Source organism: Delphinus delphis, chromosome 11 (genome assembly GCF_949987515.2).
Source record: "Delphinus delphis chromosome 11, mDelDel1.2, whole genome shotgun sequence".
Classification (NCBI taxonomy): Eukaryota; Metazoa; Chordata; class Mammalia; order Artiodactyla; family Delphinidae; genus Delphinus; species Delphinus delphis.
The window spans coordinates 1,022,476-1,250,029 of record NC_082693.1 but is presented as its reverse complement, the minus strand read 5'-3'; the positions used below and the strand labels follow the sequence as shown (position 1 = coordinate 1,250,029).

General features: G+C 52.0%; 2 protein-coding genes across 8 annotated transcripts; both read right to left on the bottom strand.

Annotated features, from left to right (window-relative positions):
• Positions 1–3,998: 3,998 nt before the first annotated feature.
• BID (BH3 interacting domain death agonist) lies at positions 3,999–23,892 on the bottom strand. 2 transcript variants are annotated; one of them, XM_060024042.1, is made up of 6 exons: positions 23,801–23,892; positions 12,180–12,241; positions 8,594–8,798; positions 6,275–6,414; positions 5,392–5,604; positions 3,999–4,464 (listed from the first exon to the last, which is right to left on the bottom strand). In XM_060024042.1, exons 2-6 carry the CDS (start codon positions 12,189–12,191, stop codon positions 4,453–4,455), a joined length of 582 nt encoding a protein of 193 aa, XP_059880025.1. In that variant the 5' UTR covers positions 12,192–12,241; positions 23,801–23,892; the 3' UTR covers positions 3,999–4,452. The 2 variants fall into 2 exon arrangements, with proteins under 2 accessions (XP_059880025.1, XP_059880024.1); XM_060024041.1 differs by lacking the exons at positions 12,180–12,241; positions 23,801–23,892 and having other exon boundaries at positions 8,594–9,613.
• Positions 23,893–30,929: 7,037 nt separating this feature from the next.
• On the bottom strand, positions 30,930–206,855 carry MICAL3 (microtubule associated monooxygenase, calponin and LIM domain containing 3). Of its 6 annotated transcripts, XM_060024039.1 has the most exons (41): positions 206,528–206,855; positions 181,095–181,279; positions 180,405–180,455; positions 131,434–131,772; positions 129,316–129,523; positions 127,377–127,493; positions 126,868–126,969; positions 126,190–126,345; positions 125,130–125,230; positions 122,888–123,145; positions 122,431–122,546; positions 119,172–119,298; positions 118,192–118,288; positions 115,704–115,851; positions 113,526–113,722; positions 112,107–112,219; positions 111,955–112,017; positions 111,336–111,509; positions 109,891–109,974; positions 106,950–107,048; positions 105,246–105,302; positions 103,085–103,192; positions 100,710–100,817; positions 100,050–100,236; positions 91,313–91,401; positions 90,530–90,617; positions 73,064–73,259; positions 67,070–67,287; positions 65,710–65,796; positions 63,787–63,921; positions 62,770–62,832; positions 60,004–60,117; positions 59,200–59,337; positions 58,925–59,007; positions 56,340–58,038; positions 55,810–55,904; positions 49,046–49,156; positions 47,035–47,128; positions 33,890–33,989; positions 33,660–33,733; positions 30,930–33,586 (listed from the first exon to the last, which is right to left on the bottom strand). In XM_060024039.1, the coding sequence occupies exons 4-41, from the start codon at positions 131,695–131,697 to the stop codon at positions 33,402–33,404; spliced, it is 6,453 nt and encodes a 2,150-aa protein (XP_059880022.1). In that variant the 5' UTR covers positions 131,698–131,772; positions 180,405–180,455; positions 181,095–181,279; positions 206,528–206,855; the 3' UTR covers positions 30,930–33,401. The 6 variants fall into 6 exon arrangements, with proteins under 6 accessions (XP_059880022.1, XP_059880017.1, XP_059880018.1 ...); XM_060024034.1 differs by lacking the exons at positions 62,770–62,832; positions 63,787–63,921; positions 100,710–100,817; ... (1 more) ...; positions 105,246–105,302; positions 106,950–107,048; XM_060024035.1 differs by lacking the exons at positions 63,787–63,921; positions 65,710–65,796; positions 100,710–100,817; ... (1 more) ...; positions 105,246–105,302; positions 106,950–107,048.
• Positions 206,856–227,554: the final 20,699 nt, after the last annotated feature.

The following is a 227,554-nucleotide window of genomic DNA, read 5'->3' as shown; positions in this document are numbered from 1 at the left end:
TTGGTGGAGCCCCCCTGTTCTCCACTCCCCGCAGGGGTCGGCTGTGAGCTGGGCTTGAGTCCAGGGAGCGTCTCTTTTCCTTTCCCTAAACAAGGGTGGTCATTATCGTCTCAGCAGAGGGGCTGAGCAGTCAACAACACGCCAGGGGCTGTTGGAGGGCCTCCCTCGTCACGCTTCCCCTTCGCACCCCCTTGGGGTCACTACTGTCCTGAAGGCGTTTGGCATCTGTGCGGCAGGCAACAGTCAGAGCTTCTGACTCAGGTCTAGGGCTTCCCCGGCGTCTCCCATCCTTGTAACCTGCAGAGGTACCAGCAGGTACCCTGTCCCGCGTGGAGCGGCCCGTGCCCCGGGGAGGCTGCGGTTGGGCAGGGGCTGAGCCAGCTCCGTGGGACTGCACGCAGGAGCCAAGGTTTCATCAGTCTGTCCCAGGTGCTCACCGCACCAGGCCCCTCCCAACATGGACCTGGCGCCTGGCGGTTCCAGAGCCGCCCCGCTGGACTAGGGTCTCCTTGGCTTCCTTGGGTGGTGTGGGGGACAGGTGCCTGTCTGTGCCGCCCGGGTGCAGGGGGCACCCACTCGGACACAGGCACGTCTTGGGAGCTGACGCTGGGAGCGCGACCTAATCGGGAAGTCGTTGCTGAAGTGTTGATCCGCATCTCCCCTTTCTTCGCACAAGACGATTATTCCACCGTCCGTCTACACCGCAAGCGCTGCTGTAGCCCAGGGGGCTGTTCCCCAGGCGTCCGCAGGGCCGCCAATCCCGCCGCCCCTCACGGCCACACCGCACCCTCCCGCGAGCTATTTAGAGCAAGTGTTGGCCTCCTTCCCCAGGGAGAGCCAGGAGGTGGGCCCCTCCCTGCTACGTCTGGACGACGATTTCTGGTGAGAGAACTGTACTAAGCGGCTGGGTTCTTGGTCAGTACCGAAGGAAGTGACAACTTACTGTTTTCCTAGACCTGCTGTGTTTTCCTTGCTGTCACATTTGTTCATTTCCTCCTTCAGGTTAAAAGTGCCTCTTTCTACCTGACTTGTTCCTTGGCTGCGGTCTGCGTATTACGGATTCTGACGCTATCATCCCTCTTAGGGCCTGTGGTGAACCGGTCACCGTGGTAACACCCTCTTCCTGTGTGAGGTCCCTCTGCTGGCCCGCACAGCTGGCTTGTGGGTTATTCCGGCTCCGCTTGCCTTCATCACTGGCCTTCTGTGCTCGCTGGGGGAATGCAGCAAAGCGCAGCTCTGTGAATGGCGCTCTGTCGCAGGCGGCGCGGGGAGCAGACACCAGAGGATGTAATGAAATGAGCCTTGAAGACACTGATGTTCACACAGCAACCCCCTGCCTCGACTCGGGAGGGCTGCCTCCAGACCATCAGCCTTGTCATCTTACGTACGTACCTATGTGGTTTGATTGCAGGTTCTGAAAACACGCTAGCAACACCCAAAGGCCCACTCGCACAGCTAGTGAACTTGCTGGAGAATAACAGTGGCTCCGGGGCTGCAGCCCAGCAGTCAGTGCCGGCTCCTGAGGAGCCGGTCTGAGTACACCGGATGGGTCTCTGGACTTTCAGTGATGCCGAGCACCTTTTGTTCTCTTAACCATCACTTAATTCAAATACTTAAAAAGCAGGATGAAACGTTCTCTTAATTAAAAACATCTCAATTCTGTCCACGAGGGTTGTGATGTAAAATGCACCAATTTCCAGGATGTACCCGAGTCCTGGTGGCCAGGATGTGCTCAAGGCTGGAATCTCTGTATGACGCTGGCTTGGGGAGAAGAGCGGTCATCTTGCTTTATGATCAAGAAAGTATATCTGACTTGGTCTGGAAAAATTGACACCAAAACATGTATAAACTGCATTAAAACGGTGGCTTACTGTATTAATGTACGCAAAACAGTGGCAGGTAAAGATGCTGTGACACATTATTTATTTACCTACTTACTGCACCACACGGCACGCGGGATCTTAGTTCCCCAGCCAAGGATCAGACCCGTGGCCCTGCAGTGGGAGCGTGGCTCTTAACCACTGGACCGCCAGGGAGGTCCCTGAAAACTTTAAAGTATTGTAAGAGATAGTCTGGGATGATTTGGTGCTTTAGAGCTCCTTTCTCTTCCATTAGTTTATAGAGTTGACTACTTGAGTTTAAATTGCTCCTGGGCCTGGAAGAAAGTGTCTCCCTGCTGAGACACATTGTACTGACTGATCCCTGTGTCTGTGTTCATGTGTGATTCACCCTGTTTCCACGGTGACATGAGCCCTTTAAACCTAGAAGATTGTTTCCAGAGGCGCAGCCACACCTACTTGCTTTTAGGACTTGCAGCGTTCTGCAGGTGTCAGCCTGAGACCCAGCCCTGGGGTGCTGTGTTCGACGCTGAACCATGGAGTCATTTTTCTTTTCTGGTAAGTTTAAACTCAGGGAACAGGGAAGTGGTTTTGGTAACAACGTATTTATCAGTACTTAATTACTCGTGTTCGAATTGTCCTTCCCCAGAGCATCATGGTCACAGTAACGAGGGCGTTTCTGTTACTGGTGATGTGAGACCTGGACCCTACCCACCATTGAACTTGGACGCAGACCAATCCTAGTAAACACTTAGCGCTCGGAACAGACCGGGCTGTATTGCTTCTAATAGTAAGTACTCTGGTTTACTCTGGTGCTAAGTGATTGCGTTTTGTTATTGTATTCTTTTTTTTTCAAATTTTATTGGACTATAGTGTTTTGTTTTGTTTAAATTTATTTTTGGCTGCATCGGGTCTTAGTTGCCCCGCGACAGGTGGGATCTTAGTTCCCCGACCAGGGATCGAACCTGCATCCCCTGCACTGGAAGGCAGATTCTTAACCACTGGACCACCAGGGAAGTCCCTGTTATTACTTGTATACTGACTGTGTGTCTAGAAAAGGGAGCCACCACAAATGCTGTCTAACTGCTCTTTCACCTTTATGCCTAGAGACCTGTTCTCTGCATAAGCAGCTTCATAGGTGCAGATGAGCTGGGGGCACGGCTGAAGATGAAAGCGTAAGACTCTTCACAGACATGCCCCACAGGACAGATGCAGTAGCTTCTCCAGTAGCTTAAAATTTTTATCAAAACCTTGACTTCTTGGAAAGAGAAAAGGGTGCGTTTAGTTACATGATTTTGGAAACTGGTGGACATAGGCCTTGAAATTACCTCCACGTCTTTTAAATGCCTGTGGTTCCTGACTCAAGTAGAAGGAATTCACGGTGAAAAAGTCAAACACACGAAAGTCTGATTTTCCTGTTAAACGTTCGAGTCCAGAACCTCTTGTGCTGCTTGGTTTTTAAACAGGAAGACCGAGTGCGCCTGAGCCAGCGGGGCCGGGGTCACCCTGAGCCGGGACAGAGCCACGATGCTGCTGGCCAGAAACCGGTCACCCACAGTGGGCCAGCGGGGCGCTATGGGAGCCGTGGGGCTGGTATGGGCCACTGACTGATTCTGGACCGGGTGCCCTACATCGACGGCAAGTTCAAGGAAGACGATTAATTAAACCCATCCCCTTGGACCCCTCCGGTATCTGGTGGTGCTGCCTTCTTCCATCTGCATCTGGAATGGCCCAGGCTCTTGGGATGAACCTCGAGGAAATATACAGTGAGAGATTTCCTGTGCTGGTGGAATTAGCTTTGGTATGTGAACACACACAGCATTAAACCTCTCTATGAAACCTAAAAAAAAGAAAAAAAAAAGACTGCACTTCCTTACTATGAAGGTGTCCCTGTTTTGAGGGGAATTTATCACTTGTAAGAGGTCCATGCATTCCCTCTCCAATCCCTGGTCCCCTCACACTCGGCACTGCCTGTGGTAACACCACCACCACCACCAAGGGTGCGCTTTTTTTTTTTTTTTTTGCTGCACTGCACGGTATGTAGGATCTTGGTTTTCTGACCAGGGATCAAACCTGCACCCCTGCAGTGGAAGCACGGAGTCTTAACCACTGGACCGCCAGGAAAGTCCCAAGTGGGTTTTTTTAAAAAGCAAAAAAACATTGTTCTTTTTCTTCTGCCTTTTATTTGTCAACCTGCTTTCATTTTGTTGTTCTTTTTTTCTTTTTTGGCTGCAGCTTGTGGGATCTTAGTTCCCCGACCAGGGATCAGACCTGGTCCCTGCAGTGGAAGCGCAGAGGAGTCCTAACCACTGGACCACCAGGGAACTCACGATCTGCTTCTAGATCTGATTTTCAGACGGGGACCTTTCCAGCAGACATTAGGTAAAGGCACAGTGTGTGGATGGATGTAGATGATGTGAAACACTCACACACGTACATGAAGAAATTCCTAAATGGTCCCTGGCTTTAAAATGGTGAGAGAGACACAGCTGCCACCTCGTGCCTGTCTTCTCTGAGCACATTTAAGTGGCCGAGGCTCCATCTCTGTGGAGACAGCTACACCGCTGTCACCATCTCAAGTTGTAACCAGTCGCACTTTCGTTGAGTCGTCCCTTCAGTCCATCTCCTGGAGCAAGAAAGGACAACAGCCGGGATTAGCCAGCCTCCCTCCTGAGCCAGGACCCTAGACCTGAGCCTCTAGGGCCACAGTCAGCAGAAGTGCAGCTGGGGCTTTGCAAACAAACACAGCTTTCACCAAGTCACTTATGGTGCCAAGAGGCATCTCAGTGGGTGAGAGGACTGGACCAAGGTTCTGTTTCAGTCCCACAGTGTCTGGACGCTGTTAACAGAGGCTTACCTCCTTCCAACAACAAACAGCTCAGCTTGGTTTCGCAACGAGTTGGGGTTTGTGTTCTCCCTCCGGTTTTTACTTTTAAAAGCCCGTATAACCGAAGGCCACGCAGAGAGAATGCTTTTAAGGCTCATCGACTACATGTTAAGAGGGTCAGACAGACACCTGAGCAATGCTCCCGACACATAAAACCCCAAAATTTATAGATAAGATACATCCACTTTCCCTTCCAGGTGGTCTACGAAACGGAAGCACCAGACTTTCTAATATCCTGGGTGGAGGACAGACGTGTACGGTTTGTACCCCCTTTTGACCGCTCACCCTCCTTGGTAAGCATGTTTTAATTTAAATTTTACTCCTTTTTGTGACAAGGTGAGGCTGACAGCAGACTGGGGAAGCCCAGCGTGGGCCCCTCTGGCCCCCTCTCCTGCTCGCCCCCAGCAGCTCTTACAAGCCTGTGAAGGGTGCACAGTCGGCCTCCGCTGCCCTGTGACAGCAGCTCCTCTCAGAAACAACCGGACTCCCGGACGCAGAACCAAGCCTTTCCTCCTGAGCAGGAAGGGCCGTGACCACCTTCCCTGGGGCCTGTCCCCAGCAGGCAGCCCTGCAGCGAGGGTCCCAGAGCTCAGAGGGGGCCGGGGTGGGGAGAGGCGGACACCAAGGGGGCTTAAGAGCCCAGGAGCTGCCACCACTGGCTCTTACGTTTTGGACTAAGTTCCTCACGTAGGCGAGAAGGTTCTGGTTGATGAAGGTCACTGTGGTGTGAAAGACATTTTGGAGCACAGCTGGCGAGTGGTCAGCCACCTTTTTGGCCACGAGCATGGTCAGCAGGAGCAGGGTCTTCTCGCGGTCCACATCCGCAGGGTAGAGCTGTGTGAGTTGTTGCAGCGCGGCCGCCAGGCACCGCCTCCTGTCCTGCACAGGTGGAAGCAGAGGCGCGGTTACCAGCCTCCCGCGGGGAGGAGGGAAGTGCTGGAAACAGCTGAGGAGGCAAAGCCGGGGGCAGGCGAGGCACCCCCCCACCGCGCGCGCCGGTGGGTCCTCGTCTCCTGCTTGGAGGCACCTGAGATCAAGGTCAGCCACCGCCCAGGGGTCCAGCCTGGTACATGGGAGCAGGGAGGGGGATGGGGACCTCCTGCCAGGAGAGGCCTCAGGCACCACCAGACCAGAAGGGACCTTCCACACGCCAACACGTGGCAGCAGGAACGGCACGATCAGCCTGTGTCTGATCCGCCGGCCAGCGAAGCTCAGAGGGAGGCTCCCTGACAGACGGGCCTTCCCGGAGGCAGGACTCGACCCGCCGGGCCCAGCCCGAGGGCGTTTCTAGGTCACGGGGCCCCGCCACCTCAGCGGTCAGAGGAGTGGAACATGTTTCAGGAAGAGTCACATCCGTCTCGTTAATCTTTGGGGGGGCTCTGTCCCCAAACTCGAGTCTGACTTCAGGTTTTCAGCTGTCAAGTGACTTTTTGAGAGACAGTTCACCAGGCTGGCTCTCTCTCCAGCAGTCACGAGCTGAGCCACCTCCCTGGACGCTGGTCTGTCTGCCAGGAGGCAGAGGACAAGCCCCGTGGGTTTTCTCACTCACCTCCTCCGACAGGCTCGAGTTACTGAACTGCGCGGCCAGGCCAGCCACCAGCCCCGGACAGATGCTGCACTCCATCCTGTCCCCAATCTGGGCGAGCTGCCTGGCGATGTCCCGGACCACTTCCTCCCGAGTCTCAGAGTCTAATGTGCAGAAAGGCGGGGAGGGGGGGGGGCGGTCAGATGATGACCCGCTCACACCTCGTTCCTGCTCCAGGAAAGGGGTGGGTCCTGCATCCACAGCCCAGTGAGGACAGTGTGAACACAGGACCAGGCGCAGGGGCCGGGCGGGAGAAGGACCTGTGATGCCGGGGTAGCCACAACCTGGGCTCGAAGCCCAGCGTCCAACGGCTGTCGGCAGAGGAAGCGGTCAGGACAGAGGCTCCGCAGCCTCTCGTCCTGGACTCTGCCTCCTCCCCACCCCCCCCACCCCTCCCCAGATGCCACGCTCTTCCTTCCTGGACACCATCTCAGCCCCTCCCCAGAACAGAAGCTTCCATGGGCTCTGGGGTTCCCAGCTGTGGGCTGACTCCCAGGTACGCAGCTGGGGACCCAGGGCACTGAGTGACCAGCCCCCTTGCTGCTTCTCCCCGCAGCACAAAAGTGTACTCGCCCCACCTCCAGCCCCTTTCCGCCCATCACACAGGTGGAAGGCATGTGGCAGCCAGCCCTGCATTGAGAGAGTTGTTGGCATTGTTTTTCCAACAGCATTTGCTCACTCTGTGTCTCTGTGTCACATTTTGGTAATTCTCGCAATATTTCAAACTTTTTCATTATTATATATTTGTATGGTGACCAGTGACGTCACTGCTTCAACACTGCAGGCTCAGAGAATGGTTAGCATGCAGCAATGAAGAAGTCCTTTTAATTAAGGCACGAACGCTGTCAGCGCCACTGCACACTGAACACACCTCCATGTAGTGTACACGTACGTCTACACGTGCTGGGAAACCAGAGGGTCCAAGTGCCGCGCCTTGTGGTCTGGACCCCGGCCAACAACCTCGCCTAGCTGCCTGCACACTTGTCCCTCGGGGTCTGGGTGGGCGCCGGCCCAGGACCCCTGCGGGCACCAAACTCCAGGGGCTGGCGTCCCTCACGTGATCACCTCCACCTCATACAACACCATTGCACAGCAAATTCAACTTTTGCTCTGGGGAACTTTCTGGAACTTTTTTCCCCAAGCATTTCCAACCTGTGGTTGGTGGAATCTGCCGGCAGTGCCTGCACAGCCCTGCGCCCCTGGAGTTCCGTGGGCCTGGCTGCAGCCCTGACCTCACTGAGACGTGTCTGTGTGACCCCAACACGAGCCCTCCTCACCCCAAAACCTCCCACTACCCGCCCATCTCTGCTCGGGGACAGGTCACCACTCGCCTGCCAAGACCTCCGAGACCTGGGTCGACAGCCCGGCCACGCTCCACCCCCGTGGTCCCCTTCGCGGCCCGGCCCGTGCGCTTGTCCTCACCCGCCTCCCACACAGCCCCCGACGGCCCCGCTCTCCCACCTCCTCCCGCCCAGCCGAGCGAACAAATCCACCGACAAGTGGCGGCCAGGCCTCCGTTGTGCCCGTTGTGGCCACACCTCCTCAGGCTCCTGACCACACACCGCTTCCTACCCGAGCGCCCACCTTGCCCTGTGCGTCCAGTGAGGCTCCACGGCCTGAGGGGCGCTTGGTGCGGATGGGGGCCACCGGGGCAGCAGATCTGAGAGCAGAGCTACTCCTGCCCCTTCCCAAAGGGGGCCTAAGGCAACCCTGGCTGGTGGGGACCCCCTGCTGCGCCGCTGGCTACCTGAATTGAGACAGCTGGCGGCCCAGAGGCCAGATCAGCCTCAAGAGGTCAGTGACCCCCACCTCCAGGCGGCAGACTCCAGCCCAGGCCTCCCGGGCGCGTCGGGAACACGTGGGAGCCTGCCCCCAAAGCACAGGCTGGTTCAGGAACCCAAGAGAATTCCTCAGGGAGCTCCAGGAGGTGCTGTGCCTGGCCCACCGCCAGAGGGGCGCCCAGCCGTCAGCTCCCAGTGGCCTCCGTGGCGGCAGCACTGGTGGCCAAAGCTGAGGCCGGGAGGACAGGACGCACACCTGGAATCTGCCACACACGGAGGATGGCCCGGCCCAAGAAAAGAGCCCCAGGTCCCCGCTGCCCTGGTGACCGTGCAGATCGTCACGGCCATAACATACACAGGAGTAAAGCACGGGCGCTGCACAAACGCAAACAATCCTCAGGAGCCCGAGTGGGTCTCCACTGCCTGGACTCGGCGAGGCCTGCTCCGCTGGACACGGGGTGGACCTGAGCATCTGGGCCGCGGAGGCTGGCCCGGCGCCTACCTGTCTCTGCCGCCCCCTCAAGACGGAAGTGGCTGCACCAGTTGCCATCCGTCTGCAGCTCGTCGTCGTGGGCCGCGCGCACGGACAGCTTGTGGCCCAGCATCTCCAGCTCCTGGCGGCAACGGGAGTGCGGGCAGCTCTGGAGGAAGCTGAACACCAGCAGGCTTGTGGTGCGCTCATCCTGGGGGCTGGCGCCATTGCTGACCTGAGAGGAGAGTCCTGTGGGAACATGGCCCCAGGCCGGGCAGCCGGGCCCGCGATGGCCTCCCTGGCCCGGGGCCTGGACACCCTGCCAGTCCGCAGGGCCATGTACAGATGCTGAGAAGCTCCAATCCTGCAGAAGGTGACCCATCTGCCGGCGGCCAGCTGGTGCAGCCCGGGGAGGGCGGCCAGGCACGTATGTGTCTAGGTGCCATGCTGGCTCTGCACGCCTGTGCCAGGCCCTGCGTATCTTTTACCAGCCAGAGCCCATGCTCACTGGGAGTGCATCCAGCAGGTAGAAGCTCATCCTCTTCCGTCACGTCCTTTGTGGGCCCAGGAGGGTGCTGTGCAAAAGCAGATTTTCAATACAGCCTGGGCAGTAGTGACCACAGGCAACACCTGCCTCTGGGCAGGCCTGGCTGACCTCAGGTAGATTAACCCCTGGCCAAGCCCACGAGCAGCACGGGGGAACCAGGAGGGCCACTGCACGTGGCAACAAGAAGGCAAGTGCAGAGCAGGACCAGGGGTGCTCAGGTCACCCCCAGACCTGGGATGAGAGGGCATCGTGAGAGGCTAGGATGCCGAGACCGCCCAGATCAATACACACGAAACACACGGCCTGGGCTGGGAGCAGTCACGGGGAGAAAATGAAGGTGCAGGTAAAATTGACTTCTAAGTCCATAATGTTTTTCATTAGAAAATACTAGAAAAATATTGATTAGGAAAATCAGAAAACTTTGAGAGGACAGTTTTTAGAGGACAAATTGTTTTCAACAAAATGCATAAAATAAGGTGCTTATGTATTGCTATTCAGCCTTTGCTTCTCCAGAATTACTCCTAAAAGGGGGAAATGTATGTAAAAGCTGTACTCTACTAAACCTTTACAGTGAGGCCAGTGGCACAAGGCAGCTGAGAGACTCAAGAATGTGCTTCGTCTCTACCTCAGGAGACGTCCTGGTCAGGAGAGAAGAGGGGCTGAGGCAGGGCTGCGGTTGAACCGTGTCCCCCAGAGACAGGCCCAGGTGCTGGCCGCCAGGACCTGAGAGCAGGACCTTATTTGGAAATGGGGTCTTTGCAGATGTCACGTTAAGGCCAGGTCATCCTGGATCTGGGCCCTAATCCCATGACCCATGTCTTTACAAGAGAAAGGGGCAGGCTTACAGACACACACAGGGATGCCAGTGCAGACGGAGACTGGAGCTGGAGAGGCCAGAGCAGACTCCTCAGAGCCTCCAGAGGAACCAACCCTGCAACACCCTGATACCAGACTTGTGGCCTCCAGACACTTCAGGAAAATACCCAGCCGGTGGGGTTTCCCTACTGCAGCCCCAGGGAACCAAACCAGACCGTCTTTTTCAAGAGGTTGGTAAACAGGGTCCAAAGTCTGGGCGTGCAGCAGCGGTTGCCACCAGCTATGCCAGGTCAGGTATCAAACCCAGATGCAGTGACCCCTGAAACACAAAGAACAGAAGTGGCCGGGCGAGAAGGAGAGCATCCGGTGTGAGAGGGCTCAGGCCCTGGAGCCAAGTGTTCAGTGCCATCGGCTGGGAAGCGTGTGGACAGACTCCGTTCTGAGCATGTCAAGAACAGGCTGGCCTGGACTCCCACACAGGCAGCCGGTCCAGAAGACCAACAGCATTTAACACCAAGAACAAGCAGGGCTGGTGACAAGCCAAGGACGGACGAGTGACGCAAGCTGAAATGGATGTCTCAGAAGGGGGAAGATGTGATGGCTGTTTATCCTTTTAGGTCACAGGAAAAAGTATGTCAAGAGAAATGATCAAGACTTAGGAAATCTTGCCAGGCATAACACAGATTTCATCTAGAGGAGGCAAAAATAACTCGTGCTGTAAAGTCAGTTCCCGTGCAGAGGAACGATGGAAAGCTGTCCAATGCGTGTGACAAACCGGACTAACCCTGGTGTCCAAACCTGGAGAGAACAGCACCGAACAGACAGGAGACACAGAACAAGACAAGAGACCAACCTCATGTTCTACATATCAAAAACAATCAAAGAATGCTACAGCATAGATGAACCGCACCGAACAGACAGGAGACACAGAACAGGACAAGAGACCAACCTCATGCTCTACATGTCAAAAAAAATCAAAGAATGCTACAGCATAGATGAACAGCGCCATACAAACAGGAAAAAAAAACAAAACCAAACCGAGCCATCATGCTCAGTGATATCAGCAGACACGAGAGGACACGCACTGCTCCATCCCTCTCATCTGTGTGGTCCCTGAAGCAGAGAAAAGGGGGCGGCGGTGGCAGAGCGACGCGAGTGCTCTTAATGCCACTGTGCCGGACACTCAAAAAAGGTTAAAATGGGGGCTTCCCTGGTGGCGCGGTGGTTAAGAATCCGCCTGCCAATGCAGGGGACACGGGTTCAAGCCCTGGTCTGGGAATATCCCAAATGCCGTGGAGCAGCTAAGCCCGTGTGCACAACTGCTGAGCCTGCGCTCTACAGCCCACGAGCCACAACTGCTGAGCCCGCGTGCTGCAGCTACTGAAGCCCGCGCGCCTAGAGCCCATGCGCCACAACAAGAGAAGCCCGCGCACTGCAATGAGAAGCCCATGCACCACAACGAAGACCCAGCACAGCCAATCAATCAATAAATAAAAGGTTAAAATGGTAAATTTTACTGTAATTTTAAAAAAACCTGGAAACAAAATCAAAGGGAAAAAAGAAAATCTATAGCAGGGTGAAATTTCTGACGGGGGAAGAGGAAGCTGCTGGATGTCTCACCATGAACCTGACTGTGGGGCACGCCTGTGTCTCGGTTTTCTCAGCTTGAAGGAAAGAAAGGGGAAAGCAAAGCCCTGGGAGTGTGTCTGCCCTTTCCCACTGAAGTCATCAGGAGAAGCGGCACCTGGGCAGCGCCCGAAACCTCTTCTGCTCAAGTAGCTGACGTTTCTCCTGAGCTGCTAAGCTGAGAACCACACGGCTCCCAGGCCTGCAGAGGGTTGTTTGAGAAGCGCACACCCAGCCCCCAGGCGCTGTCTGCTCAGAGATGCAGAAACCGGGCCAGGTTCGTGGCCGCCTCCATGGGGCTGGTGGCGACACGGAGGGCCCCGGGCTGGGCACCCGAAGATGCCACACTGCCTGGCAAAGACAGGAAGGAGGTGAAGAAGAGCTTCTGCTGGGCCAGGCGCGACTTTCTCTTTTAAACTCGCTTAAAGCACAAGGCGCCATTTAGGCCCCATCCTGCTGAGGCAGGGGACTGGCCCACGCGACCTCGGCGACGCTATAGCTCTGAGCCTGTCCTGCACAGGAGCGGGCGGAAGCGGTGCGGGGACAAGGGGTTTTCCGCCCTGTGCTCCCGAGAGCTGGGATCCGAGGCTCCGCCGCCCACACCCCCAGGACCACCGCCCATCTGACCTTCGAGTCCATGGCCCAGGCAGCGTCGTGGGCTCCAGCTCACAGGGGTGCGGGTCGGCAGCCTGGAAGAGGACACACACAGGGTGGGTGCAGGGCCCCTTGTAGGGCAGTAACTGTCAAATTTGGAACTTCCATACGGTTCCGAAATACACGGGGTAAAAAGAGAACAACCAGCTCCTCTCCAGGGAGAAAGGGCAAGGCTTCCCCCACCACCACCCCGGGAGCGCGGGCGGGGGCCTTGGGGGCCTGCATCCCCAGGACCCAGGCCACCCACCGGGAGCGGATGAGCCCACCCTGGGGCCGGGCAGGCTGCAAAGGTCGCAGATGAACTGGAGGGACAGACAGGAAGCAGCAGGACGCTGGCCCGAGGGCCTCCACGGGCCTCCAGGACAGGAGGCAGAGCTGCAGGACAATGTGCCACAGAGCAGGCCCCTGAGGGAAAGGCCGCAGAAGCCAACCCACGTCCACAGTCACAGCCTCGGCCTCCACCACACCCTCTCGGGAACGAGCTTCCGAAAACCGGGGAGGCCGCCATCAAGGGGTAACTCACATAAAATCTGCCTTCCGCCTGGGCCCGCCCTCCCCACTGTCGCCGCGGCCCTGATCCACTGTGCTCATTTCCCACCTCAACAGATACTTCCACCAAATGTTTTAATGCCTTTACATAGTGACCCTTGAACAACGCGGGGGTCAGTGGGCGTAGAATGTAGTTGTATCCGCGATCTGCATTCTCCGATTCAACCAACAGCAGCCCGTGGGGCATTTACTAGTGGAAAACATCCCCACAGAAGGGGGGCCCACGCAGTTCAAACCTTTGTTGTTCGAAGGTCACCTGTGCATATATGTCTTTATAGCTCTCCCTCTATATGTAAGGATATAGAATGAGAGCAGAACACGGATGCTGACCCAGACGGGACAGATGCACAGGAGAAAGTGCCTCTGCAGGATGGCTGGGCCCCGGTGTTTTCCTCAGAAAGACAGTGGGTTTGGAGAAGGTGGATTTCCTTTTTTCCTTCTGAAATGAACACTTACTAAAGATTTTATATAACTGATTAATGGGGGAAACAAAGATGTTAAAACCACTCAGCACACAAGCACCCACGGCAGAGCACCTGTATTTCTATGGACAAATCACCTGCATCAGCATCCGTTTTCTGCAGCTCACAGAGGCGTAAAATAGCTCAAAGACAAGAAAAGGGTGAGCTGGCCAGAATATCCAGGTTTTTTGCCCATTTCAAAGTCTTTCACAGATTTCCTGACAGTCTCCAGACTGGTAATGATCTCAAAGATTATTCTTTGACACACACAAACAGAGCGGGTCTCATAAGAATGTTAATTAACGAGCCATGCCTCCTAGGTTTCTTTTTCAAATTTAGATTAAACAACGACTAAAGCCACAAGATCAGCTTCTGTCTGGAAATTCTCACCAGGAAGCTCAGGCTGGACTCTGCTACCCCGAGGGCGGGCAGGAGCGCCAGGCCCAGCAAGTTCACAGGCTCCACCTGTGGCCCCTCTATATGTGTGCGGAGAAAAGGAAGCCCAGCCAGGGGAACAGGGGCCACGGATCCAGACACTTGCACGTGGCAGAGACTCAAATGCAGGCAGTGGGTGGGGAGCTTTGCAGAGGAGGCCGCGGGGGAAGCAGGGGGCCCGCTGGCCGTGGCTCCCTGTGCGATGGTGTCCTCTATGTCGCCCCACGTTGGAGGCACAAACAGAAAGGAGAGAAGCTGTCGGGTGTCAATCGAGTCCTGAAGTTATTTTTAGCTCCCTGGACTGTCCCGGAGAGCACTCTGACTTGACCTCCGGGCTGGTGGTCACTGGGGGGGGGGCTGGGGGAAGGGGCCGGGCAGGCTGCTCTGCCATCGTCCACTCACATATTCAGTCCCAGCCTCTCTTACTCGGGTCCCCACTTATCTCAGATTCCCTGGCCTGCAGGAAGCGACCTTCCCATCACGGAGGGCGGGGACCCCAGGGCCAGACTGGCTTTCCTGGGAGGCTCTGTAGCCTTCACTCCCTACAGGCAGCTCAGTTCTGTGACAAGTGGCCTGTCACAGTCGATCACACAAGCATCATTCAGAAATAGGACGTTCTGAGGAAGGCGCTCAAGTTGTCCAATTATATTACATCCTGGTAAAAAGAACAAAGGACAGTAGGCAGTTTCTCACCAGCTTAGACACAGAATTACCTTTGTTCCAGTAACTCTGCCTCCGGGTACGTGCACACCCACCCTCCCGGCTGCGTCGCTCACACCAGCACAGGTGGCGACAACGCCACACCCACTGGCGGGTGAGCGGGTGGACGCAGTGTCCCCGCGGCGAGTCTCGTTCGGCCTCGGAGAGGGGGCTATGGCACCTGCTGCACAGGGAGGAGCCTGAGGGCCCTGAGCCGAGTGACACGAGCCAGACGCACAAGGGCAGCTGCTTCTCTGCTGGAAAGTGGACTGTTGGCCCGGGGCGGGGAGATGCGAGGGTCCTGGAGAGGACGGGGGTGGTGGCATCTCAGTGCGGGGCACATTCGGAAGTGGTTACAGTGGAAAAGTTTATGTATAAATATTTAACCACACACACAACAAAGAAGGAGATTCTGGCGCCTGCGACAATGTGGAGGAACCCTGAGGATGTTACACCGAACAAAACAAGCCAGACGCAGGAGGACACACACCGTCTTGCCCCACTTACATGAGAAGTTGTGCCTGTTTTCTAGAGAATTATTAATTCCTATTAACGCCACTGAGCTGTACACTTAAACTGATTAAAACGGTAAAATTTTAATCTATTTTACCACAATAAAGTTTGAAAGGAAACACCCCCCACAGAGTCGTCTTTTTGAACCTATGCAAATAGCAGTACCATCACACAAAATGAGGAAACTGAGCAAGAATTCTGTCAGGAAGAACTAGTTGTCATTTCCGTCTACCAGGTTTTTATGGGTTACAGACAGTTGAAGAAAGAGAAAGTTTCGTGTGTCTAGAAAACAGAAATGGAAACGTCAGGAATATTCTGAGCAAACCACCAGTTTCCCACCTTGGTCTGTGGGTCCCAGCAGCTGCGCCCACGCCGTCTGCACCCAGAAGAGCCTGGAAACCCTGACCTGCACCCGGCGAAGCTCTGAGTTGTTGAAACCAGGAGAACACAAACCAGGAGAACACAAACGTCTGTTTGTGAAGTTTCACTAGTTCAAAGTACCTAGTACCAGTCCTTTCCACAAGTCTCTGATTCCGTCCTTCTTTGCTGAGGACACACACGAAAAGCCCCAACTCATCCCCAGAGGGCACAGGCTGCCGGGGGTGATTCACGTGTTTCTCTAACTGACAACATCAGAACGGAAGGGGTCAGATTCTCTTTTGGGGTACAGTACGTTAAAAAACGTGATCAGGGCTTCCCTGGTGGCGCAGTGGTTGAGAGTCCACCTGCCGATGCAGGGGACGCGGGTTCGTGCCCCGGTCCGGGAAGATCCCACATGCCGCGGAGGGGCTGGGCCCGTGAGCTATGGCCGCTGAGCCTGCGCGTCCGGAGCCTCTGCTCCGCAACGGGAGAGGCCACAACAGTGAGAGGCCCGCGTACCAAAAAAAAAAAAAAAAGACCGTGATCAGTGTTTCCCCTGAGAATAAAGGCGTCCCCATATAGCACACAGCTTCTGAAACATTTAAATGAGTAACGGTTTCCTGTAAACATAACCAAAGCAGCCTCACAACAGTAACACTTCAGCCAAATCTGATTAATTGTATAATCGCTCTCTTTATAAGTATAAGGTAAACGGCCTGTGGGATTCTCCAGGGGCACTCTGGGAAGTCTCAATACTAGTTTTAGGTGTAAAAGATATCCTGAAAACATTTTTTTTCCTAAATTCAGGGTCCAACCTTTGGAAGCTCTGTCAGAGTCCACTTGGGCACTTAAGATGGGGTCACGGATGCCTGAGAAACAGGACATGGTTATCAATGAACGAAACTAAGAAAACCTTAAGCTCCTCATAAGTGATCAACCTTTGTTCTTTGTGGGGCTGTTTTTCCCCTTAAAACATAAAGCATCAAAAATTATTGTTTTGGGGACTTCCCTGGCGCTCCAGTGGTTAGGACGCCGTGCTTCCACTGCAGGGGGTGTGGGTTTGATCCCTGGTCGGGGAACTAAGGTTCCACAAGCTCCGCGGTGCGGCCAAAAATAAACAATTAAAAACAAAACCAAAAAAACTCGTTTTGACAGTAAAGGAGGCAAGACCATCAAAATAAGCAAACTTTGCTAAAACTGTGAGATTTCATAGCTTCTTCTCAGACTCAGACATTTAAGAGATTTACAAAAACATGAAACAATGTTCTCACTAAAAACATTGTTTTGTAAAATACAGTATCTTTTAAAAATATTCGTTAAGCAACAGGCATTGATATTTTCAAACAAATCAACAATATTTGAAAATTTTCTCCAGTCTTACTTTCTCACACAGAAAATAGATAAAAACCACTTAATCAAAAGCTTTTCAGGGTCCTCAGTAATTTTTATGTGTAAAAGAGAGACCAAAAAGTTTGAGGGGGGGTGTGAAGACCCCCTTTCCTTGAAAATAAAAGCACATATACAACAGTTTTTCTCTGTCATCCATTTTAATTAAGACTCAACCCAAGTGACTGACCTTCCTTCACAGAAAACCAGGTGCCCGGGTGTCACACAACTCAGACGCTATCTCCAGCAGCACACGTGCCCTGGGCGTCCCCACAGTGCAGACACGCTGAGCGACACCAGCCAGAGACGAAGCCTCTGCTGAGGACACTGAAAACACTTGAACTTACACCTGGTACGCAATGCTTCAGTATCCTGTCTTACTTAGAAATTACCTAGGTAGACAGTGATTGCCATCATTAACTCAATTTAATGTGCGTCCAAGCTGTACCCTGGAATACTGTTAAAGTAAAAACAATGTCAGAATTCTATTCAACTTAGTTGAAAACAAATTTACATTTCTCTTAACTTTAAACATCATGTAAGAGTAATATTAGCTGATTTGATAAGTAAACCTGTAGAAGTTTGGGGGAAAACCAATTACAATAAAATGTATTGTATCAATGTTATATTGATATATTGATTATTACATGTAATCAATATTAAGTATAATACTGATAAATCAGAGAAAAGACACAGCTTTTTAAAACCCCAAATTATTAATTTATCCTCATTTGCCAAAGATTTATCTTAATTATGTGAACCTGCATTCTTTTTTGTGATACAGTTGATGTATAGGTTACAGGTGTACAACATAGTGATTCACAATTTTTAAAGGTTATATTCCATTTATAGTTATTATAAAATATTGGCTGTATTCCCTGTGGTGTACAATATTACCCTTGTAGATTATTTATTTTATACATAGTAGTTTGTACCTCTTAATCCCCTCCCCGTCTTGCCCCTTCCCCTTCCCTCTCCCTCTGGTAGCTACTGGTTTGTTCTCTGTACCTGTGAGTCTGTTTGTAAACCTGTATTCTTAAAACGTTTCTGAGTTTGGACTTCCTTGGTGGCGCAGTGGTTAAGAATCCGCCTGCCAATGCAGGGGACACGGGTTCAAGCCCTGGTATGGGAAGATCCCACATGCTGCGGACCAACTAAGCCCGTGCGCCACAACTACTGAGCCTGCGCTCTAGAGCCCGTGAGCCACGACTACTGAGCCCACATGCCACAACTGCTGAGCCCGCGTGCCACAACTACTGAAGCTTGCACTCCGCAACAAGAGAAGCCACCGCAATGAGAAGCCCGCGCACCATAACGAAGAGTAGCCCCCTCTCGCCGCAACTAGAGAAAGTCCGCGCACAGCAACGAAGACCCAACGCAGCCAAAAATAAATAAATAAATAAAATTTGAGTTTCTTTCTGTGCATTAAAAATTTTTTTAAAGTCTAATGCGTTTAAATTATTAGAAACGAGATTTCCAGATTTTCTGGAAATTTTAGAAATATTTATATAAGCATTTATTTAGGTCCACAAGCCAATGAGAACAGAGTTCCTCCAATCTGAGACACTTCACAACCTAACTGCCTAATGATGAGAAAACGTTTTGCACATTTACACGCCAAGAGGCCAAGGCCTTGCTGAACTACAGACCCACAGGGCACACGGCGTCGGTCCCACAACTTCAGGGCCAGGTCAAGAGTAAACACAGAAACACCAAGGCTCACGGGTCCGGATGCCAAGGAGTGGTTCTCCGTGGTGGCACAAAATAGGGAGGGTGGGAGGGAGGGAGATGCAAGAGGGAAGAGATATGGGAACATATGTATATGTATAACTGATTCACTTTGTTATGAAGCAGAAACTAACACACCATTGTAAAGCAATTATACTCCAATAAAGATGTAAAATAAATAAATAAAATAAAAATTCTGAACTGAGCTCAAAAGAGACCAAGGACGCAAACCACCGTCTGACCACCCAGATTCTCTGTCCTCTCCCGCTCAACACAGAGTAGACCTCTGACACCTGCCCACAAGGACCACAGTCAGTAAAGGCACCAAAGGAGTAACTGGTGCACATGTGCAAACGCAAAACCCAGCCAAACACAGGACAGAGGGAGCCATTCCACTGGCCCTGAGACGTGGCCTCGGGGGGCTGAGACCCACCAGCACGCTTCCAGGGACGGCTCCAAATCTGCCAGCCACAGAAAAGGGAGAAACCATGACGTTCACACAAATACAAAACAACAAAATGAACACGTCCAAGATTTTAATTATTAGCTCATTAATTAATAAGGGAACCAGTAAGACAGATGATACAACCCGTTTCTAGATAACGTGGATTTCTAAGGCGCCCGCCAGGTCTGCTGAGGTCACGTAGACAGTCCTTCCCCCGAAGCGGGTGAACAGGGTCAACGCAGAGCCACAGGAGGCCCAGGCCAGTGTCCACGTGGGCCCCTTCTGACGATTCGTGGCGGGGTGGGAGCTGCCACTCACCCAGAACACAGTGTGGCCTCACTTCCAGCCCCTTGCCACCCGGATTCGCCAGGACAGAAGCTGGAGTGTGGACGCTGGTCTGTCTCTCTGGCTCCTCTGCACCGAGCTCTCCGTCCCTCAGGCCTCCCCAGACGCTGGGCACCTCCTCAGAAACCCCAGTGATTGCTCTGCTCCTCAGCCCTCCCCTCCATCCCACAGGCCTGGGAACCACTGGCTTTCAATCCTGGCTGCACACACTGGGAGCAACTGAGAGCCTTTAAGATACTGATATGACATGACCTTACATATGGGAAAGCCCAAGGAATCCACTAAAACACCCCGGCAGTAATAAATGAGTTCACCAGCGCTGCAGGACACAATCTCTGCAAGATCTGTTATACCTCTACATGCCCGCAATAAACAACCCAAATATGAAACGAGAAACAGAGCAGCATCAAGAGAAATGAGATACTTCGGAATACACTGCACAGAAGATATGTAAGACTTGTACAGCAAAAACTATGAACATCGTGGAAGGAAAGTAGAGATCGAAATAAATGGAATCGTTCCTGTCCATGGACTGGAAGGTGTATTCCATTCCGCCAGTGGGAGCCCCCCACAGACACCCACGGACTCAACACAATTACCCTCAGGCTCCCAGCTGGCTTTTCCGCAGAAAGTGACAAATGGCTCCCGTTTCATGAGGAAATGCAAGGGGCACAGAATAGCCAAAGTCAAAAAGAACAAAACTGGCGGGACTCACGCTCCCCAACTTCACAACTTATGACTGACCTACAGTAACTGAGACAATGTGGTACTGGCAAAGGATAACCTCACAGATCAATGGACAAGAAATGACAGTCCGTAAATAAACCCTAATATTTATGGTTCATCGACCTCTGACAAAGGGGCCAAGACAGGGTAAAGAACAGGCTTTTCAGCAAGTGGTGCTGGGACAGCTGGTATCACAGGGGCGAAAGCATGAATTTGGGCCCCTACCTCATATCATATACAAAAACTAACTCAAAACATGTCATAGGCCTAAATATAAGAGCTAAAACCATTTAAAAAAAAAACTCTTAGAAGAGAACAAAGGAATAAAACTTTATGACCTGGGGAGAGGCAGTGATTTCTTAGATATGACACCAAAAGAACAAGTTATACAAGAAAGAAAAAGATAAACTGGACTTCTTGAAAATTAAAAACCTTTGTGCTTCAAAGGAAACGATCAGTGAAAACACAACGCACAGAACGGGAAAAAGTGCTCGCGGATCATTTGCCAGACAAGGGACGTGTACCCAGAAAATACAAAGAATTCTTGTTAACAACAATAAAAAGACAACCCAGTTAAAAATTGGGCAAAAGATTTTAATAGGATCCAAAGATATACAAATGGTCAACAGGCATATGAAAAGACGCTCAACATCATTAACCACTACGGAAATGCTAATCAAAACCAAAATGAGAGGGGAATTCCCTGGCGGTCCAGTGGTTAGGACTCTGCACTCTCACTGTTGAGGGCTCAGGTTCAATCTCGGGGTTGGGGAACTAAGCTCCCCACAAGCCACGTGTGCGGCGCGGCCCCCAAAAAAAGAAAGAAAGGAAAAAAACCCACAGTGAGATACCCCTTCACACCCACGAGGACGGCTAGAACCAAAAGGATAATAGCAAGTGGTAGCGAGGATGTGGAGAAGCCGGGAGCCTCATACCGTGCAGGTGGGAATGTAAGATAGCGCAGCCACTTTGGAAAACAGTTCTGCAGCTCTTCAGAATGCTAAACAGAGGTATCACAAGACCCAGCAATTCCACTCCTAGGCATGCATATATACAAGAGAAATGAAAACACACGTCCACACAGAAACTTGTACACGAATGTTCATCGTGACATTATTCGAGGTAGCAAAAAGCCGAATGTCTATCAACTGGTGAATGGATAAGGAAAATGGAGTAGATCCATAAAATGGAGTATTATTTGGCCATAAAAGGGAATGAAATTCTGATACAGGCTACAACACGGATGAACTCTGAAACATTATGCTGAGTGAAAACAATCTAGTCACAGAAAACCACAGACTGCATGATTCCATTTATATGAACTTCCCAGAATAGGCAACTCCATAGAGAAAGAAGTAGACAAGGGTCACCTGGGGCTGTGGGGATAAGGGGACTGGGGGTGACTGATAATGTGCGTGGCTTCTCTGGGGGCTGTTGAGAGGCTCTAAAATTAGACTGTGGTGATGGCTGCACAGCTCTGACAGTAAACTGGAAACCACGTTAAATGGGCAGATTTTATGGTATGTGAAATATCTCAATAAAGAGGTTTTAAAAAAAAAAGCAGCCCAAGGGAGGGTGGAATAAAGAGGGGGAGCCACCCCGTCACACAAGCCCCAGAAGTGAAACCCACCCCCAGTGCAGAAAGCCTCCGAGTCCCAGTGTCCTCGTCCACCGCCGCCCGACCTGCACAGGCCCTGGCCGAGAGGTGTGTGCACACAGGGTGCAGCAAGACGGCCCGCAGGGGCCGTGTGCCGGGGGCTGCTCCAGAGCGTCGAGGTGGGCCTCTGTCCCAACAACCTCCCTTGCCTTGGAGCCAGGGAGAAAAAAAGGGATGTCCCACGGCCCTCCTGGTGACCCGGACCCCTGGCCCCGGAAGAGCCCTCCGCCACGCGTGGTAGCCACGCTCCCGGCCGCCACATCCTTCCACCGCGGCAGAAGGTCCCCGGGATGCACGGCACTCCTGTGCCTGAAGGTGACCAGCCCCTCTCCAACCTGCTCTGTGACCCGGAGGGAACCCGTTTCCTCCCCGCCCGCGATGACAGGACACTGAGGGAAGGGGATAACTGCAAACGAGCCACTTCCTCATTGTCCCAGTGGTGGCTTCTAGAACCCTGGACACAAATACACAAAAGCCAACCGAGAACTCAGTCTGCAGCGGAAGTGGTTGCTCTGTGGTTCACCTAGATGATCACGTCTGCTGTTCACTGGAAACTTCCCCATTCAGCCCATCACAGGCAGGAAGAGGAGGGAGGAGGGAGAGGAAGGAGGGAAAGGACCGGGTCGGGCACTGGGGAAAAGGTCCAGAGCGGGTCCAGGGCACCGCCCCACGCTTCCCCCAGCCCCCAAGGCTGCCCGCAGGGAGGGGTCTGCGGAAAGGCCAGGCCCTCCCCACCACCACCGCGGGTCTAACAGGGCTGAGACGTGGGGCGGCGGCCGGGAACCCAGGCAGCGCAGCCCCGCAGGGAGAGCCGGGGCTCTGGGGCGGCAGGGTACTCAAGCGTCTTGTCTCGGATCAGCATTCGTCCAGACACAAATCTCTGCCCGCGTGTCCCGCCCAGTGAGCTCCGCGGGTGCTTCGGGCGAGCACACGCGTGACCCCCGGGGGCCCAGGTGCTGCTGTCAGATCTTGTGTAAGGGAGGCCCAGCGGGGTGGGGGGCACTCCGGGCCTCCACTCCCTCCACAGCCCCCACCTGACATCCGGCCACCAGAGGCGCAGCCACAGAAGCACCTGCCACAGCTCTGGAGCGAGGCTTCTCAGGGCCGACAGTCCAGACGCGGCGTCCCGGGCACCGGCGCACGACGCGTGCTCCTCCATCGGAGCACAGGCCCCACCCCTCCCCCGCCACAGGCAGGCGGCCGCAGCGCCAGGCCAGTCCCCCTCCTCCTTGCCCCTGGGTGCCGGGGCTTCCGGGCAGGCCGCTCGCATCTGCAGGAAGTGGGACCTCCAGTCCTGGGTCTGCGAAGGCCCGGGAGTGGGGACCCTCCCCCAGCACTCCCGCACTGCTGGCAAGCTCCTATCCACCCCTCAGAGTCCACCTCGGATGGCCTGACCTCCTCAGACAAGACTTACGGGACCCAGCCCCTGTTCCGGCAGCTCTCTGCTCCAAAGCCTGCATCCCGGTGTCCCGACGTCGCCATTCCCACCACACAGCACCCCGTCCCGCGGAGCCTTCTCTGGGCGCAGCCCAGAGAAGTCCGTCCTCGGACCCCAGCGTTAAGGCTGCCCCTGTGCGCTGCGCTCCTCCCTCGCGGCAGGAGTCCAGAAGCCGCCCCGCGGGCCGCCCCATCCTCTTCCCCGCGGTGCCTTCCTAGAGCCAGCTCAACCCTTGCTGCCGGAGGGCTCCTCCCACCCTCCCCCAGCTCGAGCGCAGACCCTCTTCCAGGGACAGTCACCCGTGGCTCCCGGCGGGCTCAGGGTTTGCCCGGAGATGGCAGGGACCCGGGCCCAGGAGAGCCCCCAGCCCGACCTGCCTTTGTCCCGACGGGTGGGATGGGACTGGGAACCACGTGCCCCTGCTGAGGCCGCCGACGGAGGCCTGGGCAGCAGACAGACCCGCAGGAGGGGCATGGCCGGGGCGGAGTCGCCCGAAAGGGTCTCAGGGGTGAGGCCCCCTCAGTGAAGACCACCCCCTCCCCCGTGAGGGCCATCCCACCCCTGCAGCGCAGCGTGTCCCGCTCGCTGGATGAAAGAAACGCGCCCCACGCCCCGCGCCCGGCCTGCTGGCTGAGGGTCTCGGAACTCTCGGGGTTTCCGGTCACTAAGTCACTCAACAATCCACTTCCGCCGCCCGCAGCGTGTTCAGGGCAGCGCGAGCCGGGGAGGCGCCAGGGCCCGCACCCGCGTCTGCCTCACGCGGAGGGAGCAGCGGGACGGAGCGCGCGGGGGCAGGGGGGGACGGCCCAGGGATGGAGGGCACTGGGACTGGGGACGCCGGGGGGTACTCACCTCCCACAGCGGCGGCAGGCGGCGAGACGGCTGCGCACAGGGCTCGGGCGGGAAAAAGCCGACATTCCGGGGGCGGAGCGCGCAGCCGCCGCAAGCCCACTTCCTGTCGCTCCCGCCCCGCCCCGACAAGGCTCCGCCCCCTCACTGCCGGCCACGGCCGCCCCGCCCCGGCCACGCCCCCACCCCATCATTTCCTCAACCTTGCTGCGGCCCCGCCCCTTCCCGGCCGCACCCCGACAAGGCTCCGCCCCAGGCCCACCTCCAGGCCCCGCCCCTCGCCAGGTCCCTGGAGGCCGCGCGCGGAGAAGCAGGAACAGAGGCCTCCGGGGACCAGGGCAGTCGCTACACGCGAACTCAGGAATAGAAACCGAATTTTAAAAAGAAGAAAAAAGACCGGAAAGAAATATAACCAGAAACCATGGGCTGGTTACAGTGAAATGATAAAATCGCAGGATTTTCTACTTTTTTGTACTTTCCAATTTTTCTTAAATAACTGTGGCACCAATTTTACAGTGAATAAAAACTATGTAATAGGGACTTCACTGGTGGCGCAGTGGTTAAGAATCCGCCTGCCAGTGCAGGGAATACGGGTTCGAGCCCTAGTCCGGGAAGATCCCACATGCCGCGGTGCAGCTAAGCCCGTGCACCACAACTACTGAGCCTGCGTTCTAGAGCCCGCATGCCACAACTACTGAAGCCCGCGTGCCTAGAGCCTGTGCTCTGCAACAAGAGAAGCCACCGCAATGAGAAGCCTGTGCACCGCAACGAAGAGTAGCCTCCACTCCGCAACTAGAGAAAAGCCCGCGTGTAGCAACGAAGACCCAACACAGCCAAAAATAAATTAATTAAAAAAAAAAAACTATGTAATAAAGATCACATCATGGGAACTGGGAACCACGTGCCCCGCAGAGGCCACTGAGGGAACAGTTTTTAAATCTAGGCAGTGTTATCTGTCTGTGTCCCAACTTGATTTCTTTATCAGAGCTGCATATCCAAGTGATAAAAGTATTAAACAGCAAGTACTTTTAAATGGGGCTCCTGGCAGTCAAAACAAGAGAGAGAGAGTGAGGGACTGATTTCACAGCCCTGCAAGGAAAGGATGGAGCTGCCAATTTCCACTGCAAGAGTCCAACTTTGTCTCACACCTAACTTTAAGTGAAAGTTTTGGCTTTCGTGTGCAGCGCTGAAGGAAGTATGAACAGGGACAACCTAGAAAATCTGAACGAGAGCAGGTTCATCCCAACAGACACATGACTGGTGTGAAGGCACAACAGGGCCAGCCACCCATCAGGGGTCCCAGCTCATCACTCTCTCCCTGCAATGGCCAGGGACAGAACTCCTCACCTGGCCGCTGAGGCCGCCTGCATAAGCCATCAGCCCCCACCCCCCCGCACCCACACTCTAGAGCCGTAAGTTCATCTCTAGGACCACAAATGCGTTGCCAGTACCCTATGTGGACCAGCCAGGCCAAATCATGCTGCCTAAAAGCTGCTCCCAGGCTCTCACTGTGGTCTTGTCAGGAGGAGTTTAACTTCAAACCAATGCATCGAGCCAGTAATCCTTCCAGCCTCAGCACCACCCAACTCTCCTCTTACTCTCACAGCTTCTGACCGCTAAACTTGGGTGATGGATGACATGAGTCTCTGCCTTTTTACACAGACCTCTGACTGTGATTTCACTTTCCACATCACAGCCTCCTGGGCCGTGAAGGGCTGCTGTGGCTCCGGCAGCAACACCATGTTCCCCAGATGGCAGTCACAGTAGTCCTGCTGTGAACACTGTCCTGCCAACCTTTTTGTAGATGCGTGTCCTCACTCCTCTTCAGTCTCATACCTAGGAGTGGGGCTGCTGGGGCATAGTGCTGGGGAATGTTTAATTTTATCAGAAACTGTCGGTTTTCCAGAGTGGCTGTGCCGCTCCGCACTCCCGCCAGCCATGTCCAAGCATCCCGGCAGCTCCCACCTGCGCAGGGTCCAAGCTGCCCCTCCTCCCGTCAGGGCAGCTGCCTCCTAACCGCTCTCTCCCTGCCACCTTGGCTCCAGTATCTTCCGTCCTGCTGTAAAATGTCAGGTGTTAAAAAAAAAAAAGTCAGGTGTTGTTACCCCACTCTTGAAAACCCTCTTGGGTTTCCTGGGGCCTTTTCAATAGCCCACGAAGTCCTCCGTGCTCTGCACCCTCTCTGCTCGAATCCTGCCACTGTCCCTGCACTTCCCTGGGCCTGGCTCCATTCTGTCCAGCACGTTTCACCTGAAATATGACGTAATTGTGTGTGTGTGTTGGAAGGTGTCCCCTCCCTGGAATGTCACTCTCTCGCCGCGGTACCCAGGGGCACTCAGCGTGGAATGAACGTGTGAACAGGAGGTGGGTGCCGCACTGAAGGCTGAGCAGGGTGCTGTAAGGGCAAGTGGCCAGCGGGGTGGCCAGCGGGACTGGGTCGTCTAAGAAGGTGGCATCTAAACTAGCAGCTGAAAGCCAGAAAGGGACCAGATGTGGCGAGAGGGGAAGGGCATTCTGCACGCAGGGGATGTCGCTGTGCGGAGTGGGTGACACGGGAGGGCAGGAGGCTAGGTGAGCAGTGGGATCTCATCCTGAACACTGTGCCAGCCACTGCCCATTAGGCCAGGCGGGACCCACACCAGTAGGCCCCCCAAGGTCCCTTCTCCCCGATCCAGCCCCCAGTTCTAATTTGCAGCTTCTGCTATGCTGTGGACTTTATAATCCATCCATGTGTTAAAAATGAGAAAATAAATACATAGATAGACAAACAGAATGATGGTCTCGGCAATGAAAACAGAACACAAAACCCAGTGCGTTTTGTTCTTTTGTTTTGGCCACACTGCACGGTACCTTATTTCCCCGACCAGGGATCGAACCCACGACCCCTACATTGGAAGCACTGAGTCAACCACTGGACCACCAGGGAAGTCCCGCAGTGTGGTTCTGACTGAGAGGTGTAGCCGGCTAAGCAGAGCCAGAGCCTGACCTCGGTTCTACTTTTTCCTGAGGTTTCTCACTGCTGCTTCTGGCTGCTGGCCGCTCCTACAGTGACCCCTATCATGGTGATGGGAACACTGGACAGCTACATGCAAAAGGATGAAACCACTGTCTTACCCCACACACAAATATCAACTCAAAATGGATTAAAGACTTGAATGTAAGACCTGAAACCAGAAAACTCCTAGAAGAAAACATAGGCAGTAAGCTCTTTGACATCAATCTTTGCAATCATTTTTTTGGTTTCACACCAAAAGCAAAGGCAACAAAAGCAAAAATAAACAAGTGGGACTACATCAAATTTAAAAGGAAACCATTAACAAAATAAAAAGGCCATCTATGGAATGGGAGAAGATATTTGCAAATCATACATCTGATAAGGGATTAATATCCAAAATATATAAAAGGGACTTCCCTGGTGGTCCAGTGGTTAAGACTCCACACTTCCAATGGAGCCTGGGTTCCATCCCTGGTTGGGGAACTAAGATCCCACATGCTATGCGGAGCTGCCAATATATATATATATATATATATATATATATATATATATATATATATATATATATATATATATAAACTCACACCACTCAACAGCAAAAACAAGCAAAAAAATTGATTAGAAAAATGGGCAGAGGAACTTGCACATTTCTCCAAAGAAGACATACAAATGGCCAACAGGCACATGAAAAGAAGCTAAGTATCACTAATCATCAGGGAAATACAGATCAAAACCACAGTGAGATCACCCACACCTGCTAGAATGGCTATTATCAAAAAGTAAGAAATAACAAGTGTTGGTGGTGAGGGTGTGGACAAAAGGGAACCCTTGTGCACTGTTGGTGAGAATGTAAACTGGTGCAGCCACTATGGAGAACATTATGGGGGTTCCTCAAAAAATTAAAAATAGAACTACTATATGATCTAGCAATTCTGCTTCTGGGTATTTATCCAAAAAATGAAATCACTATCTTGAAGAGATACCTGCATCCTCCTGTTCACTGCAGTATATTATTCACCATAGCCAAGACATGGAAACAACCTAAGTGTCCATTGGCTGATGAATGGATAAAGAAGATGTGAGCCACATGTGTGGTGTGTGTGTGTGTGTATCTATAAATGGAATACTGTTCAGCCACAAATAGGAGTTCCTGCTCTTTGCAAGAATGTGGATGGACCTTGAGGGCATTATGGCTTAGTGAAATAAGTCGGAGAAAAACAAATACTGTATGATCTCATATGTGGAATCTACAAACAAAAACAAGACCTGGGGACTTCCCTGGTGGCGCAGTGCTTAAGAATCCACCTGCCAATGCAGGGGACACGGGTGTGAGCTCTGGTCCGGGAAGATCCCACATGCCGCGGAGCAACTAAGCCTGTACATCACAACTACTGAGCCTGCGCTCTAGAGCCCACGAGCCACAACTACTGAGCCTGCGTGCTGCAAGTACTGAGTCTGCCTGCCTAGAGCCCGTGCTCCACAACAAAGAGTAGCCCCCGCTCTGCAACTAGAAAAAGCCGCACGCAGCAACGAAGACCCAACACAGCCAAAAATAGAGAGAGAGAGAGAGAGAGAGAGAGAGAGAGAAAGGAAGAAAAACGGACACAGAGCAGATTCGTGGCTCCCAGAGACAGGGACAGGGAGTGGGTGAAATGGGTGAAGGGGGTCGAAAGGTACAGACTTCCAGTTATAAAATAAATGTGTCCTGGGAATGAAATGTTCAGCATGGTGACTGTAGTTAACACTGCTGCGTCGTGTATGTGGAAGTTGCTGAGAGAATAGACCTTAAAAGTTCTCACTGCAGGAAAAAACTATGTGAGGTGATGGATGTTAAGACCTACTGGCGATTGATCTGTAATGTGTACAAACACCAAGCCATGATGTGGGCAGCCGGGAGCCAGAGGTCTGCGTGTGGGAGGTGGTCCGGGCAGAGGGAGCTGGGCTCTAAAGGGGCAGGAAGGGGAAGAAGGGGGCACAGGGACGTGCCGCCGTCCTCCTCCTGAGCTGCCTGCACCGCGGGGCCTGTGTGGAGCTGGACCAGCCAGGGGCCCTGGAGCCTGCAGGGCTGAGGTCAGGGCTCCGAGGGGACTCCCACAGTCGCTGCTGCTTCGACGGGCACCTGTCCCCTCAAGCTGAGGAGGTGAGGCCTCTGACTTCCCCAAGACAAATCCCTTCGGGATGGGGGCTCTGGGCGGCAGCTAGGCTCACACTCCACCTCCCATAGCACCCCCGCCCCAGCCTTCTCTAGGGGTCAGGGTTCCACGGCCGCAGACGCCACTTCTTCCCTCCTGGCGCCCAGCTGGCTCGGGATTTGTGGGGTCCAGCCTTCCTCCATCCCGGCCACCCCATCCCGTCACCACAGGATGCAGACTGACAGCCAGTTCGCGAGGGCTGACATCTCACATCCCGAGGGCTGTGGGTCCCAGGCGTGCAGTGGGAATCGGGCCGCGGGGCCATGGGCCCTCCCCGCTCTAGACCAAGAGCCAGACCAGCAGAGGCCGGGAGAGCTCTTTCCAGCACCCAGGCCCCTCCAAGCTCCTCCTCTGTGCTCCCCGCCCACCCCACAGAACCCAGTGGGTCGAGGTGCATTCAGAGGGGCCAGTCTAGGAGGCCAGGGAGGCCCAGTAACTTGCTTGGAGGCTGCGGGAGGTTGGCTGACGTGTAGGGAGGGCCACCCCAGCCCTGGAGAAAGGTCTGGTCCTGGGCGGGGGTGGACCAGCTCCCAACCTTCAAGGCGCTTTCCCACCAAGACAGAGCCGAGGCTCTGGACCTCGAAGGACAGGCAGAGAGGTGAGTACCGCCCGGGGCCCCCAGTCCCCACGCCCTCCGCCCCTGGGCCACCCCCTCTCTGGCCCCACGCGCTCCGTCCCGCTGCTCCCTCTGCCCGAGGCAGACGCGGGTGCGGGCCGAGGCGCCTTCCCGGCTCGCGCTGCCCTGGACACGCTGCAGGCGGCGGAAGCGGGTTGTTGAGTGGCTTAGTGACTGGAAACCCCGAGAGGTCCGAGACCCTCAGCCAGCAGGGGCAGCGTGTGTGCACGTGTGCACCCCGGGCACTCTCTCCACGTCTGTCCTGGAATCAGGGGCCTTCTCCACTGCCCCACTGAAGTCCATGCTGCAAGGCCACCTCAGAGAGGGGACATGGGCGTGGGGCTGCCACAAAACGCTCCCCGCCAAGCCCGGCAGCCCCGGCCCCTGGGCACCGCACTGGAGGACTCTGTGCGCTGTGGGCGCTGGCCCACCCGAGGATGCTTCCTCCCTCCCCGCCGAGCCGCACTCGGGGAGTCTTCTGGGCAATGCAACAGCCGGTTCTGTCCTTCCCATTTCCCACTCTGGGACCGTGGGGATCAGGGTTCAGGAGGGGTTTTGGAGCCACGGACATGGGTTCTTGGACGAGTGGTGGCAGCTGTGGGGCAGCCTTCTCTCAGTTGTCTGCCTGAAGCCACCATCACCTCCTACCACGTGGGTGCCTGTGAACCACAGCCAAACCCTGCCTGTCTCCATCTCTGATCAAGGGGCCCCTCTGAGAAACAAAAGGGGGTCAGCACAGATGGTACCAGCCCCACTGCCCCCACCAGGCACAGTCCCTGACCCAGACTTCCTTTGAGGAATCGAGGGCCACGCTGCTTCTGTTTTTCTACCCGATGCGCACGTGGTGCCGGAGGCTCTGGGAATCAGCTGGCCCGGCACTGACCCCGCCCGCTGCCGCCCCAGAGGGAAGCCCTGTGCCTTTGGGATTAGCTCCACGGTGACAGAGGCCAGCCACACGCCCCGCGGCCAGCGCACGAGGAGGGCACTGGGGCCGCAACATCAGGGATCCCAAGACCCTGTGCTCTGAATGTACTTGGGGAGGTGGATACATCTCATCGACTTAGGCCTGCAGGCTGCAGAGCCCACAGCACCGGGCTGCCAGGGCGTCGGGGTCACCCTGACGAGGAGACACTTCACGGAACGCGCATCTCTCCGGGAGGGTCCTGGCGCTGCTTTGGAGGGCGGCCTCGTACACCCTGGGTGTTACACACACTTTCTCAACGGGTGTCAGCAGGTGGCCAGAGCAGGACAACATGGACAAAAATAAAGTCGGCTGAGAAAGCACTAAGGCTGTATTCCTTAAACCCATACACACACTGACAGGTGCCGCCACGTGTGGACACCAACCCACCAAAGAGCGTGGCCTGGCTCATGCCAAGAATACCCTCTGTACTTGTTTTAAAAACTTTTATTGCGCATAAAATGGCCCATTCCCCTTTGTAGATCAGTTGTTACCACCTTTAAACTTTTCTTTAAACTCTCTCCACTTTCTGCCCCACTGAAAAAATTCTGCTCTTTGAAAAGATAGCGGATAGTCTATCACTGCTGGTCAGAGCAGCTGGAGGACAGCTCCCGGGGCAAAGGCCACAAGATGCCATCTGAGCAGGACTGGACCCCCAGGTGGAGCCGCTGGTGGCCTCGGACTGAGGCGAGGTGCGCTGCCGCCCTGGCCCTGCTGGAGCTGAACCTGGCTCTCCCTGCACAGGCCTCGGGCTTGGGCCTGCTCATGCCGTGGCATTTCAGAGAGAGATTTCCTGCTGCCCTGCCTTCAAGGGACTTGACAGGAGCTGAGTGCATTTCCAGAGCTGGGAAACACTGCATGCAGCCCGTCAGCAGGGCACTACAACAACCTGCAAACTAGTGGTTATAAAACGGGAGCTTTCAGAAAAAGTGCTCTACTAGAACCTGAAGTCGCAGCCCTGCGGGAGGGAGTGGGGAGCATTTCCAAGCTTCTCTGCAGCCTCCAGGCCGTCCTCGTTCCTGCAGGCACGGTGTGCTTCCGCAGCGGCGGGTGTCATGTCCCTCCTGGCCACTCTGTAAACTTGTCCTCGTCCTGGGTGGGCAGAAGCTCGAGGGACGGGCCTGGCAGTTGCGGTGCACCGGGGCGGTAGGTAGGAAGGGTAGGCAAAGGCCACACAGGCGATGAATCCTGTCCCAAGCCCAATTTTATTGGAAGGCTGGGATTTGAGGATGGATCTAGAACACCCTCCGCTCCCCCTTCTAAGAAACGAGAATAGAAACGGAGGCTCTACCTCATCAAGCAAGAGGTGAAGGTCAGAGCCGCGAGGGCTGGAGCAGCGCGTGCCCTGGATTCCAGACGGCAGCTTTGGGACAGACTGAAGAAAAAGACAGTTCTTTGCTCCTTTGCAGTGAGAATGACTCTGTTCAAGTTGAGGCACGATGTGGTTCCCCAGGGACGTCCCAAGGTCGGTGTGGACGCCCCCTGTCCTGCCCTGAGGCCTCTCTTCCCTGCACGCAGTCCCGCTCCACCAGGAGTCGGCTGGAGGGCCTCGGGACTGGCCTGGCGCTGCCCTCGCTCCTCTGTGGACGAGCACGGCCCCTGCAGAGTCTAACAGTGGCTCTGCAGGCTGGACACTGCCGGCCTCTGGCTGAGCCACGGCACGAGCTGGCTCCACGGTGCTTCCTGTCCAGTGCCTCCCCACGAAGAGGTGCTGGGCTGGAGCTGGGCCGGAGCTCACGTGTGTGTGTGGGGGACCCCAACTGGAGTCCCCCAGTGTGCCGTCACTGCAGCTCCAGCTGGCTGGATCTGGGCCTCGCTGAGCAGGGTCCCACGCGCTGGTGCAGCCGGCCTAAAACTTTCTTCAATAAACGTGCTGTGGCAGGTGAGATCTCGGCACCAAAACGGAGGAAAAATGGGTTCTGCAGAGCCAGGATTCCAACAGGGAGGCCAAGAGGCATCTGCGCCTCATGGCGTGGCCTCCAGCAGCTCAAACGCGTACTTGACAAGCGAGCGGTGTAGACACGGACGCCCGGGGCCGGGCACAGGAGGACGGGCGCTGCACGCTGGGCCCGCACAGGGGTCTTGCTGACCTGAGGGTTCAGGTCAGCCCCACGATGGAAGAGTAATGAATGGAGTGACAGCGCGGTCAGCTGGGACCCACCTCCACACCCCTACCCAGGTGCCAAGCAATCAGTGTCCTGGTAAAGATATAAAAGTGAAGTTGCTTCTTTTCAAGTATTAAAAAAATAAGTTAATTGACAAAGAGGCCACGCCTCCCAGGCTGTCAGCTTCGTTCGGGGCAAACCCAGGAACGAGGCGAGGCCTCCCGCCCGCCACGAGGAGCCCGTGACAAGGCCGCAGGCCTGTGGCGGGGCCAGAAGAGGGTCTCTGCCCGACCCTGAAGTCAGTATCTTCCAGTGTTGTGAATTAAAAGCAAATGCAGCAGCCTCAGGCCTCAGGCCACAGCCAGGAGAGGCCTGGAGTGTGGCACTGGGCCGCGGGGCGGGCCTCCTCAGCCCTGGATGAAGTCTGCGCTGGCCCCCTGGGCCTGGGGATTGGGGCGGAGCCGCGTCCCTCCGACCAGGCGTCCCCCCAGGATCCGCGTTCCCCGTCTCTGAAGCAGGAGGGCAGGGAGGCCTCTTCGAGGAGGCTGCGCTACTGGACCACCGTCTTCACTGGGGCTCCCACAGCTCGGCGCTTGACTGCTTCTCAGAGCCACGAGGAGGTCTGAGTGCAAACTCCCAGGAGGCAGCAGGCTCACTCCGACCTCGGATCTGGGTGGTCTGGGAGCAGCCAGCCCGGGTCGGACGGTGCACAGACCAGCCAGGGCCGGGCGGCGCTCAGGACCAGTTCAGGCTGAAGCCCTTGGACAGCATGGCGGCCTCCAGGTCCTTGTCCTCCTCCTTCTCCCGGAGCCGCTGCTCCTCCAGCAGGGCCACCAGGGCGTCTCTCTGCTCCACCACCTCCAGCATCTCGTTCAGGATCCTCTTCTCCTCCGACAGCTCCTCCTCTGTCTTCAGGTGATCTGGGCAGAACCAAACACGTGAGTCCCCAGCGCCAGAGGCAGCGGCCCGCACCTGCCTCCCCACCCCTCCTACCTTCCATGGCCATCCGCTCGCGGAGCTCCTGCTGCAGCCGGCTCTGCCGGTCCTCCAGCTCCAGCTCCCGGGCACTGGGGTTTCCGGGGATTTGGGGGGAAAACGAGCCAGTGACTGGTGAGGGGTGGCACAGTTCCGCACCCCCTAAACTGGGAGGGGGCTGCACTCCTGCTGCGATGGGCCCTGCGCCCACGTCCCACCTCGGCTCCCCCAGACCCGAGGCCACTCACAAGATCATGAGCTCCGACTCATAGCGCACCACGGCGTTCTTCTCCTGCACCAGCTTGAACCACTCCTGCATCAGCTTGGGGTCGTCCTTTTTGCCCATGCCTGCCAAGAGAGGGCGTGTCGGGCAGGCCGTGCCGCTGTCCCCAGCCCGGACGCGGCAACAGGGCAAGTGTGCAGAGAGCCCAGCAGGGCGCTACCTGACGCTCCTGGGCCAGGCCCAGTCTGCCTTCGGGCACGAGGACGCCCACCCCCAAGGGTCCCCAGCCTGCACCTTCCTCTGTCCCTCCGGCCGGCCTCACGCCCCAGCCACTGGAGGCAGCTCGCCTGGACCTCTCCTGCTCGGCCGCTTGCTTTCTCTTGGCATGTTTTCGGTGCTCTGCCCTCCTTTTTTCTCTTTTTCATTCATCTAGCACGTATTTGGTACTTGCTAGGTACTAGGTCTGCTCTGAGGCCAGTCTAACGAAGAGGCAAATGGAGATTAAAAGGGTACTCGGCCCTCCTTTCTGGGGACACTCACTACGGCACCTCCACAGGGTCACTGCCCCGAGGCCTCCTCGTTTCCGATACCCTGACCAGGGAGATGCCTCTCAACCTGTCAGGTGCCTCTCAACTTGCGGCTTCCTGACAGATGCTGCCGCGACCCCTGCATGGCAGACGCAGTACGTCCCTGGGAGGTGTGGGGACTCTCACCAGGGCAGGGAGACCGCAGGCTCCCCCCAACCCCCTGCTCTGATCCAAGCCCAGCAGCAGCTTCTGGGGCTGGTGCCACCCACACTCGGCTGCCTGCACCCTACTCAGCTGACACCCGTCTCCACCAGGAGCCGCCTGACCCCCTCGGGCTCAGCCGCAGCAGGAGGGAAGGAGACCTTTCCAAGGAGCCACACCCCCCGGAGGGGACACAAGGAAGCCCACGGCCGTAGTGGGTCCTGTCCAGACGCAGAAGCCAGACTGCGGTGGCTCTTCGCTGTTTGCAGATTACAAGCCACTCGACAGTCTCAGGAAACTTGGGGACTCTCTTCCTGGAAAACTGCACGTGAACACATCCAATATCTCTGCCAAGGACTCCAGGTGTTCATGGGCCCCACGAGTCCACCCACGGCTGGGCTAAGAGGCCGGGACGGGGAGGTCTCTCCAAGTGCCTCTGCTTTACGGGTCACTGATCAGAAGTCCTCTCCCAGTAAAACCAAGCCCAGGAACACACGGGGTGGCTCTCAGGGACCCCGACCTCCCACCACACGCAAGGGCAGGGGCCGCGTCTGCACTGCGCTGTCCTGGGTCCTGGGTCCTGGCCCAGCACGCGGAGTGCGTGCTGGGCACCGGGGCCAGAGCACTCCCGACCGCCCGGTAGCCCCCATCCAGCTCCGCACATTCCTTCCTGAGCGGCTCTGCACAGGGCACCCGCGGGGCGTATGGGGAGCACGGGGCCCGGGGCAGGTAAGCTCTCTGGGCGCCAGGATGCCTCCTGAAGCGCTCGAGCCAGCTCCAGAGGGACGGCCGAGGTGGACGCAGCTGGTGGTGGTCAGCGGTGAGCGAGCGCCGGGGAGAGCAGAGGAAGGTTAGCGGGTTAGCCGTGGTCACACTCCCCGGCCCCACCCGCATGCCTTGTCAACGACAATCACCACCACAAGGGACTGCAAACCAGACAAACTTAAAACACACACACTCAGCAAGACACAGGGCAGAGAAGTCTGCTTTTAGTGGTTTGGAAGGAACTGGGGCATCTGTGCAGAACAGCCTTTGTAAGGACAGTATTCCTCGACGTCACCAGCACAAATCACTGCCACACGGGGCAGGGCTCCTCACCCGCGTCCCGGTCCCTCTATCTGCGGGACTGGAGGCTGAAAGGCCCGACCACGAGTGGTGGCCTGGAACCGTGGATGCTGCAGCCTGAGGCCCCCAGACCTGGACCTGCTCCCTGCCTGCACCCGCCCCCCAGCCCCCTGAGACAGTCGAAGGGATACTGTACCTTGTAAGGGACTGCCACATACTCAGGGGGTTTGTAACAGGGCTACCAGGTACCAGAAGAAGAAGGAGAAAGAGCTGGGTTTCGGGTCCCTGTTTGACTAGTGTTGCTACGGCCCCCCGAGAGGCGGTGGGGAGAAGGTTGGGGTTTACTTTACCTTCCTGGACACAGCAAGGGCAGAAGGAGAGAGGTCTACGTCGTGGAGTCCCGCCACTGGGCTCAACTTCAAAAAGGGCCAAACAAGGAGGACGAGGCGAGACGGACAGAGAGGAGGGGGAGGTGGAAGTGGAGGGGGAGGGAGAGGAGAAGTGAGAACAAGCAGAGGACAGAAAGCAAACGAAGTGAGAAAGGAACAACAGGAGGAAAAGAAAAAATACAAGAAATGGAAAAGCAGAAGCGAGGGAAACACGTCTACAAATGAATTCAGTCCTGTATCCAGCACAGAGACTGAGCGGGAACAGCCCCGGGCCTGGGGAGGGCGGGCTCCCTCCTCCTGTGGTCCTGCCGGGAGGGCGGGAGAGCTGGGGATGACAATCTGGGGGCCTTTTGGGTTTGGGGATCCCTCCGTGAAAACATCCAAAGTGCCAGCAGGCCTGCCCGCTGCCGTGGAACAGCCAGGCCTGAGTGAGAGTTCTCAGATGTTACCACGTGGGTGAATCTAAGGGCTGGGAGGCTCTCTGGGCACTGAACCCATAGAGGAGCTCCCTGCCATGGAGGCAGCGCCCAGTCTTTGATGGGCCTCCAGGGCCGACACCTGTGATGCTCTGATTCTGAGCCAGGGCTCGTTGGTCCAGCGCGTCCTCACGGAGGCGGTCCCCACTGCCCAAATCTCTGTCCCCGCACAGCCAGGGAGAGCCGATCGCCCCTATTCCTCTGCCCCTTCCTTCTCCGCAGAGGGTCGACGCCACAGCTGGGGACGCTGTCACACTGCGGACTGCACGACAGGACACGCCAAAAACTCACAGAAACAAAGCTGGGAAGTCGTGCAGAGGACATCTCTAGACTCGGGGCCTGGGGCTCTCAGGAGCAGGGACCGTCAGCAAGGGACCATCACAGAACCACAGGGCACACGCAGGAGCCATGGCCCCACGTGGTAGGCAGGGCCTGGACCATTAGAAACAAGCCTGTTTAGGTGAACACAAGGGCCAAGCAGCCACGTGTTGGTTGAGAGGCCCTTTACTTTGCAACGGGGTGAGTGCAACTGCCATGTTTTCTCTCTTTTAAGCTCTTCTCTGTGTTCTCCACAGGGCTTTGTGCATGAATCTGATATTGGGTGAAAATTCACGACTAAGGCCAGAGGCTGTGTGTGTGGTGGGTGTGCAGAGGCTGTGTGTGTGTGGTAGGTGTGCAGAGGCTGTGTGGGGTGGGAGTGCAGAGGCTGTGTGTGTGTGTGTGTGTGCAGAGGCTGTGTGTGGTGGGTGTGCAGAGGCTGTGTATGTGTGGTGGGTGTGCAGAGGCTGTGGGTGTGCAGAGGCTGTGTGAGGTGGGTGTGCAGAGGCTGTGTGTGTGCAGAGGCTGTGTGTGAGGTGGGTGTGCAGAGGCTGTGTGTGTGGTAGGTGTGCAGAGGCTGTGTGGGGGGTGGGTGTGCAAAGGCTGTGTGTGTGGGGGGTGTGCAGAGGTTGTGTGTGTGGTGGGTGTGCAGAGGCTGTGTGTGTGGTGGGTGTGGACTCTGTATGTGTGTGCAGAGGCTGTGTGTGTGCAGAGGCTGTGTGTGTGGTAGGTGTGCAGAGGCTGTGGGGGGGGTGGGTGTGCAGAGGCTGTGGGGGGGTGGGTGTGCAGAGGCTGTGTGTGTGGTGGGTTTTCAGAGGCTGTGTGTGTGGTGGGTGTGCAGAGGCTGTGTGTGTGGTGGGTGTGCAGATGCTGTGTGAGGTGGGTGTGCAGTGGATGTGGGGGGGTGGGTGTGCAGAGGCTGTGTGTGGTGGGTTTTCAGAGGCTGTGTGTGTGGTGGGTGTGCAGAGGCTGTGTGTGTTTGTGCGTGTGTGGTACGTGTGCAGCAATCACGTCCAGAGTTCCGAGTGGCATGACCAGCTGGTCACTGGGGCAGGCGCGAGCCCTCCTTTCTTACAAACACCCCCAACTTATAACTCATCTACATCCAACCTTCTCTGTCTAAAGGCTGGTGCTCAGGACACCTGGATATGCCCACAAACTACAGGGTCCCCACCTCTGACGCTTCCTGGGATAGATGTTAAATGCAAACAGGCTGCAGTGAAAGTGGAACAGCATCCCTGCCTGTTAGCAAGGGACAGGGACATGACACACAGCCACACGCATCCGAAACAAGGAGGCACGTGCCGGCAGCATAGGTAAGAATGTGCTTCCCCTTCTAGACATCACAAAACGCAGCATTCAGCCCCTTTTATGCAGACCACATTCTCAGACGCCCTTCCAGCACAGAATACGGCATGAGATCGCAGAACAGGACTCAGGACAGAAATTAGGCGAACAGCACCCTCGTGACAACAGGCAGAGCACATGTGAAATGGTCAGAGGCCATGAAGGGCAGGTTGTGACTCTCTTCCTTAGCCTTCCTGCACGCTCTGCTATTTCCATAATGTATACTTTATAATCAGAAAAAACACCCAATAAATACTGTTTTATAAAGAAGGAACTGAAGGAAAAAAACAGCCAAACAAGGGGAGTTCCACCCCAGACCTGAACCTGAAACGAGCGTGCAAGGGAGACACAGAGACGCTGGTTTGGAGCTAGTCTCTTGCCTCATTTGGAGACATGAGAGACACAGGTTTGGTTCACCAGCTGTAAGGGCAGAGAGGTCGTCACACTCATGGCAAATAGAAGTCGTTGACATTAGTTACTGTATAACATCGGGGAGATGGGTTCCTGTCCATGTGCATCACTCACTCTGACCCCAGCTGCCACCCAGAGTACCCAGAGCCCGCGTGCCAGGTGCGGCCTTGCAGGGTGGCCGTCAGCACCCACCCTCCCCAACTTCGGGTCAAGCAACACGTGTCACTGAACTTGAAAAGCTGCAGATTATCATCGTGCAGCCAGGCACATCTCATGGATTCCAGAGGGATGCGTGACGTGAGCGTGGCAGTGCGTCAGAATTCAAACCACGGGCACCTGTGTGGCCTCCTCTGGCCCCTGCACTGGCCCCGGGGGCTGCCCAGCCAGACAGGCACGGCAGCTCTGCCGTCAAAGGAGGGACCGGAGGCTCAGAGGGTCTGAGGTGTGCAGCCCGACTAAGACCCACCCTCACTCTCCCGTTCCCAGCACAGAGGGCCCTTCCTAGAGGACCGACATAGGCTCCAGGCAAACCCAACAAAAGGACACAGCTTGGAGGACAGGGGTCACACACAGAGCCCACTCGGGTGCCAGACCTGGAAGGGCCACCAAGCCGCCTGCGCCCCACCTAACGGAGAGGCCCAGAGAAGGCGAGTGGCTGGGCTGGGGACACGGTGAAGCGGGCCTGAAGCCAGGTTTCATCTCCCTAAGTCGGGTGCTCTCCAGCGACAGCCTTGCTTCTCTGGTGGCCCGGGGCCGGTCCAGGACCCTGCAGGCTGTGGAACAGTGGGCAGCCACGACCAGTCCTGCGGGAACCTCCCTCCACTTGTTCTTTCTATATATTTCCATCTCCCCTGCTTCCTCATAAAGGCTTTGCCTGCAGCACTGCATCCTCCCTCCCACCCAATCACCCCACTACAGGGAACGTCAGGGTAGCTGGAGACAGAGTGGCTGGTTTGCAAGCCGTAGGGCGGCATGCAGCATCTGACAGGGTGGAAGGCTCTGCCCGGCAGGCCCGGCAGACAGACAGACAGCTGGGGAGATACCTTGTTAGAAAAACTCAGTATGGAAAAAACCTCTAGACTGGGGGAAAACAAAGGGAAAAAAAATGCATGTGAAAACTGAGCTCCAACACACACACACACACACACACACACACACACACACACACACACACGTGTACACACACAGGCTGGGACACGCACACACACAGGAATGCTGGGGAATCTCAAGGATTTAAAGTTCCTAAAGCAAAACCAGAGCCACGCTAATGCTCAAACCGAACAGACCAGCCAAAAATCTGCCAGCATCAACTAAGGGGGGCAAACAGCACAGGCAGGCTCGGAAGGGGGAGTGGGCAGGTGGGACGTGCTTCCCTGCCTTCCCACCACAACTCACAGCAACAATGAAAGCCCCTCCCCAGTCCCTTACACTACGTTTCTAAACCACTCATGTTCTTTCAATTTCCCCTTGAGACATACAAATCACGAGGTGAGGTCTTGGAAAACTAGAAATCAAGTGTATGTATTTCAATTAATTTTTTTTTTTGGTCACACCATGCTGCATGGGGGATCTTAGCTCCCCGACCAGGGATCAAACCCACGCCTCCTGCACTGGAAGCACAGAGTCTTAAACAATGGACCGCCAGGGAAGTCCCCAGGTGTATATATTTCTAATTTAAAGTTCTCCAGAAGAGATGTTTTTATCTGAAGTTGTCCAGTTGCCTACCTTGGTCTAGTGCAGCAAGACTGGTGGCTGGGCAGGGAGGACGCTGCCTCTGTCCTTTAATGGGTCCTTTGAAATCACAAGATTCAGCTTTGTGAAAAGGGATCTTTATACTCTGTGGCTCAGAAAGAGGCTTTTAACAGCTTTGGTGACTTTAACGGTTAGCTGAGAGCCACCGTAAGACCCCACGGAAGCACGTCTGTGTGGTGGGCAGAGGCCGGGCGGGGATCTGGAGGCTGGCCTCCTCTTACCCACGCAGGAAGGAAGGTTGGTGCTGGGTTTCCCTGTGGCTCTTTGGGGATACAACAGTAGAGAAGCAATCAGATTCTACACTTCGGGCTCCAAATTTCAAAAGGGTAAAATTTCCCCAAATAACGAGATTACCAAGCATTCTAAGAAGGAAACAGCATCAGGAACTGAAAAGGGGGCTGATTCTGGCATCTGTTCTCCTCCCAGACCCTATGGGAGGGCAGCAGCCTCTGCGTGCTGAGCAGAGCCCACCGAGGCTGGACTTTACACAGAAATCACAGAGAACTGACAGAGCAGGAAGTGAATCAGGCAGCAGGGGTCATTAGGTGTTTAATGCAGGCGTTCACAATTCAGAGATACACTGAGTTCCTTTTTCTATTTATTTCATTTTCCCCTGGAATTTGTGGGAATTCTAAACCCAGAAGGCTAGAAGCTGAAGTCCAGGGACACAGAAATGGAAACAGCAACATCTTATCACTCAAGCCAACAGGAGCAAAGAAAACAAAACTAGCCACACGAGGTAATCAGTGTGGCAACAGTACTCGAGCTGGGAGGGAAGGGCGAACGTAATTTTAAAGAAACGGGTTCGATACTTCTTCCCAGTAGATTCTGGATTAAACAAAAAAATACTTGTCACATTCGTTTGGAATCGACATAAACGTTGCCCAGGGGTGTCGGGAAGCGGCGGGAAGGGAGCCCAGGACGTTAGTCAGGGGTGGGGTCTGTTAGTCGGGGTGTAAGCATCAGCCCTTCTACAGCAGCAACGGCCACGAGGTGGCAGCACCTGACACCAGAAGCTCGGGGCCCCGGAGGGCCATGCAGACGGGTGAACCCGTGGACATGGGGTGAGAAAGCAGAGCAGAGGCCAGTGACAGCCCACCCCCAAGGAGGCCGGGAGGCTGGGAGCCTCCTCACTGGTGGAGCCTCTCTAAGACCAGAGCTCTGTCTTGAGTCGCAATCAGAATCATGCTTTGGTTTTTAAATGAATGGGCCAAGAAGTGACTCTCAAAAGGATGGGATTACAGTAAAATATGAGAGACAGTGACCTTTGTCCCCTCGTCTGTCTCAAGAGCACTTTCAGGCATGGAGCCTGCACAGGGAGATGAAGAGGTGACACCGCCTGACCCAGGACTCCGGACTCCAAGAAGGCACTGGGCCCCAGGAGCCTCGGCTCCTGATACGAGGGCAGCCTTCCAGGCGGAAAGGTGCCCAAGGTCTAGAGGTGAGACTCAGGCCTTGGCTGTTTCTCTGATCCGACACAAATGGTGAGCTTTGTATGCAAGACGGCAAACACACTAAGTTTCTTTGAGATGGAGGTTCCACTTTAGAAGGCATGGGAACGGCCTGGAAGGTTTGTTAAAACAGGTAACCAGGCCTCACCTCCAGGGTTCCTGACTCAGAAGGTCTGGGGTGGGGCCTGAGAACCTGCACTTCTAACAGGCCCCCAAGGGGTGGTGCCAATGCTGCCACTCCAGGGACCATACACGAGGACCACTGCCTGGGACTTCTCCTGTCTGTTGAAAAGAGCTGCAAAGTAGGTCCCTGGACAGGGCAAGAAGGGGGGTACATTCTCAGAGGCATCGGTCAACACAGCCTCAAGTCTGGTGAATCTGGGCAGAAATCACCGTGACACCACTCCCAGGCACCTGGACCTCTCAGGGGGTGCCTGAGCACGCCCTGATGGAGACAGTGGAGGCCGAGCTCTCTGTGTGTTTGGTTCCCCAGTGTGGTTGGCAGTGAGCTCTCCGGGGGGAGTGGGAGGGATGTGCTTCGAGGGGAGGTCATGGTAGAGTGTGTGTGTATGCGTGCGTGTTGAGTGTGTCGTGTGTGTTCCTACCGTCAAACAACCCAACGATATTAGTGGGACCAGAGTGAAGATTTGAGGTTGACAGGCTGGGGTAGGTGAACTTTTATTTATAAAACATTAAAATAACCCCGGGCAGCAAAAGCTATCTCAGGTTTCCCCCTGGAGCACATACGGGCAGGGGGAGGTCGGGCATTGCTCCCTTGGAGCTGGAAAAGGGCCTGTGCTTTTGCCACCTGCTGGTTAGCGGGATGACTTCTTGCTGTTTGTGAGCAGGTGCGGGGGAGGGGGCATCAGCAGGGTTAGTTCAGCAACAGGGCTGCATACATACCACCCAGACGCAAGTCGATGAGGTCAGTGTAATAAGACTCTCCCCAATAGTCTACAACAAGGAATCGGTGAAGAGAGTTACTGCATCAGATAACCCTCTGGTCCCCCCAAGCCTCGAGCAATGAACGGCGTGAAGCATAAGAAACACCCAGAGACGTAGCAGGAGGGGGACAGGTGGCAGCTGGAAAGCATGTGTCCCCCCGGGTGCCCCCCCGCCCCCCCACGTGCACACTGTAGCCACAGACCTCTGGGTGCGAGGGGCGGTCACAGAAAACCACAGGTGACTGCACTGACAGAAAGCGATCGGCCAGGACAGAAGCCTTGGCTTGGTTGGGAATCCTGCTGGGACTCAACCTCATCTCAGATTTTAAAAAACTCAAGGGCAGATCAAAGGCTACGAACCTCCTTAATTTCTAAATATGAGAAGCCCCAGGCTGAGGGGCTGAAGGCGAAACGTGAACACCCTAAAAAAGCTGTGTCAGGAACCAGCCCTCAGCTTGCCCTGTCCACACCGACCCCACCAGAAGCAGAAGCACTTCTGCTGGACGGTCTGAGATAAAGGAGGCCCTGTTTCTTCTGCGTTCAGGCCCCCAAGGTCTCCAGCCCCCCTAAGAGCAGGCAACGGGCGGCAACGTATTCTTGTTCATCATACCCCAGGACCCCGACACAGGCGCTGTGAGCGAGGGCGGCCCCCAGGACCGTAACGCACGCAGAGTAGAGTCGGCTGCGGTTCGCTACCTTTTCCTCCACAACCCACAGTCTGACAGCTGGTCCTGGCAGCCTCTGGTTCCACACGAGGGCTCCTCCTTCCAAAACACACACACCGGAAAGCAGACTGAGGCTGATCCAGTGGGTTCCAGAGACAAAGAGGGCTTCCCAGCTGCCCCAGACCAGAAACCTCACGAGTCTCCGTCTTATCCAAGGCTCTGAAGCTAAACTTGCTGTGCGGATATACGTGAGACTCAGAACTACGCGAGCCTTCTCTGGAAGGCAGCTAGGCCACCAGTCTGACCCCTCAGAGAGCCCATCGGGTGAGACCGAATGGCCAGTTCAGGGAAGGAGCTGACCAGCACTACTCAGCCCGAGTGGCCTCCTCAAAGGCTCGGCTGCGAGCAAGCAGACGAGCAGGAGGCATGGGACACAGAAGCCCAAGAGAAGGCACAGCTGAGCCTCAAAGACGACCTCTGCCAGGTGGGAGCAGAGACCCAGGGGCTTCTGCCAAGAGGGAGCCTAGGAAGTGATGTGCTTAAAAGAAGAAAAGCGAAGTACTGGGTTCCTGTGTCGAGTGTTTCCAAATGCATTGTGGGAATCTCCCAACGGAGGTACCACAGCCCGTCTTTGAAACAGGAGACGTGTATTTGGACAGAAGTTCTGGGAAGCTTAGCAGACTCTTGACCACAATTGTGGTTTCAACCTGCTCTCTGGAAGCTTCCGGCTCTTCAAGTGCTGTTCTGGGGTCTCCCAAATACCCGATTCACAACTACTTTTAACTCATAAAAAAACTTAAACATGGCTTCCCTGGTGGTGCAGTGGTTAAGAATCCTCCTGCCAATGCAGGGGACACAGGTTCCATCCCTGGCCCGGGAAGATCCCACATGTCGCGGAGCAACTAAGCCCGTGCGCCACAACTACTGAGCCTGTGATCTAGAGCCCATGAGCCACAAGTATTGAAGCCTGCGTGCCTAGAGCCCGTGCTCCGCAAGAGAGACCACAGCAATGAGAAGCCCGCGCACTGCAACGAAGGGTAGCCCCGCTCGCCGCAACTACAGAAAGCCTGCGCGCAGCAACAAAGACCCAACACAGCCAAAAGTAAAAAATAAAAAAAAAAAAAAAAAAAAAAACTTAAACAGGACACACCATGTTCGAATCTTTGATCCGCCAATGTGTAACCCACTGAAGCCCATCAACATGTTAATCTGTGCTGCAGGTAAACTTGCTTCTGTGAGGCCCCAGGACCAGGCTTCTTCTGCCCTCTGTGTGCGAGTGTCTGCCCTGCCTGTGACGCATGGGAAAATGACACTTCATTCATCAACTTCAATCCTGGCCTGCTAGCAGGGTCTCACTCTCGGAGTGTCCTGCCAGGGTGGTCCTCCAGGTGCAGGGTGGTCCTCCAGGTGCAGAGTGATCCTCCAGGTGCCAAGGTGGTCCTCCAGGTGCCAAGGTGATCCTCCAGGTGCCAAGGTGGTCCTCCAGGTGCAGGGAGGTCCTCCAGGTGCCAGGGTGATCCTCCAGGTACCAGGGTGGTCCTCCAGGTGCCACAACACATAGCACATCTGGTTCTGGGTTCACTGTATGTTTGGGAGTATTTATCTGATCTCTTCTTCATAAAGAATCTGAACTGCAGTTGGATCTGTAGTGATTCCACTGAGAGAGCAACTCCGACTTTAAGCTGCAGACACCCAGACCGTTCTCACTGTGCATGTCCTGAGATTCCCATGGCTGTATACGACCTGCCCCCACCTCTGCGCATCAGGTGCCCACCCTACGTCCAGGGCTGGACTGGACATGGAGGGTATTAACCCTGCAGCTCTCCACAACCTGCATTTTCAAATTGTGTTTATTAACATTTAAGAGTAATTTTTTTTTTGAGTTAAACTTGAACTCATAATTTGTCTTGTAAAAAAGCGTTCTGCTGCTTTTTAAAAAAGTTTGAAAACCACTGACTTAGACGAAATTCTGGTTGTATGTGTTTACAAAAAGGTAATTATGTAAACAACTAGTAAGCGGAATTTCAGCAAAATCCCAGGTCAATCTTCAGTGGTCCCTTTTCTCTGGCCCCTTGGCAGGCAGCAGACTGAGGAATGCAGCCTGCTGTGGAAATGCCGAGGGGCCACCATGGACAAACCGCAGGGCAGCTGACAGACATCTGAATGCCAGGCGGAACCATCAGCGCTGGGTGTGCATCTGAACCTCAGAGCCCTGTGGGGCACAGGGGCACTTACGCAAACTGTGGCCCCTCTCCACCTCGGCAGGAGGAATCTGAGGGTCCAGGTTCCTCCTGGCATCTTCTGCAAGCAGAGAGAGCAGAGAGGGCAGGGCCCGCGGGTCCCCGTTCCCACTGCTTGCAGGGCTGCTCCATCCAGGTGGTCACGTTTGACAGAGGAGGCCGGGTCAGGGCACGCAGGGCAGGGGCCCTGCCGGGTGAACCTGAGTCCCCGCTCCCGGGCACAGGGGCTGGCTCGCCTCCGGAGTCAAGTTCTCACATTTCATCTGGTGGCACAGTGAGTCCAGCATCAGGCACAAGACATCACAGCCTCATCTTCCTGCCTCGTGTCCTGTCTTCACCTGAAGGTCACCCTGAGTCCACTGCTAGCTGCATTCCGTGGCCGTGAAGGGTCAGGACGGGAGACACCTCCTCTGTGCCTGACCCCAGTCCTCCAGAACCCCACGAACGCATCCCGACACCAGCCGCTCACTCGGAGGCCAACCACTGGTCAGTCTTCCAGCAAGATCAGAGGCAGCGACAGGCCGCATTCGTGGCTGCCTCCTCCTGATTCGCCTTCAGTTTACCCTCAGCCCAAAGCCCAGAGGACCCGCCCCCCTTCCCAAGGAAAGCCACGTCACCACCTGTCCTCATCCCTGGTCCCACGACTCTAGTGCTGACCCTGGAGGCCCGTGCTCTCTACAAAGGGATGGAAGCTCCAGATTCGGGGACTTGGGAAGGCAGGGAGGAATCGCTTGTGCCTGGGTTGGGGCTACAGCTGGGGCTGATCCAGTGGTTTCAAGGTCCTGAACCAAGAGGGCCTCCTGGGCCCTCGGCACCTCTTTGCTCTCCAAGCCCCACTGTGCTGGGCCCACCCACAGGCTCTGGGGACAGTGGTGTGACTGCACTGCCCCCATGGCTCTGCCCCAGGAAGGGCAGTTACCAGCACATGGCCCTCACAGCCACTTCCCAGGGTCTGCTCTGCTTGGGCTCTGCCCTGAGTGCCCAGCCTCCAGGACAGAGCCTGGTCCACCCGGGGCACCAGCTCCACCCGTCGGGGCGGGGGGCGGGGGTGGCCTGCACGAGCAGTTCTGTGATGGTTCCTTGTGCACAGCCTGCCCCGTTCCAGTCACTGTCTTCTCAAGGAAAAGATGGGGAGGAGGGAGGAGAGAGGAGGCCCAGGGCGTCAGCAGCAGACGGTGGGCCGAGGGGACGGCCAGCCCTGAGATGCATGGGCCTTTCTCCTCCTTTGCTTAACAGAAGCCCCGGCTCTCAGTGACGAGGGGACCAGAGAGAGAATCCTGCTGGAGACTAGCTGACTCCCAGGGGCAGGACAGGAACTAGCCTCCCGCGGGGCTGGGTGGGCATTCCTCAGGGATCCCCTGTCCACCAGGAACCCAGCCGGTACCTGCTTCCCCACGCAGCGCCTTCTCCACGGCGACGCCCCTCTCCTCCAGCTGGCGCTGCTTCTCCTCCACCTGCTCCAGCTGCCGCTGGATGATCTGCGGGCGACACGACAGCGTGAAGGAGGGAGAAGGGCGAAGCGGGCGGGTGCCCAGAGCGCGGCACGAGCACAGGAGGGTGCAAACACCCCAGCGGGGCTCTTGAGAGTCTCAAACAGATCCTGCTTCGACAAGATTAAAACTGCCCAGCGCAGACTTGCGCTTGCTGGGGTCAGGGGTTGGGGTGAGGGACCGGGAGTTTGGGGTTAGTGGCTGTAAACTATTAGACGTAGGATGGATGAACACCAAGGTCCTGGTGTACAGCACAGAGAATCACAGCCAATCTCCTGGGATAAGCCATCATGGAAAAGAGTATAAAAGGAATGCATACACGTAGATAACTGAATCACTTCGCTGTACAGCAGAGATTAGCACAACATCGTAAACCAACTCTACCTCAATGAGAAAACATGGCTCCACTCTGCACGGAGTGAGGCTTCTCGGGGATGATTGACACCCGGGACGACCTCCCACCCCGAAGCAGCGGCAGGGACATATCTTCACACAGAAAATGAAATAAAATCCAGGGATCCGGTCATGCAGGGAACGCAGATCCAGAGTAACGTCCGGGGAAAGGACGAGAAAGCTGGTTTTGGAAAACCAGAGGAATCTCTTCGCTGGGAATGGATTTGCTGTTCATGTTTCTTGCTGCTGTAGAGCTTTTGATTATTGTCCGAATCTTTATGAACACAGCTATATACATACGATTTCATTAAAAAACCACATTGTATTTAGGTATCATTTAATACTTTGCATTAAAAAATTATTTTTTGTTAAAAAAAAAAATCTGGGGGCTTTCCTGGTGGCGCAGTGGTTGAGAGTCCACCTGCCGATGCGGGGGACACGGGTTCGTGCCCCGGTCCGGGAAGATCCCACATGCTGTGGAGCGGCTGGGCCCGTGAGCCATGGCCACTGAGCCTGTGTGTCGGAAGCCTGTGCTCCGCAACGGGAGAGGCCACAACAGTGAGAGGCCCGCGTACCGCAAAAAAAAAAAAAAAAAAAAAAAGAGGGAGAAGAGAATAGTGGCTTTTTAAAAGTGGTTCGTTTTGTTCCTTCATATCTTGACCGCTTTAATGCCGGGAATAAGATATGGCATGGTCCTTGTCCTTGGGAACTCACAGATCTGGAGACGGTCATATAAACTGGTTCCTGGAGTACAATTGAACCTTACAGGCACTGTGATAGACGTCACTGTGGGACGTGGTACAGTAAGCAATCTACCTTTCTGATAGCAGTCATTCTTTTTTTTCCTTTCCTGCTTTGGACTGGGCTTGTCTTTTTACAATAAGTATGGGACTGAAGTAGATGTGGGAAAGCTAGACTTTGGCATTTTCCAGCTTAAAAAAATATCCTCAGAGGATTGATGGGTCCTTGGAAGGACCTGTAGTAGAAGAGTTCCTCACTTAAAAGAAGTAATGATGAGGGCTTCCCTGGTGGCGCAGTGGTTGAGAGCCTGCCTGCTGATGCAGGGGACGTGGGTTCGTGCCCCGGTCCGGGAAGATCCCACATGCCGCGGAGCGGCTGGGCCCGTGAGCCATGGCCACTGAGCCTGTGCCTCGGAAGCCTGTGCTCCGCAACAGGAGAGGCCACAACAGTGAGAGGCCCACATACCGCAAAAAAACAAACAAACAAACAAAAAAAACTGAAAGGCCTGGGACCCTGAGGACAGCTCCAACCTCTAAATCCCAGGCGCGTCGGAGGCCAGCCAGTCACAGCTGCCTCTTGCTAACAGCTCTGACAAACGCAGGAGCTGGCTTTACAGTGGTTCTTCCAGAGCTAGGGTCTAGGAGACTCAAAGCCGGGCCCCTCCCTCTCCCCCAGCCAGCGCCCCCCGCGAGGTTTCTGCAGTTGCACGAGTGGCGGCCCTGCTCGCCTCCTCTCCCGCCCTCCTGTGGGTGCGGACTCCCAGCGGCTCACCTGGGCGCGGTGCAGCCGCTTCAGCTCCTCCTGCTTGGCCTGCCTCCGGGCTGCTTTCTGCACACGCCGGGTCAGCTTGGTGTTCAGCTCCTCCTCCGTGTAAGTCCTCGGCTGCAGGGGACGATAGGGGTTTATTCAGTCAGGGTCACGGAGGCCGCAGGGCAGGCGGGGGCGAGGTGTGCGCAGACGCCCAGACCCTCAGCCTGGCAGGAGCTCCACGGGCCAGGGGGCACCTGGAGATCCATGGGAGACGCTCCCATGGGGCAGGGACAGGAGGCTGGCTGCACAATGACTGCTGGGCAGTTAGGACAGGAGGGTGGGGCGCCTTTACTGCTGAGATCACCAGTTTCCCATGTAAGGACATCTGCTCTTCTTTAAGACAGTGGGGGTAAACATGTTGATCAAATGTTTCCCCCAAGCCTCTTGCTTGTAGGGGGCACACAGGGAAAGGAAAAAGAAAACCCAGGATCCTGCTACTTTTTGGTTTAGTATCAAAAGCCACCTTTTTCAGATGAGCACTACTGGCAAGGTTCTTTGAAGAAGCCACGCCTGAAGGCAACAGGGTGCTTCTATTCTAAGTCTGAGCGAACCCAAACCAACTAATGCAGCTGGAAGAAGGGTGCCGGTGAATCTGGACAGATCAGGGGTCTGCACACCAAGAGGAGCGAGGATGTGCTCTGGCAGGGCTGTGGGGCTGTCAACAACGGAGGGGCTCCCAGCCAGACAGCACAGCTGCACCTGCGAGCGTGGCGCGGAGGGCACAGTGGGTGAATGCGGGCGACACTGAGGGACACCTTCTTTACTGCCTCCAAGAAAACGAAAAAGGAGCCTTTGCAGACTTTAAAGGAGCTTCCGAATTTAACTCAGGAGTTTATCCTGGTAATCTTTATTCTAAGAGCTCCAGTGCTAGTGGAGAGCCACCACTTAAGGACCGTCTCGGGACTCCCCGAGCATGTACCCTGCAGGTCACGGAGCCAAGGGCTCAAAAACTCCCCGTTCCTGTGGCGCCCAGGCCCAGAGGGGCCTCCCTGTCCCCACTGGCATCCGGAGCAAAAGCACCACATGGCCCCCCAGCCTGCGACAAGCAAGGCACCTCCCCGTCCTTGTCCGTTGCCGCCGTCCACGCGTGCCCAGACACGGTTAGTGAGGGTTCGGCTGCCGGGCCGGGCGGGGCTGCAGCAAGGCCTTCCCACAGGGACAGGACACAGCCTTCGATGCACATCATGTCCTGAACATAAACCGACTTTTAAGGGGACGTGATGGAGAACAAAGCAGAATGGCAATAATAACAATGATCAAAAATTAAAAATAGGACCCAGAAATGGAGCAAAATCAGCTACAAGTTTAAAACAAACGTGCACGACTAAAACGCATGATGGCTCTTCCCGTGTCAGCCAGGATGTCTGCGTGTAGGCTGGGAGTGAGACGCCAGCAGCGCCACCTCAGTGAACCCGCCTGAGTGAAGCCAGGAGTCACTCTTCTGCTGAGAAGTCAGTGCCTCCTTCACTGGCCCCAAACTTCCTGTGCTCTGTCCTCAGTCCCCTTGTGTGAAAAGTAACCACAAGGTCACAGGAGCTCTTGCTCTGAGCAAGTTCAGATTCCTCTCTCTGGCCGAACACTGCAGGGTGATGGCTGGGGGCAGGTGGTGGGAGACCCGGGTAGACTGCCTGTCAGCCAAGTTCTCTGTCCTGCTGGTGTCCCTGAACAGGCCCCAGCAGCCCTGGGAGGGGGTGGCCATCTCCCGATTATACGCCAAGAAAGGGACCTAAATGGCACGAATAACAGACTTCCATCAGGGATACTGCAAGCAGTCAGTGTGGCCTCTTCTCACCCACTGAGCCTAGAACAGAGTTGCTTGGCAGTCCCATTAACTAGCTCAAAGGGAGGAAGGGAGCGAGAGGGGCAGCCACTTCTCCCAGGTCAGGGCCTCCCAGAGGCCACACCTGGCCATGTGTGCACATCCTGCCTCAAGCCAGAGTGAAGAAGGTTTTCATTATCAGAACAAGGCAGTTAAAAAGGAGACAGGTAATTTCCCCATGTGGCACGTGAAAAAATCCAAAGGAACTAGTAACTACAGCCTGAGGACCAGCACTTATCTATTAAATTAAAGGGGGTGACTGAATAGCCAAAACAACCTTAAGAAAGAAGAATGGAGCTGGAGGAATCAGGCTACCTGACTTCAGACTATACTACAAAGCTACAGTAATCAAGACAGTATGGTACTGGCACAAAAAACAGACACATAGATCAATGGAACAGGATAGAAAGCCCAGAAATAAACCCACGCACCTGTGGTCAACTAATCTATGACAAAGGAGGCAAGGATATACAATGGAGAAAAAACAGTCTCTTCAATAAGTGATGCTGGGAAAACTGGACAGCTACATGTAAAAGAATGAAATTAGAACCTTCTCTAACACCATACACAAAAATAAACTCAAGGGCTTCCCTGGTGGTGCAGTGGTTAAGAATCTGCCTGCCAATGCAGGGGACACAGGTTCGAGCCCTGGTCCGGGAAGATCCCACATGCCACAGAGCAACTAAGCCCATGCGCCACAACTACTGAGTCTGCGTTCTAGAGCCCATGAGCCACAACTACTGAGCCCCCATGCCTAGAGCCCGTGCTCTGCAACAAGAGAAGCCACTGCAATGAGAAACCCACACACCGCAATGAAGAGTAGCCCCCACTAGCCACAGCTAGAGAAAGCGTGCAAGCAGCAACAAAGACCCAACACAGCCAAAAATAAATAAAATAAATAAATTTATTTAAAATATGGCAGGGCTTCCCTGGTGGCGCAGTGGTTGACAGTCCACCTGCCGATGCAGGGGACATGGGTTCGTGCCCCGGTCCAGGAAGATCCCACATGCCGTGGAGCGGCTAGGCCCGTGAGCCATGGCTGCTGAGCCTGCGCATCTGGAGCCTGTGCTCCGCAACGGGAGAGGCCACAACAGTGAGAGGCCCACGTACCGCGAAAAAAAAAAAAAGAAGGCATTTTTTACAGAAGTAGAACAAAAACTCTTAAAATTTGTATGGAGACACAAAAGACCCCGAATAGCCAAAGCAGTCTTGAGGGAAAAAAACGGAGCTGGAGGAATCAGACTCCCTGACTTCAGACTATACTACAGCTACAGTAATCAAGACAGCATGGTACTGGCACAAAAACAGAAATAAAGATAAATGGAACAGTATAGAAAGCCCAGAGATAAACCCACACACCTATGGTCAACTTATCTATGACAAAGGAGGCAAGGATATACAATGGAGAAAAGACAGCCTCTTCAATAAGTGGTGCTGGGAAAACTGGACAGCTACATGTAAAAGAATGAAATTAGAACACTTCCTAACACCATGCACAAAAATAAACTCAAAATGGATTAGAGACCTAAATGTAAGACCGGACTATAAAACTCTTAGAGGAAAACATAGGCAGAACACTCTTTGACATAAATCTCAGCAAGATCTTTTCTGATCCACCTCCTAGAGTAATGAAAATAAAAACAAAAATAAACAAATGGGACCTAGTGAAACTTAACAGCTTTTGCAAAGCAAGGGAAACTGCAAACAAGACAAAAAGACAACCCTCAGAATGGGAGAAAATATTTGCAAATGAATCAACGGACAAAGGATTAATCTCCAAAACATATAAACAGCTCATGCAGCTCAATATTTAAAAAACAAACCACCCAATCCAAAAATGGGCAGAAGACCTAAATAGACATTTCTCCAAAGAAAACATACAGATGGCCAAGAAGCACATGAAAAGCTGCTCAACATCATTAATTATTAGAGAAATGCAAATCAAAACTACAATGAAGTATCACCTCACACCAGTTAGAATGGGCATCATCAGAAAATCTACAAACAACAAATGCTGGAGAGCGTGTGGAGAAAATGGAACCCTCTTGCACTGTTGATGGGAATGTAAATTGATGCAGCCACTATGGAGAACAGTATGGAGGTTCCTTAAAAAACTAAAAATAGAACTACCATATGACCCAGCAATCCCACTACTGGGCATATACCCTGAGAAAACCATAATTCAAAAAGACACATGCACCCCAATGTTCACTGCAGCACTATTTATAATAGCCAGGTCATGGAAGCAACCTAAATGTCCATCGACAGACAAATGGATAAAGAAGATGTAGTACATGTATATACAACGGAATATTACTCAGCCATAAAAAGGAACGAAATTAGGTCACTTGTAGAGATGTGGATGCATCTAGAGACTGTCATACAGAGTGAAGTAAGTCAGAAAGAGAAGAACAAATGTCGTATATCAACACATACATGTGGAACCTAGAAAAATGGTACAGATGAACCAGTTTGCAGGGCAGAAACTGAGACTCAGATGTAGAGAACAAACGTACGGACAGCAAGGTAGGAAAGCGGCGGGGGTGGTGGGGTGGTAGTGGTGGTGGTGGGATGAACTGGGAGATTGGGATTGACATATGTACACTAATATGCATAAAACAGATAACTAATTAAAACCTGCTATATAAAAAAACAAACTAAAAAACAAAACAAAAAAAACTCAAAATGGATTAAAGACCTAAATGTAAGACCAGATACTATAAAAGTCCCAGAGGAAAAATAGGCAGAACATTCTTTGACATAAATCACAGCAATTTTTTTTTGGATCCATCTCCTAGAGTAATGGAAATAAAAGCAAAAATAAACAAATGGGATCTAATTAAACTCAAAAGCTTCTGCACAGCAAAGGAAACCATAAGAAAAACAAAAAGACAACCAACGGACTGGGAGAAAATATTTGCAAACCATGAGACCAACAAGGAGTTAATCTCCAAAATATACAAATAGCTCATACAGCTTGATATCAAAAAAACAAACAGTCCAATCAAAAAATGGGCAGAAGACCTCAACAGACATTTCTCCAAAGACATACAGATGGCCAACAGGCACATGAAAAGATGTTCATCATCGCTAATTATGACAGAAATGCAAATCCAAACCACAATGAGGTATCACCTCATACTGGTCAGAATGGCCATCATCAAAAAGCCTACAAATAATAAATGCTGGAGATGATGTGGAGAAAAGGGAACCCTCCTACACTGTTGGTGGGAATGTAAATGGTGCAGCCGCTACGGAGAACAGTATGGAGGTTCCTTAAAAACTAAAAACAGAACTACCACATCATCCAGCAATCCCACTCCTGGGCATATATCCGGAGAAAACCATAATTCGAAAAGATACATGCATCCCTATGTTCATTGCAGCACTATTTACAATAGCCAAGACACGGAAGCAACCTAAATGTCCTTCGACAGAGGAATGGATAAAGAAGACATGGTACATATATACAGCAAAATATTACTCAGCCATAAGAAGGAATGAAATAATGCCATTTGTGACAACGTGGATGGACCTGGAGATTATCACATTAAGTGAAGTAAGCCAGACAGAGAAAGACAAATACCATATGATGTCACTTATATGTGGAATCTTAAAAAAATGACACAAATGAGCTTATATACAAAACAGAAATAGACTCACAGACATAGAAAAAAAATTGTTACCAAATGGGAAGTGGGGGAGGGATAAATTAGGAGTCTGGGATTGACAGACACACACTACTATATATAAAATAGATAATAAACAAGGGCCTACTGTATAGCACAGGGAACTCTACTCAACACTCTGTAATAACCTATAATGGAAAAGAATCTCAAAAAGAATATATGTATATATATATAAACACATATATGTATAACTAGATCCCTTTCCTGCACACCTAAGACTAACACAACACTGTAAATCAAATACACTTCAATTAAAAAAAGAAACGCGCTGGTGCTTCACCGACTTCTGGGGGTTCAGCCCTGGGAACGTGGCTGCCAGCTCCCGGGCCAGTGGGCCAGGCCGCATGGTTTGGTTGTATTTGAGTCAAACTGAGGCAAAGTGGGAAACGTGAGTTATCTCTTGTTGACAGGGCTACAAGTGATTTTTTAAAAATCTGTATTAATTTTTCTATATAAACATTTTAAATAAAAATAAGTCATTTTTAGTTCGTTTTTTGCTTTTTTAAATGAAACGAAACTCAGAGGTTTGTTTCACAGCCGCCTGAAGCAGGGTCGAGGAACCACGTGCCGCACTGCGCGGACCCAAGGCTCCCGTGGGTGTCTGCGGGAGGCTCCCCACCCGCCGGCTGATGCAGCCCCATGCTCTGGGGGTGTCCCACGCCCCTCAGTTCTTACTCTGAAGATGCTCAGACCTGCAGGAGACGGAGAGGCGGACGACACCCTCGCCAACCTGTGCCTCTTCTCCTGAGTCGCCTGCAGACGACACGGCCCTTCCCCCCACAGATGGAGCTCATGTGTCCTCAGCACAAGATGCTTCCCACGCAGCTCCCGCACTCCAATAGCGTACTCAGGGCGAAACCGGGGTGACGTTATCACGTACCCGGACATAATGTCGTGCCAGGTCAGCACGTCCTGGGCGCAGCCCTGACTTCAGTGTTCCCTACATGGCCCCCGGCGACAGGGTGCTCGTGGGATCCTAGGGCTGGGGTCCCAGACTCGCTGTCGGTGTGGATGAGGAGGGCGCCTGGGGCCCGGGGACAGCTGTGGTCAGAGGGACACGCTCCCCCTCAGACTGGCCCTGACACAGGCGGCTCGGGCCCAGAGGAGAGCTCCCGCCGTGTCTTGGCCTGGACACGGGCCAGGCGCGGCGTTCAGCTGCGCGTCGGCTGGGGTGAGGCGCTGAACAGGGGACGGAGTCACAGCCGCGGCCCACCCACCTCTCTCCTGGACTTCTGGGAGGTCCGCTCCAGGACATCGTCGCTGGAGATGTCCGAGTCCTCCGAGCAGCTCAGCTGGCGTCGGGGCCGCAGCTCTGGGGGGCAGAGGCAGAGCAGGGACAGTGACCCGTGGCCACACGGGGTACTCTCCCCACTTCCACACTCACGGCAGCCCAGGGCAGGGGAGCGGAGGTGTGGTTCTCCCCGGTTTGGGTCTGTCCCGCATCCGGAGCCACGAGCCTGGATGCTGACGCACATCCGGGCGGGACTGGGCCCACACGCACCGAAGGGGCCCCGTCTGGAGCCAGCGCCCAGCCACTCACCATCAGGCCCTCCCTGGGAAGTCACAGCCCCCCACGGCCCCCGCCCAGCTGCACGCTGGTTTCAGAAGGTGCTGGGTTTAGTTTCCTTCTCCCTAGGAAGCCCCAGGGGAGGGGGCAGCATGGGAAGCGGGTCTTTCGAGGGAGCTACAGCGGCTGGAGAGCCCGCACCGTGCGCTCTGCCCGGGAGGGGACCCCGTGCTGCTGTACCTGCTCTCGTGACAGGAGACGCCCCCGGCTTGCCGGCGTCCACAGTGGTCCCACTGGAAGGGGTGCTGGGGCGGGACCTGCCATCACCCTTCTTCTTCTTGTCCTTCCTGTACCCAGAGAAGACGGACTTCCACAGGGACCTGGGCTTGGCTGCTGCTTCCTCCAGGGCGCTGGGGCTGGGCCTCTCCGGGGGCCGGCCGTCACCCTTGGGCTTCTTCTCTTTCTTGTTTCTTCTGGGGGAGAAGAGGGACGATCTCTTCTTGCTCTTCCCGCTGGAGCCCTCGGACGAGGTAACCGAGCCGTCCAGGCCCCCTGAGTCCGAGGGAGGCGACGGGACCTCCTCACTCGTGGCTTTGTGCGTTGGGGTGGGCTCCTCGGGGCCCTTGGGGGGCACGGCAGTGGCTCTGCGGGGTGCCGGGGTCCTGGGGGCCCTGGGGGCGGTGGCCACGGTGTCCATCTCCTTCATCCTGCTCAGCTGCCGGGCCATGGCATCCCTCAGCGCCGGGCTCCGCACTGACTTCTCCCGGGCGCGCATACGCTCGGCTGCCAGCTCCTTGGCCTCGGCGGAGACCAGCGGCAGCCCCCGCTTCTGTGGCGGGAGCCCACTCTCAGGCCCCCGGCCTCTCTCCTGGGCCAGGGGCTGCTCGGGGCAGGGCCAGCGGGAGGGGGGCGTGAAGAAGGGCTCCTGCAGACTCGAGTCCTCCGTGCGGTCGTCATACGTGTCCTCCACATCGTCCGCAAAGGGGATCTCGTCCACGCTCTCCACAAATGGCTTCGGTGCCTCCTCTGGGGGCGGCCGGGTGGGCTCCCGCGGGGTCCGCAAGCATGCGGCCGGTGCTCGGGGCTCCGAGGCTGCGAGCTGCCCCGCCAGGGCCGGCTTCCCATGAAGGGTGGCGGGCTCCTCGTCGGGAGGTGGGGGCGGCGGGCTGGAGGGGGGCGTGAGCATGGTGGAGTCGGACGTGCTGAAGCTCTGGCTGCCGGGCGTCCTGGTGCGGGAGGAGCTGCCCTGCAGGCCCAGCCCCGAGCTGCTGGACAGGTCTCTGTGCTCCGCCCGGGCGCCCTTCGGCTCCCTGCCAGGTGGGGACCCCGGGGTGGGCGGGGAGGGCTGGGTCCCCCTGGCGGCAGGCGGCCCCAGCCTCCCGGGGACAGGTGTGGGTTTCAGAAGCCAGGGTCCCTCGCCCTGGGGGAGCTTCTCAGCTCGACAGGCCTGCAGGGGCGCGGGCTGGAACGCGGGCTCAGGTCCAGGGCCCCGTCGCACGGGCGTGAGCCCCAGGCTGCGGCGGATCTCTGCGCTCTTCATCCAGAACTCTGCCACCAGGTCGCTGCGTCTCAGGGCCTCGTCCCCAGGGAGGGGGCTGCCCAGTGTGTCCTTGGTGACCCCCTGGCTCTTCACGGGGAGGGGGGCCAGGGGGGTGGAGGTTCTGGCTGGCACAGGCTGGAAGCGGATGGGGGACACGGTGGGGGACGGCACGGTGGCCTCGGCGGACGGCTGAGGCTGGGAGCAGATGGGGAGGGGGGCCAGCGGGGACCGGCGCTGTGGGCTTGCAGGTGAGGGCGGCGTCCTGGCTTCGGGCTGCGATTGGACAGGGGTGCCGGCTGTGGGCTCCCCATGGGCGAGCTCCGGCTCTGGCTCTGGCACAGGGCTCTCCGCGGGCAACCCCCTCGTGGCGGCTGCAGAGGCGCGCGGGGCTCGGGCGCCCTGTAGGAAAGCAAGGTGACAGGAGCTGCTTAGAAGGCAGGGCTCTGATGGGCATGCTCTCCCGCCAAGGGCCTGAGCTTCCTGAAACACCCTCTCCATGCGGGGGGCCACGATCAAGGGCCAGGAGAACACCCCCCGTTTTGATCCGTCTGTCAAGCTTCAGAGCCCCTCACCCAGTGAACATGTGAAGCTTTCAGGTTTGGTTCATCCCAAATGCATCTGGTTCTTTGGGCCCTGAACTGACATCAGCCAAAGGATGCTAACGACCAGCCCCAGAGCTCCGAGGTCTCTTGACTTAAGACTTAAAACAGCATCAATCGCGTCTGCCTCCCGGACTGTCCTTCCTGCCACGCTCCGGCATCATTGCAGATGAAACCCCCCAAATCACCTTGCTCTTCAGGACCCCAAAGACCAAGCCAAGTAGCCCCAGGCCTCAAGCTCCGGCCGCCCTCTAGATGGCCTCCCCTAAAACGTGTTCCACAGGACACAGTGTTACTATCTATTTATGGAGCATCCTGCAGTGTGTGGTTCAAAGACCACGGGTCACCTGGACAAGTATTTTTAATTTAGAAAATCATACATTCATTTTAGCATAATATTGAGAAAAAACACATCTGTTGTATCAAACCAGTAATCCCACAAATATTACTGTTTTAACTTAAAAATAAATTTATGTTAAAACGGTATGCTGTATGGACACACAGAGAACAGTAGTGGGAAGCTCAGTGGTGGGATTGGCGCACAGCAGGCCACACTGGGCCGGAGCCCCAGGGCCACTCCTGTTTTCAACAGCCCATTAGCACAGGGAATAAAAAAACTGGGTTCACACCAAGGCCCCTAAGGAGTCCCATCAGCTCTGCCTCCAAAGTGGGCCCCAAATCCTTACCTGTGCCCTGGGGCTGTGGGCTGGGGAGGACAGGACCGAGTGCTCCTCAGGGGACCGGCTGGGGCTGGAGACTTGGGAGCGACCTGAGAAAACAGACACAGGATTTGCAAGAGGAAACACCCGCTCGCACTGCAGCGGGGCTGCTCCCAGGGCGTCCCGGCCTCGGCCATGTCACCAGTGTAGGATCTGCATCCAAAGGTCCAAAGGTGAGCTGCACAGGTGCCACAGGGGAAGGGGCCGTGCAGGGAGGGGAGGGCAGGGGCTCGCACACAGACCTCTCTCTGGGCGCCTTGCCAAGGCCGGCGGTGGCTCCTCCTCGCCTTCAGACACCCGCAGCTCCAGTCCCACTCCCGCCGCCACCTGCTGCAGCTCCGTGTCGGTCTCTGACGGAACGTCATCCGACCAGTGCTGACCTGCCGAGAGAAGTGAGCACAGACCTCAAGTGAGGCTGTGCTCCTTGCCAGGCTCCTGGCTCCTCAGAGGACAGCCGCCAGGCCACCAACTGCAGCGTGAGGTCCAGCCGGCTCTGCATCCCGGCCAGGCGCTGCCCGCTGGTCCCCCTCCTGAGACTCGTCCATCAACACAGCATCCTCTGTGACGCGGAGCCCCAGGACGCCCATGGCACCTCCTCTCTTTTGAGGGTGCGGGCCTTCCTGAGCACACGGACGGCTCCACAGGAAGGACCAGCCTCGGGGACTCGGAGCCCTCCCGGCCCAGCCCCGCCCGTTCTCACCTCCCAGCCCAGTCCCTGCCCCTCCCCCTCAACACCATCTCCTCCTCGTACCAGCTTCCAGAGGCAGCAGCTGGATTAAAGGCCTCGTAGGAAGCCCTGAATCTGCTCGGTTTCTCCCCAAGACTTAACGAGCGCAGCCCACGTCCAAAGGGTGGGTGAAACGACACATCTTCAGATTAGTGGCAGAACAAGGAAGGAACCAGGAGCCCTAACGGCCGCTCCTCTGAGCACCTCACTTTTGTCTTAATGTGTGTTCCGTCTTCCCTGAGCTCAGGCCACTGCGGGCCCCTCCCCGGGAGGAAGAAGGCGGGCACCACGGTTGGGGGAGGCTCTGGGGTCCCCGTACCATCGCCCAGCTCTGCGCCAGTGTCCCCCGTGTCCCCATTCTCCGCTGCCTCGCCTTCTATCTCTGCTGGCTCTGAGTCCACATCTTCTTCCAGGTCGTCCTCGTCAAACGGGACTGCAAGGCAGAGACGTTCAAAGGAAGGAAGAGGAGAGAGACGACAGACAGACAACAGACGTGTGGGCAGAGGGCTCCCAGGGCTGTCACGTGACGACCGCAAAGAGGAGAGGGGAGAAGCCTGCCTGGGTGGGGGTCGGTGGGCCGGGAGGGCTCCGAGGGCAGGGCGGGGCCAGGCTGGGCGGGGCCTCCTGAACACGGATCAGGAAGGTACCCAGCTGCAAACGTGGCAGCGGGGCCCTGCACCCACCGAAGCGTGCACAAGCCGCTTAACCCTCGAGGGGGCTGCTAACCCTGCCTTTCAGGGAAGACACGGAGCCCAGGCAGCTGGGAGGTCTGTTTGCAGCCCCACCGCTCAGCCTGGCACCAGTGCCGTGTGCAGGGGGGTGACCGACCGGCAGGGCTGCAGCCCCGCTTGGGAGAATTTAGACACGTACTTTTTTTAAGTGTAAGAGAGAGGGACGAGGGGACGTGGAAAGTTCGTTTTTTTGGACTCAAGACCAGCCCTTCAGCACCGCAAAATGCGGCAAAGCTTCATTTCTCCTGAGCAAGGAGGCTAACGTACACACACACACACACACACACACACACACACACACACACACTCACACCTGTTCCTAACCCTGCACAAGAACTCAGACTACAGTTCAGGTTACAAGAAGGCAGCAGGAAGCAGCCACAGACGCATTGCGCTGCCTGGACCAGGGGTCCCTCCTCCTGGGGTGCCCTGGGGGCTCTTCTCGGGTCTCCTTTCAGGAAAGGGGCTGGCCTTTGACCCACACATACTTGGTCTCAGGGTCAAGCCCGGCAGGCTGGGCAGCAGAGGAGCCCGCTGAAACGCAAGGCCAGGCCACAGGACCATGAGACCCTCGATGGCCAGCAGCCCAGCCTCGTGAAGCTGCGTCCCCGGTGCCCGGGGCTGTGCAGTACCCAGCAGTGACCATGAGTGGCCACAGGGTCAGAGCACAAGGAAACTGGGGACAAGACAGCCGTGATGGCCTGGAGGTGGACACCTCTAGGTGCTAGGAATGTACTTCTTGACCCAGGTGGCATGTGGGTGAGTCTTGGTGTTTTTAAATAATTCCTTAAGCTGTTACTTATCCTCACCACCCCTCCTGTGCACTCGGCTTATTAAGACGAGGTGATGGTGCACACCCACTTGGGAGAGTGCTATGAAATCGCTGTGGGACAGACGAGGCAGGGCCAGGACGCCCTCCTGTGACGATGGCATTTGCCAGGACCAGTCCTGGGGAGAGCGCTCAGCTACTTCCACAGACGGAGACCTCTGTGCGCCAGCACTGCTGCTCACTCATCACACAGCAGCGGAGGGGACTTCTGAGGCAAGCAAGCCTCTCCTCCCGGGGCTTCCTGTGGACAGCGAGCTGGCCGCTGATGGGGACAGAACCCGGGCCCGCCCCACGGCGGGTGCCCGCCGGGCCCACACGCGCTACGATTAGTCTGTGAGTGGCCGGGCATCGAGAGGCAATTTTACACGTTTGTGTTGGCAAGTCCGTTGGAAGCAAGAGTGACACGGACTCCCCAGCCTGGGGTGGCTCCAGACACAGGACACTAGAGCAGCCCAAGCCCAGACCTGGCCCTGTGGCCCCCAGCGGTTCTCCTACTCAGAGAAACATCTGCACAGACTCGGGGTTAGGAGTCTACGGTCCTCAGCGGCACCCTGAAAGGAACGACTGTCACATGTATCAAAATACGCGACAAGCATCAATGCAGCAGCAGCAACGCTGAAAGAGACATAGCTTGAGGGAGGGAACTGGGGGTTAATCCGAGTTAGGATGGAGCGGGTGCTAGAAGCAGCCACACACAAGGAAGCAGGTGGCGCCGACACGCTCAGCTCCGGTCTATTCAGCGGCCGCCGGGGCGTCCCGATACCTCAGCCTCGTCCAACCGTCCTGGGGACAAAACTAACTAGAAGAGGGTGACCGCAGCCCTCTCTACAGCTCGGCGTGAAGGTGCCTCCTGACCTGTGAGCCGAGGAGGATAACGGGCGGCTGGCAGGCGGCTGGTGGGGCAACCAGCCTGCCCACTCGGAAGGGGCAACCAGCCCTTCTGCATTTCACAACCGGTGGGGGCCAAGGCTGTCCCACGCCCTGCCCGATGCCAGAGCCCCTCACTGAGAAATGCCCCCCCGCCGAAAAGTGCACTGAGGACAGGCAAGGTCTCTCGGCTCCCTCGTGGCCTGAGAGCTTGCAGAGAGCCCTGCACCTCGGCCTGCAGACCCAGCCTGGCCCTCACCCCAGTACTGACTGCCTCAGTCGTGGCACCACAGGAGCGGTACTGACTGTTGCGAGAATCCTCCAGCCCACACCCAGCCACTGTCCAGCCTCATTTCTGCGGACTCTGAGCCTCAGTGCTGTGCACAGTCCTTCGGCTTCGGTTTCACTCGATGTCTGCTAACAAAACGACACCCACCCCCGCCCGACTGCACTACTGCTCTGCTCTGGTCTTCCCAGGAGGGCGCGTGGCGTGTCTGGTCCATGCAAGGGCGGCGGCCTGAGCGAGGCATGCACGTGCCCCCGCCCTCCGCCGCGCATGCACTAGCGGCAGCACTAGAAGTCCAGAGTTAAGGGACCAGCAGAGCTGCCAAGAGAGTGGTTACGGTGAGCGGGCAGAGAACGAACATCACCCAACAACCTCCGGAGACCGACTCCAGCCAGGCCTGCACTGCTGCACGGCGAACGGAGGGAAGGTCGGGCCCTGAATTTGAAACAGACGATAAATACAAAGTTACACGGGAGTAAGCGTTCCCGGCGAGGAGAGCGGAGGTCCTCCTGTGGTCCACACGGAAGAGACACGTACGACGTTACAGTCCGAGGCCCGTCCGGCCCCAACCAGGGGCAAGCAGGGTGTCGGGACAGGGAGAGGAGAGAGAGCACGGGAGGGTCAAGGGGGCGTCCCCGGTCAGCAGGCCCTCTCTTGGCTCCTGCAGAGCTGCTGGGTGTTTACGCGGCCGCAAACGTGGTTAAAGAGGTGGGCCTTGCCTGCGGCGAAGGTGGCTAACTCCCATGAAGGCCGGGCCACCCGCTCTGCGCCCTCGGCACCCTGCAGGCTGTGTCCCCAACAGGCACCGAGTGCAAACGTGGAGACAGGTGAGCAAGAGACAGAGGGCGAAGCACCAAGGCGGGCACGGTCTCCAGGTTTTCCTTTCCTTCCTTCAAAGAAGCCAGAGCAAGTTTCATCATCGTCCTGCCGTGGGCTGCAGAGCACCTCCCCTAAAACCTAGAGCTGGTAACGACGCTCCTTCAGAGGCCTCCTGGATATAAACTGCTTCTTAAAACTTTATTTCAGTCCAAGATATGGTCCCTTGACCCCATCCTGTCCGTGCACACTCACACCGAGACACACCGCATGAGGAAAAGCACAGGACATTCCTCCAAGTGGAGAAGGAAGAACCCTGCCTAGTGACACGGGCAACGTCAGCAAATTCTTGGTTTTCCCAACGTCAAGTTCACTGTTTCGCGTCAGCGGACAACAGCCCACCTCTTACCCACCGAGACTTCACATATCCTCTGACGAGAGCCCAGGGAGCAGACATGCTCCGCTGGCTCTTACTTGTGAGGAGCCTGGGGGCCCCGCCCTACAGGAGAGTCCCCGGCAGCCCGAGGGGAAGCGGGACAGAGGTGCCAGGCACCCTGCACCTGGAGGAGTTACCTCTGGAAGGAGGGGACTCAGAGGCTGGTGACACTTGCTCCTCCTGGCTCTCACGGATGTGCGTCCAGTGCACGTCAGCCTGGATCTCCAAGGGATCGGCTGGATTTACGAGCTGCTGCAGCCTTGGGCTCCCAGCTAGTGTACCAGGTTCGAGGGGCAGAGGAGATGAGGAAGGGAGAGATGACGGGAAGGAAGGAAGGAGAAAGTAAACAGGCCAGGGAAGGAAGGATCAAACACCACAGGAGAGGAAACAGAAGGAAAAGTTACCATACTTGCCAGGATCAGTTTGAATCAGAAAGAAGCAAGGATTGAGAATAAGCACACGCACACACACGTGCACACGCACACACGCCCGACTTCTACTCTTTCAACTTGATTCAGTCCTTCAAGCCTCATGCAGCTGTCAATGTGGAAGAAGAGAGTCCTACACTCCCCTCCGATGCAGAAAGTACCTTCCTTTCTGAAGCTCTTTTCATCTTAACTGTGTCTGAGGGACCCAAGTGCCCAGTTAGGAGAAAAGAGCGGGTCACAACTGGCCTCTGCAGGGCCAGCCTCCCAAGGTCCCAAGTACGTGGCTCTGTTGGCCACACAGCCCGTGCCTATGGCCCCCTGCCGCGTGGACACAGAGGTGGGGCGGGACAGGGCAGCCAGCTCACATGGGGCAGGCAGTGACGCTGCTGGGATTCTAGTTTTTATCTTCTGCAGCTAAAGAGAAAAACACCCCCTTCTACAATGGGCCTCATGCAGCATATGCTGGGCTGAGGCGGGGGTGCGCTCAGAGAAGGCTGCGGTGGGGAGGAAGCGGAGTCTGTCCTGCAGACCCCAGAGCACTGGGAGTTCACGGGAACAAGAAGTAAACCCCTCTTTGCCCTTTCTGAGGTCAAAGCCCTCTTCCCGAACACGCTACTGGTGCCCCGCTGACCCACCCCTGGACGTAAGACTCGGCTTCTTAGCCAGGTGAGAACTCACCAGGGGCCCCGCTGATCCACCCCTGGACATAAGGCTCGGCTTCTTAGCCAGGTGAGAACTCACCAGGGGCCCCGCCTTCAGGCTGTTCTTGCTCTCGGGGGCCCAAGGAATCTGCATGCACCCCTGCCCCGAGGGCTCCCATAATCAGTGCTTGGACCATGCCATACAGTTGGGTTAAAATAAGGGACAGCCAGCGACTTGGGGGAGGGGACCCTACAGGAGGGAGGGTGGCTTCTCGGGCAGCAAGAGCAGGTACCACCTGATCAGAAGGACTCTCTACGGTCTAACTGGGCAACCTGGCTTTGGCTTTGGCTTCATCATGAAAACGACAACCTCCTAATCTCCAAGCAACAGGGAACGTGACGTGGGCAGAACTCACCGCTAAGGCCACCGAACGTGGATGGGGGCTGTGCTGGGCGTGGGGTCGCAGCCCGTGTGCTCTCTTGGGAGCCGCTGGCCTCTAAGGGCTTCCTCTAGGGTCGAGGGGCCTTGGTGGTGCTGGACGGGGCTGAGTCACAGCAGCCACCAGAGAGCCCGACTGTCTTCGGACCGAGACATTAAGTCAAGGAGGAAACGCAGGCCCCTTCTCCACCTTCCAGGCAAGCAGGGGAAGACAGCGAGCCTTCTCCCTGGGGCGCGCCTGCGTGTCGCCAGTGCATGCAGCCCTGGGGACTCATCGCCCAGGCACAGGGGAGGGGCTCCGGGCGCCTGTGCTGGCCCCGCCACTTCTGAGAGCTGACTGTGACGTGGGGTGCTCGGCTCACATCAGAGGAGGAGCTGAGTCGTAACCGGATGAGGGACTGGCAGCAAATGGTCAAGGGGCACAGGGGCACCCAGGGGTGGATGCCTCGCCCGCCACTGCAGCTCTAGGAAACCCCGTCTCTCCACAGGGGACCTGCTCTCGGGGGCAGCTGGACGGCTGCCAGGGGCCGGGGTGGAGGTGGGCAGAGGTACCTTCACGTGTACCCATGTCCTCTTCCTCTGGCAGGTGCCCCAGCGGCTGGCCTTGCAGGAGTTCTCTGTCCCGGGGCCAGTACTCTCCTTCCACACCCACAGCAAAGCACCGCGTGGGGGCAGACGGGGAGGAGAGGACAGAGAGAAGAGTCATCCCCAGGTTCCTCCACTCCAAGCCCATTCCCGCAGGCTGGAGCCGGACGCTACTTCCACGTCCAGGAGATCAGGTCTCGGGAGGGAAGCAGGGCCAAGCTCTCCTGAAGAGGGGGCACCACGCCCCGACCCCTGGCTGTGTCCCCTGGGGCGGGCCGTGCACGCGATCCCCACTGACTCACGCCGGGGCACTCGGCTCTACAGACACAGCTGGCGGAGGAAGCAGCCCGGATGCCACCCCCTACTCCTCACACGAGGGCGGTGTGCAGGCCCCACGTGCTGCCTTGGGGTCCCACCCCAACCTCCAGGTGGGAGGGAGGCCTACACGGCAGAACCGGGGCCACGGGGGCTCCAGGAGCCCGAGGGAGGCCCCACGTCTGCCGCCTGACCTCGTCAGGGCCGCCAGCTTGGGGCTCCACTGCCAGCTGAGGACCACGGGTAATGCGCACCCTGCCCGGTCAGCGCCTGGCCCTCACTGAGCTGGAGCGAACGAGCCCGGGCTGGGACTGGCCGCCGAGCACAGGGAACTCCAGGAGGAACAGAGAGATAGGCCTGCAAGGCGCAGAGCCCTCCAGGGCCAGCCCCACGGGCCAGGCTCCTTGGCTAACGGCTCACGTCCTCTTCATCCTGCCCACACCCCACACGGACACCACGGCCTAAGCAGACACGAGTTCCCGCGGACTCAGGGCTCTGCCTGCCTGGCCCTGATCACCACTCCAGGCCCGGTGCAGCCGGGACAGGGAGACTGACCCTCCGACAAAGGCCAGAGAAGGAGCCCAGGAAGCTCTTCCTCACCACCCGGGATCACACAGGCGGACGGGGCAGGACCCAACACCTCAAGTGCGAGACAAGAGGCATCTCAGAGCCAGCCCGACTGACCTACCAGGACACAGGTCCCAGCACGTCACCACGCACCACCGGTGACCCCTCCTGAGGGGCCCTCCCTCCTCAATGCTCGGCAGCCTCCGACGTCCAGGACCAGGAGCCAGGGAAGCCCCAGAAAGCTAAGTTCCCTTCGTTCCTTTAGCTGGAACAGGACAGGACGAGTGGCCTGACCTGGAGGAGGCCCTCATCTGCCTCTGCATGCAGCTCTACCCGGACAGCCCTTCATGGGTCCCCTGGGGCCTGTGGGAGGCATGCCACGTGACCCCGGCCACAGAAGCCTCCCACACGCGGGTCGGGTCGGGAGAAGAGGCTTTACTCTGACCTTCACTAGACGCGTCCTCCTCGTCCTCCTCGTCCTCCTCGTCCCCTGCGTCCTCCGCGTCCTCCTCCTCAGCTGCGAAGCTCCTGGAGGCCTCGAGCTCCTCTTCACTCCTTCCTTTCAGAAGAGCATGGATCCTCACGGCCTCCTTCCAGGGAACGCCGCCCAGGTCCGAGGGGGGCAGTGGGGGTTCCTCCTCCTCCATCTCGGACTCGGAACTGCTGCAGAAGTGACCACAGAACCCAGTGAGGGGGCCACAGAACGGAGAAGGGGGTGGCTCAAAGCCAGGGGCACAGGCAGAGGCTCCCGGCAAGGCACCTGCCGGGCGGGAAGGGAGGGACGACACCTTGGGGCCAGCGCACAGAGGGTGAATGGAGGGCGAGATGGGTCACACAGGCCGGGGCAGCCCCGCCAAGCACAGGCTCGAAGCTCGTGACCCTGGGGACCGAGGGTGAAGAGCACCTCCGCTCCCGTGGACGCACCATCTCGTTGGAGGATCCCGGGTGGGAAGAAGGGCCGCCGGCAGGAAGCGGGCTGGCGGAGGTGCTGCTCACAGGAAAGGGAGCCCCAGGCCCCGCTCCCAAACCCCACAGTGCAGTGTGCAACGCTGCGGGTGAGGGCGCCTGGACAAGCGCCCACCCTGAGGAGGGGTGCTCGCTGCGCGAGGGCCCCGACGCCTGCTCCCGGGGCTAAGAGCTCCCGCCTTGCTCAGAGGGCCTCGCCCAGCCGCCCGTGTCTGGAGGAGACCCTAAGCCCCGGGATGCCCTGCCTGATGGGGAGGCCTGACTCCCTGGGGCCTCCGGTCAGGATGGAGAGTCTAAGAACGTGGTTTGGGGTGAAGGCCTTGGGTCACCAGCGTCAGCCGACCCGGAGACCGGGCTCAACCACATTCCACAGGGAACGTGGACCCCAAGGCTCTGTGGGTGTCGTCACACATTAACACCAGGAGAGTGGCTCTGCCTGAGCCCGCAGGGACGGGAGCCGCCCTTCTCAGACTGGCCTCCGCGCTCCGCTCCGTAACGGAGAAGGGCCGTGAGCACAGCCCCGCCAGTGGGTTCTGTCCTGTAGCCTTTCTAGAAAATTACTGCACCCGAGGGTGGCGCTGGGGACTCCATCACTTTCATCGAGTCAGAGGTGAGGGTGGCCTGCAGGGCTGTGTCCCTCGACCCCTCACTGGGCCGCAGGGCTTTGCCACGACAACTGTGTGACCACGAGCTGGCTGGTCATGCTCTCCAAGCCTGTGTCCACGCCGGGAAGGGGGTGTGAACACCGGCTTGTAGCAGGTGCCCCTAGTGGAGTGAGACTTTACTGACCGCATCGCGCTTGTGCTACACTCCGGTCCTCCAGCCATCCATTCGCTTGTTTACACACTCATTCATGCGTGCACTCAGCAGACGTTTCTGAGCACCCACTGAAGCTCAGCCGCTGACCTCAGAAAGAAAGAGCGGCTCCTCACTGCCGGCAGCTCAGTCTGGCAACTCCTACTTCACTCATTCATTCAACTATAATTTACTGAGTGTCTCTGCCCACAGTGCCCTTCCTAGACGTCACAAAGCTGCCACAGAAAAGATCTTCAGTGTCAGGGGAGATAAGATGCGAACACCAGGACTAGACAAGGTGGCCGGTAAATGCAGGGCGGTGGGGGTCTGTGCGAGGCAGTTTCAAGTGGGAAGACATAAGAATGTGGACCACAGAAAGCTTGTCCTCTGGAGTTTGTTAGCCCTCAGTGTTTACTTAGCCATGATTTTTGCCTTATCGTTGTGATTTTACTTCTTTACACTTATTAACTAACGACAGCGTGTGAGCCCGTGTGTGTCATTTAACATCTTTCAAACGTGAAATCAGGGTAAGAATGCCTCCTGTGCTCAGCTCTAACCTCAGGTCGATTTGCAACACTTCAGGTGGACAGGGAGGCCAGCCTGCCCTCCTTCATGCCAGGCGCACTGGGGCCCCAGCTGTCGGCGGGCAGCTCTCTGGGGGGTGGGCTCAGGGCAGCCCCTCCCCGTGCCGTGTCATGAGGGCAGCTTGCGTGATGAGGCCCTACTTGAAGCTGTGACAGCTCAAGGACCACGGAGAATAGCAAGGGAGGCACAGAGCACAAAAACAGGGCGGAAGGTCAACCATGCTTCTGGAGTGCCACACGCTTCTAGAGATGGGACACAGGCAAGCCGCCCTGCCTGCCTTGGTGAAAGAGAGAGAGATGGACAGGTACTGCCAGCTGCTCCTCCCCAGGCATCACCATCCACGGGCCCTCAGAGCAGCCCTCCGGGTCTGGCTAGGCTCCTCACGTCATGTCAGATTCGCAGTGTGAAGTCACTACTCAAGGTTCATCTTATGATATATTCTCGGGCTGCTCCCAGCGCCTGAATCTCTGGGTCTGGCCTTTGAGGGGCAGGAGGAAGGATCTGTGTGAGGCGCATTCCCTGCCTGGACTACAGCCTGGAACACTTCCAGGAGGCAGAACCCCTACAGCAGAACAAAACACAAGACAACCGACTTCCCTGCCCTTTAGGGAGGAGAGGAAGACCACAGGACACAGCCTCTCCGGAGACACAGAGCCAGAAAATGTAGTCGTTAAGACGAGCTTTCCACGACAGCAGGGATCTGCTTCCACACTTGTAACTCCATCCTGCCCCGTGGCTATTCGATCCAGGCAGCCTCCCAGGCCACACCCTCTCTTATCGCTTGCCTAGCACTGCCGAGATGGGCAAAAGCAGATGAGGGACGCAACCAGGAAGGCCAGGCAGGCTGCACCCGCGTTCACAGGGTGGGAGGTGGTCCCTGTGAAGCCCCTCAGCAAAGCCCATCGGCGGAGCTGACACGTCCCGCTGGAACCACGGAGCGGAAGCCTCCCCGCTGGGTGTAGCCGAATCACTCCTCCCACAGCGCCTTCCCCGAACCTCCCCAGGCGCCGTCTTCTCACCGAGCCCACGGTGGGCTGGCAGGAGGACACAAAGTCAACGGACCAGCTTCTCAAGGGACAAGGTCTGCTCCAGACTTAAAAGAGCCGCAGAGGAGCAGATCCAGAGAAGAGGACGTGCTTGGAGCACGAGGCACTTCACATGGATCAGCTCAGCTGATCACACAGTAGCTCAAGGGCACAGCCACTGTTATCATCCCCGTTCCCACAAATGAGGAAGCCGGGCTTCCAGAGGTGGGATGGTCTGGGTGAGAAGTCAGGAACCCCCAGCGTCCGCCCACATCAGGTCACCCCGTCAAACCCAGGAGGAAGGTCACGACCCGGTTCCTGGCTGCCGCGTCGACGTGGGAACTCGGGCAGCCGCCGCGGATGGACACCACCTGAAGCTGCTGGTGGCTTCCCTTTTAAGTTAACCCGCTGGTAATCAGAGCGTCTCCGAGCAACGCCCCGTCCTGCGCGGCGGGACAAGGTCCTGCCCACCCTGCCAACCCTGTAAGCACTGAGCCGCCTGTGGAGGAGACCTGCCGGGTCCTGCGATCTGCACGCGGTGGAGATCACTCCGCGCTCAGGCCGGCACCCTGCGGGTGGAGGGTGAGAAGGGGAGCAGTCAGGTGTGCCTCGCAGGAGGGGCTGTTCCTCACGCTGTCACCCTTTGGGCTGGCCTGTCTCCTGTGACCTTCAGGGAGTCCTCTGCAGCCCTGGCTGCCCGTCTGGGAAGCACACCTGGGCTCCGGCCCTCCCCGACACAGGAAGGAGAAAACACACGGAAACCAGACCAGCCTTCTCCTGCCCCGGCACCCAGGCTCTCCCAGAGAAAATGCAAGTACTGTTTCCAGGGTCCCCTCTGGAAGATGCTCCTTCCCGCCCCTCCAAGGAAGGGTCATGGAGCTGATGAGGCCTCGGTCGAGATTCTCTGCTGGTGTGAAGGAAACCGCAAAGATGATGGGAATCGCCTGGGTATCTGTCAAAACAGGTGTTCCTGGTCTCCACCCCACGCCCACCGAGTGAGACCCTGGCAGGAGCAGGGCCAGGAATTATCCTTCGACCAAGTGTCGCACGTGTCGCATCAGGGACATCTGAGAAATTTAGAGCAGTGGTTCTCAGAGCGTGGTCTCCAGACCACAGCACCAGCCGGGAACTTCTGAGACATGCAGATCATGGGCTCTACCCCAGACGGACTGGGACAGAAACCTCCCAGCTGTCTGTGCTCTCACGAGCCGGCGGGTGATTTTGATGCAGGCGAAGCTTGGTCACCACTGCCCCAGGGCAAATTCGAGGCAAGCCCGATTTCTGGCACTTAAACCACCTGTTCAAGGAAACCCAAACAGGAATCACCACCCTGCCGCTCCTAGTGAGGGTTGCCTGGGCTGTGCCTGGATCCACAGGTAAGACAGTGATTACAGCAACTGCCCACCGGGTGCAGACACTGTGCCCACTACTTTATTTGGTTTAATGCTCAAAGCAAACCTCTGAAGCGCAGTGTCCTTTGCAGATGAGGAAAGGAGGGCAAGAGAGCGTAAGAAACTTGCCGCCAACTAGCCGAAGGTGGAGCTAGGCCTCAAGTCTGGGTTGTCTGCCTGCAAAGTCACGTCCCAACGGCACCCCGCGCTCTGCCCGCACCGCAGGCGCCCGAGGTAAGAGGAGAGTGAATCCCCGCTTGGACCGGTCAGTTCCTGGAAACTCTGTCATCTCTCATCTTCAAGTCCGATGACTCCCCAAGGAAGGATGGAGGCATCTTACGGCTTCCTTGGGGAAGTGAGCTCTGGCGCCGCACTCTTATGAGACCGTTGTTACACTTTACATAGCATCCACGCTTAGTGCTTTTTCAAATGCGAACTTGAGTACGATGGGGTATTTACTACACCACTGGGTGCTGACTGACCTATCCTTCTACCTCACTGCTACGAAGGCTGTGACTCAGCCTTCCTGCAAAGCCCAGGCTACATCACCTCCACTCCTGCCCCATAATCCCTCGGTTTACAGATCACAGTGCAGGAAATGTTATTCCTGCAGGACAGGGTCTGCCCATGTCACCGAGCCCAGCCCTCCACTCCGCCCCACCTCGGGAGCGCTGCGTCCTGAGGGTGCTGGTTGGGAAGGCTCTGCAAGGGGGGCTGCAGGGGGTCCGCCTGTCCTGACTCCACTCCACCTGCCTGTCCTGTTCTCTTCCAGCCCGTAGGGTCTCCTGCTGAGCCCTGACTTGGGCACTGACCCCACTGACTCAGGCAGGCCTGCGGGTGACGGGAATGCGCGGACAAGGACAGAGATGAGGGGGTGTGTGGGGCACTTTCCCCAAAGGTGCACGCGGCTCAGCCGGCCGGCACCACGCACTGTGAGGTTTCTGCCTCTTTCCACACACGGGAGAAAGTAAGAAGCCCAGAGCGATGAGACAGCTTCCCCAAGGCTGCACGGCGACCCGGTGGCTGAGTCACCCCAGAGCCTCCATGGAACCCACCCCCAGGGGCACGGTTGCCGCCCCCGCCCCGTGGAAGCCCCTCCCCCGACACATCTGTAAACACCAGCCCAGGGCACATTTTTTCTGTTCCTTTTCAATGAAAAGCAGGGTTAAGGTCTTGGTAGGTGCTCAGTAAGTACTGAATCTCTGAATTAAGTCAAACAAACTGGTCCTTTCTGACTAACGAGACGGGGAGCTGGGGCACCAGGCGGCAGGGAACATGGAGAGCCCTGGATGTGGACCAGAGACCCTGGGCTTGAACCTCAGTCAACCCTCCATCCTGGTCCTGGTCACCATCGCTTTCCTTACCACGAGGGGGCAAGATGCACATCCTATATATTTCACAGGCCCCGGAGGACGACCAGCTGAGGAGTTGGACGCTGGAGTCCGCAGCCAACACCTACAAGCACCTACACGTGCCCAGCTCTGTCCCAAGCACCTTCTACCCCGGGACACTCGCACAACTCTGCAGGAGGCCCTGGTGCTGCTGCCCCTCTCACGGACGAGGGGACAGGCAGAGAGGTCACACGACCGCCCAGTCACGGGTCACGACGCAAACCCAGGCCGTTGGGCTCAGGGCCCCGCTCCCCTGCCCGTCACAGACGCAGCCCCACAGGCTGACCTGCTGGCCGCGTCCTCCTCCGTCCCCGTGTCCAGCACACTGCTCAGGTTGTGCTCGGCCTGCGTCTCCTCGGGCACCTCCTCCAGCCCCTCCGCCTGCCGCACCGACAGGCGGTAGTTCTCCAGCTCAATCCTCTCCGGGGTGCCCCGCAGCCTCTTAGCGATGCTGGGCTCCTCCAGGCCGTTCACGCTCGGGCCTGCACGACAAGCAAGAAGCAAAGTTCTGGGATCAGCGACAGGGACGAGGGAAGGAACTTCTCCCTGGAAGGAGGGGCAGCTGTCCCACGAGGCCAGGGAGCCGGACACGGCAGCAGTCAACAAGGTCGGGCCCCGGAGAGCCCAGAGGTCTCTGGTGTGAGGGGGCAGAAGACAAAAGACCCCACATCTGCCCTACAGGGACGCGACAGCCTGGGGAGCAGTGCACACTGGCCAGGGGGCAGGGGCAGGACTGGCCCTCAAGGGAAAGCAGCCTGTTGAGAAGGGAGTCCTCTCTGCTGCCCCACCCCCTCGGTCCAAGACCTGCTGTCCCCCGACAAAGTCCAGGACCCGCTGCCCCCCATAAAATGGTCCAGAACCCAATGTCCCCACCCGCTTGGTTCAGGACCTGCTGCTGCAATCCCATGGTCCGGACCTGCTGCCCCACCCCATGGTCCAGGACCCAGTCGAGGTTCGGGCACTGCATCTGGCTGGTCTACTGAGGTGTCCAGGTAAGCTATTCTGCAGAGCTTCTCACACTGTGGGTTTGTCTGTCTCACGTTTAGATTCACGGCAAGACTTTTTGTTCCACGGGAACACCTTGTGGACGACTCCGGGCTCCTCCCACTGCACCCACGCAGGACAGTCAGGCCCCCTCGGTCCTGGTGACACCAGCTGGACAGCTTGGTTGAGCTGGCGCCCACCCACGTCTCTGTGGTAAAGAGACCTTTTCCCCTTTGTAATTAATAAGTAATCTGTGGGGTGATGCGGAGAGACCCTGGACTACCTGTTCCCAGAATACCCACGTCAGGGGGCTGAAGATCCACTGATGACCCTGCCTGGTCAATCATTGCTCTGGGAGGCCCACGATGGCGGTTTCTAGACTCTATCGTTCCTTTGCGAAGAAATCTGAGGACTGGGCTTCCCTGGTGGTGCAGTGGTTAAGAATCCGCCTGCCAATGCAGGGGACACGGGTTCGAGCCCTAGTCCGGGAGGATCCCATGTGCCATGGAGCAACTAAGCCCGTGAGCCACAACTACTGAGCCTGCGCTCTAGAGCCCGTGAACCACAACTACTGAACCCTCATGCCACAACTACTGAAGCCTGTGCACCTAGAACCCGTGCTCCGCAACAAGAGAAGCCACCGCAATGAGAAGCCCGCACACTGCAACAGAGTAGCCCCCACTCGCTGCAACTAGAAAAAGCCAGCGTGCAGCAACAAAGACCCAACGCAGCCAAAAATAAATAACAGAAAGAAAAGAAAGAAGGAAAGAAAGAAAAGAAAAGAAAAGAAATCTGAGGCCTGCGATGGGCTCGTGGACTCTGAGGTCTCAGGTGTCTGATGTCGCCGTCACACATCCCTCACCTCCCCCATCTCCATCGTTACCCTTCCTAATACACCTTGTGACCCCACGTTTGGGCAGAAGAGGCCCACCGACCACTCTCCTGTGTCCACTGTGACAGGACGTCACGTGTGGTGCAGAGTCAGACAGACCCGCTGAGACAACGGACTCCGCCAGTGACCAGCTGAAGGACCTTAGGAAAATCACACAACCACTGAGAGCTCGCTTCCTGATCCGTGAACAAGGACAATCCCACGTCGCGGGATTGTGTGAGTACGAAGTGAATTACACACGCATGTACGCGCATTTGTGCAGGTGCCACCTCTGTGCTCCGTACACTCTTGCCTCCCTCTTCTAGGAGTTAGGTGATACAGCTGAGGTCCAGGAACATTTTCACCACCAATCTGTACAAGTCCATTGCATCCACCTGCCCTGGATTGCAAACGACAGTTACTGGACACAGAAGGAGGGAAGAGGCTCTGAACAGAGCAAGCAGCACCGGGAAGGGGCCCAGGTGGAGGGACGCAGGCACCGGGGCGGGGCGGGGCACAGGGCCTTGCGTCCCGCCAGGGCAGGCACCTGGCTTCGGCGACACTCTCGGCTTTAGGGACCGACACTAGGTTTAGCAGGTGAGGTCACGCCAGCCAGTGTCAGGTGGTCTTCAGGCGAAGCCCAGAAGCCCCCTGATGAAGGGCTGACGGACGGGGTGGGAACACTGATTTAGTAACTTTTGTGACGTGAGAGTTTGTGCAGAAAATGTCTGGAAGGCTGGGCCTTCTGTCATGCGCATGTTCCGAACCTCCTTGTAAAATCATTAGAAATAACCCTGTGAATGCGGGCAGTCACGGAATAAAGTCTCAGCGCATCTGCTGCAGTGACCAGGATCTCCCGCCAAACAGCACCCTTCAAATCACTAGAGATTCTTTCTGAAAAGCAAGACCTGGGGCGTGTTCACTTACAAATGCAGGTAAACGTATAACCATGGGGTCTGGGCACGAATCCTGTGCCGTGTGCACACATCTGCCCGTCCCGGTCTTGGTGCCCCGGGAACCTCATTTTGGACACCCCCGGACTATCCTTCAACACTGAGCTCAGGGCCCCCGAAGTGTGAGCTCTGATGCTGGATGAGGGCGTGTGGAAAATTAGGAAACACGTGGTCTCCAGATGACAGCATGAAAGAGGCAGGGAGCACAGCAGATGGACACGGTCTGGACAGTCTCCACACCTGCCCCCAGGCCCTCCAAGGGCACAGGCTCAAATCGCGGGGCCAGCCTTTCCAAACACCAGCCTTCCTGGCCTCCCTTCTCCTCATCAAAACCCAGCTCGATAAAGACAAGGCCAAGGGTCCCCGACTACAGTACCACTTGATTCTGTCCTTCCCATCGTGTATTTTTGACAACTGCCCTTAAACGGAAAGGGAAATAAATGGGTGGCAACTACCTGAGCACAAAGTTTTGGGGAATTCCATGAATCTGGAATAAAGACCAGTATTTCTTTTAGATGGTAGAAGAAAAACAGAGTAAGAGCTGTCACTTAAGGGAAAACAACTCACATCATCAGTTCAGACTGAGCAATTTCAAGGTAGAGAAGGAAAACACTCATGGGAAGACCCTTGGGGGAAACGCACAGTGTCTGCCACGAATTCCACGAGAACCTGGGGAAACAACACAGGCTAAAATGCTCTCTACTCCGAGCGCCGCAGGCCGGGCATGGCAAAGAAAGTCCTCATAGGGATGGTTCCAGGCGTGTAGAGGCGTCAGGGCTCGAGCACACACGCGGGACCACGGGAGCATGGAAAAGGGGCGCGTGGCCCACCCAGGGATCCAAGGAGGGCGGTCTGGAGGAACACGAAGGTAGGCGCCAGCTTTAAGGTAGGTAACAGTTTGCAAATGAGATCACCGAGGTTCAGAGACAGTAAGCTGCCCAAGGTCACACAGCTGGTGAGCGGTGCGGCCACGACCCGACCCAGGAGCACAGCGTCTGCTCAGAGGCCTGGTGTGCTGCCGCCAAGGCGCATTTCCTTGGAGTCCTGCTCTGCCTTTCCCCGCAGGGGCGTCTTCACCACGATCTCCTCCCCATCATGACCTTCATGACGAAGGACAGAGACTCCATGGAAATGTCCTGGAGCAGAGCGTCTGGCGTCTGGAATGACATCCTGCCCTCCTCCCAGCGTCAATTCTCTGGAGTTTCCATAGGCTGCATAGAGCAGGGGATCACCCAACCCCAAGCCCAGAGGCTGGGGCTCTGGGGAGGGGAGATGTTAATTTAATACTGGGCTTGGCCACAAGCAACAAAAACGAAGCCAGAAACACTCAGATCATTCACACATCGGTCCCCACAGAGAGGAGGCTGTGGGCCGTGAAGCCCAAGACATTCCCACTGGAGACACTGTAAAAGGCGGGAGGGCTGGAGTCACTCACTGGTCAGGCCCCAGGCCCCTCTGGTCTCCACCCACTTTCAGCGACCAGGGAAAGCAGGATGTTCCCTCAGGGCCGGGTCCCCATGAAGGCCGTTTTCCCAAAGGGAAGGTGGCACTCAGAGGATGCTCGCCAAGTACCCCAGATTCACCAACTGCCAAAGCGTGCTTAGCATTCCTGGGCCATAACCTTGAAATGTCATGGGAAATTCAGACAAACAAAAACCAACAGAATCAGCATCCTTGACTCTCTGTCCTGAGCAAAGGGCCATTGGCCAGACTAACCGGATGGTGATGGTAAATTAAGACACTGAAGGAAGTAATGGTGGAGGTAGCCTTGGCAGTGGTTCTGACACCGTGACAGAGGACCCCCACCTGCCGCCCCCGGGTCCCCGCTGTCTCGTCAGCTTCGGAGGAGCCCAGGAGAGCAGAGGCTGCAGAAGGGCAGTTTGGAAAGTCAGAGTGAACCAGCAGGGTCAGGCCAAGACCCCCGGCCTCTCCACGTCACATGCTTTTCATGTGGCGACACACAGGGGCTTCCCAGCTGAAAGTGGGATGAGGGATTTGGGATCATTCCTAGGCTGACTGTTCCCTAAGTCCAGGCAAGCAGATCTCAGGTCACTGGAGGCCAATTCCAGCTCCATAGACCGAAGGGAAACAGCTCCAGGATCTGGGTGGCACCCTAAATAAGAGAAAGGCTCTGAGCCTGAGTGACGGGCCCTGCTCTGGGCCAGTCACTGCCTGTGTGAGCTCCATACATCATCCTCAAGCAAATATTTTCCTCACAGGAGAACCTGCTCTCAGCTGACGGACGAGCGCTGCCAAAGCCCTTGGCAACACGCGTGAAATCACCCTGGGGGAGAGGTCGCCCTCCTCATGAGGAGCCCCTGTCCTCACGGGGCTGCGAGGGGGTCCCTGCTGCAGTTCTGCGGCAACGCGTGGCCACCCCGGGACAGGACCGCTGTCCGGACCAGAGACAGCTGCCTCTGTGGGGCGTTGCCTTCAAGAGGGACCCCGTGGCGTGAGTGGCCCAGCGGCCCCGCGGGGAAGAAGCAGCCCACTCCCCCCACCTCATGCCACTCAAGCTGCCGGCTGAGCTGCCGCTCAGCTGTCCGAGAAGCAGGCGGCCGCTCTGCCCGGGACCCTGTCCCCGCTCGCGTCCGGCAGGACAGTGGGGTCTGGTGTCTGCAGGAGGAGGAGGCCCATCTTGGGGGAAAGGCTCACTGGGGCTGCTTCCACGGCCTTCTCAGAAGGGCCCTGGGACAGCTGGTTTGGGCCTCAGCAGACTCTGCTGGGCCGGCCGCACGCCTGAGGCCTCGCACGGCGATTTCTCCCTCTGGAGGACACCGCACACTTCGCCGGCGCTTTGGTTCTGGAGGCCAAAGGAAGGAGTTTCCAAGCACTGCCTCGGTGAGGTGACTCCGGCCCCTGCACGTGGACCCTCCGACAGACTCTTCTGTGGTTTCCTGCTGTCGGGGGGTGGGGTTCACTGCACGTCCCGAGGTCACAGGACAGGAGGGTGTCAGATGCTCCTTTGCTCGGGAAGCAGGTGATGAAGGAACAGGGACGAACGGCTGAGTCAGGACTGTGACGTGAGCTGCACGCCCCGCCGCTGGGCACTGCCGGCACTATTGCCACCCAGGGTTCTGATGTCCACAGGCCCTAGAAGACCGGTCGCGGACGGCACCCGGGGCTGTGTGGCTGTGCAGCGAGGGACGGGATCGCTAACTGCCCCTCCACACCCAGCGTCTCCTCGTCATCCGGGGGACCGCGTGCTCACGTGCGGCACAGAGAAAAGCGGGTCACGCAGACGCAAGGGGGAGATACTGAATTACCAAGAGTCGGGCAGTGACCGAGAGGCCGAGGACGGGAAGCGCAACAGGGACAAGTCAGAACTGTCCCAGGTAACCCACCAGGTGGGAGGTGGGAGCCTGCAGCCCGCAGAGTCCCCTCAGGAAGCTGAGGGGCTCGTCCATCGCCACAGCCCTTGGCTCCCCATCTGCAGGATCCCAGGGGACTTTTGCTGTTACGTTAGTTTCCTAACATGACGTGACTTTTGCTGCTATTAGTACATCTCCCAAAGGTGTCTTTTTGGCAGGTGGAAATCCTGGCACACGTCACTCTAACTGGCCAAGGCAAAGAGGTCTCTTTTAAGGCACGTACCCGAGTCTCCATTAAAAAAAAACACCTTACCAGGGCTTCGTGTAGCTTCTTGATAACATATCTTTCATGTGTCGAAATATCTCAGAGATGAAACTCGACTTGACCCTTAACAGTCAGCTGGGTCACCCCGCAGAATGGCCACCTCTCTGCTGTCTAAAGCGCTGGGGTCTGCTGTGTTTTCTCTTAAATCCCACAGAGCTGAGCTCTAGCTGCAGTTCTACTGTTCCCACCTGGCCGCCCACATGCACACACCTGTGCACACACGGGAGCCATGGGTGCGGCCGGCAGATCAGGAGAGTCCCTACAGCTCAAGGTAACGGGCCTGTCCACCAGCCCACTCGTGGGGCTAGCCTCTGAAATCTTAATAAGAGGCGGGTAAAGATAAAGGTGGTCCACAGGTCAGCCCAGCCCGGGCCTCTGCCTGCTGCTGCTGGCCCCTCCGCACCCCCAGGGCTCTAGCGCACCTTCATCACACCATCCACCTCCTGAGTGCACCCCAAAATGGAGGGTCCGCTGCACAGGGCTCTCACGGCCTCCTGTGGTTCTGGTACCATCAGTGCAGCAGAGCAAGTGTTCGGTAAAGCGTCTTGAATAAACAGTCAAGATGGAAGGTCTCAGCCTGTATCTGAACTACAGCAACACCTCACTACACTTTTAAGGAATTGGCTGGACATAATTTACTCTCGGTTTCCTCATCTTGACACACAACACTGAGGGCCTCTGCGTGTCTCAAGGAGCTTGATACTGTTCCAGGCCCCAAGAAGATACTGTTCCAGTATCAAGGAGCTTGATACTGTTCCAGGCCCCAACAGCTTGATACTGTTCCAGGCCCCAGGAACACCACCTCTGTGAAGACAGTAGCCGTTCCCTTAGCGCCCGGGACAGAGAAATTCCTATGAAGATGCCAACGTCCTACAAGACTCCACGGAGGAAGGCTCTGAAAAGACACCATCTCAAACGACCTGATGTCCTAAACGCATGTCCTCGCTTCACCGTGGAGAGCAGCTGAGCTCCAGGGAGCATCTCGCGCACTGGAGGACCAGACCCGCACGAGCACGCGGAGGGGAGAGGTGGGAAGGGAGAGAAGGACCACGCGTCTGCCCACCAGGCACTGCCAGGTGATGAGCTTCCCCAGATGTGCATTTAGACTGCGCCCCTCCCCTCCGGGGCACTTCAGTCCAGAGTGCATCCCAAGCTGGCTGCAAGGGGCTCTCGGGGGGCCAGCTGCACAGCCCCAGAGCGGGCTTGGCCTCTGAGCCGTGGAAGGTGGGAAGCGAGGCCCTGCCCATAATCCAACGATCAACAGGGACAAACCCACCTCGCGACGAAAGGCCCTCTGCTCTGCGACAGGCTCCTTCCAAAGACAGCATCTCTGCAACGGCCTCCCCTCAGGCACCGCATATCTGTTGTGGGAAAGGAGCCAAGCTCCTCCAGCAATGCCCACAAGCACCACCTGAGGCGCACCTCGGCGGCCCCATCACACCTGCGCTCTCATCTGTCAGCCGGTCCCTGAGACTTCCGGGCACGGGGGCCTGCACGGCTGGTGCTGGGAGTTCAGAGCCCTCTCCAGCGGCCAGCCTGGCACCCACGAAGCACTGTCCCTGCGCCAACTCCAGGCCGGGAGGTGGCTCGGAGCCCCTGGGGGCTTGTGGGGAGCCACACCGTCCCCAGGCCCACGTGTAACCCTACCTCTGCCTAAGAGAAGCTATAATCCTGCACTGTCCTCTGACTCTCACGTGGGTGTTGAAATTCAGCTTAATGTCAACCTATCCAGGACTGCTTTTCTTCCGCTGCTACAGTGAAGAGCCCCCAGGGTGTCGTGGAGTTAGCAGGTGACCTCACAGCCCATCCACGCAGGCTGAGGAACAAGCAAGGCCAAATTTAGCCAAGCCCTGCAGAGATTCAACGCCCACTGTCTCAGGACCAGACACGGCCAGCCCTCCTCACTGTTCTGTTTCCCCAAATCTCTGCTGGCTGGGAACACATCCCAGCAGGCCGTCCGGTCCTAACCCCGCAGGATGCATCGCCCAGTCAGCAGAAATAACCCTAACTCACTCTCACTCTGATTATGCCAGCATTTTCTGGAATCTCCACCAATGTTCAGAGTTGATATTCCTGTAATTCTTTTAAATAAACAAGTTTCCACGTTTTAGCTTATTTGCTCTTGACAACAATCTCATGAAGTAGAGCAGCAGGGAGCTTTTTTTCCATTTTAGGATCTTAATAGATGGGGAAACGGAGGCTCAGAGAGATGAATGACCGAAGACAGCAAGGATAACAGGCTGCATCTTCTCTTCAAGATCTGTGCTTGCCCCCTTTAGACCCAGCTCTGCTCTCCGAGGCTGTGGTCACCTCAGAAGATGAGCACATTCTGGGGCGCAGGGCGATTCACTGTGGTTCAGGAAAACGGACTCCTGTTCTAAAACATTTCCTCGGTGTCTGACAGCACACACAGTACCGGCACGGCTGCCAACGTGTACACCGCGTCACGTGCTGGGAGGCGTGTGCCCACAACCTAACAGGGGCGGGCAGGCCACTGCTGTCCAGTGTGGTCTGTTTCACTTTCTTTGTCCTCACACACTCTCTTCCCTGGTCTCCTACAGGAACAATCAAATGGAGGCTAATTTTACATTTAGGGCCTGTCCTTACTTCTCTTGACTTTAGTCTAGAATGGTGGTGGTCAACCAGGTGATCTTTTCCTCTGGGGTCACCTGGCAATGTCACAACCTGGGAAGGGGGGTGTCCTGAGATCCAGTGGGAAGAGGCCAGGGATACTGCAAACAGCCAACAACGCACAACGAAGAACTATCCGTCCAAACGTCAACAGTGCTGAGCCCGAGAGCCCTGCCTGGAAATCACAGCAGACTATCTCCCACCTCTCACTGATCAGGCCAACCGGCACACCAGATGTTGGACCGTGGCCCAATGGACAAAGTCATTAGGACAGAGCAGTGATGCTGCCACCAGAGTGAGGCATCCTGAACCTTGGAGGGCAGCGCGTGGAGGGCCTGTCAGGAAGGGCCGTGTGGGGCACACAATCCCTGTGCCGGGCAGACATGCCCCGCCCTTCACTGTCCTTCGGTACAGAGGAGTCTCTCTCTCACGGAGATGCTGTCCGTCCCACCGTCCCCCGTCCACCCGCCCAGCCCTCCGGCGTGGGGCCTGGGGACAGAGGCCAGGTGCTAGAGGCTGACAGATACGTCAGAAGGCCTGCTCACTAAATCCAGGGAGAAAAGCAGACGTGGAAACACGACGGGGAAAAACACTGCTTCTTTCTCCGTGTCCCCAACTCTCTTCTTTTTCCATTTTCCAAAAACATCCTCTATGAGCTCGCAGGGCCCGTCATGACACACCTGCCCGAGGCTGGGCCTGGACATGCTCAGGCCTCCCGAGCTGCTTCTGTGCCCAACCCAAGTTGATCCAACACGGCAGAACCCAAAATGCTCACTGCAATGACATGCACGCTTAGCCCGGATTTAAGCGTCATTTTACGTGAGTGGAGTCTGGAGCGGCCCAAACTCCGACAGGTAAGAATGTCCGTGTTTAACTCCTGTCATGGGTGATTCTGCTGAAAGTGTCAGGACAGAAAGAGGCAGACCCTCATCTCTCCCTCTCCTCTGCCAACCCCACCCAGGGCCAGGCCAGGCAACGACTGTGAACGGCAGCTGTAAAGCATCAGTAGTAAGAGAAGGAAACCGTCGGCTCCACCACCCCCGGGGCCTCTTAGAGAAGTGTGATAAAACGCGAGCGTAGAGGAGAAATAAGCAACAGGCGTACAAGTCAGAAGTAGCTAGACTGTTGCCCGAGAGCAGCACTGAACACCATCCCGGAGCACAAGCCCGGCTCCTCCAGACTGACAGGGAGGTTCCGTGTGGAGGAACATCTTAATAGCATGACTTTAGGCTTGGTATCGTTTGAACTGATCAAAGAGTGCTGATACGGAGAAAATGAAAAGCAGTCGATTCAACATCATTATTCTCCTCCTCCGTCTCTTCTGATCTCCCCCTTCACATACCAGTGATGAAACCCTCTGCTCTGGAATCTACCCTCTTTGCAAAGGCACATTCCCAGCCCTGGGGTCGCCGCTAAAAATCTGGGGACACGTATTTCCTGGAAATAACCAAATGCACATTCACAGATGACACGGGCGTTCGTGCGTGTTTTTAGAAAGTCATCTTGGCGGAGCCAACACACAGCTCTCTTCCCGCTGCCCCGTGCGGACAAGCTGAGGCTGGAGGACACAGGAGTGGAGGGGGCGGCACTGTGCACGTCCTGTACCGACTCCACCCGGCTCTGCCTGGGTCAGTCACGGGGCCTCGATCCAGTCTGCAAAATGCTACGTTCCTCACAGCCTACGGTGTGATTAGATGAGGGATGCGTATACAGAAGGCGTCTGGACAGTGCCTGGCACACAGTAAATGCTGCACACTAGCTGTACCCCATTACGCGTCTTCCTGACTTGTTCTCTATGAGTTCGTGTGACATCAGCCCAAGGGCAGATTCACCAGTATAAACACTCGGGGGAGACTGACAGCAGTGAGCACACTTCAAGTTTCACTCTCTTTTTTTATCTGAGGGAGACTCCAACAGAAGCGGGTGCTCTCCCGGTTGTAAACACGATGGCCCCTTGGCGTGGTATTTGCAGTCGCCCGGAGCACGGCTGTTGGCTCTCAGCAGCCCCCGAGGGCAGCAAGACTCTGGCCCTTCCTGCACGCAGGCAGCTGGCCAAGCTCCGTCGCCCCAGGGCCCAGAGCCTCCACTGGGGCTGCCTTGCCAGCACCCGGATCCCTGTGTTCCTGGGCCTCCAGCAATGCTGATGCCCCACTGAAGGCAGGCAGGGAACTGGTTTAGAGTAATTCACAGGAGACAGAACCTAGGGCAGAGCCTTCTCTTCTAGAGGAAGAACGTACTGACCCAGATAAGTCTGCTGGTGGCAAATGGTGGGAGGGAAATTTTACAGCTGGTCTTCTCCAGCCTGGTCTTTCTAGATTCTGACTCAATTCTAGAAAACAGGGGAACAAGAATAAACAGGCTACTATAACCGTATTGTGACAAAATCAGCTGTTCTCCGTCGGCACCAGGTTGAGCTCAGGCGCCTTACAGACTCTCCGCCCTCAGGTCCCTAGTCACACTTTTCTTTGGGTCTGGTCTCTGAGCAGCCGCAAGGCACCAGGAGGATGACAGTCTCAGGAAGTCACCTCCACCGATGCCCAGCTTTATTGCCCTGGAAGAACACGAGAACTGAACGAAAACATGTTTATTTAGGCCTCTGCACTGAAACAGCCCTGATTTCATTGTGTGTTTGAGGCCCAGGTCCTTCCGGAGCCCCAACCCCCGTCTGGCAGCACAGGTCTGCAGGGGCCCCCAGTAAGGCCGAGCTTTCTTGGGGAGTCAGCTGTGATGGAGGCCCAGTCACACCGGGACCCGGGGCGCAGGAACCGCAGAGAAGCAAGCAGGTGCCTGGATTGCAGGGCCCGAGCTCTTCCGGTAACCGGGGCCCCTTAACACAAAATAACCACCAAAGACCTACAATTCCAGGCAAGGACACTATGAAACAACAGTGACACAGTGGCAATAACCCTGACATTTTACCAAAGTACAGAATAGGAACTCATACCAGGGACAGTTTCATACGACTAATGCACAGTCACGGCAAGCTGGTGAGTACAGATATAGAGGTAAAGAACACGTAAGAGGCAACAGAAATTCTGACTCAACTTTAAGGATTTTTCTAGCAATCACTAGCATGGCCCCAGGAGTCTGTTCTTAGTAGGCAGAGCTAGGGCCCCGGACCCCCTTCTGCCGGAAGGTATCCCCAAACTGCCCTTTATGCCAACGCCCCTCTGTGAGTGATGGGGGGCAGTCTAACCTCACCTGTGGACACCATCAAGGGCGAGGTCAGGTTTGCTTGGCTCGGGTGTAGGGGCGCCTCAACCTCTCACTCACTGCCCTTCTTGGAGCAAAGCCTCGCTGACCCCAGAGCAGCTGTGGAGCGAGAGGCGTTGCCCCAGCGCGCACGCCTCCTCCCCACAGGCCCTCAGGACGGATCTACTCGCCGGCACTTGCTGGATGCTTGGCTGGATCGAGGTGCCAGGTAAGGCCTGGTTTTGGAGTCTTGGTGAGGTTGTAGAGCTCTGTGAAAGGGCCTGGCGTTTGGGGAGGAGTCTTCCTGAAGCTGTCTGCTGGCTATTACACCCCAGCAAGGCCCGAGCGGGGGCTTGTCTTCAGTGGGTCCCTCGGGACAGGACGGGAACAGAGGGCAGCCCATTCTCACTGCTTCCTGCGCCCCGTCGCACGCAGGAGCCCTCCTGGGCAGTGTCCCAGTGAGGGAAGGGCCAGGGAACAGATGAGAAAAAAAGAGAATGGGCTTCAAGTTTCAGAAAGAAACTCGACCCAAAGGGAGCTCTCCAGGGTCTTCAGCCCGACTCCTTTTTCTCCCAGCCTTCTGCAGGGCCCAGGACAGACCAGACTGACTGATTTCAGAGAAGGGGGAGGGTGGCGAGCAGGCTGGGAGAGGCAGGCGCTCTCCATGCCGGGACCAACTCCCAACCCAGTGATGGTGCTGTGGCCACACAGGGACCCAAGGGGGCCGCCGGGTGGAGGGGAGGCCGGGAGGCCGCCTCACACCAGGCCGCCATCACCTAGAGCACGGTGGGCGCAGACTTGGCGCTGAGCGCCCCCCTCCGATGTGCCCTCTCCTGGCCCCATTCAGCACCCAAACGGCTGTGCCCCTGTGGTCGGCGGGCCAGCCGGCATCAGAGGCCCCGCTGCCAAGGTCACAGTGTGTGTGTGAGAAGGGGGCTCAGCCCTCCAGGCTCGAGCAGCCAAGCAGAACTGGACCCCCTGCCTGTGTGTCCAGGTCACAGAAACAGACAGAGCTGGGAGGACAGAGCTGGGAGGACAGAGCAAGGACCGTCCCTGACGCCAGGCAAAAGCCTCAAGGCAGCGAAGAGGCGCCCAAGCGCTCCGGTCCCCACGGTACCAGCTAGTCGGAAAGAGGAGGGCACGGCCTGGGCTCAGGCAGAGGCAGGCTCCGCGGAGAGCTTTCTCCTTCACCTGCTCCCGCCTCAGGGCCCTCATGCTGGATGACGGAATGGGGGACACAGGTGGCATCTTCCTCCAAGCAAGGAAGCAAAATGTCTTCCACCATGCCCCCCTCAAACAGGGGCCCTTCCACTAATGGGAACCTGTATTTTAGGTATAAACACCCTGTTTCCCCATTTTAATACACCTACGTTCTCTCCCGAGCCCAGCCCAGGACTGAGAATCCTGAGGTACCGTGGTTTCACGCCCACTCCTGAGACCTGCTTGAGCGACCCCTCCCCACCCTCCAATCAGGAAAAAGGGGAGGAAAAGAAATACTCAGAAACCTGAAGATTGTTTGGAATTTATTCTCTTAAATAAGAACGGTAACACTTGTTAAAAAAATTAAAAGCACAACACCTTAGTTTCACAATAACGGAAAAACAAAGTTACACAATTAAATAAAAACAACTCACAAAGAAACACACCAAAACGCACAACAGCACAGGTTAGAGACGAAGGCAAAGGCGAGGCTTCACGGCAGGAAGGCCGGAGACGGACAGGTGCACCGTCCCTGGCACAACTCTGGCCTCTGTACCACTCCTGGGGACCCGCCTGCTGCCTGCCCCCGCCCTCTACCCCAAGCTTAACAGATCAGGAAAAGTGGGTGTAGAACTCCTTAACTCACTGGCCAGGCCTTGAAGGCCATGCTGAGGCCCCTTTCAGGAGAGACTAAGGATTGCACTGTCCTACAGACACACTGAACACCAAGAGACAGCAGGGAGCTGTGCTAACAGACCCGCGCCTGGAAGCGAAGCGGTCCCGTGGGGTTCCTGAGCGAGAGCCCTGCTCCCCTGCTTTGTCTAAGTCACCTTTCTGGGGTGGGGAGTGTGCACTGCTCATGTCCGGGGGCACTTGCCCCCGCGGTCCCCACCTCCCCGGGAACACTAAGCCAGGTCAGTGGCATGGTCCCCGGTGTAAGCCAGAGCCCAGGGACAAGAAGCCTAGGGAAGCTTCACTAGTACTGTTACCACCACTTAGGGCACAACATATAAACGTGTACTTGTAGACATGAGACTAAGCCAGCGCAAACACATGTGCGTATATGTATGTGTTCGCACATCACTGTCCACTTGGACTCTTGGGGTGGGGTTGGAGAGCGAAGCTGGATTTGGAATTCTCTTTGCTTTTCTAAATAGGTTTTCCAGAAATGCCTATAAGGGAAGAGGGCTTGGGAAGCAGTGGGAAGATCCTCCTGACGGCAGGAACCCAGGATTATACCGCGCGTGGCTATTCTAGCTGATGTGGGAAATGCCTGCGTTTCCTAATGGCTCATTCAGCATCCAGACTATGGAACCCAAGGGTGACCGTGCAGGTGTGTCTGGGGACGCGGCATGCGGCAGCCACAGCGAGGCAGCCTTTTATGTTAAGATCATCTTTCCGTAAGACGACAGACAATGAAGCCTTTCTCCCATCCCATGTCTGTCACCTGTACTGGAAGCAAAGCTCTTCTGTTCCCTATGATACCCCATGCCTGTACGCTTCAGTTCTGGTTACCCACTATGTGAGGTGCAAAGGGGATTCCTCTGGATGAAAAAAGGATCTAAAAACCTTCAACTGAGGGTCTTGTATTCAAGGGCAGAACATCCCACTGGGGGTTTTCTTTCTCTGCCTGTTGTTATCCAAATGTTTCCTAAAGTCAGGGCAGGTACTATGAGGCCAGGGTAAGAAAATCTGTGCCAGGTCCACTGACCTGCAGCACTAAGTATAAGAAGCTTGGAAACAAAGCACTTACTGATTTTGAGAACAGCAGAGAGGGTTTCTACATTAAAAGCACGTTACAAACAAAGATGCTAAATCAGGCAGCAGCTGCAGGCCAGGGGCCCAGAGACAGATGACGCCGGACCAGGTTCTAACTCGCGGGTTGTGTTTGTTTTTTTGGCAACAGCAGTCGTTTTGGTGTAAGAGAAGAACATAAGGGAAGAGAGGGAAATGCCACAAGCTAAAGGGGGGCACAGAGCAGTGCCAGCCACAGCCACGTCTCCTCCAGACGACCTCCTGGGGGACGTGGATCTGGGGCGTGAACCATGCTCCACGTATTACTCGCTCTGCTCAAAGTGCAGCCCAGGGGACGTGCCCAGAACCAGCCTGACCACAGCCGTCCACAACACATTTCCTGAAGCCCCGAAACACCTGAGTTTTTCTGAAGCTTTTCAAAAGGAAGTTCTAGTTAACCAATCAAAGCTTTGGTTTGGGATTTAAAGAAGGGAATCCTTATTAAAGGAGAAAAAGAAACCGATTTCCTGCCAGCTAGAACATACACCCACGACCCTGCTCCTGTTCTACGAAGGGGAAGTGCTGGTGCTCCGCGGCACGTCCACTTGGAACCGCGCTCTCAGAAAGCTCGGGCCTCCAGAGGCAGGGACTCACTGGACCCCAGCGGCCCCGGGTGCTGGCCTTGCCACTGCCTACAGGGTACCTCCAACTGGGCTTCACATCCTGAACCCCTCATGCTGTGACAGGCGCATCACCTTCAGAATCAAGAAGGTCCTCAGGACTTTGATTCTGTCACCACAACCCCAGCTCTCATCTTCTCTCCCTGCTTCACAGAGTGGTCCTCTTCTCTATGGAACGCTTAATTCTCCACAACTGCTAAAAACCCGAAGCCCACTATGCTTTCAAAGCAGGCAGGCAGAGACGGCAAACTGAACTGGACAGAGTGCACGACGTTGGCTCAGGAACGGCCTGACCTCCACTGGCTTCGCTCTTCTTCAGATGCCCACAAAGAGAGCCGAACGTTTTAGTTGTTTGCTGAGCACCCAGGTGGTTCCCACCTGCTCAAAGGCACACGCCCTGTCTCTACCAGCTCCCCTGTTGCAAGGGCCGTCAGCACTTCTTGAAAAAGACAGATTATAAAGGGGCTCAAGGGGTACCAAGTCATTTGTAGCTTAAACATGGCTATAAAATATTGGTCCAATCTGCAGGGCACTTAAAAACTTGCCTAGATTTTATCAGGACACACATAGTAGCAGAAGCTGAGTTCACCTAAACTCCAGTCACTGCACCCAGGGGCACTGCCCAGCGTCTGGGACACCTTCCTGCCCCAGAGCAACACCACGGGGCCTGCGTTAGTTCCGGAGCACAGGCGAAGGAGCAACTCTGCTAACCTCCCATTTGAAGGCTCAGTGGATAACTTTTCTCTTCTCCCATTTTGGAAATTCCACTACCAACTCCCTCTCCATAGTTTCTGGCCTTAGCTGATAATCTTTAGTTTTCAATATGGTGATTTCTGTGAGTTTGTAAACGGCTGCTTGAGACCTATTTGCTCTGAAGGGAAGAAACTTGTGACAGGTGAAAACAGGGCCCTGACGACTTCCTCTCCGACTGGCTACAGTGACCGTGGGCTATGACCTGTCGGGGCTGCGCAGGGCATCAGGACCACCCACATCTGTGGAACTGTGGACACACGTCACAGGCTGGTTTGGCAGGGAGTAGGGAGAGGTGATTTTAAGGAAAAACCACAATTCTTCACAAGAAGTCTGGTACCCATGAGCCCTTCCTTCTCCTGACCTTCGAGACCAGAACAAATGTGTTTTTAGATGTGGGGTGGTGCCACTCACCTCCTGACACAGGAAGAGGTTAGTGAAAGTGGGACCAATCAGGGCCTGATCCTCGTTAGGAGTTCAAATGCCCCAAAATGACCAGGACAGGGCATGTCCCTCAGGGGTTACAGGTGAGGTGGGACAGCAGTGGCAGCCACCTAGACACCTGAGCAGGGAAGAGGATGGAGGATGTCCAGTTCAGGTGGACACACGTTCAGACCTTGGGGCCTTTTCACAATTCCACGCTCTATCCAAGGAGCCCACAGCGAGGGACTACAGGAAGGCCCCACTGCCCTGGGTCATCACTTGGGTCAGTGCTAAAAGCAGCCTGTTTTGAACTCCTGTTCCCTAGACAGGGCCTGGGCCAACCCCCCAAGGTATCTGATGGATGTGGACAGGTCCCAGGACTCCAGCAATAAAAATGAGATTCTGAATAGACAGTACCGAAGCCTGGGTGACGCCGCTCACCAGACGGCACCCCTACTGGCTCACGGTCGGCCAGTGAAACTCCCCTCTGATTTGTACCAGCACCTCCGACAGGCCATAGAGAAAGGGGACTCCGAATGCAAGCAGCTGGCACATGAAAAAGGAGTCCAGAGGGTTTTGGGCCACCTGATGCCCAATTGAAGAAATGTTGCTTTGGAGGTGCTGGCTCATCCCCTTGGCCTTGTCACAGAGGCCGAGAGAGTGACGCGCCACCCAGCCAAACAAGGAAGTGAGGCTACCTGGAGTTCTCTCGGCAGGGCTGGCACTGGTGCTGGGCTGTCCGTTGGTGTCTGCAGCAGGGCTGTCCTGCAGGGGTCCCCTGGCCTCCTAGGAAAGTCCACAAGAAGAGGAAGAGTGACTGAGTGAAGCACCCACATCTCAGGAGACAATGACGCCTGGCTGCTGGTCTGCTGCCCTCACCAGGAAACCCAGAGCCGCACCAGGGCACGCTTCACGTCCCTTCCCCCACAGGCTCTCTGCAGTCCACAGAGGCCCTCCTGGAAGCATCAGTCAACTGCACGCCCACAGGGCAACACCACAGAGCGGAGAGAATACACAGCTCACTTGGAAAGACAGATGCGGGAGCTGATTACACTCACTTTTTTTTTTGTAAAAAGAAGGTTCTTAGATAAGTAATTCCCAGAATATAGAAAGTTCAAGGAATTGGCTGCAGAGCATTTATTTCTAGCCAAGTCCTTTTCCAGTGTCCTCCTCTCAGGAAGGGTGAGATTTTCAAAGGCAAGAGGCTTTTTTTTACACAGTAAGCAGAAGACAAGGTCTGACGTGGTCTTCCAAATCCAACTCAGGTGGTGCTGGAACATTACCTTACTGAAACCCAACATTAGATTAGGCTTGAAAAGATGCTCTCTCCCCATATCGGACTGTGACCATCTCTCAGGCCCTCCCACTCACAGGAAAGGCAATGCAGTGGCCATTCAGGGCCTGCTGGCCACACCCTGACCTGTCACCACACTGAAACAGCACCTGCTGCCCCCCCGCCCCCTGCAGCCGATCAACATTACCTTTCCAGACAGAGGGGCCACTGCTGGTCTCTTCCTCTGTACAGGCCCGGACAGCCGGTAACAGTAGTGTGGTTTGCAGTAGAATTTACCTGCAGGCAGCAAGGGGCAGGGGAAGAGGGTGAGCAAGTCTCTGAGATTCCCAGCTTGACCCCTGGTCTTGGCACAGTCGTCCGCTCGCCCCGGCACCGGCCTTCCCCAGGCCCAGGCTTCTTGTCCAGGGAGGCCAGGCCCTCCTCTCCCCTGTGCCCGGATGTGTGGAGGCCACGGAGCCATCACCCAATCAGGGCTTGGAGCAAAGACCGAAGCCTGCACGGCAGGGCCCACAAACAAAGTGGCAGTGTGTGCAGAACAAAGATGTGGTCACATGAAGAGCCAGAGGAGCATTTCTGGGGAAACCAAGAATGAACACAAGCGGTGGTGGCCTGAAGGCTGCCGGGGGTGGGGCGGCACCGAACATGAGCCCGCTGGGGCCCTCCTGCCGCCCTTCTGCAAGCACCCGCGAGCCAGCGCCACCCACAGTGGGTCAGGACCAGCATTAAAAACAATGCAAAACAAACCAAAAATCCTACAGTGCACTGTGACTAAAACAAAATAGAATAAAGCCTAATAAAAAGCATCAGCATGCACTGTGGCATCCTCAGAGTCAAGGATTATCTCTCACAGCTCAGCTGTGCCCACCTGGGTTTTCTGGGTCCTAGTGTAACATGTATGTCCTATTGTGGACATGATCAAAAGTTTGAAAAACACCAACCTTGGCTTTTCCCATGAGACTGGTAGTGGGATTCAGTCACTGAGGGTTGTTTTTTCCCGACTCTTTCTTTCCCCCGACTTCCAGCCAAGGCTTTCAAAAATTAAAGGATAGACCCTATTACAGAAACTGTTGAAACAGGAGTAATTCCACTCATCCGTCTCATCTGGAGAGAGTGGCTCCTTTGACAAATGAACTTTCCTATTCCCAAAGTTAAAGTAAGAGGACCTAACCAGAAATACAATAGAATAGATCAATGAACCTGATTTTTTTTTGAAAAGATAAACAAAATTAACAAACCTTTATGAGACTAATTCAGAAAAACAGAGAGAAGACTCAAATAAATAAAATCAGAAATGATCGAAGACATTACAACTGATACCACAGAAACAGAGGATCGTAAGAAACTGCTAAAAACAATTATATGCCAAAAAGCTGGATAATCTAGTAGAAATGAATAAATTCCTAGAAACATACAACCTATTAAATCTGAGTCTCATGAAGAAACAGAAAATCTGAACAGACCAATATTGAGTAAGGAGACTGAATCAGTAAACAAAACCCTCGCAAAACAGAAAAGCCCAGGACCAGATGGTTTCACTGGTGAACTCTACCAAACATTTAAAGAAGAATTAACAATACTTCTCAAACGCTTCCAAATAACTGAACGGGAGGGAACACTCCCAAACTCATTTTATGAGACCATCATTACCAAAGCCAGATAAGGACAGTACAAGAAAAGAAAATTACAGACCAATACCCCTGATGAATACAGACGTAAAAATTCTCAACAAAATATTAGCAAACCAAATTCAACAGCACATTAAAAGGATCATAGGGCTTCCCCAGTGGCGCAGTGGTTGAGAGTCCGCCTGCCGATGCAGGGGACACGGGTTCGTGCCCCAGTCCGGGAAGATCCCACATGCCGTGCAGCGGCTGGGCCCGTGAGCCATGGCCGCTGAGCCTGTGCATCCGGAGCCTGTGCTCCACAACAGGAGAGGCCACAACAGTGAGAGGCCTGCGTACCGCAAAAAAAAAAAAAAAAAAAAAAAAAAGGATCATACAGCATTACCAAGTGGGATTTATTCCAGGAATGCAAGGATGGTTCAATAGCCATAAGTCAATAAATGGGATTCACCACATTAACAGAGAGAAAAAAAAATAATGATCATCTCAACAGATGCAGAAAAGCATTTGACAAAGTACAACATCCTCTCATGATAAAAAGTGCTCAAAAAACTTGGTATAGAAGCACTGTACCAACAAAATAAAGGCCATATATGACAAGCTCACAGCTAATATCATATTCAACAGCAAAAGGTTGAAAGCTTTTCTTCTAAGATCAGGAACAAGACAAGGCTACCCACTCTCACCATTCCTATTCAATACTGGAAATCCTAGCCAGAACAATCAGGCAAGAGAAAGAAAAAAAAAGGCTTCCAAATAGATAAGGAAGAAGTAAAACTGTTTTCGTTTGTAGATGATATGATCTTATATACAGAAAATGCTAAAGACTCCACCCCAAAAAACTGCTAGAAATTTAGGAAAGTTGCAGGATACAAAATCAACATATAGAAAACAGTTGTGTTTCTATACACTAACAACGAAACATCAGAAAAAAAATGAAGAAAAAAATCCCATTCATAATAGCATCAAAAAATAAAATAAAATTCTTAGGAATAAACCTAACCGAGGAGGTGAAAGACCTATACACTGAAAACTATAAGACTTTGATGAAAGAAACTGAAAACACAAATAAATGGGAAGATATCCAGTGTTCATGGATCAGAATATTGTTATAATGTTCACATTACCCAAAGCCATCTATAGATTCACTGTAATCTCTATTAAAATTTCAATGCCATTTTTCACAGAAACGCAAAAAACAATTGTAAAACTTGTATGGAACCACAAAGGATCCCAAATAACCAAAGCAATCCTGAGAAAGAAGAGCAAAGCTAGAGGCATCACACTTCCTGATTTTAAACTATATTACTAAGCTATAGTAATCAAAACAGTATGGGGACTTCCCTGGTGGTGCAGTGGTTAAGATTCTGTGTTCCCAATGCAGGGGGCCTGGGTTCGATCCCTGGTCAGGGAACTAGGTCCCGCATGCCGCAACTTAAAAAAAAAAAAAGTAATGAATTGGGAGATTGGGATTGACATATATACACTAACATGTATAAAATGGATAACTAATAAGAACCTGCTGTATAAAAAATAAATAAAATAAAATTCAAAATAAAATAAAATAAAGTTATTATAGGGACTTCCCTGGTGATCCACTGGTAAAGAATCTGCCTTCCAATTCAGGGGACACAGGTTCGATTCCTTGCTGGGGAACTAAGATCCCACAGCCGCAGGGCAACTAAGCCCGCACGCCACAACTACTGAGCCCATGTGCCCTGGAGCCTGCAGGCCACAACTAGAGAGAAGCCCACACACCACAACGAAGAGCCCATGTGCCACAATGAAAGATCCCGCATGCTTCAATGAAGGTCCTGCATCTCGCAACTAAGACCCAACGCAGCCAAAAATAAATAAAAAATAAATCTTTGAAAAAAATTGTTATTAAAAAAAATATATCTTGCACACCACAAAAAAGGTCCCAAACTATGGGTTAATCTTCAAAATATATATGGAACTCATATAACCCAATAGCAAAGAACCTAACAACCTGATTAAAAAATGAGCAGGGGAACTGAAGAGTTTCCCAAAACAGACATACAAATGGCCAACATATAGATGAAAAGGGGCTCAACATCACTAGTCATAAGGGAAATGCAAATCAAAACCACAGGATATCACCACATACCAGACAGAATGCCTACTGTCAAAAAGACAAGAGGTAACAAGCGTTGGAGAGGGTGTGGAGAAAAGGGAACCCTCATGCACTGTTGGTGGGAATGTAAATTGGTGCAGCCACTATGGAGAACAGTATGGAGGTTCCTCAAAAAATTAAAAATAGAACTACCATATGATCCAGGAATTCCATTTCTGGGTATTTATCTGAAGAAAACAAAAACACTAATTATAATAAAAGATATATGCACCCCCATGTTCATAGCAGCATTATTTACAATGGCCAAGATACAAGAACAACCCAAGCTTCCATCCACGGATGGATATATATATATAATATATATATACATACACATATGTATACACAATGGAATATTATTCAGCCATGAGCAAGGAGGAAATCCTGCTATATGACAACCTGGATGGACCTTCAGGGCATTGTGTTAAGTGAAATAAGTCAGACAGAGAAAGACAAATACTGTATATCACCTACATGTGGAATCTAAAAAAGACAAACTCCGAGAAACAGAGAGTAGAATGGTGGCCAGTAGGGGTGGGGGGAGGGGAAATGAGGAGATATTGGCCAAGGAGTAGGGACTTCCAATCATAAGATTAACAAGTTTGGGGATCTAACGCACAGCATGGTGATCAAAGCAAATAATACTGCGTCATATACCTGAATGTTGCTTAAAGAGTGGGTCTTAAATGTTCTCACCACAGAAAAGAGTTAGTAACTATGTGATGGCACGGAGGTGGTAACACTGTGGTTTTAGCCTAGGTTACACTGTGGTGGTAATAACTTTACAAATAAATGTGTCAAATCAACGGGCAGTACACATAAACCAATGTGTCAATTATATCTCAAAAAAAAAGTCAAGGAGATAAATGAATGGCATTCTTCTTCCCTTCTCCTGGTGATCCGATTACATCTCTCTCTCTCTTTTCCCCTCAAAGTAACTGACTTCTGTTCTCCTTTTACGGGTACTTCTCCCCCTCCCAACACTGCATAAATCTTTTAGAAAGAGAGTTTGTGGACTTTCATAATTTCAAATAATATTCATATAGATAGTATATTTTCTGAAATAAGAGTTTCCCACTAGCTCCTGGCACGTAATCAGAACTCAGAGAACCACACCTCCTGTCAGGGGCACTTGAGAGCAAAGGACTATCAACCCCACTGCTTATCTCTCTATAAGGGGAGTTGAGTCGTGGGTTATTTTTAGCAGCTTGGACACAATCTCCTTCTACAATCTGTAATAAACCATTTCACTTTTGCGAATTTTGGCCAAGATAAAATGTAATTAGGACAAGACAAAAGTATTGGTGCTTGGATCACACACTACTTTTTGCCTGTCTTGTGTCTCATTCTTTAAGGAACACTCCTCCCTCCTCCACATGACTCTGATGGGGCTGCCAACTACGTGGCCTGACATTACCCAGCACAGAAGTGGAAAAATGACCCAGATAGGTCAATCAGAATATCCCCTTTCCCTCCAGCCTACCCCAGGACACGGTGCTCTAGGATCTGGCATGTGGCTAAGTTAGGCTAACAGATTCTTAGGGATGGGGAGAGAGAAGGGGCAGCCCTGCTATCTGCAAGAAAGATGTCAATCTTATGCATAAGCTTTAATCTGATCTGGGTTTCCATTACTTTCAACCAAGAGTCTTATTTATTGTAGTATCAGAAAACTACAACCTAACTACAAAACTACAGTTAGGTTCATTCCTTTCTTCTATTTTTCCTCCATTAATTTGCTTTTCTTCTAGTAAAAGAATTCTAGATTTAAAAATACAACTCAATAGACTGACCTACCAGGGAATCCTCATTGAATTGTTACGGTATCCTAAATTAATAAAGTAAAGAGGTTTAGGTTTCAAAAACGAGTCCCATGAGCCTGACCAAAAGGTAAAAAGAAAATTCCAAACCCTTGTTTTCTCTACGAATGCAGCACAACCTGAGGGGAGGAACACACACACTGAAACCAGAGCTCAGTGCAGGCACCATCCCAGCCACTCAGTGGTACATGACCCTCTCAGCACGCGTTTCCTCATGTAGAGCATGAAGACCACACCGTCTCGTGGGGTGAGAGCCATCAATGAGACATCATCACATGTCCTGCACTGTAGCTGCTCGATTAATGCACCTCAAACCCCTTCCCAAACCCAACTTGGTGATACTTTTTGCTTCTTACGTTAATAATAAAAAGGGCTGATTTTCATCTAACATTTACCATGTGCCAAATACTGTAAGTGCTTTACAACTATTGACTCATTTAATCCTCAAAACCCAGTGAGGCACAGAAAGGCTAAGCCACGCTAGCGAGTCTCGGACAGGACTTGAACATCGGACGCCTGGCTCTTCACAATGGTGCCCATCTCAATCAGCAAGTATGGCCACGCTAACGTCACAAAGCAACCACAAAGCATGGTTGATCCCGTCAAGTCACTGATTTTAGATGGTCTAAGTAAATTCAGGAACCTCGACAATAAACGTAGGAATGACTGAAGATGGAACTGGAGAAAACAGACAGCTAAGAGGCGAGCCTGAGGCAGACGGGCCACAGATTCCTTCCCCCAGCAACTCCAGGTCAGAGCCGTCAGGACAGGTCAGAGCCAGAGATGTTCTGGTCAGGAGGCAGAGGAGCCCTGCCGCCTCTCCGGGGAAAGAACGTGTGGCGACAGGAGGCTGCCCCGTGAGGGTGGGAGGGGCGCACTCCAGCAGAGGACACAGCGAGCGCACGCATGTCAGTGCAACGGAGAAGCGAGCAGCTCGCAGGGGACAGGCAGAAGCAGGGGGCCGGGGGCAAGCTGGGAGGACGCACGGAGCTCTCAGCCCCGGGGACCGCGGGTCCACCTGTGCCACAGGGGTTGTCAGGGTGAACAGTGGGAGGCCGGGAAGATCTGCTTGTCTCTTTAAGATTCCCTGGGCTGCCCTGTGGGAGCAGACACAGGGCAGTGGCGGGGGGCAGCGGGCTCGTCACTCCCGAGGGCGGCCCTTCAGACCTTCTCAGTGGACGGTGTGTGTTTTCTCTCCTCGAGAGGACAGGAAAGACGTGACAGACACACTGTTTGATTTAGAGTCCTTGTCTTAAGAGGTGGCAGCAGGCAAATAAGCTAGTCTGTGGCAACAGAAAGACTCTATCCTTTTAAAGGGGCTGAAGGGACAAGGGTAAAACCTGGACGCCTCTCTCAAGTGAGTGAGTCCCCACTGACCAGGCCGGAGTTGCCATGGGCCAGAAGCGCTAACCCCAGGACGTCTGACCTGGGGGACCTCAGAGGTCACTTATTGCTGTGTGGACCTGGACAAGTAACTTACAGCTTCTCTGAACTCAGTTTCCTGATGTGTAAAATTACAGCAATAAAGTTAGCTACCTTCCGGTGGTCATGAGGATGAAATGTCACAATATGTTGTTAAGGGCCCGGCACGGGCTGGGTTAACCCCCTCTCTCCGGAGCCACAATCCCTGCCCTTTTCTCTCTCACCTGAGGCTCTTCCATTAGATTTCTGAACCTCATGAGGCTAAACCCTCAGGACCCCTAAGATTCCCTCCTTTCCCAAGTTCAGCTGTCACTGAGGAGGGCGGAGCTGAGGGAAAGGTTCACCTGCGCTGAAGTCTGGGGAGCTGGTCAGGCCCGCTGTCAGGAAGGCCGTGCCTAAGCACGTGGGCCTGCTCGTCCGGCCCCCACACCATGGTCACTCCCCCGGGCTCCGCTGCCCTCTCGCTGGGCACACCGGCTCCTCCGCCCCTCTGCTGAGCCCTCGCCCACCATGCTCCAGAGTCCACGGCAGGATGGCTAAGTAGTTCCTGACCCTCCTGAGCTTCCCGGACTCCTCCTCCTCTGTACTTCACAAAGTTACAGTCTGCACTACGCACCGTCGCCCTTGGTCACTCCCTTACGCTGCCGGATCATTCCATCAGGACGGCCCCTCTTACACCATCTATGCCCTCAGGAGAATGTGGCAAAGGTGTGGCGCACAATCTATGGGCAAAAATACTCGTGGATCGATTCGCTGGACCTGAAGGGATCTTTCTAGGCAGACCTCGCGGACAGTTAGAAACACTGCGTGGGCTCCATCTGCCAACCCCATCCGGGGAGAGCAAAGGCACTATCCAAAGACCAGGTGTGTGGGAATACTGATACCTAACAGTATAGACAATTGTCTCACCTCTTCCCTCGCTGGCTGGTGCTTTTCACTAACGTAACAAGAGGACCAGGTGCCACAACAGTAGAGTCAGCTTTTCTCAGGTCACCACTCAGCTCTTCTGGCCGCTCCTTGCTCACTAGTCGAAGAGCCTGGAGGACTGTCTCCTCACCGCAGGGGGCATCCCTCGCCCGTGTGACATCCCCTGACAGTCTCCTCAGTCAGTGCAAGGGACCTGAGGATTTATTTCCCCCTTCTGTTAATCTGGGTCTTTTCATTATTGTTGAATCAGTAAGATGGCCTCTCATAAGGTCCCTTCTGCTTCCTGTAGGAAGGGGCGTAGGAATCACTGATGTCTCCGGTGACCTTTTCCAATTAACCCCAAAGGGTTTTCAGGCGGCAGACACGCCTCTCCATCAGGCTTTGTTACCTGTCTGCATAATTCTCCACCTTCTGCCTTATCAAGGTCATTCCACTATAAAACCAACAAATATCACAAAAGGCCAGGGCTTGAACAGCACAGTAACCAGACTGAGGCCTGGGCAACATGCTCTCAATTCACCAGAGATGCTGATACGAGAGAGCACAGGTGACACTGGGCATAACTCAGGCACCTTCAGGAAGCCAAGGTCTGAGAACAGTGGCAGCGGATACAGTTTCAATGTGCTGTCACTGACCTTAGGCAAGAAATGTGGCTTCTATAAGCCTGTGATTCTTCTTCTCTAAAGCGAACACAAAAAAGACTTACTCTCCTCAGGTCCCTTTTATCTTAAGATCCCCACCGTGAGGTACGACAGCAGGTGTCTGTGAAGCCAGGGAAACGATTTAGGTAAACGCATGCCCTTCTCATCACCATGGTCACTGAGTCATCTATGATACAGCTTGGTGACTCTGCAGAAATATTTATAAGAAAGAGTCTGGGAGAAAACACAGACTACAGGGGGGTGGATGGGAAGGCTCAGGAGAGGCAGAAAAGAGAGCATCAGTGTAAGAACGCAGCGGGGGCCCTTGAGTCTGGGTGCGGCCTCCAGCGCGGGGACTCACCGTCCTCGAGGGCGTATGCGTAGGCCGAGAGGCGCAGGGTGGTGGCGCAGTACTCGCACTTGAAGCAGCTCCGGTGGAAGAACTTGCCCTCGGCGCTCAGGCGCTCCATCACGTAGACTCGCTTCCGGCAGAAGTAGCAGGTGTCGCTGCCTCCCAAGTTCTGTGGGAACTCCTTCTTCATGGAGCCCTGGGGGTGGGGGGTGGGGGGACACGCATCAGGCGAGGCCTCCCGGCCCCTCCCCAGGGCGCACAACCCTCACTACGCGGTTCTGCCTGGGGACGGGAGCCGCGCACCACCACAGGCCGGTGCCTCCAGTGCCCACGCAGCACTTGGCACTGCGTCTGTTCTACACGATTTCATAACAAGCAAACCAAATCCTCTTAACGGATTCTGATCTGAAGGTGTTCCCGTGGTTCTCCATGGACACAGGCCCTGGACTCTAGAGCAATCACTTTAGAGATACTGAGTATGCTGTTCACACAACATTCTAAACAACGGTTTCAGTCCTAGAAGTTCAGTTATAAAATTCAGACAACCTCAAAAAATAATTACCACATGGCACGCAGCAGCCATATATGCCACTGAGCTACTTAGAACAAAGCAGGCTTGTTTACCAGAGCTGTCTTATCTAGACAGACAGTGCCCTTAGTGTATCTTACCAGTTCCTTCTTGTCTAGAAGGGTTTTAGGCTGTTCTTTCCTTTGAAGCTGATTGGCTATCTGCTCAGCCAATGAGCTCACTCCGCCCGTGTACATCTTTATATACTTCTATTGGTTGGAGATTGTTAAACGACCAGAAAGAAGGGAAATGAGAAGGAAAAAAATAAATAAATTAAGAAGACAGGTGAAAAAAATCTTCGAAAGGTATAAAATGAATACAAGGTGCAGCAACAAACATGCCAACACAGTGCCCACGAGCAGGGGACTAGGTGTCAGTGTCCACACACCGGTGTCAGCACAGGCGGGAGCGATGGCCACAGAGACAGTGAAATTCAGGAAGGAGAACCTGGTCTCTCATGTCCCTCTGGACGAAGTGCGGGGGATGTGGAGGCGGGACGACAAGATGGATGCAAACAGAGTGAGAAGGGCCTACCACCCAGCGGCTCAGATTACACACAGAGAACCTCAAAGAACCTAAGAGAACACCTCACTTAAGGCAGCGGGCACCAGACTGAAGGCACATCCCAGGGCCTGGGAGAGGACCTGGGGAGTTATTTCCTCATTTAGAAAGAAAGTAAGGCCGACTCTCCATCTGGGTAACGGATGCCAACAGCCCAGTGTCACCGGGGATGACAGCCGTCTTCACTATGACCTCCTTCGCTCAGGGCCCCTGTCCTGTGCACCAGAGGCCCCCAGGCTTTACCAGGAAGAACCCTTCTCTGCCCGTTCTCCCCATGGAGACTTCTGTGTTCCCCTGAGCCCTGAGACCAAGCCTTCCGGACCAGCTGGGGCACTGCTGACACGGCTGCTGTGGAAGCCAGAAAGTGTTTCTAGTCCAGGAGGGGTTATATCTTTATACGTTGAAACAAGATAAAAGAAAAAAAATCCAACCACCTCAATCCTCTTTCTAGCAATGTTGAAAAAGCAGCAGGAGAAAACTATAAATTTCAATGGCAAACCTTCCTGTGGGAGCCCAGCTTTGAGCTCGTCCTGTGCAGACGGCCCACACACCCAGTGTGTATGACACGCCTCTCAGCAGCTGTGTGCCCGCCGGGTCTGAGGAGCCCTCACTCTAATTCCAAATCCAAAACATGCCGGGAGCAGTTGTGCTGGGGATGCCAACAACCCCATCAGGAAACGGTCTGAACACACGAAACCGTGTGTAAAAGAATCACCAGCCTGAGCAATGGCACGTCCTGGGCGGGGCAGGGACAAACCAGAGGAATGCCCTAGGGGGAAACTGACCCAGTGTAAATACAAGCAAGACAGCAGCACAAATGAGCAAACGATTCTCCAAGGTTCAGCTGGAACTGAGGAGTCAATTATATTTTCAATTTAAAATAAGGCGATTTCCAAAGGATAGTGCCATCTGCTCGTTAACTCCACAGCTTATACCCATCTGTGGTCGAGAAACACAAGTGGCTCTTAGACCTAAACCTTCTTTGGATTAGAAACATTAGGGAAGCTTAAGCCTGGAACAGACAGGAACCCAGGCACAGCCAAGCTGAGCATCGAACAGCTGACGCCAGGGAGTAGGAAACTGCAGCAGATGAGTGGGAGCGTGGACCAGATGCCAAGTCTGAGGCTGGGACACTGGGCAAGCCCAGGGTCCTCCCTGTTCAGCCAGGACCCTGCTCTCCCATCAGAACCAGCACTCTCAGCAAGTATAGCCCAGGGCTGCTAGTGCAAAGGCATCTGTCAACTTCAGTTCTCAGCGATGTGACAGTACTGACGAGCACACCCCTAAGAGAGGTGGAGACTCGAGTCCTATTTGTTTCTGGCATGAAAAGCAGATGGTTTTCCTCTCCCCACTCTTAAGAAACAGTCGAAATGTAGTACTCTCTGGACTTATACTGTGGCCACCACACATGCGTATCATTCTCTACAGTCTGCTACCAGCTCAAGAACAGGAAACAAACAGAAAGGACAAAAGCCCTTGCAATCTCTCTGTAAACTCGTCCACAGCTGGGTCAGTTCCATCATAGGAAACAGCAGAGCTCTTCCTTAAGAGATTACAATTCAAGAGGCACCCAGAATACTGTGTATCCACCACTCTCTTTAAGAGATTTCATTACACAATGGTTCATATTTTATAACACATTAATAGGAAGAGGTCTGGAGTTAAAAAAAGCTAATGGCTACAAAGTGCTTTCTCATTATTTGATACAGTTGGACTATAATGAAAATGGGTTGACTGGGACAGAATTTGCTGCAGTGAAGCTAGCAGCCTCCTTAACTCAGGTGGACGCCTACCGACCTCACATGCATGACGGACACACACAACTGGATTCCTAAGGAGACAGGCTGCCGTTCGTGTGGGTGAAGAAAGTGCAGGCTGAAGAGGACGAGCCTGGCCAAGCCCTGGGCCCCGCTACCTGTCGGAGGAAGTCAGAGGAGGGAGAGGCAGGGCGGCTGGCGGAGCGGAGGCTTAGAGAAAGCTCCCACTGGTCGACAAAAAATCGACGAGAAGGCTCAGGCTCTGGCTATAAAATACAAGACGGAGAAAAAAATCAAAGGAAACGTTAAGTTAAAAGTTACACGCTGACCTGAACACAAGGAACACAGACCCTTTATCTGGATGACAAATGCAGTAAAGAAACGCTCTTAGTTCCAGAAGCATCAGTGGCTCATTCCAGGCTCCCACCGTGCCTCACGCTCACAGCCACACCCGCACTGGAACACGGCCCCCCAGGAAACCTTGTCTGCACCCCTGCTCTCAAGTGCACAGTGCTGCCAGCCAGCAGGCAGCGTCCTATTCACACGTCCTGTGTGCCCTGCAGAGCCCCTCACGGCCTGGGCTGGAATTTCTCTTGAGCACAAGGAGATTCCACCGGCTCGTCACTCTGCTGGCCTTAAGAGGAGCAGACAGGAGACGACAGCTCTGGAGCAAAGCTCGCTTTCTCCATAAAAGCCAGGAAAGGGGCCCCTCCTCCTCCTCCTGGTGGGGCTCAGATACAGAGCTTGCCCCGGAGCTGGCCCCAACCCTCTGCAGACTGCATGCAGCACGTGGAGCAAAAGTGGGCCCAGCAGCCAGGCACTGTCCGGTCCCCAAGCCAGGAGGGGCTGCGAGCTTGGCGAGCAGTAACCGCTTCGCTGCCTGCAGGTTCGGGCTGAGATACCTGCGGGCCGCAGGGAAGAAGCACCCCTCGGCCTTCAGCTCGCACTAACTTCAAAGCTTCAGGCATGTCACGGGTGATGGGGGATGTCACCAGCCTCTGCTCCAGAGGCTCAGAGAGAAACTCCCTGGACGGCAGCGAGCAGGCAAGCGCACAGCTGGACTGGTGGGCGGTAGAGGGAGAGTCCGGGAAGGAACAAACAGTGACCCCCCAGGAGTACCTGGATTGGAACCCTGCACCGGAGACCCTGGAGACCAGCCCACCGGGGAAATGAAGGAAAACTCCCGCCAACCCTGCTGCTTCCTGAGCTCCAAATCCCACCTGTCCTCGGTGCCCTGCAGCCCCAACTTCTACCAGCTTCCCCATTCAATCTCTCTTTCCTCCACCTACTTCCCTCCGCTCCCCACTGAGACCCTGTTTCATCCAAGACCATCAGCACCTCCTCAGACAGGCATTCCCCAAAACGGAGGGCATTGCCCTGTGCAGTCAAAGTGCCTAGCTTTCTTCTTGACAGGAACCAGCCTGGGAAGAAGGAAGAAAGGCTGGGCACAGGCAGTGAAGCTGTGGGTGACACGGGTGACATGGAAAGGCCCCCCTCCCCCACCCCGGGCCTGCTTCCTGCCTGGCAACTGGTAGGAAGACAGTGCTACCACTACTTTCCTAATGGGTCCAGGAGGGAACCAGACTTACTGCTCAGCCATGAGGGCATTTCTCAGAGAGCAAAGGCAGAGGGGGAGGCAAAAATAAGAGGAGAGGGCCCATGTGAAATGAACAGTTAGAGATGATTCTTCATTCTGGCTGCAGAGCTACACCCACTCAGGCCTCCATTTAAGGGTAACAATAACAACCAAAAAAGTTTCATAGTCAGCAGGTTTTGCGATGAGCATCTCTGCAACTCGTCAGATCATACGATGGCCAGGTGTGCTCAGGCATCTCCCTACTAGCGTCTCGAACAGATACCACTTTTCATTATGGACCCTGTCTTGTCATCACCTTCCTTCCCCACCCCGTCCTCTTCACACCTGAAGAATCCCCATGCTCTAAGAGCTTTGGCTTTCTCAGCATTTCTGCGTCAGGATCCCGGAAGTAGCCAAGCAAGCGCCTCCTGCTTACTGACCTCGACCCTTCCCCAGAAGCCAAAGGTGCATATCTGGGAGTGGGAAGGGGGCGCAGGGAGGGGAAGAGGCCACTCACAGGGCACAAACTCTCAGGGTTCCTATCTGGTCTGACGCTGAGTGGATGGATGTTCCACCGTGAATGCTATTTGCAAGGGTCATCACTGTAAGCGAAAAGAGTCCCGGCTCTTGGCTGGGTGACCAGAGTGTGGAAAAAGCAAGGAGAGGGGCCACGCCTGCGCCCCCACCCCAGCGTGCCGCATCTGTGTGGCTGCCAGCCCCCCATGCCACAGTCGTGCTTTTACCCTCTCGTGGTGGGGACTCTGCTTGCCACGGCTGTCAGCATCAAGATCGCTGTACGTCTGTTGGCAACAAAATAGAAACTTAAGCTCCATCCAAATGCTCTATCTGGACCTACTAAGTGACAGCCCCAGAAAGTGAGAGCTCATTTCAACACATAACCTGTTGTCTACTGGTCCCCAACCCCAAGTAACCACAGTCCCGTCTACATCAAATCCTGTGACCCAAGGGCAGCTCTGCAGAGCTGTTCTCCCACCTGGCCTCCAACGAGGTCAGCTACGTGGATAAATAAGGAACTACGGTTAGTACACAGGTGGAACAAACATATTTCTTTCACACAGCGGCACGTGATCAGAGGCATTCAACGGAAGGCTAACAGGAGAGGCAGGTTAGGAGGGTGAAGCTTCCACACCAAGGCATTAGAGGCGACAACAGCCCACGGGAGACTCCAAGAGCGCACAGCACTAAGGGGCGAGGGGAGCACAGAAGCTGCACCCAAGAGGCTGGGGACCGTGACCCAGGCCCAGGCCGCCTCCGCTGCCCTGAGGAAACCACTAACAGTGACGTGGGGTTGGGCCGTCTAGGCCCCTAGTCACTCTCTGGATAGCCCAGCACTCACCGTATGGCCCTGCCCTGCTGCAAGAACTGACCCGGAGCTCCCGACGTGGCCACTCTGTTGTCCAGAGCCCGTGAGCGCGCAGTGTCCGCGGGCAGGACGAGGCCGGGGCTCGGGCTCCAGAGTCACACCACTTGGGTTCAGCTCCTAGCTCTCTGCTCACTGTGTGACTTCGCACAACTACTTGGCCCCCCTAGCCTGCACCACGGTCTCCTCATCTGTAAAAGGTGAGGATAACAGGACCTGCCTCGTAGGCTTATTGTGAGAACAGACCAAGATGACACAGGAAAAGCACTGAGAACACTGCCTGAGTCAGAGGAAATGCCCCACGTTGGTTCTTGGGCAGAGACAGGGCCCAGGGTGGTCACTACCCTACAAGGGTTCAGCGTCCAGACCCAGGGACATAGGCTGGGCCCCTGCATATCAGACACATTATGGGATCACCTTCTAAATAGGCTACCATAGCTGAGAAAATGTCTTTCCATAGATCCTACCTTCAAAATCAGTGTTTTACTTTACAGGGACATACAACACAAGTGAAAAGGCCGTTCTATAAACGCACTTCATACGAGCGCGCTGGCCGCAAAGCACGTGGGGTTAGCTCGCCTTGAAGCACTTCTCCAGTGGTCTGCCTGGACAGTGAGTGGGGCGGACGGAAAGGGCAGCTGTTCGTTGGCAAAAGCTGGATAAGCAAGAGGCAGGGCTCTCAAAATCAGAAGGAGCCAAACTCACAGAGTGGAGCCCTATAAAAAGCTTCCCAACATTCACCTTAACAGTATCTCCTTGGGCAGCAAGACAAAAATGGCTGATTTCAATGGGTTTACATAAAAATGCTCTCCAGGGCTTTTGGACCTCGCATCTGTGTCAAGTACAGTTTAAATTTTAGTTTGTGGCTCCACAGTTGTAGTCCTGTGATGCGGGACTAAACTACCCAGGGTTTGAACGGACGATGTGCTATCCTGAGGCCCACCAGCAAAGGTCGTTTCGCCAGTAAGTCATCACTGAAATGAGGGGATCCTGACTTGGTCTCTCCCCTGGCCACCCACACAGGCAGGCAGGCACACAGGACAGCGGAGCATGCAGAGGGGGTCACCTGCTGGTCGCCACGTGCCCGACAGGGAGGCGGAGTAGGGGGAGGAGAGAGAGTGATCACTTTTTTGGGGCAGGTCCGAGAATGCTCCTTTTCCTGTCGCTTTTACGCCAATAGACACAAACAGAGAGAACACAGGTGAAATGGTGGCCACGTTGAGGCTGGGTCTGGAAGGACTGAAGGCATTTGCCAACAGCATCCCAGAGGCCCTTCCCCACCCATCCATCCTCAGCACAAACTGGCGTGTTCAGGCAGGGGCCTGTCCCGCCTGTCGTGGCCTCGGGGCAGAGGTGCTCTGTCTGCAGATCCCAGAGTCATCTCTGCAGCCACTGCGGGGTCAGGACTTGCACAGCAGCACTTTCTAAATGCCAGGGACCAGGGCATATTCTTCTCTGCTGGCTTATCAGGGAGGCTGGGGGGTAAAAGGGGCTCAGTTACAAGTAGAGAGAAGGGCACACAGACTCCCGTTACAGGGGGAGCGTGGCGACTGCTGCCCACAGCGGGGGCGCCCGGGCACCTGCAGCAGCAGACCAGCACCTCCTGGGCCACCCACACCCACGTCCTGCCACTGCTTCCCCCTGCTCAGTCCCCTCACTCACACGCGGAAGGTTCTGGGAGACGACCACAGAAATACAAGAACGAACAGGAAACAGGGTATAAAATTAACACCTTTCGCTAACTGACACCACACAATGTCTGTGGATCACTTTCCCACGGTGTCCGCTTCCTGTGAACCTGTCTCTGACTGACAGAACCCTGCAGTGCTAAAGGAACCACCAGATTCCCGAGTCAGAGGAAGCCTCAGGTTCCTCACGTCCAGAGCTACCGTGTGAGGCGGCTCCCAGCAAAGCCTGGAGGGGAAGAGGCCACAGAACCCACTCCTCTGTCTGTTCCCACACCACTGACCATCTACAGCCAAACCAAGGCTGCTTAACCGCAGAATTCGCCTGCAGGACCCATTTCTGAGATCAGAAGGGGATGAGGTGGGGAGGGAAGAGCCAGGTGACGCCACAGGAAGGTGATGAGAAGCGAGCATCCCCACACTCTTCCTCACCACTGTGCTCGCCACACCCGCCTGCCTCAGTTGGAGCCGCTTCCAGGGGAACAGCAAGTGAGTCACAGGAAGGCACGCCGTCAGCCCCCAGGGCGCACCCCTGGACTTCCTGTGCCCCTGGACTGGTGCGTCAACTGGCGTGGCCCTCCAGTGCTCTGTCTTTCAGGGGATAAATGGGCAAAGCAAGGCTCATAACGCCATCCCTGACTTAGCACTGGGGATAAGTCGTTTGTGAACACATCTCAGGAGGACGTGAGAGCTGTGTGACACGGGTCCTCTCACAGCCCAGCACATTACAATTCCGCTCTACACATAGGATCTAACGGGGTCCAGCTACCCGGCTGCTGCTCCTGACCGGCATCTCCGGTACCCCTTCCCCAGACCAGGCTTCACTTTAAGGGTCTGTTCGGCCTGGAGAGCCTGGCGGTACATACTCAACGCCACCAACCGTGATCACAAATCACCTGGGTGCGTCAGGCAGCACCCGCACAGGCTGGAGGCTCCCAGCCGCTGCAGCAACAGGAGAAGCAGGGCTCTGGGCACCCCTGCAGCCCAGCACCCAGCGGAAGCCAAGCCCATCTTCCACGGGACGGAGGCAGCAGTGGCGGTCGAGCCAGCCCCTCGGGTCCCTGACCCGGGCTTCCTGGGATGCCCACCCAGAGCCACTCCAGGACGTGCCACTCAGAGTCACCTCTTCACCCACCAACTGTGCTTCCCTGTCTCAGTCCACCTCCGTGACTAGTGTAAGAACCTGGGAATGTAGTGCAGAGTTCACCTTCCCCTTTAGTAATACTCAATTCAAGACTGACCTTCAAATCATACCTTCCACCTAGACTTCAAAGGTCTACCCTAGGCAAAGGGTAAGTAAGGAAAATAGAAGTGAATTTCTAATGAGTTTTCCTCAGAAGACCTCCCCTCCCCAAGCATGGGGAGAGAGGCAGCTTGGCTTCATGGTGACTTTGGACGCTGCTCCCAAGCTTCCACCTCAGCCTCACGGGCCCTGCCTTAACGTGCATATTATCAAAAGAAAAGTCAGAAAGAAACATTCTGCCCTAAGTGTAATTCAACTCAAATCTAACTCACCACTCCCCAGCACCTCCCAGCACAGGAGGGAATCAGGGTCAGCCCCTCTGACTGCTCAGAACCCCAGTCCTCAGCGATTCCAAACCAAGAGACAGCAAACCCAGGCCGCACTCAGGGCTGTGACATGGGGGGAACAGAGCAGAGGCCTCCCATCGCTCTGGTGGGTTTCCTGTTCCCCGCCAGGCGCCAGCCCCTCTTTCTTTCCGCCCCACTCTATACTATGTAGGAGAAGCAGCTTTACAGGAGATCTTGCAGAAACTTTAGTGCAAATTTCCAAAAAGAGTATTTTAAATGTGGACAAAACACTGAGAAAACGCCCATGATCATCTCTGTCCATGATCTGAAACAAGGAAAAAACCAGTTTGAGACTATTTCTTGGGTAACATTTTCCTGTTTAACACGAGAAGACCACTGCCCCGAGCCCCAAGCTCTAGAAACTCGGGATTGTCCTCCAGGGGTCACGCGGATGCATTTCAGCCAAAGGTCAACTTGGGACAAAGGTTATAACAGCAAAACCCCAAAGGCTAAGTACCTGAACACAGGTACCACATAACTTCAGCTAGTTTCAACACCAATATAACAGCCCACCCTTTTCACGGGTTTCCCAAATCCCAAGGAGTTAAACAAGTCATGCAATACTATCAGTGGTGTCTGTTAAACCTTCCCCCAGAGTCGCCACTCAAATGACCACAGAGATCCCTACCCCGTGACCTAGGGCTCTACAGTGCAGGCCCCACCCGGCTGGCTCGGAGGAGGAGCAGGTGGGAAGGCCCAGCACCCATTCTGGTCCCTGGGCAGTTCCTTTACCTGTTTCCACTGGGGGGCGGGAGCAGGGCGACCCTGCTCAGGCAGGCAGCAGGACGGCTGGCTGAGCCCACGCTCTTGTGTCGGCTGTGACACACAGGCCAAGTATTGGATAGGGGACAGGACATGGAGACAAAAAAAAAAAAAAAAAGCATTAAGGTAGCAGACACAAAAATGGTTCTCCCGGAGGATAGACACTCATCTAAGAACTGAAGGAGGGTGCACAGAATTAGTTCCAGGAAGTTACACTTACAAAGGAAAATCCTCCCTCCCCAACTCGGGCGAAGCCAAATGCAAAAGAAAAGACAAACAGAAACTGTAATTCTGATCATCCTTCTCCCAAGCTCAATGCTCTGAGCCTAAACCACTAACCCTGGCTTGGAAAATGAATCTCCCCACCCAAAATGAGTGGGGACACACTTCCTCTAGTGGGGAGCACCCCAGCCTTGCTGAGGAGGATGGAAGCTGGGCTGCTACGGCCGCCCGGCAGCCTCACACGTTCACAATCGAGCCTGCACGCTCTCTGTGGGCCTCGGCACGAACGCCTGGAGCGTGAGGACCTAACCAAGCACTAGACGTGGGAAGAAGTCAGTGATGGGGTCGGCCTGGTCCCTGGTCCACAGGAACAAGGGCTGGCGCACGTGGCGAAGATGAAGAGGTGCTCCCCGCACACGGAGGTTTAGAAGAAATGTTCATTGTGGATCTCACAATGCCTGTACCTCCTCTTGTGAGAAGCCTTAGTGACTTTTAGACAAGCAAGAGGAGAGACGAGACCTAACAGACATGGCAGTCCAGCCCTCGGCAGGACTTGGGGAGTGAGGGCAGTCCACGGAGAACCTTTACAGTGCTCACACTCGTGACCTAGTTCAAGGACAGTTAGGAAAACCACGTGCAACACACAAGAGTGTCTACCTCTCTGCCCTTCATCAAAGATGAGAAACAACTAAACATCCAGCACCAGAGGAAGAGTTAAGAAAAGCATGGAGCACACACTTTGGAAGAGGCTTATAGAGTCTGGAACATGGAAATACACCCAAAGTTACATGAAGAAAGCAGAACAGGAAAGTGTACGTTAAGAATGACCTCAACCATGAAAACAAGAATGCACTAAAAAAAGACCAGAAAGAAACATAGCAAAATATTAACAGAATTATAGGGGCCTTAATTACACTTTCCAGTATTTTCCTCAATAAGCAGGGACCTCTTATATCACTTACGTATGCATGTACGTGAACACACACCTACGTACACAGACCTGGACACCCCGTTTTAAAGATCCTCAGGTGGGCCTGGCTGGTAAGGACAGGAACCCTCGTCCCTGCCCCACGCAGACGCCAGTCTCGAGCCCTGAGCCCTCAGGACCGGGAAGTTCCCCGTCTCACTCACTAACCCCCCTTTCCTCTGTGGCCAGCCCAGGTCCGGGCGGGCGAGGTGTGAGCCGGGCTTACCTGTCTCCTCACGCCCGTGGACTGCGCGGGCGCGTTCTCCTCAAACTTGGCCAGCAGCTGGGTCGCCATGTACTTCACCTTGTTCTGGTTGCCAAGGGCCACATCCACCCTCCGGTCGCTCAGTGTGCTCACCAGCGTAGGCCTTCCTCCTCTGTAGCCCCGGGGTGCGTCCTCCTGGTGAACAGGGGTATCAAGAGCCAGTCTCGGTTAGAGGAGCCCCTGCCCACACCCCAGGGCCTGGCACAGCGGCTGGTCCCTGCTTTAGGTCGAGCTCAGTGGCTCTCCTCAAGGTTCAAATCTCCAGATGGCCTCGGGCCCAGGGGCAGTATGAAGAGGTACTCAGGCTCTTGCTGGTGTGGTCACATCCCAGGAAAGCTGCTGCCCTTCGCCACATATGGGATTCCAAAGAGACAGGAAGGCCCAGAGCACATGTGTGCGTTCCCTGGATGCTCTCCAAAAAATTACACAAAGGCAAAAGGCCACAGAAAGCATCTGTGCACAACAATTCTCACGAAGAGTGAACTGAAAAGATCTAGCAATACCGATTTGGGAATTAAGCGTTTCAGCCAAGGAGGGCAATTCAGTACAATCTTTCTGGCAAATTCCAGATATTTCTCACCTCTTCCGACTGGCTGGTCTTTCTCCTCTTCCCAGCACCATCCAAGTCCTTTTCCTTTTTGTCCTGCACCAAGAGCAAAGGGAAACCGCATTCCTCTAGTCACTGCACTGTACCATTAGTTCTGCAGCTGGAGGAAAAACCCTTCCACTTACCTTGGGAGAGCGCTTCCGAGAAATGGTCTGACCCAGCTTGCTCAGGAAGGAGATAGGGGATTTAGTGCTGGCTACCAGGACGGCCCTCTCCTCAGCATTCAGGTCCAAGGCGTCTGTGGGCAGAAACCAGCAGTGTCCAAGGACAGCCCTGAGGGTGCCTCCTTGCAGGAGGCTCTCGGAACCTCAGGAAGCTCTGAGGGTTCGTGCACTCTGAACCCCACAGAGAAAATGCACACGGAGCCCTGGACGCTGGGCCTTCTCTTCTCCATCCATACAAACAAAACCAACGCTTGCCCCAATCCACTTCAGTCACAAAAACCTCCACCTTTGCTTTTCAGACGCTGCAATCTGCTTGCTGATTACAACAGAGTGCCGAAGCCTCACTTCAAGATGAAAAGTTCAGGTCGGGAGAGAAAGGGAGGGGCATCGGCGGGGAGGAGACGGGACTCGGGTCATGGGTTCAGGGTGTGCTTGTTGATGTCAGAGTTGTGCATGTCTGTTGTAAGAACTGCATCTCTAATGAGAGAAAGCCACAGATGTCTACAAGTACATGGGCCAGAAGCACTGGAGAATGGTACCTAAACTCTGTGGGTTCCAATGTTTTATTAGTAACAATAGTAATGTTGAAATAATAATTGAAACTAATAATACATTGCTAACATTTGTTTAAGTGCTTCCATTCGCCAAACACTCTTCTTAGCGTACTACAATCTAGCCGTGTACATAGTATCCCCACTTTACAGATGGGGAAACTGAGGCACAGGGAAGTTTAGTGACTTTAGGTGGAGGCAATGGGATGTAAACCAGGTCAGGTACCATGGTCAACACTTGTAAGCATCATGATGCTTACTCAGTCTGTTTTCTGACAGCCTGAGGGCCAAGGGAAGATTTTTGGAAACACTAAAAGGTAGGAGAAGAAAGAGAAGACAGAGAAGGAACAGTTAACAGAAGAAAGAGAACAAAGCAAGTATAGTCCGGGATCACAGAAGCCAAGAGGAAGAGAGAATTTCAAGAGAAAGGACGTCATTCCAAGGGCTGAACAACGCAGAACAGCTGGGTACCTGAGAGGTGAGAGAGGAGGGAAGAACATGCATCTGGTGATTCTTCACGACCACGGACAACAGTTTTGGCCGGGTTGCAAAGGGTCACAAAGATTAGGCAGTGAGGAAGTCCAGGCCACAGCAAAAGCACCTTTTCAAAAAGTCTGGTTCTGAGAGAAAGGGAACAAGGGTGGTGGAGTCAAGGACAAGGTTCTAGACGGGAATGCTCATGGCCTCCACAACTGCAGGTTTGCTGAGCAAGACCCGGGTCAGAACGACGGGCTGACAACAGTGCAGAGAAGCGGGTCTGCTGGAAGAAGGGGCACAGGGGAAGGAGAGGCAGGGGAGCCACACGGCAGCACCCCTGGGGGGCCCTTACCTCGGGAGGGGAGCGAGTCCCTGAACATCTCGTAGAACTGGGTCAGGTACATCACCATGGACAGCTTGTCCGGCTCCCCCACCGAGGCCATCTCTCTGCCTGTCATGATGGGAGAAATGCCCAGCTCCTTCTCAGCAATATCAAAGGCCAGCTGGTTATTCTTCTCCACATTTTGCTCATCCAAAGAATCAAAATCTCTGAGAAACAGGACGAGGAAAATGTGTCAAGATGGGCTGCTTGTCCCCAGACCAGAAAACATGGTATCACAGAGTCATCATTATTTCTCGGTCTTTCAGCTAAAATCCAGGGTGCAGGCCTCACTGAAATCGGAGAGCAAACCTCTCTCTCTCACTTCCTTTTACTAATGAAATGAAAATCATCCTCAGGGAGAAGAAAGGATTAACAATCTACCCATAAGAGAAAAGAGGGGAAAAGTTGGAAAACATAACATTTTATCAATAACATAAAGTTCTTACTAAAATGTGAGCTCAAGAAAAGGAACTGTTTCTGTTAAGTTTCTCCTGTGCCCCGTGTGTGGTCTGCATGTATTAAACTCAGGCTCAACAACAGTAAAGGTCCTATTTGGATCAGGCTGTGTCTAAAGGCCTGGAACCATCACCCCCTGTGTCCTTTGGAGCTGACAAGCTGTTGATGTACTAAATCAGCTCTGGTGAATCTTACTCAGCCTTCCCCTCTAATTAAAAGGGAAATTCCAAAACTTTCCTCAGAAGATTTCTCCACTGCTAAATTTCCTAAGTATTTAGATTAACAAACATTTCCCACTGGGTTTCAGGCTTCTTGCTATTCAATCAAGTAAAGACTGACAGCATCCTTCTTTAGCTGATTTCAGATTAACTGGGCAGGCCTTATTTTGTGTTAACCTGCTGACTCCGCAACCGTTTTTCGTTTTTTAAACTCCTTTACTCTGTATGTTAAGCCTACTCAACTGTGGCGGGGGGCGGGGGGGGCCTCATCCTGAGTGACGTCACGGCAGCTTAAACGGTGCCAAATTAGCTACTCACGGCTCTGTGCACCGTCAGGAGGAAATGCCCGGGCCCCTGGCAGCCTTCGGTCCATTCCCACAGGAGTGTGTCCCCTCGGCACCAGGCTCCCTTCAGGGACTCCTGCCCTCCCCCTTCTGTCCTGCCCTCCCTCTGGACTAGGACTGACTTGCCTGGCCCTTCTCCTGAGCACTTCTGTGTCATCCACCGCAGTCGTTCTCAGGCTGCCCCCTGCCCCCCAGAGGGGTCAATAAGCCCTACTCCAACTCAGTTTTCGCCAGTCTCGGCGTGAGCTAAGGGACAGGGGCACAGAGGCCACTTCCGCTTATCAAGCACGTCAGCACCCCCACTCCTAAGCACTAGGTGAAGCCCCTTTCTTTTATTAACATAAAAGAGAGCCAGATCTTTCAGGATTCCTTAAGTAATCATTAGAACAAAACAAATACACAAAAATGGGCCCGTAAGTGGACCTAATGATGAAAGGACATACAGCCAAAATAATGCCACATGCTCTGCTCGTTTCCGAATCTTCTTGTTTGGCTTCCATGGTAACGAATGCCTACGGGGAAATCTGGGTGCACCGGTCACCACAGCTGACCTGGGTCATCCTGTCATACTAGTCTGCATTTAGGTGAGTAGAGAATGACCAAAAGACGAAATGTCACCGCACAGGTGCGTAAGGCCACCTGAGTGTTAGGGGTGTAACAGAGCACGCTTGCAAAAAGTGCAAGAGACAAGAGACAATGCCGACAAGCCCCGGCGAATGGAGGAAGTGCTTTGCTGGTAGTGACACGCGTGCCTTCAGCCCACACTCCGGCCAGGCTTTCCTCGTGACCAGCAGCACTGGAGAGAGAGCTGGCTGAACGCAGAGCTCAGCCTGGGGCCAAGAAACAGAGTTTTCCTTCCTGTGATGTTAACAGGCCCGGGGGTGTTATAACCAGTTTTCCACGTTTTGAGTGCTGAGACTTTACAAACAGCTAATAATTCCTGGGTTGAGCTACATAATGCCTAACAGACACAGCTTTAAATATAACTATAAATTAAAATTAGTGACTGACTTCCAGAAGAAGTATCTTATATATATCTCGTTCTAGGAAAAGGTACAGAGTTTGGCCACTTGGAAGCAGGGCACTCGCAAGTCCTATGGGAATACAGATGAAGCAGAGCCTGTTCTCACATCAGATCAGGGCGGTATCTGTGGATGACGGCACACAGGGCCAGGCCGCTCTTCCACGACATGGTGAGGTCCGTCACGTTCACTCCAGCGTAGCCATCTGTCTGCCGCTGGCACCAACCCAGCAGTTTGCTGGAACGAGCCACAGACTCTAAAACAACAACAATGTTATTATTGGAAGTGCGGTCACCTGGTAGCTTTGATAGGGAATCCACATAACCAGGTTGAAAAAATACTGAAGGCAAGGACAAAATAGTCGTCACTGGTTTTCAAAAGTAAGAAGTTACTTAACTGGTATCATAAGAGTGGAATTTAATTTAATTTTTTTTTCTTTTGGCTGTGCGGCGCGGCTTGTGGGATCTTAGTTCCCCAACCAGGGATCAAACCCGGGCCCACAGCAATGAAACTGCAGAGTCCTAACCACTGGACTGCCAGGGACTTCCCATGGAATTTATGGTAGACAAGAAACTACCAATTTATCCAGACTCTGAGGTCAACGTCCCTGCCCCGTCCATGACAGATCACAAGTGGACGCTGTGGATCCTCTCACGCTGAAGCCCAGGGTCCCGGCCACTCTCCAGGACAGGGACGTACGGGAAGGGTGCCACCTGCTGAGCTGTCACCCTCACACGTGATGGCTCTAAGATTTCCCTGGAGAGTTGTCTGGCAGGTGGCGGAGGAAACGCCTTCCCTTCAAGGTAACATTGGGGGCACCCGAGAAGAAACGTTCCATTCCACCTAGCGGCACGTTACACACTTGCTCTCACACTTTCCAAGGTACCAAGCAATCTGCCAAGTGAAGAAACTTTGCAGGACCACACAGGCAAGGCCAAGGACGCCAGACCAGGCCAGGCTTGGCACTCAGTATGACAAGTGGTCACATCTTGAAAAACTCAACGCATAGACACACATACTGGGACGTCTTCCAGTCACTGATGTGTCTTCTAAACCACGAAGAGCCTTTATAAAAAACCGTTTTTCATGATCACATCTGAAGAGCTCTGATATGGAACATTTAGATCAGATTAGATCATTTAGAAGAATCTGTGAACTCCTATTTGTGTCCAAGAAAGTCTGTTCCTTACCTTACGCAGCTGAAAACACTTAACCTTATACTAAGCCATTTGTACATAACAAATTTGTGAACATAACAAAATAAAAACTGCATATCTAAAAATCCCGTTTCACTTCAGTCTTTCAGGGAAAATGTATCCTGAAATGACACAGAGAACTCCTGCTGGTGTCACCATCATAAGTCTCCTGGCTTCAGAAATTCACTTCATTCAGATGTCTCCCAAGTCTGTGTATCCACTGATCCAATATGTACTGGACGACTTCAATATTCCAGGTTCTAGAATAACAGTGAACAAAGACACACTCTCTGGGCACTTCCCTGGCGGTCCAGTGGTTAGGACTCCATGCTCTCACTGCCTAGAGCCCAGGTTCAATCCCTGGTCGGGGAACTAAGATCCCGTGAACCGTGCGGTGCGGCCAAAAATAAATAAAAGACACACTCTCTGCTTTCAAGGAGATGACACCCCAGTGGAGGAAGATGAAAATGTTTCCAGCTGCCTGTTGGTGGTCACATCTGCCTTGATATCCCAACAGCATGTCAAATTCAAAATGCCCATGACAGAGCTCAGTTCTTCTCAGCCCTGAGTCCTTGTTCAGACTCTGCCAGTGCTTCTCGGCAGCCACTTCTGACGCCCCGCTGCACGCCAGGTGCTGCAGCGAACACCCCGACATGCCCCTGAGTCCTCGCAGCCAACGTGAGGTGGGCATGGTTACCCCCACTTTGCACACACGAAAACCCAAATTCAGAGACGCCATGTATGCTGTCAAGCCACATGCTTCACGGACGGGCATAGCTGGACTGGACGCCGTCTCCCTTCTCATCCGCGGCATCAACACCAGACCGGCCAGCCTGACCATTGGCGCACTTTTAAACTACCTGCTCTGCCCCAGTGCCCTTCTCTGTCCCAGCTCACCTGCATCTGGCCAGTCACTCTCCTTTTAAAGAACACTTCAGGGGCCTGCACCGCATGAGCTCCGCCTCCATCACTGTGTCCTGCAGCCAGTGGTCCTCAGCTAAGAAGCCACTGCTTCTTCTGTAAAGCCTTCCCTGAAAACCTTGGTTGGCGTGTGTGCTCCCAAGTCCGCACCCCTGTCCTCGCAACAGCACCGTATCTGATTTCTCGTTATACCCTCGCGACACCTTAGACCAGGTTTCCCAGCCTCGACAGCACTGCTGCTTTAGGCAGTTGATCCTTCGCTGTGGGGCTGACTTGTGTACCACAGGGGGCAGAGCAGTAGTAACCTAACCCCCCAAGTCCTGACATCCAAAAATGTCTCCAGACACGACCAAACGTCCCCTGGGGGCAAACCACCTCCGGTGAGAACCATGTACATGAGAGCCAGTACTGTGCGCACCAACAGCTCAGCCAATTACACAGACGCTCTCGACGGCAGAAAGGCCATTACCAGGACTCACCATTGCGGGCCAATTTTGGGGTAGTTCGGGAATTCACGAGGTTCTCCATCTCCAGGTGAATATCTTTTGTTTCTCCAGTATCATACAGATGGCGCACCTGGCAGGAAGTTTACAAGTTGTAAAGAAGGAAAATCACATACCAAGTAATAAATTGCCGACTGAGAGCACACTGACTGAAGTGGAAGGCTGGGGAAAGTGTAGTCAGAAGGTATAACGCCAACCTTAATCCTTTCTGGGATACGGTGGGTCACGTACACACAAATGCGTGTGACCTGTAAGAACCTGTGCTCAGAGACAGCCACAGAGGGCCCTCGCACAGTCTCTGCTGGGCCATTACTGCTGCCCAGTGCCAGCGGGTTTCCCCCACAAACACAGAGGCCTAGATGTAAAGTGAATAAGAAATTACTCTAGAACACAGGCAAATACGTTGAATGGGCTGCTTTCTCAGCATTGTTGGGCTCCCGGGGATTATTATGCTTTGTAAAATGCCACTCTCAGTGCAGTAACAAGGCTTTAGACGTTCTGAGTTGGCCGGCAGTGTCTTTTACTTGCAGAGGGTCTTATCTTTCCACGTTTTCTCAAGTGACCAGTGCTGTCTGCCTGCACAACGATCCTGGGAGCAGCAGGGATGGTGACCTCCATGGTACAGATGAGGAAACAAGTTCAGGGAAGGTGAGCGGCAGCCCCCGGGTCACGGTGACTGGTGGCAGTGACGCAGGTGCCCGCTGCACGTCCTGACTAGAGAACGAGGGCTGAGCTCCTGCACTGCCCACGGGAACCAGGAGATGGGACACAGCCCTCCGGTCACCAGACAACCCGCTGCCCTAGCTGGTCAGTCTGCTGATGGCAGATGCCTCCCTCAGCCAACTCAGGAAGACGTGTGCTTGGATTGGGAAGGAATGCTGTGTGCGCCTGTATTCACAGAGTCTGACTGGTCCTGACCGTGGCTGGGACACGGATGACGGGCCAGGGGCGCTTACCTGGCTTGGCCGGAGGAAGTTGACGTTCATGTTGGGGTATCTGGTGACGGGGTCTATGCTGTACTGGCTGAAGTTCTTGCTCACATTCTCGGGGGTGGTCTGAGGCAGCAACCTATAAATGCTTTCCCTGCAACAATGAACAACAGTGCGCTCAGAGCAGTGACAGCACCAGAAGCTCCTCCCTCTCCTTTGATAATATTTCTATTTTCTGACAGTCCAGGGTGGGACAAATCCTCCTCCTTGTCGGGTTGCCTCCAACCCCACATCAGCCCTGGCTTCCCATCCCCACCATCTCAATGATCCCACAGGCACCAGACTGTTAGGGGCCAAGGAGAAGGGCAAGTCCACTGCTGTGGGCAGGGAGCCAAGTCTCACTCTACTTTACTGCTGCGCTGTTTTGTTTTTTTTTTAATTTTTATTTTATTTATTTATTCATTTATTTATGGCTGTGTTGGGTCTTCGTTTCTGTGCGAGGGCTTCCTCTAGTTGCGGTGAGCGGGGGCCACTCTTCATCGCAGTGCGCGGGTCTCTCACTGTCGCAGCCTCTCTTGTTGCAGAGCACAAGCTCGAGACGCGCAGGCTCAGTAGTTGTGGCTCACGGGCCTAGTTGCTCTGCAGCATGTGGGATCTTCCCAGACCAGGGCTCGAACCTGTGTCCCCTGCATTGGCAGGCAGATTCTCAACCACTGTGCCACCAGGGAAGCCCCTGCTGCGCTGTTTTAGCAAGTAGGCCAATGTTTAATTTTTAAGAAAATCACTGATGAACAAAACTTGCCACCAAATTTACCCAGAGTACCTTAGGTAACAGACTTAAAAATGGTATCGACCACTAATTTCATCCAGCAAATCCTCTTTCTCTAGCTCTGGTCAAGGCACTTGTTCTTTATTAGCAAGCGAATCCGAGACCTTACCTCATCTGCAATTATCTGCTTCACAATGTCTGACAGTTGAGAGTCAATGTTCACAAGCACTTTGTTGTTTTCCTTTGGATTCGAAGTCACTTTTAATTTCTTCTCCTATGTTAGTACATCCCCTGCTACCACACTGATTTCATTAGTACAAGTCTCTCTAATTTAAGGACAGGAAGATTAAATGCACTATTTTCATGTACTGGGTTGGCCAAAAAGTGCCTTCGGTTTTTAAGTAAAAACTAAAGACACATTTTTCATTTTCACCAAGAAATTTATTGAACAATGTATTTACCCTTTTGTTCCACTACCTTCTGCCATTTTTCAGACAACTTCATAATTCCATCTTCCCAAAACTTTTTATCTTTTTGAGCAAACAACTGTTCCAGGTGCCTTTTACAGTCTTTCAGGGAACTGAAATTTTTTCCATTAAGAGAATTTTGTAAAGACCGAAATAAATGGAAAATCCAAAGGTGCAATGTCTAGTGAATACAGCAGATGAATCAGAACTTCCCAGCTAAGCTGTAACAGTTTTTGCCTGGTCATCAAGGAAACACGTGGTCTTGCGTTATCCTGATGGAAGATTATGCATTTTCTGTTGACTGATTCCAGACGCTTTTCGTCAAGTGCCACTTTCAGTTGGTCTAATTGGGAGCAGTGCTTGTTGGAATTAATCGTTTCGTTTTCCAGAAGGAGTTCATGGTAGAGGACTCCCTTCCAATCCCACCATATACACAACATCACCTTCTTTGGATGAGCACCCCCCTTTGGTGTGGTTGGTGGTGGTTCTTTTCGCTTGCCCCACGACCTCTTCCGTTCCACATTATTGGACAGTAACCACTTCTCATCGCCTGTCACAATTTGTTTTAAAAACGGAATTTTTTGCTACGTTTAAGTAGAGAAACACATGCGGAAATATGGTCAAGAAGGTTTTTTTCGCTTAACTTATGTGGAACCCAAACATCAAAACGATTAACATAACCAAGCTGGAGCGAATGATGTTCAGCCCTTGATTTGGATATTTTGAGTATGTCGGCTATCTCCCGCGTGGTGTAACATTGATTGTTCTCAATTAATGTCTCGATTTGATCACTATCAACTTCAACTGGTCTACCCAATCGTGGAGCATCGTCCAGTGAGAAATCTCCAGCACAAAACTTTGCAAACCACCTTTGACATGTTCAGTCAGTCACAGCACCTTCTCCAGACACTGCACAAATCTTTTTTTGTGCTTCAGTTGTGTGTTTTTACCTTTCTAGAAATGATAAAGCATAATATGCTGAAAATGTTACTTTTTTCCTTCCATCTTCAATATTAAAATGGCTACACAAAAATTCACCAATTTTGATGTCTTTTTTTTTTTTTTTTTTAAATTTTATTTATTTTTGGCTGCACTGGGTCTTCGTTACTGCGCGCAGGCTTTCTCTAGCTCTGGTGAGCGGGGGCTACTCTCTGTTGCAGTGCCTGGGCTTCTCATTGTGGTGGCTTCTCTTGTTGTGGAGCACGGACTCTAGGCGCACAGGCTTCAGTGGTTGTGGCACGCGGGCTCAGTAGTTGTGGCTCGAGGGCTCTAGAGCGCAGGCTCAGTAGTTGTGGCACACGGGCTTAGCTGCTCTGTGGCGTTTGGGATCTTCCTGGACCAGGGCTAGAACCCATGTCCCCTGCATTGGCAGGCGGATTCTTAACCACTGTGCCACCAGGGAAGTCCCAATAAGTCTTTTTTTAAATGCAGGCTGATATGACAGCTGTCGCATACAATCTAACAAAATTGTTTCGAAAGAAGTTAAAGACAACTAAGTGCTACTAGAGCCATCTTAGGGAAAAAAACGAATGAACCTTTTGGCCAATCGAATATTTGTTCATGTAGCTGTCACAAAGGAATCAGAGAGCATCCTTCAATGTTACACAAAGATTCAGATACCATTCATAAGTAACAAATTTGATTTGAAAGGGATAAGAGAACATCACTTAGATTAGATAATTTTTAGGTTTCTATGATTTTTGTGTGTGTGTGTATGGTACACGGGCCTCTCACTGTTGTGGAGCACAGGCTCTGGACGCGCAGGCTCAGCGGCCATGGCTCATGGGCCTAGCCGCTCCACGGCTACGGCACGAACCCGTGTTCGGACCGGGGCACGAACCCGTGTCCCCTGCACCGGCAGGCGGACTCTCAACCACTGCGCCACCAGGGAAGCCCTAGGTTTCTATGATTTTATGAATACCTATCTTGCTTTCCCTCTCCTAAATATAAAAACATCATTAATGAAGAAGGAAAAAGAAACCTGAACTCTGCCTGAGGAGCAAACCACTGACCCTCCTGTGTCACCGCGAAAGGACGCCCCTCCGGTTACCTCTCTGCCAGGACTTCCAAGGGGCTCCTTCCCAGAGACCAACTGCGCACCATCCAGGCCGAGTCCATAGCAGCTAGAAAGCCCCGGGCTATTCCTGTTCCCATTGGCCAAAAAGGCTACAGAAACAGAAAACAAAGAATTAACCTGAATTACCTTTTAAAAGAGGGAAACTAAACTAAGGAGGAGAGAAAGAGTTTGCTGTTGAAGAGCAGCTGTACCCTGCCCTTCCCTTCCCTACTTCACAACCTGCAGACGGGCAAGTCACAAAGCCTTTGGAACTGCCACCCACAGTGGCAAGCCTGGGCTCCCCGTGGCCTGGGGCCCTCCCCTGTACACTAGACCGCGTGGCAGTGCAGACACTCGCTCCCCAGCTGGGACCCCAGAGCTGCCCCTCAGTGCGATGCCCCCTCGCCAGGCCTCCAACCCGAACTGCCACCTCCCGCTGCTCAGCACTCACCTCCAGAAGGCTGTCCCCCACCAGGGCCACCAGCAGCTGGTGGCCACCGTGCTCCCGCACCAGGGCCGCGTTCTCGGAGGCGTACATGCACGTGAAGTCGAACATGGCCACGTCGGGCTGCCCGTAGTGGTTGATGGCGAAGTCCAGGGAGGGCAGCTGCTGCTGGGTGGAGAAGTCGGCCGCCTCCCGGGCATAGCTCAGCAGGGCCTCCTGGTCCACATTCTCCCGGGACAGCAGGAGCTCCGTGTCGGCGTAGTCCTATCTCCAGAGGGAGAAGAGGCTCGATGGAAACGCCCAGGCAGGGGCGCCAGAGCCCGCCGGCCACAGCCATGCTGCGCGTTCCAGACGGAACCTAGTTCCGCAGCCTTCCCCTCCCTGTTCCCAAAGCAGTCTTCTATGCAAATTCAAAAGGAAAGGGGGGAGGCTGTTTCTAAAGGAACACAGGTTTTGCCGCCTAGAAACAGAGCACCCGCTTTTCCATTTACTTGGAACAAGTCACTGCTTCTTCAGTCTAGTCCACTCCACCTCACGGAGTTGCTTTGAATACCAAATACAATGATTCAATGTGATGACGCTCTGTAAACTGAAAAGCATTCATAGTTCAGGCTGCTATCAGCAATCACCGTCTTCTGGGCAGCAGCTGGACCTACACGGGACACTCAACCTTGCATAGCTCATCGAACCCAAAGGAAGAACCTGAAAGCTTCAGTGCCAGAGGGATGAGGAGGTGGGGGCAATAGGAGTCCTGGGGGCCGGGAAGAAATACACTGAAAAGTGGAACAGAAGTCTTCAAAACAATACACAAGATTCTGAAAGTCCCCATAGTAATCCACCAGCAAAGAAAAACAATGATGAGGGAAAAGGGCTTTCCACAGAAGGGATCGAGAAACTCCCTTTCTGTTTTGGAGGCTCTGGCACACTGAGCCAAGTCTTTCTTCTCAAGTGGGACCTAAGCTTTCCAAGTGCCCCTGATGGTACTTTCCGCTGGCACTACAAGATGTAAGAGCCGAACACAAATACTCAGGTTGGTCCCGGAAACTGTTTGTTCAACACTTAGTAAGTGGCCACCATGGGTTCTAAGTCTTAGCTTGGTCCCAAGGCATACCAATGGGTTCACCGGCTATTTCTTACTGATAGAGCATACAACTAAATATATCTTGCTCACGCTTTTGTCAGAATGGGCTGTGCCCACTGCTCTGTCCTGTTCTCCTCACACGCATAAGGGGCCACGGGGCTGAGACACAGACACGAGGTCCACGAGCTCCCAGCTCCCAGTTCCCCAGCACCGCCTGCAGACAAGGCAGCACCATAACTCAGACTGCAGTCACCCGACTCATCATCACCCTGCAAAGACAAAGGACATCCTGAAATTCAGCCGCCAGTCTGCGCTGGGAACTGCACAGGCCTGAATCACCGCATCTGGTGCCTCTTCTCTCCACTCATCACACAGGGACAGTTAATTCTCAAATCCAGATCAACAAGACCAAGCTAAGACTTAAGAAACTCTCCTTAAGGAGCCATCCACCTGTGGTTCTCTGCGTCCACATTCTGTCATCATCCCAGGGAATCTCATACAATTAGTCATCTGGAAAAAAGGCTTAGCTGGCCCTGGCTCTGGGTGAACAAGAGCCCTCATTGTCAGGCCATAAAGAGGTCCAAATATAGCCTGATCCAGGCACTGTAAGCATACCTGCAGTAAAGCCAGAACCGTTCTCAGGCTCCCATAAACACCAGTTTTTGCTTCTTGGTCTAACTCCCTTCCCTCTATAACCCCCTCCCAAAAGATGACCTACTAACCAACCAATAATCGGTCATATATGGAACTCATCATAACCACAAACAGAATCACCTGAAATTAAAATGAATATCTATGCATGAAATGCTATCTGAGATTTGCTTTGCACAGCCCAAAGTGGGAGTGGGGAGTGGGCTGGGGTACTCCTGGGACAGCGCTGGCCACGTGCTGACAACTGCTAATGCTGGATAACAGGCACATCGGGGTTCATTACACAAGTCTCTCCACTTTTGTTCGTGCTTGAAATTTTCCATAATAAAAGATTTTTTTTAAGTTAAACTAAAAAACATCAGAGGAGTACAAAGTACATGGTCCCAGGAGATGAGTGAGGCACTCATTTTCATCCCCTTGCAGGAAAAAACTCATCAGACAATAAAATTCTTTCTCTTGGTAATCACATGACCCAGTACAACATAAAAAGCGGTTTAAAAGAAATCCGCGACTCACGTGCAGTATCACCCCTTTGTCCAGTAAACTCTGCTTTTTGGCTGTCATAACAAAATAGTGTGTGTCATCTTTGTAGTAGACGATGTTCTCCAAATCGATCCCTGCAACAGAGAACAACATGCACATAAGGGTCTGCTGAGATGAAGGTGGGTTAGGCAGCCAGAGAGACTCTCCTGGCCCACAGAGGCCAGGGTTGTGGAACTCCAGACAGGGAACGAGAAAATGAAAAAGGCACCTGAGCCTGATCCTCACCTCCTGCACATTTGTTCATGAAAAGGGGGGGAGCTCTGGTTATCCTCACACTGCTCTGCATTCACCTGACACCCTGTTATCCTGGCAACAGCAATCAATCAGAAGCAGAAACACAAGGATGGGAAGAAAGGAGAGGTTAACCTCTAGTAAGAGGGTTTGAGTCAGTTCTCAGGTTAAACCTCTTTGATGCTCGTCAAGGCAACGGGAGAATCTCCTGGACTCTCACGGGCAGGACAGACAACTGGATGCCTGGAAGTACAGAGTGCACTACTGGCTCTTTAATTCGATTCACGTGAAAAACAGATGCAGTGGGAAGAAACCATGTTCTTCCAGAAAATAGGTAAGTGGAATTTGCCACACATTTTTATTACAGCAAAATGTCTAAGTGAATCCATCTATTCACAAGCTATCATACAACAACCTCATTTCTATCTAGCACGTGGTTTACTTCAAAGCCAAACAAACTCAGGAAAAAGAAGACACACTCAACACCTAGCGTCAGGTTCTCAACAAACCAGAGCTCCCCTCCAACAGCCGAAGGTGTCAGGCACCACCATGCAGAGGCAGGCAGGGGGAAGGGCTGGAGGAGCAGCCCATCCCTGCAATGAGGACAAAGGACACCCGAGTAGGAGACAGAGACACAGAAAGCATAACGCTCAGAATGAAGCACAGGAGTGAAGAAGGAGCAGAGGGGCAAACAACACAGCAGTTTCACTGATGACCCCCCCCGACCAAACCCTCCAAGAGAAAGATCACAAGCGGTATTTAAATTTCTATCCTTTTTTGCTGTGGAGGCATTGACACCAACCTGTGGCTTCCCTCAGTTCCTGGAAAAATTTTTGGTTGAATATAAAAGCCACACCACTGATCTCTTCCACTTTGGCTTCTGCGGTTGTATTTCGGTTAATAAAATTTGCTGTAATGGCAATGGCCAGTTTGCCACGAAATTCTTTCCGACGAAATCCTGGAAGGAAAGAAATTTTCAGAGGTGGCAAAAGCTGGCTAAAGAAGGAAGATCACGTCACACAGGCGGGGCGCTGAGGAAGACATGAGGGAATATGGGGATGGGAATCAACGGGAAGGTTTTAGGGCAGCTCTCCTCTATCTGGAAATAAGGTGTTTACCTCCCAAAGACTGTAACAATCCAGGAAAGACGTCAGTCACCCACAACTAACACACCGCTGGAAATCTGACAGACCAGAACAGTACTCAGTACAAGGGGTTCCATTTCATAAAAAGGGACGCCGTCTGCTTTAATAACTTAGGTTTAATCCTGCAATGTTCCCTGCTCACGGGTGGCTTGTCTCCCTGTGCCCTGGAGAAGTGGCCCAGTACCAGCTGGCGGGGCGAAGGTGGGGCCTGCCGTTCACCCAGCCTAGGCAGCGCACGCGTGAGGATTCTCAGGAGCGGGGCCTCTGAAGACACAAGCTCTTGGCAGGGTTCCTCCACATGAAGCAGGTGAAGGAGACAGGAGCACTACCCGTACCTTCCAAGGTGTTCCTGCGGCCATCCCCTCCAATGATCACTTCAAACTCATATTCTGATACAGGATGGGTTTTGGGGTGCACCAGGGCCCGCCAACCTATCCCTGCGGACGGAAGTCAAAATGAAGGTTATCACCCAGACCCATTCATATATCTAAGACATCTCTAGGCACCCAGGTGTGCAGACTGCACAAAACCCCACGCCAAAAACACACCAGGCATAAAAGCATGGGGTACAAACCAAAGAGAGAAAGAAGCCTCGAGGAAGGGTCACAAAGGAACGTCCCCACCACACGACTTCCTATAACAAATCCAAGCCCTTGTAATGTCTAATACTATGTCAGAGGCCTCCTCATAAGTCAAAAGTTCCTCCAAAGACACAGGCTGTGCAAATGGAGACACCCCTTTAACTAGCTCTGAAAACAACCCTCAGATTCCTCTCTTCTCCCTGGATCTCATCTTTCCTCACCTCTTCAAGGCCCTTTTATCCCTCCTTCATTTGTTCACTCACGTTCATTTTCTTGGTCCTCAGGAGGCTCCACAAGTCCTTGGAATTCCACATTGACATGGATTTCAATGCCTAGGATCAATGCTACTTTCAAAAGTATTAGTTGAAGCTGACGGATACCTGGGTGAACAGGAAGATTACAGGAGTGAGGGCCCACCGGGTAGAGAGGACAAGTCAGCATCACTGCTCCGGTCCCCTCATCCACCAATGCAGAGTTTATCCAGATGCTCAAAGCCACCTACAGCAGGCGGCTCTTCTGAGCCATGCTCCATAGCGTCTTCTTTTCTTTCTCAAGGGCAAATACAATTCAGTGCAAGAGGTGTTCTAGAGAGACACACAAGCCTACCTCTCAAAAGCTCTGAGACAGAAGGAGACTCTCCCTTCCATCCTCCCTGACACAGAGCCACAGTGACCGAGCAGCACCTACGATCCTGACAGGACTCACCACAGGAGGCAGAAGACAGGCACCCCCAGGGGTGCTTCCAATTGGATACAAAGGGCTGCCTCACTTCCTGAATTGCCCACGGCATCTCTCTCTCAGCCTGTTCCCTCACTGATCTTCACACACTCTTACATGCTGAGAGGGGATCCCTCAAACCAACCTTAGTCTCTTACCATTCCCCCTCCCACCACTGGTCTACGGCTGCAGAAACTAAGGCTCAAAATAATTGAAAAGCTTGCTCATTATCATAGTGAGACTTATTTATTTGTTCAGTGTCCAATGAATAGTTCCCAGGTGTCAGACACGGATGGCCCCAGGTACACTGAGAGAAAGTCTGGGCCCTGATGTGGGACCCTCTCAGCTCCAAGACAAATTCTGCCACACACAAGGCAGACAAGTCCGCTGATATACTGACCTCGGTCTACTGTTAACACCGACTGCCTACAGGCTGTGACCAATGAGCTAGGAATACGTGCTAGTCCTCCACGCAGCCGTCTCGGCGATCTCCCCCACTTTGCACCGTTCCACGTCACACTCCCAAAGACTTGTTAAATCCCCTGCTAGTGCACATCTCATTCCTGCAGATGGCTGTTACCCACTGCAGCCCGACAGATGCACAGAGTGCTTCTGCTGCCGGTGGAATGTGGCATCTGCTGGCCAGTGTCTGATAAACTGGCACAACTGCTTCAAAGAGCAAAGGGTTGAGTAGCTGAATGTTTACAGAACACATCTGAGGAGCTCAGAACAACAGTTCCTTGATAAGGCTGTCCTGCAATCATTAATGATGATCAACAGACAAGACTTCAACTTCATAATGTAGACAACAGTCTGTTCTGAACCGCTTTTCAGAGCGGCATGAAAACAAAAGCACCGTCTGCATTAATTTCTACTGCCTCGAGCACAGGCCCAGGCTGAGCTTGGAGGGGACAGGAGGAGAGCAGGAGCCCTCCACGCTGCAGACCTCACGAGAATCACTCGGCCAAAGGGATCCCACTATCTACTTGCCACTCACAGCCAGCCTAGGAGTCTGCTTCCTTCATCACTGTGGCTCCCCAGGACCGTCCCCAGAGTCTTTGTTCTCACATTAGGAGAGTACCCACCTAGCACACCACAGCAAGCTGCATACCTCGTGCTTCTCCCATCGGACTAAGAGCCACCAGAGGGTCAAAGCCCAAACTGGCAGTCTGTTTCCTAGCCTGGCCCCAATCCTATCCCACCCACTGCCGGTGCTCAGTAAGCGCTCAGGATGTTAGAATTCCTTAAGCTAAACTCATTTCATAGGAGACACCCTGGTAGTTAAGAATCTCAGGTTACAGAACCACTGGAGGGCAGGTATTTTGACTCCAAGCTGAGTGTGTTTTCTACACAATAGATACTAAGGATGTCAGGACACACTGGGCTTCTGAGTACAAATTCCTCTGGTAATCTGCCTGACTCTTTCTCCTGAAAAATGAGTAGAGGGTAGGCGTGGGATCCTACAGAAGAACTGATTTTACTTACTGATGTGGTCGATGGCTCCAGCACAGAACTTGCCGTAGAACTTCTTGGCACCCAGGCCTCGCAGGTCGTGTATGGTGAATGGCCAGAGATGCAAGACATTGTTGCGGGAGAAGGCATCTCGTTTCTCAATCACGACCACCTTAGCTCCCAATAAGGATAAATCGATGGCTGTGCGGAGACCGCAGGGGCCAGCTCCAATGATGAGACACTGAAAAACACAGCTGCTTTCAGGGCGAAGGCAGCACCTCTTGAGCGCATAACCACCATTCCCTAAAGCCCCCCAGTAGGGCTACTCTCCCCATGACCAAGAAACCTTCAAACCCATCCGGGTCAGAGCGGAGTGCCTGCAATGGCTTCAGAGAAAAGCTGTGGGCGCTCTGGATGGAGGAGACTTAACTGTAAGTGCTGGACAGAAACTCAGACGTGGCACCTGCAGATCACATTTATCTGGGTCCTCACATCAACACACAATATGAAGATCACATCTCATCTCTCAACAACAGGAAAAAACCTTCTCGAAGGTTTCTAAGTCAAGCAGATCTCTGTCCACAGAGGCACAGATCATTAAATACAAAGCCAAGCAATCTTAGGGTCCTGGAATGGACCTACCACTTGAGAGACTCCAAGGTGGTAATTTTCAAGAGCCAAAGTTTTATGTGCAGAAAAGAGTTCTAAAACCACCAACTTTAGACTGAAAATCCAGGGAAATGATCTTGAAGATCCATATTCTAGAGAAGTACTCAGGGTGAGACCACACACTTATCTTAACTAGTTGGCATGCACGTTCAGAAGAAAGACATGCACTGTTTCTGGCTTCCAATTCCTTTTATTCTGTTTTCTTTTTCCATATGAATTTATTTATTTATATTTTTAATTTTGGCTGTGTTGGGTCTTCGTTGCTGTGCACGGGCTTTCTCTAGTTGCAGCGAGTGGGGGCTACTCTTCGTTGTGGTGCGCGGGCTTCTCATTGCGGTGGCTTCTCTTGTTGCGGAGCATGGGCTCTAGGTGCGTGGGCTTCAGTAGTTGTGGCTCGCGGGCTCTAGAGCGCAGGCTCAGTAGTTGTGGCGCACAGGATTAGTTGCTCCGCGGCATGTAGGATCTTCCCGGACCAGTGCTCGAACCCATGTCCCTTGCACTGGCAGGCAGATTCTTAACCCCTGTACCACCAGGGAAGCCCCTCCAATGCAGCCAAAAATAAATAAATAAATTTATATATATATATATATATATATATATATATATATACACACATATGTGTGTATGTATATATATATGTATGTATATATATAAAACTCTAGAGTGCACTTGAATTACTTGCATTTTGTGGATGAATATCTACCCAAATGCAAACCAACACAGGGCAAGTTAAGGCTCTTGAAAGGACAGTAACAACAGTCACAAAGTCATCTGCAACTTCATTTCCCTGCTAGCTTTTCCGAACTTCTCACAGAAAGTGCTCTTTCTGAGCAGGAATGTATTACCTTTCTCCCCACGCCTCCCCCTGCACAGGTGACTTGGCATCTCGGGTCTTTGCCCAGGCCTACCCGTTTCATGGAAACTCTATTTCTCTAGATTGTGAAGAAAGCAAAAGAAATACTTTGGTTTACAAAGCCCTTGCTTATCAAGATAGACCTCTGGAAAATGGATGAAAGGAGGTCTGAAGCCTGTGGGAAAAAAATCCCCAAGTTGGCAAATACTCTACACCTTACCAGAGGCTGAGTCTGGAACAATGACTTTGCCAAGCGCCAGGCTGCCACGGTCAGACAGGACACTGACAGGGCCTGGCTACCTCTTTGCTCAGAGGCCTGCATCCTCCTAACAGTCTGAGATCCAACTAGAGCCTCAGCAAAATCAAACAACTCCTGTGGTGTTTGACTGCAGGGTTGTTCTCAGTAGCTGAAACCCCGAATGTTCCTATGTGAATCCACGAGATAAAAATGGGGCACACAGAACAGTCGAATGAACGAACACAGGTAGCGGATCCACAGAGTTCTGCCACAGTGTGAGCCTGACGGCCTCCCTAGGCTGTGGCCTCACCAGGCTACCTCCACCCAATGCTCTCTCCTTCTCCAGCTGAGTCCCTGGGTCAGTGCCCAGGGCCTGGGCGGCCGCCCCTACCTTAGTGTTAGTGCACGCCTTTCCCTTCTTGTAGTCTTTGTGGCTGCCCCGCTTGTCCAGCTTTGCCCAGAGGGCCTTGGCTCTCCAGTAGTTGAGCTTGGACTTGAGCTTGTGGTAAAAGGAGCGGTGGTCCTTAGGCTTCAGTTCCAGGTGGTCGCAGAGCTCTTGGAAGGCCTTGAGTGTCCCCTTGCAAGTGGTGGCCTGCACGAACCGGTCAAAGAGGATGTGAGCCCGATTCGTCGCCTCGTTCTTACGCTCCTCCATGTCGCCCCACTCTCAAGCCCCTGACAAATGGGGCGGTGGGGGGGCTGTCGATCCACCTGACGCCGTCACGTTAATCTAATAAAGAAAGAAAGAGGAACGGTTAGAAATCCAAAGCTGCATCTAGAAACATTTTCTAGGAGACACAGCTTTTCAGAGTGCACTGCCTAAGTGTTGCAGGCACTCGTTACACAAGCGTGGCAAGCTGCCCGTCCTCTAGACTCCAGGCGCCATCTGAGACACCGCGGGCAGAGAAATGAGGAAGACTGCGGTTGCTTTCAAGGATCTTACAGTTTAGTGGGTGAACAGAAGCTTAGATGTGCCCTACTAAATGTCAGAGAGAGAGAGGCTCAAGGGATGTGGGAACGCAGGGGAAGAGCGCCTACGTCATGGGGGAGGGATCCTCATCCAGGATGAGCCTCTGAGGGATGACATCTGAGGGTTTCAGGATAAATTAGTGTCAGCCAGGCAGGGAGGAAGCACAGGACGTGGAAAAGGAAGTAAACTGGAAGGCTTGCAAGGGACTCTTACAGATGAAAGGGTCAGGGATGTTTCCCGTGGAGTGAGTGGTGAGCCCAGGCCGAGGGATTACAAACAGAAGCCCTCATCTGTGGCAGGTTCCCTGTTACAGCTGAGCTGCCTTAGTGGAGGGGCTCACTAGGCAGTCGGCTGAGTCGGCTGAGTCGGCTCGGGGGCACAGCACACAGGTGGTAGCTGACCTGTGAAGCCTGGTCAGATCACACGGGGGAGCCCTGGGCTCCGGGGGAGATCTGGACTCAGCGAGGGAGGAGCTGGCAGCCAAGGACGAGCGTGCTCTGAAGAGCTTCTGAGGCACAGCGGAGAGGTCTGAGAGCAGAGCCAAGGTTGGCGTTTAGGGACCGAAGTCCTGCCATGCGGACGGCACGTGGCAGGTAGGATTTTACAGCCATTCCATTTTGCCCACAAAGAAACCTGACAGCAGTAATGATGCCGTCTATACCTCCCACTTATCAAAAACCTCCAGCACCTACCAGCCTACGTTTGCTGGGAGAAGCTTCAAGAAGGGAGGGGCCCCGCAAGCACTCCTTCACCCACTCCCTGCCTTGGGTCTGTACCACACTTACTTGTCATCACTGCGGAGAACTGCTGCTGGGGGCGGGAGGCAAAGGGCCAGAGGCTGGAACAGGGCGAGCAGAGAAGCAGGGCAGGGCAACAAGACGAGCAGCACCTCGGCCCTGGGTCCACACGCGCCGGGCCCAGGCTGCCCCACTCGGCCTCAGTTCTCCCTTGCGTGAGGTGAGAGTGGATGCCCCGAGTTCAGTGTGGGAAAACCCTCCCAGCCACAGGACTCAGGCCCAGGGCTCCAGACGACTTCCCGCCGGGTGACAAACAGGGCTGAGCCCGAGCTCTGCTTTAAAGAGGACCTGCTCGTGGAGATGGCAGGGGATGGAGGAAGGGAGCTGCTGACCTACTGTGTTGGGGGGAGGAGGGGTGGAAGTGAGGAGTGACCCGCTATTTACTGAACCAGCCCAGGGCAAAGGGAGCCACCAAACTATGTGCTGTGAGACCCTCTGCTTGCCTCCCCAGGCCTGGAAGAGCCCCACGTCCCGTCCTGAAGCTCTTGCAGGCGGGAGAAGCCCCCTTGGGAAGCAGGAATAAGATTCTGCTTCTTTCCACACTTCACCGTGTATTATAAGGTTGAATCGAACCAACTGGAGGTGTGGGTGGTTTCCTGAGAGAAGGCAATACCTAAATAAGAGGAACTGCCACTTTCCTCTTGTGTTTTCTGTGTCAACAGACACAGCACTTGTTCTGCGGAGGCCGAGGTGAAGGATGGTAATTCTTTACCTGAAACACACTGACTTGGCTTCTCATCTCAAATACATCACTAACTCAACAACCCCTCCTATGCACACTGCTAAACAACAGCTTGTCCCAATAGCCACGTGGCCAAGAGTCCAACAAGAAATGGAACTAACCTGCAGTTTCCCCTAAATAAAAGTTTATTCTAGGTCATGCTAAGCAGCAAGAGAAATATTTTAAAGTTTCTGAAAAGAGCCCATTCTTCTTCTTACAAGTCAATGCTCATCTTAGAAACTGCAGGTAGTCAAAAGACGGCTTTTAAGTGGCAGAGAAAACCAGACATGCTCATCCAGAAGCAGAAGAAAGGGTAATAACCCACGACTAGAAACAAGGGTCCCGGGTGTTGCCCGTCGGGGCCTCTGCAGCTTTATTTGCTTTGCTCGTGCAGCCAGCGCTCCTGCCCGTGCGTGCCCCATGTGTGTGCACAGCTCTCTCGAACCCCACCAGAGTCACAGTGTTTAGAAAGCTTTGAACACACCGGCTCTGATCTCTCTGCCTCTCGTCAAGAAAGAAAATGATTTTTCTTTGTTCCTGAACAGCAGCAGCCACCTTCCACGCCCTGCCAGGATCTGGAGCCCGAGGTACCGCCGTGTTCTAGCTGACACCGACACGCTCAAGATCCTGCGACATGCATTTCTAAAGGCCTTTCCCCTGTCTCACCCCACCCTAAAAGAGTCTCGGCATTTATTTTCAAAGAAGAATTCTGATGTGTGGGCTAACACCCCCTTGGTTGGCTGTAGCCCACCCTGTTTGAAACAAACATTTACTTCCAAAGAGCTGAGCACTTGCTCAAATCAAACCTCACCACAGATGAACACCTTCATTAATAACTGGCCCCCAATCCTTCTGCTGATGCAAAACACTTTCAAATGAACAGGTTCCAGCCACTCCCGGACAGCTGCAGAGAGCCTGCTTGCAAGAGGCAGACAGGGAGTAAGTGCCCAGTGTAAGAGAGTTCCACCTGCAGGTCACTAATGACAACAGATAAGTAGAGGGAAGCTGGTTCCTGGAACAATGTGACAGGCACCCGAGGTAAGACTACACAAGACCAATTCCCTCGGGCTGCCTCAGCTTTCCCCCTCTGTGAGCCAAGTGGCCGTAGCAGAAGACACTCCAGTGTCTGTTCTGCAGCTCTGCTGGCGGGACAGCCTCGTGCAGCCTGGGAACTACCCGGCACTGGGTTCACGCTAAGAGCAGCTGAGCAGACGGCAGAAGGACCACTCCCGCCATCGCCCTCATGCTTTCATTCCTGAACGTCAAACCCAGGTCGTGCTCCTCCGGGCCTCTCCTGGACCACGCCCATGTGCTGTACGTCCCACTAGCCGGGGAAAATCAACAGTCATAAGCGCAGGAGCCTACACACCAGGAAACCTGGCCAGAAGGTGCCAGAAATCCTGAGGACTGAAAAGTCAAGGTGTGGAAGGAAGGGACGAGGGAAGTGAGGAGCCTGAGGAGAGACGAGGAAGAGGTGGGGTCCGCTCTCCGCACGTCAGTGCGATCTCTGCCACCAGCAATGGCCTGCGAGTTCCATCCCACAGCAGCTGACTGCTGACTCAGAAGCACACTCCTTGGCTGTGGAGGAAAGTGCTGGAGAGACAGCCTATGAAGTGCATGCAGGAACAGAGTTTATGTTTCTATTTATAAGAGTAAAAGGTTGTCACTGACTCATGGCTGGTTTGAGAACACTCAGTCTCTAGCTCTTAGAATAGATGGGTGGTTATTTGAGGGGTGGGGGAGACTTATCTTTAAAAATAGAAAAATGAAAGAGAATCGAAACAACAAAATAAGAATTATGCTTCAAGAGTAAGAAATCAGAGCCAAGTTTGGTTAATTTTCCCCCTAGCCACCGCACCACTAATATGCTGGCACAGGTGCAAGTCTGACTCTTAACAAAGGATCTACGAAATGCTCCTTTCCTAGCCCATGCAGTCAGAGGCGTGACTTGTCTAAACAGACCTTAGAAGGAAGGCAGATAGGAAGACATGCTTTACAATGTCATTAGGAGGAAAATTAGATGACAAATGCACTTCAGATTACAGAGATTCCTTCATGTTTTACAGAAACAAGGACCAAAGTAGCCAAATGCCTTGAGTTCTTGGTCAGTCTTTCTGCAAACGGGCCGCTCCAGCCACCACCGTCTGTGGATGGGGACACTGAGTCCCTGGCCTGGGGCATCTGACTGAATCAGACTGCCTGGGAATGAAACTCCTCGCCACCCCAACTGCTTCCCAGCTCCTGTCCCAAAGGCCTCTCATCTCTCATGGCCCCAAGATAAGGTTCTCTAGGTCCCAAGGAAGCAAGCTCAAAATACAAGAAGGAAAGCAGTCCTTCTCACAATTCTTGTTGCTGCCTTTGTTCCATCCTCAGTTCTTCTCTGACTTTTCATCCTATTTAGCATCAGATGGACACTCGGCGGGATGCTGAGGACATCGGAAACCAGCCCCCGTGCCCCTCCCCATTCCATGGATCTGCTCTTTAGTCCCACGCACCGGTCCTCATCCACGCCTGCGATTCCGCAAGTGCATGACTGGAATGGCTCTCTCCTCCACTACCTCAAGGCTTCATCAGGGCAGGGACCGGGTCTCTGCAGCTTCAGCCTGGCCTGCAGTAGGAACACTCTAGTTTCTGTGGAGTTGACAAGGGAAAAGAATCCCTAGTGGAAGTCTGTCTGGAGGTCCCTGCATGGCTGGGGGAGGTGGAGGAGAAGCGGGGGGATGTTACAGAGGAGAGTTCTATCTAATGTGCCACGAAAATGGGGTGTCTAAGAACAGTCCGCCTGGGCAGGGAAGAGCCACTAGCAAGAATGCAGTGCTTTTGTTATGGATTCTCACATTGCCTTATTCTAGGAGGTGGAACGGCCCTCTCTAGAGGGGTCTGAGAGGAGCCTGGACCACGACCTCTGGGTTCTCTTCCAAGTCTCCAATTCTGAAAGACGCTAACCCCTAATGTTGTATCTTCTCAAAACTTTTTATTTTACTTTCTTTGATAGCAACCTATATCTTCAGGAAAAACACCTACACAATTGACCAAGGAGTCAGAAATGACCTCTGCCCATAGAGAACAGACTTGTGGTTGCCGAGGGGGAGAGGGAAAGGGATGGACTGGGAGTTTGGGGTTGGTAGATGCAAACTATTACATTTAGAATGGATAAACAACAAGGTCCTACTGTATAGCACAGGGAACTATACTCAATATCCTGTGATAAACCATAATGGAAAAGAGCATAAAAAAAAGAATATATATGTATATAACTCAGTCACTTTGCTGTACAGCAGAGATTGACACACTGTAAATCAACTATACTTCAATAAAAATTTTTAAAAATATATATAAATAGGATCATTAAAAAGATAAAATATTGAAGGGTCAAAAAAATAAAATATATCTAAAACACAACTTTAAAAAAAGAAAAGAAAAGAAAAGAAATGACGTCTGCCTTTGTCACCCCAAGCAAACACTAACAAGTCCAAGTCAGAGCCGAACACCAGTAAACATAATGGCTGATGCCGATGCAAATGCCAATGTCTGTCCCAAATAACCGGGGAAAACAAAGAGTCAAAAAGAGCAATGCCCCAGCCCCAGTGTCTCAGGAAGAGCATCTTCACCTGCAAAGTGTAGGTAACGTCCAACGAATCACAGGGTTTTGCAGGAACTGAGGTAATGAATGCAAAATGTTTAGCAGTGCCAGGTGCACAGCAAGACCCAGTAAATGGCAGGAGTGTTGTTATTATCTAGTAGTTTATAATCCCATCAACAAAAGGTTATACTCAGCTAAATAAGTGGCTACTCATATAACAGAATGAGAGAACTCAGACAGCTCTGTCTTCTGAAAGAAAGAAAAATGTTGTAAAACTTCCTTTGTCCCTCCCTCACTCTTCACCCTCCCCACTCCACTTGTCCCAGAAGGTGTGACAATGGCATTGGGCAGGAGGGGCTAAAGGATAACACCCGAGTGGGCAAGTTCCTGCCAAACTCAGATGTTCAAACAAGAAAGATACAAGGACTGTCAGTGACAGTGAAAACAGCCAACACTGAATACTTACTGGCAGTCAGATCCACACCGCATCTCCACCGTCACCACGATCTACCACCTGCATTTTGCAGGTGGAAAACTGCTGCTTAAAAATGTTTAAACGTCACACATCAGGAAAACGGTGCAGCCAGGTTTTGTATCCAGAGCCCAAGGCCCAAGCCATTCGAAGGAAGAACCACCTGAGAACACAGCTTGAGAAACAAGAGCTCATCAGAACGACGTCCCCGGTCCAGAACCTCCAGGAAGAGCGCTCCGGGTGAACTTCGCAAGGACACACAATACAAGATTCTTTTTCTTCTCACAATTCATCGCTGTATGGGCTCCTCTGAAATGGAGCCCTTTCTCAAATGGAGGTCAGGGCACTCTGGGGTCACAGTGACCCTCTGAGTGGCAGCTGAAAGGCTGAGCGCTCCCCAGCCTGCATCCCTCAGCAGCTCTCGCACCTGAGCCATCTTCAGCACCTCTCAGGAGGTGATCACAAAGCATTTCTGAACCACCCAATGCTACTCCACTCGCTGCAGGAACTCAGGGCAGGACAGGAGGTGAATCTCAACCTACTCACTACCAAAGGTCCAGAGCTGAGTGACAGAGACCAAAAGACCAACCCCTTCCTGCCCACACGTCTGAGAGCCTTGTTATGATCCAGGCTGTCAGGGCAAGGAAAGGGCCTCTGGGTGGGGAGAGAGGCTCACTGAGGTTGTGGGAAAGCGCAACCAAAAGCTGTTTTCTGCACAAGGGCAGGCTCCAATCCACGTATCTTGGCGCTGTGTACCCAGTTCCCGGCACACAGTAGGTGCTCAGTGAGGTTCTGCTGACTAGAAGACTGACTACCCAGCCACCTGCACTTGTGCAGTCGGGAAGTGGTCTGCCTGGCAGTTGTGCAGGGTGACCTCGAGGGCCACTGCTAGACAGGGGCTCAGAGAACACCAAAGCTGCGGCAGCCCAGCGGGATACCGACACTCCCACAAGGACAGCTGTGGAGCTGTAGGGAGACACCTCCGGTATCTCCTGCTCCCGGGGGCAGACCCTGCAGCAAAAGCTTTGTAAACACGTGAACTGCTGGCAAGAGGTTAACGTGGCACTGAATCTGGGGTTTTTCAGTCGTCTGGTCTGCCTACTACCAACTGCCATGAATCACAAAATACACGATGGTCAAGATACGAAGGACCGCCCAGTGTGACCAGCCACCCCACACCTGCATCTTCTGTGTACCGACCACAACACACAAACAGCTGCACTGACAGGCGGCTTTCTACCTTGTGAAGCAGTCTTCACCATCTTTGAGCAGCTTGAAATGTTAATTTCCCAAGGACACAATTTCTAGGTAGAAGACCTCATAGTTTTTACTCCATGGCCCAAAATTTCCCCTTGGAAGTATCCAGAACAAAATTAGTTCCTCTTTTACAGGCCAGCCGTCCAAACATCTGCTATCTTCACGTCCTCCTCAGTTCCTTCAACCATTTCTCTTTTGACGTGGCTTTCAGTTTCTTCACCTTAGCATTCTTCCATAAGCTCCAACGACCATGTCAATACCCATCTCATCTGCCCTCCTTCCGTGAAGATGAACACGCCCACGTGAAGCAACCCATGTGCACCGATCCCACCCCCCTTACTCAAGCACACACACTGCCTCCTGCACTGGTCCTCTCCTCCTGCATCAGTCCCTCCCCCAAACAACTATTTCCACTGACGTAGGCTCTCATCTTTAAAAACCCTGCCCCGTCCCCATCTCCTCTGACCAGTGTTCCCCACTCCCCAGGAGAACTGTCTGTGCTGTGCTCGTGACTTCCTCTCCCACTGTCCCTGAACCTACAACTGTCCCTGAACCTACAACAAGGCTTCATTCCCACTGCTCTGCATAAACATCTCATCAAGGACACAGTGATTGTCACACTGTCAAATCCAACGGCCAATCCTCAAGCCTAGTTTCCTCCACCAGCCCAGAGCTCGAGTCACAGCCCACCACGCCTCTCCTCGGCCCTGGGACACCACCCTCCTGGTTCTCCTCTGGGCTCTACAGATACTTTCCTGTGTCCTTTACCGGTCCCTCACATATCCCCACCCTTTGCATGTTGAAATGGTCATGGGGTCACTCAGTCTTTGGGTCTCTTCTCAATCTACATCCACTCCCTGAACATCAGTGGCTTCCTAACTTTTTAAACCGTACACACAGTTCTCTGTATATATAGTTTATGTAAATGTAATTTTTCTTAACAATAAAGCTATTTTTAATTTCAATCAATCAAAATCTTGTAGCTTTTAGAATCTATTGCTCAAGACTGCACGTAAGCAACTTAAATGCAAATTATATTGGTAGCGCTTAGGGGAAGCAGACTGTGTACTTTGTTTTTTTTGCTCTCCACTTCTATTTGATATTTTTATTAGTTATCTGTTTTATACATATTAGTGTAAATATGTCAATCCCAATCTCCCAATTCATCCCATCACCACCACCCACCGCCATAAATGTAATTTTTGAAAAATGTCACAAGTTACCTTTACTACTGAAATATTCTGACGTTTTCTGTTCTCTCATTCTTTAAAGTTGCTGGTCCCCACTATATTGCTTTCATGACCCATTAATGAGACATAACCCACTTTGAAAAACTCTGCTCTCCATGTCCCCCAGTACCATGGCCTTAAGTATCCATTTTACATAGACAGCGTCACTGTGCACAAATTTATTTTCTCTCCTCTGAACCTGTAAAACCAACTGCTTATTTGACATTTCTACTTGGAAATTTGACAAGCATCTCAAACTTAACATGCACACAACCTTGATTCCCGTTCCTATCCCCAGCCTGCTTCTTCCTTAGTATTTTCTGCATCTCAGCAAATGACACCAACATCCAGCGAGCTGCTCAATCTAAAACCCTTAGAATTATGCTAATTTCTGTCACATCCCATAGTCAGTTCTTCAGTATCTTCTGTCCGTTCCATCTTCAAAGTACAGCCCAATCCAACCACTCTCCACCATCTTGTCCCCCACCCTCATCAAAGTCATGTCATCCCTCCTTTGGGTTCCTCCAGAGCCCCTCCCTGCTGCCACCGTCCCAGTCCCACCTCCCCCGAATGTTTTCCAATAGTAGCCTGAGCATTCACTCAATGTTGGTCCAATCAGGTTACACCTCTGCTCTACGGCTCCATGGCTTCCCAGCTCAGAGTTAAATCCAAAGTCCTCACAATGGCCTCTGAGGCCCAGAGTGACCTACCGCACTCCCGTCCCCTACGCTCTTTAGGCTCTAGCCAGACTGGCCTCCTTCTTGTTCACCAAGTACCCCCAGCAGCGGCCACCCAGGTCTCTGCATGCCCGCTCTCCCTGCTGATGCTCTCCACCAGATGGCCACATGGCTTTCGTTTGTTTGTTTTTTATTTATTTATTTTTGGCTGTGTTGGGTCTTTATTGCTGTGCACTGGCTTTATCTAGTTGTGGTGGGCGGAGGCTACTCTTCGTTGCAGTGCGTGGCCTTCTCATTGCAGTGGCTCCTCCTGTTGAGGAGCACGGGCTCTAGAGTGCAGGCTCACTAGTTGTGGCTCGAGGGCTCTGGAGCGCAGGCTCAGTAGTTGTGGCGCACGGGCTTAGTTGCTCCGCGGCATGTGGGATCGCCCCGGACCAGGGCTCCAACCCATGGCCCCTGCGTTGGCAGGCGGATTCTTAACCACTGAGCCACCAGGGAAGCTCCCCACAGCTTCCTCTTCACCTTCTTCAGGGCTTTGCTCAAACATCACCTCGTTAGAGAACCTTTCCTGAGCCCCCCCGCCCAACAGACGAAAGAGCACCCACCTCCCATTTCTCTTTAACCCCCTCACCTTGCTTCATTTTTCCTGTGGCATTTGTTATGACCTGACATAGTGTATGTGACTTATTTGTGTATTGTCCGTCTTCTCCAGCAGAATGTAAGCCCCAAATATAAAGAAAAGAGCTCAACTGGAATGTGCCCCTCACTGCCGACACCACCGCACAGAACAACCTGCAAATCTTTATCACTAATGTGTTGCTTCTAAAATCTACCCCCATATTTACGCGCTTTGCTTTCAAGACCCACTGGGACCTTTCAACTATCTTTACTAAAACTCATCTTGTTTGATTCAGCCAGAGTCATGGATGCAGTTCCCATCTTAGCATTAAAACAAACATTTTTACCATGGCCTACAAGGCCCTAGAACAGTGTTTCACAAAATTTTGGTCTTAGGACTCATACTTTATACTCTTAAAAATATTGAGAACCCAAAGATCTATCAATACTTACTGCATGTGAAGTTAAAACTGAGAAAAATTTCAATATTAATTCAGTTTAAAACAATCCATTACACAGTAATTAACATTTTTTCCATAAAATATTTTCCAAAACAAAAATGTAGTGATTAGAGTGATAATGTTTTTACATTGTTGCAAATCTCCTCAATGTCTGGCTTATTTAAGACAGCTGGATTCCCACGTCTGCTTCCTGCACTCCATCCGCTGCAGTACCACGTATCATGCAGCCTCTAGAAAACTCCACCGTACACTCGTGAGCAGAAAAGAGGGGAAAAGTCAAGTATTTCCAGCTTAGTATCACTGTGAAAATAGTGTTAAGCTCACGGACCCCCCCTGAAAAGGTGTCGGGGAGCCCCTATGAGACCCACATCCCATGCCCTTACCTCTCTCACCTCCTGCTACTGCGGCCCCCTTACTCATCCCCTCCGTCACACCGGCTTCCTTCCTGCCCCGTGAACAGACTCTCCCCTCAGCCTGGGCACTCGCTGCTCCTATGTCTGAAATACTCTCCCCCAGATCCAGTCACATATTCAAAAAATACTACCGAGCATCTGTTGTGTGCCAAGCACTTTACTTTTTCCTTTTTTTAAATACATTTATTTTATTTTATTTATTTTTGGCCGTGTTGGGTCTTCGTTGCTGTGCATGGGCTTTCTCTAGTTGTGGCGAGCAGGGGCTACTCTTCGTTGCGGTGTGTGGGCTTCTCATTGCGGTGGCTTCTCTTGTTGCGGAGCACAGGCTCTAGGCACACGGGCTCAGTAGTTGTGGCTCGCGGGTTCTAGAGCACAGGCTCAGTAGTTGTGGCATGCGGGCTCAGTAGTTGTGGCTCGCGGGCTCTAGAGCACAGGCTCAGTCGTTGTGGCTCACGGGCTCTAGAGCGCAAGCTCAGTAGTTGTGGTGTGCAGGCTCAGTAGTTGTGGCTCATGGACTCTAGAGTACAGGCTCAGTAGTTGTGGCACGTGGGCTCAGTAGTTGTGGTTCATGGGCTCTAGAGCACAGGCTCAGTAGTTGTGGCCCATGGGATCTAGCGTGCAGGCTCAGTAGTTGTGTGCCGAGCACTTTTCTAGGCTCTAGAAACAACACAGTGAACAGAGGGAAAACCTGTCCCTGCCTCCCTGGGTGCCCGTCCTCTGAAGGGGCTGACAGGTGTGTGATGCACCCTCACCACCCTTGGCTGCTATTCGAGTGTCACCTCCACAGTGTGGCCTTCCCTGAGCACACCACTTAAAACTGACCCCCACCCAGCTTAGCCTCTTGCCCTGTTTTCCCCGCAGCACGCACCACAGTCTGATGCACTATAAATGCCATTTACTGTCTTCCTCTCTAGAATGCGAGCTCTACGAGGACAGGGATTTTTGCCACTTTGCTCCCTGCTGTATCGTCGCACCCAGAATGGGTCCTGGCTCAGAGCAGCGCACAACAACTGCCTCTTTTTTGTTGTTGTTGTTTTAATTTATTTTATTTATTTATTTTTGGCTCTGTTGGGTCTTCATTGCTGTATGTGGACTTTCTCTAATTGTGGCGAGCAGGGGATACTCTTCATTGTGGTGTGCGGGCTTCTCATTGCAGTGGCTTCTCTTGTTGCGGAGCATGGGCTCTAGGCACGCGGGCTCAGCAGTTACGGCACGTGGGCTCAGTAGTTGTGGCTCACGGGCTCTAGAGCTCAGGCTCAGCAGTTGTGCACACGGGCTTAGCTGCTCCACGGCATGTGGGATCTTCCCGGACCAGGGCTTGAACCCGTGTCCCCTGCATTGGCAGGCAGATTCTCAACCACTATGCCACCCGGGAAGCCCAACAACTACCTCTTGAATCCATGAACAGATGCGTGACATCAGGGGGTTCAAGTAGAATTCTGTTGGGACGTGAGATGGAAGTCACCAAATGAAAATGGACTGAGAGCCACCAGGATGAGAGCAGGAACACGCAGAATCCTACAAGGGGCCCGCGCCTTTTCCACGGCCACACCTGCTGTGGACCCTCCCTCTATAGACCCCTCCGGCAGACCCCTGCACCCATGCAGCAGGAGAGGAGAGCCGGACAGGAGCCAAGCCCTGGAGGCAGCTTTGTTTTCACAGCCAAATGGTTTCAGAGTAACAGACCCCATGAAAAGAATCTGGTTGCACAGAAGAAGAGTTTATCAGTGTCATGAAGTGTTACAGGGCAGCTCCCAGCCCATCTCCCCCGGAAGCTAAGGGAAAGACCCATAATCTTTCTATATCCGGGGTGTGTGTGTGTGTTTGTGTTTAAAATCTGTCTCAGAAATCCATGCTGCTGTCATAAGTTGGGGTGCCTGCAAAGGCAGCGTTTCCTCACTCACGGCTGAAGACAAAGGGGAGCCGCACCGCCCAGCAGCTTCTGACAAGGCTGCCCAGAGATTAAGTGGAGAAGGTGGGCAAACAGAGACAGACAGCTGGACCCTTGAAACACCAGCTGCAGAGATGGGATAGGGATGGAACTTTTCGGAACAGTAGGAAAAAAAGTCAGCAGCGCAGACTGATGTGGCCACATCAACCTAGAGGGTTGGGAGGGGTGTCAGCACCACCCAGGGATTCAGGCCCCGCAAGCCACACCCACCCCATCCACTCTTAATGCCCCCGTCTCGCAGGAGCAGGGGCCTCACCTTCCCCTTCTCCAGCTCCCACTCACTGTCCTCACCCCTACCCTCCCTGGAGGAGGGTCCTGCCAGTCAGAGGCCCTTTGTTCTCTGAAACCGGCGCCACCTACTGTAGTACATTTCCCCCCTTTTTCGCCATTTTTAAGTGCACAGTTCAGTGGCATTAAGTACATTCGCGTCCTGTGCAACTATCACCACCACCCACCTGTCATACATTTTAAACTTCTTCCTCCCTCCCAGCCTGCATGCTGGGGTCTCTCCCATCTTCCCACACACCTGTGCACCTTTCCAGCTGCCGGCCCCTCCCTCCTGCTTCCTGGGGGCGCCATCTACCCCTTGCTGTCCCCACCGCATGACCTCCTAACTTCGCCCCATCACCTTTCCCCTCCCTCTGAATCTGGCTTCTGTCCTCATCACTCCACTGAGGGCGCTGTGAAAGGCTCAGACACTTCAACCCCTATCTCACTTGTTCCCGCTCATTTGCTCTTCCTGGAAACCCTCCTCTCCTTGGCTCTGTCTCCTGCTTCTCAACCACTACTATCCTCAGGCTTCTCAGCTCCCTCAAATGGCTACAACTGTTTCAGCTGCCCCTCTCTTCATAAACTGGACGACCCCTACACTTCTAACTTTGCTGACCTTGCTTCTGAGATCCAAACGCTACTGAAGATCTTCATCCAGACATCCCACGGGTACCTCAAACTGAGGAGTGCACCACAGGACACTTCCGTTCTCTTCCCCAGCTCTCACCTCCTCATGTAGTCAAATGCTGCCACTATCCACCCACCAATGGAAACCGGGGGTCATTTCAGACCCTTCTCGGTGTTAATCTCGCAATCCGATCAACCAATAGCAAAGACCTCTTGATTCTAACTCTCTGGGACCTCATCTTTATAAAGCATCTCCCTACCAGTATCTTGGTGGGAGCACCTGTGATCTCTAGTTGGACCATTACTACAGCTTTTCATCTTAAGCCCCCTCCAATCCATCCCCCACAGGAGTGCCTGAGCGTTTTTTTTAAAGAGCAAATGTGATCCCTTGCCTCAAATGTGATCCACTACAGCCTTCCCGTGTTTTTAGGGAATAATCCAAAGCCTCAGCAAGGCTCAAAAGGCCCCAGAGGTCTAGCAGCAGCCTTGCTCCCACCCCTCCACACACAGTCCACTGTCCTCAGTCATCCTCGCAGCCTCCAGGACGCGCCTCAAGTGTGGTCACGGTGCTCCCCTCGCCCGGCACGGCCTTCCTCCCTGCCCACATCCCTCCCCCCTTTCCACACTTGCCACTGCTCTGAAATGAAGCCCACGTCTGCCTGCCCATCAGCTCAGGGGGCACTAGTTAGCAGGAAGAGTCATTCATTTCTGTTCTTGCACTCAGTACACGTGACAGTGGGGAGGAGAAAGAGAAATGAAAGGCTCACGTGGGGGGCTTCCCTGGTGGCAGAGCGGTTGGGAATCCGCCTGCCACTGCAGGGGACACAGGTTCGAACCCTGGTCAGGAAGATCCCACATGCCGCGGAGCAACTAAGCCCGTGTGCCACAGCTACTGAGCCTGCGCTCTAGAGCCCGCGAGCCACAACTGCTGAGCCCATGAGCCACAACTACTGAGCCTGCGTGCCACAACTGAGCCTGCACTCTAGAACCCGCGAGCCACAACTACTGAGCCTGCGCTGTAGAGCCCACGAGCCACAACTACTGAGCCCATGCACCCACAGCCCGTGCTCCACAAGAGAAGCCACCGCAATGAGAAGCCCACGCACCGGAACGAAGAGTAGCCCCTGCTCGCCGCAACTAGAGAAAGCCCGAGCACAGCAATGAAGACCCAACTCAGCCAAAAAAAAAAAAAAAAGGCTCATGTGGGCCACAGAGTCTAATGTCACAGAATACAGAAAGGAGAAAAAATGTGTGTGAAGATTCATTTTGTTACTAACTTGTTATTGATTTAAGGGGTGAGAGAAGGGCAAGGAAGTGGCCAAAGCTGAGTTTCCTAAGGTATCTCTGGACAGTTCTTGATTAAGAAAAGGACTTTTGTTTTCAATTCACATTTTAGAACAATATTTACCTTTTCCAGATACCAGAGGATCACGGGTCACTGGTACAGTGATGTCTAAGCTCCCAAGGGTTAGACAGTCCAAAGGAAAAGATTCACCAGATGGCCACAGGGTTCTTGGAGATGGAAACAGGGAAGGAAGGAGGAGATAAAGCAAGCATAAGTATGCTTCCTCTGGGAAGACCGGCTGTAAAACAGGAGCAGTAAGATGCAGCTGTCTCAGGAGGCTGGCAGCTAATGAAGGAAAAAGATCTCAAATCTCCAACAGGGTTGATGACGACCCCCTCCACCTCCACCCCACACACCAAGCAAACTGACCAGATCTGCCTTGGCTCCAGGCCACAGAAGATCTGCCTTGGCTCCAGGCTCCAGGCTAGATGGCTCCAAGACCATGATTTTTTTTTCAACTATCTTCACGGAGAAAATCTCAGCTGTTTTCTCCAAAGCAGAAATAAACTGAGAAGGCTAATCTTAAACCAGCTCTACAGAACATACTTTCCCTTACCAATTAGCTTAAGAGGGTATGGGACTTAGGCAAAATTTCCCCAGCAAAACACAGTTTTCTCTGGTTCAAACACTCCTCAAGGCCAGCCCTCTCATTCTGCTGATTCCTACTGAGCTCTGACACCATCGACCATCATTCCCGCAGCTACAGCCCTAATTCCTTCACGAGGGAAAGAGTCCATCTGGTTAGAAATAAAACACTCAGAGAAAGGGAATACAACAAGCTTCATTTCCTTATGCTTAAGGAATACTGCAAATTCCTGAGCTACACTCTGGCAGGCTCTTGAAAGGGCCCAGCCCACAGCCTCTCCTTGCTTACGCCGCCAACCCTGCCCTGGGGAGGATCCCCACCCTGTCCAGGGTGCGCTGACGGTATAGCCAAGACTTGAGTTTCGTTTCTCCCAAAGACCAACTGCCGATAACCAACTGCCATGAGACCTATGGGCTCCAAAACTCCAACTACTCTGGGCCCAAAGCCAGCAACCTACCAAAGTTTTTCTACAGAAGACTAATTAATCTTCACTCAATTCAGTGCCAACGAGATTAGGCAGTAAAGTCCTCAAAGCACCTAAAGGGCCTGCTCCACATCCACCATGTCCTAAAACACCTACAGCGCCCTATGGCCACCTTCAGCATCCTTCTCTGGTCCAGCAGCGGCGAGCTTCAGGTGACACGTTGTTCCTTGCCCACCACTGGATTTTCTGAAACCCTCGCCCAAGTTTTCACAGGCATAATTCATTGCTACTTGACCTGCTGGCTCTGGTGCACAGAAGGCGAACGCTTTGGTTTGCTCCACAGCCTGAAATCTAACATCTGAGAGAACTCAAGTGCTCCGCAGGGGATATCATTAGGCACTACCTACTGCCTGACCCTCTCACCACTGTGGCTAAGGCAGGCCTGCCTCTGGGAAGCCACCCTCATGAGGAGTGCCCTCTGCCCTCTCGTGAACTGGACGAGCTCCGTGCCTCAGCCATGATCACCACCACTCAGTGCCGAGCATGACCAAGTGATCTGGGTACATTTCACCTTCTCAGGTTCCTACTTTTGGGTACAGACTGAGTATATCACCTTCAGGAATATCACTCACTTCGGGACAGGGAAAAGTGAATGTATCTGTTCAACTTAAATAGATATCTGATACAGACACTGGACATCAGACATAAAGACCTTGTTAAAGGACCTTAAAGTAAGCAGCCTTATATCTCAAAAGACGTCTGACCAGAAGCCCCAGAGTATCTCAAATCACAGTGTGAGCACAGTAGGAATTCAACAAATGTCACACTGGGATGACCTCAAAAGGATGGCCTCTCTTTGTGCTGACTGCCTACCTCCTATGGGCAATTTAGCCCATTTGTTCATGTTAAAGCCTCAATCCCTGCTAACAGCAAGTTTTTTTTTAAACAACCCAGTGTGTGACAGGCACTGACATACAACAGTGAGAGTGGGCAAGATCTTTGCCGTCGTGAAGCGTACGGCTCCTGAAGAGGAAGTCAGCGATAATCAGATAGTGAACCAAACCTGCGTCATATACCGCAAGCCAACTGCATCGAGTGGCATTTGGGCTGAAGGCAGGAAATCTGCTTACCTCCTTTTCAATCATCTGGATAATTTGGGGGAGAAAGCAGAAGAGGATAAAGAGGTAAGAGAATATACAGACAACGGGAATCATTACTTAGCCACCTCTCCCACTGAACCTTCAAAAGCAACCATTGAGAAATGGCCATACTGCGAGATTTTAGTTTCACCGAAATTCCTGCTCACCCTGTAATCATGTGTTAATAGAGCAATAAAATGGCCAAACAGGGCTTCCCTGGTGGCGCAGTGGTTGAGAGTCCGCCTGCCGATGCAGGGGACGCGGGTTCGTGCCCCGGTCCGGGAGGATCCCACGTGCCACAGAGCGGCTGGGCCCGTGAGCCATGGCCGCTGAGCCTGCGCTCCGCAATGGGAGAGGCCACAGCAGTGAGAGGCCCACGTACCGCAAAAAAAAAAAAAAAAAAAAGACCAAACAGCTAGTGGGGGAAAAGTCACGGGCTCCAAATAAATAACAAGCTGGGTAACCGGCCTCTAAGCCCTTGAGAACCTGAGCTCGTCACCTTAGAGCCTCGCACCAGAAACAGATGCGCTTGGCTTGTTCCTGGTCAGGTGTTGGACGCCCTGGGCAGAGCAAGTGCAGAGGAGCCAGGTGAGAGCCCCAGCTATGCCAAATTCCTGACGTGAAAACCTGCAGGACCTGGCTGAGAACCAGAAGAACTTTAAGCAGGGCTTCTGTTGCCCCAAAAGAGCAGCGCCCAGGCAGCAGAAGTTGCACAGTGCTTAGTTGCACAGACTGGACGGAGTGTTTTCCTTAACAACTTTGAGGTATAACTTACATACCATAAGATTCCTCTGTTCTAAGTGTACAGTTCGATGATTTTTTAGTAAATTTACCAAGCTATGCGACCATCACCACAACAGAGTTTTAGAACATTTCCATCAATCTCAGGGGATCTTTAATAACTCCCAAATCTGAAGATGATTATGTTATAGTCAGGTTTAAGGGGCTGATGAATACGAAGGTAGTATCCACTGCTCTTGCTGCCAATTCAGCAGCATGAAGGGAACTCAGTGCAGCCACACAAAGGAAGCCACAGCCGTCTTGTGTCCGCATGAAAAGATGGGCTTGGCTTGGGGACCTGGAAACGTATACAATTTTCTTAAAAAGTCACTAATGCTGAGAATAGTGCTTCCCAAACTACAAGGAAGAGCCCCTTAATCTGTTTACCTTCCCTGGCACCCTGCCCACAATGGCTCACTGAGGCTAGTGCACAAATCTCTGCTCACCACGACAGACTGTGAATACTAGAGCCAAGAACTCAGAAACTTTTCAAACAGGCATTGTCCCTTCGTCCTGACAGCTGTTTCACTTTCAAAAGCACAGTGTAAAGGGACGGGGCATGAATCTCAAATCTAATAATTTTCCAAATCACAGATCAAACAAAAGAAATGAAATTTATGAAAAAATGCTCTGACCTTTAAAACATAAATGCATAGGCATCTTAAACTGATGCTAACTCACGGGATTATAGGGTTTTACATCCTATGACATCCCGAGATTGATGTTGGCCTAAGCCGTCAATGTTTCTTCACATGCAGAATGTAAGCAAGAGCAGCATGAAGGGATAGTGGAATCAGAAAGTTAGAAAACGTTAGCAGACTGAAGGTCTACAACTTCCCAACACACAACGGAACCACACAGAAGTGCACACCCTTCCCTGAGCCCGTCTGGCGACCGCGCCTTTAGCACCTTCAGGACGTCTGGGCCCTCCTACCGACAGCCTGGCGTGGAGAGGGGACACCAAGAGAGGAGGGCGACTCTACAAAGAGCCACGAGAAAGCCAATCTGACAAAGGATGAAGGACTGCACAGAGCAGCTCTCCTCCCCGGTTTCTTCCGGACGCTCCTCGGACCTCTGCCACACTGAAGACCACTGAGGGCCCCCAGGCCTCCGTCCCTGGACCTCTTCCCTTCTGTTTCCTTCTGCACCTTCTCTGTAACTCTCTCCTGGGCATCTCCAACAGAATATGCCAGGGCACCCTCACGTGTGGTTTCAGGAAAAACTCTTCATCTGCTCTTCCAAACTGGTCTGTCCCCCGACTTGCAACCCCTGTAAAATTGCCGTCCACCCGAGCCAGAGCTCCAGGCACCGGCCTTCACGTCTGCCCTACTCCGCATGTCCTTCTCGTCGCCCCCAGAGTGTCAGGGGCTGTGCTGCGTGTGGTACCGTAGGGAATGCAGAACGGGACCGGCTAAACTGCCATCTGTTCTTCCTAACTTTCTCTCCACATACCCCCTCCTTGCCAACCTCGCTGCCCTGAACTTTATTATCTCTACCTGGACTCTACCTAGATCTCCTAAATGCAGATCCTGTCTCAAGGTGGGGTTTTTTATTTTTACTTTTTGTGGTAATATATATACAAAATTTACCATTTTAACCATTTTTAAGTGTGCAATTCAGTACATTCACAATATAGTATAATAATCGCCAGAACTTTTCATGACCCCAACAGAAACTTGGTACCCGTGAAATAATGACCACTCATGTCCCCCCTTCCCTGTACCCGCTGGTAATCTCTATCCTTCCTTCCGTCTCTGTGAATGTGCCTTTTCTAGGCGCCTCGTATAAGTGGAAGCAGGTGATATGTGTCCTTTCGTGTCTGCTCGTCTGGCTTAGCACAGTGTTTACTGGTGTTGTCAGAGGCAGCAGAACTTCATCCCTTCTCATGGCTGAGAATGTTCCGTTGTATGTGTATGTTCATCCACCAACGGACACCTGGCTCATGTCCACCTTTTGGTTATTGTCAATAACGCTGCTATGGACATGGGTATACGAGTTTGTAGACCCCGTCTCAAGTTTGAAATTCTAATTCATATGCTGTATTTCTTCCAAAGTGATCTTTCTAATCAAATGTCATCATGCCACACCTCTGTTTACACATTTTGAGACACGCTTGCTTCGCTGATGGACTAAATTCCTTGGCGGCCAGAGCACTTGCTTCCCCTCCATCCCCCTCACTCGCTGCCCCTCGACACACCTAACTCTTCCCCGTGCGTCCTGTTTCACCGCCGACGACACGTTTCTCCACCCCACACACACATTCAACCTCCTCCGATCTTCTCTGCACCGAGGCCGATGATGGCTGTGAACCTACTCACTACCCATCAGGGCTTCCTTCGGTCCACGTTCCCTCTGAGCCCTTCTCTCAACAACTTCACTCCTCCCTTCTCTGGGCACAGATTCCTCCTCTGTTCCCACTAGACTCTGTGCTCCTGGAGGAAGCAAGTTTCTCTCAGGTCTCTATCCCCAGCATTTAGCAGAGTGTCAGAGCCACAACAAACGTTCAGATCTCTACAGAATGAATTTTTGGTTTATGAGTATATACTTCTAGTGTTCAAGATAAACTATTTTTAAAAAGCAGCAGAAATACTTGTGGGTCCAATTTTTTTTTTTTTTTTTTTTTGCAGTGCGCAGGCCTCTCACTGTTGTGGCCTCTCCCGTTGCGGAGCACAGGCTCCGGACGTGCAGGCTCAGCGGCCATGGCTCACGGGCCCAGCCGCTCTGCGGCACATGGGATCTTCCCGGACCGGGGCACGAACCTGTGTCCCCTGCATCGGCAGGCGGACTCTCAACCACTGCGCCACCAGGGAAGCCCCAATATTTTATTTTTAAAACCATGAGTAAGTTGAGTTGCTAACTTCCAAACCTACAACGCATTAATTCCCAAGAAAGGAGCAATAAATAACCACGTTTTGTCCAAAGGCTTCCATCCTCAAACATGCCTGAACCCCAACTGTTCCCAGTTTCAGAAGGAACACACCTCCTTAAAGCCAAAGGGCTACTTGTAACCAAAAAAGTCTCATATCCAGAATATGTAAAGGATTCATAGTAAACAGTAAGAAACAGACACCCGACGAAAATTAAGCAAAAGATCTGACCAGGTATTTCACAAAAAAAAGACATCCAAATTGCCAGAAAGCACCTGAACGGGTGCCCAATATTACTAGTCATCAATGAAATGTCAATCAGAACTGCAATGAGAAACTACTGCCTGCCCATTAGAATAACTAACAACCAGACACTGAGAACGTAAGCTGAACAACCAGAGCGTAAGCTATACAACCACTTTGGAAAACTGTTCAGTAGTAGTTCGTAAAGTTGAACACACTCTACTATAAAACTCAGAAATTCTACCCTTGAGGATACTTCCGAAAGAAATCAATGTCTATGTTGACCCAAAGACAAGTACAAGAATGTTTATAGCATTTTATACACACACACACACACACACACACACACACACACACGTATTATATACAGCATTACAGTTCATAATACTCCAAGATGCAAACAACCCAAATAACCAACATACAAAACGAGAAATAAGCAGCAGCCACGGAATACTATGCAGCAGTGAAAAGGAATGCACTACTGCAACATGCAGCAACGTGGATGAAATGCATAGATCAATGGTAAGCAAAAGAAGGCATATTAACACAAAAGAGAACACAGTGTCAGGCTCCATCTCTATAAAGACCAAGGACAAACACAATTTAAATCTATGGAATAGGGAATTCCCTGGAGGTCCAGTGGTTAGGACTCCGCACTCTCACTGCCGAGGGCTCAGGTTCAATCCCTGGTCAGGGAACTAAATCCCACAAGCTGCAGTCAAAAAACCAAAAACAAACAAAAACAAATCTATGGAGTGGAAGTCCATCCAGAATAATGGTTGGGGGTGGTGGGGTGTTGTTACTGTCTCAGAAGGGGCAAGAGGACGGGCACCTTTGGGATCCTGTCCTGGACGGTGGTCACACAGTGTGGCAGGCAGTGCCGGGTTGGCTTGGTTCAGCTGGGAACTACGTTTCCCAGAACCCCCAGAGTTCTGAGTTAGAACTGGCCAAAAACGGAACTCGCGTGAGGTTTGGAAGACGGACTGGACGCAGCAGCCACTCCTCTACAAAGGTCTCGGCAGTCAGATGGGGCGATGGACAGAGACAGAGAAGTGCGCAGGGTTCCAGCCCGTCCTCACTCTCCCCCATGCTCCACCCAGCTCTCCCTTCTCGCCCCTTACCCAGACCAACACACACCCGATGGACCCCCTGGACAGCAGCTCTCCAGGAGCTCTGACCTGTCCACCCACACCAATGCCTCAGGCAGACTGGGGAGTGACTCCCCTGTGACCTCCAACCCCCCATCTGGACTTTCACTGTCCCAACACCTCCCACAGTGGGTAAGGCCTAATTTCTGTAATAAATCCCTTAGCCCCCAAATTTCATATGGCTCGACTCCCAGCTGAACACCCTTCTGGATACATACAGAGGTTTATACATATATACATCTGTGTGTGTGTATGTTGCATACTTAGGATTTGTGCACTTTAAGAACATACATTATACCACCATTAAATAAAAAAAAAAAGTCAAAAAAAGGATATTTTTTCCATGCCCTGAGAGAGCAGTAATCCAAGGGCCACCGAGCAGTGCGTGCCAATGGAATCTACACTACACCCCTCACATCAAGGAAGAACCGGAAGAAGCACTGCTTGGCTAAGGTCCAGCAGACAGCTGGGAGCCTGGTGGGCGTGGCCAGAGCCTGGATGTGTGTTTCTAGACACCAACAGGACACATGCTCCCTGTCTGGCAAGCTGCCGACTCCCTGGAACCAAGTTCCATAGTCCAGAGGGGGTTTTCCCTTTTGAAGGGCTAGACTCACCACAGTCAATGTGCACCTGAATGCAAGTGAGTTAGGAGTCTCAAATGGGCGGAAAGGCACCCACGGGGCGGTGCAGAGACGAGGCAGAAGTCCCCCTGTGAATCCAGAGCCCGCACTCTGGTGCTGCTGCTACAGCGGTCTTAGGTACAGAGGCTCCTCTGCACCCCAGTACCCACACGAGGATCAGTGCATACATGGGCATCCCCAAAGTCACTGTTTTCCAAAGACCAACGTGTTTTGCCGACTTTTACTCCATTCAGCAAATCATTTATTGACTATATGGTATATGTCAGGTCCTACGCTTGGCACTGAATTTACGTTGGTGAATAAAAACACGGTGCTTGCACTTGTCTGCTGGAGGATACAGACAATAAACAAGTAAGCAAACAAGCATACACAGCTGACCCTTGCACAGTGCAGGTCTGAACTGCGTGGGTCCACTTACACACAATGTTTGTGAATAGTAAATACTACAGAGCTACGCGGTCTGTGGCTGGTCGAACCTGCAGATACTGGGGCTTCCCTGGAGGTCCACCGTTAAGACACTGCGCTTCCACTGTAGAGGGCAAGGGTTGGATCCCTGGTCAGGGAACTAAGATCCCACATGCCACGTGGCACGGCCAAAAAACTGTAAGAACCCGCAGATACGCAGGAGCCAAGGATCAGAGAGTCGACTGTAAATTATACACAGATCAACCCCCGCGTTGTTCAAGGGTCAACGGTAATTACAAAATATGAGTGCCAGGAAGGAAATACACAGGTTACGGTGACCTAGACTAATAGGAGGGGACCCAAGATAAGTTGGTCACAGGAGCTTCTCTGAGCAGGTAACTTACAGCAGGTCTGAAGGACAAGAGGGGGCTTGGGCCTCCCCTCTAGCGTGGACGAAGCCCGTCCCCGACTCTCCCCACACTGTGCAGCAGCACTGCATGCTTCACAAGGTGTTTCCACACAGGTTATCTACTTCCTTCTCACACAAGCCCATGAGCATGGAAGGCAGGCGCTCGTGTCACCGCCTGTCCTGAGTCACACGACGAGCTACCAATGGCACCATGGTTAACTGGTTATATTCTCTCCATTACCTCCCTTTGCTTCCTTTCATCATTACTTTTTTTTTTTTTCCGGTACACGGGCCTCTCACTGCTGTGGCCTCTCCCGTCGCGAAGCACAGGCTCTGGACGTGCAGGCTCAGCGGCCATGGCTCACGGCCCAGCCGCTCCGCGGCATGTGGGATCTTCCCGGACCGGGGCACGAACCCGCGTCCCCTGCCATCGGCAGGCAGGCTCTCAACCACTGCGCCACCAGGGAAGCCCTCATCATTACTTCTTTTAAGTGAGGAACTCTTCTACTACAGGTCCTTCCAAGGACCCATCAATCCTCTGAGGATATTTTTTTAAGCTGGAAAATGCCGAAGTCTAGCTTTCCCACATCTACTTCAGTCCCATACTTATTGTAAAAAGACAAGCCCAGTCCAAAGCAGGAAAGGAAAAAAAAGGATGACTGCTATCAGAGAGGTAGATTGCTTACTGTACCACATCCCACAGTGACGTCTATCACAGTGCCTGTAAGGTTCAATTGTACTCCAGGAACCAGTTTATATGACCGTCTCCAGATCTGTGAGTTCCCAAGGACAAGGACCATGCCATATCTTATTCCCGGCATTAAAGCGGTCAAGATATGAAGGAACAAAACGAACCACTTTTAAAAAGCCACTATTCTCTTCTCCCTCTTTTTTTTTTTTTTTTTTTGCGGTACGTGGGCCTCTCACTGTTGTGGCCTCTCCCGTTGCGGAGCACAGGCTCTGGACGCGCAGGCTCAGTGGCCATGGCTCACGGGCCCAGCCACTCCGCGGCACGTGGGATCTTCCCGGACCGGGGCATGAACCTGTGTCCCCTGCATCGGCAGGCGGACTCTCAACCACTGCGCCACCAGGGAAGCCCCTCTTCTCCCTCTTGTAAATGATTATAGCCACTAGATTTCAAGCTAAATGTAAGACTTTACAATTACTCCCTGCTTTGGAAGGAAGAGGTTTAAGAGACTTTTGGGCCATCTCTTACTGATTATAATACCTATAACCATTTATTGAACTGTCCTCGGTGCCGAGCCACTGTGCTGGCACTTCACAATAATCTTTTCATTTGGTCCTCACACAATCCTATAAAGAACTCTTATGATTTTCATTGTGTAGATGAGAAAACTGAGATCAGAGGGTAATTAACTTGCCCAGCTAGTAAGCTGAAAATGACAACATTTAAACATAGGAATGCCTCACTCTAAAGCCCAAATTGCCCCACCTCTTCCCAAAGGTCCCTAGTGTGTCAAAAACAGAACACAAGGACCTCCCTGGTGGTCCAGTGGTTAAGAGTCTGCACTTCCAATGCATGGGGCGCAGGTTCGATCCCTGGTCAGGGAACTTAAATCCCGCATGCCGCACGGCGCGGCCTTTAACAACAACAACAACAAAAAAAAAAGGAACACAAATTCTAGGAAGACCAGAGCACCCAATGGGAAAGGACGTTGTTCTGAGCCTTGGACGCTCCATGTCTTGACTTATTACACCACCAAGGTCAGCAGGGCTCAGCTGTGAACACTAGCAGCTCCACACACTTCTGAGGAACAGACCTGGGGGCAGAGTGGGGCTCCTTTACAATGTTGCCCTTGCCAACATTAAACTTGGCGGATAACTGTGATGAACTCTGGTGCCAAATACAATTTTGGACAAAAGATTTGGGTGTCAAAAGGTTTGAGTTCAGTCTAAGACGATGCTTTGATAACCGGAGTCTGAAAGGACTAAATGGCAGTTGGGCAGAGGGTGAGACCACTTCTCACTTGTAAGGTAAGTGTACTGCTCTCCCCACCGGTGCTCCTGGCTCTAGATGAAATCTCAAGGACATTCAGCACTTGCAGCAAGACCCACCTGGGTAACAAGTAACACAGGACAAAGACACATCTACACAGGCACTGGAGCCCATGACTCTGAATGAACACTACGCTCCTGTCCCTGGCCACCACATGGAGCAGTGATAGCCCCCAGTTAAGGGGAAGGGGTGCAGGGGCTGAAATCCAGCCTGCGACCCCACTCAGCAAACCATACACCTGGCGAGGGGTAGAACCCACATATAAGAAGGGGTGCACACAGAGGTGCCACAGGGGAGAACGATGGCCGTGCATCCCTGCCATCCGAGGCCCATGAGAACTGTCTGGACCACAGACAGTGAAGTCAGCCAGGGAAGGGCTCCGACTCAACTCTGTGTTCCTTGTGAAGAACCAAGCAAAAACTAAAGAACAAACCCGGACGCCTGTCTCTGCAACTCTGAAAGGTGGCACCAGACAATCATTTCCAAAGGAATCAAATACTTCTTTCCACACTTAGAAATGAAAAGGCCTTCCTGGCTAGAGAGTGACTCAGGAAACTAGGCTCCTATTTTTATATTAAATTAGAGCGACTGCCCTCCTCTAAAGCAAACGGTCCCATCCACTACTGCCTGTCAACAGGCACCTCCCTCAAGACAACACAGAAACATTAGACACCCATTCGAGAGACATCTGGAACCATCGACCCCACTGCACACACTAAAGATCTGAGCCCCGTCAGGCAGACACAGGAGTATGTGCTGTATTTACTGAAGGATTAACACTCCTCCAAGAAGCCCTACAAGTCATGTCATCACAACCAGTAGTCCTGTACTACTTCTGGGGAGGAACACACCTCCAGATCACTGGAGAAGGTCCCTGGACTTTCCAACTCTGAGGCCAAGGACAAAAGTCTGGTCAAGAAAGTGCCACAGTCTGGGTTTGGTTTAGTTTTGTTTTTCAAACATAGAGCACTTTTTCTTCCTTTATTAGCAAAATGAAATAATCAAACTGTGAATAATTTATTTGCTAAATCTTTTAAAGATTTTCACTTTTATCTTTTTTTTTTTTTTTTGCAGTACGCGGGCCTCTCACCGCTGTGGCGTCTCCCGTTGCGGAGCACAGGCTCCAGACGCGCAGGCTCAGCGGCCATGGCTCATGGGCCTAGCCGCTCCGCGCCATGTGGGATCTTCCCGGACCAGGACACAAACCCACGTCCCCTGCATCGGCAGGCGGACTCTCATCCACCGCGCCACCAGGGAAGCCCCACTTTTATCTTTTAAGTAAAGGTATACACATGTACTAGATTTTCAAGACAAAGGAAATGAGTAATAATAATTTCATCACAGGTTATAAAAAACATAAAAACAATAATGTTGGGACTGTGGTGACTGACTTGTTCTAGTTAAGCTGATCTGCATAATTTATTTAATGAGAATAAAATGTCATAATTAATGATTAACCAAAGATAATCTAAAATTAATTACCTTATTTTTTGTAATATAGAAAAATCTCAAGTCCTATATGTATCTAATCAATAAGGGATTGTTAATATTGACTATCATTCAGCTTGCTATGGTTGGGTTTGAATAAAAGTGAAAAAGATTTAGCAATTGTACTGAGTAATAAGTGATCAAGATTACCACAAGGACTAGTGCCCACTCTTCTCAAAGAGAACTGACCCCAAATTTACCAAACCCTTTATTGTTACTTTCAGTAGTCAACACCAAATGTTTTAAGACCCCTGAGCTTCTTGTGTCATCCCACTATTACCCCCATAGGGCTCAACTTCCTGTTCCTTCTCTCCTCCCTTCAATCCTCAAACCCGACCACTATGCCTTCTCTAACTATGGTGACATACGCAGCCACCTCCCCTACACACTCAACCTCATCTCCAGAGTTTCCTCTCTATCCTTGCTTCAAACAACTCTCCCCTAAGGCACATCCTCTTTGGTGTTCCCAAGCAGGGGCTTTGTATTAGGAGCTGATGTGCTTGGTGTCCACTGACCCCCACTGTCGCCTCCAGACACTACCACTCCATCCACTTATACAAAACAGCACTTCTGAGGACCATGGTCTGATTTTTTTCAATGTGTCAATCAGCTGCCATTTTAATAACCTTTCTGGGCCAGTTGAACACAACTTCAAAAAAACAAGACTTCTTATAGTTGACAAGCATTTGTGAGTCAGCCTATGAAGAAGAGAACTGATCCTGATGAAGGCCATTAAATCCATAAAACACAACTGAAGAAAAGCCAAACTCAAAGATCAGAGGGAACATGGAAGGACTACTCCCATGAGATAATCAAGTCCAGTGACAGAATATATGAAAGAGGGCTTCCCTGGTGGTGCAGTGGTTAAGAATCTGCCTGCCAATGCTAGGGACACAGGGTCGAGCCCTGGTCCAGGAAGATCCCACATGCCGTGGAACAACTAACCCCGTGCGCCACAACTACTGAGCCTGCATTCTAGAGCCCGCGAGCCACAACTACTGAGCCCGTGTGCCTAGAGCCTGTGCTCTGCAACAAAAGAAGCCACTGCAATGAGAAGCCCGCGCACTGCAATGAAGAGTAGCCCCCGTTTGTCGCAACTAGAGAAAAGCCAGCGTGCAGCAACAAAGACCCAACGCAGCCAAAAATAAATTTATATATATATATATACACACACACACACACACACACACACACACACACACACACACATATGAAAGAACACAACATTCTTAGGAGAAAAAGAATTTTTATAAAACTTCATCACGAGGAAAGAGGCAAAGGTAGCATAAACCCAAGGCTGTGTAAATACAGAAGCAAGGGCAGCCTCAGCAGGGATAGAAAAGGGAAACTAGGCTGAGAAGGGGGAGAAATTAGGCAGAGAATACTCAAGCAGCTAAAGAACAATTTTCTAGACCTATGGACTAATTTCTCAAAGGAAAAGCTGTAAACTCTGCCTCTGACAGGCCAGTGTCAAATGTGTACAGAGAGCTACCTATCGGGGTAAATAACATAAAACAAGCCCAAACAAGCAAACTCTCACCATATCAGATCCTGGCAGAGCAACAGTCAATCTGCTCCCCACACCTGCTCACTGAAAACGCCCAAGATGCCCAGCTGTGCGCAGAGGCCCCAGCACAGAGGACCGGGGGGGGGGGGGGGGGGCGGGGGGGGGGGGCGCGTCTCCCCCCAGCCGCCTCTGGCACAGCAGGGGCTGGTGCAGCATGACCACACCCACGGCGGCTCCTGTTCTCGGAGACCAATGACGAGTCTTCCTCTTGGAGACTGGGGAAAACGAGACTCAGAGCTGTTCCACAGCATCCCTCTCTAGCCTGCCACTGCCCGAGGAGACCCAGGGGTTCACCGTTAAGAGACGTGAATGGGAACACTAATGCCACTGTCACCAAGCGGAAAAGCAGGCATCCTCACGGGTGGAGACGAAGCCTTTCCACCAGTGGTGACGAGCGCCTCAAGCACATCCCCATTCTGTTTTTCTGGAGGACAGCGCCTGGGGCTTGGACAGGCTCCCATCAGACCCTACAACTGCGCTCTTCCCAGCGCTCAAGGGCTCCCCTGCAAAGATGGAAGCTAGAGAGAAAACAGAGACCAGCAGAGCTTCAAATGCCACACCAGGGCGACAACTGTCATTGTTCATAAAATTTAGGCAATTCCCTATTTATGGGACATAAACATTCATGATGGGAAAGAACTACCATGTGCTTCAAGTGGGCCACTTTTGGGGTGTGTGAACTAAGACAGGGACATTTTCCTATACTCTGATATTAGCTATCTGTTCATAAGAATCACCAAGGAACCTGAAAAAAATATTACCAATGTAATATTCAGGCCTTACCCCAGAGCCATCAAATCAGAATCTCTGCAGCGGCGGGAGGTCCCCCCACCATGATCCTCACGTGCTAACAAGGCAGAGAAGAAGGGAGACAGAAGGCCAACCTGGGAACACGGCACACATGTGGCTGAAAAATCAGAGTTTCGCCCACTTCAGACGGGCTTTCTCCCCTATATACATGTTACCACCTCATCGGCAAAGCCCTATGAAACCTCAAAACATGGTAACGGAAGGAGAAGAGCTGCCCAACAAAAGAACTGAGTCACGCTCCACTGGGCTTGAGGGACTGCCTTGCTTAGCCTCTGAGGGTGCTTTGCTTAGAAGATGTAAACCAGCTATGATGTTCTGTCCCTCCTAGGTGATGTTACACCACAACTGTCTGAAGAAGGCCCAGTGACTGTATGTTTGCAGGGAGCACAGTCCACGTGGGTGAAGGCAGATTAATGAGTGACGTGGCCACCAGGCCAGCTGGACTTTCCTTTCACCTGACAAGTCAAAGCCCTGGGGACCCGCAGAGGGTAAATATAGCCTGGCCCCACCAAGGGCCGCTCTGTGGGTAGGCAGGGACGCCTGTCCAGTCCTGTCCCTCTTACCAGAGTGGTGAGCCCTTTCCGGGCAAGCTTTTCGGAAATGGTCATTAAGGTCAGTGCTAATTCATGTCTGACCATGAGTCTGAGAAGAGAAAGGTGGGTTGGAAAAAATGTGTCCTGAAGTAACTTTTTGGGTCCTTTGGCCATGATCATATGAGAACCTGAGACAGGCTTTCAGATGCTCAGAGACAGCAACGGACCCCTGACGGAATGGACTGGTGTCAGCAGCTGCAGAGACCCCTAAAGGAGCCTGGCCTCTCCATGAGGCCCCCAGACACTCAGAGCAGCTGGAGATGGCAAGTGTCCCTTAGTTCCAGCAATTCTCCCGGGCAGTACGAGGTGAGCCCAGCCCAGAGACAACGAAGGCAGTCCTGCCAGGCCAGGCCCGCTCTGCTGGAACCCTAATGGCCCAACTGCACCACAGCAGGCCCAGGAAGGTCCAAGGTGAAGGCAAATCTCAACAGGCCCACTTAAGAGTAAATTCACATGGAACTTTTGCTCCTTGGGCTCTTTAAATCAGAGGCAAAATTCTGCGGCTGTACCACTCCCTTAATCTACGTTACAGTTGTCACCCTATAGCTAAGTTTACCTCTACGATGAAAGCATGCTGACAGCAAGAGTTCCCAAGCTCTGTGAGGAAACAAGTGAAATTTTTCCAATTATTATTTATTTTCCTGAAATTAACTCCTCTTCCTACCCTTTCTTGGGCCACTAGAATAGTTTCCTTGAAAATGCCTCTAGGGACTTCCCTGGTGGCACAGTGGTTGGGAATCCACCCGCCAATGCAGGGGACACGGGTTTGAGCCCTGGTCTGGGAAGATCCCACATGCCACAGAGCAACTAAGCTTGTGTGCTGTAACTACTGAGCCTGAGCTCTGGAGCCCGCGAGCCACAACTACAGAGGCCACGAGCCACAACTACTGAGGCCACGAGCCACAACTACTGAAGCCTTGCGCCACAACTACTGAAGCCGCGCGTGCCACAACTGATGAAGCCAACACTCCTAGAGCCGGTGCTCCACAACAGGAGGGGTCACCGCAATGAGAAGCCCACGCACCGCAACTTAGAGAAAGCCTGTGCGCAGCAACGGTCCAACACAGCCAAAACAAAAAACAAAACACAAACAAAAAGAAAATGCCTCTATCTTTCTCTTAACAGAGAAGATTAAGGCAGAAACAACAAAATCCCTTCAGTGCAAAAAGTACTATGTGCTCTCATGAAAAACAAAGGCTCTTTCCAGGTATAAGAAGGCTCCCTGTTCTAGGTGCCTGTGACTGAGCTTTAGAAATAAATCAAAGCTATCTGCAGCCACAGCTCTGCTCTCACCTTTCTCTATCCCCTTTGATAGCATGAACTAGAAGTAACAAAAGAGCAAGAGCTCTGCTGTCTGCTTTTTGGGGGCTTGTCCCACAGAGAAAACAGTCAGTTTGAGCTTTATGCCGTGACATCATCAGCCACCAATCAATGCAGAGAAGGAGCAGGTTTTGTCTGTGGAACCAACCACTGCAATTGTCAAACTGCAAAAGGCAGTGCAGGTGTGAGGTAGGGTTTTCTCTTACCCTGTTTCTGTTAAACTATAAAAGAAAAGTGAGAAGAAGAGGGAAAAAACTTGTCTATGGAAAAAATAAAGAAACCCCCAAATTCCCTAGGTATTAGCAACAGACCATCCAGGACCCTACACCTGTGCAAAGACTGACAGTAGAAGCCTTTGTTCTGTGAGGCACTGAATGGAATCTTCCCAGGGCACCCCCTGCCAAGAAAATAGTCAGCTTTAGGAAAGTTTTTTTTTAACCTGAGCACACACGCGCGCGTGTGTTTTCAAATAGGGTTCCAAAGTAGTGAAGGGAGTATGGAATAAAAAGAAAATACTTTAGTTATCCAGACATCAGTTAAAATCTCTACCCAGAAACTACACACTTTTTACTTGTGGATCACAGCTGGAGGTTCTTGGGAATTGCTTATTTTCAGTCCATTTTCGTCCCAGAAAATGCTGCCCATCTTATTATGAATGAAGCCGTTTAGCCAAGGTTAGAATATGCAAGGAGAGAGGGGTGGCAGAGGACACAGGGCTCCGAGAGTGGGGGTGAGGGAGCAAACTCACAGAGCCAACATTGTTTACGACTGCCAGCCAAGCTAATGTGGTCTCTCCGCCTGTTCAAGCAGATTATTACAGTAAGTCCCAAACAATCAAGTCAAGGCAGGGAGGGGGCTGACCCAGCCTACGCTCTGCGGATGGCACGAGGGCAACATTCCACGCAAGGTTCGCCCGGGCCACAGTCTGTGCCAGCTCTTCTGGGGACCCACCAGGCGAGAGTGCTGGACATAGCCAAGCAGTAAGGAGGACAAGCTCTCAATCAGATTAAAGGCCGAAGCGACTAGGCTTCCAGAGGCAGGCACTACACCAGTCCACGTACAGCCACGTGAGAAGGCATGAGGGAGGCACTGCAAGATGCATTTTTCAATGAAAATAGGGTGCAACCGCACATGCTGGGAGAGGCACAGGCTGCTGGGTCCTCACACAGCTATCAGAGGATGGGGCGGCCACACTGCTGGGGGTGGAGCAGTCACTGAGATCACCGTACGATTTACTTCTGACAGTGTCACTGCACCCTCTGAGCTCCTAAACGTTAATATAAACGACAAATATACTATCAGAGGCCATTAAACGGAAATGTCTCACAAGCAGTCAGACTTTTTTTTAAACAATCAACGCACGCTCTGATGTTAACTTCAGGCCAGACTTCCCCGGCTCTCCTCCCAGGGTGCCACCCCATCTCCACCCTCTCCTCTCCGGAGCGGCGCCCTGGTGCAGGCCTCCACGCTGCCTGCCTGGCTCAGCTGGGACTAAGTCTGAAAACCATCCGGGGGCCTGTGCTCCCTGTCCCTCAGCCACTGAGGGACATGAAACCGATATTCAGGACACCCTGGCTCTGGTCCCCCCAGAGGCGCACACTGCTGTGAGCCCCTGAGCGGGACAGTCACCTGCTACAGGAAGAGGGGCCTCCCTCATTGACACTCCACAGTTCCCTGAACAAAACAACAGCAAGATTAGCAGGGGAAACTGCTCTCTTCCACCGGACAAGCTACTCCGTGAGGCTCAGACATCAAGACGTAAAGAGGAGTCCAAGGCTCAGGGGACAGAGGGGCTCCAAGAGAGCAACGGCCTCTCCACACAGGCCTGCCAGCAGCACCAGCGTGCCCCCATCCCACCATGTGCACCCCCAGCCAACCAAGAATGCCGTTCCAGCCCGGCCCGCCTCATCAAAGACCACAGAGACCGGAGAAGGAAGGGGCGAGAGAGAGAAGAGGCTACCCTTACCTGGCTGACCAAGATAAAGGGATGGAGTGAGTGAGAAAGGCCAAGCACCACACGAGCACTTCACTGTCGCTCGGGACGGTGGAAGATCTGGCCACGAGCCACGCCAGGGCAGGATCAGGGCCGGGGGCAGCTTTCAAGAGAACAGAGCTACTTTCTCAGGTCACGGGAAAAGGCAGAAACAGGTCCAGAGGAATACACTGCAATACCCTTATGAAGTTGTTCAAAATCTAGTCTGCAAGTCAGGACAGAAAATCCTCCCTGGTAAAAGCAAGGTGTTGACACTAAACGTGAGAAGGAAGGAGTGGCCACAGGTGTAAAGGACCCAGGGCGAGTGGCGTCTCAGCCTCCAGGTCTTTTCCTTGGAGGCCCTCTGGCCACCCCGGGACCCTCACCGGCTCTAATCACAGGAGCGCCTTCTACATCTGCACTAGAGTCCCGAAGGCCAGGGAAGGCGTCATTTTCTGTGGTTGGTGGGGGGAACCCCTACTTTTTAAAAGAACAGAAAAAAGGGGAACAAGGCAGCTTGTCTATCAATTAGAAAAGCTGGCACTGCTGGCTCTTTGACCCTCAGCTCTGCAGCTGGTACGCCTCCTGTGTGAACAAGAGTGCAGGCTGTGCACAAACATGACCCAGGGGAGTTTCTTCCATTTAGTGTCAGGAGAGTTGCCTTGTAAATGGGACACCTCCTTCTTCACGTGTGTGGCAAAGACCTCTTGTGAAGAGCCTCTGTGAGAACACCTATCCACAGTCCCAGAGCATCTCAGCACCTGACACACGGAACCATCCTAGTGTCACACACACACACCCAGCATTACCAGGGGACACACATCTAAATCCACCAGGCAATTTGGGAGCATTTCTCTTATCTGGAACATACAGTAAAAACCTGTGTTTTGTGGTGATATCTGTCTCTTTCTTCCTTTTAATGAGGGTTGATTTACTTTCTCTTTGTTCCAAAAGCAACACTCTACTTTGAGCCCGGTTATCACAGGAGGACCACATCTGAGCTGAGGGAGCAGTAAGCTGGTTCTTAGAAGCTGCCTATTTTTAGTCTCTGGTCCTTCCTGACCTCTTCCCAAGGGAAGGCCCCTCCCTCTGCTCTCCGGCAAACAGCTCTGCCAGAGCACAGGACACTCATACCAAGCGGGAAGCAGGGGGCTGGAGAGTCCTGATGCTGCCCCTCCACACGTCAGGGAGGACATTTTTTAAATCACAAAGAAAGTGGGAGCGTGACTCAGAAGAGAAATACTGTACAAAAGTCGTTTGTCGTCCATCTAGGATGGGAGCACAGCTCTGTGCCACGCAGCTGGACTGGACATCTGTCCTGCATCTGTCAGGCACGGTAACCTCGCAGCCCACAGCACTGTTGGCAAGCCTGAACCAGCCAAGACAGCCACTCACCCCGCAGAGACCGAGGCCACCCACTGGCATGACCGCGACTCCCCAGACACGGCCTGCCTTCTGCCTTCACCAAACAGGGAGTGTAGAGGAAAGAGGAAAACACCCGGACACCTGCCTCACTCTGAACTCCAAGATATGCCCTCCTTTCACGAGACTTCACAGTATTTTATACATGTAGCTGTTACAGAATCACCAACCTGAAGAGTGAATTCTGCTAATTCCAGTTTTCCACTGACTTGTCATTGTAAAATTGTAAGTATAGAAAGAAGTCTCAATCCCCTCAAGAGTTAAACATTTTTTAACTTGACTTGTAACAAGGTTCAAACATAGTAGGTGAAATATGAATAGATCCAATGCATAAGACAAGGTAAACAGTCTATTTTAAACCAAGAGCAAAGAAAATGAGGAAAAGAATTTGAAAAAGAATATGTGTGTGTGTATAACTGAATCACTTTGCTGTACACTTGAAACTAACACATTGTTAATTAACTATACTTCAATTTAAAAAACGGGGGGAAAAAACCCAAACAAGATGACTTTAAAAAAAGAGTAAAGGAAGTGACAGTCCAGCTGATAAACTGAATGATTTTCATCTTCAAAGAGCTTGATATCTGTGAACTCACCCCCATATGTACACCCCGCCTTGCGGGGGGCACACCAGCAGACAGCAGAATGCGACCCGGGCCTCTGCTTCAACACTAAGTGCACTCACCGTATCACACCAGCTCCCAAAGCTGACCTCCGATGCCTGTACCACCCCGCTCCCATCCCACCACCTGCCCCAGAAGAAGAAATCATTTCGTAACCTGGCAAGTCCCCCCTTCCCCTCCCGGCCCAAAGGAAGGGCAAGAGCTTGGGGGAGGACTCATCCACTGTGTTGCGACAACCTTGCTGACTTTCTAACTGCATTTCTGAGAGCTCCCAGGACAGTTCTTTAGGTCAGCTTCCACCATTAGTAGTTCTGTGCATCTGTTTGCAGCAGCATAAACCTTGGGGCGGAGGAGGCAGTGGGGGCACAGTCTTCCAAGGCAGCTGCTCCCCTCACAGCCTCACACCTCAGCCTGGCAGCATTTGGTACCAGGCACCTCCCCGAGACTGGTGTTCCTGGGGATACTGAATACAGAAGATAGGGATTGTCCTCCAGAGCTTAGGGCACATCCCAGAAACGATAAGACCACAAGGGGGGCAGATGGAACATGACCCTTAGAAAGCTGTCCCTATTTCAGCCATGTTATAAAACAGTGGATGTCTCAAAGGCTAGCAAGAATCCAATTAAAGCACTTTAAAACTTCTAGCGATTTTTGAGTCCATGAATGCCTTCATTTGTACCATCTGGCCACCACTTACTGAGCATTATGTGCCAAACACTGGTGTATGCTTTACCTACATTATCTCATTTTATCTTTAGAACAACGTTGTAAGTATGTTGTCACCCTCATTTTAGAGATCAGACCATTAAATTAGGGCTTGAGAGAATAATCAAGGCCGCATACCCACAGTAGGTGAGGGAGCTGGGAGAACTTATCCACCGAGGGTTGGCTGGTTCCAACGCCTATGCCCCTTCCACAAATGTTGCCGCACTCAGTGCATTCAAACTTATTGTGCCTCCTCTTAATTTTCTTGCTCTTTTAGCAGTAAATTTTTATGTGCATGCATGTCACATCTCTCATACAATTCCCTACATGCCGACAAATGTTTCAAATGAAGGGTGACTGCCAGTCAGCCCACAGATGTTGACTAGTGCCTGCTCAGCGCCGAGACTGCATCAGGTACTGCCAAGAGATCAGAAAGGAAAGATAAATTTGTAAAGGGGAGGACAAAACACTGAGACTGTTAACTGCTAACACTAGGTGATAAACAAACACGACAGGAGGCCCGAGAGCAGGTGCTCCTCTGCGTACACCCAGCACCCGAGAGTCCTCCTAATGCAGATTCAGACGCCACAGGTCCGGGTGGCGACCTGGGAACAAGCTCCTAAGCAGCAAGGAGCCAAAGGATCTCAAAGGTCTACCTGGGCTGGGGTGCTCTGGAGAAGGTAAAGAAGTGAATCAGAAACAGCCTTTACATTTAGAGGACTGAGTAGAATTGGAGAAGTTTGGGATACAGTGTTGGGAAGAGAGAAAATAGTATTTTAGATGGAGCGAAAATATTCAGGCAAAGGAGAAGCATGAAACACAGTCATTCAGGGGATAGCTGTCTGTGTAAAAAAAAAGATAAAAATATTCCCAAACTGTATCACTACTTAGGTACCAAGAATTACGAGACTTAATTCTCTTGAAGAGCCCTGAGTGGCCTGAGAGTAAGTTCGAGGTAGGGAATAACTTCAGCGTGTTGGTCTAATAAAGGGCAACACCCGTGATAAACATCTTGCAGAAGGCAGCCCCAGCTACTCGGCTACTTGGTGCCCCTCCGAGGTTTAAGGCCATGAACTTGGGCGCACACCCAGTCACTAGCCAACGAATGTTCATGAGATATTTTTAAATGCTTGCCATCCCGTAATGACCAGGAAAGGAAATCCCACTGTCAGCTCCACCCTATGTCGGCCTCCTAACACGGGTCTCCCAGAAGAAGGGCCAGAACAGTGGTCTCCAACTGTGCCATCTGGTAACGTGGCCCAACTTCCGGGCTGGGTCACTTCCTCTGCTGTCTCAGACCAAGTGGCTCTGCCGCTGCCCAGTAAGCTCCTCAGCAAACAGAAATGAAGGCCCAGATGCAGGAGGGGTCACCAGGATGCCCCGACAGCATGCACGCTCTGGGAAGGCAGGGCAGCGCGGCAGGAGCGCAGTGCACACCACAGGGACGGGGTCTGAACCAGGGCTCGTCTCATAGGCCACACAACTGCTCTCAATCCATTTGTACATTTATAAAATGGAAATCACAATCCAAGCCCTGCCTACCCTACTATTGCAAATCAATTTCAGCAATGTCTGTGAAATGCTTCCCAAGCTGTGAAGCACTATAAAAAAACAATTCCTTACTCTTAAAGGGTCTGAGAGATAGAGAGGCCCTTTATGACACTCTCCCTTTCTTGTCAGCACCCCACTGTCTATATCTGGTATTTAATATCCCTTTCACCAAAGGAAAAACTCAAAGCACAAAGAAGAAACCACAGGCCTGTTCAAGGTCAAACACCAAATACGGGTGTTTGGAGGAGTGAAAGCCATGGCTCAAGGTTGCCACGAAGTTAAACATTTTTCTGTTATGGTAAAATAAGAGAGCAACTTCCTAATTTGCCCTAGAGGTTCAATGTTTTAACCCTTCCTAAAGGTGCCCTACAGAGTCAAACCACTGGACTCACACTTGTGTGAACCAACCCGAGAGCCTAGGTGGAGCTGATGGAGGGTGGACAGGACTGCAGCACTGACCCGACAGCTCCTTGGACCACACCAGCCGTGCGAGCAAGGCTGCAGCTTCCTTTTCTGTAAAGACAGGCCAGGACTAGCTAAGTGATTAGACCTCCTGTAGGCAGCCAGTCCCCAACACCCAGAACAGGCAGAAGCTTCTCTGAAATAGTTAGGTGCTTGGCCCAGCACCTCCAAGACCCATGCACCTCCCTACAGACCCTTTAGACAATCGTGTGTTCTAATTTCCTTAAGGCACCGCTAAGTCCCAGCATCCAGACTAGAAACCTCTGGAGTAAGTGACCAGCTCCGACATGCAAAGGCAGCCTCCTCAAATCTCCCACCACATTCTACTCTCCCAGGCTTTTAAAGTTTGCCACAATTCTAGAATTGAGAAGGCAGACCTAAGCCAACCTGGGTACATTTGGGGGAAGGGAGGGAGGAGTGGAAACAGAAAGAGGAAAACATCAAACAACCAATCAGTCACGCTGCAAAAACCCTGAGCTTTTATGATTTGTCGTTTGAGGAGAAGAGCTCACACAAGCTGGCACGTCCCGCTTGGCAGGTGCCCACTCAGAGCTGAGGCGCACGGTCCCAGCAGAGCACCTGACGAGCAGAAGGCAACCATCCGTGCGCGACGTGCGTAAGGCCCGGGAAGCCTCAGTTCAGCCCCAACTCTGTCCCTTCTCCATCCACGTGGCTCTGCGGGAGTTTCTTAACCCATTTCCTTTTCTGGCCTCAGAGGAGGCTGGAACATATGTGAAATGCCTCTCACAGTGCCAGACACACAGAAAATACTCAATAAAGCCTGGAGATGAGGATGATGCTGGTGGGAGTCCGCCTTCCAGCCTCACGTCAGGAAACTGAATTCGAAAACCTGCATCCAAGAGATCTCACGAATGCGCTATTCTTAGTGGAAAGTCATCTTGTGACATGTTCTTCCCTCCTCTTTCCTATAGAAGGGAAGTCACCTGTCTCCAGGCACCTGAACCTGATCTGAAGACAGACAAAAACATTCAGCTAACCTTCTCTTGTATCCATAAGGCCAGAACCAGACTCCAGTGGAAAAAATTAAGCACGTGACCACCTAAAATAAACTGAACACAAGAACCTCTGAAACCAGCCCTCAAAAACAACTGAGGGGGGACTTCCCTGGTGGTCCAGTGGTTAAGAATCTGCCTTCCATTGCAGGGGATGCAGGCTCGATCCTTGGTTGGGGAACTAAGATCCCGCATGCCACAGGGCAACTAAGCCCATGCACTGCAACTACTGAGCCCGTGCTCTCTGAAGCCCGAGCGCCACAATTAGAGAGAAGCCTGCGTGCTGCAACGAACAGCCCGTGCGCTGCAATGAAAGATCCCGTGTGCCGGCGTGCCTCAACTAAGACCTGATGCAGCCAAATAAATAAATTTAAAACAACAACAACAGCTAGGGGACGGGAGTGGGGGACACAAAGCAACTCCATGTAAGCCAGGAACACCCTTCCCTGGGAAAGAAGGGAAATGACAGGCACAGCCAGGCCCCAGATATGGGTAACCTCCTGAGCCCCAGGCTTCCCATAAGGCGCTGTGTCTTAGCTGTCCCAATAACCAGTTGTGATGCTGGGAGCAGGGGACGGGAGGGATCAATATTCCAATAGCCAACAAACAAGAAACCCCTAGTTTTAGTGCTTGAGAAAAAGAAGAATCATTTAAGGAACACTCTGGGGAAGAAGTGTGGTGTTTATACAAAATATCATGTGAGGAAACTGACTGTGAAAGGTGGTGGGAGGTTACCCCCTGCTATAAAATAAGCTCCACAAGAGTAAGGATTTTTCTTTGTTTGGCTTGCTGCTATCGTCTCCAGCACCTAGAACCATGCTTGGAACACAGAGGCACTCGGACATTCGTTGAATGAACGAAATAAAGAGGAAGCAGCAGCTATGTGACGTGGTTAAGGGCATAGGCCATGAGTCAAACAGAATCAGATTCAGATCCTGGTTTTGTTACTTAAGTCTCAACCTCTCGGAGAGACAGACAATCAGAGCACTGGACGGGGACTGGGAGCTGCAGCCCCATTCCACCCTAACCCTAACCCCTAACCCCTAACCCTAACCCTAACCCTATCCCTAACCTTAACCCCATTCCACCCTAACCCTATCCCTAACCCTAACCCCATTCCACCCTAACCCTAACCCTAACCCCATTCCACCCTAACCCTAACCCTAACCCCATTCCACCCTAACCCACACCATAGTGTGTCTGCTCCGCCCCCGCACCCTCTCTATCCCTGCATTCCTGTGGAAGACATGCCCACCCACCCCTCTCTACAGGGAGCCTTCCTTCTGTCCTGCTCAGGAGACGGCGGCGTGACTATCAGTGCAGCCAGGGCTTAGCAGGCAGACCAGCACTGGGAGAAGCTAGTGCAGCAGGAGAAACAGAAAGCATCTAAAAAGGCGCCCAGCTGAGAACCCACTAAAATCTAAGAGCCAAGACAGCCTCCTACGCTCGCTCAGAGTGATTCCCACCGATCAGCATCCCATAATATGTTTGATTTTTACAAATTAACACTTTCTCAAGCTGCTGAGAGCACCATTTTCTACGATGAACCCCACAATTCTCTTGACAGCTCAACGCAAATCTGCTACGCATCTCAATGTGTCAGGGACAATTTCCTAGACAACTTCAGCCAGGGGTGGGAGGTGGAAATACATCTCCTGCCCGCAAAGTCCCCAGCTGACGTCACAGAGCTGCTGAGGATTTCAACTGGAAAAGATCTGAGAGAACTCCAATTAACTCACTGAGCTGAGCATAAGATCCGGGTTTCCTGAGGACTTGGGTCCAGAGAATTTAGGAATTTCAGATTTTTAGTCATAAGCCAAAACCTTGGACCGTTAGGTGGTGTTTGTGAATGTGTACGTGCAAGGTGGAAGAAATAAGCAGGAAGACGGACTCCTGAGTGTGTCCTCTGTAACCCTGACCTCCTAGGAGACACAGCCGCAGAGGGACACGCACATCAGCTTCTCACTGTACTGACATCGCACCCACTCCTCCGAGGACCTGCAACGGTGAGTGACACAGCGAAGCCAAGAGGGGTCGCACATCACGATCACAGCTTCTAAACAAAACAGGGTTCAGAGAGGGAAGGGGAGGAAGAGCCCCGAGATGTAAGAACAGCAACCTCCCAGGTGTGCCCAGGCCTGAGCTGCCACTGCTGCCAACTAAGACGTCACCTCCAGAAATACATGCCCCTCTTACCTACCAGGCTGCCAACTGACTCTTGCAACTGGATTATCATTCAGCTGGAAGGAGAGACACAAGGACAACCAGTCAGTATCTAGAGAAAGAATCACTGTCCCTCCGGACGTCTGCAGGAAGTAGGGCACACTCATGTGAGACATGCCAGCTACAGCAAAGAGCTCAGACACACTCACTCACTGTAGCAAGACTTCTTTCTTAGCAACAGAACCCCAACTTGATCAGGGCCAGCAATGGTACAAAACCACACTTCCCAGCCTCCCTTGAAGCTAGCTGTGACCATCTTTTCTAAGTGCTGGCTAATGAGATATAAGCAGAGGTGTGTGAGCCTTCCAGAAACACTCCCTTAAGGGAGTTGTCTTACATGGGAGAGCAACTTTTTGTCTTTCTCTTCATTTCTTCTGTTTTGTGTTTTTCTTGGAAACAGAAATATGATGGCTGGAGCTCCAGCAGCCATGTCTGACCACCAGGTAACCTAAAGGATGGAAATCATGTGCCAGGGCAGTGGAGTTAGGTCAGTTAAACTCTCACCTGTCAACCCATGGAGTGGACCACATGCTGCAGCTAATAGGGCCAGAACTTCTATCTTTTTAGACAGAAGGAGGCAACGTCCTGATGACCATGGAAATGGCTACTGGCTGAGCCTCCCACCTCTAGGCCTCTTTACATAATGGAGAAAACCTTCTTTCATGTTTAAGCCATATTTTGCAATTCCCAGCAGTTTCAAAACCAACCCTAACGGATACACTAACCTTTATTTACTAAGGGAAGCTCTGAAGGAGACAGAACTGTGCACAGTCTTGCATGGAGAACAGGACAGACTCCAACGGGGCCGCTTACACAGAACGGCTTTGGCTGGACTTTCCTAAGTGGTAAGCCCTGCTACTAAAAAAGAGCAGAGCTTTGCTCGGAGTTCAGAGGAAGGAAGGTTCATCCCCAAGCAACTAAATATTCCACGTTACCCATAACTGAACTCTCAGGATAAACCAACCCAGGGAGGTGGCATGATTTGACCTCTTGGGTGATATTCACGTACAGATTTTCATCACCAATTAAAATTATGCAAACCCCATGACCCTCAACTTCTAACACTTTTAGGCCAGCTCACCTACTACCACCTCCTGCAGAAAAGCCCCGCCAACGCAGAGCCAGCAAACCTCTAACCCTTCTGTCCATTAACTCACCAACTAGCACAAACCCTTACTCGGGTTAGGTGCTCAGTCCACGTGGTGTTATGTTCCCCCAAATGCAAACGCTTAACAGTCAGAGACAACAAGGGCTAGAGGCAGTTATAGAAGAAGGAAAGTGTCCTCCCTGCAAAGGTGCCTCCCCTGCTGGCCCAACCTCACCCTCTTCTCCTGTTAAAGCTGGAGCAGATGCACTCCTCTGCCCCAAAGCCAACGTCAAGTTAAACTGTCCATCCGTGGAGAGGACCATACCACCAACATGCTGCGACCAGCAGGGCCAGAAGGGACCATAAGAAGGGGGCTTAGGTGGTGGCAGTCCTGGCCTTAGGGCCCATTTTGTACCATGTGTGATATACAATGACTGCCTACCCTTTGGAGAAGGGAGGAGAGGGCCGGATGGTTTTTGCAAGTCAAGTATTAGGTAGGTTAAGGAAATAAATTCCTCCCGGTAGGGACAGAATCCTTCTAGAACAGAAAAACAAACATAAATCAATAAAGGGAGGAAAAACCCTGGAAAGAGTATAGAAAAAAAGAAAACTAACTTCATGTAAGACAGACCTTATAAGGAAAGTTTACAGGAAATGGACTCATTTGACATGAAAATGAAAAAACTCAGGACACCTTCCCTGCCTTCAAGATCCACTAGTATTCTGGTATCTAGAAGCATACTTTGTATGCAAAAGAGCATTTACTAATTGTTGACTGATTAGCAAAAGGCAGCTGGCAATCCTCTCTGAGCCTCACAGGAAAAGATGAAAAGCAGATGTGCACAAACAGCAGCAGACCAGCTCTAGGTAAGTGGTCCTCATGTCCAGGGTGGAGATGGTCCAGGCAGCTCGCGGCACTCCCGCCCTACCCTGTGCAGCATGGTCAGTTCCATCCTTACTCCTACAGAGGCTTATCGGCCCTCCTTCCCTGCCTTTCCACTACGCTGTCTGTCGTTACTTCATCATTTGCTTCTCACTAGGCAGTGAGCCCACTGTGCGGGGCGGGGGGATGCATGTCTTATTCAGTGTGTGTGTGTCTGCACACTGTAGGCCCCAGAGCCTGGTTCCTAGAACATAATGGATGCAGAATAAATGGATGAGAATGAAGCCAACAAGTATATGCTGTTCACTCCCCACGTGCCTAGCACTGGGGATCAGAGTGAATAAGACAAACATTCCTGTTCTCAAGGAGCTTTCACTCTAGTGGGGGAGACAGCATGCAAGCAAACACCCACATATTAGAGGGAAACACGCGCTGTGGAGGAAAAACGCAGTGTGGGAGAAGAACGGGAGGTGCTGGCTGGGGAGGGTGGCTGCTGTCACCCAGACTGGTCTGGGATCACCTGCAAGGGAAGAGCACGCAAGACTGGAGGTGGGATAGTGCCGCCAGGGGACAACAGACTGTGTGGGACCTTGCAGGCCACTGTGAGGACCACTGGCTGCTGACAATACATCTAGTGGTGCAAGGGTGGAAGCAGGGAAACCGGTTTGGTGGTTACTGCAAAAATCCAGGGGATGGATGACTGTGACTTGGCTAAAGCGGTACCACTGTAGGTTGTGGTCGGATTCCGGATCAAAATACAAAAGTGGAGTTCACAGAATTTGCTAATGGATAAAATATGAGGTATGAGAATAAGAGAGCCCAAGGAGCTGAAAAGATAAATAAAGAACAAATACATAAACCTCCTTCCTGCTGGGTCCCACTGGTGGCCCACGCACAGACGAAGTAACCCCTTGGCCATCTCGCTGTGCAGGAGCGTCACACCTGGCAAAGCTGGTCCCCTGGCAGAGGCCCTCCCCCACGCTCGAGAGCTGACCCTGGATCCAGCCTCTCACCCCACCCCCACTTTGCTTCCTATACTCTTGGCCCCGTGACCCTTTGCTAAGTAGATGGGCACATGGTCTCACACCCACAGAATCTGCTCCTTTATCAACCACGAACAGGTCCAGAACAGCTCAGTGGAGCTCCTGATAAAGAGAAGGTCTACATCCTTAGCACACTCCGCAACTGCTAGAGTCTCTTCCCCACACTTTGTGCCACTTAAGGAGGCAGTATCACCTCCAACACAGAGGAGGCGGCCCAGACTTGGGGGTGGAGGTGGGAGAATGGAGACAAGAAGGGGAAAACAAGAGAGCAGCCGCTGGAGGGTCTGCACCCCAAATCCCCCCTCAGGCTGTGCCTGTCCTCGGCCATTCAAGAGCATCTCCTGTTCAAGGGAAGGCCTCCATCCCCACCCACACGTGCCATCACCACCATCACCAAATCACCCATCTAGACCTACTCCTCTCCTCTTCCACCCCACTTTCCAAAGAGCAAAAGGGTACTTGGCATTTCCATGAGATTCACCTTTAAAAATATACTGTTTGGGGTTTCTTTTCCTAGCCAAATCCATACAACCTTGTCCTGAACATTCAGCCTGAGACAGACAATAAGACATACAGAAAAAAGAATTCAAAATGGGGCAACGGTAGGGAAGTGCTTCTTACTGATTATTTTCTAGGCCAATGACTGTAAGATCATGGTAAGCGTGTCAATCAAGTGTTTGCTGACTGCTCACAAAGTGGCCGACATACAATGACCCTTGGAAGAGACATGCAGACAAGACAGCATTCCCACCCTCAAGAAGCGTACAATCCAATTAAGGAAGAAAGTACCGCAGGCACGAGAGCAAACAAGCAAATGCTTCCTATACTGCGTGGCCAGGCTATCGGAGGAAGGATGGTTAGGATTCGGGGGAGCAGAGAAGAGACAGAGGAGGCACACACAAGGCCAGAGGCAGCACTCAGCAGAGCGCACGCAGGGGACTGGGAGCGTGGTGACAACTGCCTGTGGGCTTTCAGAGCCAGGTATAACAGCTGATGGGGGCCTTGCAGGCAGCAGCCCAAGCTTCGCAGCAGGATGGCTTGGCCACAGCCAGGAGGGTGGTACCAAGGAGAATGGAACTGCAGCCAGGCAATGTCCAGGAGGCCTGGACAGTCACTTGGGCATAAAATGAAGGAGGAAGAGACTAGAACTATAGCAATGGGAACCGTAATCTAAAAAGGGAAAGTCCTTACAATACTGAGCACCGATTATGGCAGGTGTAGTTTTAGACATAGAAGATAAGCGATTTCCAAAGATATTTTGAAGAAAGAAATAACAAAGCAGATTAGCTATAGAGGGTATACAAACCAACTGCTGACTTTATTTATTACCTGCATTCTGTTCAAGGGTGGAAAGGCTAATAAATACTTTATATCCCAATCAGTGGCTTAACTTTATCTACAACTTTCCTAGACACAGAATGCTTAAAGGAAGACTCTGTCAGGGACACACACACGTGAGATGAAATGACAGCCATCTTTAGTCCTTCACGGAATTATTTTGCTTCCCTGTGTTTTACATAAATATGGATGAAAAGATCTGAAAATTCCTAACTATCTCCCAAGCAGTAAAGCAAGACCGTTGTTAACACGCAACGGGCCTACATCGCCATTCCTTACCCTGCCACGGCCAAGCACACCTTCCTTCTGCGGGAGCCTAAGGAGGTGATGACAACGGGCAGGGGCTCGAAGTACCTCTGACCCCCCGGGCACTGAGGAAGGCTTTTCACTCTTCTGAGCCCTCTCTCACCCTCTTAAGTGCCTGATAAGCCCCAGGGGTCACGACAAACCTGGCACACAGGCTCTGCTGAAGACACGGCCACATGCACTGGGAGCCATGAAAGCTGCTTCTGCCATCTCCCACCCTAACCCACACTCCAAAATGCCACAGACTGAGCATCAGCCTCCCAGGGAAGATGCTCCTGGCTTCAGACAACTGAGCAGCCAGCTGAGGGCCAGGTACCTAGGGCTGTATTTAAGGGTGTGGCCCCTCTCCGCTGCATTTAGAACAAAGGGCAATTCTGAGCCCCTCAGACTCTTCAGTGCAATGGCAATGACGGCCAAGGTGCTCACAGAGACACCCTTCTATGCGTCCCCAAGGCAAAGGCAGGTTGGTTTCCTAAGCCCAAGCCACAGGACATTGTAAGTGGAGTATATTCAAAGCAGTACACTAGTGAGCTGGAATCCCGTGTCCTCACAAGGATGAAGGAGGAGCCAGTCATTACCCAAAACCCGCCTCTCCTCCTCAGCCCCAGTGCGAGAACCAAGGAGGGCAAAGCTGGAGCAAGCCCCGTCTGCTGTATCACTCTGCCTGCTCCGACCGGCTGTCCTCCTGCACATCCTTCTGATGCACTTTGACCTTGCACGGTGAGGCCAAATGTGCACAAGCCCAGTCTCCTGGCGAGTCACAGAGGAACTGCTAATGGAGGCTACTGCTCCAGGTAAGACACCACTGCCCTCCAACGAGGCTGCTTCTGTTTGAGCATCTGCCCACGGGGCTAAGGCGCGCATCTGGGTTTTGTCCACCATCTCTGCACGTGGCACATGTCCATACTTATTACCAACCGTAACGGGGGGCAGGGGAGTCAACGGGATTAGCTCCACAAGACTTTGACCCTGCCTGAGATGAAAGTCTTAAAACCAGACTCACACCTCTGCCAGCTGTCACCCACCTCAACACTGCCACAGCCTACACCAGAATCCTACAGACACCCAGGTTGTGTGGCCAGGGAATTGGATCCACAAATCAACTGTCCCTTTAAAGATCCGCAGCAACTTAAAAGCAGCTGGTTTCTGGTATGAACCAGTCCTCAGAAAGCAACTCTCACTTCATCTACAAAGGACAAGGTCCAACAATTGGAGTTTTGTTTAAAAAAAATAAAATAAAAGGAAAGAATTGCTCCACACAGATAAATTCAAGACTCAAGACACAACTGCTGGTTCAAGAACAGGGCTTGAGGGCTTTTCAAAGCAGCCAGAAGGCTGCTGAGTGTGACTGTCCTGCTATAAAGCTAAACATGGCTGGTTGAGGTCTGGGTCGAGGGGAAGGGAAACAGTCCTGAACAGAAAGGTCACGCCTGAAGGGGCACAAAGCAGGCGCAGAGCTCACTGTGGGGCCTCTGCACTGCCCACACCCAGGGCAGATCCAGCAGAGCTGACCTTGCCCGTACAGGCAGGTGCCTCCTGCCCTGCCCTGCAGTAGCAAGTCCTCGGACAGAGGCAACTGTGCGGCCAGAGGAAATCCAGACTTCTCCTCTCTCCTTTCCCTCCCTCCCTCTTTGTTTAAAAGAGAAGGGGAGGGACTTCCCTTCCCTAGTGGTCCAGTGGGTAAGACTCCGTGCTCCCAATGCAGGGGGCCTGGGTTCCACCCCTGGACCGGCAACTGGATCCCAAATGCCGCAACCAAGACTCTGCATGCGGCAGCTAAGAATCCCACATGCTGCAACGAAGATCCCATGTACCGCAAATAAGACCCAGAGGAGCCTAAATAAATAAATAAATATTCAAAAAAAAAAAAAAAAGAGAAGGGGAGTATTTCTGTGCCTAAGAAGTGTTGCAACCGCAAGAGTCCTATATCAAAAAACAATGACTGAGGACTTCCCTGGTGTCCTCAGAATCTGCCCTGCCAATGCAAGGGACACAGGTTCGAGCCCTGGTCCGGAAGGATCCCACATGCCGCAGAGCAACTAAGCCTGTGTGCCACAACTACTGAGCCTGTGCTCTAGAGCCCGTGAGCCAGAACTACTGAGCTCACAAGCCACAACTACTGAAGACCACGCACCTAGAGCCCACGCTCCTCAACAAGAGAGGCTACCGCAATGAGAAGCCCACACATCACAACAAAGAGCAGCCCCTGCTCGCCGCAACTAGCGAAAGCCCACACACAGCAACGAAGACCCAACGCAGCCAAAAATAAAAGATATAAATAAATAAATTTATTTTAAAAAAAAACAAAAAACAATGACTGAGACGCTGCTTTGGGAAAGATCTCCAGTATTCTCCTTACTTGCTGCAAGTAATAAATCCTTCCCTCTCCCCCCACAAAAAAAAGAAAAGAAAAGAAAACAATGGCTGACTTTTTAAAGCATTTCAGTAATACCTGGGATCTCTAAAAGATCCTGAAATTGGCACAAGATGGTTATAATTTCAGTGCTTAAGAGAAGCTCTGAAGTCACATCATTTCCACATAACGATCAGAGGTAGTTTCTTACCATATAGTTGGGAGGCTTTATTTTTTGGTCTCCTGCCTCAAAGAAAGTCCCTACTCCAAACCAAGTACTGTGACGGTAGTAATAATGATACTATCAAAAATATCAGCTGCAATGTATTAATCACATTACCACATGCCAGGCATGTTTAAGAGCCAGCGACCTATCTTTCCTCATTTAATTCTCCTTGTGAGGTAGGTACAATTTTTAGGCTGATTTTATAGATAAGAAAAAGGAGGCACAGAAAAGTTAAGTAACTTGCCCAAAGTCACACAGTGAATGATATAGCTGGCACTTAACCCCAGGAAGTCTGGAACCATTAGATTAAACAGCCTCTGTACTTACATCTGCTAGATCTTCATCCTGAAACAACCCTGTGAGTCATCATAGGGTTACCTGCAAATTACAGATGGGGGAAAAAAAGAATGAAGAAAGGTCAGATAATTCGTCCAGCTAGTAAGCTATAGGGACAGACAGGGTCAGGAATCGGATCCAGGTCTCTGACCTCCAAGTTCTACACTCTTCACTTCTCCATACTCCAGGGCGGCTTGATCAGCCAACAAGGGACCTCTGTACAGATGGCTGTTCCCAGGACCAGAAGAGGTGACACTAGGTCCCAAGGGCATACAGGCAGGGAAGAATTAAGAACCATCATGCCATGAGGAATCTGCCATCTGCTGCCCACTTCGTGGCTCTTAAACAGGATTTACCCTGTCATGTCCTGCTCAAAAACCTACAGACTTATTATCCCTCATAGTGTCTCCTGTGTGATTTCAAGTCCCTCTGGCTTGAGTTACCCGATCTCATCTCCCACTTTCCCCAAGAAACCCAGCCCTCCCTCCAGTTTGGCAACCCCACCCCACCCCACCCCAGGGCACATCCCTCTCACTCGGACATGGCTCACGTGGTTCCCAGCACCTGAATCCGCTCGTGCTCATCTCCCTGCCATGTTTCAGAGCCCCTCGCCTCCCCCAGCCCTTCCTGAGTGCCTCCGCCTCTGGGCGCCTTCGCAGTTCCAAACAATTTCATACTTACTCACATCCAAGCAGTATTGTTTGCCATTGTTTCTGTTTCCCAACGGAAAATTCCTTAGGGTAACAACCATGCAGGATCTCAGGAGGCAGAGACACCAGAAGGCTTCCGAGCACAGGCTTAGGAGTCAGACAGAGATTGGATCCTGACTGCCACACGCTCAGCCGTCCAATTCCTAGTTGGCACACCTGTAAAATGGAGGTGAAAATAGTACCTACCTCACAGGGTATTTCTAAGAAGTAAATGAGAGAATGCATCTCTATAACGTTTTCCACAATGCCTGGCAAAAATGCTCAATAAATAATTAATTCAACGATAACATACCGGGCCACAGCCCTGCCTAATGTCTGCTGACTGTGTAGCTGGAGCACAACAAACAGCTGCAATTAAGTGATGGAAGACTACTGAAGGTTGAGGACTACTTGTAAAAACTAGACAAAAGAAGAAAAGCAAGAGGGAGCTCAAGAAAGTAAAATAATAGAGTGGAACGGGGAAAACAGGATCTAAGGACTAAACCAAATCTGAAAACACTTCCTGGGCACTGACTATGTGCAAGCACACCAAGGGGCACAGAGGGCGTGTAAGACAAAGTTCCCACACTCACGGGGCTTAGGATCCAGCTAAGCACTTAAGACAACACACAAAATAACTAAAACCACAAAAAAGTACATAACCGCGAGATGAATGGTACAGCCAGGGGTTTCCAGCTTTTTTCAGTTACAACTCCTTTTTACCATCAACTATTTCTTTTTTGATCATTATGTGATATATGGCATTCCTTATAATACCTTATTGATTGAAAAAAATGCCTAACAATAAAAAAAATCTACTATGAGTTCAACATTTTCCAATGAATTTGTATTTTGTTAATCACAACAGCATCTACGTGCACTGCAGAAAAAGCAGAACATATATATTCGCGATGTCATTAACTCAAGCTATGACGTTTGATGAATCTACTCAATAGATCCACAAGACTGGCCGATGGGCAGTACACACACACACACACACACACACACAGACTCTGCCCAAAGCATGGGGAATCGCTGGCAGAGAATCCTACTGACAATAGTAGTTCAGAAGCGAGTAGAGACTAGATGACAAAGTTCTAACAGATTCAACTCAATAAACACTTAGCTAACTTAATTACAACAAACAGTTAACTATTATAATGAAAGAGATCTTGGAGGACGGGTGGGATGAAGCTGGGCGGAGGGAAGGGGGAACGTGACCGGCGTGCGCGTGCTCAAACCCGAGCCTGGAGCCTCCTCTGCAGGCACACTGGGGGGAGGAGGGGACCGCGACCTGGGCACAAACTCAACCCACCGTCCGGAAGGGACACAGCTGCTCAAAAGACAAGTACTGCAGATGCCAGGAGCTCCTGTGTGAAGAGCACGGGCTCCAGAGTCCACAGATCTGGACTTGAATCTGAGACCCACCCACCACTGGGCCTCAGTCAGTGAAGGCAGGCTTCTGAAGCCCCATCTCCCTGCTGTAAAACAGAGACCAATACTATTTGCCTCATAGGGAGATAAGGATTTTGAGGTGAGGCTAAAATAAGTAACCATGGTGAAGTGAGCCCGCGGTGTCCCAGAGAGCAGATAATGCCGCGGTGCCCACGATCATACCACAGGGAATGCCAAGGTAAGACTGAGTGCAGCGCTCCTCAAACAGATTTGACCACAAAGCAGTTTTAGGTTAAAATTTACAGAAGGAATCAGTAAAGGAGCGCAAGAGGTATGAGGCACACTTAGATTAGCATGGCACGACAAATAAGAAAACACCTAAGGATCCAAACTATGAATTCAACATTTTAGATACATCTTTAAATTATTTTATTAATTTATTATGTATTTTATTAATCACAAATCAAATCAAAAGGGCTCATGGGTAAATGAACTGTTGCAAAAATGACTAGTTTTTAAAAGGTTTATAAATAAAATCCTCCCCCCTACCAAAAAATTGAGTAAAATTCAATCATCTTATTAAGAACATCTTTTGCTTTTCTCCAGACCCCTTTTAACAGTCCGTGGAACACAGTTCAGGAAGCACTACCTCAGAGTGGGGTGCGGTGCTGAAATAGAGGACAAGATAAATAGGAACAAGGAAGACACAACAAATAAAATATTGTTCTACACTTCTGTGAACAATGATAAATTGTATGGCTTAGACAGCAGGACTTGGTACCTCTTCTCACCACCCCCAATTTAAGGACCATGAAAACACCTGTTGTATGCCAGGAATGCTACAGGCATTAGGGGATAGGACTTCTCGGGATAGAGGAGGGGAGGAAAAGGCAGTGAAGGGAAAATGATCAAATTCTGCTTCTGAATTTGGCCTTTTTTTAAATTTGGATATTTTTTTAATGTATGTATGTTATTACTATAGAAATCAGATGCTTTTTCAGAGGCGAAAACTAAAGCTTGAAAACAAGGAAGACAACGTGCCACTGTAGTGAATGGACACAGTTCTGATTGCAGAGGGTCTTTATCTGTCCCCCAACGGAAGCTCCGACCAGTGTGGCCTGGGGTAGAGAATGGAGACCCCCGTGTGGGCTCCACGCCGGCAAACTGCTCCTCAAGGACTCAGAACTCCAACTCCATCCGACAATGAGCAGGAGAGCCGCCCCTCTCCTGGAAGGCAGCTGGAGATGCCATGGAACTGGGGCGCAGTCACACAGCCACTCTGCACACCAAGGCCAGTCCCTCAGAGCAGCGTTTCTGTGCAGTCCGGGCCCCTGTGCCAGGAGGGCGGGAGAGGCGGCCCAGGGACTTTCCGTCTGCGAATTCTGGAGCCCAAGCAGCCGCGGAAGGCAAACCCAGGGCAGAGAAGAGGACCAAAGGAAAGTCTGATTAATAATTACACTCTGAGTTTACACAGCACTTCTTTCTTCCCTGATGAGTTTGAAGTATTTTGGAGACATTACTTCACCAGGGCCTTCAGGTTCTTTATTTAAGACAGTCTCCAGCACACGGGAAAGCTGAATATTAAGTCCACTTTAAAAGATTAGGGAGAGCACACATACCCACACCAATCTGCCCGAGGGGAATCGGCAGAGCGATGAGACTCCAAGCTCCCGTTCGCCTCGCTGTTCTGGCCAGTAGCATAAGGTTGCTTCTCAAAAATGATTCTGAGAGTTTAGGAAAAACTGAGTGTCCCACAGGTCCCAAAATAAGCGTCCAGAATTACACAGAACAGAATAATAGTCCTGCCTCACCCACAGCACAGATCAAGGGCCCAAGTTGCCTTAAATCATTTCTAAGACAAGCCAAAAAAGGAATAAAGGAGAGAGGGAAATGGAAGGATGAAAGAGGAAAGGAAAAAAGCTCATGTGTTGTGCTGAGATCAAAGTAGTTTCCATTTGTATCTCAAGAGAGGGGCACTGGCCGGTTCCATAGGCCTGTCTACTGCAAGCCAACCAGAGCACTATCATCTATAGGATAAATCGCTAGTCATTTTACATTTCTTTCTTGTCTCAAAAAAAATACATCTGTTTCTATAAGAATACTCAGTCATTTAGCATTTATTGTGAGTCTACCAAACACCAGGCATCATGCTGGGTCTGAGTACAGAAGTGAACAAAATGTCTCCTATACTGGATGGAAATGCAGTGGTGGACACAACCACCAGGACAAAAATGTCAACACACAAACAGAAAAACAAGTTCATACTTACATACCGTGAAGAGGTCTGAGGGGGAGAGAAGAGCAGAAGGTAAGAGGAAATAACACAAGGGACTCTTGGCTGGGGTGGTCAGGAAGGCGGCAGGAGCGAAGTGCTGTCTCGCCTGAGGTGGAGGGTGGAGCTGAGGGAAGGCGGGAACTTCCTGCAGGGGCAGGAGGAGGCACAGGTGCACGGCCATCAGGTGAGAACAGACGTGGGCCTTCCAGGAACTCTGGGTTTAAAGGTCACTGGGAGAGGAAGAAGAGGACAGCAGGGCAGGCAAGGCCACATCATGGAAAGCCAGGCTTGGCATCTTAAGGAAAGTGGATTTAAGGACCTTGCTTCTTCCTGTGCCCCTCATAGCTCTCGGCCCAATGCCTTCCTCATGGCAGACACCAAGAGAACACATGCTTCATTCAAATATAAACCACTGACCAATTTACAAGCAATGCAATGACTTAAAACCTTGGCCCTCAAGAATCTTACAGAAAAAAAAAAAAAAAAACAGACCATCCCTCCACCCCAAATGACAAATGTTCTTGAGCCAACAAGAAAAATATCCTGAGACAGTATCTAATTAAATGCCAAATGAAATGTTCAAGTCGTATGTCGTTCCCTGGAAGGGGGTAATTTTAGGCCATAGTAGTGATGACAGGTTTCCCAGAGAGGGTAGGACTGCAAGTGGAAACTGAAGTTCGGGAGAATTTAGCTCAGCCACCTGGGAGGATGCTCCAGGCGCACAGAACAGGGTAAGCTCAAGTGCACAAGGAGAAACGAGCAAGGCCTGTTTGAGAGAAATACACACAAAGGGACAGCTGGGCCCATCCTGGACACCCGCACAGCAGTCCAGCCCAGAAGCCTCTCCAGGCCGGTTGGCCCAGCCTCAGGGCCTTGCAGGGGACAACAGGAAGGTACCCACCGGTCAGGCCCTGGCCGGTCTCCTGCCTGGCACACTCTGGGTGAGCGGCCTGGAAAGGAGTGTGAGTGAGACTGTCTGCCCCAGGAGGAGACAGACAGGCAGAGGGCTACAGATCTCACTCACTGGGATAAAAAATTAAATGCCAAGAAGGAGGGTGAGAAGAGGAAAAATCCAAGTTGTTGTAGAATTACGCAACTGAAATTCCACGCATAAGCCAGGAAATGCAAAGGTCACAGTTCCCACAGCAACTGTAACCTGAGCCGCCAGCTGTGTAGTCTTTGGCTCCGCCGGGCCCAAGGGGAAGCACCCTACTGTGCTCAGTGCTCAGCCTCCAGACCGCACCGCCAGCCAGTACCTGCTGCTCAGGGCCCCAGGTCCAGCCCCTGAAGCGCCAGGCAGTCCTGGGCCGTGCTGCTCCGAGCTCACCTGCGTGGCCACACCAGGCTGCAGTTCCGGATTCTTTTAGGCAGAGCTCCACCCTGACCCCGTGCCCACTAACTTGGGTCTTTAATCTTAACTCTTCTTCAGGTTGAGTGACCTTGAGCGGGAGGGGAAGGTGCACAGGGGAGGGGCTGCTGCGCCCCCCCCCCACCCCCCACCCCCCCCCCCCCCCCCCCCCCCCCCCGCTTCTCTACATCTGTGGCATCCCACACATGCAAAGCCTCACCGACAGGGAAAAACGGCGGGGCCGGGCGGCAAGGGAATGTTGGGCTTTACAGGACACCATCAAAAAAAGGGAAAAGACAACCCACAGGGACCTCCCTGGTGGTCCAGTGGTAGAGAATCCACCTTGCGACGCAGGGGACAGGGGTTTGATCCCTGGTCGGGGAGCTAGGATCCCACGTGCTGCGCGGCGGCTGGGTCCGCACCTCAACTGGTGTGCTCACGGGCCGCAAACTGCAGAGCCCACACACCCTGGAGCCCGAGCACCATGACTAGAGAGAGAAACCCCACATGCCACGACTAGAGAGAAGCCTGTGCCCCAACAAAGGATCCCCGGGTGCCTCAACGAAGGTCCCGCATGCCGCCACTAAGACCCTACGCAGCTAAAAAAAAAGAGATAACCCATAGAATGGGAGAAGATTTCTGCAAATTATTCACCTGATAAGGGCCTTGTCTCTAGAAAATATGTAACTGAGCACATGTTCCTTCCCCAGAGGGGCGGGGACACAGGCAGGTCACCCAAGGCCCTGCACCCATCCTGAAGCTGCCTGTATTATGATAGTGGAGGATGGGGCCTGAGCCCCCTTCCACCCTCACCCCGCAGGCTGGGGTCGCAGTTAAGGCTGTGGGTACCTGCCTGTGGGTGGAAGGAAGACCAATAGGCATCTGGTGATCATGGGCCTTTTTAAAAGATGAGGCCCCTGAGGTTCTCCTCCTCCTCACTGTTCAATCATCACAACAGAAAAGACTCGCTCCCAAAAAAGTTTATGTTCTGGAAATCTTACCTCCCTTCAGGCAACATCTTATGTGAGTAGCTGATATTATGGGCTCTGGGCAAAGGATGACTTTCCTGTTACTTTGGCTGCCAAACTGGCCATAGACAAGGAAAGCATGAGGTCGTCAAGTGGAGGCAGCTGTCTGACCTGAGCACGGCCCTCCATGATGTGATAAAACTGCCCTCCATGACGTCACGAGAAGTAAACGGACTAAGGCATGTAAGAGCCACACCGCAGGCCTAACACGCAGGAGCCCAACAAGCGGAGTCACTAGATCGCTGCTCTCTCTTCTCACACCCAACCTGACGACCCATTTCACTTATAAGAGCTGGGTGCAAATTAACGACAGCAACAAGAACAGCAGCAATTATTGTAGCTGACATTTAATATGGGCTCACTCTGTGATGAAGTCTACACAAGATTTCACTTAGTCCTCACGATAACCCTGTGATATAGATATTATTATCCACATTCTTGGGTCAAGAAACAGGACAGTCACGTACTCAAGGTCACGCAGTTCTAAGTGGTAGAAGATGGAAGTAAACCCAGACAATCTGGCTCTGGAGCCCTCACATTTAACCACATCACAGCCGTCTTCAGGTGTCTGTCCCACCAAGAGCAAATCAGGTAAAGATGTTCCAAAAACATCCCAAGGGTGACTTCCGTGACAGAACTTCCAGTCTTGGGTTGACCTAGTGATCACAAAACCATGTGGAGGGTTCTGAGTTCTGCAAAAGAGAAAGGCCAGAAGCAATCCAAGATGCCACCATCACCCACTGTCACCCACTGATCACAGGTAGCTCTGTTCAAAGTGGGGACGCGCGACTATGCTTCATTTCGCAAGTACACTTGCTAAAAAGGCATTCTGATACCTCACGGGTAACAGTGAACAAGCCTGGGAATTTTCAAACTGTCTTACACCCTACTTGACTCCCACTCTATTTCATAAACCCCACAACTGTCCTGCATTTGCACAGACAGGACTTCTCACCTTCCCCACTGTCCTTACCCAGGTCTCCTCTCCCTCACATGTCTGTTCCTATGCTCCACACACCCTCTAGGCCCCAGCTACATGGTTTATACCCACTTATTCAGATTACATACAAAGAAAAAAATCAACACATTCATTTACCCCAACTTAGAAATGGAAATACCCGATAAAGAAAGGGATACAGAACAAATGAGGCACTGAAAAACCACGTTTGCAAGTAATCCCAAGTATGTCCCCCCAAGGATACCCCAGCATCCCCATGACTAGTGGGAATGCGACCTTGGACAGAGACAGCCCACCTCCTGAGCTGGCTCCCTTCTCGGGGGGACATACTACCCTACTTACTGCTATGCAGGCGGTAGGAAGGGAGCAAATGAGACAGCCAACAGAACACTATTACATAAGTCAGATGTCTTACTGCTTTTTAGACTTGTCTGAACAGCATAGGGAGAGGGTAGACTGCTGAAGTATCTTGCAGGGATCAGGGCAGGAGGTAGTTCACGTTTTTCATTGTGGTAACTTATCTCCATAACCCAGATACACTTCTAATTATTAAATTCCATGCCTATACTACAGTAAATAGAGCTGAAAATCTCACTAGATAACACAAGAGAATTAAGACTACAATGGGAAGTGACACTGCTCCATTTTCCTGACTTATGCTTAAATACAACCTCAGTATACTGTGTCCAACCTCCAGCTATTCCCAGAAGCCTGGCCCCCAATCAGTGTGTTTAACAGTCATCAGCGGGCTTCCCTGGTGGCGCAGTGGTTGAGAGTCCGCCTGCCGATGCAGGGGACACGGGTTCGTGCCCTGGTCCAGGAAGATCCCACATGCCGCAGAGCGGCTGGGCCCGTGAGCCATGGCCGCTGAGCCTGCGCGTCCGGAGCCTGTGCTCCACAACGGGAGAGGCCACAGCAGTGAGACGCCCGCGTACCGCAAAAACAAAATAAATAAATAAAAAAGAGTCATCAGCTTATGGCTGTTTTTACCAGCAACATAGTGAGTAAAATGCTATAAAGAGCCTATATGCCTTAGTCTCTGCTTTCATAAGATTTTAAGTTTCTAAAAAGCTAAAACAAAGTCACCAACATAAGGTCTAAGTATTAAAGGTTATGAAACTGACTACAGACTATTCAACTGTAGAGACTTGTTAAATATAACGGAAACACCTGAAAGCATAGAAATTTGTCATGTAAATCTGGATTTACTCAAGAACTGAGGGCAGATTTGACCTGTCAAAACTAACAACTTTTATACTTTGAAACATACAGAACACTGTCAAGAAAGTGAAAGGAGAGCCCACAGAGTGGGATAACATATTTGCAAATCATATATCGGATAAGGAACTCATTTACAGAATATATAAAGAACTCTTACAGCCTGATAATTAAAAAAGTAACACAAATTTTTAAATGGGCAAAGGATTTTAATAGATATTTCTCCAAATAAGATATACAAATGGTCAATAAGCACACAAAAAGATGCTCAACATCATTAACCACTACGAAAATGCTAATCAAAACCACAATGAGGGGGCTTCCCTGGTGGCGCAGTGGTTGGGAGTCCGCTTGCCGACGCAGGGGATGCGGGTTCGTGTCCCGGTCCGGGAGGATCCCACATGCCGCGGAGCGGCTGGGCCCGTGAGCCATGGCCGCTGGCGCTGGGCCTGCGCGTCCGGAGCCTGTGCTCCGCGGCGGGAGAGGCCACAGCAGTGAGAGGCCCGCGTACGGCAAAAAAAAAAAAAAAAAAAACCACAATGAGATACCCCTTCACACCCACGAGGACGGCTAGAACCAAAAGGATAATAGCAAGTGGTAGCGAGGATGTGAAGAAGCCGGGAGCCTCATACCGTGCAGGTGGGAATGTAAGATAGCGCAGCCACTTTGGAAAACAGTTCTGCAGCTCTTCAGAATGCTAAACAGAGGTATCACAAGACCCAGCAATTCCACTCCTAGGCATGCATATATACAAGAGAAATGAAAACACACGTCCACACAGAAACTTGTACACGAATGTTCATCGTGACATTATTCGAGGTAGCAAAAAGCCGAATGTCTCTCAACTGGTGAATGGATAAGGAAAATGGAGTAGATCCATAAAATGGAGTATTTGGCCATAAAAGGGAATGAAATTCTGATACAGGCGACAACACGGATGAACTCTGAAACATTATGCTGAGTGAAAACAATCTAGTCACAGAAAACCACAGACTGCATGATTCCATTTATATGAAATGTCCAGAATAACAAATCTATAGAGACAGAAAGTAGACTCGTGGTTGCCTATGGCTAGCGGGAGAGGGACTGGACAGAAGTGGAGAGTTACTGCTATGGGTACAGAGTTTCTTTGGGGGATGATAAAAATGTTCTAAAATTAATTGTGGTGACGGTTGTACAATGCTGCGGATATACTTAAAACCAGTTAATTTTACACTTAATGAACTGTATGGTATGTGAATTATATAATAAAACTGTTCAGAGCAGTAACCATGTCTTTTTTGTCACTGTATTCTCGTAAGTAACACAGGGACTGGCACACAGTAGGTACTCAACAAATGTTGATAAAATAAAGAGAACAGAGGTGCTGAGTCTTTCCACCAAAGATTTCATTAGAGGAATTCCCCCACTGCACTCAGGGACTTCTGTGAGCCGGTCCGAGCCCAGAGGAGACAGGGAGTCCTCTCCAGCTCCTTCTCCCAGCCCAGCACGCCCCCTAAACATCAGGGTGATATAGTCTCTGTCTGCAGTCTCTTCTAAACCTGAATTCTAGGATGCTTTGCTGGTGGATATAAAAAAACAACAAGGGCCTTCCCTGGTGGCACAGTGGTTAAGAATCCACCTGCCAATGCAGGGGACATGGGTTGGAGCCCTGGTCGGGGAGCTAAGATCCCACATGCCGAGGGGCAACTAAGACTGCGCACCACAACTACTGAGCCCATGCGCTCCGGAGCCCGTGCACCACAACTAGAGAGAAGCCCGCGCTGCAACAAAAAAGATCCCGCGTGATGCAACTAAGACCCAACGCAGCCATAAATAAATAAATAAATAAATATTAAAGATGTATAGCATATAATAGTAATAAAATATGTAATAGTAATAAATATATAGTAATAAGTAATAGAGTATAAAATATATAATGCTCTTTACTGTAAATTCCATATAGTCAATTGACTCTCAGACAAACCTGTCATAGATTTTTTTTGTCTAACTCATATCTATGGCCAATCCATGGACTCAACTAATAAATAAAGTGAATGTCAGTTTTCATTTACCTTAAGGAGTGAAACAAAATTGGACAAAAAAAGATTTATTTTGGGACTTCCCTGGCGGTCCAGTGGTTAGGGCTCCACACATCCTCTGCAGGGGCCTCGGGGTCAATCCCTGGTCGGGGAACTAGGATCCCACATGCTGCGAAGCATAGGCAAAAAAAAAAAAAAAAAAAAAAGAACATGTATATCAAACATGATATAAGCAGCTTCTTTGCTGAATTGGACCCTAGTTTTTCAAATACTAAAAGAAGTATTTCCTCAAATTTTTGTGCTGTTCACAATGTACTAGATATGGACACAAAACACTTTAAGTTTAAACTGCAAATGTTAACATTTTTTCATCACTTTCTTAGCCAATGAACAAAACAACAAATCAAGCCCTGATGTGTAGTGTTTGCTGGTTTCTGTGGTGTAAATACTCCCACCATGGCCAAATTCAAGCTACGTACATCTCTGAACACAGAGCTGGGAGGAAATGTACTGTAGTTCACAATTATACAGTATTTCCACCATATGGGGCAAGAGACCTGAGAGCATAGTTCATGCTAAAATAATGAGGAAGTAATGAATTTTGAGTATTTGTTACCTTTGCTTTCAATACAATTTATTTAACTATAAGTTTATAATTTTTAAAATATTTATTTGGCTGTGCTGGATCTTAGTTGCAGCATGCAGGATCCTTAGCTGCGGCATGAGGGATCTTTAGTTGCGGCATGAGGGATCTTTAGTTGTGGCATGAGGGATCTAGTCCCTTGATTAGGGATCGAACCCAAGCCCCCTGCACTGGGAGCACGGAGTCTTAACCACTGGACCACCAGGGAAGTCCCTAGAATTAATTTTTAATAATAGCTGTATTTAACAACCAACTTGCAAAATTCCTGAAAATTTAACCACAAGGTATGAACAGGCTCTGGCAGGCCATGGTTCACTCCTACACTCCCAGTGTTTAGTACACAAAAGGTGCTCATGCGTGTTTGTAGAAACAAAATATAACCCTATAGTTACTTCACCCCTAACACTCCAGAGGGATTCAAGACTTTCCTATAACAAGATTTTTAGAGCTGGGAATTTTTAAAGCCAGAGAGACTAGAACAATCTTCCCTGTAACACATTTCTTTTACAAAGGGCAGGGGCCGGGTCTTTTAGTACTTAGTATAAGCTCAAATCTAAGACACCTTCTTTGATATATTCTCCCTGAGGTATTTCTTCCACAAAACACTCAGGCACTCGGAAGCTAATTTTAAACCCTCGACAGTCTGATCTGGTTTAGCACCCTGGGTGGCATTATTCACAGGGCGTTCCTTAAAGCTTGCTTAAAGTTCTGGCTCCTGCACTGGAAAATACAGAGCCCCACAAGCACCCACCACTCCCGCTGCCGGCTCCTGGAGCTCAGTTTGGGTGCTCTCCCTCCCTCCCTCCCAATTCTGTCTCTGGTCTGCACTCTTCTCCTTGGTTCCCTGTGGATCCTGCCCAGCCGCCTTCCCAAGAGTGGTTTTGGTCCTTGGCTTCCCACCATCCTTTAGAACCACCTGCCTTTGTCACTAATGACTCCTAGGTCTACGTGAGACTTAACCCTAACCCTACCCCTAACCTGAATGCTCGTCTTTACTGACTAGCTTCATGACAAAGCCTGAAGTACTGCTCCTCTAAGAAGGCAGCAGAGGGACTTCTCTGGTGGTCCAGTGGTTAAGACTTCACCTTCCAATGCAGGGGGTGCGGGTTCGATCCCTGGTTGGGGAGCTAAGGCCCCACATACCTGGCGGCCATAAAACAGAAACAATATTGTCACAAATTCAATAAAGACTTTTAAAATGGTCCACATCAAAAAAAAAAATCTTAAAAAGAAAAAAAAAAAGAATGCAGCAGATACTCTATCCCCATTGGCCAGGAGTTGGTGGGCCTTTATCTTCCTTAGACTGTAATATGAATAAAAGCAGAGAGAGACGTTTCATTTTCCCAAGTATAAACTAAAGCTGAGTTTGTTTCTTCAGTTATGCGTGCTGCTCTCCTAGCCAGAAAGCAGTGCAGTTACTCCCTGCCCCTCCCTGTCCCCGATCCCAAGACTCCACTAAACATCTCCTGGGTCTGTATCCCTCCCACTTCTGGTCACAGTTTGCCCTCATCACCCTCCAGTGGAAATTATTCCAAACTGCCTGCCCACAGGACCCCTGGACTTCAGCCCATCTTCCCCAAGTACTTTCACACCATGCCACTTCCCAGTTTTAGAACCTAAGGCTCCCTGTCAAAATCTAAGAGAATATCCCTGTTCCTAGGAAAAAAACACTCAATTATTGAGGGGTCAATGTCCCTAGTTTATTCAAAGAGAAGGAAAAAATATGAAAAAGCAAATGGGGCAAAACGAAAACAATGTGTGTTTCTGGAACAAGAGCTCCCTGTACTATTCTTGCCTCTTCTGAAATTATATCAAAATAAAGTTACAAAAAAACAAAAAAACTAAACCCTCATCTTAGTGTCAAAGTTTGATGATAAACAACTCCTTCTCATGGTCACATCTCTGACACACTGTTTTTGTCCCTCTCTCTACACCTAGACTCAGGATTTCCCCTGCTCCTCCCTGCTTCCTTCACTGACTCACTTCTTCCAGGGCTGCTGAGGAAGGAAAAGAACTAACATTTACTGACCATGAGCTACCAGCCAGGCGATATCACGCTTGGCATTTTGTGCATTTTATTTCATCAAATTCTACTGAGGACTCTACGAGGGAGGTGACAGGCGAGGCCTGGAGAGATTAAGACACTGGTCCAGGATTCCACAGCCACTAAAGGCAGAGCTGGAATGTGAATCCAGGTCGGCAAGGGAAGAATGATAAAGCAAATGGGGCAAAGTGTAAATAATTAATAAAACCTAATTAGCAAATTTAGGGAATGGTACAACGGAGCTCCCAGTACTGCTCTTACCACTTATCTGTAAGTCTGAAACTACATCCAAAGTTGCCCAAAAGAGGGCTTCCCTGGTGGCACAGCAGTTAAGAATTCACCTGCCAGTGCAGGGGACACGGGTTCGACCCCTGGTCCAGGAAGATCCCACATGCTGCAGAGTAACTAAGCCTGTACATCACAACTACTGAGCCCACGTGCCACAACTACTGAAGCCCGAGCGCCTAGAGCCCGTGCTCTGCAACAAGAGAAGCTACAGTGATGAGAAGTCCACGCACCACAACGAAGACCCAATGCAGCCATAAATAAATAAATAAATGAAATTAATTTTTTTAAAAAAGTTATCCAAAAGATAAACTTTTCTTGTGCCCCGACAAACAGGTGGGCCCACTGACCCAGCTACAGCAGCCATCTCCTGCCTAAAGCACCTGAAGGCCAAGGCAGCAAAGATATGTGTGAGACAATCGGGAGAATTCACGGTGCTGACAGTCTGGGAGCCCCTAAGGAATCACTATCTCTGGGTTTTTTCTCCAGAATCAAGTCATATTCTTGGCCCATGTAAAACAAGACCAGTTTTACCAAACCTGGGAAGGCACCAAACCTGAAACTTGGGTGTCCCCTGGTCTCTTCCCTCTCCTTATCTCCTCTATCTAATCAGTGTCTTCTTTCCAAAGCGCCCCTGGCATCAACTCCCTGCCTATCTCCATTGCAGACATCCTGTTCTAGTCTCTTGTCATTCACACCTGAATTATTACCATGACCTGTGGGCCAAATCCAACCGGCAAGTGAAGAAGGGTTTTTATATTTTTTTAATGGTTGGGGAAAAAAATCGACAGATGACTATCTCGTGACATGGAAGAATTAGATGAAACTCAGATTTGGGGGGTGGGGGATAAAAGCTTTATTGGCGCACAGCCGCGCCCATTCACTGACCAATTACCTGCTTTTCTACTACAACAGCAGTCGGGTGGTTGCATCAGAGACCATATGGCCCGTTGAAACTTAAAATACTTATTTTCTGGCCCTTTACAGAGAAAATTTGCCAACTCCTCCCATAGCTGGTCTTGCCTGACTCTCATCTCTCCCCACTCCATAAGATTAACTGACACAAAATATTACTTCCGTGCTGTCGCTCTGTGTTCAAACACCTCTGATGAACTCTCCCTTGCTTATATACTTCACACTGTAACCTGGCATCCATCAGACTAGGTGAACAACCTTGCTTTTAGCAAGAAAAGCCCAAAAAGCCATGCCTTTGTTCATGCTACCTTCTGCCTTTGTCATACGGAGTGAAGTCAGACACAGAAAGACAAATATCCTGTGATATTGCTTATATGTGGAATCTAAAAAAAGGGTACAAATGAACTTATTTACAAGACACAAGTAGAGTCACAGATGTAGAAGACAAACTTACAGTTACCGGGATAAGGGGGGTAGGGATAAATTGGGAGATTGGGATTGACATACACACACTACTATATGCAAAATAGATAACTAATAAGAACCTACTGCATAGCACAGGAAACTCTACTCAATACTCTGTAATGGCCTACATGGGAAAAGAATCCAAAAGAAGAGTGGAGATATATATATATATATAAAAAACTGATTCGCTTTGCTGTACACCTGAAACTAACACATTATAAATCAACTATACTCCAATAAAAATTTAAAAAGAAAGAAAGAAGGAAAGAAAGAAAGAAGAAAGAAAGAAAGAAGGAAAGAAAGAATAGAAAGCTAGCTCTTCTTGCCTTCAACTGCTAAGCTCACTGCTAACTTGCCCTCCAAGACGCTGGGAAAGGAACATTTCCTGGTTTCCTCTCCTCTGCTTCCACAGCACCCTATACTCACCCTCATCACAGCCCCTACCACACTACACTGAAATCATCTATTTGTGTGTCTGTCTCCCCAGCTACAGTAAGATTCCAGAGGGCAAGGAACACGTCTCACTCATTTCCCAACACCCAGACCCAATGTGGCTCCGCGGTCCATGAACGCTGAGCTCAACTCCAGCCCCACCAGGCTGGCCTCCTCACCGAGGCCCTGGTGCGCCGTGCTCACTCTCTCTCCAGGCACCCCTTCACCTCGCCTAGACAACCCCACCAATGAGCTGGGACACAGCCTATGCAGGCCCACGAGTCAGCGGACTAGGGTCCAAAACCCAAGCTCCTCTCACTCATGTGCCCTTGGACGAGACACTTGGGTGTCCGCCCTCATCTGCAAAGCAGGGGTGCCATAGCAGCACCTGGACTGCAGGGCTGACAGTGCATGTAAAGCATCTAAACCAGCGCTGTGCATGTAATAAGACTCAAAAGGTAAGTTATTGTCCTTGTTCTCCCCAAAGACTGGAGTCACCTGTCTGTGCCATTTGGCACTTCACTGCTTTTCTTCTTCCTTTACCCAACCGTCTTGTGCATTCATATTGTATCTTCTGAAGCAGGGACAAGGTCAAATACCTCTAGGAACCTGGGCCCTGCCCTAATACCCAGTACAGGGCAACATGCGGAGAAGGGGCCCAACAGATGATAAATTAATGAACAAATTATTCCAGGAAGTCCAAAGAGTTGCTAATAAGAAAAACAATGCAGAGCCAGGGATGAGGCAGAGAGTAATGAGACAGAGAGCAGCAGTTGGGGGGTATGTTTGGGGGTGCTTTCACATTGGTAAGCATGGAGCCACACATGCTCCCCCAGAGACTGTCCCTTCAGTCAATAACAGTACCAGCTAACACTCAGGGTGTTCACTGCTGCTTATCAAGTGCCGGCAGGATTCTAAATGCTCACAGCCACACCAAGCACATAGGACTGTCATGCTATTGTACAGATGGAGAGCCTGAGGCCCAGGGAGGTTAAATAACATATACAAGGTCACACACCCTAGTAAATGATGTAGAAGTCTAGTTCCAGAGTTCATGCTCCTTACCACTACACATTTTGGGGAGTGTGTGTGTGTGTGTGTGTGAGAGAGAGAGCGAGAGAGAGAGAGAGAGAGAGAGAGCGAGAGCGAGAGCGAGAGCGAGAGCGAGAGCGAGAGCGAGAGAGAGAGGCGGTGTTGTTTCACTTGGGGACCTTACTGAGGACTACAGCCCGGGAGACAGCCTCTCTGACAGCTCTGAGGAGCTGCTCCAAAGAGGAGAGGGAAGAGCCAGGGTATATATGAACTTTTCTGCTGGGAGAAACATGTAGTCAAGCATAAAAGGATGAGTTATCGATTTTACTGCTTTTCTGTGTATGGGAAGATGCAAGAATCTGGGGTCATTGAAATTCTTCCTGAGATATGCATCTTAACTATCTAGGGGCCGGCACGTCCAAAGCACAGAATGGTTGTTTTTCTCCAACCTGAATTCCTCTCAGGCTGCACTGTCAGTGGGCAACTGCAGTGGCTAATGGCTTGATCCTTGTAGAACTGGAATGGCAGGCAAGATTTTTTTCTTTAGTGACATGGAACCCGGGAAAATGTCATTCCTTCTTTCTTTCCTCTCCCTCTAGACTTCTTTCTCAGGTAAGATTATTCAGGCAACCCCTGAAACCTGGGCATGGAGAAGCGGGGCTTGAAGATTGCAAAGACCAGGTATGAACCGGGAAAACAGAGACTCACTCCCACATTTTGGGTTTTAATCTAATTTGGCTCCACTCTTCACCAGCTAAGAGATCTCAGGCAAGCAACCTAACGTCACTGAGCCTCATGTTTCCCAGCCTGTTAAGTGGGCATCATATATGTCACCTCCCAAGATTGTTATAAGGATTAAAGGAGACTGTCATGTCATGACAGTGTACTGATAAAGCATACTCCGGATAGATTAGTTGCCTTTCCACCTTTCCCACACCTTAATATAAGCAAGGCTTTCAGCCAAATCCCTTGCCCTCCTTTACTGTCCTCCCAGGGAACAATCTATACTCCACCCTGGCTCTTCCTGCCTGGTGCATATGCCCAAGCACCTGGGCCTCATAAAAGCCTGCAGAAGCAGCTTGGAAACAAGCACGAGAGGGGAGCAACTGCACCACGGTCCAGACGGCTCCTGGGGTGCAAATGAATGTTGCATGCGGAGAGGCTGGCCAGCCAGGCACTGCCAGACCTGACTGATAGCCAGGACAGCGCTTGGAAGCCCGTAGAGGCTGGGGCTAGTACCATCTGCGGCTCTGAGGCTGCATCTGTGTAGGGCATGGAGAGGGCAAGGCAGGTAAAAGTGACAGGCAGCTACTTCCACCAAAGGTGGAAGATCAGACTGCCTGGGAAAGTTGTATACAGGAAAGCAAAATTCTGAATTCCTTGAGAAGGAATTCTGTTGCAAAATTCCTTTACTGTGAAGAATTAAATTTAAAGCCAAGAAGTACAGATACACACAATTATATTTTGGAGGTCAATCCACATTTTCATACAGCAACTTTGCTTGAAGCAAGGATATTTTTAAGCTGATGAACCCTTCTCTGAGGTCACTGGTCATGGACATAGAGAATGTTTCATTACCAACATGTGAAAGGGTCCTAAATGTTATTACCAAATGGAGTCAACTCAACCAATACAGCAGGGAGCAGAGGGGAGGATGCTTAACCACTGCCAAGAGATGTAAGTAATTTCTGTTTGAGTGGACTTGATCATAGTGATCCAAAGGTCTTCTAAAATAAAAGATTAAAACACAAGCAAAAACTGTATCTCACTGAGTATATCCAGCAAGAAGTCCCATTAGGCCTTTCCCACAATAGATCAGTTTCCAAATACAGCACATGACAAAGAGATACTGAAGGAAGGAGGAGTGGGAGGGCTGGCAGGCACCAGCACAAGGCGACCACAGAGTTCCCAGGTCCCTGTAGGCACAGTATCAGGGTCCTAGAGTTAGAAAGGAACCTCAGAGATAACATGGTCCAATCTAATTCCCAAAGCATCGGTTAAGCGCCTCCCTGCTCACGACTGCTCCCACTGTTAGAGCACCTGGGAAACGGTACTCCAGCAGCCCAGAGCACTGGCACCTCCAAGGCAAGCAGCACAAGCCACAGATGGCAGTGGTGCTGGGCCAAAGGGCAGCCTTCAGGAAGAAGAGGTGGCCCCAGCCTTTCCTACAGCCAAGGTGCTGGGCTGCTCCTCAGAGAGCAGCTGCAAACAGATCCGCTGTTTGCAAATATACAAACATTCCTGAAACAATAGCCACGGGGGTAAATTCTAGAAATTCTCAATCTTATGTGTACGAAATTAACAAAACCAAATGGACAAAAAAATATTTTGCCCGTTAGTATAAATTTTCTTACCACTCCATGTTCAGGGCTCCCCGGCCAGTGGAGCCACTAATCACAACACATTATGGTTTTCTGCATCTGTGCTTTCCCCACTTGCAGGCGGACAGCGTCTTATTGTCTGGCACGTGCCTTACATATAGCAGCTGCTCAATAAACATGTGCTAAGAGGAAGCCCCAGCATGAAGTCAAAGCTCTTAGGTTCCGGCCCCTCTGTCCCCGGGCTCCCTGAGGGTGGTCGAGGTCCAAGGAGTCTTTGGGCCCTGCTCAGCCCACTGAGGCACACAGCGTCCAGTGAGTCCTGGGGGCCCAGGCACACTGCCATCTCTCCCATTTCTCTCCCTGCCCCATACTGCCTTTTTCTTCCTTGCTTCCTCTTCTTTTTGCTCCCTCAACATGTCACCTTACAGCGAGGTGATTAGACGCACAGGATTTGGAGTCATCCAGCCTCAGCAACTTATTTAAGGTTACGGACCTTAGCCTCTCTGCAATAGTTTCCCTGGTGTGAAGCAGGAGACTAGACGTGGTGCGTGCACATAAGGCGCTGGGCTGTGTCTGGCCCACCGTAGCGCTTGGTAGGTGATGGCTACTCCTATATAATTACCCAGGGTACCTACTTGTCTAAGGGTGCTTAAAAATGCCAAAGGCAGAAGGTTGATTTGTTTTCCCTATGTCTGCAAGTCTGGTTTTGACAAAAGCCTATCTGCTTTGGAAACAAACTGAAACATGACCATGTCACTAGTTAAAATACTTCCTTTTCCTTTTTCACAGGGAAACAAATGACTCTGACCAGTCACGACCAAACTGGGTAAAAGGTTCTGTTCCAAACAGTGGTTAGGATCCCACACTACCTCGTTTAGAAAAGAATAAATAAATTAAATAAAAATCATCCATAAAGTAGTTGAGCTAGGGCAAAGATAGGGTTTGTGCGAGCTCTAGGTTTTGGGAATCAGAAACCCAGGCCAGGCAAAAAGGTAGAGGAGGGAAGGGGAAGGGTTTCCTCAGCTTTTCAGACAGCAGACCTGTAATCAACCCTCTTTCCAGATCCCATGGCCCAGCCACTAGGTCCCCGAAGACTACACTGTCCTAAGTGTCCCTTCTGGGAAGCCCACCTGTGTTCCCCTCTGAATGCTTCAGAATTACCTCCTCTGACCCTGCCCCCTTTTTAAAGGAATATGCGAGTTAACCTAAACGCATCTCTCCTGTAGCATTTCAAACAGATAACTCAAAAGTGAAGAGAGGGACAATGTGAAACAGTGCAGGGAAGGCTGGAAGAGAGGAAGGGCTGACCCCCATGACAGAGGTAAGTCAGCTGCCCTTGACTGGTCCGTGAGAGCACAACTCCAGAACCGAATGCCTGAGTCTGAATGACGCCTAAGTCCACCTTTTCTAACGGGACAATCACTGAGCTCTCTGTGTGCAGGAAACAGGGGCCATCGCAGCACCGACCCGCTCAGACGGCCAGGAGGACTGAGAGCGGTCACCATGCACCCACTCAGAACAGGCCCAGCACACAGCTAACGATCTGGACACGGGACTGCAGACGCCACCGTCGGGATGCTACTCTCCCCACTTCTCTTCCTCTGCTACTCACAGACCCAGCGTTGGCAATCACAAGGCAGCCTGGTCGTGGGGGTGGGTGCTGTGAGGAAGGCAGCCAGGAAGGTAGCCGGGACCTTTGTAAGCCGGCCTTTTGTAGCCCGGGGACAACCTGCGTGGAGGTTTGTTGGTATAATCTGGGGGCGGCCGGGGCTGGAGGAAGTATTGCCTGCCCTTGGTCTTCCCTCTGGGCTGCTCTGCCCCTCTCTCTCCCAAGCTCCAGCACAGAGACAGGGACTCAGGCCTCCTCCATGCTTTGCTTAAATCAGCAACAGAAAAGAGGCAGGGCAGGAGACAGGGCAAAGCCGGGACCAACCAAAGTTTCACTCCGCCTTTCATGTAGTTATTTGCTTTAACAGTAAGGAAAAAATCAATAAAAGCTACTAGTTAACCACTTGACGGAGTACTGTTCCTCTCCTTCCAGAGTTAACCAGACCGGACCCTTCACTAGGTCCCTAGGTCAATGGTTAAACAGGCCTCTGTAGACCCGCCTAACGCAGAAAGACCACTCTCCCGGTGTTCATCCACACACCCACACGAGCTTGTCCGTCCTCCGGCACAGACACTGTGGAGGCACCGCTCCTGCCAGGGACCTGACCCCTTAGCAGAAGCTTCTGCCCTTTGTCTTCCATCTTTCACCAGGGTACAAACCAACAGTCCTACTTCTTCTCCCTTCTTTAATCTGATTGTCACCACTTTCTTTTTTTTTTTTTTTTTAACTCGTGGCAATTTTCTCTTCTGTGTGAAACTTGACACTGACAAAAAGTCAATGAACTGCAGGGTTTAGCGGGATAGTTTTCCTGTCCTCCCTCCCCACTTTCTTGATAACAATGACCATACACCTCAAGACAGCTAAAGCCCACACCAAGAAAACAGCAAGTCATGTGCAGCTGAGCCCCAGGGGGCAGGGATGTTGTTCTGTCCCCTGGTGCGTATCACGCACCTCAGAGCCCGATGCCCTCCACCACCACACGCCATTCCACAGGTTCAGAGCTGAATTCTGAAAAGTGGAACCAAAGGTGACAGAAGGGGTGGCTGGAGGAAGGGGAAGTCCATGGACAGTTTAGGTGAATTTCCCAACAATATCCCCACCATTCCCACAATGTACCGCATTATTTGTGGAAGTTAAAGACCAAAGAAGAATCAGATTTTCAACTCTGCCATCTAAAGCAGAAACTGAGAGCCTTATTTACTGCACAGATTCTAGCCCAAGTGCCATGCCTCCAGGTTTACAATTTCAACCTGCCACTTAAGTTAAAAAGCCTGTGTACTAAAGGTGTCCCCTGGGTTAGAATATCACAAATTTCCTCCGTCCACAAACCATTTCAATTCTCTCTATCCCTATTCTCCCCATCTGGCCTCATTAAATATTTCACACTCTCCAAGTAAAGATCGTTTTCAGCTCTATTTTTCCTAAACTAATGATCTGTCTAAAGAATGCTTCTGGTCTAAGAAAAGCCCAGAATCTTTTCTACTATTCTACTTCAATGAAAAATAAAGCCCCCAGGGACCTCCCTGGTAGCACAGTGGTTAAGAGTCCGCCTGCCAATGCAGGGGACAGGGTTCGAGCCCTTGGTCCAGGAAGATCCCACATGCCGCGGAGCAACTAAGCCCGTGCACCACAACTACTGAGCCTGCGCTCTAGAGCCCGTGAGCCACAACTGCTGAGCCCGCATGCCACAACTACTGAAGTCCTCGCGCCTAGAGCCCGTGCTCCGCAACAAGAGAAGCCACCGCAATGAGAAGCCCATGCACCGCCACGAAGAGTAGTCCCCGCTCACCGCAACGAGAGAAAGCCCGTGCAGCAACAAAGACCCAACGCAGTCAAAAATAAATAAATAAATTTATTTAAAAAAAAAAAAGAAAGAAAGAAAACTAAAGCCCCTGTAAAACCACAGCCCATCAGACCCAGAGAAGCAGCAGCAACAGGTGTCAGGGACTCTGCCGTCTGCTCCCCAGTCTCCACTAAAGCATGCAGGTTAGGAGCACACACTTCAGAATCAGCCCAGCTTTGAGTGCCAGCCCCGCTTTCTGTCACTGCCTTGACCTGGGTCTCACCAAACCCTTGTTCATGTAAAACCAGGGAAAATAAACGTCCCACCTTGTACACTGTCGTGGGGAAGAAATGAGGTGATGGCATAGGCTCCCACACATAAGCACCCAACAAATGCTAACTATTCTTAGCTATCTAGTAATCTAAAAAGCACAATGGTCTGGTGTCTTTAAGTTTTCCAGGTTCCAAAAAAAGAGGTTTTTTTTTCCCCTACAAACGAATCAGTGAAATGTCACATGGAAGCAACCTAAGTGTCTATCGACAGATGAATGGATAAAGAAAATGTGGCACACATATACAATAGAATATGACTCAGCCATAAACAGAAATGAAATTGAGTTATTTGTAGTGAGGTGGGTGGACCTAGAGTCTGTCCTACAGAGTGAAGTAAGTCAGAAAGAGAAAAACAAATACCGTATGCTAACACATATATATGGAATCTAAAAAAAAAAAAAAAAAAAGAATCTAGGGGCAGGACAGGAACAAAGACACAGACGTAGAGAATGGACTTGAGGACACCGGGAGGGGGAAGGGTAAGCTAGGACGAAGTGAGAGAGTGGCATGGACTTATATACGCTACCAAACATAAAATAGATAGCTAGTGGGAAGCAGCCGCATAGCACAGGGAGATCAGCTCGGTGCTTTGTGACCATCTAGAGGTGTGGGATAGGGAGGGTGGGAGGGAGACGCAAGAGGGAGGGAATATGGGGATATATGTATACGTATAGCTGATTCATTTTGTTATAAAGCAGAAACTAACACACCACTGTAAAGCAATTATACTCCAATAAAGATGTTTAAAAAAAAAAAAGAAAGAAATTCCATAAGAAGGAAAACTCAGTTGAAGCCCAATTCAGGCATCAACTCACTACTTAGAACAAATCACATCACCTCCATTTCTTCATCTATAAGGTAGGAAAAACACACTGCACTAAACTTGATGACCTCAGAGACAAAAACAAATCAATGATAACAGACGATGAAAAAGCTTTCACTTCTTCAAAGAAAAGCAATAAATAAATCCAGAGTACGATTATTATTAAAATGTGACTCCCAATATTATGGGACATACATAAACCATGGTGCTACTTACTCTTTCAAGAACATTGGGTTTGACAGCCTTTTAATCTGGTCGCATGGAGCCTGGTACAAGCAGGAGGGGGTACATGTAAACCCCAGTTCAGAGGCAGAGCCCACAAATCTAGGACTGTGCCCTGCCTGCTGGTCAGGTATCACTCACTCTGGGCCATTTCTTACATCCCGATGCCAGGAGAAATTAGGAAGAGTTTATGGTTCCGCCCGGACAGGTTAAACCAACGACAACCAAAATCCTTACCCACAGGACTTCTCAACAGACCCAAGAAAGGGTCCACTCTGACCATTTATTCACCTGTGTGAGCAGTGTAAGACCTCTTCCACGGTGTACACCATCCTTTCTGAAAAAATGCACACATGAGCTGGAAGGAAGAGCTCAATTTTTTCTTGCTTGATATTTACTTCTAGGTCTGGAGGTTTGAGTTTCATTTTTAATGTACCATAAAAATTTTGGTGTGAGAGCTAGGGGTTGGGATGGGAAGAGGAGTGGGGAGGTTGGGGGACTAGTCCTAACTTAAGAAGCGAGCACGCAAACAAGACTGCATCTGATTTCATCATCCATGGGTCTCCCAAAACCAGACAGGAAAGAAGAAAATCATTCATGGTTATTAAACATCTACTGTGTGTCAGGCATTGCACTAAATACTTGGTGTACATTACTCCAAAGCCCATTTTCTTCCCAACACCTAGAACACCAGGAAACAGCAGTCACCTGGACCATCCCAGGTGGGGAAAAAACCCTCACAACCAAGCAGTCAAGTTCCAGACATTTCAAACGTTAGTGCTGTGAACACAAAAAGGAGGCTTAGCTAGGAACCAGGTCCAAGTTCCCAAAGATTCTTTGCAAGAGGAACATCTAAACCCTGTTTCTCCTATAATTCTAGAATTAACTCATGGTATTTAACATACTATCCAAAAAGTTAAAAATTTTTTAAAACCTGGAGCACAAGAAGCATTCACTGTAGGGCCACAACAGCCTGAGTCAAGTTTCTGACCAAGTCCGTTTGAAGATCAAATAAGAAATTCATACTAGCCTCTTTTTTATCCCTTAGGCCGCACCAAACGGCACGCGGGATCTAGCTCCCCGAGCAGGGACCGCACCTCCGGCATTGGGAGCGCGGAGTCTTACCCACGGGACCGCCAGGGAGGTCCCTGTGCTATCCTCTTGAGCGACCCTTACAGACGTGCTTACAGGACAGCCACCGAAACAAGGAACTGGCATCTGTGTGGCCAGGTGGTGACGCACACAGCCCTCCTGCTGGCCCCGCAACTGAAGGGTCCTGCTCCCTACAACACCCGCCTCATCCGCACCCTGGGGTGCGATCCAAACGACTGTCTCCCTGGCAAACTGTCACACGGATGGAACTTGCAAAGTTTACACGCCATCTCTCCATCCACAACCCAGAAGATGAGAAGGTGGTAAGCCTTGAAGAAACACTGCTCCCAAGACACCTCCATCTCTCGGCACTAAGCCCTGATGTCGGCGGTCAATGCTGCCTGCGGTAAGGAGCCACCTTAGACCTCACACGCGGGGTGCAGGGCTGGGGACGCTTTCCCTGAACTGAGTGCGGAGGGGAATCGGGAGACGAGGGCGGTCCGTGCGCCTTAGGGGACGAGGGGACACGGGGGGACACAGGCGGACAGGGGCACACGGGAGATGGGGGACCACGAGGGGATGGGGACACGGGGGACGGCGGTCACAGGGGAATGGGGTCACGGGGGGATGGCAGACACAGGGGATGGGGGACACAGGGCATGGGGGACACGGGGGACAGGGGCACATAGGGGACGGGGGGACACGGGGGGACAGGGGCACAGGGGGGATGGAGGAACACGGGGGGGATCGGGACACGGGGAGATGGGAACACGGGTGGATGGGGGACACGGGGGGATGGGGGCACGGAGAGACGAGGGGACGAGGAGAAGGGGAATGGGGGACATGGGAGGACCTGGAGGAAAGGAGGGACAAGGGAGACACAGGATGGGGGACACGTGGGGACCTGAGGGGACGGGGGCCACGGGAAAAACGAGTGGTCAAGGCCCCGCCGCGCCCGCGCTCCCCGGCGCGGCTTCTCAGCGGCGCGTCCGCTCGCGGACTCGAGGGCGGCCTGCGGGTCTCCTCGTGCCCGGCCTCGGACAGCGCCCACGGCAAGCGCGCCGAGCCTCCCGCCCGCCGCCCGCCGCCCTGGACCCGGGCCCGCCGTCTGCTCCGGGGCCGCGGCGGCCAGAGGGAGGCGCCCGGCCCGCACGGGTCCCGGCCCGGTCCAGAGCCCGTCTCACCTCCGCCGCATGCCTCAGTGCGCCGGCGTCCTGGCAGCAGCCCGCAGTCCCGCACCTCGGCCCCTCGACCCTACGGCCGCGGCGTCCGGCGCCCCAGCCCCACGGCGACCCCGCTACAGCCAGCGCCTCACCCCACGGCCGCTCCTCAGCGCTCGCCGTGCCGCGCGAGCTGCACCGCGGCGGCTGCTGAGGTAGCAGCGCTGCCGCCGGGCGGGGCGGGCACATGTGAGGGCGGGGCTGCAGCCCCCGGGGCGCGACCACCGGACCCCGGCCTCGGGGCGCCGACATCACCGCGCCTCCGGAACCCGCTCTGCCTCCTATCCCCAGGGACGCCGTCGCTACCCGTAGGCTCAGACTTTGCCAGAAGCTCATAGTTCTATGCAGAAGGTAAGGAAAGGAGCCGCCGCCACACCCTTCCTCCTCTCCACCCCTTCCCCGCGGGTCCAGTGGTACATTCCTCAAAGCCCGCCCCGAGGGTCCAGGGAGAAGCTGATTGGTTGATAACCTTAGAAGGGGGCGAGGAACCGCGCGAAATGGCCAATGGAAAAGGACGGTGGGCACATCAAAGCAGGCCAGATGGGGAGGAGAGAGGGTGCGATTAAAGGGCACGTATTCGTTGCGCTCAGTAGCCGCCGCACAACACAACTGGAATTTTCTTTCTGATCCTATCAAGAAGGGAAACAAAGAGACTGGGGATCCTCAAGTTTCGGGATTAGAGAGCGAAAAGAAAATATGGAGAGAACTGAAGCAGATATCCGTGTGTGCCTTTCGGTAGGTTACTCCATCTTGGCCTCAGTTATCTAATCCAATGAGGATATTGGACTAGAACTGATCTCTGATGGTCCTTCTCATACTTTGCGAGCCTATGAGCCTTTGCATGGGATTAGCAATATTTACATATGTACTTCAAATTGGGGCATCTTCCTAAAGAGCTTTGCTTGAAAATGAGTAGACTTTCTTTCAACCAAAGTTGAAAGTTGACACCAGTTCCTTGATATAGACGGTATTAACCTCACCTTTTGTCAAGACAAAGTCAATATCCTTTCTGGGTCCCTTTCTTAAAGCAGAGCATTCTTCTTCTATGTGGAGAACCACATTCTCCCCAATAATTTATACTCTTCCAAGAGTCACCTCCTCCTCTTCTCTCTTCCTCCATGTAATCAGACAAAGCTTCAATTAATAATTCATTCGCCTGTTGAACTGTCCAGAATCCCTGGCTTCAGCAACAAGTCTTGCTGGTCAGGCATCATCAGAGTTGCCAAAGTGCTGGTCACTACCTCAGGTCTGCAGCAGCCATTGAACTCTGCAAGGCCCGTGAGGCTCTCAGTCTCACTGCCTGTCAAATTCAAGACTTCAACATGTCCTGTAAGGGTCCCACCTGCTCTGTTTTAGAGCTTTACACAGGCAGCAGGCCTACATTTTGGTACCAAGCCTAAGGCCAACTCCACCTTCCTTTTTCAGAACTTTTCAACCTCCCATCAGCTGCTCACCCTGCACCCGCTCAACCCTCTTGCAAATTGTATCAGGTGTTTGGGGCACCCTTAGTAGCTCCACTCCCCAGCCAGACAACTCATCTTCCAACTATTATGCAAAGAGTTCTAGAAAGTCCAGTTCCTCCATGAAGCCTTCCCAGACGGATGAACAGAAGCTGCTGGCTTATAGAGTTCCCACTTCTACTTTGTGCTCCCCAAACCCTGATTTTCTGCCCTACTATGCAATTTTTATTGACATATATACCTCTCTCCTTCATGGACAGTAGCAACAGCGGCAGCTGCTTACATTTATTAAATGCTTACCATGTGCTGGGTACTGTTTGGAAGTGCTTTCATTTCAGCCTCAGGCAGACTTGGAGAGCTGACTTGCCCAAGTGCACGAAGTCGGGGCCTAACTCCAGTGCCTACCTTCACAGCCCCCACAATGCAACGCTATCTCCTATTTCTTAAGAACCAACTGCATTCTGTACAAAAGATAATGTGATACACCTACATCGTGTTTTACATTGATCTCTATACCTATATCATTTCAGCCTCAAAACAATCACATCAGGACGGTTAGGAGCAGTTTGTTACAGCCGAAGCTGCGTGTAGGCCGATGCATTTGGCTGCTGTAACAACACTGGTGAATAAGGCCTCTGGTTTTCCAAGTTGAGGATTTTCCCCCTGCAACACCTGCTCCCTGAGGGAACACAGCCTTTTTATATGTAACAAGTAGAGAGCCATTATAAGCAAAAAGGGAACAAATACAAAATAGCAAACTGTGGGACCAGGAGCCTGGTACAGCCAGTGCTCGCAGTGGGCAAAGCCAGCCAAGAAGGACGGACGGTGAGAAGCACCGTGCATTTCACTTCACTGGTTTATTGGTTGTACTTCGTCAATGAGATCACGTCTTTGACACATCTGGCAAATTCAATAGCAAAGGGCAACAAAAACAGCCCCCAACTGATTCTGCCTGGAGACAGAATCAGCCCCACGCCCATGAGGGAGGGGCTTCTACGTACAGGGTTGCTGACCCCAATTCGGGGAACTTTCTAATTTGCCATTTAGTGAAACGCCCTGCTCCACCGACAGCCGTGATGCGGCCTGAAAACACAAGCTGGGCTAATGATTTCATTCTTTTGAAGCTGCTGAAATGCCCCCCAGGGATGGACATGCCAGCCAAATGGCCTGGGAGCCAGTGAACTTTTAATATGGATCGAGAAGACGGCCATCCTGAAGCCAAGTATTTCCAAGCCGCTCTCTCTGCCTGGCCCAGTCCTAGTCCATCCAGTTAATTTCACTCCCATAGCTCTCCTGTCTTTCCTCATCCCCAGAGAGCACAAGCATTTCTTGGGCACCTACTGTGAGCACACAACTGTCAGGTTGTGTGAGGTTGTCCTGATGGATCGCCCATGAAGCCTGTACCTACGGGCTGGATGAGTGTGGAAAACATCAGACCCCCTTGGTACGGAGTGGATCGGATCAGCTCCTCAGAGGCGTGTGCCGGGATTCCATCCCCAGCTAAACATACAAGCGCATGTCGGAACGCCCCTGCCCTAGAGCAGGACGAGCACAGGACTGAGTTCTGGGAGAGGGCTGGGGTGGGGAGAGGGCGTGCGTGCTCGGGAGGAAGGTGGAGAGACAGAGGATACCCAGAAATAACTGGACACGAACCAAACAGCAGGGAGGAGGATGCCAGTCCATAATCTGGCCATTGGAAGCACTGTGGTGTGGTCTTCCTTTTAAGAAAAAGAAAATTTCTGATTTCCAAAGTAAAACATGCACATCATTTAGAATTTTTTAATAGAGAAAAGTACAAAAATAAATAAAATAAAATTTAGCCATTCCTCTTACTGGCATATCTCTGTTACAATTTTGTTTTGATTTTTGTGTTTTTTTTGCAGTACACGGGCCTCTCACTGCTGTGGCCTCTCCCATCGCGGAGCACAGGCTCCGGACGCGCAGGCTCAGCGGCCATGGCTCACGGGCCCAGCTGCTCTGCGGCATGTGGGGTCTTCCCGGACCGGGGCACGAACCCGTGTCCCCTGCATCGACAGCTGGACTCTCAACCACTGCGCCACCAGGGAAGCCCCTGTTGTTTTTTTTTAATAATTTTTTTTATTTAAATTTATTTATTTATTTATTTTTGGCTGCACTGGGTCTTCATTGCTGCACGCAGGCTTTTCTCTAGTTGCGGCGAGCGGGGGCAACTCTTGGTTGCGGTGCGCAGGCTTCTCATTGCGGTGGCTTCTCTTGTTGCAGAGCACAGGCTCTAGGGCGCGCAGGCTCAGTAGTTGTGGTTCGCGGGCTCTAGAGCGCAGGCTCAGTAGTTGTGGCACGCAGGCTCAGTAGTTGTGGCTCGGGGGCTCCAGAGTGCAGGCTCAATAGTTGTGGAGCACGGGCTTACTTGCTCTGCTCGTGTGGATCTTCCCAGACCAGGGCTCGAACCCGTGTCCCCTGTATTAGCAGGCAGATTCTTAACCACTGCACCACCACGGAAGTCCCTTATAATTTTGATATATGCTTTTTCCTATACTTTTTTGTGTGTACATGTGTATGTATCTTCTTTTTTTGTATGTATCTTTTTTTTTTTTTTTTTTTGGCAGTGCCTTTACCCCACCAGGGATCTAACCCGTTCACTCTGCAGTCTTAGCCACTGGACTGCCAGGGAAGTCCCCTTGTACGTATCTTTTTTAAAAACAAAATTTATCAGGGACTTCCCTGGCCGTCCAGTGGTTAAGACTGCAGGGGTCACAGGTTCAATCCTTGGCTGGGGAACTAGATCCTGTGTGCTGCAACTAAGACCCAGGACAGCCCAATAAATAAATAAAAATTGATCAGGGGCTTCCCTGGTGGCACAGTGGTTAAGAATCCACCTGCCAGTTCAGGGCACACGGGTTCAAGCCCTGGTCCAGGAAGATCCCACATGCCACGGAGCATCTAAGCTCGTGTGCCACAACTACTGAGCCTGCACTCGAGAGCCCGCAAGCCACAACTACTGAGCCTGCATGCTACAACTACTGAAGCCCGCGCGCCTCGAGCCCATGCTCCGCAACAAGAGAAGCCACCACAATGAGAAGCCCGCGCACCGCAACAAAGAGTAGCCCCCGCTCGCTGCAACTAGAGAAAGCCCTCGCACAGAAACGAAGACCCAATGCAGCCAAAAAAAAAAAAAAAAAAATTGATCAAACTGCTTTGCAATCTACTTTTCTTCTTAACAAGACCAGGAATTTTCCCATGCCACGTAGATTATTCTAAAACATGATTTTAAATGGCTGCATCCTATGGTTATACCTTAACTTACTTAACCAAGATTCTGTTTTTACTCATTAAGATTATTTCCAATTCTTCATTATTATATGTAACTTCAAGGATTATCCATATATGTAAATGTTTATATATTTTTATGATTAGTTCCTAATAATTCTAGAAATAGAATTGCTTGGTCAAAATGCACGTACATTTTTTAAATGTCTCACATATATTGCCAAATGGTCTTTTAGGAAGTTTACACCAGTTACGTTCCCACCAGCAATGTGTGATGTAGCTATTTCTCTGAACCCTCACCAGCCCTCAAGATTTCTTTTGTAATCCTTGCCATTTGACAGATGAAAAAACAATATCTTGTTGTTTTATCATAGTGTATTTTTAATCCATCAAGGTAATAAATATGTATCTTTCCTTCCAAGTCCCCTGGAACTTAACAGCAAAATGAGTGTTTCCTTTTTCCCCATTCAACCACTCCTCTCCCAAATCCCTGAGAACTGATGTAGAGATCAGAGTAAAATCTGCTCAAATAACTAGACAAACCCAGGGCCATGTCACCTGAACCAGTAAAAGAAGGTAGTGGAACAGATGGCTCAAAACAGCACATACACCATAAATTACAACTGTGAAATTGGTAACAAATCCTTACACAGAAACTTTTTTAGCTATAAAAGGAGATCAGTCCTGAGTTATATTTAGCACTGCCTAATACGAAAATCTCATTTCTTCAACAACACCCAGTTCTGTGACGGGGCATCCTCCATACTGAGTGGCTAATCCACCCAATATTATTCTCAACTCCTGCCTAACTTCTTGTCCCTTGACTTTGTTTTTGCTTAGTGGTTGCCTCCACAGGATCTCCTCCTCTCTGGCCATCAGTAGCCTAATTTACCATTGAAGAATTTACCCCTCCCCCATTCCCAGTGTGGTTTGGTCAGGATTGAGCACAATCCCACTCTGGACTTGATGTGGGATGCAGATAGCTCTGGGAGCTGCTGGCAGCCATTTTGGGCCATGAGGTAGAGCCTGCATCAGAAGGAGTGGAGTTGAGAAACAGAGAGAGAAGCTAGGTCTGGTCAAATCTGTAAGCCCTGACTCAAGCCTCACAGGAAGCCAGTGTGTGAAACGATACATTCCTTCTTTTTTTTTCTTTCTTTTCTTTTTTTTTAAACTTAAACCAGCTTTGGTCAGCTTTCTGTCACAAGCAAAGAATGCTGAATGAAACACTGCCTGTGGATGGATTCCATGGTCCAATAGGAACTCAGTCCATTCAATCCAAGCATTCTAAACATCACACCCATTACTGCCACTAGTTCAGTTTATCATGACCCCAGGGGTGTTCAGATCCAAGGTAAAGCCAAGCTACGTGGAGACTGAAGGCCCCAGCATGCCTGGATGGGCTCAGAAGCCCACCCCATCCACCCGTAGCATGAGAGAGTCAAGAGGGAGGAACAGGGTGGTACAATTGGATTCCTGGGCTACATCCGTTGTCATGTGGACCTACTGAAGACACAAAGGTCCGAAAAGCTCGTTGTCCTGCCCCTCTTCTATACTGTGGGCTGATGTGAAAGCAACCCAGTCTTCTGCAGAGAAGCTAAGAGGATCGTGGACTGTGATGTCCCAGAGCTGGAAGACATCCTGGGTTCTGGGGTTTATCCTTAGGCTAACAGGTAAAAAAATCAGAAATCTTCCAACTAAATCTTTCTAACTAATTCCTTGATTGGGTTGCAAGTTTCACCCTGCCAGGAGAAAGGAAATTTAAATGCAACTTGACAAAATTGCAAAGCTACTTCTGCATCATTTTTCATAATACAATGACAAAACATTGAGAGGTGTCTCCCCTAACTCACTGGTATGTACATTCTGTAGTAGCCAGAAATTCTGTGTAAGTACAAGTGAGCAAAATCAAGATGGGAGTCTATGGAAGATACCTCTAGTCACCAAAGCCACTGCAAAATAAAATCTAGAACCACCACATTGTAATCATGACCAAAAGAGAGTTTCCTGGAGCCCTGTTGTAACGCGCAGGAAGACGCTTCCCTAAGCGAAGCCACACCAAGCGCTGGAAAGCCTCGAGGAAACAGAAAATTTGTGAACAGGGTTTTTCCGGACTTATATCTTCATATACAGCCACAACTAAGAAAAATTTACCAAAATAAATAAATAAATAGATATACGTATTCATGTATAGGCGTAATGTGTATAGAAATATATATATATTTCTCTGAACACAGGCCTTGGGGCTCCACCTACCATCAGACAGGACTGAAGGCTACCCGGCTGCAGAACTGAAACAAACTCGCCTAGTGACTGGCCCCTTCCCCAGTGAGGAGCGAAAGAAGCTCTCTGTCCTTCCAGTCTGTCTTTCCTCTGGGGCTCAAACACATGCTCTTAAAAATAAAAACATCAGCTTCAATAGTGCATGAGGCAAAGGTCAAGCTCGGCCCAGCTGGGTTATATTTGAATATGACTTGTTTCACACAGCTCTGTTTTCAATTGTGAAAGAGAAAAGAATGAAAAGAAAGGAGTGGAGGGAGAGAGGAGACAGCACATGACACTGTACATGTAGGAATCTGATAATAACAGACAATGCTCTGATAAAGCCTCGGAATGGAGCTGACACATTCGAGACCACTGGCACACAAGTCAGTGTTTTCAGGTTTAAGAGGAAAACACATCCAAGTGCATCTGTCTTTTATGGGAAAGGAAAAGATGTCAAATCTGCCTTTGCCTGGGGCCTAGTAAGGGCACATGCAGGACCCCAAATCCCCTTTGCTCCTATTTGAGATCATGGAACTTCTGTTTGATTTCGGCCTCTGATTCCTTCGCATTCAATCATCACGAGTGTCTACGACGGACGAGGCACTTGTCTGGGCACTGAGAGCATCCCCAGATCAACAGGACATGGGGTCTGCCCTCAAGGAGCTGACAGTGGGACAGGGAAAGTGAGACATGCATAGAAAAGGGTCTTTACCAGGTGGAAATTGCTATCTCGTGAGAGTGAGAAGGCTCCCATTCAAGAGCTCAGAGAGGGCTTCCCTGGTGGCACAGTGGTTGAGAATCCGCCTGCCAATGCAGGGGACACGAGTTTGAGCCCTGGTCCGGGAAGATTCCACATGCCGTGGAGCCACTAAGCCCGTGAGCCACAACTACTGAGCCTGCGCTCTAGAGCCCGCGAGCCACAACTACTGAGCCCGTGTGCCACAACTACTGAGCCCGTGAGCACTGAGCCCGCGTGCCACAGCTACTGAGCCCGTGTGCCACAACTATTGAAGCCCGCGTGCCTAGAGCCCATGCTCTGCAACAAAAGAAGCCACCGCAATGAGAAGCCCACGCACCGCAACGAAGAGTAGCCCCTGCTCGCTGCAACTAGAGAAAGCCCGCGCGCGGCAACGAAGACCCAGTGCAGCCAAAAATCAATCAATAAATAAATTCATTAAAAAAAAAGAGGTCAGGGAAAGTTTTGTGGAGAAGGGGCTATTTGAGTGGGCCCTCAAAAGAAAGAGAGAGAGAGGTGTTCCAGGAGTTGAGCCTCTCTAACTCGTCCCCGTTCCCACATGCAGAGAACAAGCAGAGGTCCTCCTGAAGGACCACCTCCCTGCCCCAGGCAGAGGTAGGTTGAAGGGTTAGAAGGAAAGGGAATTTGAAAGGGTAAATATGAACATGCTGCCATCTCAGTGAAGAGAGGGATTGGGTGGGGGGGCTTTTAGATTACCTTAGTTTTGCTCATTTGTGCTCTTTCATTTCAGGAAAGAATGGACTGTGGAACCTACTTTTGTAATGAAAAAATATGTACGATTTTAACATAATAGCCCAACCCACCACCACCAGCCTCTCCCCACCGCCCCACCCCACGGCAAAAAAAAAAAAGGAAAAGAGAAAGGGAATGAGAAGAGCATCCATGTCTCTCTCTATATACGGCCTCCTGCTTGGAAACCCAGCCTAGACACATCACCATGGCGCACCCTCAGACGCTAGTCACAGCAAAATCACAGAGGGGAAACCTATAAATAGTCTAGGCCCCTTGGGCCAGATGCCCCCAACCTTATCTAGAAGATAACTCCTGACCATGAAAATGAAAGCCCTGAGGCGACAGCGGGGGCAGGGCGACAGCTGACTCCCCTCCCCTGCCTGCCTGTCGGGGGCCAGGCCAGGGCAGAGCCGCCCTAGGGGGTTGACGCCTCAGCCTGCCAGGGTGGGGTTGGGGTGGGGGTGGGTGGGGGTGGGTGGCGGGCCCACCTCCTGCAGGGGCACCTCAGGGTTCACCGCAGGCATTGTTCAAATGCCACCTCCCGGTGCGCCACAGCCTGACACACGGGGAGAGCGCTAGGCCCCGCGGTTTGGGGTCCACAGCTGCTGGCCTGAGGACTGCCACCAGCAAGCGCTCATGGGCTATTCCTTTGTGCCTGGTCCAGGGCTGGGGCGCTTGACGCGCTAGCTCCGGGGGGACGGGGGCGTCTGGGGCTCTTGCCAGCCCGGCGTGCGGGCACTCTCGCGGGGTAACAGTACCCACAAGTTCTTTTGTGGGCGGGCATGTCACGAGGCACCCTGAGCCGGCCAGGCTGACTTCTCTCCCTGGGACTTGAGTGTTAAGCAGAAAGGCACAAGAACTGAAAATAACGGACTGATTCATCCCGTCGCAAATACCCTAAAGAAGGAAACTGGTATCTATCTCTCTGCTCTCTCAACCCCCTTAGCTGCCCTGGGTCTTATCCTTCCCGAGACCTGGCTGTTCACTTTTCTTTCCGTTGTGTGAGTCAATTCATATTCTTCCAGTAAATGTCCTCCATCCTTCCCCAAAGTTAGCCCTAGAGTCTACTTGCCATGTTGGCAACCAAAAACCCCCAAAAGGTATAAGTTCTAACCATCTTAATAACCTCATTTTGTCATTATTATCCCTATTTTAATATAAGGTAATTGAGCTTCAGAGAAGTTAAAGAAAACTTGCCCGAGGACACATAGATAACGAGAGCCACACTCAGAACGTGAACCCAAGTCGTCTGGCTTGGAGGCATGCAAGAGTGTGCGTTTTGTCATGAGAGTAAAACGAGCCCAAATCCCCACTTCCTTGGTTTCTGCAGAAAAACCCTGATCACATTAGTGTCTCTGAATTGCAGGAAACCTCTCCAGATCAGAAAAAGGAGAAGATGACACTCACGTCACAGAGCTGCTGAGAGTTTGATCCTGGGCTTCTGAGTGGACCCAACGACGAGGTTTTCTCTCTGTGTCTCTCACACACTTTTGTTTATGGGGTTTCCCCCATAACTCTGTCCCCTCCTGTGTCCTGGTGTGCTGTTCCTGGAAGGCCTATCAGAAAACGCAGACACCCTCAGGGAAGGGGCGTAAGGGGCACGTAAATACGCATAAAATCTAAACCTTCCACTGAACATGCCTTTGGAGGGAAGAGAACAAGAGTTTTCATTCCTCTTGAGGACGATGAAAACACAGAGACACTAAATGTTTATCTCGAGGTTACACAGAAAACCCAAAGGTAAGAGGGCCCCAGGAGTTATATGCCCGGCCAGTTGGTCTGAAAATTCCAGAGAACAGGTGTCCCAAGTTGCTGGTTTTGAACCCGCCCCTCACTGCCCCTCTTTCCCTACTCTCTTTCCCAACTCAAATAAATCATGTAAACAACCACACTAGGCAAATTTCTAACAAGGTTTCCCCAGACCCCTGTCCATTACACCCCTTATCTCTCCCTTCAGAGCTGTGACCTACTTAAAATATTCTTATAATTCTTAGAATGGCGGGAAAGTTCCCAAAGACGTGCTCCCTATGATGGAAAAATTAAAGTTCCCTTATAATATACAGTTAAAGAGAAAGTCTTACTTCCACTAAGATTTCTGATGCTTCTTTAGAGATAAATTCAAGTTTTCCCAGGATTGAGATTGTGAATAGTCTAACGAAAAGATCAGTGGGTCAACAGATATTCACAAACTACCTGCCTTAAGCAAGGAATTTACCAAAATTGACACTGGTTTACAACAAGAGTGAAAAAATCCACACAGCATGAAGTTATTCCACATAATTTTGACTCGTGATTTTTCTGGTTTTTAGGGCCAAGAAAACGACAATCTACATTGTAATGTGATAATTTCTGGGATTGCTTTTCTTCTCCTGTACATTCATTTCTTCCAGTCTGACAGGTTTTATATACAACAGCAAATCAATTTTTAAAACAATAACCCATCATTTTAGCAGCTTGAACATGGGAATTTATCTTCCACAGGCACGAAGGTTATTGAAAGTTACAAACATGGTGTGCTTGCTACTTTGTATTCTATTGTACAATTTATCATAAGTCTTTCCTTGTTTCCCTCTACATGTCTCTGGATATAAGCTTTTGTTAAAATGCAAAATACTCCATTATATTGATGTACCACAAAATTTTTAAACTGTTCCTCTAATGTTGGACATTTCAGATATTTCTATTTTTTTCTATTACAAGTAACACAGTAGAGGATATCTTTCATGTATTTAGAATTTTAAAAATCTTTATTAAATAGCTTCACCAGGAAAAATTCCTGGGTATAGTACTTTTATGGCTTTTCCTATTATCATGTTGCATTTCCCCCAAATTTTACCAATTTACAATGCAACCCACAATAAAAAATACAATTTTACTGCACCCTCAATAGCATTAGGTGTTATTTTTTTTAATTGTTACTCCCATCAGCAAGAGGTAAACAGTGTCACAGTGTTGCTATGATGTGTACTTTTGATTACTGTCAATGAGGAACATTATCTATGTATTTTTTTCTTATTTCCTTATCTGAGTAAATTTCTTGTTTCTTCTTTCTAAAATGCTGGTCATGACCCACAAAATTGATTTCATGACCCACTGGTGAGTCATAATCCACTGTCTGAAAACATGTAAAATAGGGTTTTATTTTCCACTGCACTCTCTAGTATCCCCCAAATGAACTGATACACGTAGAATGAGCCAGATCAACTGGACATTTCCCCCCAGTGGCCTGTGACGTAAACTGCCCTTTTTCAGGGACTAGATATTGCTGGTCATGGGTGGGCGGGCGACATGGTTTCTCTGTTTCCAGCCTGCCATCCCGGGGGCTGGTGGCCTTCGCAGGCTTGACCTGGCCTGGCTGCCCATGAGGTGTAGCAGCTCTGAGATGCCGTGCTGGGAAAGGGCGCTTGGGCCTGAGGTAGCAGAAGCGAGGAGCCGTCCTTCCCCCGGAACCAGCTGAAAGTAGCTCCAGTCCAGCTGAGAGGCTAGAGCAGCGGGTGAAGTGTGCCCACAGCCTGGCTTGGCCAAGCGGACACGGGGGAACCTGAAGGAGGCCCAGTCTGGGCAAGTGAAGGCATTGTCTCAGGAGGTCAGGTCACTCCAGGAAGAGACAAAATGTGTGGGCGACGCAGGCACTGGGCAGGGGCTCCTCCAGGTCAGGCCAGCACCTGGGGGTGCTTCCAGACAGCAGCGTGGGAGCGCCTCGGTCCCCTGGGGACACCGCCCAGCCAGGTGGCCCTGGCACATGAGTTTTGTGTCCCGTGTCGGATGGTTGTATGACCTTTAAATAGCGTCTTAATTCTCTTGCCTATTGACGAGGTGAATGACCAAGCCTTGCCAAGGGTCTCAGAAGAGACAGTACTCTTATGCCTACCCATCAAGGAGACCACAACCAATCGCTATTCAGCCAAAGTTATAATTATGATTTTTTTTTTTAATTTTCTTTTTTTGGCCGCACGGCGTGGCATGTGGGATCTAGTTTCCTGACCAGGGATGGAACCCGGACCCCGTGCATTTGGAGCGCAGAGTCTTAACCACTGGACCACCAGGGAAGTTCCAATTCAGCCAGAATTAAAGCAAGCGCCTTAGGAGGCGCTGACTGGGGACGTTCTGGCCCCAGGTTGGTACACGACAATTTCTAGTGTGTTTAAATTTCTAGTGCAGATTCTTGCCTCCCGCTGCGTATTCGTGAGGTAACCTTAGAAGGCAGGTTTTGGAAGAACCTGTCCCAACAGGTGTGCCCCCTGTCGTCAGTAGTAGCTGCAGAGAGGAGCTGACCCTGGCCCTGGATCTTCAGGAAACCCCTCAAACTTAGGAGGAGTTCAAGGCATGCTGAAGGGTTTCAGGCCTGCAAAGGATAACATTTCTAATTCTTAGGTGTTCTTAGGTTGCTTCTCCCTTCTTCAGGGTGACCACCGCATTCCTAACCCTTCTTTCTAAGTGTCCATTCTCCTCGAAGCTGGTGGGAGATTTGCACATGCCTCTGCTAACTACTAACATGAAGTCCATTACCTACAGGAGGACACAGCTCTCAACCTACAGACTTGCACAAGCATGCATCTCCTCTCCCCCTTTCCCTGGGGAAAGGTTCTAGACATTCCTGACAGATATACACCCTGCCCTACCATTAGAGAGAATAAGCGATTACCAAATTCACCCGCAAAAATGTCATCCTGATTGATTAGAATGGTGGGTTGCAAATTTAGCTCATTAGAATCACATAGGAGCTTAATCCCAATGTTTAGGCTGTATCTCAGACCTATTAAGCCAGAATCTCTGGAGATGGGGCCCAGACTTCAGTATTTTATTTTAATTTATTTATTAATTGAAGTATAACTGACCTACAACACTATGTTAGCTCCTGGTGCCCCACACAGTGATTTGATATTTCTGTACATGACAAAATGATCAAGCCAGGCACCAGTACTTTTTAAGCTCCCCAGGTGTTCCAACACGCAAGCAGGGTTGAGAACCCCTGAATAGTACTGCAGGGGCCCAGGGGTTCAGCGTTGCATTTATCTTTCATTTCACAAGATTTCACCCTTCCCTTGAGAGGAATCTTTATAACAGTGAAACCTCTAAATAGTTGATCACAGTAACAGACCAACAAGAAAGACTTTTTCTTGGGGGTGGGGGAGGAAATGGGGAGGGATGGGCAGACAAGGAGAGGACTTATATACAGAGAGTATTTGACCATGGAATCATAATCATCGGATTCTAAACAAAGCCAGTCCCCTGAAAGGCATTCGGCCCTTGCCTTGCTTCAGAAAGGGCTGAACTTCACACCCTTTGTCAGAGCTCTCCAAGAGAAGCACCTGCGCGGCGGCCCCCGCGGCCTCTGGTGCTGTCACACGCGCCACGTCCGTCTCTGGGCTCGGGCTGCGCCGCGGCCTCCGCTGGAGGGAAGGAGACTCCCCGGGGGAGCGGTCGCCTCGCTGCGGAGGTGATGGAGGCGCGCGCTCCCTCGGGCTCGCCAGCAAGGACGCGGCTTGGCCCAGGACAGCTGGCAGCCGCCGTTTGCCCCGGGGAAGGTACTTCTCTGATTGCGGGATAGGAACATAGAGCGAACTGGATGGAAGCGGCTGGGAATCTGAGCCCCGCGGCCTCTCGGATAGGTTTGGGGTGCACCCGCACGGTGGGGCGTTGTCTGAAATGGAGGCACCGAGACGGCGCCGCTGCGGTTAGGAGAGCGGCGCGTTTAAAAGGAGACGAAATAATAATTCCAAGGACCCAAATATGTCAGAAAGGAAAAGCCTTCGCGGCCACATGCAATTTAACGGTGTGATTTTTAAAAGGCATCAATCCAGACACCGTACGACCTTGTGGTTCGGAGATCTGCTCCCCGAGGAGGACTGGGTGGTACTCACGGGCGGGCCCTCCTGGCAGGCGGTCCTCGGCGCACGTGCAGGTGCAGGTGCAGGTACTCCAGCCGCTCGCGAGCTGAGCACAGCCGCGCCGACCCCGAGGCCCCTTCCACCCGCCCGGCTCCCGGGCCGGAGGTGCGCGTCCGGCGACGGACGGAGAAGGCCGGCTCCTGCCGCAGCCTCCTCCGCGCTCGGCTCCGCGGTCGCTATGGAAACCAGGCGCGGCCCCAGAGGTGACACAGCGACGCGCCCCGGGCCCTCCCGGCATCTGCACGGCCCAGCGAGCTCTGGGATGTGGGCTTCCCGGGCGGCACCGTCAGAATGTCCTCTCCGGCCTCAACCAGACCCTCCCCTCCTCCCCTCCCCCTCCTCCCGGCCTCTTCCCTCGCCCCCTCCAGGCCCACCTCGGTCCGCAAGTCAGGGTGGAAATGCCGGCCCTTCCCGGGCCCCTTCCAGGCGGGGACTCCGGGTGCTGAGCTGCCAGAGGCCTGCGCCTCTGCTGGGGTCGGACCCCTCCCCTCACTCCTCACGAGCCCTGGATTGCCCAGGAAAGCAACCTGCCAAGCCCTAAGGAGGTCAGACGGAAGGCCGGATAGATCGGAATAAATTCCTATAAGCATTTGCTTATTATAATCGGAGCAGAAAGAAGCCTTAGCGATGATTTCGTCTTCAAGCATCATTGGCTTCAGTACGACATCCATCAAGCTGTGTGGTCGACAGCAGACCGGCTCCAGCCAGCACCCTCAGGGGAGGGCTGACGACTCTCAGAGAAGCGGCGCCTGCTTGTCTCTGATGGTGTCCCCTTAATCCCGCCGTCCCCTTGAGTCGCGTCCCTCTCCTTTCCGTAGCCATTAATGCGAGGGGCGAAGCTCCAGGATCACGGTGCGGCTCAGAGGTGGTCCCGCTTGTCACCCGCAGTCCCTCCTTCATCTCACCACTCTGCATCCATGTCTGTTCTACCTAAATCTGCAGGTGTTTTGCTCCGATTCCAAAATAAGGGAAGGAAACACATTTTTTTGGAACTCTGACAATATGCCTAGCATATTTATGGGTTATTTCATTTAATCCTGTGTCAACCTGTGAGATTTTACATCACTGTCTTATAAATTAAGAACATAAAAACACAAAGAAGTTACTTACCTATGCAAGGCTACACAGCTACATAAACGGTAAAGCTGGAACTCCCACCTAGCTCTATTTGACACCATAGCTGAAGACACAAGGCTGTCTGGGGTTGGCCCAGGTGGATATGAGGGAAAACTTCCTAGGATGTCCAGAATCACTAATAATTTCTCCCACCTCTCATTTACTGATTTTATTTCCAATGTATTTTTTTTAAGAAATAAAGTTTATTTTAGAAGCCTTGAAATATATAGAAACATAAAGGAATAAAAATCATCTGTAATCCTACCACTCAAAATCATGATTAATATTCCTATTTCCTTCTAGTCTTTTTTCTATCTTTAAACTAAGTTAAAACTGCCATAGATTGTATATTTGTGTCCCCCCAAATCCATATTTTGGAATCTAATCCCCAGCTGATGGGATTTGAACATGGGGGCCTTTGGCAGGTTATTAGATCATAAGGGCTGGGTCTTCATGAATGGGATTAGTGCCATGAATGGTAAAGGAGACACCGAGCGCTCCCTTGCCCTTTCTGCCATGTGAGGACACAGTGAGAAGTTGGATGTCTATGAATCCTCACCAGACACTGGATCTGCTGGTGTCTTGATCTTGGACTTCCCAGCCTTGAAAACTGTGAGAAATAAATTTCTGTTGTTTGTAAGTCATCCAGTCTGTGATGTTCTGTTATAGCAGCCTGAATGGACTAAAACAAAGAATATATGTATAACTGTATCCTACTTTTCATTTAAAATAGACTTGTGTAAATTTTCCCCCCTCCGTTACGTTTCTTTAAAAACACTACTTTTAATGCTATACAATATTTCATCATATGAATGTATCATTTCTTTATTGAATATTTGAGTTATTTCCAATTCTTATTGATTGCATATAACTAATAAATTTTTTTCTGCATAAAACTTGCCTATACTGACATTTCCTTGCAAGTGAGTTCTAGAAGTGGAATATTGGATCAAAGATATGAACTTTTAAAATTCATATTGACATTATTGGGACTTCCCTGGTGGTCCAGTGGTTAAGACTTCACGCTCCCAATGCAGGGGCCCGGGTTCGATTCCCTGGTCAGGGAGCTAGATCCTGCGGGCCACAAATAAACATCCTGCGTGACACAACAAAGACCTGGCGCAGCCAAATAGATAAATAAATAAATAAATTTTTTTAAATTAAGAAGAATAAAATTCATACTGACATTAGTGACATCCCCACCAGAGTGGTACAGTTGTTTCAACTGGTGAGCCTACATGGGCACATCATTATCACCCAAATCCATGGTTTACATTATGGTTCACTCTTGTTGCCCATTCCATAGATTTGGACAAATTTACAGTGACAGGTACCCATCATAATGGTATCATATAGAATATTTTCACTGTCGTAAAAACCCTAAAAGCTCCACGTGATGGGATCTGGAGATGGGAAACTTAAATATGCATTGAAGTCTTCTCATGTCTTTTTATGACTTGATAGCTCATTTCCTTCCAGCACTGAATAATAATAGTCTGTTGTTTGGATGCACCAGGTATCTATTCACCTACTGAAAGACATCTGGGTGGCTCCCAAGTTTTGACAATTATGGATACAGTTGCTATAAACATTTGTGTGTGGCTTTTTGTGTGGTCATCAGTTTTCAACTCCTTTGGGTAAATACCAAATATGGCTGCTGGATCGTATGGTAAGAATATATTTAGTTTTGTAAGAAACCACCAAACTGTCTTGCAAAGCGGCTGCACCATTTTGCATTCCCGGACCCCAGCAACGACTGAAGTTCCTATTGCTCTGCATCCTCACAAGCAGCTGGTGTTGTCAGCGTTCCAGATTTTGGCCATTGTGTAGTGGTATTGTTTTTTTTTGTTTTTTTTAAATATTTATTTATTTATTTGCTTGTGCAGGCCTTAGTTGCTGCTCACCAGCTCCTTAGTTGTGGCACATGGGCTCCTTAGTTGTGGCATGTGAACTCTTAGTTGTGGCATGCATGCGGGATCTGGTTCCCCAACTAGGGATCGAGCCCTGGCCCACTGCATTGGGAGCTCGGAGTCTTAACCACTGTGCCACCAGGGAAGTCCTGTGTAGTGGTATTCTTTTAACTTGCATTTTCCTGATGACATAGGATGTGGAGAAGGGGATCTATTGCCTTTGACTGTTTTGGTTTTTTTTTTGGCCACGGCTTGCATGGGATCCTGGTTCCTCGACCAGGGATCAAACCCAGGCCTTGGCAGTGTAAGCTTGGAATCCTAACCACTGGACTGCCAGGGAATTCCCGCCTTTGACTATTTTTAAATGTACCTTGCAAATCCAGATCAGGCCAAAAAGTTTCTGCTCTTGAATAAAGGGTTAAAGTGTGCTGCAAAATTGATAGGAATGAACACAACATGGTAATGATCTTTCGTAAACTCTCTTACTGGGTTATGTTACAGTGGATATCTAAATATAAAGACATAATATTTATTTATTTATTTAACTTTTTTGTTTTTTTGGCTGCGTTGGGTCTTCGTTGCTGCGCACGGGCTTTCTCTAGTTGCAGCGAGCAGCAGCTACTCTTCGTTGTGGTGCGTGGGCTTCTCATTACGATGGCTTCTCTTGTTGCAGAGCACAGGCTCTAGGCACACGGGCTTCAGTAGTCGTGGCTCGCGGGCTCTAGAGCACAGGCTCAGTAGCTGTGGCACACGGGCTTAGCTGCTCCGCGGCATGTGGGATCTTCCCGGACCAGGGCTCGAACCCGTGTCCCCTGCACTGGCGGGTGGATTCTTAACCACTGTGCCACCAGGGAAGCCCAAGACATAATATCTACCGCTGATTTCACTAAAGGTAGTATAAGACTAATAGTTCACCAAGTAGTTTATATGTATATACATATATAAAATACAGAATTTAGGAACTAAATTTACTACAATTAAATTGACAAAACACCAATATAATTTTGCAGCTTTTCTCTTCCACAGACTAGAGCTATACAAACGTAGAATGTCTATTTATGAGTGAAGGCATCTACCATATTGTTTTCCGAGTTTGATTTCTATAAACAGTGCCTGGGGATTACATTGAAATCCATGTATTTGAACGCAGAACATATATTAGTCAGGGTCCTCGGAATTGGCTCACAGTTATGGAGACTGAGAGGCCCTTGGACCTGACATCTGTAGGCCAGAGAAGCAGGGCAGCTTGTGGTGTAATTCAGTCTGAGTCCAAAGGGCAGCTTGTGGTGTAATTCAGTCTGAGTCCAAAGGCCTGAGAAGCAGGAGCTCCCCTCTCTGAGGGCAGGAGAGGCAGGATGTCCCAGCTTAGCAAGAGAAAGAGAACTTGCCTTCCTCTGCCCGCCGTGGATTGGATGACCCACCGCATTGGGCAGCTGATTTTCTTCACTCAGTCTCCTCATTCAAAGGCTAAGCCCTTCCACAAACACGCACAGACACACCCAGAAATGACGTTTTACCAGCTGTCTGGACATCTCTTAGCCCAGTCAAGGTGACACATAAAATTAACCACCACAATTGACTTGAGCAATTTATGCCATAGGTGAAGGAATTTACTCTGTTCTTTTTTCCCTTCCCAGTCTTTCAGCAGCTGGCCATTTGGATTTTTATAAGATATACTGAAACTCCTTGGGAACTAGGAAGTCATTCCCTGCCCCCCTTATTATACAAGTGAGGAAACAGAGGCTGAAAGAGGCTAAATGACTAGCTCAAGGCCACACAGAATTTTATTAGTAATCTTCAAGTCTGAAGACAGGCCGACGAAATTCGCAGATGACTGAAAGTTAGAAGGAAGCCAATAGAAATGGACTGAAATCTATTTCTAACCTAGAGATGACGGATAAACATTAAGAACGGTCTGCCTGGGATGATAGGCTAAAGCCAGTAAGTAGAGAATTAGCATTAATAAACGCAATGGCCCTCACTTCTGGTTGAAACATTGTAAGCAGATAGGGTAGGGGGTCCCCAGAGAAAGAGAACCAGGCACAGCTTTCTAGACCTAAGGGAAGCCATTTTTGGCCTAAGCCATTCTGTGATCTGAGCCTGGCCACAATGCTTGCCCCTCAGCAGGTCTCAGTAATCAATGCTCTTAAGGGAAGGGAGGGGACACAGGGACAAAGGAAAAGCAGTCAAGAAACAACGGTTCAGCGAGAAACAGTTCTAGCTCCCCGTTGAGGGATGCACAGCACTATCTGATACAGTCTGCGGACTGTCCTGCAGGAACTAAGGCCTAGCTCCCCATAGAGGGATGCACGCCACAATCTGATACAGTCTGTGGACTGTCCTGCAGGAACTCAGGCCCCTACGCGGGGGAGGACAGAGTGACGATGCTGACCCTCGTGACTGCAGTCAACTAAAGCCTGGACCCTGTTGACCTTTGCCCAGTTCTATGCTGAATTCTCCTCTGCTCAAACCCCTTCATGAACACACATGTACCCTTAGCTTAAAACTTCCCCAGTTTTGCTGTTCAAGGAGACACAGCTTTGGGAAGGATCCCCGCTGCTCCCTTACTGGCTGCAGGTAATAATCCTTTCTTCCCCCGCTTTTTGCCTTGGGTAGGTCTTTAGGCTGGATGCCCAGTTTTTCAGGTAACAACATCAACTGCACAGCGCAGGCCCAACCTGGCTAACGCTCACGTGCATCAGAATACAGAGGAGGTACATCGTCAAGCTTGGGTCCAGTGAAGGCCTCGAGTGGGGAGCAGCTGCTAAAACAGCACTGCAGCCTCAGGAAGGGGCAGAGTGCTAGGGACTGGCCCGGGGTTCTTGGTGCTGCCCAGGTCAGTTTGTGCCGTTCGTGAGGTACAACGTGCCAAGCAGGCTCTTGACAGCTGGAGTCCATCCACCAGAAGATGGTGAGGGCCTGAGCTCTGCCCCAAAGGAGGAAGGGCCCCAGCAGCTGTGCCTGTGTAGCTTGCAGACTTCTGAAGGACATGATTACTGCCTTCAAATCTCTGACGGGCTGTCAAACAAAGGAGAGGTATGTGGCTGGTTTTGTGTCACTCACAGGGCAGAAGTAAGGTCATTAGGGATGCAGGTCAATGGGAGACGGATTTCTACTCAGTCTAAGAATTTTCCAACATTGCTGACTCACAACAGGATGGTCTAAAAGTGACCTCAGGGAAATGCTGGGTCCACGGGTCAGAGGTCTTGGTGCAGGGAGACCTACTTTGGGGGAAGAGTTGACTCCATGACTTCTAAATTCCTTTCAACTCAAAGATTCTGTGACTCTTCAAGGTTTATTTTTCTTACCGCTATTTCACTCCGGTAGATAATGTTTTAGTGCTTTTGACCTTTGACTTCCAAAACAATGCAGAATGTTTTCTACTATTAGAATGCATTTTTTTTTTAAAACAAACAAAAACTTTAAAGAAAAATTGAATCCAGAAGTATCCCTGGGAAAAAGGGAGTTGCTACGGAAGGTGGGCGCTAGAGTAAAAGCGAAGCTTGCTCACAGTGTGGGCAAATAGAGGCACATGCGATGCCACAGATTCTCACTGTTCCGGGAAGGGGACACCCACACCCCACCGGCTTCGACTCCCCAGTGGGACTGTAAGACCC

What these genes read in the sequence shown, in the direction of transcription:
- BID (XM_060024041.1), bottom strand. Translation starts at nt 8,945, where the DNA reads ATGGGTCACCTTCTGCAGGATTGGAGCTTCTCAGCATCTGTACATGGC. An exon ending in TGAGGGGGCGGCAGAGACAG is followed by an intron (nt 6,415 to 8,593) that starts GTAGGCGCCGGG and finishes TCTGCACATTAG; the next exon opens with ACTCTGAGACTCGGGAGGAA. An exon ending in ACTCGAGCCTGTCGGAGGAG is followed by an intron (nt 5,605 to 6,274) that starts GTGAGTGAGAAA and finishes CCACCTGTGCAG; the next exon opens with GACAGGAGGCGGTGCCTGGC.
- MICAL3 (XM_060024039.1), bottom strand. Translation starts at nt 131,697, where the DNA reads ATGGAGGAGCGTAAGAACGAGGCGACGAATCGGGCTCACATCCTCTTT. An exon ending in CCACGGGCGTGAGGAGACAG is followed by an intron (nt 109,975 to 111,335) that starts GTAAGCCCGGCT and finishes TGTGTGTCACAG; the next exon opens with CCGACACAAGAGCGTGGGCT. An exon ending in GGCGCTGCGTGGGGAAGCAG is followed by an intron (nt 33,990 to 47,034) that starts GTACCGGCTGGG and finishes CTCTCTTGGCAG; the next exon opens with GCATGGGCAAAAAGGACGAC.